This window comes from Mus musculus, chromosome 7 (assembly GCF_000001635.26).
Source record: "Mus musculus strain C57BL/6J chromosome 7, GRCm38.p6 C57BL/6J".
NCBI classification, from domain to species: Eukaryota; Metazoa; Chordata; class Mammalia; order Rodentia; family Muridae; genus Mus; species Mus musculus.
In genome coordinates, this window is record NC_000073.6 from 129464285 (window position 1) to 129752642 (window position 288358).

At 44.0% G+C, this 288358-nt stretch overlaps 1 protein-coding gene and 4 long non-coding RNA genes across 16 annotated transcripts, besides 1 other annotated feature; 4 read left to right on the forward strand and 1 right to left on the reverse strand.

The window, feature by feature from the left end:
* The first annotated feature begins 127409 nt into the window (after positions 1 to 127409).
* Wdr11 (WD repeat domain 11) lies at positions 127410 to 171454 on the forward strand. 3 transcript variants are annotated; one of them, XR_378226.4, is made up of 29 exons: positions 127410 to 127779; positions 128692 to 128803; positions 134741 to 134894; positions 136153 to 136326; positions 138715 to 138901; positions 140794 to 140959; positions 141411 to 141525; positions 142233 to 142428; positions 142713 to 142813; positions 143477 to 143653; positions 144558 to 144642; positions 149583 to 149689; positions 152310 to 152385; positions 154342 to 154450; positions 155610 to 155734; positions 156062 to 156209; positions 159967 to 160073; positions 160421 to 160535; positions 160872 to 161043; positions 163721 to 163829; positions 164710 to 164772; positions 165634 to 165699; positions 166336 to 166513; positions 166890 to 166985; positions 167424 to 167589; positions 168040 to 168137; positions 168398 to 168571; positions 169366 to 169445; positions 170534 to 171454. XR_378226.4 is itself a non-coding variant. In XM_030242306.1 (29 exons), exons 1-28 carry the CDS (start codon positions 127694 to 127696, stop codon positions 169454 to 169456), a joined length of 3525 nt encoding a protein of 1174 aa, XP_030098166.1. In that variant the 5' UTR covers positions 127410 to 127693; the 3' UTR covers positions 169457 to 169485; positions 170449 to 171454. The 3 variants fall into 3 exon arrangements, 2 of the variants coding, with proteins under 2 accessions (XP_030098166.1, NP_758459.2); XM_030242306.1 differs by having other exon boundaries at positions 168426 to 168571; positions 169366 to 169485; positions 170449 to 171454; NM_172255.3 differs by having other exon boundaries at positions 127579 to 127779; positions 168426 to 168571.
* Positions 171455 to 179840: 8386 nt separating this feature from the next.
* Gm33122 lies at positions 179841 to 193801 on the reverse strand. Of its 8 annotated transcripts, none has more exons than XR_869974.1 (6): positions 193596 to 193801; positions 189565 to 189878; positions 188783 to 189004; positions 187149 to 187272; positions 183014 to 186534; positions 179841 to 180145 (listed from the first exon to the last, which is right to left on the reverse strand). It is a non-coding gene; the product is annotated as a predicted gene, 33122 (long non-coding RNA). The 8 variants fall into 8 exon arrangements; XR_869973.1 differs by having other exon boundaries at positions 183014 to 184198; positions 186412 to 187272; XR_378517.2 differs by having other exon boundaries at positions 183014 to 187272; positions 193606 to 193801.
* Gm51499 lies at positions 187053 to 188824 on the forward strand. The gene is made up of 3 exons (XR_003946877.1): positions 187053 to 187484; positions 187728 to 187877; positions 188339 to 188824. It is a non-coding gene; the product is annotated as a predicted gene, 51499 (long non-coding RNA).
* Positions 193802 to 193812: 11 nt separating the features above from the next.
* On the forward strand, positions 193813 to 198778 carry Gm39094. Of its 2 annotated transcripts, none has more exons than XR_869977.1 (3): positions 193813 to 193934; positions 196463 to 196676; positions 198247 to 198778. It is a non-coding gene; the product is annotated as a predicted gene, 39094 (long non-coding RNA). The 2 variants fall into 2 exon arrangements; XR_869976.1 differs by lacking the exon at positions 193813 to 193934 and adding an exon at positions 193945 to 194864.
* Positions 198779 to 203140: 4362 nt separating this feature from the next.
* On the forward strand, positions 203141 to 232134 carry Gm33248. 2 transcript variants are annotated; one of them, XR_378521.3, is made up of 3 exons: positions 203141 to 203248; positions 203949 to 204162; positions 228822 to 232134. It is a non-coding gene; the product is annotated as a predicted gene, 33248 (long non-coding RNA). The 2 variants fall into 2 exon arrangements; XR_378520.4 differs by having other exon boundaries at positions 203219 to 203248; positions 203912 to 204162.
* Positions 279157 to 280704: an enhancer, noted in NCBI's record as "VISTA enhancer mm607". NCBI's record gives its function as "enhancer in: neural tube[5/5]" and the evidence as "EXISTENCE:transgenic organism evidence [ECO:0001131][PMID:17130149]".

Consider the following 288358-nt stretch of genomic DNA (forward strand, 5'->3'; position numbering starts at 1 on the left):
TTTAGCATTTGTCTATCTCCAGAATTGCTCTAAAGAGCAGGCACAAACACAGAAAACCAAGGCTTGCTCCCAAAGTTGAGATTTCAGAAGAAAAGAGCCATGTGAACCACGAAAGACCAGTGGATGTTAAGAGCAACAGCTGAGGGAGGAATGACTAGGGAGATCACAAGATATTATTAATGACACTACTGTGATGGTAGATACCAGATGTTGTATACCCAAGCCCAAAGAATGTTCATTACTCGGAGTGAACCCTTAAATAAACCATGGGCACAGAGAGGCTGCTTCTCTTGCTCTCGCGGTAATAATGCCTTTCTGTCTTCTGGATGGCCTTGCACACTCACTCTCCAGCTCCCACTAGAGCCATTAGGTCTTTCCATATTCCCCTCTGATTGTTCTCATTGTAAAGCCCAACCAACTCTATTTTTGAGAGTGCACAAAATCCACTTGAGCAAACATCCTATAACAACACCCCTTAGCGACAGCCAGTCAGGCTACAACAGCAGAGTCAAGGTACATATAGATAACCTAAGACACCCTACAGACAATACATAACTGAGCCATCCTGTTTGTCAAGTAGTTTTGCCACCATGTTTGGTTCCTGCAGATTACACCAGAAATGCAGTTTTAAAAAATATTAACTTGTCGAACCATTTAGAAATTCGCCAAGCTTGCTGTAACTACAATAAATACCCAACACCGCTAGAGTTGGGGCTCTCACTTGTGACCCAATGCAATGGTGACAGTGAAAGTTCTTGCTCTTGAGCTTGCAATAAAGACCCTCATGTGTTTACATCAGAATTGGCTCCTCGGTGGTCTTTGGGGTCCCTGCACTCATCAGTCATGGAATCTCTGGACCTGATTAACAGAGATGGCGGTCCTCTGCTCACAGTCGGGGATTCCCCAAACCCTCTCTCACATAGATAGATCTGGCTGAGTCTTCTCCGCTGGGGAAGGCTAAGCACAGAAAATTAAATTCTGTCTTCTCCAATTTCACATAGAACAGAGTCCAGACTTAAGGAAAAATTTCACCTCTCCATACAAATATTAAATATTGACTTAATAGCAAGTTGCACCTAAAGCTAAAATGAATTAAAGTTAAATATAATTAGATATGTGCAATGAATAATACTTCTATTATCATTTTCCTGATTTTTTTGTTTCCTAAACACCTATTGGGTCATTTTCCTAGAATTTGTAATCATGCTCATGTCTGTCCTAAAGGAAGCACAGGGACAGATGGATGTTTGATTCTTCCTAATGCTGAGACCACAACCAACCTTCACAACTGCTTCTAGGTTCCCAAATGCTGCCCTGCACATGCTCTGAGCTGCTCTATGTCCAAGACGCCTACTTCCTCACCTCCGTTTCAACCCATAGCTCCTCCTCCTTCCTCCCTGCGTCAAGCATGTCTCTTCAGTATGCTGTTCCCTCTTCACTCATCTGCTTTCTTCCTGCTACTAGGTGATTCTCCAACATCTAACACACATCTCTCGTGGTCTTCCTATTCTGGTCTGGTTGCATCATGTGGTCTTTGCATGGCTCTCTCTCCCTCCCCAGCCTTGTTAACTTGCACTGTTTAGGTTTTGCACTGTGTTCTATCCTTCCGTTTGTATCTTCCACACCACATTGCTTCTGAGTTTACTGTGCACCCCCCGTCTCCTTATCTCAGATGCAATGTTCTCATTCATGCTTTCAACATGGCTGGGTCTAGACTGGATGCTTCTCCAATGTGTGCCACTGACACCTTGGCCATCTTCCCAACAAGATCACAGAATGTGACAGCTCTGCCTACTTTTACTCATCTTTATACCTCTGGTACTTGTTTCTGAGCTTGGTATGTCACCAGTGATTAATGTATGCATAGATTAAATGGTTATGTGAATGAATATGCAAATACGTCAGAAATGGCCCCACAAGGTTTCAGAGCAGGTATCAGAGCAGGTGTTATAATTTCTAGTCTCAGGCTCGCCAGCAGATGAAGGATCTATTGGGATGTCATATAACTTATAAGAATCTGTAAAAGCCAAGGCTTGAGACTCTTAGTTCAGGACATTTCCTTCCCATCCTCTTGAACCAGTTACACAAGAAATAAGGAAACATTTATATTCTGTCTTTTGACTCAGCTGCTTCTTTCTTCCACAGTGAAAAAGGGACACTAGAAATAGTTCTGCCTTGCCCTGTAGGAAAAATGTTGAAATAGTCAGGAGGCCAAATTCATATAGCCCGTGGTTGCCTGATGGATTTTCTCTGCTGCTTAAATAGAACATGAGCAATGAAGAATGAATTGCAGTTAATCCCTGGGAGCAGCCCAGCAAACCACGCCTGTGTCATCATATTTCTTATAATAGCAATGTCTCTTCTCATTTGTAAGACTTTTGCAAATGCTATTTTCATTTGAATTATGTCTATTTGTTTATTTATTTGTGTTTGGTTTTGGGACAAGGTTTCATTGTGGAGCCAAGGCTGTTTAAAGTTTCTTTTTTTTTATTAGATATTTTCTTCATTTACATTTCAAAATGTTATCCCGAAAGTCCCCTATACCCTCCCCCTACCCTGCTCCCCAACCCACCCACTCCCGCTTCCTGGCCTTGGCCTTCCCCTGTACTGGGGCATATGATCTTCACAAGACCAAGGGCCTCTCCTCCCATTGATGGCCTACTAGGCCATCTTCTGCTGCATATGCAACCAGAGACACAGCTGGGGGGGGGGGGTACTGGTTAGTTCATATTGTTGAACCTCCTATAGGGTTGCAGACCCCTTTAGCTCCTTGGGTACTTTCTCTAGCTCCTTCATTAGAGGCCCTGTGTTCCATCCAATAAATGACTGTGAGCATCCACTTTTGTATTTACCAGGCCCTGGCATAGCCTCACAAGAGATAGCTATATCAGGGTCTTGTCGGCAAAATCTTGCTGGCATATGCAATAGTGTCTGGGTTTGGTGGTTGTATATGGGATGGATCTCTGGGTGGGGCAGTCTCTGGATGGTCCTTCCTTCCATCTGAGCTCTGAACTTCGTCTCTGTAACTCCTTCTGTGGGTATTTTGTTCCCCATTCTAAGAAGGAACAAAGTATCCACACTTTGGTCTTCCTTTTTGAGTTTCATGTGTTTTGCAAATTGTATCTTGGGTAGTCTAAATTTCTGGGCTAATATTCACTTATCAGTGACCAGGCTGGTCTTGAACTCACAGAGATCTGCCTGCCTTTGCCTCTAAAGTGCTAGGATTACAAGTGTGTACCACCATACCTACTGCTAGGAAGGATATGAAAGACATTGAGATAGCTTTAACAACAAATACTAGACAGTTCAGAAGTAGAGAAGGATCATTTCTTGACCAGAGATTTCTAAAACCACCATTATTTAGCACTATTGCCCTTCCTGGCACTGTGCTAGGAGTTTGAGATGTAATTTCATCTGACCTATCCAATAGCCAAGAAGGTAGGTAGTAGCCTGAAAATTGGGGCTTTATTTGTAAAGGTTGAATATCCTTTAAGTGGCAAAATCTGAACTGGAACCTGGTTGTACTTGGATGAATTAATCTGTCAACCTGCCTCTATAATGTGTAATGTAGTACTAAATATTACAATGTAGATAGTATCCATATGTGAGGAAAAGAAATATAGAGAACAATCTATCACCTCTACGCACCATCCTTTGTGCCCACAAGAGAGTGGGTCCTTCGTTCAACACATGATTACTATAACTAGTTCCTTCTGAGTTGGAACTCAGGGTTGTGTTTTGCTCCTGGTAAAATTTCCCTTTCCCACTTGCAGATTTGTCCAAAGACCCCAAAATGGGATTCTTCTAGCGTTAAGTGTAGGAATCAAGAAAAATATTGGTTGTAGCATGTGATAGCTCATTGGAACTAATCAAACATTTTAGAAGAGAGAGATTACAAGAGAATTTCAATTGTTTAGCTTAGTAAGAGTGTCTGTCAACCCTTAGCCAGAAAAACTGCTAGTTGAAGGGATAATGTGCAATCCAGGCCAGGTATGATCATCTGTCTCTGTTCAAGTTCCATGAACTGAGTACCTATTACATACAATGCACCTTAAATTATTCAATAGAAGTGATCATTCGATCTCTCTTCTCTCCTCTCTCTCCTCTTCTGTCTGTGTCCCTCTGTGTTTGTGTGAGTTTCTATCCCTCCCTTCACATAGAATGGAAGTGTAGCCTATATTTCACAATATAGGTGGATGTGAGCAAGTAACAATCTGATGAACCTATAAACCAAAATTGTAATAAAAAAATTAGCATATATCTCAGGGACATGAGGCAAATTCTTCCTGAAGCACATGGGTGGACCACAGTAATGGTGTTTGTTAATCTTGGCTATGACCCAGAATCATCTGAGAAACTGTATTTAAACCATAAAATTCCCAGAATGTGCCACAGATAGTCTAGTTAAATAAGCCTAGCTTGGGGTCCAAGGTTAATGAGAGGGGTTTGTCTTCACAGGGGATCCTGATAAATAGGCAAGCTAGAGCATTTCAAAACCATTCTATGGGCTTATGGACATGTGGAGATGGATCCTGTTCAGTAGGAGATCCATGAGTTCAGAGGAATCTTACATCTCAGAAGCAGGTTAGAGCTAATGCTTAGAGTATTTTTACCATGTAATTAAGAGATGTGTGTGTTGTGGGTGGGTGGGGGGGGGCATAAGCAAGATGCCCAATAAGCAAAATGTAAGGTTGGACCAAGGGGCCAAGGGATCAAATCCAAGAATTGATTCTTTGGATGCAGAAGAGAATCTAGTTAAGAAGCAGTATGTAAGAATACAATGCAAGTCATTCAGGATTTTCTTTTTTGTAAGCGTATGAAGGATGGCTTGGAAACATGAGGAACTGAGACCATATTTACTGGTTAGAATTCCCTCTACCACTGTGGAGCACATGTGATGAGCATCCTGCAAGGGGAATCAACAGGACTCAGTGGTAGACTTGTGCAGAGCCAAGGGATGGGAGCAGATTGTGTGCTCTATCAGGCTAAAAACTGCATGATTATGACCCCATCAGTCTATTGACCACTGTGTTCCCAGAACCTGGCATACAATCATCACACAGGGAGCAACAATCCCAGTTTTAATGAAGGGAAATAGGAATAAATATGCGTTCTCTCAGAGAGTTAAGTTCCAAATGTGAGAAAGGGGAGTCATGGCAGTTCTGTGGGTTGAGAAGGAGGAAGGTGATGGGCAGTGGAGCTGACTTTGAAGGAGAAATGCCAGGGTGCACAGTATACATGCATTGGATTAAGAATATCTTAGGGCCTAGAGTTCAGCACTGCACTGCCATGTTTGTAGGTGATGCTTAAAGATGCTTAGTTATTGCTCTTGGGGAACAGGCAGGGACTCGACCTGTGTATACCTGTGTAACCAACAAATAGCAAAAGCAAAGCCATGCTTGTCAGGACCATGGACAGCTACCAACGTGGCAGGGCTCTGGATGAATAGTTGAGCATCAGCCCTGCAGACTGCACATCCTGCCTGCCCTCTCCTCAGTCGTCTTCTGGAAGTGGGGTGCTAATAGATGCCTTACACACATACCCAGTGTTCAAATAAGTTACAAAAACACTATAATAATGTTGAAAGGCTTTTTTATTGCTGGTCTCTTTAACAGCCCCTAATATGCTCATTTTTCTCTCTGGGGTGCCAATGTAGTGCACATCTTACTTTATATATTTATTTTTTTGTTCTCTTTTTTCTTTTAAGATAAATTGTAATCAGGCAAATCTCAGCATGCAGGATAGGGACAGCTCCTTAGGAGCCCTCTATGATGTATTTTTGATGACACAGATCTTGGTGGAGTCATTGAGAATGATCTGGACTGAAAGCCATGTCCTTGTAACCCCCATCTCTCTGCCTCAAAGCACTCTGAAACAGCTAAAGGGACCTGTCTGAAGTGCACATCTTCTCTCTGTACCAGGTAGAGATTTGGACATGAGGACATGTGATGTCCCAGTGTACTTGGCTCTCATTGAGGGAACAATATCAACCGCTCACGCTCTTTGCCTCCACACCCATGCCCACCTCCCTTCATATATTTCATGTTCTGTGAGCACTTAGAGGTTTTTTATAGCATAAAATAATGAAGACCCTGAGAGCTCTCAGCTCTAAAAGCTAGAATTGGCTTGAAACTTTTGTCACCAGGCAGCAAAGTTCCCATGCTGTGTGATGGCTGACCACTGACACTCGGCCACAGGCATGCGCAGAAGTGGCCTTTGATGCTGTTCTCACAGTAAGTGTCTGAGAACAGCATAGACCCCCTCACTGCTTGATTGCCAGCTATGTCACTTGTCCCTGGTCAGTTCCTGGGCATGGGACAAATGCCTTCAGCCAGAAACTGCCTCTGTGAGAGTGCCCTGCTTAATCCAATCAATGATCATGAATCAAGTTTTTCTTAAAGAGACTCTCTCTCCCCCTCCCTCTCCCCTCTCTCCCTCTCCCCTCTCCCCTCTCTCTCCCTCTCCCCTCTCCCCTCTCTCCTCTCTCTCCCTCTCCCCTCTCTCCCTCTCCCCTCTCTCCCTCTCCCCTCTCCCCTCTCTCTCTCTTTCCCTCTCCCCTCTCCCCTCTCTCCCTCTCCCCTCTCCCCTCTCCCCTCTCTCTCTCTCTCTCTTTCCCTCTCTCCCTCTCTCCCTCTCCCCTCTCCCCTCTCTCCCTCTCCCCTCTCCCCTCTCCCCTCTCTCTCCCTCTCCCCTCTCCCCTCTCTCTCCCTCTCCCACTCTCTCTTTCCCTCCCTCCCTCCCTCCCTCCCTCCCTCCCTCCCTCCCTCTTTCCCCTTTGTGATGAGAGACAAAAACCCTTGGCTTTCTCTACGAAAGCTCCTGACAGGAATTCTCATAGGACACTGAAAGGGGAGCAGAACCTTGAATAAAGGACTTTCTGGGGTCAGAAGAGCAGAGGCCATTTACTGAGATGGATAATTAGCTGTGACAGTTGAGGTAGAGCAAGTTCAGGCCCAAAAGAGAAAACCCTAAACATTCCTAAAATGGGGGCTGACATCTTGGTCCCAACCATATTAGATGTGATTTCTTCTTTGTAATGGGAACCCTGAACTCCTCAAAAGAAGAGCTGATTTTGATTCACATCTATTTGTTACCACATATAGGTCAACAAACATATAAAGCCTCTAGTAGTTAATATTGTCCGGATACAGAAAAAAATATAGTCAGGATCTAGAATCATCTAGGAGCTATGACTCTGGCCTGCCTGTTAGTGAGCTTCTAGGTGAGATTAACTGAAGTGCAAAGAACAGCTCTGAATGTGGCATCATTCCATGGCCTGAGGCCCCAGAATGAATTAAAAAGAAAGGCAAGAGGGGTACCCAGCATCCATCTCCTCCTATGCTTTGACTGTGGATGCCATGTGACCAGATGTCTCATGGTCTACTCCAATGTCTCTCCACCATCATGGGCCTTGACCTGTGAGACAAAGTAACCCTTTGTCCCTTCAGCTGCCTTTGTCAGGTAATTTGTTGTAGCAACGGGAAAAGTAAGCCAGACAGTACTTCTGAACAGATCATCAGTCAATAACTGCCATTCTTCGTGGGCACACATCAGGGCAGGGGTGACAATGTGTGAATGAAGCACACAATCACCCCTGTTCTCACCATAACCTCAATTCTCACCATGGCCTTGATTCTCATTACCATCTGTACAGCAGGTGTCAGTATCAAAGCCTTTATTTTATAGATTAGTACAAAGCAGTCAGGAGAACTGATATGACCTGCTGGGGGCAAAAAGCTCTGTAGATGGCGGAGCCAAAAGAACCCTAGTACCTCAGCTCAGAGCGAATGTTCTGGACCATGGACTCTGAGGAGCAGGTGGGAAGGGAATATAAGTCAGAACTGGTGAGCAGGTCTTTTCCTTGACCTACCTTAGAGTTGAAGGAGCAGCCCACAGTATCTAGGTAGAGAATGTCTGTCATGGGCTGTTTGAATGCCCATCCCTTTGGGAGATAAATTGCCTTCTCATCTTGAATTTTCAGTATCTCTGTATTCTGGAAACATTGTATTTTATTTTTAATCTTTATTTTTGCCATTCACAGGGATTGGGATTTTTGTACTCAGTTACCAGAGTTTATGAGACTCATCATGACAGTCTCATAAACCCTTCCCCTTGCTTTGCCCTGAAGAGCAGAGTCCCTTCTACGTACAGTTCAGGGTTAGATATTTTGAAAGGGACAGCTACCACCAGTGCGCTTGTCTGAAACGCTGGCATATGCCCTCACTCAGCTCTGATGTTGTACACCTTAAAGTTCATCTTTCCATCAAAAAACATCAAAAACGAAGTTTAACAAACGGACTTCTGCCTTCAGGTGTCTTGCCAAATGGCTAAGTTCTCATGAACCACACACATGCAAATTCAACAGAGAACACGATATTAATGATAGTTTCCTTGCTCTCACTGTGACTGGCTTCCTGTGAGGGCACTTCAATTTGGTAAAAGGTCCATTTTCTTTGTCAGTGGGTTTCAATTGCCCTTGAGAGACAGCTCCTCAATATTGTTCAGTTATTATCCTCTCGAATACTTGTGGGTTCACTTCAGCTTTGTTTCATTTGAGTAGACAGGCTTAACACAAAATGAATAAAAAGATTTGCTTTACCTTCAGTGAGGCATTCAGTTTAGTTTACTAGAATTAATTAAGTCTTGTTCAATCTCTACATTCTTTTTTTTCAGGTTTTTAAATTTTTAATTAAAACATAATTATGTCACCCCTTTTCTTTTCCTCCCTTCCACCTCCCCCATGTCTGCTCACTCCTTCTCAACTTGATGGCAAGTTCGATCTAACCTGAAAACCTTCTTATGATCTAGCTTTCACAGTACCCAAGGTGTAATGAAGTCACCTTTCCACTGGAACAACTAGTTAAGATGTTCACTAAGACCCAAAAGATCATAAAGTGAGAGCCTGGAGCTATTCTCACACAGGTAACATCAATCCATTATGTGGCCTTGCCTTCTCTCTTTGAAGGATGTGGCAGCAAAAACCAGCTCTAAGAGCCAAAGTTTTCCATTAGCGTGACCTTCTGAGGGTCAGGGCTCTCTGTTCTTTACTATGTAGCATTTTGTTTTGTAGAAATGGAGAAAAATGGTTTTGATGCTAATGTATCTCAGCCCCTTGATTTCGGAGTTTGCATTTTGTCCTGTCCCTGCTTCAAAATGAATTTTGTTTAAGAAGATGCCACCAATGTGAGTTCAGCTCATCTGTCTTCTGGATGGGGACATTTCTAACAGAGTGGTGACATATTTGCCTGCCTGCGCTCGACAGCTTTCCATCAACATCAGGAGCCTCTTCCACTTTGCTTGCAAAATGGGAGCTACAAAATTGGTTATCTTCGTTCTGAGAACAGAAAATGTGTTTAAATTACGTAAAAGATCTTTTAGGCCCAGGCAGCCATCCTGACAGCCACCACAGTAAACCACCAAAGGAGTTAGTTGAGCTCATTCACCATCACAGAGGGAAGCTGCTTCCACCTCCACTTCCTATTACTATCTGCCTCACGACAATGAGTCTACTGAATCTTAAAATACTGTCATTCCAATCATGTGCTATCCCCAGGACAAAATTAGCCAGAGGAGAACAGTCATCAAGTGAAAATCCTGTTTTGTAACAGAGCAAGGGATAGAGAACAGTAAGGGATGAGTTCTGTTTTTTAAAGATTTTTTAAAATGATAACCAAAAAACATGAATACTATAAAATAAAATTGCTTTGGAGGAGGCTGTAAACTTCCCACCTCATAGTTATCACTCTTGGCAAATTGTCCCATAACAGTAGCAGAATTAGATATTACCAGTTAAGCTCAGGAAGTAGCTGGCAGTCAATAGTCTCCAGCCTCTATAAGTTGGGACTATAATAAAATGTAATTTGACTTCTTGGCAATTAGTTTTTAAAGATATTGATTGCAAATTTAATAGTTCTCTTTATCAGGCAATGGTAATTCCCAAATATTTAGGCGATCACTGCCTTCAGATGGTACATTAGTAATCAAGAATTTAACTAGTCAGATTTTAAAAATAAAATTCTAAAGAAACCAATCATACACACACTCTACCCACTCTCCAGTCCTAGAGCAGTCTAAGTCAGAATTGGGTGAGATCATGTAATTTTAAAATTGGAAGAAGTTGCACATTCTATTAACTAACAGTCATTTGAACAGCTACTGGTTCTTACAAACTGTGGGGTCTGCTCAAGAAATGTAAATAAATGAATCCTGTCCTAGTATTCAAAGGTAGGAACCAGGAAAAAGAATAAGGTGGCTATTCATTTGCCCTTAATTAGACCCAAGTAATTTAGTCTGTGACACGGGAAAACTATTTAACCTAGAGTCAGACATGCACTTAATGGCTAACAAAAGCGATGGTTAGTTTTAAATGTCAACTTGCCACAATTTAGAATCACATGGAAGATAGTTTCAATGGACTAATCGTGTTTACCAAGTTGGTGCATATGCCTGTGGTGCATATGTCATGTCTCTGGGAAATTGCCCTGTTTGTTAATTGATGCAGAAAGACCAGCCCATGATGGGTGGCACCATTCCCTATGCAGGGAGCCATGAACTATACAGGACAGACGAAAGCTAGATGAGACCAAGTAGGCAACATAGGTGCGTTTGACTTTTTCTGGTCTTGAGTGTGGATAGGATGCCTTAAGTCCCTGCCTTGATTTCCTCACAGTAATAGACTACAAGATGAAACTATAAGCCAAATAAACCCTTTTGTCACTAAGTTACTTTTGATCATAACAGAAATATAGATACAACAGTATAGTTTATCATTATGAGCTAAATACATTGTATATTTCACTAGGTTCATTAGTTTTCTTGGTCTGCTTTTATTTCTATATCACGGGGAAGAGGGTCATACTTCCTACTTATATCAGTCAGGATGGTGCTCAGGATTTTACTGTAACAGATTATGCTAGTGACTTAAGTCAAATCTCATTTCTTCCTTATACCTGTCAACCCGTGACTTGCTTATATGATAGAAACTCACCCAACTGTCACATGTTAAAACAGTGTACACTCCCTGGTGCTGAGACAGTTCTTTTGAACTGGCTCCATCTCATTTGTGGTTTCTCTGGGAATGCAAGGCAACCACCACTCACTGCCACATACATACATACATACATACATACATACATACATACATACATGTATATTTGTTTTTCCTGCTTACTTGTTCCTGCCCAAAACCTACTGAGTCTGAGACCAGGAGAATTACAGAGTGGTCTGGGTGTGGTCCTCCAGGTTAAAAAACTTTCCTCTCAGAGGCTCTTGGTCCTGTGAAGGCTCTGTGCTCCAGTGTAGGGGAATACCAAGGCCAGGAAGTGGGAGTGGATGGGTTGGTGAGCAGGGGGCAGGGGAGAGAGGATAGGGGGTTTTCTGAGGGGAAACCAGGAAAGGGGATAACATTTGAAATGTAAATATCTAAGAAAAAAAAAGAAAAAAACTTTCCTCTACCCAGCTGAAAATGACTCAGTGACTCAGTTTACCAGAAATTTCTAAAACATTTTCAAGTGGAAAGTCTCCCATGACTTTATGTAGGGCCTCAGATTGACAGAGGGTATGGTAGAATTTGGGGTCTCTGAGAAAGGGCAATGTGCCTTGGAGGTCTCACTTGCAACTTCTCTTCATGGCCCATTGGGTAGACACAGACAACTGGCTTGCCTTAGACTATTCCTCTCGCCAGTTTAAACAGGAGAGGTGAATCAGGCTGAAGTGAGTCCCAGAGGCGTCCCAGTTGGCAGACTGCTTCAGCTTCCAAGGATTGAATCTAGTGAGGTTATAATCTAAAGAGGAAGAAAAGCTGTATCTTGTTTCTCCATGAGAGCTATTTTACCCACGTGATGATTAAGGAGCCATCTCTCCCTCATTCTCTTGGCCCCATCCTGTGAGCCTGGAGTGAAACTTGGAAAATTTGGTCTCTTAAGTGTAGTGTTTTCTGCATCACTCACCTCAAGTGGTTCCTCTTCATCGCCCCTGCCCATCTCTTTCTTAGCAACTGAATTACTTTCACAGCACTATTACAGTTATAACTGTTACGGCAATTGTGAGTACATACGTAGTGTATATGTGTATGTATTTGGTATGTGTGCAGGGGGTCTAGGTATTGAGCCCAGGGCTTTGTACATTCTAAATGAGTGTTGTTCCACTTCTTCTCATACCCAGGGCTTCATGTGATAGTTTTATTTATATTTGTACTATCAAACTTTTAGAATGTGTTGAATAAATTTAATATTTATGAAATCAGGGGTAGTCTCTACCTTGTCTACCATTTTTATTTTGGATCCTTGTGCTGCATAGCTCTTTCTTCTGAACAGAAATACTCCATTTTAGAGGCTTGTAAGACTCGGGAAGTAAATGAAATTTACAAGGCTCAGGAAGTAAATGAAATTTACAAGTCTTAGGAAGTAAAAGAAACAAGGCTCAGAGAGCAGTTTAAAAGGTAACATGAAACGTAACAATTGCCGAGGAGAGGAGACTTCCCTGCTGTACTCCGGGAATGCGGTTTCCATGGCTTCTCACTGTGTATCACTGGGCTTTTCAGTGATACAGCTGTGCTGGTGTCAGCCACGGCTCCTCCAAGTAACCACAATGAACACTCTCCATGAAGCAACACTTGGGTAGAATTGTTTTTTAACGCCCTATCTGGGGTGAACGTATGCTTGTTTATATCTCCCAAGAAAAAAGCCAAGGAACACCTGAAAAATACCTGCCACACGGCATATCCTATGTGATTTATTCTAGGGACAAATAATAAATCCCTGCTTTGAAACAAGTCCCTAGGTGATTCTTATGTAGTGTGCCCACTGACCATACCCAGATAAATACTGCAGTTGTACTTTTGTTTTTTTTTTTTTTGTTTTGTTTTTTTTTTTTTGTTTTGTTTTAGAAACCGATAGTTCCCAGTTTAATTTAATTACACTTAAATCAACCCACATTTATAGTAGTGGCACAAGACAGGAGCTACAACCTGTTAACCTCAAGCAAGGGGTCCTATACTTCTCTGTTCTCCTCTATAGTCTCAGGCAATAATGAGGGCACAAACACATACATTCAAACTCTGGTACTTAGCACGACAACTATGCAACAGTGTGAAAACATGTCAGTCATTCTTCCTAGCATCATTTTGCTTTTGGAACAATGCATGGATTTGGGGGGAAGGCATGGGAAATTCTCTACTCTATGCTTGTATTGCTTACTTTACTGAACATTACAACGCTGTCTATATATACAGAGATGGGATCTTGATCTGAATGCAGCCATTCCTTTTCACAGTGCCCCTACCTTCATCGGATTAGGGCAAAGACAAGCAGAATTCCCAAGGGTATCCTTTCTAAGTACTGGTGCTCATCTGAGGTGGTCAAGGAGTTCTTCCTGTCCTCATAGACAGACTTTCCTGTTACCCATTTGTTACAGATTTTTTTTGAAGCTTGGTCAGTTTGTACCCACCTTCTTCCTCTCTTCCTGCCAGGGCAGACTTCTAACTAATCACTCAGCATCCTTCTGACTCAATGACTGCTCAATTCCATTGGGAGTGACAATACAGTTCCCTCTAAGAGAACACTTTCCTACTTCTCTGGTTACGTGCCATGAGTCTAGCCAATGAGATAGAAGTCTGGTGAATTTTCTAATAAAGTTCACTGAATAAAAGAGGCCTGCCTCCTGTGTATTTATATCTCAGCATCATTAAGAAAAGGGTAAAGCATAACTGCTATTTCATCCTCACAGCCTAGGCCACGTAGGCACATCCTATCATGAAAAAAACAGATGTGAAAATATTAATTTATGAGACAGATAATCTGATTCATCATATTACAAGTGTTTCGCTTTCACCAAAAATAGCCTATCCATGGCTTCTAAATGCCATCTAACCCTCCCTCGTGTAGCCTAGCTGCTGCATTTCAAATGAATTCTCAGATGCTTATTGCTTCAGTGCTACACACTGGTTAAGAACTTCAACTCTGGACATAGGCAGAGCTGGGTTTGAATCTTAGGCCTGCTCTTATTCTCCCAGGTAAGAGATCCAGCTGGGCTGAGCTTCAGACCCCACACTGTGAGAATTAGAAGCCAAAGGCCATCACTTCAGAGACTCCTGGAGAGAAGGAAATGAGTTGATTCTCCTGGAATAGTTGGTCTGCAAGAATGGCAGCTCCCATTAGCTATTAGCCCCATCTTTCCTGTTAACGCACATCACGTGAATAGCTGGTTTCTTCATCCCGAGGAGGTCCTGAGAGAGCCCATCCCTCTGGCACAAAAAGGGAGAGTAGAAATGGTGGTTTTCCAGTTTCTATGTGTGTTTTTTGGGACACTATTTGGGAAATGTTATTATATCCCTGTTGCTTCCAAAGCTTATGGCACTGACTGCTCTGAAAGACAGAATACTGTTGTCAGCAGAGCGCCTAATCAATAGCATTGCAGATGCTTGGACAGGGTGGCTCATTTTGTTGTTTTTACAGTGACACGCATCCAGTGAAATGTAGTAACCATATGCATTGAGTTCTGTGAGTTTTGACAATGGTGTGCACAGCAAATCCAACAAGATAGAGACTATTTCTTCCATCCTAGGAAATGTCATTAGAGCTCCTGCCAGCTAATCTCCTATGCAAAGGCAACCCATTTAGGTTTTGGTTTGTTTGTTTGTTTGTTTGTTTTTAATTTTAACACTGATTGGTTAGTTGGCTGGCTGGTTGGTGATTATGTGCCACCATGTGCATGTGAAAGTCAGAGAACTTTGGGGAGTTGGCTCTTTCCTTTGTCTATGTACGTTCCATGGATTGAATGCAGATCACAGGCTTGGCAGCAAGAACCTTTATCTGCTGAGCTGTTTGGCCAGCCTCCTTTTTTAAGAAACTTGGTGTTCATGCATGTTGCACTGAGTAGACAGTGTACTCCGACCGTGTTCCCCATACTCTCTTACATCCTTCTTTCTCACATTCTCCTTTCTTTCCCCATGCCACTTTGTTCCCCAGACAGTTTTGCTTCTACTTTCAGGTCACATGACACACATGTGATTTTTATGTATTTATATAAAATCTACAATTCATATATGATAGAAAACATTATTTGTCATTCTGAGTGTAATACAATTCGCTTATTTTATCTGAAAATCATTTCATTCTTCTTTACGATTGGATAAAACTTCACTGTGTACATGTATCTCTGAAGGACACCTAGCTACCCCATCACAAAGATACGTGCACACTCATGTTTGTTGAAGCATTATTCACAATAGCTAAGCTGTGAAAATGCCCAAAGTATCTGCACTGGTTTTCTTTCTGTTGCTATAAAAGTTACTCTGACTAAAAGCAACTTAGAATCAGAAAGTTTTATTTCAACTTCCAACTCCAGGTCACAGAGCATCACTTAGGGAAGACAAGTGAAGACTCAAGACTCAAACAGAAACCCGAAGGCAATCCTGGCTGCTACCTCGTGCAGCATTATCTCTGACCAAGAACTCACTTCACAAATAAAAAAAGTCAGCAGGGACCAATGAGGATGCTATTTGATAGCTGGATCACAGGATTCAGCTAGCTCTCTTATATACCACAGGACCACCAACCTAGAGATGGTACGCACATCCTGGGATGAGCTGATCTCTCCTACATCAATTAATAGTTGGGCCAATCCCCTACAGACCCCCAGGGAACAAGTCGATCTAAGCAATTCCTCAACAGATGTTCTTCTCTAGGCTTTGTCAAGTTGACAGTTAAAGCTAACAAGGATAGCATCTATCAACAGAGGGGCAGACGGAGAGAATGCGACGCACATGCAAAGGTTTGTATCATTGTCACTCAATTGTGAGCATCCTAGAACTTTGTGCAAATAAGACTATGCAGTATGTGTTGTTATATTTTCTGAGTTTTTTTTTTCCTGCTGAGCCTCTCCTCTGCCATTGGCTATGCATGGGAATGGTTTGTTCCTTTTCATTTTGACGTCTGTCCAGGTGTGTGATACAGGAAAGGACCTGTTTGATGATGTTGATGAATATTAGGGTTGTTTCCAGATTTGTGCTACTAGCGACATTTTAACAGTTTTATGTGGGGCAGAGGCTGAAGGAAAGGCCATCCAGAGATTGCCCCACATGGGGGATCCATCCCATATACAGTCATCAAACCCAGACACTATTGCAGATGCAAGAAGTGCTTGCTGACAGGAACCTGACAAATACAGAGGTGCACAGCGTCACCAAGGGAGAAATTAGAGAAAGAACTGAAGGAACTGAAGGGGTTTGCAACCCCATAAGAGAACAACAATATTAACCAACCAGACCCCTCCCCAGAGCTCCCAGGGACTAAACCACCAATCAAAGAGTGCATATACCCAGAAGATGCTCCAACTTGTAATAAGGACACATGCTCCACTATGTTCATAGCAGCCTTATTTATAATAGCCAGAAGCTGGAAAGAACCCAGATGTCCCTCAACAGAGGAATGGATACAGAAAATGTGGTACATTTACACAATGGAGTACTATGCAGCTATTAAAAACAATGAATTTATGAAATTCTTAGACAAATGGATGGATCTGCAGGATATTATCTTGAGTGAGATAACCCAGTCCCAAAAGACCACACATTAAATGCATTCAGTGATAAGTGGATATTAGCCCAGAAACTTAGACTACCCAAGATACAATTTGCAAAACACATGAAACTCAAGAAGGAAGACCAAAGTGTGGACACTTCGATCCTTCTTAGAAGCAGGAACAAAATACCCATGGAAGGAGTTACAGAGACAAAGTTCAGAGCAGAGAGTGAATGAATGACCATCCAGAGACTTCCCCACCTGGGGATCCATTCCATATACAATCACCAATCCCAGACACTATTACAGATGCCAACAAGATTTTGCTGACAAGAGCATGATATAGCTGTCTCCTGAGAGGCTCTGCCAAGTGCCTTGCAAATATAGAAGTGGATGCTCACAGTCATCCATTGGACAGAGCACAGGGTCCCCAATGAAGGAGCTAGAGAAAGTACCCAAGGAGCTGAAGGGGTTTGCAGCCCTATAGGAGGAACAACAATATGAACTAACCAGTACCCCCAGAGCTCCTTGGGACTAAACCACCAATCAAAGAAAACACATGGTAGGACTACCTGCATGGATGGCCCAGTCAGTCATCAATGGGAGGAGAGACCCTTGGTCTTGTGAAGGTTCTATGTCCCAGTATAGGGGAATGCCAGGGCCAGGAAGCAGGAGTGGGTGAGTTGGTAAGCAGGGGGAGCAGGGAGGAGATAGGGGATTTTTGGAGAGGAAACTAGGAAAGAGGATAACATTTAAAATGTAAATAAAGAAAATATCTTAAAAAATATGTGCACATGAAGCGACCCATGGCTTCAGCCACATATGTAACAGAGGATGGCCTTGTCTGGGATCAATGGGAGGAGAGGCCCTTGGTCCCATGAAGGCTCAGAGCCCCTGTGTAGAGGAATGCCAGGGTGGGGAGGTGGGAGTGGGTGGGTGGGGGAATTGAAGGAGGGGAAGGAGGAGAAGGAGGGATGGGGTAGGGGGTTTCTGGAGGGGAAATTGGGAAAGGGAAATTTGAAATGTAAATAAAGAAAATATCCAATAAAATAAAGTAAAAGTTTTATATTATGTTCAAATTTTCCTTTTTCTCCTAAATAATAGACTTCATGCATCAGAAAGAAGATGCACACTTGGCATTTAAGAATCTTCCAATTAGCTTTTCAAAGGTCATGTGCCATTCGGTATTCCTTCCAGGAACATATAGCAGAGTTGCATCTGCCTCATAGCCTTAGATGTTGCCATATTTACCCCCCAAACCATTTTAATGGAATGATCATTTTTTCTCCTTCTCTCCCTTCTCCTCCACCCCCTTCCTCCTTCCCTCCTTCCCCTACCCTTCTCTCTGTCATCTTTCCCCTCCTCCTTCCCCCTCTCCCTCCTCCTCTTATTTGTCCCCTGCTTTCTCCTCCCCCTCCTCCTCTCTTCTTGTTTTTGTTTCCCCCTTTCTCTTCCTGTTTCCTTGGGTTAATAAAATGTTTTTATCATTTCACTCTGTCCCCTTCACTGATTAAGGGAAGGGAGGGCAGAACAAAAAGAAAATGAAGGGAGGATGGAGGCATAAATTCTTTGCAACCTACTTTTCATAAGGTTTCAATTCTCCTCTAGTCTGCCACCCAGCTGAGGCAGTGGAAGAGAAAAGGTACTAGGATATGGGAGAAGTGGACGTGTTCAGCAATAGTTCTTTGGGGGTGAGCTCCATCTTCTTTCTCAGCAGTTCAGTCCTACAGCAAACACCAAACAAGACTCAGCAGCTGCAGACCAGACCTCTGGGCAGGCAGACTCCAGGCACAAGGCTCACCAGTCAGCTTGAGGCAAAGCCTCAGAAGCAACAAGCTGCTGCAGGAACCTCACAAGCAGTTCTTTGGTGAGCTTCTTTCAATGGTGTATTGTTACCACAAGTTGAGTTCAACAATGCTATGTAAGGCGAACCAATACATGTGTGTTGTTAGGGAAGAATTGCAAGGTGGAGCAAACCAAACCAATGCTCAGTGCTCATCTCCCACTGTCTGTGGGGTCATGTCTATACTCCTTCATCACAGGCCCTTTCAAGTGACTACTGTATCCAAACATCCTTTCACCTGTGTCTGCTTCAGGAAAACAATCTTTCCGGTGTCTGCTTTAGCAAGACACCCTTTCACCCATGTGCCCCAGCAAAACATCATTTCACGTAACTAACTTTCCAAATCAGGAGAAGAAACTGAATTAATCTCTCCAAGAGCTACCCACCTTTGTACACTACACTATTGATAACACCAGATAGACATTAAAGTTCATAACAGCGGAAGCTGATAGACATGCACATGCTATTAAGAGTTGGGTCAGTGAGTGCACAGAGAAGGAGAACTTCTGAAGTAAAAATAGACTGAGAAGAGACCAAAAATTAAAAATACCTGCATTCTCTATATGTAATTAAGATTGCAAGCTCTTTCCTACAAGACTCTTTTTTGATCAGCCTGCTTCAGTTGTGTGGATAAAGACACCAAAACACAACCGTTAAATGTGTGTATTAGGGAGAAAACAGAAAAGTAGTCGTGTGTCACCTACTGTCTTTTCCTCAGTCCCCTTCCAATAGGCTATGTTGGGACATGATAAAAATCACAACTGTTAAATCAGTTACCTTTCCCCCCCTTTGAAGCAAGAAAAAGGAAGTTTCCTAACAAAGGGAAATCTGGAGAGCTACCCAGAATGCATCTGTACCCACTTCCCCCTTTCTTTCTTTTTAAAAAAAGATTTAAAAGAATTGTAATTGTGTGTATTTCTATAGATATATGTGTGTGAGTGTCTGTTCCTAAAGAGGCCAAAAGGATCCATTGGAGCTGGTGTTGCGGTAATTGTGAGCTGCTATGTGTGTGCTGGGAATGGAACCCAGATCCTTACAGGAGCAGACTGTGGTCTTAACTGCTAGGTGCCTTCATCCCCAGCTCATTGTTTTTCCTAACATAAAGCAGCATAGTCATCCCCAGGAAGTTGGCATGACTTGTAGTGTGGCTGTTTCCCAATAGATCGATGTCTGGGTCTTTTAGGACCTCCATGTGTCCCGGGGACTGTGGGTTTCCTGTATACCTTAGGAAAAATTCTCACTCTCACCCACAGATCCTCCCCCACCATGACATCTTCTCAGCAACTCGGGGCTGAGTGGGCTGTGAGTAGGAAGTGGGATCTGTTACTCCTGGTGGCGACGATTCACAGCTGAGTCAACTGGATGGCAAAAATAAATGTGTGGCTGTGTGCTTGGCTCCAAGAGTGTTCAAAATCAGCCTGCAGTGCCCTCTGCCCACTGGGAAGTGAGATTGTTAAGGCTGAGAGCAGGAAGCCTGCTGTGACCTGTGGCTCCCTGATGACCTTCAAAACCCAAATTAGTGTCCATGTAGAATGCCATCTTATCTGGTGAGTGCCTATAATCCCAGCACTGGGAGGCTGAGATAAGAGGACCCTGGAAACCTAGAAAGTCTCTGAGTTCTAAGTGAGAGACCCTATCTTGAAAACAAAGCTAGAAAGCAATAAAAGAAAACACACACACACACACACACACACACACACACACACACACAAATTAAAATGAGTGATGGATACAGACAAATTTATCTGGCCCTTGACTTGAACAGAGGGGCCAACGCCACTGCTTTCTGACACTGAAGCTCTCTGCCATGCTTGCTCCCAGGGCAGCTCACACAATGCCCATCTTTGGAGCTGCCATTCACCAACAGCTCATCAAGCTCAGCTTCCCAGATTACATTTCAAATAGTGGAAAATTCCAGAATGTTGCTTGCAAACTGAGCTAGACTTTGTCAATGTGAGAGAGGATTGTGGTTGGCCTCTTAGCTCAGAAGAAAGACCCCAAATTCTGTTTCTTGGTGTTTCAAATGAACAGTCTGTTCAGCGAGCACAGTGGCCTCTGGCTGTAACAGTCTGACTCATGGAAAGCTCTGGAGAGAAGCAATTTCTTCCCGTAGCGCCAGGACTTCTCCTCACTCCATCTGAAGCTGTAGCTCACTTACCTCTGTTTACAGTTTAGCATCTTTGTGATCTCAGTGTTTACTATCTCCCATCTTAAACCCTGCCTCTTCCTGACAATTTCAGACAACAAGCAAGCAAACAAACAACGAACTTGTAACTGGGCACCCTGTGATAGGCTTGCTTCTTCCAGGATGCTGGGGAGTCTGGGTACCACAGCAGCTTTCAGAGCATCTCAGGGAACTGCCTCAGTTGCCCAGTATTCCAAGTCTCTGCACATCTGCTTCATTGACAATTCAACAATGGGGATCAAAACAAACTCCACAGGGAGATAGCTGGCTTCAGTAAAGCCAGGGTGTTAAAGAGAAAGAAGTGGGTCCATGACAGAGTATTGCCCGGGGAAATTAAAAACGAATCTAAAATGTCTGTGACTTGAAATTCCTGCAGAATCTCAAACTATATCCCAGCATCTCTGCTAAAAACTCAACTTTCAATGTAACCAGAAGCTCATGTTCGGTGACAATGTTGCCTAATGTGGGTGGGTCAGAGTGTGACATTCTGTTCACTGGTTGTCAGCAAGACTCCAGACACACCCTAGAGTCTATGAGGCTGACAAATGGTCAGTAGACCACATTCTCCTGTGCTAGTAAAGTATACAGGGGCCTACATGTCATAAAAACATGTCACACTGTGGAAAGGATTCAAGGATTCCCACACACTTACCATTTTCTCAACCCTGTTTTATATCTTCCTTCAAATGCCCTTATGTGTTCCCACCAACTCAATTTGATTGACAAAGGTATGCTTGTTCTTATCACACATGGTAAACTGAGACAACTTTTTTCAAGTGTGTGTGTGTGTATTTTACCCGTATGTATATGGACCCAAATGTATATATGCACACCATAGATACACAGGTGCCCATAGAGACCAGAAGAGGGCAGCAGGTGAGGTCTAGGTAGTCATGAATCTCAGGATGTGGGTGCTGGGAACTAAACCCTGGCCTTCTGTAGGAGTTCTCGTAACTGATGAAGTGTCTCTCCAGCTCTCTCAAGCTCTCTTGAATCCAAGAGATCCCCATTGTATCCTGCTGTTACTACACCAAGATCAAACCATTTTCTCCAAGTCCATCTGCTAAGACCACATGGAATTAGGAGTGACATCACTTCCTGAAAGACACAGCTGTCATCTCAGTGGCATAGTTTATGGGTGGCAGAGTGGCCCACCAGACCTAAATAAATTCCATTTGAAGATTAATATATGATTAGCTATGATAGACATCATCTTGTGGGAAAGAACCCTCAAATCAAGATTATCATTTATTCTAAGTAAGGTCAGAAAATATCACAGGGAGGAGATTACGTTGAAAAGCAGAGCGGGTGTGTGGTGATGAGCTTGGGTAGCTTAGAAATGTAGGAAAAAGGAAGGATGTTGAAGATGATGCCGGGGTGGGACCCTTGCTGTGTTGTGCACTAATTACCAGGGGCATCCGGGGGTAGCACGCATGCCCTCTTATGCTCAGCCACACAGATTTGGTTTTCACTATTTAGTTTTGGTTTGGGGTCAAGTCAGGGTTTCTCTGTGTAACCATGGCTGCCCTGTATCTAGCTCTGTTGACCAGACAGGCCTCAAACTCACAGAGATCCACCTGCTTCTGCCTCCTGAGTGCTGGGATTAAAGGCGTGCACTGCTACCACATCTGGTTGATTTTCACTCATAAGAGGCAGTTGAATCATTTTCCATTTGTGGTACAGAAAGTCCAGAAAAAGAAACAATCACAATATTACCGAAATAGAGTTTTTTTTTCTCTAATATTTTTTGATTTGCTTAATGTATAACCAGAGAAAATATGCCTGTCCTTAATGTTCCTAGGAAGGAAATAAACCCAGTATGAACATTTTAAAGCGTGTGGACTCTGTTTGCTGAGGATGACTTCAGCACAGCAGGAATAATGACGATAATAGTTGTTTTAGTCCCGAGGGATCCAAAACCGGACTGAGATGATGAGGAAACAGGAGGCGCTTCGTTAAACCCTGGGGTGCCATAAAATGTGAAAGCTTACTGTGACCCCACTGAAGTATGCCTTCTCTAGACTGACTCACAAAGTGTGTGTGTGTGTGTGTGTGTGTGTGTGTGTGTGTGTGTGTTCCTGTGGAGGTCAAACATCAGGAGCCATCCACCGTGATTTTTGAGACCAAGCCTCTTACTGTCCTGGACTTCATTGACTGAGTTAGGCGGACTAGAGAGTAAGATCACGGAATGCACCTGTCTTGTTTTCTTACTACTGGGAGTTTAAGTGCATGCCTCAGTATCTGGCTTTTGTGTGGATCCTGAGGATTGAACTCACATCCTCATACTAGTGGGGCAAGCCTTTTACCAACTGCCCTATCTCCAGAGACTCCTCACAAAAGGTCTTTGTGATTTGCAAGAAAAAGGCACTAGTGCTTTCAACCAAAACCAGCTCTTATATGAGTGTATTTTTTTGAGTATGAAACCTCACTCAGATGGACCACTGTGGTGGTTAGTTCTCCATTAGGCAGTCAGAATGTTGTACTCTGTTTCAGTTTTATGAACAGCTGGATTGGTCCCTTAGAGCCAGGCATTGCAACCGGGAGCATATATATCCACAGGGGACACTTGGCATTGCCTAGAGACTGTGGGGATACAGGATGCACCTGATATCTGGTGTGCAGAGGCTAGGGAGCCTGCTTAGCATGCATTACTGCAAGGATACTCCCACAACAAAGAATTATCTTGTCTAAAATGCCAGCAGTCACTGGCCTCACAAGAAAGCAGAACTCCATGGAACTAAACTTCACTCAGAGCATCCAGGCTTGCAACGCTGTGACAGGAGAAGAACAAAGAATAATGTTTGTGGAAAACAAACTTAGAGATCAATCCACGCAATCTACTGACAGGCTTGACAAGTCAGCCAGCAGCAGGGAGACCCAGGGACTGAGCAAGAGAAACCCAAGCTTCAGAAGAATAAATCCGAACAGCAGCTTGTATAGCTTAGAAGGCACCTACTCCTGGTCTTACAAAGACAGCATTTCCTTACCTGGGACAGGGGACAACTGTTAGACCATGGGACAACATGGAAGGGCACAAAAGATCAAAACCAACATGAGGGGTCAGTGAGACACTCATCAGCTAAGGCAATTTGCTGCTCTTGCAGAGAACCTGAAGTTAATTTCCAGCACTCACACTGGGCAGCTCACAACTGCCTCTACCTCCAGCTCCAGGGGATCTGACACCTTCTTCTGGCCTCCACAGGTACCGGCCCTCACATTCAACAACCCCCACACAAATGTACATGTGAGCACACACACACACACACACACATACACTTTAAAAAGTAAACAACATTCTTAAAAAAGAAACCTTGATGGTAGAGAATCGCTACTCCCTTTTAATAGAATATTTTTGAATTAGCGGGATAAAGAAATAATTGCAAAATAAAGGAAAATAAACCATCATTAAATTCTGTATGTAGGGCTACAAACCTTCATTCCAGGAGAAGCTTCTAAGTTTATTCCAAAGCAGGAGTAAGGGGAGGCAACTAGAGGCTTGAGGTGGCTGTGGAGACTGCTGAGGAATCCTCTGCTAAGCCTTGAGCTATAAGGAAGGGGCATGTTAAATAAGAACCTGGAACATCCATTTGCTGAAGCAAAACTTGCCACTCTTGAGCCCTGGTGTCTTCATTTACCCAATTTGGTCCAGGGCCGTGTTGTGCTCACAACACTTTACATAACAGGAAGGGTATGTGAGCAAGAAAACCTGCCCTACTTTGCACTTAGAGGATATATATCACAGCACAAAAGTCCCTGGGAAAGTAAGACATCACTTAATGGTTCCACAATAAATCATTCTGCGCAAGTTAGAATTTATCAGGTAGGTTTCTTTATCCTAAAGAAATAAGGAATGTAGATCTCTTAAGGGGTAGAATCCAAATCCATCATGGTGGGGAAATGACTGGTGTCAATCGACAGAAAGCCAAGTCTGTTATCACTGTGAGTGATATGCAACATAATATGAAGACTGATCCCAGTGTTGGGGGCTCAGACATACAAGGATCTGGATGGATAGGGAGTGGTCCTGCAGTGAACTCCTCCTGGAGGTGCTACAAAGTCTGGGCCATGTGGAATCAGGTGATTGATTGGTCTATGTGGTGGTTTGAATATGCTTGGTCCAGGGAGTGGCACTATTAGGAGGTGTGGCCTTATTGGAGTAGGTGTGGTCTTGTTGGAAGAAGTGTGTCACTATGGAAGTAGACAATGAAACCTTCCTCCTCACTAAGTGGGAGCCAGTCTTCTTCTAGTGGCCTTCAAATGATGATGTAGAACTCTTCCAGCACCATGTCTGCCTAAATGCTGCCATGCTCCTGCCTTGATGATAATAGACTGACCCTCTGAACTGTAAGCCAGCCCCAATTACATATTGTCCTTTACAAGAGTTGCCTTGGTCATGGTGTCTCTTCACTGCAATGAAACCCTAACTAAGATAGTCTGAAGATAGAACTGCCTGTAAAGGTAGAAAGGGCCTTACCTATTCTCATGACATTGGCTATAAAACTCTGTGCACTCCTAATGCCACCTGAGAGCTAAGGCCAATGAAAAGGTGAAATGGTGATCTAGTGTGAAAGAAGGCTGAGTAAAGACTGGTCTTGGCATTTATGATAATGGATTGAGTGTCACAGTTGGTCCAGGCTCTTCAGTGCAGTTACAGTCTTCTGGAACTCACACTCATGTTCAAACTAGTGATCATTCCTTGCCAATGTGTATGTGTGGGGATTAAATAATTCATTGTAGCCATGAAGGAGTAAGTTTCCAATACCCATGTGTACCTTTCTCAGGTATATATTTCTCTTTATTTTACCTAATAGGTGTTTATAAATACTTCTACTGAATCGTTAGATTTACTGGTTGTTATAAGGAGAGACTGTTTCAGACAAAGGACTAGAATCAAGCCATGCTGTGGAGCAGCTTCATAACCCTTTGCCTACTAAACAATGTACATGAGGTCATATCTGTGGGGATGTGTAAAAAACAACTTCATGGCAAAGAGTTGAAGCTGTGTGGACATTTCCAGAGGTTGAACTATACTATTTTTAACAAGGAGAAAAGGATAATAAAGTAATCCTGCTTGCTTATCTAGGTCTCTGGGTACTGCAGAGTTTCCTTCTCTTTGCTCATTTCAGAAAGAAAATAAAAAAGTAGATCCAATTCAGAGAAGGAAGACAGTCCCAATTCTGTCAAGTGTCTGACACAGTAAGATGAAAGGTCGCTATTCTGTAAGACTTGGATTCAAAGGCCTGAGCTAGGACCTTGGCATCCTGGAGTTTCCTACCCTCTACCTACTACAGCAGCAACACATGGATGATTCAGAGTATACTGATGTGTGCTATATTTATTTAAAAAATAGAGAAAGGTGGATGGATGGATGGATGGATGGATGAGAGCCTACAAAGTAGATTGTTTTATCCAAATTAGGGATGTAATAAAAGATGTAATGCCAAATATGGAGGAGTCTATATCTCTGTCAAGGTCCAAAGACCAGAACTAAATGAATTGTCATAATCTCTGACATCACTTGGTCAAAAGGTGACTTATTTCATTTGTAGATTTTTTATATCTCTATAAGACTCCTCTGAACTGAACTGAAATAATGCTAGCTGGCCATGGAGTTTCCTACTATGCTGAGAGTTCCAGGTTTTCAATGATTGAGGAGCAAATGAAGAGTCTAGGGACAGTTAAAGCTGCTGCTACCTATGGGCCACCTGCAAATACATCACATACACAAATGGACCAAGATAAGAAATCCATCTCTATTGGTGATTATATTAAATCCAAGTGGATTAAACCCTGGAGTTAAAGATCAAAGATGCTCAAATGGGTTGAGACCTGAGCAAGGACTCTTTTGAAAATAAGAATGAGTTGTTTATGTAGTAAAGCAGAAAAGAGCCATTTGAGAAGGAAAAGAGAATGGGGGCAGTATTGTGGGGTCCCCTCCAGAGATGATCACTCAGAGACAGTTTATCACCAATTTAAAGTATTAATTCCAGTCAGCTGGGACCACACTCAGGTATTTGCGATATGAGTATAGTAACAGTGTTTAGAGTAAGACTTTTAAAGGTGAAAACCACATGCTGATATCTCCCTCTACAGCTGCAGTGGGAAGTTTTATGCAAGCAAGCAGTTTAACAGAAGCTGAGATAAGTTAACTAAGGTATCTTGACCTTGAGTTCCTAGAACAAAGCTAGGAAACGTCCCATCAAGGAGATAAAATTCTAGTTAAACCTAAAATGACCTTATCAAGAGCACAAGATGGAGGAAACTCTGCACTGGCTTGCCCTGTCACAACAGTGGAAGGATGAGCAATGAGTACAACGTGTATGAAATGCCAGAAACTCATTAAAAATAAATTTCGAAAGTGAACAAGAAAACTCAGTGAAACCCTCAGGGAAGTAAGATAATTGACAGGGAACTAGCCAACAAACAAAGCAAAGACAATTTTCCAGCTGTGGTACCAGGACACATTCATAATCAATTGCTTAATCTCAATTATAGATGGCAACACTGGCCATTCTTGTGTGATTAAATATCATATTTTCTTGGCAACAACAAAAAGGTTTGTAGCAAAATAATATAAATGAGCTTTAAGCTCATTTTATTCTAAATGTGATCTTTATGGTAAGGGAGAAAATAATTGAAATGTTTGGGCTACTGCTTATACCTGCCTCTCAAAAGAAAGGCATGAGTGTCAAGATGAAGAGAGAAAGGCTCCTCCTGCAGGGAGGTGAGCTGGGTATGGAGGTGCATACCTTTAATCTCAACAAGCAAGAGGCAAAGACAGATTTCTGTGAGTTCAAAGTCAGACTGTGCCACGCTCTCTGGTCGAGTCAGCCTGACAGGCTGAGGCTTGAAAGCTACTCACGAGGCAAAAGAGTTTCACAGACATAGCTCTGAGTGCCTCCAAGAAGAAACGGGAGAGAGCACATACTAGCAGCTTGACAACACATCTAAAAGCCCTAGAAAAAAAGGAAGCAAATTCACCCAAGAGGAATAGACGGCAGGAAATAATCAAACTCAGGGGTGAAATCAACCAAGTGGAAACAAGAAGAACTATTCAAAGAATTAACCAAACGAGGAGTTGGTTCTTTGAGAAAATCAACAAGATAGATAAACCCTTAGCTAGACTCACTAAAGGGCACAGGGACAAAATCCTAATTAACAAAATCAGAAATGAAAAGGGAGACATAACAACAGATCCTGAAGAAATCCAAAACACCATCAGATCCTTCTACAAAAGGCTATACTCAACAAAACTGGAAAACCTGGACGAAATGGACAAATTTCTGGACAGATACCAGGTACCAAAGTTGAGTCAGGATCAAGTTCACCATCTAAACAGTCCCATATCACCTAAAGAAATAGAAGCAGTTATTAATAGTCTCCCAGCCAAAAAAAGCCCAGGTCCAGATGGGTTTAGTGCAGAGTTCTATCAGACCTTCAAAGAAGATCTAATTCCAGTTCTGCACAAACTATTTCACAAAATAGAAGTAGAAGGTACTCTACCCAACTCATTTTATGAAGCCACTATTACTCTGATACCTAAACCACAGAAAGACCCAACAAAGATAGAGAACTTCAGACCAATTTCTCTTATGAATATCGATGCAAAAATCCTCAATAAAATTCTCGCTAACCGAATCCAAGAACACATTAAAGCAATCATCCATCCTGACCAAGTAGGTTTTATTCCAGGGATGCAGGGATGGTTTAATATACGAAAATCCATCAATGTAATCCATTATATAAACAAACTCAAAGACAAAAACCACATGATCATCTCGTTAGATGCAGAAAAAGCATTTGACAAGATCCAACACCCATTCATGATAAAAGTTTTGGAAAGATCAGGAATTCAAGGCCCATACCTAAACATGATAAAAGCAATCTACAGCAAACCAGTAGCCAACATCAAAGTAAATGGAGAGAAGCTGGAAGCAATCCCACTAAAATCAGGGACTAGACAAGGCTGCCCACTTTCTCCCTACTTTTTCAACATAGTACTTGAAGTATTAGCCAGAGCAATTCGACAACAAAAGGAGATCAAGGGGATACAAATTGGAAAAGAGGAAGTCAAAATATCACTTTTTGCAGATGATATGATAGTATATATAAGTGACCCTAAAAACTCTACCAGAGAACTCCTAAACCTGATAAACAGCTTCGGTGAAGTAGCTGGATATAAAATAAACTCAAACAAGTCAATGGCCTTTCTCTATACAAAGAATAAACAGGCTGAGAAAGAAATTAGGGAAACAACACCCTTCTCAATAGTCACAAATAATATAAAATATCTTGGCGTGACTCTAACTAAGGAAGTGAAAGATCTGTATGATAAAAACTTCAAATCTCTGAAGAAAGAAATTAAAGAAGATCTCAGAAGATGGAAAGATCTCCCATGCTCATGGATTGGCAGGATCAACATTGTAAAAATGGCTATCTTGCCAAAAGCAATCTACAGATTCAATGCAATTCCCATCAAAATTCCAACTCAATTCTTCAACGAATTGGAAAGAGCAATTTGCAAATTTGTCTGGAATAACAAAAAACCTAGGCTAGCAAAAAGTCTTCTCAAGGATAAAAAACTTCTGGTGGAATCACCATGCCAGACCTAAAGCTTTACTACAGAGCAATTGTGATAAAAACTGCATGGTACTGGTATAGAGACAGACAAGTAGACCAATGGAATAGAATTGAAGACCCAGAAATGAACCCACACACCTATGGTCACTTGATCTTCGACAAGGGAGCTAAAACCATCCAGTGGAAGAAAGACAGCATTTTCAACAATTGGTGCTGGCACAACTGGTTGTTATCATGTAGAAGAATGCGAATCGATCCATACTTATCTCCTTGTACTAAGGTCAAATCTAAGTGGATCAAGGAACTTCACATAAAACCAGAGACACTGAAACTTATACAGGAGAAAGTGGGGAAAAGCCTTGAAGATATGGGCACAGGGGAAAAATTCCTGAACAGAACAGCAATGGCTTGTGCTGTAAGATCGAGAATTGACAAATGGGATCTAATGAAACTCCAAAGTTTCTGCAAGGCAAAAGACACCGTCAGTAAGACAAAAAGACCACCAACAGATTGGGAAAGGATCTTTACCTATCCTAAATCAGATAGGGGACTAATATCCAACATATATAAAGAACTCAAGAAGGTGGACTTCAGAAAATCAAATAACCCAATTAAAAAATGGGGCTCAGAACTGAACAAAGAATTCTCACCTGAGGAATACCGAATGGCAGAGAAGCACCTGAAAAAATGTTCAACATCCTTAATCATCAGGGAAATGCAAATCAAAACAACCCTGAGATTCCACCTCACACCAGTCAGAATGGCTAAGATCAAAAATTCAGGTGACAGCAGATGCTGGCGAGGATGTGGAGAAAGAGGAACACTCCTCCATTGTTGGTGGGATTGCAGGCTTGTACAACCACTCTGGAAATCAGTCTGGCGGTTCCTCAGAAAACTGGACATAGTACTACCGGAGGATCCAGCAATACCTCTCCTGGGCATATATCCAGAAGATGCCCCAACTGGTAAGAAGGACACATGCTCCACTATGTTCATAGCAGCCTTATTTATAATAGCCAGAAGCTGGAAAGAACCCAGATGCCCCTCAACAGAGGAATGGATACAGAAAATGTGGTACATCTACACAATGGAGTACTACTCAGCTATTAAAAAGAATGAATTTATGAAATTCCTAGCCAAATGGATGGACCTGGAGGGCATCATCCTGAGTGAGGTAACACATTCACAAAGGAACTCACACAATATGTACTCACTGATAAGTGGATATTAGCCCCAAACCTAGGATACCCAAGATATAAGATACAATTTGCTAAACACATGAAACTCAAGAAGAATGAAGACTGAAGTGTGGACACTATGCCCCTCCTTAGAATTGGGAACAAAACACCCATGGAAGGAGTTACAAAGACAAAGTTTGGAGCTGAGATGAAAGGATGGACCATGTAGAGACTGCCATATCCAGGGATCCACCCCATAATCAGCATCCAAACGCTGACACCATTGCATATACTAGCAAGATTTTATCGAAAGGACCCAGATGTAGCTGTCTCTTGTGAGACTATGCTGGGGCCTAGCAAACACAGAAGTGGATGCTCACAGTCAGCTAATGGATGGATCACAGGGATCCCAATGGAGGAGCTAGAGAAAGTATCCAAGGAGCTAAAGGGATCTGCAACCCTATAGGTGGAACAACATTATGAACTAACCAGTACCCCGGAGCTCTTGACTCTAGCTGCATATGTATCAAAAGATGGCCTAGTCGGCCATCACTGGAAAGAGAGGCCCATGGGACATGCAAACTTTATATGCCCCAGTACAGGGGAACGCCAGGGCCAAATAGGGGGAGTGGGTGGGTAGGGGAGTGGGGGTGGGTGGGTATGGGGGACTTTTGGTATAGCATTGGAAATGTAAATGAGCTAAATACCTAATAAAAATGGAAAAAAAAAAGAGTTTCACAGAAACTCGCTCCTGGAGTCTGGCGTTCTCTCTAACCCATACATTAATATTCCATTCCCACATTAGTCTAGTGTATGGATCCACGTGCTCTCTTTTAGTAATATCCTATTATAAGTATCTTTTAAGATTGAATTCTGACATAGCTAAAGCCTTCCGCCAGTGTTCCAACAGTCCTAGAATGTCCTTGAGCAAGACCATGGGCTTGAAATTCAGTAAGAATGTTGCTATTCAGAATAGCCTCTGGTACTACACTATCACTTAGAATAAAAGCCAAGTCGCTCCCATATACAGGAATTTACAATGGTTTAGGAAGTAGATCGGGCTGTGGTTTTAGAGTATTGCATTATTCATGAGATGGTTAGCTAGAATGGAACTCCCTAGTTAGAACCATGACTTGGTGTGAAAGCCCTTGCCCTGGGAGATTAAAGACCTCACACCTGGCTTCTAAGACTATAGCTGAGTTATACCCATACATACATATTTACAATGGCCTAAGGGGAAGGTGGAGTATACAATAGACTAAAATAGGAACTATGCCAAGGGCTCGAAGCCCTTGACCCTGGCTTCTAAGATTAGTGAATCTTAGGTGGAGCCCTTGTTGATCCCAGTTGTTAACAATGAATTCTATCCCAGGTGGTTCCCGTTAGAACTTCTGTGTTTGCATTCCTCTGTTTTATGTAAGATTCCAGTAACCTCTTTGTACCTTGTGGGTATGTCACCCAACTTCCTTATTGTCTTCTGCATAAAAAGTCTGATGCTCGATTTGACAAAATACATTCAGATTCTACACAACCTCTCCTGTGTGCATCTGTCTGTCATTCATCCGACGCTTTGCCCACCCGAGACTAGAGACCCGTTCCACACAGACAAAGGGGCCCAAAGGGTCTGTGACAAGACTGGTCTATCAACCTCAAATGTTATAAACCAACCTACTTAATAAATTATCTTTCTAATATGTATATATTGTGTTCATTCTGTTCCTTTAAAGAACTGCCCTTCCTTCACACACACACACACACACACACACACACACACACACACACACACACCCGCCCCAACTGACTAATGCAGAAGTGCATGTAATTAAGCTAGCTCTCAAAGGAAGGGAGGCTGCAAATAATTTCGAAAACAATTCTGTTTGAGAGTGAAAAGAAGGAAACAAAGAGAAGTCTTGGTGTGGAGCAAACTATTTTCCCAGAGTAAAAGGCAAATTGTGAGAGTCTGTCTGATATACATAGCAATTTTTAATCTTACCTAAAATTGTAAAACTGGCAGGTGCCCCCATGCAAATGAGTCTTTCACAGACAACTAGAAATCCCAGAACATTGGTTCCAGGCTGTCATGGAAAAGGAAAGGTGTCTGTAGTTGGTATCCAGATTACAAGTGTTATAGTCCCACATAACTGGCTGCCTGGAGGAGACACTATCTCAAGCTTTGTCACAGAATAGTCTTTTATCTTGAGGTCAGAAAAAGAGCACCATGAAAAATTGGATTTTGAAAGAATCAGTTGAAAGAAGGACTGGGCAGTGTGGCTTGGGTCTCGGTATTTTGAAATTGATATTCCTTTGTAATTACCAAGAGGAACACTAAAGCCACCTGGCCACCTTTCAGTCTGTGTGCAATAAGAAGAATCTTACATTCCTTTTTAAAATATAGCACTTTTTACAGAGAGGGCTATTGGGGTGGTAGTAGGAGCAAGGGAGATGGAGGTTGGCTTTAGAAGAGAGTGTTGAATGCCTCATTCACTCTGGTTATCAACCCAGGGATACTGGATGCAGTGATAGTTGAAACAGTCCCCCCAGACATCCCTTTATATTTAGGAACTGTCCTCTTAAAAAAAAAAAAACAAAACAAAAAAACACCCTTTCCACGAGACTTGGGTCAGACTCACAGATGTCTCTTTTTTTTTTTTTTTTTTTTTGATAAGCATAATGCCAGATAGAAACAATGCCAGGCAGATTTTCTAAATTTTCCTTCTTGTTCTTATAAACCAATAGCTGTGGTTGCTCTGAACAAGCATTTGGCCACTCAGACTTTGGCAAAGAATCTCTCCTTGCCTCAAATCCCTTCTTAGTAGTTGTTTTCTCTAGAACCAGCCTGACCTCAGGGCAAAACATGTTGGACTTACTGATTAATTCCACACCTCGCTGCATTTAGACACTCTTCTCTTTGCGAAAGTCCTTTAGAGTGGGGCTTAAAGATGTTTGAAAACTCCATGCTCAGTACCACTGCAAGCACCACACCACACCATACCACACCACACCACACCACACCCTCCCTTAGATAAAGGGAAATTGGAGTGGAGTCCACCTCTGCCTGTCTTCAAGTCCGTGGGGGTGCCTCTATCGTTCTCTACGTGGACCTTGGAAAGAACTATTATTGGTTCTGACTTGACAGGCTTCCTGGGCAGGGGTACTGGGATGTTGAGTGGAGAGAGCATAGGGCCGACAAACAGGTGCCCTTGTCTCTCTTCTCACATCTGCCAATTACAACAGGGGTCATGTGACCGGGGGGAAGTCAGAAACTTCCTGGGCTTCAGCAGAAATGCCTTTAGTGAATCTTTGATCATTCATTTTAATTCTACAAGCTCCAACTTTCGTGATTGACTGAATTTTTCCAGCCACTGACACACTGAATTCTAGGAGTGTTTTTCATCCAAATCTCTTACCTAGACATGTCAACAAGCATGCCTGCTATCTAGCTGTTTTCTATGTGAGGGTGAATGTATGATTATGTATGACTTTACATGAGTGTGGGTATATGTGTGTATGAGTGTGTGAGTATATGCATGTATATGTTTGGGGCTGAAGAGGCTGGGAATGTCCATGGAGATCTTTCTACACAAAGCATTCTTTAACTCCTTAGTTCAGGCTTCAGCTACACTGATTAGCTGTCTTCTGTCTGCCTTTCTGGATGGTTGTGAGCAGTTTCTCCTAGCATATCATGGAGGTACCTGATTTCCATGTATCTACATAGGCTTTCTCTGTGGTTTTCCCAGAGAGATGTCCTATACTGGCTGAGCTGAGTTTTGCTTATTGAGGTCACATAGATGCATGCGGAGGATCTACAGGCCCCTCAGTGTAATGTTCAAAGCAAAAGCCTCAGAGATAACCATGACCATCTCAGAGCCATATAGATCACAGACCAGAAGCAATGACTGACAACCTGCCTCAGTCTTCCCTCTACAGCTCCTGTAAGGACTACTGCAGTATAAAGTTACTGATCTGATTTAGTCATTAACACTATTGACAAGTGAATCTCAGACAAGTTCCCTGTTCGTGACTACCAAACTGGTTAGGACAGAGCATGTGTGTGTGTGTGTGTGTGTGTGTGTGTGTGTGTGTGTGTCTACAAGTGCATATGCATATGTATGCTGGTACATATGGAGCCCAGAGGTCAGGTGAAATTGGATATTTTCCTCAGTTGCTCTTCACTTTAACTTTTGAGACCGAGTCTCTTGAAAAACCTGGATCTCACTAACTCAGCGAGGGTGGCTGTCCAGCATCCCCAGGGATCTGCCTGGCTCTGCCTCCCAGCATGGGTTTGCAGGTGCATGATTGCACAGGAAGCGCTTTATCTCTTCATCCCCCGACCCTGACCCCTTTTAAGGTCTGAGAGTTGTCTGTGGCTCTCAAACGCCTTGAAATGCAGCTCACAGCAACGCAATAGGAATGTTTGCTATCTTATGTCTGACAACACACATTCTTTATTTTAGGGCCAGATTTCAGTCACTTTTTAAAAGCAGATTTGCTTTAAAGAAAAATACATCTTCTTACAGACCTCAGAATGGCTCTGGAAGCAGAAGAGACCTAGAGATGTGTAAGAATTTGAATAAAACCTTAAACTCCAAATTGCATCATTAGTAATATACCCTGCAGGCCACCATTACTGGCTGGCGAGATATCCATCACTGCCAGGAGATTATGAACTGAAGAAGAGCCACAAAATTTGCAACCTAGTGGATTAAAGAAATCCATCAGGCTGATGGAGAATGCCATGCCCAAAAGAGACCTGGAGTCTTAAATATTTAAGCTTATTGTATTTGGCTTGAATATACCAGTTTTACAAGGTAGTCTCTCTCACTCACTCACTCTCTCATTCTCCCACTGTCTGATTCGCTCCCTCCTTCTGCTTCCAGAACCCAAAGAAGTATTACAAGTCTGCACTGCAGAAGTAGTATGATTCTTTAGCTTTTTTTTGAGAGCTATTTGTACATCCATAGTTACTTTAGGACCTTGTGATTTGTTTTGGCAGGTATCATTTTCTGGGGAGGTAGATTTAGTTTCATTATTTGTAAGTGTGTGTGTGTGTGTGTGTGTGTGTGAGAGAGAGAGAGAGAGAGAGAGAGAGAGAGAGAGAGTCTGTGTGTGTGTGTGTCTATGTGTGTGTGTGTGTGTGTGCCTGTGTCTGTCTCTGTAGGGGCATGTACACATGAATGCAGTGCCCTGGGAGGCCAGGGGCCTAGGATCCCCCCTGGAACTGGAATTACATTACATTCATTACTGGAATTATGAGATATCACGTGGGTGCTGGGAATCAAACTTGGGTCCACTGGAAGCACATCAAGTGTTCTTTTTTTTTTTTTTAAAGATTTATTTATTATGTGTAAGTACACTGTAGCTGTCTTCAGACACTCCAGAAGAGGGAGTCAGATCTCGTTACGGATGGTTGTGAGCCACCTTGTGGTTGCTGGGATTTGAACTCGGGACCTTTGGAAGATCAGTCGGGTGCTCTTACCTGCTGAGCCATCTCACCAGCCCACATCAAGTGTTCTTAACCACTGAGCTGTCTTCTCAACCCAGGTCATTTCTAATATGAAGCACCAAAGAGCAGGGGCTGAGACCTTGCACCCTTCCTTGTACAGGGCTCTGGAAGTCTTGCACAGATGGAGACCACAGGTGTAAAAGTGTCATGGTCTTCACATTCTAGCAAGGGCACACACTCTGGTGATGCTCTTGATGTTGATTTTGGTTGCTTGGCAGTAAAATGTTGACCAGGTTGCTTCACCGTGAGACCACCCTGTTTCTGCCTTGTGCTTAGAGCTTTGACAGGGAAGCCTTACACTCAATGGCCATATAAAGCTGAGACATTGGGTTCCTGGGAGGAGTATCCACTGGTTCTAGTTTGCTTTCTGCTGGTGTGATAAAGACCATGATGGAAAGCAACATAGGGGAGGAAAGGGCTCATTTGGCTCACACATCCTGATCACAGTGAATCATTAAGGAAAGCCAGGGTGGGAACTCAAGGCAGGAACCTGGGGAGCAGAAACCGAAGCAGAACCGTGGGGGAATGCTGGTTACTGTCTTGTTCTCTTGGTTCGCCCACTTCAATTTTCTAGAACTCAGGACCACCTGCCAAGAGGTAGCATGACCCATAATGATCAGTCTCTCCCACATCAATGATTAATCAAGAAAATGCACCCACAGATCTGTCTCCAGGCCAATCTGATGGAGATGTTTTTCTCAACTGAGGTTTCTGGTGCCCAGAGAACTACAGTTTGTCTTACATTGACCACCAACCAACAACACAAACATAACTAAACACAACACAACTGACTAGCACTCCATATAAATTACTTGAAAGTCCCCTTGCGGAGGGTTTGTCTGTTCTTCCGTTTATTCAGACACTGATACATACCAGTATGAACTCCTGTATATTTAGTTTACACTTTGAGCTACAAACTAATCTATTTTCATGCAAATATTTTTCTTACTTTGACCACAGGGAGCTCTTTAGGGTGCTTTGTAACCTTTGACACACTCTACCAGTTGGGTGTTTTGCCTGCTTGGATATATGTATTTTTTCAATATGTTGGCAGCTAGGAAGTCCAGGCTTGTATTCTTTTTGTGTATTTATTGGCCCCGTGTCTTAGAGTCAGTATTTTCTCAAGCAGTTCTGTTTCCTCTGACTGGAGAATGGCATTAGACACCAAGTAAAGTGTTCTCGTGATGAATGAGGTAAACACAGCTTACAGAGCATGGAAATCCACAAGCACATGTAATCTATATAAGTTCTCACTTGAAATTATTTTCTCTTTGCTGTTGAAGTAGCTTAGATGGATGCTTACTTTGATAACTTTGAAATAGATGATTTTATTATCTGGGCGAAGTGGTAAGGGGTGAGGTTTCATGTAACCCAGGCCGATCACACACTCACTATGTGGCTGAGGATGACCTCGAGCTGGCCTTTCCCCTCCGGAGTGCTGGTATTACAGGCTGCACCACCTAGCTTCTGTGGCTCTGGGAAGTGAAACCATGCCTTTGTACATGTGAGGCAAGCACTCTGAGGACTGACCTGTCCCCTAGACACATTTGTTCCTCTTACTGTCCCTGCTAAGGACTACGATATTTCCTATAAGGGTGTTGTTAGCTCTTTCTTACAAGTTTTACATTTGGTTACTGTATTGACTAGTTTTGTGTCAACTTGACACAGGCTGCAGTTATCACAAAGAAAGGAGCTTCAGTTGAGGAAATGTCTCCATGAGATCCAGCTGTAAGGTATTTTCTCAATTAGTGATCAAGCAGGGAGGGGTCCCTTTGTGGGAGGTGCCATCTCTGGGCTGGTAATCTTGGTTCTATAAGAGAGCAGGCTGAGCAAGCCAGGAGAAGCAAACCAGTAAGGAACATCCCTCCATGGCCTCTGCATCAGCTCCTGCTTCCTGACCTGCTTGAGTTCCAGTCCTGACTTCCCTTGGTGATGATCAGCAGTATGGAAGTGTAAGCCGAATAAACCCTTTCCTCCCCAACTGCTTCTTGGTCATGATGTTTTGTCTAGGAATAGAAATCCTGACTAAGACAGTTACTGATTCAATTTATTGTTAAATTAAAAGATGTTTTGTGTATTTTGAAAATGAATGCCTTCCCCATGTGTCTTCAATGGGTCGTCTTCATTTACATTCCCTTACTCCACCACCAAAGTTCCGGAAACAGAGTGGAAGAGGAGGGGGCAAGCATATGAGTCTGAGGCTAGGGAGGTGCACTGAGAGATGCTCTTTTCTAGGCATGGGGACTAGACCTGCTGTCGGCAGCTGCAGTGACCTGCACAAGATCAAGTCAGCTAAAGTCCCAGCATAGATGGGGTGGGTGGTCTCACTAGGGAGCAGTAGTCACTCTTTTTGAAGGACATGGTCACTGGTAGGATTCCCATGCTCCAGTGGCCTGTCCCACAACCCCACACACATTTGGCAGCACTGACTGGACTTAGTAGGGTATGTTTTTTAAAAAAAGACCTGAAGTTGGGAGTAGGTCATGGTGAGGGAGCCATAGAGAAGTAGAAATGAGAAAATGGGGGTGCTTTAGTTGGGGTTTCTGTAAAGAGACGCCATGACCACAGCAACTCTCATAAAGAAAAACATTTAACTGGGACTGGCTTACTGTTCAGAAGTTTTGTCCATTGTCATCATGATAGGAAGCATGGTGACATGTAGACAACATGGTGTCTAAGAGGTAGCTGAGAGTTCTACTTCCAGGGCAGCAGGCAGGAGGAAGGGAGTGATACTGGGCCTGGATTGAGCATCCGAGACATCAACCTCTTCAGCCCATCCCCAGTGACACACTTCCTGCAACAAGGCCATACTTTCTAGTAGTGCCATTCCTTATGAGCCTATGGGGACTGTTTCCATTCAAACCACCACAGGCGGTGAACATGATCATGTATCATTATAAAATTCTTAAGAATAAGAAACAAATTTTTTTGAAAACCATATGTATCCTGATACAGTCTTTGGCTCTACATTTGTGTGTGTGTCTAAACAATGGCACTAAAAATCTTCGGAACCTTGACTGATACTGTCATGCGCTTGTCCAGTAGGTTGTTAAGAGACCTTGGTTAATTAATCCTTCATGAAATGTTGTCACCTTGTACTTTATTGTAACAAGAGCAAATCTAAAGAATGTTCTATATTAGTATATCCTAAAACAGTTTCCACAATGATGCCCAATTCATTTACCTGAAATTCTTACTCCTTGCTCAAGATTTGATAACAACCACACACACACACACACACACACACACACACACACACACCTCCAAATACATCAGACTTATTGATAAAGGTAACAAGTTTGACAAGACTGTTCTTTTTGGTTCACGATGCTGTGGATCAAAGTCCTAACTTTTCCTAGGAACTAGCATTACTGACTTTGACTCATGCTGCAAAGCTAGAGTATGGTTAATAATGTTTATTTGTTTATTAGAGTATTTGTATAGATGCTGTGTTCCTTAGAAACTAAGGGTCTTTTCCAAGCAAATAGATCCACTGTGTACTAATTGGTGTTCAAAAAAGGATGCCTTTCAGTGGCTCAGCTATTTCATCCACCACTTAACATCCAGCATGTGTAAACACGCATTCCTATCTACAGATGCTATTTTCTAAATTTATAGCTTCTAAACAGCCATTAATTTTGCTAACATGTGGGTCACAAGAGGCGAGCTGATAAATCTTACATCTGCAACAGGGTAATGCTCTCCTCTATGCACATTTATTTTCAGAATCCATGTGTATTTTAGCTAGGGTATGATTGATCTCCTGCCAACACTGTGCTGGTACATGGAGAGAATCAATAACACACTGGCCTCACCTGCTCTTCATAGATTGTCTCCCCGAGTTTGCAGAGGAGAATCCAGGGAGCCTCTGGCTCTGCATCTCATCCCATATGACAAGTTACTTAAAAAAATCAATGCGTAATGAAGCCTGACCTTTAAGTAGATAGCAACTTGCACCCACCCCATCATCAGGCAGTGAGGTGATCTGGCATAATAACGTACGCGATGAGACACTCTTTCCACCCCCAGAACAAAATATTTTTCCAGAATTAAAATATGACCAACTTAATTTATTTACTGATTAATAATAGCCTAAATCAGCCTCCTGAGAGCCTTCTGCTAACTTACACCTGCAACACAGTAAGTACTAAACCGAATGCATTTTAGTCAACCCTTTCATGGTGGGCTATATTTATATGGCATGCACAGATATGCTTTTAAATATCTGGTAGAATAAATATGTGCAGATAATCCCTGCACTCAGAATGGAGTGATCCTTATACTCCTTAGGATGCCGCTCTCTCCAGGTGTTTGAGACATCAGTTGTACCTCTTTGCCTTATTGAGAGTGAATTTCAAATGTCTTGCAATTCCAGTTGTTTGGTTTCCATACCCCTTGAAGTGTTGTTCTATGAAGTATATGGAAATGCTAGTTCCATGTTCTAGGAGAAACTGGAGCCTCAGAACATAGATGACTGTCTAGAGGACACAGCCTGTCAGCACTGAACTGGACCAGGCCCATGTTTTCTGTCCCCCCCACATGTTTTTGTTCCTATTCCATGTTGCTTCTTCATTTAATGTTTTTACTTTCTCTCTCTCTCTCTCTCTCTCTCTCTCTCTGCACGTGTGTATGTATGTGTGTGTGTGTGTGTATGTGTGCGTTTGTATGAATGTGTGTTTTCACATGTATAGTTATATGTGAGGAGGTTAGAAGTCAACTACTGGTGTCATTCCTTAGAAGCCATCCACTATGTTTGACTCCCAGTGAGACCAGCTTGGGGGAAACTGACTGACCAGTGAACTCTGCAATCTACCTGCCTCTGCCTCTCCAGTTGAGATCAGAAGAGCATGCCACCATACCCAGTCTTTTTTATGTCAGTTCTGGGAACTGAGCTCAGATCTTTATGCTTGCTTATAAACTGAGCCAATTTCCTAGTCCTGGTGCTGGGCCATTTCTCATCTGTTAGTTTCCATGAGCCTCATACCAAGGCACCCTAGAAACACTGGCCACACACTGGTCATGGCTGTTCCTAGTCTATGACCTTGTATTTCAGCACAACCAGTCACATGCTGAAATGTAGCTCTCTGTCCTGTAGATGGATGGCTCCCATGCTACTTCCCAATGCGCCAGGGGCCAGTGTGTTCATCGTGAGTTAAAGCCCAGTGCGGGGCTTGGCATTGGCTTTAAGGGAGAAGATGCTGCTCTTTTCATCAGCTTAGGACAGGTCCATCTTGCCCCTGTGCCTTTCCTGCCTTTCCTCAGTGGCCTCCACAAAAGGGCAAATCAAATTCTTTCAAAAGCATCTTGAGGTAAACCACGCTGTGTTGGCTTCCTTGCATTTGCATAGAAATTAAAGGAAGACAGTATTTTTTTGTTACAGAAATAACTTCGTAATAACAGTTTGATATGAACTAATTGCTTCCATGGCTTTGCAGGCACCCACGGGAGCTGTTCCATTAGTGCTGCACTTTGGCTGCAGGCTGGGTGAACTGGAGAGATGCAAGATGCTCTTTCCCAACACACATGCCCACGTGAGTACACACACACACACACATACACACACACACACACACACACACACACACACACACACACTCCCTGAAGTTGTTTTCTGTTTTTCAAGTAGATGAACCTGATGCCTCTAAATAGCTACCTTATAAGAAACATTCTTTGTGAACTTCCAGCGGCAGAGGGCAAAGGTTAGTTCAGAACAGCCAGTATTGGGCTGGGGAGACGGCTCAGTGGATGAGGCATGTGCTGTGCAAGTGTGAAGACCTGAGTTCGAGTCCCAAACCTCCATGAACCCAGGCGTGGCAGCAGGTGTCTGTAACTCCAGTGTTCCTTTAAAGAGAGAGGTATCAGGTGGAGGCATGAGAAGTCTTGAAAGCTCACAGCGCAGTTTAGCTGCCACACACAGTGGCAAACAACAAAAGAGACCCCGTGTTGAACAAGTTGGAAAGTAAGGACCAACACTGGATGGAGCTGCCCTGTCACGAACATAGTGCACCGTGCACTCTCACACACTGATGGCCACATGCACATACATCATGCACACACACACACACACACACACACACACACACACATCAGTGGCTTGGCTGAGGATATCCTTCTGTGGTCTGTGTGCAGAAACTTCTCTGTTGGCAGTAAGTGTGCCTGTTTGCACACCTGGCTCATTTATTATGTGAAGTCTCTAGAGTGGACCATGGTCACCTTTAAAGGGAAATTGAGACAGGTTCTCTTTTGGGATGAAAGTAACAAGGTTCTCATGTTTTTGTCGAATAGTACAGGGTCAGGCTGAAGATGCAGGTGAATTCATTTGGAGTCCTTCTGGGCACCAAGACAGATGGCAGGAGTAAGACATGGCCAGACCAGAACTCGAGGGAGTGAGTGGTTCAAACACACATCTGAACATGCAAAGAAAGCCTACTGGTTTAAATAATTTTTATTTGTTTTTGAATGGGAATATCACATTTAGTAAAATAATAATAACTACGCTCTTAGAAGTTTGAGAATTGTTGGCTGCTCTGAAAGCCAAGGCCTTTGGAGTGTTCATTAGGATAGAGCCATAGGACAGGGCAGAGAAGAGCCCAGAAGCCCTGATGTCCCACCCATCTGTTCCTCATCTAGATGGGGACAGTGCCTTAGGCTGCCAATTTGCTAGCCCAGAACTGATTAGAAAAATGGGCTGAACCGAGGTTTTGGAGCAAGCTGTTAATATGGCTAGAGAAACCCACTTCTAAGAATCTAAGGTGGTACGATGGATTAGGTAGAGTAGGGACATCCTTTCCACTCTGAGGTTGACAGTGTTCTGTAGATGCAGTCTGAACATCTGTCTGCATTAGTGAGTTTATTATGAGTAGTCATTTGATTAGTGTTTTTATTGTGGCAGTAGTGTGTGGAAGATTCTGGAACCAGTGTGAAGAAATTGTAAAGATATTATATCCAGGCCTTAAGGGAGGTGTGTTATTCATCTGATAGAATAATGTGCGCCATCTAGTGGACAGAGGAGGTCTTTCTTTCTTTCTTTCTGTCCTTGTAAGAATGTCAGAGTTTTGTCAAGAAGGGATGGGAAAGTAGATCAGTTGGAAAAGGGCTTGGTGCTCAAGCATGGAGGCCTGAATTCAGGCCTCAGTACCTACGTAAGAAGCTGGGCTTGCTGGTGTGTGCTGGTCATCTTAGTGCTGGAGAGGCAGAGATTTCCTAACAGGTGAGCCCATTGGTCCACTCTAATCTGTTCTTGGGCTTTTCCATACAACACACACATACACACACACACACACACACACACACACACACACACACAGAGAGAGAGAGAGAGAGAGAGAGAGAGAGAGAGAGAGAGAGAGAGAGAGAGAGAGAGAGAGAAGACAGAGATACATGAAGGAGACAGAAATAGAGATAGAGACAGAGACAGAAGTCAGTGCTGGTATCTGCAGTGGGGTAGTGGAAGCAGAACTCGGTTGTGAGGTGGGCCTTAAGAATCTACACCCACCTGACTTCCAGAACCCATGTTAACAAAAGATGGATGGATGTGATGATGAGTGACTGCAAACCAGCGCTGGGCAGCTGAAGACAGGCAGATCCCTGGAGACCACTGACCAGCCAGCCTAACTGAATCTGCAAGCTCTCAGCTAGTGAAAGACTCTGACCAACAAAAAGCAGAAGAGCTTTCCTGAGAAACGGTGACATTTACTATTGACCTGTGGCCTCAAACAAACACCGATCCTGTAGGACAAAGGACCATGCCAGGAAATTTGGTATGGCACCCACCTGAGCTGTAGGCAGCTCACTGCTCCCTACTTGTTCCAGACACGTGCCACACTTCCCACATAAGGTCACGTAGCCCCGGAACAATAAGGTTTAGGCAATAAGCTTCCCTTCCAGAATATTCCTCCCTGCACAAGATATTTAATCTCTGGTCCACCCTGAGAGGTTGGTAGGCACCCATTTTCCATGATGGACAGTTGGTAAACAATATGGATAAATATGGGCTGTCTCTTTCATCAAGAACCGCTGTGGGGAGCATGGAGAAAGACTTTGTCTACCGAGCTGCTGCCTAAGTCTCCCACAGAAGGCATCTCTGTGCATCGCTAAGCTAAGGACTTTCCCCTGGCCCCACCCAGGTTCGTTGTCATCTTCAGTCTTCGGGCCTCCAACTCTGTTCCCAATTCTTTGAGACCCAGCAGTGCCTGGAAGTTCAGGAGTTTGGGAGCACCTGGTCCTGGCCTCTTCAAGGCCTGTGAAACCCTGATCCTTCGTTCCCGACTCCTCTGTGTGGCACCCCAGCAGCGACTGATGCCAGGGAGTCAGGGAACCCCAGCTTTGGCATCCCACATCCTATGCTGCCTTTTCCCACCCCCTGAGTGGTGTCTCGGTGCTTCCCTAAAGCCCAGCACCTAAGGGCAGCTGTGCAGGGTAAACACAGTCTAGGTAGCTTCCCATGTTCCATCTGCCCAAGCATCCATGCCCAGCACCCCAGCGGCAGGGCAAAATCCGGACCAATACACCCCTGTATCCACACATACTAAAACAAGTACACACACACACACACACACACACACACACACACACACACAGAATCTACCCCATGTGTACTGTGGGACACCTTCAGCACAGTGCTTGTAGACAGTGTTCAGCAGAGGATCGGGCACATCAGGCACATAACTAGTGCTGCCCTGAGAGCAGCTGCAGGGGTTTCCCAGGTAGAGCTCATCTCCAAACATCCCACTCTTGGCTTACACAGAGAAAAGAGCTCACTGCAGCTCCTCAGAATGGAGCATCTCTGATGCCTGGCTCTCTGCAGCTAGGATGAAGCAGCTTCTGTTGGATCTGGACATTGACTAGAACGTCCTCAATCTGCATATCCTGGCGCACTTCGTTTAAGCTTACCAGTAGTACTGGTAGGTTTTTTGTTTTTGGGGGGTTTTTTTTGGGGGGGTTGTTTTTTTTTTTTTTTTGCTTTGGAGCTTTAGAAAACAACCTCAATTCAGACCCCACCTTGGTTAATTTTGCAGTCAATTAACAAACTTCCTTAGGCTCTTCATAAGGAAAAGAGCAAACCGCCTCTCCCTTCTTGCTAGAAGTGCCTAGAGGAGTAAGAGAGAATTACTGTAATTAATGCTAGCTTTAAAAATACCAACCCTGGGGAACTAGCTACCGTCTTCCAAACAGAGATGAGCTGGAGCCTGAGAGATGATGAAGTGCTTAGAGAGATGTGATTTATGATGTGAATGGAGAGAAAACATTAGGAAAGGCAAGAAATAGGTCGTTGATATTGCTCGCCAGCATGAGAATTGGAAGCCATACTCCTAAGCACTCCATTGAGTAGATACTGGGTAGAGCAGGTTTGTAACTTTGAAACAAATATAATATATTTTAACCATATATATATGGGGTCTGAGGTGTGGTAGCCATGACTTTGGGGGAATAATTTTGTTTTCTAGTGTTCTGCCCCTCAGTGCTTCCCCCACAATTCTTACTTGGAAAAGCCCAGTACTTTAACAGCCACTGATGGTTATTGTGGAGTTGTGGAGCACTGAGCTGAAAAATCTAAACTTCACAGAGCTCTGGGGACCTCTCCCCAAAACAGGAATAGATCTTTGTTTGGGGTTGCTTTTATGGTCAGTTTTAAGAACAATCAAAACAAGGTTTGGGGAGGGGGAGGAACTGAAGTGCTAATAGCAGCTGAAGTGGAGGGCATGGGGGAGGCCTGGGAACGGCTCCCAGAAAGCTGCAATCCATCAGGAGTAGAGGAAATGCTTTCCCTACCGGCTCATGGGTCACTGGTTCATGCGATAAGAAACAAAAAGAGACGTGAAACTCAGGGCCCCAACTCAGCAAACTCATTATCCTGTGAGTTTCCGAGCAGGAAGATTGGGAGTCAGGCATGAGCTCTGCATCAAAGATGGAGAAATGAATCGACGTGGCTCGTCCACCAGGGTCTTCTGAGCCAGGGTAGCTCAGCTTTTGGCCAACGTTACCCCCTGAGGAGTAGGATTTTTCTAGCCAGTCTTCCCCATAAAACCGGAAGTATATGATACAACATCTGTGGACTACAGCCTTTGGAGGATGAAGGCCATCTTATCTCAAAGGTTTTCTCCCCAAGAACCAATTTGATCTCTTAGTGCTTGCTTCGGCCGTGCTCAATACATCACCCCTAGGCACTTAAGCTATACCTTCCCCCACATGCATTCGTTCATGGATCCACTGTTCTCACAGACCATGAGCAGTGTAGGAAGGTCAGGTGGCCTCTTTTAGGGCAGACAAGGGTGATTTGGTCCTGAGATTCAGCACCAGCCTGTCTCCTTCATGTCTACACTCCCTCTGGACTAGCAACTTCACCCTCACATCTGATTTGCCCCAAAGCACCACACTCTCCGACCCTTATTCTGAGGTGTCTGACCAATTCAGCTAGAGAAAGAAAGAACACACACATATGCACATTTACACACACACAATACTACACAACACACATGGGTAGGGGAAGTATATGTGTTTATGTGTGTGTTAAATAACACTATCATAGTGAGTGGTGTGGGCAAGTTTAAAACATTTCCCATTTTTCTCTTAGGACGTAAACTGATTTTTCCCCAAAGTGTATGCTGCTTCTGGGCCATGTTCATTGAAAACCTCCAGGAGGTTGGAGCTGAAGTGATGAAGAGCATTGGTTGCCCTTGAACAGAGTACCTGGGTCCAGTTCCCATCACTCACATACTGGCTTGAGACTGCCCGTCACTCCCATTCCAGAAGATCCGACACTCCATTCTGGTCCCTTCTGGCTCCTGCATGCACTCAGCACATAAACTCAGGCAGGCACATGCACATACATATTAACGTAAACATATTTTAATTCCCAGAAAGCATAGATCCAAATGGCTTCCTTAACACAGTAGAATGTGGAACTAATTCAATTCAAAGTGGCACCATGGCTTTTCCGTGTGGATAGGTAGGTATCCAAAGATACACCTTGGGCTCCCTTTTCATATTCAGCTATAATGATAATTGTTTGCTGAACAGACCTGAGTTCCTCTGTGCTCTCCTAAGAATCAGAAGGCCCGGGACACATATCCATGTGACTGTCACCCATCTTACCTATACGTCCTCATTTTCTGTGACTCTCTCCTTGTTCATGGCCCTCTCCCAGCTGTAGCATCTGCCTAGAATACTCCGTATATCCAGGGTTGCACTGTGATACACTTTCTAATGGCCAACCTGACCTCTCCATTTAGCATTGCCACCTGCCTGCATCTCCTGTGTTCTGACCCCTTATTCATATTCTATCTGTATCTTTAAATCCTGGTATTCATTTTATATGTGTTCTGTGTCTCACCCTGTTGAACGGAATCCATACAAACTTTTACCAAATGTATTCTATACTTAATTCTTCGCCTATCAAGCTCAATATTTTAATGTAATATATCTCACCTCATTGATATTACACACTGTTTTGCTTATATAGTAAGAGCATAATACCTGACCCAAGGTAAGCATCTGATTAATAATTTAATTAACAGTTTAATAATAATAAAAAACTTAATTATTTCTGTTTAAGTTTCACTTGATCCCATATTGCATGGTGTCTTTTAGCTAAGTCTTTACTCAATCAGAGCTTGAGTTTGATTAAGGAGAATAGTAAACTCAACAGGTCTCCTTAAGCAGCATAACTGAGGTAGTACATGGGAAAGTCATACATAATACAGGTTAGAAAAGTTACTGTATCAAAATATTGAAATTTTACAGAATTATATACGGTTTAATTTATAATTTAGGAACAGAAATAACTCAACAGCAATAGCCAATAAGAAAGCAGGACCATTGGAGAATTATCATTACATTGTATCACTGCTCCTCTTCTCCTGGGCGTTGTTAAGTAATATAAAAGTTACTTAGACCCAAGCACTGCAATACTTGTGCAAGTGACCAGTGGGTAGGTAGGGTATACAGAATAGATACACTAAACAAAGTGTTCATTTCTGTCCTGGGTTGTGATAGAACTGCATGGCTTGAGAGTTTGTCTCACCACTCAGAATGGCAGGCAATTCAGAACTTATGCAACCATTCCAGAGACAGCTGGAACTTTCATTTAATATTCACAGATGGCCGCTGAGCATGGGTAACTGAAACTATGCAAGGCAAAGCCATGAATAAGAGAGAGACCTCTGCAATGCAGTTAAATAAGAGACCTTTTAGAGAGAAATGTGATGCTCCAGGCACCTGATGCTTTATAGTTTGTGGGAGAAATCAGATGCATAAAGAAGAAGGTGATATTTTGCTTAATATTAGGGGATGGATATACCAAGGGGACAGAGACAGGAATGGTCACAGAAATAAAGAGAGGGCCCCACACAGAAGGACTTCAGTGATCACTCCTGGTGTTCTCATATAGTACCACCTAATGTCTGCATGGTCATTAGGAGAGGAAATGGGGTGAGGAACAAGAGCAAGGAGGGGTGGCTGTGAGTGACCGGCATTGAAGAAAACCTGGCTGAAAGCTGACAGCAATATGAGCCAAAGACATTATCTGGGATCAAATAGGAAAGGGTGTCATGTTTAAAAACAGGAAAAAGACCACCATTTTTGAACAGAACTCCCTCCTGCTGCCATGATGCACCCAGTGTAGATAGCATAGTGCCTATGAAGACTTCTTGCACTGCCTGTCTTCTGGCAGCCATAACTGATGAAGTAACTCTCATGGGAAAATGGAACTGCCCGGAGTGTTGGTAACACGGTCAGGATGGTTAATTTTCAGAGGTAAGGTCAAGACTGCCCTGAAGGAACAGACAGGGGAATGTTTGCCAATCCTCTGTGAACTACAAAGGATGGGCACATGTCAATTGTCATCTTTAGTCCCAGTTTGAATATTCACTTAACATGATGTCATACATTCATTAAATGACAAAACACCAGGACACAGGTGTCTTGTAGAGATTATCTGATCATTCTCTTATTTAGCATAAATTCTCCAAACATCCATTCTGTCAGACTTATGGATCAGCACTGGTCCAGCAAGAAGTAAGTGTCAATGCCCTGCAGTATATTCATTCATGGGAGAATAGCAGGCAAAACAGTAAGACAGCAGAATGGGTATTACGAGGAAGGTACCCACAGGTGCTCTGAAAGTATTAAAACATGTTTAATTCAGAAAGAGTGTGCCGGATGACAGTAATGTAAATGGTCCTGTTTTGAAGCCAAGGAAGAGATCCCCGCCACAAACACTTATGGAAGAGAAATAGGAGGGGGCGGGGGAGGAGGCATCCAAGGCCACAGTTTGTGTCAGGAAGTGCCAACAGTTTGGGCTAACTTGGATGAAAAATAGAGATAGGCCAAGTCACCAAATGAGGGATCTTGGCAGGCTGAAAATACAAAGAGTGTTACAATCTATACTTTAAGCAAATTACTCTGAACTTCTGGGAGCAGAAGTGGAAAATGTGTGTGTTAGTTTATACAAAGATCACACAGTCTGCAATATGCATCCAAAAATCAATCAGGAAGAAATCCAACAAGTAATTGGAGAGAATATGAAGTTCAGAGTCAAGACAAAGAATATGGGGGAGAATGGCCATGAGATAGCCCCTAGACAGGATGGGGCGATCCTACACTCTGGATTTCCAAGAGAGGAATTTTGTTCCCTTTGTGACATCCCTGGACTCTTGCACTTTTTGTCCTTCGTGAAGCCAAAGAGAAGGAAGATTCAATTATTGAAATTAGGAGGACGGTTGGGCATGTTCAGTTTCATTTAGCTCTTTTTCTGGAGATTGAACCTGCTTCTGAGAATAAAGGGCTCTGATCCTTAGGCCTGGAGCATGCCTAAACAGCAAAGCCGTGAAGGATGCCCCCCTTGCTGCCATGATCAAGTGGGTGACCCTGAGAAGCTGTGAGGTTCAGCATGTTCAGGTCCATTTGATCCACAGACACAAAGCCATGCTTTCTACCAAACTCCCCTGGAGGAGCGGGCAGTACCATCTTGGTGCCACGTTCAGGTCTAGTTGAGGCAGCCATATAGCTGAGGTATCGGGATGAAGCTTCCTGGGAGACACACTCTCAGGGCAGATTTCTTGGTCCTCTGGATCATAGTCCTTCTGTCGCCTTCCTTATGTTGTTCCTAAGTTTTGAGTGCAGGGGCTGTGTTATAGATGTATCTCTGAGGGCAGGGCACCCGACTATCAGTTTGCTATGCATTTCAATGAGCTGTGGTTTTCTGTCTTGGTCTTTCTCTGTTGTAGAAGCTTCTTTGACAAGGGGTAGGAGTCCCACTTATCTGTGGGTTTAAGGATAAGTACTTAGAATGCAGTTAGAGAGTTTGCTGGTTTAGTAAAATGGCAGTAGTGAGTATTTTAAACCTTTTCATCCATAAAGGTGGGTAAGTACAGAGCACCAGAAGCTAGTCAGCAGTGCTTGTTAAACACTGACTTAGTTGAATTAACCCCACCAATATATGTACATTCTGACACATTCCTATAGCCTTGGAGTGTCTGGTGATGTATGGGTCAGACAGCTGGAAATAATGTCTTGTCAGATAAAGGGCGTCTTCGCACCAGCTGCTTCCTCCCCAGCCTCTCTTCCCTCTTAGTCACACCTTGCCTCTCTCCATCCAGTCATTCTGTGCTCCATGATACTGAAAAGGGAGGACAAGGTTTCATGTGAATGTTCCCACCCTTTCCGCCCCATGTCGACACAGCACTTGTCAGCAGTCCCAGGCACGTCAGAGGGCTGCACTCTGTGTTTACACAGGATCCCGAAGAGAGACATGCACTGTGTAAGGGCAGCTGGCAGGGGCTGGCCCTGGGAAAAGAGCACTCTCTGGGGATGGCAGGGAGGGCATCAGGGCTAATTGTTGCTATTTCAGAGACATGGGTACATCCAATAGCAGATCATGAATGCTAGTGAAAAAGCTACCAAACATCTAGGTGACAGAAAAACCCGACAGACTCAGGTCAAAAGCACTGGAAGGTAGCACTAAGAAAAGGACACTGGATATTCTTTGTTTAACATAACAGATGTTAAAAAGCACAACTTACTAGTCACAAACAAAAGACTATCACTTGGGCCAAGTTTGCCTACCACTCTCTCAAATACCATTGCTTGTCTCCTCCTAAACACCTGTGCCCTGTCCTGAGTGGATCTCAATATTGATTTACCACATAATCACTTCTTGGTCCTCATACGTGCAGTCCGTTTGCCTCCCTATACATTTCTGAACGATATCACCTATCATGCTTGTTGTGTTTGGTATGAATGGAGGCCTACCATGTACGTTCTTTGTGACATACCTCCTTCATTCTGCATCGTATCTGTGGGGCTCATTTGAGCAACTGTGTATAATTTCAGTTTCTCTTCTGACTGCTGTATTTTTAATCACATAACTAGAACATTGTAGTTAGCCTGCCATCCATGTAGTCTGCACAGTGCTGATGGGACCATTCTCATCTCTCTATGCTGATCTACTTATATAGAAGTTATCCAGGGATTTTTCTGGCGACAGGTTGTCTTGGGTTATTAGATGTATGTGTCCTTCAAGTTTAAGGGCAATGCCAAACTTTTCAAGGGGAATGTATCTAATTTCACCATGAGGGATTCTTTTGAGGCAGCCCCTCTCCTCAGTGCCTACTGCAGGACTCAGCATAACCCCTATTGCCTTCGAGCAGGCAGCTCCAGCTGGTATTTGGAGATTATTTCACACAAGAATGTGGCATTTTGTCATGCTTTTAGAGTTTCACTTTTTCCCTCAGAGGATGAAAGAGCATCATACTGTGTTAGTCAAAATGTCATTCATCTCCTTTGGACAGGCAGAAGGGCAATTTGATTGCTATCAGATAGATATTTTTCCTTCTAGAGTTGTGTATACAGAAGTACAGTTGTCACAAGAGAATAAAGAGAAGAATGCCTGAAATAATAGTCTGGTTTCTTTCTTAGACTCAGCTGATTTGCTGTCTACGTTTCCATAAAAAACAAAAGATTCAAGTAATGTATTCTACAGAGGGTCTGAGTCAAGACCTGTTACTGTTTTCTAGTTGTAAGAGAATAAGATAATCAAGAAACACATTCTAAGAAATCTAGTGCTAAGCCTGTCTAGAGAATTTTCCCAGGAGAAGGTATAGCCTCATTTTGACCCTTTTCACAATGCATGATCAGAACCAAAGATCATTTGTGGAGTTCAGAAACTGCCCTTTTGTCCAGGCAAACTAACAGTGGCACTGACCCACTAATTATCTCTCCATCACTCTCTCTCCTTCACTCCCAAAGTGAAGACACACCTTGCATACCATAAGTACAAAACAGAAGCCAAATGAATACATAAAAAGAGCCGTGCTTTTAAAATTCTACCCTTTAAGGTTCAATATTATTCGATTGCCTACAAAAAAAAAAGTATGGTTTCAAAACAGTTGCCTGATTCATATTTTCTTAGAGTTTTTTTCAAGCATCAGTTACTATTTGGTCCAACAAAAAAAGAGAAGGAGATTAGAAGTCCCCCTTTCCTTTCTCTGCTCTAGTTAGGGGATACTTTCCCCACTGTGATTGTTGAATAATCATTTGAAGATGGGCCATCCCCTGAGCCAGCTCAGGCAGAAAATACCTTTCTGAGAGAAGATCCAGGGTCTGCAGGAGTTGCCCTGGCAGGTTTGCCCAGCTCCAAAACGTTGATAACAAGGAAGGAAATATCTGCCAGGAGGGCAATAAATCTCCTTAATACATCTCTGACAAGAAGGACCACATGAGTCTCAGAGCCATGAGCATACAAATTAAATCAGAGGCACTGTCCTGTTGATTGATAGATGCTTCAGGAAATCAGATAATTGACCAGGCATGGACTGATAATGAGATACTCTTGGCTAATTAAAGGAGGAGCAATGAATTGAATCCAGATGCAGAGCAGCTATTCACAGAAGCCATTGTAGAGGGATGGGTAGGTACCCAGAGAGCCAAAAGCGCCTGGGAGTGGAGAGTGCACGTTATAACATTCTTCATAATGAATCATAATGAGCTTTGTCAGTGAGCTCAGATCCTGACGATTCATAAATTCTTCCATGTTGGTGTATAGCACAGAAAGCTAACAATATCTAAGAGAAAAAAATTAAAACAAAAAAATAGTGGGCACTTTATCCCAAGAACATGTTTACATTTTGTCCACAGTCTCCCACAATTGAGACTCAGTACAAGAATTGCCCATTTCTTTGGGAGACATTGTAAGTCAGCTTTAAATTGAACACAGATCTCAGAAGTCAGCTCCCAGAAAGGGGCCTATTTGATTCACAAGAACACATTGATATGTTTTATTATCTCTACATGTTCAAGAATACAGATACGATGATTAATAAGTCAACACCTCCATCCGTCTTTACTCTTATATTCCTTCTCTCTTTTCCCCCAACATAAACTACCCCACTGAATATTCTCTTCTTGTGAGAAGAGAGTCCTATGAGAGAATTAGAATGGGGATGGTGAGGACCCCTAAATATTGACATTTTCCTCCCTTCTTGCTGGCCTTCCCTCGCTTCCTTATTTTCCCTCACCCCCTCCTTCCTACTTTCTCCGTGTGTCCTTCAACTACAGCTCCACATAGAGTTCCCTGTTCTTAGTCACTTGGCAACAAAAGATCGTTTCACCTACAAAACAACCCAAAGTAGGTACTATTATGATTTCCATTTTAGATTCAGATTCTGTGTCCTTCACATTGGTTAGCCCTGAATAGAAATACCCAGAGGTGTGCTTTATAATCTCCCAAGTGCTTCTTAATTTAATCAAGTTGACCATGAAGATCAGTTATGACAACTCTACTTCTTGTCAACTTGACATCCAAATATATCTTCTTAAACCATTATCAGTCTATTTCTACTCCTACCCACCTCGAAAATTCATGTTCATCTTGAAATGAAGAGTGCATTTGATCTATTACCAAGACTCTGGACTTAATGCTTCAATATTATTCTAAAGTTCAGGTTCAGGGTCTCCTTTGAGACTTGAGATACTTTCTTTAGTTGCAAACTTTTGTGAAAATCAAAAGTCAACTCATGTATTGCAAATACACAGTAGCAAAGAATAAAGCAACCCTACTCTAAAAGGGAGGAGTAGAATAGCAAATGAAGATGTATTGAAATTCACAGTTAATCTTCAGAATGAGAAACATCAGATTCTGTGGTTCATCTGGCATTGGTAGTACACATGGTGGCCTGAAGTTCCCGAGCACTTAGGCAACCCTGCCCTTATGACCTTATGAGTTGAAGTCAGCATGGCCTATCTTTTAGGCTGGGTCTGCTCACTGCCAGCAGTTTTTTCTTGGAAGATATTCCTCATCGCTCTCCTGGGTAGCATTCTGAGGCCTTGGTGGTTACTTCTCAAGCTTCCCTTTCATACCTAACCACTGTCCCTGGAGCAGCTACCAACAGGGACTGTGGATCATACTCTATCTGGCATCCTTTTAGAATCTGGATGGAATCCTTCATGACACCATAACTGTTGCATTGAGCACACCTGAAAAGCTAACATTATGTGAATGACTCCAGGGTCTGTTTGAACAGCTAATGGGTCCCTTAGACCACAGCTGTGGTGGACTCTAAGCGTCTAAGTGGATGACTGAGTGTAAGAAACTACTTCCCTACTTCCTTTTCTAGCTGGCTCTCTGCAAACAAAGAGCTCTGAAACTCTCTTCTCAAAGCAAAGCCTTTCAAATGAATGAAAACCTGTATGTGTTTGTGTCTGGATGGGTGGGAATCTGAAGAATTCCTGAAATTTCTGAGTACTCATCAGAATGGCCCATTACAACCCACTTCCAGTATCCTGGAGTTGTTCTAGCCTGAAATCCCAAACTTTTCCAAATTACTCCCCACAAACCACTTCTAGAAACTTCTAAAAACAATTGTCAGGTGCTCACAGCAACTAATCCACCTGAGTACCAAGGTTCTAGTTATTTTGAATTTTAATTATTCAATTTGATTGATTTAATTGCTATGGAAGATACCTAAGAAAAACAGTTTACAGGAGGGTGGATTCATTTGGCTCACCCTCACAGTCATGGTGGGGGTGTGAAGCAGAACACCTCACATCACTGTAGCCAAGAATAAGACAGGGGAGAAGAAGGGGGGGTGCAACTTACATTAGTACGACTTATATCACAAACCATATGCTGAATGTCTCCCATTTCACCTGGACACCCAGCCCATGGGAAGGTGCCACTAATATCCAGAGCATAGTTAATCATCTGTGGAAACCATACAGACACAGATACAAGCACACATACAGAGAGAGGTGGGGAGAGAGAGAGAGAGAGAAAGAGAGAGAGAGACTCACACTCATATACGCTTACATGCACACACACACACAAACACATGTAAACATAAACTCTTTATTAATTATGAAGATGCTTCCCAATCTTGTCCAGTTGACAATCAAGAGGACTGTCATATTGTCTTAGTTAGGGTTTTACTGCCATGAACAGATACCATGACCAAGACAAGTCTTTTAAAGGACAGCATTTAATTGGGGCTGGCTTACAGGTTTAGAGGTTCAGTCTAGTATTATCAAGGCGGGAGCATGGCAGCATGCAGGCAGGCATGGCACAGGAGGAGCTGAGAGTTCTACATCTTCATCTACAGGCTGCTAGCAGAATACTGACTTACAGTCTGTAGTCCAGCCCCCCAGTGATCAGCTGTGAATGGAAAGTCCGAAGATCTGGTAGTTGCTCAGTCCCACAAGGCTAGATTCCAAACAGATGTGATGGCAAGTAATTGGGAGCAGACCAAAAAGAGCAAATCTTCCTTCTTCCAATGCCCTTGTGTAGGTCTCCAGCAGAAGGTGTAGCCCAGATTAAAGGTGTGTACCAGCATGCCTAGATCTGGGACTTGTTTTGTCCCAGGCTGACCTTGAACTCAGAGATCTCCTTGCCTTAGTCTCCTGGGATTCACAGCCACTATACCTCAAGATCCTGGTCAAGATCCAGGTCAGAAACTTGTATCTCCCAGCCTCAAGATCTAGGTCACAGGTGAACCTTCCAATTCTGGATTGTAGTTCATTCCAGCTATAGTCAAGCTGAGAACCAGAAATTACACATATAGACTTCTCCAAAGCAGAGGAGTTCATCCCATGTTCACCCTTTATCTAAACAAATGGCCTTGGTAGTCCTTTTTCCCTACCACTTCACTGCTGTCCATGCTCTTGATGATCCTACCTTTGGCATTTCAGCAGCTAGCCATTGTGTTTATGCTGTGAGAAACTGTGGTCTTGGATACTTGGGTAAACCATTAATGAGTGGAGCTTGATCATGTGACCATCAGTGTTCATTTCATTTATGGTCAAGGGGTTTGAACAAGGGCTTTGGGGTGAGCTTCATGATAGAACACTGGCTTGGAATGCATGAGGCACTGGGCTCCATCTTAAGCACTAGAGATGAGGTGGAGAAAAAGAAGAGAAGGAGGATGAGAGAGGAACAGGCATGGAAGAAGAGAGGGCAGAAAAGGAGAGGAGAGAAGAGGGAAGTGCAAGGAAGGGAAGGGGGAAGAGAGGGAAGAAGGAGGCGGAGGAGAGGAGGAAGAGACTGAGAAAGAGAGGGGGAATGGAAGGGAGGAAGGAAGGAAGGAAGGAAGGAAGGAAGGAAGGAAGAAAGGAAGAAAGGAAGAAAGGAAGAAAGGAAGAAAAAGGAATAAAACAAAATTGTCTTTCAGAGTAGAAAGCATCTTTTATGGGTATAAAGCTAATCTTGTGTCAGAAAAAAAAATACCTCTTCTGAATGGTGACATCATTTGTGGAGAGTCTGTTTGTGTAACCCTTAAATCTTATGAGCCTGGATGGCTAGATAATATTGATATTGGCACCAAAAATACAAGTAACCCTGGTGATACAATGAAGATTTGGGGTCTTGGGAGACTGAGGTTCTTGGTGAAAGTGGTTCTCATCTTTATCTAATAATTCAGTAGAAAATGAGTCTCCTGGAGGGTGATATTTCATATAGAATTTGGTCTGTGAGATGCTCCTAGTTTTTCTCAGAGGAGTAGTATGAAGACCACAGGATATTTATTTCCATTGAAGATTTCACAGCTTCTGAAATGAAAGAGGTAGTTCAAACAAAATAATTAGATTTTTGTTGTTCTGTCACCCTGCCTAGTGATTGCAGAACTCTGGGTGACTATATATAGGGACTCTGTGACATGGCACAGAGAGCCCACTTGGCAGATTCAACATGGAAGGTACATTTAACCTCAAATCAAGGTTAACAACCATACTTACTACACCCCATCCAGGGGCTAAGGTCCTTGCCCCAGCAGGTAATTAGTTCATTGAGGGAAGTGAGTTGTAGCAAAGCATTGTGAAAGAGGCATGGTGGCATGGTGGTCACTCTGTTCTCAAACACCATGAAACTGTACAGAGTAGGAAAATATACTTTCCAAAGAGGAAAAGCCCTATTAAGCCAACTTAGACAATGCATTATTCTACAAAGATGGTGTATTTGGGATAGGGTTTGTTCTTGGCTATTCTATTATAGTCAGTCTTTCCATGTGGACCCTGTCACCTGTCCTCAGCAATGAATGCCCTTTTGAGAGCAGCTCCCCAGTGCTGGATGACATGTTGCTGTGTACTGTTAAAGCTCAAAGGCTCTTCAGGATCACAGAAGTATTTCTGGTTAGGGCACTGAAATCCAGAGAGAAGACATTATGCAGAATAATGTAAGATGTAAGAAAAATGGTTCCTTTGGAACCAGAGTGAGTCTTGGAGATGACAGTCCAGCAACAGATGCATGAGAATCAACTCTGTCCACCATTGCACCTACTTCTCTCTCTCTCTCTCTCTCTCTCTCTCTCTCACTCACACACACACACACACACACACACACACACACATCATCATCATCATCATCATCATCGTTGTCCAGAAGCATGAGTCCTAGCAGCCACATGTCTATAATGTAGCCTTGCTTTCCTGGCTGTAGGTGACTTGACAGTAGTGACCCAAGCCAATACCCTGCCCCATCTCTCTAACCCATGAGACAAAATGTCAAAGGAAAATATTGTGAGTAATGAAGGAGTCCAAGAGTGGGCTGAAGAGGCTCTGACCTCATCCTCCCTTCCTCTGTACAGGGTTTCTTGGAAGGCTGCTGCTTCAGGGTCCTGCAGTAGGCTCATGGGCCTCCAGCTAAGGAGCATGGGCTTCTGACATTTAAATCCAAAGAGTATCTACTGTGTGGAAACCCAAATGGCATGTATCTCTCTGATCACACTTGTAGGATAAACTGACTAGCAATTAATTAAGTGACCAGACGGTTTCTACAGGTTTATAGATTGAATTACTTATTTAAAAGTCAGTCTCTTTCCTGGTAGTTTGAGCTCTCTTAAAAAGCAGCTATTAGAAAATGTCTTGGCTCTTTACACTTTAAGTTACGGTAAATTTCACAGACAGCAACATCCAGAAAAACAGGTGTATTGACATTTGGAGAATAAGGAAGTGGTTTAAATTTAAAGTTCATTTTTATTTTGGTTCATTATAGAGTATTATTTACTCATTACAGAATAGTTGACATTATCTAATAGTTATATGCCAGACATTATGCTAGAAGTTCTTCCCTTTTATGTTATCTGATACCAACCACAGTTTGTGAGGTAATTAGGGAATGACTATTCCTGTTTAAAGACAAGAACGTGGACATGGGGAAGTATACACCTGGGGAATATATATGCACATATATGTATGTAAAAGGGATGGAGTTGGGGGTTTGTGGTGTGTGTGGGTTTTTTGTGTGTATGGTATGTGTGGGTATTGTGTATATGGTATGTGGTATCTGTACATGTATGATATATTGATCTAAATCCTTAAACCAATATATATATGTATACATGTATATATATATATGTAGTGTGGAGGATCCATAAAACTATTTTTAAAAAAGGACTTGAGTACTACAAATAATTTATAATGCTTTCTTAGTCGTTTGGATCAAACGCAGACAGCAAAACAATGCCTCCATTGGAGAATTGTTCAGATTGGTCTGTTTGACTGATGGGAGGGTAGAAATGACCTAATCTCTTTTGCTGTACTTGGTGAGGATGAGTAAGGTGAGGGGTGTCCATGTGCCACTTTTGCCATCCCATGGAAGATAAAAGTTTGTAGGCAGTTTGATGTTTAAGGAGGTGTTCTCTTGCCACCAACATCAGCATCAGATGGCAGGTGTCCTGCAAGAATGTGAAGTGTTGTGTTGAGCTGACCTATGTTAAATGCCCACACACAAAGCAACAATGGAACTGTAAGGGCCCTCTCCCTTATTCAGTTGAAAATCTGGAGTTATTTTTTATTTAAAAATTTAATTATCACTAGTAATATGTTAACTCAAAACCTTAAGGTAAAAAAAAACAGTAAAAGTTAGCTCTTCTCTGTTGATACCTGGATGAAAGTTTGAAGTGGAAGTTTCTGGTTGGGTCATGTCATACAGACTCATGTGATGTCTTGCTGAAGCAAGACCTGTGTGAGGACACATGATGTTTGGAGAAAGTATAAATAGGATTCAATGGACAGTGATGGGGTGCTTGCGTAGCTAGCCTTGCAATGCTTTGTTGGTCTCGAGTCTTGGCTGATCTTCACTTCATTGAGATAGGCACAGCAGAGAACTTCTGATATCCTGGCTGGTTCTGGTCACTCCCACTGACTCCTGCTGATTCAATGATGGCCTGACTGTACCTGTTGGATTGTGTCACCACTGCTGATTTGGTTTTGCTATCCTGACACTACTGAACTGGACTGCTGGTATCCTGACAGCAGAGATTGGAATTGCCCCAAAGAACTACTTCTAAGAAGGTCTACACCCCTTTGTCCTATTTACCATCTTTCCTCCCCTACCTTTGGATGGTGGACTAGACAGGTTTGAGAACTCTTATTAAAAAGTAGATTTTTTAAAAATCTAAGCCTACAAATGTTCTTCTATCCTTTTCAAAAATAATTATATGAAAAGCTGTGTTTTATAAATATGAAGTCATCCTGTTCTGCCACCTGCTCCACTTTTACTGGCATATTACCCGTGTCTTGGCATTATGGGAAAACAACTCCAGTAATCTCTCATCTTCTCATGTATCTTGTAAGCAGAGGCAGGACTGTCTTCATCACAAACTCTTCTGTCTAGTCACTCGGAAGACAGAGGTGGTATTTCCCTTGGGAGGGAAGGAAAGATTCAGTTCCAGCTTTGGTAGTAGAGTAAGAGCAGGTGTAGTTATTGTCATTTTAAAAATGTGGGTTTTTTCTCCGAGTTCTTCTCCTAGAATGCAATCCACCAGCAACATTGGGACATATGATACCTCTTTATGTGTCACACTGTGGGAACTGTGGCTTGGGTGGCCTGGAGGAATAGTCTTTATATTCTAGCTACTACTGTTTCTGTTGAGTTCCTGTCTTTGACCTGAAGTCCATGTTTTCTGGGGTGATATGGACATGGTGTCTCCCAGAGTGTGGCTGAGATTGTAGGAGTGGGGAGAGAACAATACTTCACAGATAAGCCTCTGGCTCCTTCCTGCCACACACCCCTCCCCAGAGAATGTGTAGGACACCCTATCTGAGTATCTTCCTCACTAGAAGCTGTGCTGTGTAGAAACAACAGTGCATAGAGATTTGGCCCACAGGGCTCTGCAGTTGGGTAGACATGATGACAAGTCTCTGCTCTGTCTTCTGCGATAGCTTTTGCAGCCCTGCATAGACATGGGGGTTTGCTTCCCAGAGTCTCTACTTTCTCATAAGCCAGTGGAGTAAAAAGGGAACTGTCTCACAGGGTGAGAGGCTGGATTTGTGAGAGGGAGTTTGCTACTTTGTGGGACATAATTGGTGGCACTGTGGCTCTGTGTTGATCCTTCCTGTTGAATGACATTTTCTGGCATCTCATTTCTCAACACCCCAGATAGAGAAAGTAACACAGAGCAGATAAATGAGTCTATGTAAGTCCAGCTTATGGGACCATTATTTTTACTGTGGGTACTTAGAGAAGCATGGGTGATCACAGAAGCTATGTCCCTGAAAAGCCTACCCAGAATGGCTGGAATTCGGGTGAGCTGCAACTTGCAGGCAGCTACACCACTGGAGACTCTCTATCCCCCAACAAGACTGTTACTGCTTACATAATCTCAATGAAGGACCTTGAACTTTGCTAGTTTAATGTCAGCTTCATGCACCTTGTAACCCCAAGCCCCCTACTCTCTCCAGGTAAGAAACAATACCACTGGATAATAGGTCAGGAGAATACATGGGTCTATCTGTGGTTACTGGGCATCTTCTCAGTGCTGAACATAGCTTTGCATCACACTCAGGAGCTAGATGTTGTGAAAAAGAGCATCCTTATTGATGATGTTAGACAAGAGTTCTTTATTTCTGACAATAAACTCTGAAGATAAAGGAGCCAAAGCTTATGGCCTATAAAATGAGAACTCTCCATCTTTGACTGTAGCTTGCCAAGACCAACGCTGTGCCCCATATGTTAAGCTATAAATACAAATGAAAATGAGCTAATAACCTTGGAAATCTGGAAGATCCCAAAGACCCATGGTTCTCAACCTTCCTAATTCTGCAAATGACCCTTTAATACAGTTCCTAATATTGTGGTGGCTCCCCACCCCAACAACAAAATTACTTTTGTTGCTACTACATAACTGTGATTTTGCTACTGTAATGAATCTTAATTTAAGTATCTGATAGGCAGGATGGTCTTAGGCTACCCCTGTGAAAGGGTCATTTGGCCCCCAAAGGGGTCTTGACCTACAGGTTGAGAGCCTCTGCCATAGACACTCTGAGGTGGTAGCACTCTTAGAAGTCATAGCACCAGGAGAATCAGTGGCTGTTTTCCTCTGATTTTTTGTTTTTGCATTTTTTATCTATATGCATATATATGCATGTGAGTATATGCCAAATGTGCAGAGACCAGAAGAGAGCATTAATAGAGTAAGGGCATTGGATCCCTTGGAGCTGGACTTGTAGGCAACTCTGGGCCAGCTGTTGTAGGTGTTGGCATCTGAATTCATATCCTCCAGACAGTCAGCAGTGCTTCTGGTTGTTGGGCCTCTTCCCTCTGCCTTGAGCAATCCTGTGCTGTTTCAGATTCAGAGGCTGCAATCCAGGCACGGACTCATTCTCCACCCACTCCAATGCCCTGCAACTGTAAGATTAATTGAGCCACTAAGATGAATGGAGTTCCACACAGAAGCTCATTTTCCCATGGCCACTGTGACCTTTTGTAAAAGTCTCTGCTCAGCATTTGGAAGTTGCGGATTTCCAAACACTCCCACCCTCGAAATGTGAATCAGAAAGCAAAGCTCACAGAGATTTCCTTTTATGCTAACACATTGATCCTTGTAAAAAGTTCACTTACCCCAGAGTCAGCAAAACAAAACAAACAAACACCAGCCCCTTATGAAATCTGAGAATATTACAATTGACTTACAGCCATGCAACCACTGACTCGACTGTCTTAAAAGACATTATTAAGCCAGGTAGAGAATCTCCAAGAGAATGAGATTCATTAAGTGACGAAACAATTAGGCCTCAGAGTATTTTCAAAGATTACAGGCAGATGAAGGGCCCAGCAAAGCGGCCTTTGAAATACATCAGAGAATGAAATAGATGGAAATAAAGATGCACATGACTCTGTTCAGATCTTGTTCTTTTAAAAATTCTCATTAATTGGCTGGTTTCCAATAAAACATTCTTCACATGTATTATACATGAAAAATTATATTTATAATGTTTTTATTACAGGTCCTCTCAGATGAGAATGACCCATTTTAGGACATAATCAACCTCTGTCAATGGTTTTCTTAGAGTTCCAGGAACTACATTCATGGCTGGGTTCTGATTCTTACTGACTCTGGGATCTGAGAAGTTTACTTACATTTTCTTTGATACTGTTTCTCTTATCTCTATAGTTGGGTCTTCAAGTATTACTTTCCTTACAATTTTTGGGAGGATCTAATTAGATAACACATGTAAAGCTTTTAATTAAACCTTGGCATTTGGTAAGTCTTCCATAAATAGTAGCTATTGATGAATGTTATATAGATGGTATGCAATTCAAAGAATTCTATCAATGTATACAACTTGCTATATTGTGGCACAATTTAAAAAATAGATTTTAAAGAGATGCCTATTTCTTCCTTATTTCTAACTGCTATATATACCATCATATGAGTATGTGATAACATTTCAGATAGGAAGCTAAGTAAGATGTGTTTCAAAGAAGGCAAATTCCCTGCTCTGGCCCAGAGCTCCCGGCTGGCACATACCAACTGTCTTTTTTGTTGAAATCCTATGAAGCCTCTCATGGGCTCCTCACAGTGATGGAATGCCCACTTCATTGATGGAGTGCCCACTTCATTGATGGAATGCCCACTTCATTGATGGAATACCCACTTCATTGATGGAATGCCCACATCATTGATGGAATGCCCACTTCATTGATGGAATGCCCACTTCAGGAGGCCCTGGGGATTCACTGCTGGTTTTCTGTGCTTATGCTTTTTGGAGGCTTCCTGGGGAAGCAGCCTTCTGATGAACCAGCATCTTAGCCATTTGTGATGGTTTGTATATCCTTGGACCAGGGAGCGGCACCATCTGAAGGTGTGGCCTTGTTGGAATAGGTGTGACCTGGTTGGAATGGGTGTGTCACTGTGGGTGTGGGTATAAGATCCTCACCCTAGTTGCCTGGAAGTCAGTCTTCCACTAGCAGCCTTTGGATGAAGATATAGAACTCTCAGCTCCTCCTGCACCATGCCTGCCTGGATACTGCCATGTTCCCTCCTTGATGATAATGGACTGAACCTCTGAACCTGTAAGCCAGCCCCAATTAAATGTTGTTTTTTATAAGACTTGCCTTGGTCATGGTGTCTGTTCACAGCAGTAAAACCCTAACTAAGACACCATTCATTAAAACTTCTGGAGAAAGCCCAGCTTCTTCCAAAGCAGCTGCAGCTGGAACTTAACTTAAATAACCAACTCGAATTAACTCACAAAGCACCATAGTGTGAGAGCCAGGAGCAGCATGTTTGTTTCAGCCCTAACCCCAGCAGAACTGCAGGGAATTTCCCAGCATGGCCTCTCTACTACAGAGAGTAGGAGGCTGGCTGTTCCTCCCCCCCCGCCCCCCCCAGGGGAGAGGATGGGGACAAAACAGGGAAACTCCAGATTCTGTCCCGGATTCTTTCCACTCATGCCCCCCCCCCATTCCACTCTGCCCTCATCAGAGAGAGAACATGGCAGAAAGTAATTCAGTTCTTCCACCATTGATCTCGTCTGTCCTCACTGTGTGGTCTTGGAGAAATAAAAGTGGGCAGAGGGACTTGGCTAGGCTGGGGCAGAAGTAGAACACAGCAAGATCAATGAGAGCAGACTGGTAGAGAGAGGAACTTCTGTGGCCAACTATGGCTTCGTTGGTTTCGTTGCTCTAAAACTGCCTAATTTCAGCAACTGTTTTCTGCCTTTACCACGTGGAGGATTTTCGTCTCAGTATTTGCTGTACCAAGAGAGGAAGTTCAGGTCTTAGCAGGATACAGGGGTTGTCTGAAATGCAGTTGCCTCAGACCTAGCAATTTCCTCGAAGGCAGATGCACACTGCATTCTAAACAATCTCTTCAAACTGCAGCTCTCATCTTGCTGTTCTCTTCCTGGAGTCCAGCCACAGTGCTAACCTCCCCCTCCCCCCCCCCCCCGCCCGTATGAAGCAGCATGTGGGCTCAGGTGGATATAAACTTCCAAATCCTGCATCTGCAGAGGGCTGGAGCCTCTGGAACCAGTGCCCAGGAGAGCGCAGTCCGGAGGGAGATAAGCCTTGCTTTGCAGAGTAGCCTGGTTGCAGATAAAGAGACAGAACAGCCCGTCTTTCCCCAGCCCCTCGGCCTCATGGGATGATGCCTTAAGCTGGCATCATTCTTGTTTTACCCTAAAACATCAGTATACAAGTATACTACCCTGTCAGTCTTCACAGCAGATGATAATTGTACAGAAAGTCTTGCTTCTCTGCTCCTGAGTGGTTTCAACAGACTTCTGAGTGAGGGGGTCTTGTCCCTTCCAGTGTCCCCATAACCTCCATGTCTTCCCATCCTTCCTCACAATGAGCTTGCATTTTGGTAAGTTGAAAGCTACAATAAGCATAGCCAGACACAAACGTAGCAGAGAAAGATTTAATGCCCAAAGCAGGTGAGAACAGGAGAGTGGTTTTGTTGTTGTGTTGGTGTCCCAATCCCTCCATTGGAAGTTCTTGCTTAGTTACAGGAGATGGCCGGTTCAGGCTCCACATTCTCCACTGATAAGAGTCTTAGCTAGACTTACCCTCATGGACTCCTGGGAGTTTCCATTGTCCTAGGTTTATAGTTCATCTCAGAGATGCCCCCATCTCATCCAGTCATCTTTTTCTCTAAGACACAGTGTGTTAATACAGGACTAAGATCACTTCAATCACATGGTTACTAAAAATAGTTCAGAGAAAACCTAAATGCTCTTGGAAACGTTTACAGAACAATAACATTAATAACATTAATAACATTAATAGCTAATTAGGATTAAGCACTTAGGGGTGGGGGCAGAGCCTTGAGAGTCTCTCGTGTCTAGAGGCAGAGGACCTTGAGAAGTGAGTAGGCACAGAGGGACTTAGCAAGGAAGAAAGCTGACATAGTCAGATGGCAGTAGAAGGAAGGAGACAGTATCCATAATGACCCTGAGAGACAGCTTGGGAGCATGAAGTGTCTGCAGAAAAGCTGCTAAACTTGGTGTGTAATGTGTCGCCAGTTCTGGTTACTCGTGTGCGCATGTGCAGGTGTCCACTGCCTTTTTTCTTTCCTACTGTTCAGAGCCATTACCAGAAAGACTAGAGAAAGTAGGTCAGAAGGATCCTCTTTTAACATGCTCACCAGGGCCTGGAAGTCAGAGAAACTGCTGAATTTATTCCGAGTGTGACTGTGCAGGTTCCAGCCACAGTGAATACCCTGCCAGAGCCTTCAGTGGGTGTGTAGTAGTTACCGTGACTGTCAACCTGACAGGAGCTAGAATCCCCTACTAGCAAAGCTCTGGGCATGGCTGTGAGGGAGTTCTAGACAACTGAAGTGGAGCGAAGCATATTAAATGTGATTAGCACCATCCATCCACTGGAATCCTGAGCAAAGAGGAGAAAGCAAGCTGAGTAGCAGTGTGCATCTTGCCCTGCTTCCTGACCCTGAGTGACAATATGAGCAGCTGCCTCATTTTCCTGCCACCATGATGGACAGTACCCTCAAACTGTAAGGCAAATAAAGCCTATTCTCCTAGTGCCTCTTGAATTACTAGCTTATATTAATGAGTTTCCTCTCCACTGTGACCAAATACCTGATAAGAAGCAACTTAAGGAAGGAAGGAATTATTTTGGCTCACTGTTCAAAGGGATTGTTTTGTTATGGTGAGGGAGACATGGCAATAGCCAGGAAAGCCTGGAAGTAGGAGTAGAAACTGTCTGGTTGTATTGTGTTCCCATTCCAGAAGCAAAAAACAACCAGAAAGTGGGGCCAGGCTATTAATCCTCAAGGTCTGCCAACAATGATGCACTTCCTCTAGCAAGTGTCCACTTCTCCAAACAGTACCACCAGCTGGGACCGAGTGTTCAAGCATTCCACATTCAAACAGAACACTGTGGAAGTCAGTCTTGATCGTCTGTTATCTCCCAAAACAGTAGTGAAATGAGATGGAGGAACTTATTATAATGTAATTATTAAAGGATAAAAGATTTGGCAGAAAACTAGTAGGCATTCCATCCCTCTTTCTGTCTCCTCCTCCTCTTCCTCCTTCTCTTCCCCCTCTGTGTGTGTGTGTGTGTGTTTATGTACGTGTGTGCGTGTGCATGTACATATGGGTACGTGTATGTATTCTCTGCAGGGGGCATCAAAAGCATGACCTGTCCAAGGCTGACCATGCTCTCTCTTCTTACATCTTTGGCTATTATCCAACCATCATGACCATACCCCATAGCTCTCTAGGCTCTTCTGGGAATAGATGTTTTCACTAAGTCTATTTTGAGTAAAACTGCTCTGTGATAGGTTGTGCAAGACTGACTCTGCCAGTAACGTTTCTCTGATCTGTGATATCCGTGGCACCTTTTTAAGACTGCGTGAGATACAGGTAAGTGACTTGTGGCTTTGTAAAGCTGAGACTGGTCAGGCAAAATAGCATCCATAGCCTCTTTATATACCCCATAGACAGGCTCTGTTGGCCTCTAAAATCTGCAACCTGACCCTTCTGGCTTCTCTACATACATGTGTAATACTCCCACCCTCTGTCTCAGCCTTGCACAGGCTTTCACAGTGGTTTAATACCCAAGGCCTCACCCTTAGAGCAGTTTCTGGCAGGGAATGTTCCCCAATGATAATGCTGTTGGTCATTACTAACAACCTTCTTCCACCAAATATTTCTAACCATCCACTATGAACCTGACCCAAGAGAACCCTTGAGAGTTGGAGGCACGAGCAACACTGGAGTATCTGTCCAGCCCTTTATATAGCTGTCACCTGATTCCAAGAAAAACCACTGGCATTCCTGAGAGAAAGGTCATATCATACATGCTTACAGATGATATTCCCACAGGGAGCCTCGAACAGATCCTGCAGACAGCCATGCCTGAAAGGTCTACGGTGGAGACAGGAAATGGAAGCAGTTTCTTGAGGGTCCTGATTTAGTTTCCCCAGCTAATGATTACCAGAACTTGTGACCACAAAAAGGGTGGCTTAAACATCAGAGATGTATTCTCTTGCCGTCCAGAAGAGGAAGTCACAAACATAGCATCAGCAGGACCACATTCCCCACGAAGGCTCTGGAGAAGTCTTCTGTGGGCAGCCATGGCAAATCTTGCTTGTCTTGCTTTTCTCTGCCTTCATCAGCCAATGGTCCTCTTCCCTGTTCACGTCTGACTCTATGTCACCATTCCATACATGTATCTCTCCCTCTACAGTAATTTAGATATGAACATCTTTATTAGATACAGCTACAAAAACTTTATTTCCAAACAGTTTCTTAATCACACATACTTTAGGCTAGGACATATTTTAGGGGATGGTGCTTACACACACCAGGCCATATAGCCAGCTAACAGAGAGCCAGGCTGTTATCCAACTCAGGGGTTAAAGACATAACTAAGTCAGTAGAGTGCTTGCCTAGTATACAGAAAGCCCTGGCTTTACCTCACATAAATGCATGTCTAGTGGTACATATCTGTAATCCCTGCATTCTAGAGATGGAAGCAGAAGATCAGAAGTTCAAGGTCTTCTTCAGCTACACAGTTCATTCAAGGCCAGCCTTCAACCCTGCCCCACAATCTCAAACAAAGTTAAAAAATAAAATGTTCATGATGCAGTCAGTAAAAGAAAAGTAAACAACGAACCCCAATCTGACTTTGAAGCTTAGTAACCCAATCCTCTTGCCCCATCAAGCTCTCAGCTTAATACTTCAATGTAGCAAAAGTTTATGTAGTCAATCACTTGCATATTTGTCATCTTCATAGCACAGCATGACATATGTGATCTGAAAGGAAGCCGTTTGTTGACCCGTTGTCCACTCAGAGTCTGAAGGAGTATGCAAACTCATGATAGACTTCTACACAGCGTCCCCCAGGGCCAACCCTTCCTTCTTCCTAGTCTCCTACCTTCACCGCCACTGTAACCTGTGGCTTCTTTCTGCCCCCAGAAGCATAGGCTTTTCCTCAGCTTCAGAGCATCACTCGGGCTCCACTCGCGGAGTACGGTAGGCACTGAGATGAAAGAAGCCACAGTCCTGGGGTTTTTTGGTCTTGAGCTTTCAGAGGACAGACAGACCCTTATCCAATGAAACCAGACAGCTTTAACACTACAGCTCTTTTTGGCCACCCTCATCCATTTTTCCGTCTTCTTAATAAATCTTGCCAAAGGCTCCTTTGTAAAATGTTAGAGCAGTAGTTCCCAATCTGTGGGTCACAACCCCTTTGAGGGTCACATATCAGACATCCTGCATATCAGATATTCATGTTACAACTCATAACAGTAGCAAAAGTAGTTATGAAGTAGCAAGGAAAATAATTTTATGTTTGGGGGTTACCACAAAATGAGGAACTGTATTAAAGGGTTGCAGTATTAGGAAGGTTGAGGACCACTGGGAAGGGGGAAGGAGGTCAAAGGTAAACAAATATACTCCCTGTGTACACAAAGTTCTGGGAATTGGGAGACAATGAACGAGAGTTCAAACACTTACTTTAACTTTCCCCATCTGAGAGGGAAAGAGCTTAAAACCCCTACGAACCTTCTCTGGGCTGCACAGAGTGGGTGGGGAAAAGATGTTCTGATTTAATTCCTACATAATAATGAAAGTAATTGTCCTATGTGTGCCATTATTTCTCCATTATCTTAATGCATCAGTTAATGAAGATTTTTCCAAGCTCATTCACGCAGCTACAGGAGCTGAGCAATCAGATTGCAGCCCGCACCCTGTGGATACAGCCTGGCGTCACTGTAGCTGGGGGTCTGACATCAGACCAAAGCATCTTGATACTGCTATTATAACAGTGGGCTGCACAGGCCACCCTAGCGTGAAAGGTGTCTCTGTTCCATTCAGGTGAGCTTCTCCCCCACTGATGCTCATTTGTGGCAGTGCTGGGAAAGCCAGCCTGTTCAGGAGGGGACCCACTGGGCTGGTGACAGCAGATTGACAATTCTTGGACAGCATGAATACTGGAGGATGCTGGAGAGTTTGTGCATGGCATATGGGCACATGCTTCGCTATGATAAGGGGCACACCACTCTCAATGTGTGAACAGCTCCAGGCTGTTTTTCCTGCCTACACAATTTCAGCGTGGTCAACCAACCATGCTGCTTCTATCCTTTAGATGGTAGGAAGCCTCCCTCTAAAGGTTCATATGGTGAAGGATTGATCCTCAATTTGGAGTTCCATTATTGAGAAGTAGCTGAGCTATGAGAACTCAGAATCAGTGGGTGAGTCCACTGATGGAGTTGTAATTTGGTGATATTATTTGGAGGTTGTGGAAGCACTTGGAGATGGAGTGTGACCGGATTAAGTCTCTTAGGACACTCCTTTGTAAGGTGCCTTCTCGTTACTGTTACCTTCTTCTATTGCTTTCTAAGCATCCTTGCCATCATGCAATGATCAGCCTTCTCTGCCATGTTTCCCCTCCCATGATGCTCTGCTTCACCTCAGACACAATAGACCCAACCTGCCACAGGCCATGAGCTGAAATCTCTGAAACTATGAATTGTAATTACCCTCCCTGCCCCCTGCTTAAGTTGTTACTCTCAGATATTTTGTCTCGGCACTAAAAAGCTGATTAATATGAGCTTCTCCCCCACAAAGGGCTGATGTGACTCAGAACCTATTGAGAAAGAGGTCAGATGGGAGGCTTTTCTACATAGCCTCACGACAGCATGAGAACGAATGTGAATGAGTAAAATCACAGAATTGTGGGTTTTCTGAGAATAAAGGCAAATTTAGGATAATGTATTCTGACATCCTGTTTAACTCAAGGTGCTAACACCCTCTGCTCCTTAGACTTCCTCTCTCTGGAAGGATCCTCCTGTGTGTCTCAGGTCTGATGGACCACCACAGTCAGAAAAGCATGATATTTAATTCTGCCCCCTAGGTCTCGACAACTCTCTTAAAAAGGGTTGTAGCAATCTCTCAGAAGTGTGTGCTGTTAGCTTGGTGTTTTTGTGGGACTCTTAACAGTGGAAGTAGGGGTGACTCTGACTCTTTTGCCTGCTCTTCGGACCCTTTCTCTTCTGAGTTGTGTGTGCCAGACTTGATATGAAAGTCTCTCCCTGGTATTGTATCTTGCGGTGCTGTGTGTTCAGTTGCTATCCCTGGGAGGGCTGCTGTTTTCTGAAAGGAAATGTGGGAGGGGTGGATCTGAGGGAGAGGGGAGGATTGGAAGGGAGGAAACTGTAGTCAGGATGTATCGTATAAGAGAAGAATAAATTAAAACTATAATTGAAAAAATATGTATGAGTTAATTAAACATTATGTTGCCATGACAAAAATATCTGACATAAGCAACTTCAGAAGAAGAGGTTTGCTTTGATCATCACAATTTCAGAGAGCTCAGTCCGCAGTCACTCGGACCCTGTACTTGAACGGGGCATCACGCTGAAGGGCAGGAGGTAGTGGAGATGTTCCACTTTATGGTGTACAGGAAGATATTTGTAACCCTCTACAACCTGCAAAGGTCTGCCCCATTCACCCAACATCTCCAGCTAGATTCCCCTCTGCCAAAATCTCTACTACTTCTCAAAGTAGCACCACCATCTGCAGGGTCAAGCATTCAATCACAAGTCCATGGGGAGATTTCATATTCAAATCGTAACACAGAGCATCTGTAAGAGGACAGCAAAGTGAAGGTGGCTGTGCACACAAAAAAATAACATGGATTTTAATTATGACCCACAAAACCTATGGTTTGGTTCCCTGTATGGGATCTGCACACGGACTAGAAACATCCAGCTGCATAGGGCAGTGAAGACACATACATACAATGAGTGATCTGACAGTGCTTTGGTTTTAACATGTCATAGCAAGCTCTGATGACATGCAAATACACAAATATGGCCGACAAATACTGAGAAAGCATTTTCAAGTGATAGTCTACATCAGGTACACAGAAATCCTTGCTATCCAATACTATTCAGTCATAATTGTTTCATTTGTAATACTTCCAAGCATCTTTTAAAGCTAACATTTTATTCAATAAGTGTAACATGTAAGTAAGAATACATTTAGAAACTGGAATCTTGGAAGATTTGAAAGTAAACATATAGAGGAAAAACAATTTATGAGAAAAAAAAATCCAAAATATTTTCAGAGGCTGGAAAGATGGCTCAGTGCTTAAGAGTTCATACAGCTCTTACAGAGAAGCCAGGTTTGAGTCCCAGCATCTTTGTAGGATGACTTATAACTGCCTGTAAGTGCTGCTGTAGGGTATCTAACACCCTCTTCTGGATTCCATAGGCAGCTGCATTCACACATACTGAAACCTTTATGTAGATACACACACACACACACACACACACACACACACACACACATACATACACGTATACATACACACAAACATGCACACACACGCATTCATACATACACACACATGCACACAGGCATGCATGTACACAAACACACACACACAAATTATAAATAAAATAAATATTTTTAAAAATAAGAGAAGCAAGAGAATTTTGAGTGAGTGTATCGGTACATATCAATGGTTTAGTTTCTAAGGGTAAGAACAGTTTGTTTGGGTTCACGGTTTAGGGGCTATGGCACCACAGTGGAAAGGCATGGAGGGAGGCTTCATGACACTGGAAGCAGGAACCACATCGAGGCTTGCTACAACAATATTATAATATTTCCTTTCTATGACAGGATTTACCTATGTAGCTCAACATAACCTGGAACTTATTATTTACCCTGGTCTGGCCTTCACCTCATTGCTTCAGCCTTTCAAGTGCTAGTACACAGGTGTGTGCCACCAGACCTAGTATAATAATATCATCAAAATACTTAAAATAACACTTCGAATGATGTAGTTATTAGCTTTGTGCGCACCGATCTGTTAATTATTTTACTTTTCAATATTTCAGTTTCTGCATTCTCAGAGACGGAAATTGAAATAGATGTTGTGGAAAGGCCTCCCTTAAAACGGCATTAGTATTCACATAGTTGGACTTTTCACTTACAAACAATGGATGGTTATCCACTCAGGAGAGCTTTTATCTCAACACTCAGAGACGGTCAACCACCGGGAAACAACACATTTGAACAACAATATGCATCCTGCCTGAGAAATAACAAATAAGAGAATGGCAGATAGAGGTCCTGAGTTTTTGAAATGTTTGGTTAATGGGAGAGCTGTCCAACTGTGACTGTGTCTGTGAGAGGGTGGGTGTTATTACCCAGCACATTTACGGCTGGTTCACCAGTGAAATTGGCACCTTTCAGATGTATGAGTGTTCACTGGGCCACCCACCACCTGCACATCAGTGTCACTGCCATGCATGGGATGCAGAGCCCAGTGCTGTTTCTTCCAAGATGTCTACAGGTGCTGAGCCCAGACCAGACATCCCATGGTACATTGTGTAATTGGAAATATGACTCTATTCCAATGCTTGTTGTGGTTCGAATGAGAAATGTCTCCCGAGGGTGCATGTATTTGAATACTTGGTCACCAGGTGGTGGTGCTCTTTGGGAAAGTATGGAGCCTTTAGGAGGTAGAGATCCTTGCTGGAGGAAATATGCCAGTAGGGTTCAATTTTGAGGGCTTACAGCCTCAGCCCACTTTCTGTTCTTCCTGCTTCTTGTGATGATAAAAATATGATCAGCCACTTTCCATCCCTGCCCGCTGCCCTGCCTTTCTTGTCACAGTGGATTCTATCTTCCAGAACCTTACACTGAAATAAACCCTTGATGAAAAACAAAAACAAAAACAAAAACAAAAACAAAAACAAAGAAACAAACCAAACCTCCTTTCCTTGCGTTGCTTTAGGTCGTATTATTTTATCACAGCAACAGAAAAGGGACATAAAGATCCAAATACATAGCACATTTAAAATAAAAAAAAATAGGTTTAAGGGTGATAGATGTGAGTTGGTCAAATTTTAAAGTATAATGTACATAAAACAGAGCATTTCCTATATAGTGGGAAAGGAAAACTAAAAAAGTGGATATTAAACTTCAGGATGTTGGGTTTTTGCTGAGTGACATATTGACAAAAATACAATATCTGGGGTCAGACACAGCAGTGCGCTATCTCTGGTGCTCTGTACCCATGCCAATGAAATATATTCGTGGCAGGCTCCTTTGTCCTTCCTTGGGTCACTTTAGATGTCTTTAATTCTGTGGTACAGTTCATAAAACCTTTTAAATGATCTACTATTACTTGAATTGTTCCTATGTTTGTGTGGGGTATGTGTATGTGGTGCAGGTGCCTGCAGAGGCTGGACTCCTTGCATCCTTTCTGGAGCTGGACCTGAAGGCAGCTGTGAGCCAATCAATGTGGCTGCTAGGAAGTAAACTCAGTTCCATTGCAGAAGCAGCACACGCTCTTAACCACTGAGTCATTCCCCAAGCCCCATAGCTGATAAAATCTTGAAAATGTCTTTTGCATGTGTGTATTCTCCCTTTAATAGCTTTCCTGGCACCCTGGCTAGTAGCAGGCTTCATCCTGGCCTGAGTTTCTTTTTACATATTGATGAAAAGAATGAAGAAGAGGGGCTAGAGTCCCTTCATGCTGTGATTAATAATTTGCTAAAGCAAATAATTAATAGCAGATCTGAGATCCCGACGGGCCAGCTCCACCGAGGGATAAAAGCATTTATAGTCTACCACCAGCGATTTACACTGTTTTCTTGTTTCTTCCCTGAGCACAAAGCTCTTATAGGCACAGACAACCCAGCTCTGACTGTTTCTTCTGTACTTCGGGGAGGAACTGTCCTGTTCAATTTAATACATGTTGTCTTATTGCAAGAATGAGAATAAAATGTGTACACTGGCAAAACTCTTCCTGAAGGCTGCTGGGGGTGGATTAGGAGAGCGCTGGGCACTGGGATCCTCACGTGACCATGTCATTGTGTTCACCCCTGCCAGGCCATGTCGCCAGTTAAGTAGCACCCTCTCCTCTACTTCTCCCTGGTGGAACCTAGATCCATGGCAGATGGAAGCTTTGAAGCCTGAGACCCACTTTTCAAATGTTCTTCACGCACTGGCAGGCACAGGACTTCTCCTGTTCAGACACTGGAGCCTTCTTGGGAGGATTTTCCTCCCCGGGTGCTATCAAATGAAGCCTCATACCACCTAGTTTTGGACACAGAAACACTCAAAAAGAGCAGAGATGTCAACTCACTATCCAGACACAACCAAGTTGCTAAATCAACCGTAAAAAAATCTGTTGCTTTTGAATTTTTATTAATTGAGAAAAATAGCCCTGGTTGCTTAAGCTTCTTCAAGTCTGTCATTAGGGACTCTATTCCTTGCAGCTAAACACACACACACACACACACACACACCACATATACACTGTTGACGGGTCTTCCTCCCAACCTCCCAGCCTTCCTCTGAGTGTGTTCTTGCTTCTGCTCTTTGTCCTGGTGAGGTATACACAAACACACACACACACACACACACACACTCACTCACAGTTTGCCAAAACATGGTGAAAAGCTGGCTTTTTCTTCAGCCCCTTACACACTGCCCCTATGATTTCTGACAAGATCCCTGGCATCAGACCCTCAAAGGAGCCCCTGTGAGGCTTGTGAGCAGTGCAAGAAAGGGTGGCCAGCACTGGTAGGTTGTTGATAGTGAGATGTTGCCTAGGATGCACAACCTGTATCCCCTACAGCAATGCACTGCCCCTTATTCTGTAGGAGTTAAGGTCTGATCAGAGAGTAGCAGCCCCTCCAATCCTAGCAATGACCTCCCCGGAGGGAGGCTGAGTTGTCCAATTGTGTATATTTCTAGACATGGTAGCAAAGAGAGATGCTGTGGTCATCTGCTGGTGATTACTATTCTCGGTGGCTACAGAGTAATGGAAGAAACCACAGGGAACCTCCCGGGCTGAAGTAAACAGCAATTGGCTTTGTCTTGATGGATGGTATTCCACAGGGTCCCACAGAGATGCTGACAAGGGCTTCATGAGAAGCCAAGCAATTAGGAACTGCAGAGTTACTACGCAAAGGAACCTTCATCTCCAATGTGCCCACCTCATTTCCACATTCCTGTGATCCAGCCTTGAAATTCATGCAGGAGAAAAGGAATGTGTTTCTGTCTCAGTCACCACGTGCTGAGGAAGGAAGATAGGAAGATGGCTTTGTCTAATCAGGTGACCCAGAAGAAAGGACCAGAATCTAGAGCTGATCCATCTGCAAAAGACCCAAATTCCAACCAGGCCACAAATGCTTCCTTGAAAGACTTCACCCATGGGAAAGTTGTCACTTCTAGCTAAGCCCCTGGCTAGTTCTGCCAGAGTGGAAAGCTCTTCAACCCAGGCTTTCTGAGCAGGATGTTGTTCATGAGTGCTGTCTCTCGTGAGTTCTTGTGAAGCTTGTAATGGCTTGCAGACCCTTCACAAATGGCAGGTTTTCCAATTCTTTGTGCTGAAGTGTGTCTGCTCGGCACAGAATAGAGCAGACATTTGGCAAGAGAAAGTCAGACTGATCCCTAATCAATGGACTCCACTGATAAATATCTAGTGACGTCACTAATCTTGACTCCCAGGTGAGAGCTGTTGGTTACCAGGGCAGTAACCATGGTGATTAGAGCCAGACACCCTATTCATGCTTGGTATCATTTAATCCTTGTTATTCTGTGCAGAGTTTACATATTACCCGTGGGGCTTTGGACAAGCTCTTAATCCCTCCAAGAGGGAGCCAGGAACCGGGAGCCAGGTCCTGCAGTCAGACAGTGGCCTTGCAGCTGTACTTGGTAAGCCTGGCCCTTCCTCTCTCCCCTTTGCTGTTACCCCCACCCCTCGCCCCTAACACACACAGGTTACTTTAATAGAGCCTCTGATTTGTTTGGTGATTCGAAAGAGTAATCACAGATCTATTAAAAGTGAGCAGGTCACAGAAGCCTGGATCCCTTAAGGCTCTAGGAGCCACACTGCATCCAAGTGTTGACTAATAATACATGCCAAGCTCCACACCACAGCTACCTCTGCCTTCTCTACTCCTGCAGTACAAAGAAACTGAAATTTGGTTAAATTAGGATGTTTGTTTTTGAAGCTCCATACAATGCATTATAGATAGTGCTGCTCAGTATAAAGTGATTGGCATAACAAGTGAGGAGAAGGAACATCACTCTTCAAAGTAAAAAATGCTGTATTTCCATCCTAACCCTACAGAGAATTCTGATTTAAAGTTTAATTTACAATGTAAAGATCAATAAAGTAATGTAAATTAAGTCCATAAGTGAGTCCAATTTTTCCCATATAGCCAGCCACAAACTACAGATTGAGATGCCAGTTCATGAGACACTTAAAACCCAAGCCAGAGATTTTCCCAAAAAGAAAAACAGGATATAATAATCAATCATCAGTCAAACAAACAAAAATCAGTGGTGAAGACGTTTCATAAGTAAGGCAAGATCCCTAAAGACCCCAAACGCACAGTTTGAGTCTTTGTTGGAGTTGGCTTCTTAAAGGAGCCAAATAACATGACGAACTTTCCAAAATCAATCTCTAATCCAATTTGACTTTCTAGTGTGTGTGTGCAGATGTGCCATGCATGTGCCATGGCTCCAGGGTGGTGAAAGAGAACAACTTAAGGGGATGAATTCTCTCCACCATTGTGTGGGTCCCAGGGACCCAAGGCAAACTCCTCTGCCTACTAAACCATCTTACTGGCCTCTCTCTCTCTCTCTCTCTCTCTCTCTCTCTCTCTCTCTCTCTCTCTCTCTTCCCCCCCTCTCATTCTCTCTCTGCACATGTGTATATGCGTGTGTGTGTGTGTGTGTGTGTGTGTGTGTGTTTTCCCAGAGGTCAGCATTCTGTGTCTACTTCAATTACATCCTCTTTGCCTTTGAGGCAGGATTCTTCATTGAACCTAACCTGGAGTGTACTGATTTTAGCAAGGTTGACTATCCAACAAACACCGTGTATTCTCTTTCTCCCTCCCCAGCACTGGGTTTATATTCATAAACCCACCACATTTTAGAGGAATACAGGGGATTTGCATCGTTTTCCATGTTTCTGCAGCAAGTACTTTATCAACTGAACCATCTTCCCACACCCAATTTTTTAAATGAATTTTTCTTCAAAGCATAGAGCCTTATAAGTCAAACATTTTGAAGACCTGGGGATTTACTGAAAAACAAAACAAAACCACTTTAAAAGGGCTTATAAAACCAACCCTCAGTAACTCAACAATTTGCCTAGCAACTTCTACCTCTTCTGTGTCTAAGGACCCCTGAGCTATAATTTAGTATGAAATTTCCTAGACTGTCAGCAATCTAAAAGCTAAGAAACCGTGTTCAAATATACCCACTCACCCAAAACATGAAAAGAAAAAAAAGTTATCTTATTTTGCCTTTTCTGTTGGCTGAATCTCATCAGCATGATTTCATTTTATTTAATTTAAAGAAGAAAATGTGAATTACTCCATTTACTAATCAGGGAGAGACTGTCTCAAAATCACTAGCAATTAGGAGAAAAGCGCATCTTCTTTATGAGAGATTGGCTACTAATTCATTTTCTAGTGTATACACCAGTGGGAAATACTGGCTATGCCTCTCAGAAGTTGTGTTTAACAAATGCTTCCTACTTAAAGACTGGCTTGAGCTTCTCAGAAGCACTTTGGAAGAGATAACCTTGTGTGTTCATGATGCACCCCTCCCATGCAAGGACAACTGAGTCTGACCACACTTGGGTTCTGAGAGCAGATGAGACTGGGCCTGTCAATGTGTTGATGCTTCTGGGGAGCTTCAGACAGACTTGCCCTGTAAAGCCAGTGTCACCTAAGCTTGATTCATTGACACCAAATGTTCTCCTTGGACAATGAAGTCATGGGGGTTTCTCTCTGTTCTATAGCAATCAACTGGAATTCTCAGCCCAGCCACTATGGGTGCCCGTACTCCTCTACGTCATATGTTATAGTCTTCACGCCTCAGGACCTCTGAGTGTAAGTACATCTTGGTGAGTAATAGTATGCTTTGAATCTGAAATGTGCCACCAGCCTCATGTTTGGAAGTCTTGGTTCCCACCTTGCTACATTAAAGCTGTTGACCTTTTAACACAGTGGTTCTCAACCTGTGGGTCACGACCTCTATGGGGGTCAAACAACTCTTTTCACAGAGGTCGAGTATCAGGTATCCAGCATGTCAGATATTTACATTGCAATCCATAACAGTAGCAAAATTACAGTTATGAAGTAGCAGCAAAAATAATTTAGAGTTGGGGGTCACCACCACCCGAGGAACTGTATTAGGAAAGGGCCACCGAATTAGGAAAGTTAAGGACTGCTGCTTTAGAAGCTGGGGTCTGCCTATAGATGCCTGGGGTGGCCCTCGGGAAAGGTGTCTCTACCTGCTGATACTGCCCATAGGCTCTGCTTCCCTGAAGTGTGTACTAGCCACTATCCCGAGATCCCACAGACAGCAACCAAGTTTCTCTGGTCTGCCCTTTGGTGGGGAACTAAATCTCTCAGAAACCTTGAGCCAAAATCAACCTCCCTGTCATTCAATTGTTTCTGCTGGGCATTGTCTCGGTGAGGAGAAAAATGACTAAGACATACAAAATCCGAGGGGATTGAGTTGAAAGAAGCCTGGCAGCATGGGCCACATCCAGTCTGACAGATGTCTTTAGAGAAAGAAAATGTGGGTACAAAATGTGGCACTGAGCATGTGCCCAACAGAAGGGAAAGCTGGGACTATAGGTAACCGCCAGCATGCCTGGCTTTGGAAGTTCTTTTACAAAAGTGGGGCACATAGAACCTTCCCTCAGACTGAATGAGAAACTCTTGGAGAATGAGATGCTGTGACTGTTTAAAACCTCCTGAAGTGGTCCTAACTCAGAGGAGACAGGCTGCAAAACAGGATAAAACCCTTCTTCCATCCCATGCTGGTCATTTGGAGAGAGCATGCATCATCTGGTTCTACGGAGCAGCAACCTCTCAGTGGGGCCTGCTCCTATCTCGTTCTTTTCTTCCCCAAATGATGAATGTGCATCAGGGGTTCTGTAGGGAGTCTGCTGCATGAGGCACATGTCAGCTCAACAGAAGAAGGCTCTCTCTTGGTTGACCAGCAAAAGACTGGGGGAACACAGAAACCAGTTTACCAAGGTTCCAGAACTGAAAGTGTCAGGCAAAGTGTCAGGATTTTTGGCATAACCCTGAGAGTGGGTGTGTGCAGCAACTGTGTCTCCTGCTTTCACTACTTAAAAACAAAGCCCTTGAGCCTCTTCCCTTGGTTAGTCAGAGTCAGGAGTGAGCCATCTACCTTACTGGGTGGCACTTTCCTTGGACCCTGAGCAACAAGATTTGTCAAAACCGGCTGCGACAGATTGCAAGCCCAGTACAAACCTGCCATCTGGGCTGAAGTATTAAATTTGCTTGGTTGTGACACCCAGACTTCCAAGGAAAACTTCCCAGTCAGTGGTGTGTCAGCTATGGTGGTGAGGTGTGGATTTATCATGCTTCAGTTATAAGCCTGTACTGTGGTCACTGCTTCTGAGTCTCAGGTTAGGACGAGGCCCCAAGGGTTACTTTTCATTCAGGAGCAGCTACTTTCCTCCGTGGGCCAAAATTGCAGTAGACAATTTGCTCATCTCTATAGGACATTTCCTGGATGTGTCTGGAGAAAGAAGCTGGAGAATAGCTGTGTAATTAGAAGGCATCCATCCATAGTGTGGGTGTGGTTATAGAGGAACATGTCCTTATTTTTTTTAATGACATGTACTGAATTTTAGGGACGGGTGAGTCATAGTTCACAATTTACATTAATAATTCTGCAAAATTTGGCGAGTCAGAGAAAAAGTATTCAAAGTAATAGCAAATGAATATTCGTAGTAGAAGAATGTCCCTGGTCTCTATGTGGTAAGGTAAGATGGATTTTTTTAAGTTAAATTTTTATTGTGCATAGCTATGACTTTCATAAAGACAATTTCTTCTAAGTATATTAGTTAAATACTTTAAGCAATTTCATCCCAAATATCCTTCTCCTTTCCCCTTCCCACGTCATGATGAACATTCTTTTTCAATATCTTTACTAATTCTTTGAGAATTTTATACAGTGTATTTCAATCGCATTCACCCCAAACTCGTCTGTCTAACTCCTTCCAGGTCCACCTCCACTTCCCAAACCCCACAACTTCATCCAATGATGAATGTTCTGACTTGGTTCCTAAAAGATAAGGGATTTTTCATATTTACGTTTCCAAGGGAAGGCGTATGGTTTTCGATTGCCCAAGACTTATAGCCAAGAAAGAACCCTGGTTTAAATGTTAAGATTAACATTTTCTAAACTCTGGTCTACTGTAAAGAGTGCATGCAAGTGAGAGGAGCGGGAACCCAAGACCTACCGCTGACATCTTTGGGACCTTGGACAGGAGACAGACGCTCAGAGAGATCCAGGACCCAGTCTGTGATGTGGAATGAAGAAACCTATGCAAAGCTATGAGTGGAATGACTGGGGAGATAGATTAGTTGGGAGAGTGGTTGCCATACGAGCATGAGGATCTGAGTTCAAACCCCAGAATCCACAAATGACGGGGGAAAGGTATGGCATTGTAGCAAACACTTGTAATTCTAGCCCTGGGGAGAAGACAGATAGACACACATGAATGAGCACCTGCACCCATGTACCCAACACATATGAACATATGAACCTGGGTGTGTGCATGCACAAGAAATGCTAAATACAATAATTTTGTCTGAATACAGGCTGATCAGTTAGTGGAATTTCCTCTCATAGAGAAAAAAGTTCATTTGGATATTTTTCCCATGTGTAACAACAGCAGCCTCCTATTCCACCATGACTTAATATCAAGTTCCGTGTTAACCTTCCATGTCGGTGAAATGCCCATATTGGTACATTAGATTAGTGGTTATTGGAACCCAACATTCTCCTAGGAATTATGTGTAACAGAAAATAGTCCTGTGATGTCCATCTTATAAAATTATTCTTAAAGGAAAGTCACCATAACCTATTTCTATTTTTAATTAGTCAAACCTGCTTTATACAAAGAAAATTAAATTTCACACAAGCTAGACTCAAGTGTCCCTAATTTCCAACCTTAAGTCTAATTATAATGATGCCATTCATCAAACAGATTCCATAGGCCAAGCACCACTAGATGCTATTAATTTTCATCTTCATCACAGCCTAATGAAGTAGGTGTTTTTACTCAATGATGCCCCATTTAACAGAAGTAATGAGTATCAGAGAGATGCCAGTATGAGGCCCAAGGTTATAGCTACAAAGTCAACAGAGCCAATGCAATAACAAGAAGCACTATGCCCTTGCCAAGGCTCTCCTCTCCCTGCTGTATGTGATTCACAGCACTTTAGGCCTCAGTGTCTTCCTTATGGTGTGACAGTGAAGATAGGACAATTCTGTACTGAGGACTTCATGGGCTAACACTTCGATCCATGTACAGAGTCTGCAAAAGATTCCTGCACAAGGCTAATGTTCCATGACACCAGGTAAGGCTTGGATAGAAGTCTTGCTTGAATATAAACATAACTGTACTGAGCCTCACTAACTAGGTGTCATTAACAATGACTAGAGAAACCATCTCTTATTTGTGCCATAGTGTTAAGGCTAAAGCTGATCTTCCCCTGGGCTTCTGTCCCTAAAGATTGACTTTCAGACCCCTAAGCCCTCTACCTGCTACCATCCCAAGCTTATGTTAATCCAACTCAAAGCACTATGCCCTTTTCATGCCTTAGAAACAAAATTTAGATAATGAGGCCATCCTACAACTGCAACCCCTCAGAATTACCTCTGGATATTTTAGCAGTGATAGTAATTATAGCCCACACTTGTATTGCATTGACTTAACAACAGTCTACTAGTAACTGTTTCAGTAGATCATCTTATTTAAGCCAACAATATAAAAGAAGGCATTACTTTAAAAAGAAGAAATCAGGTGCTGATAACTTTAGTTTGTAAAATCTATAAACTCATAGAAGCAGGAGCTCAAAATTCTCATTTGGAGGATAATGGTGTTTTTTGCCCTAGAGAACAAGCCCCATCAACCATGAGAGGCAATTTCTATGGCTTGTGGTATCTCCACAGGCAGTGTGCTGGTTGGTGTTTTTTATCAAGTTGACCTGAACTAGAGTTATCAAGGTACAAAAACCACAAACATAGAAATTCTTCCAGCAATTGGTCTGTAGGCAAGCCTGTGGGGCATTTTCTTGATTGATAATTAATGTGGGAAGGCCCAGGCCTACTGTGGGTAGTGCCACCCCTGGGCAGGTGGTCTCCCTTTAACTTAAGAAAATAGACTAAGCAATCCATGGAGAGCAAGCCAGTAAGCAGAATTTCTCCAAACCCTCTGCTTCGGTTCCTGCCTCCAGGTTCCTACCTTGAGGTCCTGCCCTGGCTTCCCTCAACAATGAAGTAGGACACAGCCACACCAACTCTTTCTGCCTACAAGTTTCTTTGGTCATGGTGTGTTTATCACAGCACTAGAAACCAGTCCCATCCCCATGCATTCCCTCTGTACCATGATGGCTAGAGTTTTGTTGGCCTCAGGCCGTTTCTTTATTCTTTTTTCTTTTCTTTTGGTTTTTTGAGACAGGGTTTCTCTGTGTAGCCCTGGCTGTCCTGGACTCAATTTGTAGACAAGGCAGGCCTCGAACTTACAGAGATCTGACTGCCTCTGCCTCCTGAGTACTGGGATTAAAGGCATGTGTCACCACATACAGTTAAGCTGTTTCTTTTTAAACAGTGTTTTTCTATGGTTGAACAGGATTTCAGTCTGCATTGGAATTCAGAGCGTGATAGTATACTACATTAGATCAACACAACATTATTCAAAGGAATAACAACAAAGAAAACCTGAGGGCTGAGGAGACAGCTCGGTAGGTAAGAACACTTGTTGTGCAGTCCTGAGAACCTAAGGTCAGACCATCAGCGTACATGCAAGGAGCCTAGTATGGTTGCATGCTTGCAACCCAGGTATTGATATGGAGTTAAAACAGGAGACTCACTTAGGTTTGCTAGCCCCCAGCCTGGTGAAAAAAGTACAACTGAGCACTAGAGTTTAAGTTAGAAACCCTATCTTAAGGGAATAAAGTGAAAATCAATAGAGAAAGACACGGTGTCTTCCTGTGATCTCCACAATAACGGTATATGAACCTTCACACACACACACACACACACACACACACACACACTAAAATGATGCATAATGTAAAGAAAGGGGGAGATATTTTTCAAACAAAACCAGAGGTAATTTGAACAGTTAGTTCATTCATTTGATATTACTCATTCAATAGAATTCCATGGACTTCTTGGGTTATCTCGGGCTTTGAGCCTGGGGCTAGAAACAGTTCAGTTTGTACTCTATGGAGTGAAGGCATCCACCAGTGATCAGGTTTGACCCTGGCCAACACGTCTATCTCTCACACCTGTGTCCAGCCTGGAAGGACGGGCCTGCATTTAACATTATTGCACCCAGATGACTAATAGCTACCTCCCAGTGAAGCTGATGAGATGAACTCAAGAGAGTAGAGAAAGAAGGGGTGACACTCATGTGCACCCCCACTCCTGACACCCTGGAGTTCCCTCGCCTACCTCCTCCTTGTTTGAGAAGTGCTCTCTGCTCCTCAGAGGTGCAAAGGAGACTGCTCCCAGGAGTTCCCGTTAGTCTTCATTGCTATTCTTTTCTTTCTCTCCGCTCTCCCTTCTTACTTCCCAAAGTGATGAATTATGCATCCTGTGTTTATAATTAAAGAAAGAGTTCAATCTAATACATTCCCAACTCATCATACTTGGGTTTATTTACTCTGCGCTCCCTGCTCACTATTAATATTCTTATTGATCTTACCTCAGAGAAGACAGAAATATTAGCTCCTGCTGTTAACAGGCCAAACAGCTTTACCCTAACCTGAAATCAATCAATCTAGTGATCAAAGATCCAGGTCACCTGCTATACACTTTGCTCTCATCTCTACAAAGGACACAGTGCCAAGAGAAGAAGCCTGTGGTTCTGTCCCACTCCCCAGATACACAGCCAGTAGCCTCAGACCCAGAATAAGCTAGTGATCAATAGAACCAAGCTTGGCACTCACCTGAGCTGCCCTCTCCTGGGCTGCCCTCTCTGTCTCCACTGATAGAACTCCCTTTACCAGTGGTACCCTTCTCTCCCTGAAGCATCCCTCATCACAAGGCTGTGCGGGCATGAGTGGTTTGCTTTTGCAGATGTTTTATGATGCGGCAGCATCAACAGCCTGTCAAAATGTAAAATTACTGTGTCTCTTGGCAAGAATCATGCACAACAAATACTTCTATCCTGTTCTTCCCCATTACTGCTTCTTTTTTTTCAATCAGGGAAATGTTCTCTTTTACAATTGACTAAACTTTTAAAAATATCATGTTTTTTCTTTAAAGGGACATGTCCCTGTTGTTATAATGTAACCAACCTATGGGTCCATTTGCTTCTGACAGAAAATGGATTAGTGATATTAGATGTGATGTGTTTCTCCCAGTGGGCACTGTAGGGGCAATTAGAAGTGTATCTGATGCTCCCTGGTGCAATTTGAAAGGGGGCAGCCGGGCGTGGTGGCGCATGCCTTTAATCCCAGCACTCGGGAGGCAGAGGCAGGTGGATTTCTGAGTTCGAGGCCAGCCTGGTCTACAAAGTGAGTTCCAGGACAGCCAGGGCTATACAGAGAAACCCTGTCTCGAAAAACAAAACAAACAAACACAAAAAAAGAAAGAAAGGGAGAGAAGGTATCCAGGGTGAGACTGTGGGAGGGAAGAGACAGACAGACAAAGGTGAAGGCCTGATGCTCTGGCCTGTTTTGGGGGGAGGATGGTATTGTTTACACCTGGGGTATTTTGAATTTGTAGAAGGGACTTCCAGCATATAGTGTGCTGTGTTTTTTGACCAAGTCCCCTGTTTTCAAAGCATCAGTGGCTCATACCCATGCCACAGAATCCTGGGCTTTAACCGGGGTAGTCTCTGTCTCCCACTAGGCAGTCATTGCAGCATGTCTCTTAGGAAACGTCTCTACCCACTTCTCAGCTGGTGCAGGAGGCAAGCCCATCCCAGTCAGGGACTGAATAGGGAACATGCATCCACCTCCACTTCTGACAGCCAGCTGCAATGTTGACCAATATTTTTATTCTGTGAAATAGTAGTGAGCCTAGAGGAGCCACACACCCACCAAGGAGCTGTAACAGCCCCTTGGTAACTCATGGGAAGAGGTTCCTCTGCTAGAGTGGGCACTGCCCTCAACTGGCTACTTTAACTTGCTTCTTCCTATTAGATTCTTTGTTGAGTTACAAGGCATGTTCCATAGAACTTACAACTCTACGTTTTAATTGTATTTATTTGGGTTTACTTTTAAATTTAGAGACAAGGTCTTATGTAGCCACAGCTAGACTCTCCCTCACCCATTACTATGAAATGAAAGATGACCTTGAACTTGGGACCCTCCTGCCTCCACTTTCCTAGGGCTGAGCCTACAGACGTGCACCATCATTTCCAGATACTGCAATGCTTGAGCCTTGGTGAGTGCCTGACAATCACCCTACTGACTGAACTACATCTCCAGCCCTGTGATTTTTAAAACATATAACTTTAGTTGGCCAAATATATTAATAATATGGCGCAACCACTACATTTCTAATTCTAGAACATTTTCATCATCCCTAAAAGACATCCCAAACACATTAGCAGTCCCTTCCCACTTTGTGTCACTTCAGGACCTGGCAACCACTAATTTATTTTCTCCCTAAGGATTTACCTATAGTGGATATTGTGTGTCAGTGAGATCAAACAAACAAACATGTTCTGTAGTGTCTGGCTTTGTAACAGGATATTCCCAACACTGACTCAAGTTCTGGTTTCTGTCAGTACCTCACTCCCTGCTGTAGCTAGAATATACCCCATGGTGTGGATAGACCATAGCTTATTCACTCTTCGTTTGGATATTGAGCTATTTGACTGTGGTTCATAGTTTTTGACCTTTATTTGAGAAGATGCAATTCTCTCTTCTGGGAGCTCACACCACCACATTACTGATAAAAGTTACCACTATGATTCCTATGCTATGGGCAAGCCGAGCAGGTACTGTTGGATGCAAAATCCATTCAAATGCTGGGGTTCCAGGTGGTTCTAGGGTCGCGTGTGTCCAACACCAGGAGAAGCTGATTATACACAGAATTCCATTGTTCCATATGACAGCTTTCTGGTAGGATTTATATCTGGTATCATCAGGGAAGAAACAAAATAGAAGTTATTCATCCCAAGTCTCAATTCAAATCTGTCAAAGAAAAACAAGGTTTGCTCAATGTCTATTATGTTATTGTTTTATATATATGCTATACTGTTATACTGTATTATATTACATTAATTATATTATATATCAACACATAGATATTAGTGGGGAAGTTACATTATGGGGCTTTGGGGGTGACATTTTGCTTTGGTATAATTCCAGGCTGCAGACTCATGAGAATAGCACATGGAACTCTAATATATTTTTCCCAGATTCAACTATCTATGTATATATGGGGAAAGATAGGAAATAGAACTTTTCTCAAAAAATTGAAAATAAATTTGAGGCTCTGTTCCCACTCACCCAAACGACTGATGTGTTTGTGTCTGAAAAATGGATGATCTCTTACTTAACCTGTCAGTGCTAAAAATCAGGAACTGTAATGGCAACTGGACATTGGAATCCTCAGACTTCTTCCACTGCCCCAACAACAGCCTGTCAGGACTACTTCCCTCCTCGTAGCCTGCTCTAGAACTGCACCGTGTTAATCATTGTGTGTCTCTTTAAGTTCATTTGACTCCCAAGGGGTCATCCTCAAAGAGTTCCTCAACTTCACATGCCACTTCGCTCTGACCTCTGTAAAGAACGCAGTCCAATTTTGTAGGATGCTGGGCTGAAATCCCCTCCTGGTCAGATGCCTGTGTTTTCGGTGGGGCTACCGAGGAAGGTTCTTTGCTTGATGCAGTGTGTATTGACTGCATTTAAATGCTTCTCACACAACTCTGGCAAAAACATTTACGTATTATGTCAGAAGTAAATCTTTCGATCCCTATTTTAGAGTTAGGATTCACCCAAATGATCATTATACTAAACAAGTGAACCTTGGTTGCAAAATGGAAGCACAAATTAAAGGAAATGTAAGCTATCACCACCATCATCATCATCATGGTCACCATCATCACCATCATCATCATCACCATCACCATCATCACCATCACCATCACCATCATCATCATCACCATCACCATCACCATCACCATCGTGGTCACCATCATCACCATCACCATCATCATCGTGGTCACCATCATCACCATCACCATCATCATCGTGGTCACCATCATCACCATCATCATCGTGGTCACCATCATCACCATCATCATCACCATCACCACCATCACCATCATCATCATCACCATCATCATTATCATCATCACCATCACCATCATCATCATGGTCACCATCATCACCACCATCATCACCATCACCACCATCACCATCATCATCATCACCATCATCACCATCATCATTATCATCATCACCATCACCATCATCATCATGGTCACCATCATCACCATCATCATTATCATCATCATCGAACAATACTGTTATTTGATTTTCACATTTTCCTGACTCTGAATAATTTGAGCAATTTAGCAAGTTGAAAGATAAGAATGTACAAAAGTCAGTGATGGATGGGGAAGGAGTGGGTACCAGAGACTTTTTAACTGCAGAGCTTGTATAACTTCAAGGCACCTTTTGTTGATGGGGAGTAATTGCTCTGTTGTTCTTTCTCTTACATCTTACCTCGGTTCATGCAATAACTGCCTCAGTCAGAGGCATCAAGCAACAGTACAGACCCACAGAGATGCTGCAGGTCGGTGGTGTGTGTTCACCCACCGTGTGCTGTAAGCACTTCCGATCTCATTTCCTTCAAATGATGTTAGTAGTGTGAGATGAGACATCAGCACCCCCAACGGCTCTGATGCATCTGATGTCTCCAGTGTCTCTCACTGAAGAACCAGCTGCAGGACCATCTCACATTGGACCTGGAACATATACAGTGAGCTGAATGACTGCACGTTATGGGGAAATTATGTTTTTAAATATCATCTGCCTAAAGCTATGAAAACTAATATTTGGCTTGTGGTTGCCCAGATGCAATACTCTTTAGAAACTCTTTTTGTGCCATAAAGCACCTAGCGATTTGTACAGCTTTCCTTTTTAATGGATTTGTTAAAGAGGAAAAGAGGAGAGTACAAAGAGATGTGCCTCGGGGGCTGGGGAGGTGGTTCGGTGGGTAAATGTGCTTGAGTTTGAATCTCCAGAATCCGCATAAACCCAGACAAGCCATTCCTGTTACAAGAAGTGAAGACAGGAGAATCCCTGGGAGCTCATGGGCTGGCTACCCTTGTGAAGATAGCAGTGAACAACAGGTGACCGGAAGGGACTTGTGCCCCTGGTCAGGCTGGTTTTCTGCTTCCCTAATGCTGTCTCAGGTCCCGCGCGATTGGATTGGAACCGATGCGTTCCGCTCACCAGTGATCCTAAGATTGTGGAGAGTCCTCTGGGGACTGTGGTGGTGTCCTCCGATTCCACACCCAAGGTGACCCGGTGCTGGTGCTGCCCGGAAGGCCTGCATGGCCTTTCAAGATCTCAAAGCCCACTCCCAATGACACACCTCCTCCAACAAGGCCACACCTCCTAATCCCTCCCAAACAATATGATTCTACAAGGCCATTCTTGTTCAAATTACTACACTATTGTTTTAGTGTCTGAAGTCTATGAGGTCATCATTCAGGAACAAACCTAGACCAGAAATGGGAGAACCCAAGGACACACTGGAACCCCAGAGGACAAGATAAAATACAGGGCAGGATCAAAATCAATAACACTGTGTCTTTCACCACCTCTGAGCATCCAACATCAGTGTCCTGCATAAAGTCCCGGTGTGTATTTCTCCAGCTGTAGCTCTAGCTAGACTAGAACTAGGATCTGTGAGAGATAAGGATAAAGTATCCGGAAGAAAACTGATTTGCCCACCAGGCCCCCAGCTGGAATTGCACACAACCATGAGACCCATCTATTGTCCAAAGACATTGTCATTTCTTTGTATATGCTCCAGACCCTTCCTTCCCTTAAATACCTTTTGTTTATTCTTGTCATCAGGAATTTATGGCTCAAAATTCTTCACCATGATGGAATTTTGTAGATAGTGATCATGAGAAAGGGGCCAACAATTGAGTTTCTGCTTTCTTCTCTGTCCATGCGAGGAGAACAGAGCCTACAGAATTATACTTTCATTATGACATTATCTCATGCACCTCAGCATGTATTGAAGTTAGGCAAAGCAAAGGCCTGATTGAAGACGTCTATCCAATCCTCCTAGTTGCCTCTGCCCTCCTTGCTGGTAAAGATCAAGCAGTTCATGGAACATGGAGGTGCCTTCTCAGAATCTGCCTGAAATTGGGGGGTGGTGGTGTCAGGATTTCAGTCTCTGGCGAGTCCATGTTACAAGAGATTTTGGATTCTGTGAAGACAGTTTTTAGGTTTTGATGAATCCCTCTCTTCCCCTGGAGTTCCCCTCTCTGCTTCCTTCATTGTTCTGTAGATTTGATAACAGGTCAGGTACCTCGTAGGCAAGTGGGCTAGCCTCTGCTCGTGCCTATGTACTGGATGTCATCAGTTCCCTGGCAGGCAGTTTCTCTTTTTATCATACCTGGTAGGCCTGTTATTTCTGACTCTACATAGGCCTAGAGCACTGCCATCTGCCTGACGGCGTCTACTATCACACTTCATGTCTTTAGGCAGAATTAGTGGTGTGCCAGTGCTCAAGCAGAAAGCTTAAGAAAGGCATTCAAGGGAAGAGCTGACTATTCCTCAGCCATGGAGTCCCAAAGCCACCAGCTGGAGAACAATGTGTGGCAGAGGAGAAGCATCCAGAGAGTTCCAGGAACAGGGGAAGCTCACATGAGGTGGGCAGTTCTGTAAACACTCTCCAAGGGAAGCTACAAGAATGATGTGATGAGCCTCTGTTCTCCTAGAATTAATTACACCAGTAAAGCCTGACAGCTTGATTTTATATTACAGCCTTTTCCAATTAAATCTCCATTTCTTTCCGTCTTACTTCATGCCATCCCACTAATTGGTTTCAGCCTCTACTTTTGCCAACTGTGAACACTATACTGTTTTTTATGCACTCTACTAAAAGGAAATTCAAAATGTAATTTGTACTCTATCTCATATTGCTTCATTGTTTTTTTGGGGGGTTGTGGCAGAGAGGGTAGAGGGGAGATCATTGATCAATAAAGCTCAAAGATACCCACAATGGAATTTGATTTTGCAGTATGCTGGAAGGTGCTTGCTGAGTGCAGGATGTACCTAGCACCCCAGGCCCTTCCTTGTTCAGTGCATTCTGGGTATGCGCACTATGCACCAAACCCTGTTGCAGATGCTTAAAGGTCTGAGCAGAACATTAAGTATCCCAAGAGCATCCTCACCTTCCCACAACAAGGGCAGAACCACTATTCATGAAAAGAAAGCAAAGCCCTTTGGTTCCAGTGACCTCTCCCTCAGATGGCTCCCCCTGTGGCAATGTCACACAAACAATCATTACTTTTTTTTTTTCTTCTCAACAGCCTTTATCGCCTCGATGCTTCTACAGAGACCCCAGGCGCCCAGGGAGCCCTGCTTATATGCACCCCGGCACAGGAGAAGGCTCCGTGGCCCCCTGGGATTGGTCAGTCTGCCAGCACCCAATTTGCATGCACATGCTCGGGAGGGGTTGGCGTCAAATTCGAATTGACACCTGCGCAGTGGTGTTGTTTATGACAATGGCAACCGGAAACCAGAGCCATCTTGGAGTTGGCTTCCCACATCTCCCCTTTTTCGTTTAATGATGCTGGACTAGGTCTGGGTAAATCTGTCCATTGGCCATGGCTCCTGTTTTGGGTCGATCCTCCAGTGTCACAGCCTTACCCATCATAGGGTTGCCCTATCGTCTCCAGGCCCCGTGTCTTAGGTTGGTCTGTGCACGAGGAAAGTTGGCCGTCTCTGGATACCCAAACAATCATTTCTTAAGCTTACTTCTAAGTAAGTGCAGGTAGCTATTATTGATGCCACAGCCTCCACCACCATTGATTTTTGAAAATCCAGGGTAAAAGTGTAGGAAGCAAGATTAAATAAAACACGTGTTCTGTTCTGTTAATGTTAAAAGACGCTTGGTTCAGACGGGGCTCATGAGCTCCCACCATGAGCTGAGGAGCTATTGTTAGTGGAAACACAAATTTGCCTGAGTGAGTTATGTAAAAAAGAGAGGCTGGGGGGAGAAATGAAGGTGGAGAGATGGCTCAGTGGTTAAGAACACTTGCAGCTCTTTCAGTGGCCCAGAGTTCAGTTCCCAGTGCCTACATGGTGGTTTAAAAGATCTACAAAACCAAAAGGTGGAAAGTGTTTTGTGAGAGTCAATAATTGTTGCAACCAAGCTGCAGGTAAACAGTTCTGGTGTATCCCATTTACATACCTTACGTATATGCATAATTCATATATACATGTTTACATGTATAATTAGATATATATTTCTATCATTTTAAATAAATGAAAGATTTAAATTTTTCAGGACTTAGTGGAGACCAACTTCATGGAGGTCAACTAAAGTCTGTTGAATGGACAGATGGAAGATGACTTCAGAGCTGAGATATGAAGTGATTTACATGGCTCTCATAACCAGCGAGGATTAGAACATCCCATGGAGCAGAAATTGACACTTACTTTGGAATTAACTTTTCTTTCATAAAAGCCTCATGCCTTTTCTGACTTAGTCTATACAACCAACTAACGCTGCAAAACCAAAGTACAGACATCACACTGTCCTCTGGGGTAGGAGTCAGAGCCAAACCCAGGCCACAGAAACCACTCACACTTCTCTTCCCTGACCACATGCCCAGGTGGGTCTAAATGTAAAGTCACCTGACCTTCCTAATGACAATTAGCCCTTAATAACTATTGTGTGCAGAGCTTCCTCTAAGTACCTTACCTATAGCAGCTTACCCAATGCTATAGCAACAACGGCCAATGAAGAAAAATGAGGCAGTCAGGAAAACACACAGTGCTCAGATGGCTGTTGGGTAGAACTAGAGTTTGAGCTGGGCAGTCAGCTTCAGAGTGTATGTCTTTAACAACCACCTCCTTCTGATCCTTGTATATGAACTCAGAGTTTATAGATGCCTGCTTCATGTAGGCTTCTACCAGAGTTGATGTACATTCATGCTCTCATTAATGCCATTCTTCTTTCCCTCTACTATAAGCCATTGTTTCCTTCAAATTATATGAAGAAAAATTAGTTGTATGGTCATCAAATTTGCCAAATGATCAGGTTATCGGGTCAATGTGTGTCAAACACATTTATTATGCAGAAAGGGCTACGGACCCTGATTCACTTTCTCATTTCGGAGGCACAGCATTGTTAGAAGAAAATGTGCTTTGTGGTTCAGAGGACGAAACCGTGGTTCATATTGATTTTGGTCAGACAGCCAGTTAAGAATGTCTTTAATTACCTGGTCCTAGGGGTTCTGTTTGATTTAGACAAAGTCAGTCCCTTTCTGTATGGGAAAGCTTTCTCAATTCATTTCTATTGATGGTAGGATGATCGATAGGTAAATGTGATCCTAAGTGATATATAATGCTTGTTTAGAAGATTCAATAATTCAGGATAATAAAATACTTCCACTGCCTGTCTCATCAATAACAGCCATTCTCAATGGAAGGTGACTTTGCTCCTAGGAGCTGTTGGGCAATACTGATGATCTCAACAGGGATGAAGAGCCCAGGGTTGTTCTTAAGCATATTATAGTGCTCAAGACCATTCTCACTTGTTACTGTCTCCTTGCCATTATAAACCTGACTTACACTTTAAGGGAATCTTTCCATCAAGGTGAAGAAGACATGGTGGGAAAGGCCTGTTGTTGATGAGGGCTGGTCACATGCTACAATCAAGATGCAGAGAAAGAGATGGATGCTGGTGTTCATTTCCTGTTCTCCTCTCTATGCAGTCCAGGACCCTAGACTAAGAAATGGTGTTCCCCACATTGAGAGTGGGTCTTCCAGCATCAATTAAACCAATCTAGAAAATTCATGCCAGAGAGGCCCAATGTTGGTTTTCATCATAATCTGAAATATCAAGTTGATAATCCAAATTAAACATCACATCACTCCTCACAAAATAATGACTGGGTTCAAAATACCAGTGGTGGGGCTGGAGAGATGGTTCAGTGCCTAAGAGCACATGTTGCTCTTGTAGAGGACAAAGGGTCAGTTCTCAGCAGCCACATGGTGGCTCTTGACATTTGGTAACTCCAGTTCTAGGGAATCCAACAACCTCTTCTAAACTCCAAGGGCACCAACCATACATGTGGTACACAGACATACATACAAACACTCATATACTTAAAATAAGATAAAAACATCTAAAACAATTTTTGTGTATCAGTAGTGCCAAGACTGAGAAATTCTAATTTATAATACTACCAACAAAAGGCTAATAATAAGAAAACAAGTATTAATTTCACAATGTAGAAAATACTTCCCAATAATAGCTTGATCCTGATGACTGTCATATTAGCAAAACTTTGAAATGATTTATAATAGTTCATTACTTAAAGACAGTGCTGAGGTTAGCACTATCCACTGGAAACTTTGCTAGCTCTCTTTACTTTGGACAGATGCTCTTGTAGAACAAGAATGTACTTCTGGGACTCTGGCGAGTCTGAGATAATGTGTAGTCTTGGCATCAGCATAACAACCTTGATTTTCAACCTTAAGGCAAGTGGATCCACAAGCAGTGGTGACATCTACAATTAACAAGGTCATGGCTGTGGGGAGGCCATTTGAATCTCATGCTTTATAATGGAAATAATAGAAAAATATTTGGGACATTAAGGTAATGGTATCAGTAAAGCACATTATACCCCTATTAAATATAACGTGCTATCTTGAAGAAGGTTTTACCAGGACATCTATATTGTACGAGAAAATAGACACTTCACACGGCCACAGGAAATTGCCCAATAATGTTTAAATGCTTAATAACAAGCTCTAAAATAGTTATGCCCGAGTCAATTCAATCCAAGACTTAGCCATTCTTTCCTAATCAAACACAATTACATGAATTAGATGCTCTTGATAAATCCAGGAATTGGATGGTGGTGCTACATCTGGAGCTGTCTCAATTATCAACGCTGCACAGCTCTCAGAGATGAAACAACAGCTCAGTGCATTCTGAATGAGGTCAGAGCAACCAGAAATAGATATGAGGAGAAGGGAAAGCATATGAAGCCATCTTTCAATCATGTAAAACCAGCCAGAAGGAAAGAAGTGTTTATAGCCAAATCATGGGAGAGCATTGTTCTCAATGGGTTCTGTTGTATGAACTTGATCATATTTGAAAAGGACACAAACATATTTTCCTAAATGAAAGTCCATGTTGAATAACTAAAAGCACAGAACTGAGACAAACTGTGTGCATGTGAGTGTGAGTATGCATGTGTGTATACATGTGTGTACATGTATGTGCATGTACCTATGTGTGCGCGTGTATGTGTGTGCACATGCATGTGCAAGCACATGTATGTATATATGCATGTGTGTATACGTGTATTTGTGTGTGTATGCGTGCGCATGTGTGTGTGTTTACAAGCCAGAGGCCAAGCTAGTTTGTCTTTCTCAGTTGCCTTTTATCCTAAATTTTGAGACAGAGCATCTCACTTCTGCCTGAAACCCATCAATTCAGCTAGGTGACTGGATTACAAGCCCCAGGGACCTGTCTCTTGTTATTCGACGCGTTCTCACGACCGGCCAGGAAGAACACCACAGACCAGAATCTTCTGCGGCAAAGCTTTATTCTTACATCTTCAGGAAAAGAGAGCAAGAAGCAAGAGAGCAAGAAGAAAGAGAAAAAGAAAACGAAAACCCCCGTCCCTCTTAAGGAGCATTCTCCTTCGCCTCGGACGTGTCACTCCTTGATTGGCTGCAGCCCATCGGCCGAGTTGACGTCACGGGGAAGGCAGAGCACAAGTAGTCATAAGATACCCTTGGCACATGCGCAGATTATTTGTTTACCACTTAGAACACAGGATGTCAGCGCCATCTTGTAACGGCGAATGTGGGGGCGGCTCCCAACATCTCCCCCTTTTTCTTTTAATAAGAGCAAATAGGCCACCCATATTAATGAGAGTGGAGATAGAGGTCAAATCCCCAGTGTGTAGGTAAAGGAGCCATGTACAGGATTAGCTCTTAGGCTTACAGGCTTTTACCCAGAGCAACCCTGACCTGCTCCCGTGTCGTTTTGCCTGGGGGAAGGGAACTAGGACACTGAACCTTCATGAAAGATGACATGTCTCCCTAGAATAGGCTCATATATGCCGCAGAGCCTTTCCATTGCAGTGCTTAGCCTTGCAACTCTCTCGGGCTGCTGAAGCACACTCACTCTATCCCGTGCAATGAGTCTAGCCTCATGGGATATAAGAGCTGAGTGGCCAGCGACCTATTGCCTAAGCATAGATATATCAGGGGAAGCTCCATGTTCTAGTCCTGCAAGCGCCTGGGCAATAACCACCTTGTCTCTCCTAGTTTAGGCCTTAAGCTTACAGACCAATCAAAGAAGCAACACTAATCCACAGCAAAGTGTATCTCCAAATAATATTAATCCCACCCATTTTTTAAAGAAAGAAAATGCTGAGGAGATCCAATTGGGTAATCCTTTGGTCAGGGACAGGTCCAAGCGCGTGGAGTTGACCTGAATGATGGCAAGCCTCGAAGGGTCTGTTCAAATTCAGCCATCCAATTCTGTAACATATACTGAAAAAGACTTTTTGACAAATTAGCTGCCCTAGTAAATTTAACATACTGAATGGAAATAACACACAATCCCGGAAACTTTTGTTCACATCCCTGCTGAGTTATTTGTCATAATACATCTAGTTGTATCTGGACAAGATCTATGAGTTGATTAACCAGCATGAGACCTCTCTGTATCTTGACATTAGCTGAGGCCTGTTCATCTATGACTGTAGTCACTGAGGCTAACAAAGTGTTAATGGTGTCAGTCATCTGGACCTGTCCAGACAGAACCAAGGCTGTCTGAATTAAGGCCAAACCCAGTTCCCAGTTAGTGGTAAAAAGGCAGGAGAATACTTGAGCATTATACATCACCGTCATTGGGAGTGGAAATGTCGACATTATCCCCCAACGCTGCTCTCTCTTTATTATTGACGCCCTGGACATCACCAAGACGAGGGACATTAGTATTCCCTTGGTCAGTCTGGATTTTTCGGGTGAGTCTTTCTGGTACCCAAAATGGGTTGTCTTCATTCTGTGGGAAAACACAGATAGCTCCCCTGGATCTTATCAAGATAGGATCCGGGCCATACCATTTATTATCAAGAACATTTTTCCATTTAACCATCTCATTGGGCCTATCTGGCTCTGAACAATGACGTTCAGCCGCAGTATGGCCATGAGCATCAATATTTAAAAAATTGAGTGTAAAGAGTGCCAAAGACACCGACACTCTTGGTGCTCGGGGTACAGTCTCCTCAAAAGTTCCCCTCTTCTGTTTTATAAGATAGGCTTTGAGGGTGCGATGCGCACGCTCAACAATACCCTGTCCTTGAGGGTTGTATGGAAGTCCAGTCAGGTGGGTTACGTCCATCTGACGGCAGAACTGCTGGAATTTTTGAGACGTATAAGCTGGTCCATTATCAGTCTTAAGGAGTCTGGGTTTCCCCCAAGCACTCCATGCCTCAAGACAATGTTGAATCACATGTGAGGCTTTTTCTCCGGTTAACGGAGAGGCAAACATGATGCCAGAACATGTGTCAATGGACACATGGAGATATTGAAGTTTTCCAAAGGAAGAAACATGTGTAACATCCATTTGCCAGACCTGTAGAGGTCGAATACCGCGTGGGTTAATTCCCACATGAGGAACTGGCAAGAACTCACAGCAGCTTTGACATTGAGTAACAATGTCACGGGCTTCTTTTCTTGTCAAGGAGAAACGACTGCGTAATGTTTCAGCCGTCACATGAAAATTGTTATGAAAATTTCTTGCAGCCTCTACCGGGGATGATAGGGCAGCAGCCACCACTTTAGTGGCCTTATCTGCCAAATCATTTCCCAGAGCCATGGGGCCAGGTAGGCCTGAATGGGCTCTAACATGAGTAATATAAACAGGAGATCTTCTAGATAACAAAACTAATTGTATCTGCTGAAAAATATTGGCAACTCTACTGGAAGGCTTAATCACTCCAGCCACTTCTAAAAGATTTACTGCATTTACCACATAACAGGAATCTGACACAATATTAAGGGGTTCTAAAAAGGTTTTTAAAACTTCTAAGACCACTAAACATTCTACCACTTGAGGTGAATTTTCATTATACTGTTTGGATACCACTTTACCATTAGCCACATAGGCACCTATGCCAGTTTTTGATCCATCAGTATATACCACAATCCCATTTTTAAGTGGGTTTCTTACTGTTATTTGTGGAAACACAACAGATTGATTTTGGGCAAACTGTAAGATTGGATGTTTTGGATAATGGTTATCTATTTTTCCTGAAAAGGAGGTAACTAAAACTGCCCAATCATTAGATGCGGCTGCCAAGGTTTGAACCTGTGCAGCGGTATAAGGTACAATTAAAAGATATGGACTTTGCCCAAAGTGGGTGATTGCTGCTTTTAGACCTTTAAGGGCAAGCTGTGCAATTGCATCAGGATACCAATCTATTATTTTAGCTGGGGATACGTTTGGATGGATCCACAACAATGGCCCATTCTGCCACAAAACTGCAGTTGGCAATTGTGCTGTCTTAAAGACACACAAACTGAAAGGCTGCGAATCCTCAATACGTTGTAATTGTGCATTCTGTAAGGCCTTTTCTACCTTTTGTAAGGCCTGGTTAGCAGCTAGAGTAAGAGTCCTAGGGGAGGAGATATGAGGATCTCCTTCTAAAATACTAAACAAAGGCCTTAACTCAGCGGAAGGAATCTTTAAAAAAGGTCTGAGCCAATTAATATCTCCCAACAGCTTTTGAAAATCATTTAAGGTATGGAGGTGATCTCTTCTTATCTCTACCTTTTGGGGCACAATCTTATCTGGGGACACCACAGAGCCCAAGAATTGTCCTGTATCAGAAATTTGGACCTTTTCTGTGGCTATCTGTAGACCCCACTGACTTAAAGTTTTAAGTAGAAAAGGATATGCCTTTTGTAGCATGGTAAGGTCTTTATGGCACAGGAGGATGTCATCCATGTAAAGGAGCAAAATTAAAGAGGGGAATTGTTTCCTCACTGGCAAAAGAGCTTCTTGTACATAAAGTTGACACATAGTAGGACTATTGGACATTCCCTGTGGTAAGACCTTCCATTGATACCTCTTATCAGGTTCCATGTGATTAATAGAGGGGATGGTAAAGGCAAATCTGGGCCTATCCCTTGGACACAAAGGTATAGAAAAGAAACAATCTTTAATATCTATAATGATTAAATTCCAGCCACGTGGTAAGGCGGAAAGTACAGGGAGACCCCTCTGTACTGGGCCAAATAAGTTCATTTGCTCATTAATGGCTCTGAGGTCATGGAGCAGTCTCCACTTTCCTGACTTTTTCTTAATTACAAAAATTGGAGTATTCCAAGGTGAGGTAGAGGGTTCAATATGGCCTAATTTTAATTGTTCCTCTACCAGTTGAATCACAGCTTCTAGTTTTTCAGAGGATAGGTGCCATTGAGGAACCCACACTGGGTCCCCTGTTTTCCATGGTATGGGTCGTGCTGCCCCAATGGCCGCTAAGGAAAACCCAGACCCTGTCTGTCTTGGTTTCCATTAGGTGAGATGGGCTCTATCCTTCCCTGTTCTTGATGTCCTAACCCTTTTCCTTCTTTATAACCCATCTTTGCCATGATATTTTTTGCTTTAGCTGAATACCCTCCTGATGGGGTGTTTTCATTGGACAAAATAAGGCCCAAATGCTGCATAATATCCCTTCCCCAGAGGTTAACCGGGAGTGGGAGCACATAAGGTATGAATTTCCCTTGCTGCCCTTCAGAGGATTCCCACGTCAAGGCAACGGAGCTTATAGTGGGACATGATTGATATCCTAGGCCCTGTAATGAATGAGATGACTCTGTGGTGGGCCATGCTTTGGGCCACCAATGTGTAGAAATTATACTTTTATCTGCTCCGGTATCAAGGATGCCTTCAAACTCTTTTCCATTAATCTTAAGGCGGAGCTTAGGTCTATCATTTAAAGATACAACCAAATAGGCAGAATCATTTCCTGAGGAGCCCATTTTCTTTATCTCAGGTCCTGCAGATTTCTCCCTGGTATTATCAGGGAGGAGCAGCAGCTGAGCTATCCTATCTCCTTTACTAATAGAAAAAACGCCTTTAGGGCTTGAGCACAGGACCTGTATTTCAGGGGAATGTTGACAATCCATAATTCCAGGGTGGACTACTAAGCCCTGCAAGGTGAGTGAACCTCGGCCGAGAATAAGGCCCATGGTTCCCGGGGGCAAGGATGGTATAGGCTCCACCGGCACCGGCTGAATACTCATTTGAGGCATTAATAGGAAGTCGGAGGCGGCACGCAGGTCCACCCTTGTGGGTCTTCCTGGGTCGCCTCTCTGACTGCTTCCTGGGTCCTGACAAACCGGTTCCCATATCTTTGAGGGCCCTGGGACCGAGGGCCCGATGACCCGTTTTTTGGCACATCAGTTGATTGACTATCAGGTGGGGGAAGAATTCTGCCCTTTATATCCCTCACAGAGCGACACTGGTCAGCTCTATGATAACCCTTGCCACACTTAGAGCAAAGAGTGAGAGTCCCTCCCTGTTTATCTGGAGCTCTGCAATCTTTCTTAAAATGCCCAGGCTTTCCGCAATTAAAACATGTCCTCTGATTATTTCTGCTCATGGAGCGGTTCTGAGATTGAAGGATGGCAGCCGCTAAACCTGCATTGCTGAGAGGTCCCCCAAGCTCTCGACAGACCCTGAGCCAGTCTTGTAAGCCTTTGTTCTTTCTTGGGGCTATGGCCGCTCGGCACTCCTTTGTGGCTTGCTCGTAGATTAGCTGTTCTATGAGAGGCGCAGCTTGCTCTGACTCTCCAAAAATACGCTCTGCTGCCTCTGTCATTCTGGCCACAAAATCTGAGAAAGATTCCTGAGGTCCCTGGATTATCTTTGTTAACTGACCAGTGGTTTCACCTGCTCGAGAGAGCGCCTTCCAGGCCCTAATAGCCGTGGAAGAAATCTGGGCATAAGCTCCCCAATGGTAGTTTGTCTGATCAGCAGAATAAGCTCCCTGACCCGTTAACAAGTCAAAAGTCCAATCTCTCTGCTCTGGAGTCAAAGCAGCTGCGTTTGCTCGGGCCTGCGCCTGTGCAGCTTCGTGCCAAAGCGCTTTCCATTCCATATATTTGCCCATACTAGGGAGAGCGGCTTTTACAACCGTCTGCCAATCAGCAGGCGTTAGTGCCATACCAGCGAGCCTGTCTAACTGCGCCAAGGTAAAATTAGCATTGGTTCCGTATTTACGAACCGACTCGGCAATTTCCTTAATCTGTACGTATTCTACCGGAGCGTGGACACGCCCACCCTCGGCTCCTTCAAAGACTGGAAATGCCTGTTGTATTTTCTTTTGTTCCTCTCGGGGAATGAATGAGTCTGCGCACTGCCTCTCTGCGCACTGCCTCTCTGCGCACCTCTCTGCGCACTGCCTCTCTGCGCACCTCTCTGCGCATTGCCCCTCTGCGCATTGCTGACGCACTACGCAGGGCGGGGGCTCCGCATAGGGCGGACCTTGAAACCGACTGCCGGGAGGTTGAACAGTACGCTGACTTTCGCCAGCCGCTTTTGGCTTTTTTCTTGACCAATTAGCTGGCTGGTAATGGGCTGCTTCTTCCTCCCAGTCTGTTTCCTCAGAGGAGGATTCTTCACTTGCTTCAGAGCTACTAAGAGCTGGCTTCCTGAGCTCATCTAGTGACGAGTATCTCCTAGAGACCTCCGCTAATCGATCTTTTTTCTTCTCCCTTTTTCCTCTTTTTCTTCTAATCTCTCTCCAGGTATTCCTACCTAACCTTAACTTTTCCTCGGGTTCAAGACCCTTGGAAAGGCCTGTATACTTATTTTGTGTACCATACTTCCTCTTTGTTCCTACTCTCTCTCCCCGCTTTACTTCTGATAGATTGTCCTGAATTTCCTCTAGAATTTTCAGCCCTATCTTAATCACTTGATAGCATGTGAAAAAGAACAAAAGGGCTCCTAACACCAGAAAAAATTCAAGGCCAAACATACTCACTGGTACTCTCGTTCCCCAGCTGAAAAGTTCTGAATTCATACAGTTGAATCCTTCTTAACAGTCTGCTTTACGGGAACCTTTATCACCGTCGTTCCCCAGCTGATGAGTTCTGAATTCGGCAGTTGAATCCTTCTCAACAGTCTGTGTTACGGGAACCTTTATAAACGTGATCCGCAGTTCTGGTTCTGAAATGAAGTATCCCTCCTGCGCCAGTCCGGAGTTTTTTCTCGTCCCGGAATTCGGCACCAATTGTTATTCGACGCGTTCTCACGACCGGCCAGGAAGAACACCACAGACCAGAATCTTCTGCGGCAAAGCTTTATTCTTACATCTTCAGGAAAAGAGAGCAAGAAGCAAGAGAGCAAGAAGAAAGAGAAAAAGAAAACGAAAACCCCCGTCCCTCTTAAGGAGCATTCTCCTTCGCCTCGGACGTGTCACTCCTTGATTGGCTGCAGCCCATCGGCCGAGTTGACGTCACGGGGAAGGCAGAGCACAAGTAGTCATAAGATACCCTTGGCACATGCGCAGATTATTTGTTTACCACTTAGAACACAGGATGTCAGCGCCATCTTGTAACGGCGAATGTGGGGGCGGCTCCCAACAGTCTCTGACTCCCCAGAAGTGAGTTCCCAGGCATTAGCTTGGAATTTTTAGCATGAGTTCTGGCGAGTGAGCTCGGCTCCTTGTGTTTGTGTGACAAGCACTGTGCTGGCCAGGCTATCTTCCTGGCTCAGGAAAAGCCAATGATTTTTTGAGGCAAACAAAAATGCCCCCAAAGAATAACTTTGATTATATAATTTGATTTGTCTAACTGCACGCTACTGTGGCACTGTGCTCGACTCTGAATCACTCCCCTCCCGCGGTACACGCAAACCCCAAACTAGCAGCGGCTCCACAGACAGCAAGCACCCAGACCTCCACACACCCCTTTCAGACAGCCCCCCTTGCCTTTGTACTTTCTTCTCCACAAAATCTCTTCTCTGCATTAGTGCTGGGCCCTGGGATGTGAACCCTCTCTTTCTGGCTGCCCTTGTTTTTCCTTTCTTACAGAAACCTTTTGCCCAACTTCCCTTACCTGGATCCCAGCCAGCTCAGCAGCTGCTCTCCCCAGAAGCCTGGAGGGATGCACCCCCTCACCTTGGGTTCTCACAGGCTAGCTGGGTGCTTCTCAGGTCACAGTTTGATTGTGTTCTAGATAATTCTGTCCACAGCAATCCTCCCGCCCTGCATCACAACTCAGCAGAAAAGGCAGAGAAGCAGGCCACCCTCACTGTCATTATCCACAGAGCAGGTGCTGTATACCAAGGTTCACCAATACCCTTCACTCTTCCACTTACTGCAAAACTCAGAGAGTTCAGAGCACCCATTTTAGAGTAAGGGAAACTGAGGTTCAAAGAGGTCTATTATTCTTTCTCAAATCCATATGATCACAACCCCTCTAATCTGCCTAGGAGTTATACAAAAGTACTCAGAGAGTACACAATGATGTATAGCATGACTGTAGCCTGCCTGGGCAATTGCAGTGCTGATACCAAGAAGTGAATTATACAACATGACCTTAGCATCAGTAAGTGGAAGCCAAGCCATGTCAACTGCTCTTGGCATTCCTGGAGCATTGCCCAGGCCACTAGATGAGCCCCAGGCTGATCAACAACCTTACCCAACCCTCAGCCTCCTGGGTCTCTTCTCAGGAGCCGATTCACTCACTCATGTGCAAGGCCATCTTTCTGCCATGTGCAGAATAATAGAGTGACATGCTCTGGCATTTGCAGCTTCACATTTGTAAATAGGTAGAGAAGTAGCCTTAGATTCACACTATCCTTTCAGGATTGCATTATACCAAATGCAGCCATGATTAGGGGTATCTTCACCCCACTTCTTTTCTCTCTCCAATGTACCTCTCTCCACTATTGCTCCTATGCCAGCCCCGTTGGCCTCATGGCCATCCCACAAATGCACTGAGCATTCTTGAGCCTAGGTCGCTCAGGATTATTCTTCCTGTCAGAATAGAGTCACAGCTACATGGATTCTCTTCCCCCCGTCCAGGTGTTAGCTTGAATGATGAGGACTTTCAGAGTACCCATTTGAAAACATTCTTTACCATTCCTACCCTATCACCATACGCTCAAGACCCTGCACCTTGTCTGTTTGATTCTGCATAACTTGCTAAGTTTATCTTGTCTTTCTTTTTGGTCCTTCCTTCATTCCACTAAGTCCCCATGAGAGCAAGAGTTCTTTTATCTCTTTTTTAAAATCACGTTCCTAAATGCATACAATGTGTCTGCACTCTGTAAGTAACTGTTGATTACACAAATCCTCTCTGCACAGCTCCTCAGCTTGGGACATCTCCCTCATGAATGCATGTGCCCCCCTAAATCCACATGCTGCCAAAGGCTGGTGCCACTCAGAAACAAAAGAGGCACTGGAGCTTCACCCCCAGAAATGGGATTAGTGCCCTTTAAAAAGATCCCCATGGTAACAGACAGACCCTATCTGTCCTTCTGCATTCTGATGTGCCCACAGTCCTCACTCCGTCTGCTACAGGAGGATGATACAAGAAGACTCCCCTACACATGCATGCCTGCACCATGCTTTGGAGCTTTTAGCCTCTAGAACTGTTGAAGATAAATTTCTGTTGTTATAAATTTTCCAGCCTGTGATATTTTATAGTAGCAGCACAAACAGATCATAGGATACCTGGCAGATTCAGGCCTTTTCTTTTTCATCTTAGAAATAGAAGCTAGATTGAGGTTATGTATTGGGTATTTTTAGTGCTGCCATGGAAAATTGCTATGAGTCTGGTACCTTAAAACAAGACAGTTTCACTCTTTTAACTTGTGGAGGTCAGAGTTCAGCAGGAGATTATGGGGGGTGGGGCCGAAGTCACACAAAGCTGTGCTTACTCTGGGGACCCCAGGGGAGGCTGTTTACAGCCTCAAGGGATGGCTGCTCTCCTATAACCCCTGATTATATGGATGCCATCCAGAAATTCCGGGTAACATTTTTATCTTGTGATCCTTCATCTCATCTGCAACACTCCTCTTGCTACTAAAGGTTGATAGGATTTGGGAATCAGGGCATGGATATCTTTGGAAAGGACACAGTGTTGGTACCCTGGCAAAGACTATTCACATTTTTTCTTGAAAAATGACTCTATTAATAATGGAATATTTATAGTATGTCAAAGAGAAACAACAAGTAATGCCTTCCACCTAAACAAGCAGACAATAGATTGCTGTCTGGATTTGGCCTTCTCCCAACATCCTGGAAAATAAAATCTTAAAGATGCTGCATCCCACTGACCTCTGGTGTCTTCAGTCTCCACTGCCTTCCAGCTAATGGGTGTATAGCCGTGAGTAAGTTGTTTCCATCTCTACAATAGCAGATACACTATTGATTCTATGTGTTTTAAATTTTTATATAAATAACTTAATACTGTTCATGTCAAGGTTATACTCTTTAGCACTACACAGATCCAGATGAGGCTTCCATGAAATTCCAAGACCTTGGATTACTCATTTCTCCTCTTGTGTGGGGTTCCCACTAACCTGTGTGAACCAGCCAAGCACTGAGCACCGGTGTATGTAGGTCTCCACCAAAAACGTGAGCTTCTCAGACAGAGAATGGGTCAAGAGAAGCCAGATTGTCGTATGAAGTAGGTGGCCAGGAACCCTTCGCCTCCCCAGCAATGGGAAGCCCCTCCCCATGCATCCATGCCAGCGGTTTGTCAGTCACCCTAAATGCATGGGTGTGGGGGTTCTGCAGTTTAACTCTGAAATTCACTTCTTTCTACAAGGACTTGATAATATTTTTCCATGTCTCTTGGCTGTGAAGGATTTCTTCTCAGAGAATGGCCATTCATTTTCTTTTCCTCATATTTCTATTGGATTTGCCCTTTATTTTTCTTTTGAGTTAGAATTGCATGTCATCCAAACTGGCCTCCAACTCACTAGGCAGCGGATGATCCGGGCTTCCCTTTAAATTCCTGGATTCTGGAATTCCAGGTATGCATTACCACCCCAATCTATGCAGTTCTATGGCTCAAACTAAAGTTTTGTGTACACTAAGGAGACATTCTGCTAAACTTTATTTTATTTTACACATGTAAATATTTTGTTTGCATGTTTGTATGTGTACCATGTCCATACCTGGTGTCCTTGAAGGTCAGAAGTAGGCATAAGATATCCCGAACTTGGAGGTACAGACAGTCATGATCAGCTGTAGATGCGGGGAACTGAACCCAGGGCCTCTGGAAGGGTGACAAGTGCTCTTAACCACCAAGGCATCTCTCTGGCCCTTAAAACAGACGTTCTTTACAAGTTCTGCCTATTGATACCTGTGTCCATTACCTAGATCTCAAAAGCTCTCTTATGTTCTCACAGTTTTTGCTGCCTCTTTGCCCAGCAGTTAAAATTTTTGACTGTACAACTTACCACTTTTATCTGTGACCTGTGCTCTTCCTATTGCTAAAAAGAAATCTGTACCACTCTGTACCACTTTCATAAAGTCATTTACCTGTTGCCTTCTAATACTTTCTATCTGGGGTTTAATATCTTTTATACTATGCAAATTAGCTTTAGCATGATGGAAATTTAATATTTATATCTGTAGGATGGCAACAGTGATGTGATATGTTACCTTCCTCCAAAGTGAACATTCACTATTGGATTAGTGTTGCTGATTGGCCTAATTTAAAACTGCCCCTGTTGTGTATCAAGCTTTCGCACAGACTGTGGGTCTGTGTCCAGGCTGCCTGGCCTTTGTGAAAGCCAGGGCTTTACTGCTTTCTTCAATGTGTGTTGTGCGCTTTGGTATCAAGAGGCAATTTTAGGGACTGGAGAGATGGCTCTGTGATTGGGAGCACTCACTGTTCTTGAGAAGATACAGGTTCAATTCCCAGCACCCATGTGGAGATGCTCCACCACTGCCTACAACGCCAGCTCCTGTAGATCTGATGCTCTCTTCTGGCCTCCACAGGGACCTGCACACATGTTACACACACACACACACACACACACACACACACACACACACACATACACACACACACACACACACACACACACACACACACATACACACACACACACACACACACACACACACACACACACACACACATACACACACACACACACACACACACACACACACATTCTGTGAAGAGTAGTTAGCATTTCAAATTTTTAGACTAGCACTGACATGATCAAAGTAAGGTGCCTTCTTCCTAATGTCTGTGACAAGCAGAAGTTCAGATCTTTTTTGGCATCTTTCAGTAATATTCTATGAAATTTAGTGGGGGTTTTCAGTGTGTGTGTGTTGCATATATGTATACATACATATATGTATATTATATATGTGATACATGTATGTATGTGCAGTGCATGTGGGGGGTATATGTGCATGTTGCATTATGCAGATATGTATATATGTGTTTACCATGTGTATGTATGTGTGCATATGCATGTGTGGGGGGTACATGTGTGTGTATTGCATGTGTGTGTCTATATAGTATATGCAGGCGTATGCACAGTTGTTTGTGTGTGCTCACCTCTGAACACTCATGCAGATGCGGAAGGAGGATCAGGTGTCCTGCTTTGTCATTTTCTGTCTTCCTTCTTTAAGACAAGGTCTCTCACTCTGTAGGTCACTGGTTTGGGGCTAGAATGTCAGTCCAGCAAGCCCCATTAATCCTTCTGTCTCTACTGCCCTTACCTAGTGCAGGGGTTACAGGTACATGTGGCCATGTCCAATTGTTTTTGAATCTTGATGTTGGAGACCTGAACACAGCAAACACTCTTACTCATGAAGATGTCTCTCAAGCTTCAAAGTCTATTTTTTAGTTACACTTTCTAATAGTTCCTAGAACATAAAAACAGTGCTAGTTTCTATATTGATCTTCTGTCCATCAATTATTCAGAACTGTTCTGTTTTTCCATAGTTTATTTCTGATCCACTCCAACTTTTTGTGTCAAGAAAAAAATTGACTGCAAAGAATGGGATTTTCTTTTCTGCCCTTGTAATTCACTTTATTGTTTCTTATTTTATTGCACTGACCTAGCGTTTTCTGGGCCATGCTGAACAGAATGGAGAGTGAACAGAAGCAATGCAAGCTTGAGTCCTAACTTCAGAGTGAGCTTGTCGAATGCCCCGGCTCTTACACAGACTTTTCTGTAGGCTTCAGGCAGGGACTTTGAGCTGATGACTCTCTTGCCTATTCTTAGATTATTGTTTTGCGTAGAATAAATAAATGTTGAGTTTTGAAAGTGACTGTGTTCTAGTTGACCATCATAGAAGGGGGGTGTACCTAAAGAGTGAACTCTGAAGTTGATACCTGACCTCTTTCAGATGGTAGCTGGCATGTTCTTGTCAAAGGCACACAATTCTCACACATGGTGTCAGCAGCAGTCCTCCATCCCTTGAGCCTAAAGACTAGAATAAGTTTTGGATTTGGTCTCAGATAGATAGATAGATAGATAGATAGATAGATAGATAGATAGATAGATAGAAACATACATAGAAGATAGATGATAGATAGATACATACACACATGCATACATAATACATACATGCATGAATAGATGATAGATTAATAGATAGAATAGGTGTTAGATATATTATAGATAGATAGATAGATAGATAGATAGATAGAAAGAAACATACATAGAAGATAGATGATAGATAGATACATACACACATGCATACATAATACATACATGCATGAATAGATGATAGATTAATAGATAGAATAGGTGTTAGATATATTATAGATAGATAGATAGATAGATAGATAGATAGATCATGTTAAAATTAAAACATATTTAAAAGTATTTGTTGATTAACTTTTAAACAATTTTAAGCCAAATCTATGTCAAGATAAACAATACCTATATTTTAAAACCAGGGGCTGGAGAGATGGCTCAGTGGTTACATGTGCTGTTCTTATAGAGGACTTGAATTAAGTTCACAGCACCCATATTGGGCACTTCACAACCATCTGTAATTCTAGCTCCAGGGGATCCCAAGCAGCTGGCACCTACACACACACACACACACACACACACACACACACACACACACAAAGTAAATCTAAAAATCAGCATATTCTGAAAACTCAATCCAAGTAGACTGTGTACATATAAGATAATCCTATTCCCACATATTACAGTACTCTAAATTTGTTTCTTTCTTTTTTGGTTACCCAATAAATTCAATTAGAGTTCCTTAGAAAAGCATAGCTGCTGGGTTGTTTACAGGAGCAAGGTAATTTGCCAGTGACTATACCATTGTAGAAAATGTCTCCCTCTCTCCCTAGTAACACTAACTACCCACCAGGTCTCTAGAGCCCTTTCCCACTCTGAGAGAGTTTGGGTGGATATAGCCTTTAGCAAGTCTTGTGGAATTGGCTATAGCTGTGAAGGTTTCAAGAGTGTGATAGCCGTGTCCTGCTTAGAAGACAATATTTTGCAATGCCCCAGCCTTCTTCTGGCTCTTCAGTTCTTTCTGCCTCTTCTGCCATGTATGTCCTTGAGCTTCAGAAGGAATAGTAAAACATTTCCGTTTGGGGATGAGCATTAACAGACTTATCCTCAACACTTAAATAAATTCTAAGCCTTTGCAGTAGCAGCTACACACTGCAGTAAAAGCTTCTTTGACCAAAGCTCATGGCACAAATCTACGAGCACACACAAATATCTAGAAGGCAACGTGAAAGGCATAGCATATGTGTTTAGCAATATAATATCTGTTGCTACCTCAGAGGGCATATATATTTCCAGCCATGGGCTGTTGGGAACTTCTGAGTCCCCTTCTATGGAGTGGCCCTCAAGTCCAATCAGCAAGTGATTGGTTACCTCCAAAACAGTTAGGTCATTATTCTATCAATGGCCACATCCTGCTTTGCCAGTCAATAGTGTAGTTTGCAAGGTCCACATCCGAGAAAGAATGCTGGTGACAGTTCTGCCCCAACGGTTTACAGAGCATCTGGCAGCATGATAAAAGCTAGCTAGTAGGAAGGAGGCTTCCAAATTTAGTTCCAGCTTGGTTTTTCTATGTCTTGCAACCAAGTCTGTGATGTATTCAGCAATAGAGACTTAACATCTGGCTCTAGTTGGTAATCAACAGCAGAGGCAAAAAAAAAAAAAAACTATTGTTTTGGGACCCTTAGCAGCCTCCTTGGTCAACAACACACAGGGGTGGACGGTAGCCCATCTCTGACAGTGGAATTTCTTTCTGGCTTCAAGAAGTTCTTGTTGGTGTGTTTTGGAAAGACCTTGATACAGCCCAGGATGTCCTATAACTTGAGACATTGCTATACTGCCATGCTGAGCTTCTATCACAATTTCTCTTCGAAAGAAGAGTCAAATAACAGGCTGTCATCCTGTATGTTTGTATTTCCTAAGATGACATTGTAGCCATCTTATCAATACACTCTGTGATAGTGTACAGCAATGAAAGTGCACTGCGATGCAGTTCTCACATGGCATCTCTGTTACTAGATGACACGTGATCATGCAAACAAATCACTTCTCTGTCCATTAAAAGTTTGCATAGAGCACTGCCCAGATTTCTCTGGCCTTCCATCCTTTCTCTGGGCTTTCATTTCTCCTTTTTCATGACTGCTAACGAACAAGAGGCAACTAAGCAGCTCACTGGAACTTGAGAAAGGAAATACGCAAACCCACAGAGATGGGAAGTAGATCAGCACTTGTCAGGGGCTGAGGCATGGAGAAATCTTTTTTAAGTGTGGAAAGATTGTTCATAGGTACAGGATATATTTCGAAGGCCATGAACATGTTTTGAAATACAGAAGCAATTATTAATAAGGTCTGGGAATATAAAGAGCATGGAATTCTACAATTCTAAGGGGGAAATTTTATGATGTTACTTTTATATCAACAGAAAAAAGATAGAATGATGGGTAGATAGATGGATGATAGATGGGAGGAAATAGATGAATACAAAAAAGGCAGATAAACAGATAGAAAAGCCCAGGCTAGACTGACTCTTTCAGCAAATCCAAAGTAGCCAAGGGCCTCCAAGCAAACCCCCAAGTGATTTTCTCACCAGGATGATTTTGGCTATCTGGCTCCTGGGCTGCTGCTCTGTGACTTTTGCTGCATGGAAGAAATGCAGTGATGAAGAGAGGCAGGGTGGGGGTGTCACTTAGAGCGCTCTGGGAGGGAAGAGGTATTTGCACTTCACAGAGCCTGGCATGGAGACAGAGCACCAGCCAGATCCTCTGCTTTGACTCCTAGCAGCAGGCAATGATTGCTAATTAGAGAGAAAAGCATGCTGTTGTCATTTCAAAAAACAAAGAACACAAAGCCAAATGTTCACTCATAATCACTTCAAAAAAAAGGCATGGGTGGTCAGGCTGAGCACCCCAGGGGCCCAGGCCATTAGCTAAGGGGTGAATGTCTTAGACCTGCAGATGTCAGCTGAGACATCCTCGCACGTATTAATAGACAGATGGAGCTGGAGAGCCTGCAGCTCTGAGGCTGGGTTAGCGATGGCTCTGATTCCCTGTAGTTTCCGAATCACACTCCTGTAAGATAAGGAGCACCTTCATTTCCCCAAGTCTGTGAAGCAGGAATCGCCATTGCTATGGACCAGGTCTGAGGGTGGCTTTAAACAGAACTATGCTTTAGGGCTACGCTGGTAGCAGTATGAACAAGGACATACATTTCTAGTGATGACAGGGGAAGCTCTCCTAAATTACTTGGACTTCCTATGTATTTTTGCCCTACAAATAATCATTGCTTGAGTAATTATCACCTGACTGTGAGCAGAAAAATAACCTACTTTAGCCAGCTTGTCTCCGCTGAGCAATGGAACAGCCCCGATCTTATGAAACAAGATTGTTTATCTAATAAGAGAAGTTGCTATAATTAGTCAACACTCGTGACTTTTTTTCCCTGAAATAACTTCTCTGCATACTTCTTTTCTCTAACACAGCACAGCCATGACTTCTGGGAGTTCATTTTGATTACTCTATTAGCTGGGTCACTAATTAAGTAGATGGATTTGAGGGGAATTATATCAGGATCCTGCAAATAACATAGGAATCCTCTGGGAGTTGTTGGCAAAGGCATCCTAAAACACAACTTCTCTGTGGCAGCAAGAGCTGGTCACTGTGGGAAGGGGGACCTTCTCCTACCAGGATGTCCCCCTCTTCCAAGATCGGGTGGGCTCCTGCTTCAAATCCAGCTTCTCCTGTCTTCACCGCCATCAGTCCTGCATGGAGATGTGTGTCCAAACTGTAAAGCATGTCTTTATGGTTTTGTTGTTGTTGTTGTTTTGAGACAGGGTTTCTCTATGTATCCCTGGTTGTCCTGGAACTCCCTCTGTAGACCAGGTTAGCCTCGAACTCAGAAATCTGCCTGCCTCTGCCTCCCAAGTGCTGGGATTAAAGGAGTGTGCCACCACTGACCAGCCAAAGCACGTATTTTAATAATAGTCTAAATGCCAATTTCTGGAATTCTATATTGAGTGTCTTCAGTTTATGGAAGAATGATTAGAAATGATGCTTCTCTCTTCAGAGTCATAGCATGTAGAGAACAAGATAAAGAGACCAGAATCATGGTATGCTGGGCCTCTGGGCGTGTTGCGTCCTCTCTCGGCTTTCTGACATTACCCAACAAGCAGGACCTGTGCAAAGGGATACTTCTCCCCAAACTTGCCGGACTAAAGCCTGGAATTTAGGAGATTCCACAAGTCCACAAATGACTTGTGGATGGTAAGGAAAGAGTAGCCTGGGGTGGGAGGGGGTGTGGGATGAGAAAACAAGATTGGAATCAAGAGTGGGTGCCTGAGGGCCACCTTCCAAACCAGAGACCTTCAGGTCCCCTTATGACTCCAGAAGCCTCTTCCACTCTACAGTTTGCCACTAATACCTGGGAAGTTCTGGCTTTCTCCACAGCCAGCCCAGGGTCCCTATCAAACTGAAGTATAAGAACCTGTTGGGCTGTTGATCCGATTTGCCATGTGTAAAGAGAAGAGATTGTGTTTTGTGACAGTGAGGCAGAGAGTTTAGGACCATGGCAAAGAAAATGTGATTCAGTGGCAAACCCCCTTAGAAGCTCTCAGGAAAAAGCACCACCCGTCCTTCCCTGTATTAGTCAGAGAATGCTGCTCTACACCCATAGCCGCCACTGTGTCTCTGAAGGAAAGAGGGACCCATGGCACGTTCGTTCTCATTTTTGATTGAAGAGATACAGGGATGGTTTGGGTGTCCTACTTCAAGGTCACAAACTAACAGTTTATCAGTGTCATGGCCTCTAAATAGGGAGGAAGCCAATTCCTCTCAAAAGATGTCAGTCTTCCCGCAGCCTCTTCCATGCCTTTGCTCCCCAAATAGTCCACACTTAACTGCACTTTTAGACCCCCTACCACTACTGACCCAGTAAGCTTCTGTTATGCTCCCAACGTGCTCATGAACTTAACTAGAAGGTTTGATTTTGAGTTCCAAAGAGAAATTAAAACAAAAACCACAAAAACACTAAAACAGGAAAAAAAAATAACCACAAGACTAGGGGCAGTTTTCATTTACTCCTTGATATTTTTTTTATTTTCCTAGAGACAGAGCACTGTGAAGGGGAACCCCTTCCCAGACATGGGCTTCCATGCTCTACTGGGTCATGGTTGATTAGAAGCTGAGTCACAGGCAATTACTGCTGCTAATTAAAATCTTCGAGTAAATCTCTTTCTAATTGAAGAAGAATGTATCTGAGGATGTTTTTAAAGTAAAACTTTCGACTCATTTACATTTAGATGTGAATGGAGGAAAGGGGGCAGCATATGCACCCACTTTGCTCATCTTGCTGCAAAATTATGCTAGTTCTAAATAGTTACAGTAAACATATTGTTCATGTTGTCCTTGAAACCTAGGTATATCTGGGGTTGAGTAGCCTGCTACCTGTCTTACAAATGTGACTGAATCATTGCAATAGGCACACATAGAAACCCAGGTGTTATGCCTACCGACTTTGTTTGCTACCCCAAAACCCCAGCCTTATTGTACTTCAATTTGTACTTGTGGGAAAAAAATGACTGGGACATACAGCCTACCTCTCAGGCTGCTAGTAAGGGGAAGGTAAAGGGGCCCCACCCTGCCATCTTCAAATGGTGAATTTTCAAATGCAACTGCAAATTTGTTTGTCTGCAGAGCAAAAGCCTCCAGGTGAGTCTGACACCAACAGTTGCCAGTGCTAGGGTCACCTACATGGAGGACAGAAGAAGCTAGCAAGAGCCTTTGGCATCTACTCTGCGAGCCAGCTCATGAAGGCCGGGCATTGTTAGGCTGGGGGATGTAACACATTGCCAGCCTTGCTGCAGCATTGGATAGCTTCTGCTATTCTGGACCAGGGTAATGGGAGGGGCCAGGACATGTGTCCAGGTGATGTGTGTTGTCATGGAATAATCGTAAATGACATCTCCTTTCATCATGTCCTGGTTTTGAGGTAAGACATCTGGTCTTACCACCCACTAACTCTTCACTCGCTTTAGAGTCAGCTTCTGGCACCAAGATGTGTTTTGCCTCCTCAGTAAACCAGTCTCATCCCTGCTTCCTCATCAACAAGGACGTTGATAGAATCAGAGGAGCCGCTGATATACAATGGAGACTTCCTCTGAGAATCATTTGAAAAGCATTCAAAGGAATTGAAAACATGGCCTTCTTACTAAAATGAAATGTTGCTTGGTGATGCATGTGTGATGATTAGAATAATTTCAGCAAAATGTACCATATGTTTTAGAAAGACCATCTTACATAATCTTTACTGGACTAGGTGTTATTATAATCTTAGTTTCCCATTTTTTATGATTAGTTAACGATCCTGCTGCTGAGGGAAAGAGCACAGGTGGAATCCAGGCAGCCTGGGAAGGAGGCACCGTGACAGTCCTTGTCTGTGTTTGCTTGTCATTAGCCTGACTCCGAGTCCCATTATCTCTCCCTTCAGAGGGTTCAGTAGATGTCTTTATCTCTGAGACAGATACTTGACGCTTACTCATGTATAAAGGGAGAAATTTTACTTCAAGATGAATGTTGCAAGAATGAATTTATAGACTCAAATAATGGTTAATCTCAAATGTGCCATCATTTTATGTCACTAAAATTCTGCCAATTAAACTATATCAAATTATCAGCCATGATATGTTCAATTTCAGGAATGTTTTTTAAAAATACAAAACAGAGGGATGTTAGTTAAAAAAAAAAAAAAAACCCAAAAACCTGTGTAGGTAAAGTCAGGCTTCTGTCTTCTTTCAGTAACAGCAGTGAGAAACAAAATTGGTGCTTCTTTTCAGCCTCCTAGGGACTAAATGAAGTCTTACAGCATGCTATAATGTTTACAGAAGAAATACAGTTGATTTGGTTAAGGACAGTGAGCTCCATGGCATTCAGCTTGTCCCAATCACCCCCCCCACACACACACACACTGCTATCTAGCCACTCAGCACCCTTAAAAAATAACAGTGCATTCCTAGTCACAGACTGGAAACCACCAGAGAGAGTGGAGTGGGCAGTCTTAGTCAGTTTTAAGCTGCTATAACAAAATGACTGAGTCTGGAAAAGTTATAAAAAACAGGAATGAATTCCTCATTCTTCTGGGAGCAGAAAAGTACAAGATTAACGGTGTTGGTGTGTAGTAAGTGATTTATAACTGTGTCCTTTCATGATGGTATAAGGCAGGACAGGAAAGAGTGAGCTACTTTCACAATTCCTTTTCATTCACACACACACACACACACACACACAATAAAACACAACCAAACAAAACTGACTCAAGAAGAAATAGAAAATCTGAATAGATCAATAACAAGCATGGACTGCTTACACACAAGACCTTCCCAGAAGGTCTTCAAGGCTCGAGAATCACAGTGGTGACTCTGCTAAACAGTTAAAGAATCGAAGACAAGCTTCCCAAATGGAAAAGGTTGGAACACTTCCCAAATCATCTCTAGAGACTAGTATTTCCCTCCTATTAAAACTTGACTTTATAAGAAGAGAAAACTACTAACCAATATATTGCATGTGTTTAAATGTAAACTCTTCATCAATAGACATTTAGCAAATTGAACCCAGCAACATGCAATAGAATTATTTACCATGACCAAGTTCAATTTATCCTGAAAATTAAAAGTTGGTTTAGCATAAAAGAGACAGAATAAAAACCGATGAGCTGAATTCCAACAAGACTAAGAGTCATTATCAAGTCAGTGGAAAGATGTCACAGAGTGGGTGGAAATCTTGCCAACTAATTATGTCATATTATTAATAACCCCTAATAGGATTATAATGACTTATTATGTATCACTGGAACCCACAGTGGAGGCAGAAAACTGATTCCTAAAAGTTTTCCTCTGACCTCCATTAGCTCCGTGGTACACACGGATGTGCATGGTATGAGCACATGTGTCGCATGCATATTTATACACTGATGCATAAAGTAGGCCTTCAAACGGTAGAAAAGTAGATGGGTAAGCAAAATGTCACGCTGCCATTCGGTGCAATGCAATTTGGACACCAACCATAAGTGGAATATTGGCATATGCCATGTGGATAAACCTCCACAAACATTCTAAAGAAAGAAGCCGACCTCAAAAGTCACATGCTGTGTGATTTCATGACTGGTACAGGGGAGATAAAAAGTAGCTTAGTGATAAGGAGATAAATTAGCAAGTGATTCGAGTGAGTCCAGGAGTTCTTTGGGAATGTTAGAACAAAAAGAGATCACTGGGTTTATTTTTTAAATGGGATAAGTCCAGGGTAGTGTTTGGAAATAATGAGTGAAGTTATCAGTGACGTCATCAAGCCAAGCCTGTCTCTGTGTAGCTCTCCTCTCCTCTGAGCTGAGCACATTCAGGCTGCCTTTTCTAGCAGGCTTACATTCTCCCAGCTTCTAGGTTTTTAATGTAAATGTTTAGCTTAACCATCTGTGGCCATGCCAACTAGTTACTGTAGCCAGGGTCTCTGCCTGCAACAGTTACTTTGCTTGTTGCTGTGACAGAATGCAGGACCAAAGCAGCTTAGGGGAGGGAAGATCCAGTTTGCCTGGAAACTTAAAGGACACAGTCCAGCATGGCTGGGGAGTTCTGCAAACAGGAGTGAGAAGCAGCTAATCATATTGTGTCCATAGTCAGGAAACAGAGAGCAGTGAACGCTAACATTCAACTCACAGTTCAGTCTGTGAACCAAGCCCTGGGATCAGTGCCACCCGCATTTAGGGTGGGTCATCCCATTTCAGTTTACACGATATAGAGAACCCCTCACAGATATACCCAAAGCTGTCCTCAGAGTGATTCTAGATCCTGTTACGTTGACAATCTGCGTAAACCATCACAATGTAGTATACTGCTTAGCCTAGGCCTGACTCATGAATCCACTCATGAAACTCTGTAACTGGGAGGTAGGGAATTTGAAGCCTTAGGAAAATGACAATCAGATTCTCTCTCTCTCTCTCTCTCTCTCTCTCTCTCTCTCTCTCTCTCTCTCTCTCTCACCCCCTCTCTCTCCCTCTCTCTCTCTCTCCCTCTCTCTCTCTCTCTCTCTCTCTCTGTGTGTGTGTGTGCTTGTGAGAGAGTGTGTGGTATAATCAGTTCCCCTGAGATGCATGCAATATTCTCACCAAAAAATAGGCAAAGGCATCCACTAGGCAAAATGACAACTGAGGCTGCACAGGTAGCTGTGTGAGCATGAGTGTGAGTGTGAGCGTGAGTGTGAGGGAGCATCAGTGTCTTGGTTTCCTCACCTGTGAAGGGAGAGCAGTAGGATCTGTATGCTCAGGTTGTTAACACTGAAATGAGTTCTTCTATAAATCACTAGGGACATTAAGGGCCATATGATGTTAAATTCCACTGGGCAGCAGCATCTCTTCCTTGATTTCCATAAATATCCTCAGTTATGACTTTATTTACTTTCTTATCAGAATCCATCTTCTTTTAGTTCTAAGTCAGTAATTTTTGAGTGCCTGTCATCAAGTTATTTTGAGTGCCTCTTATTTTTCCTGCATAAAGGGACTATGAAGCCTTTTGCAAATTCTTACCCAAGAGTTTGAGGCAATAATAATAATAACAGCAGCAATAATTTCTTTAGGGTTGTTAGGCTATAGCTATTATTCTAGCCAGACTGGCAATCTCTTAAGCATAAACTCCAGTCATTCACGGTTCTGAACAGCAGAGTCCAAAACTGAAGGGGATGCTCCTTAAAAGAGACTTGTATAGATGTTCAGTCTGCACAGGTGCCTTCCCTAGCGACTCGCCATCCCCATGACACGGATGGTGTCTTTGAGTCCTAGGATTCCAGAGACCTTGTTTGTGTCCTGGGAGCTCCAGGTCACTGCAGGTGACATGACCATACTGCCTGTACCCGCCTTTTAACCTGGAAATGCCTCGGCACACATGGACAGATGCTGAGAACACACAGATGGATTTTTCACACTCAGAGCAAAAAATCTGTCTTTACAACCCAGTGTGCAAAAGCAGTGTGCCACGTATGTGTTTGTCGGTAAGCTACAGTCAGCTGGGAAGAAGGAATGCTGATCAAGGAATTGCCATCAGAGGCAAGTTTGTGGGGAACATTCTTGACTAATGATTGATGTGGGAGAGCCCAGCCCACCGTGGGTGGTGCCCTCCCATGGCAGGTCGTCCTGGGATCTAAAAGAAAACAGGCTGAGCAAGCCATGAGAAACAAGTCAAATGCCCACCCATCTATGGCCTCTGCTTCAGTTCCCACCTCCAGGTTCCTGCGCAGTTCCATCGATTTCCTGTCTTGGCTTGCTTTAGTGGTGGACTGTGAAATATGAACTGGACATAGAAACCAAATAAAACCTTCACTGGCCTCATTGCTTTGGATCACAGTCTTTATCATGGTAGGAGAAAGCAAACAAACACAAATACGCTGGGTGATTTTTTTTCTTGTATGAAGAGTTTCAAATTTAGGTTTATAAGATTGGCTGCTTTGGGAGATGGGAAATTGAAAGGGCTCTCAGCTTTGCTATAAGGTGATGTGAGAGAAATTAGCAACTCTATGGCCCGTGAAGAGAATAAATACCTTATTTTTCTCTCTGGTTTAGATTGGTTAGACTGGTGGAGGCAACACAGAAATAAAAGAAAACAGACCTGCATCGATCTCCAGAAGCAGACTAGGTCTTTAATCAGACCAACTGAAGGGCCGGAGTCTCCCCAGAGTGGGAACTGTGCAGTAGGGTTGGTAAGTGGATTCCCTGATCACACGCTTCCACATGGGTTGCCAGTAAAGTCATCTTTCCTGTCCAGAGATTCTCTGTCCACCCTTCACCCTTCACTATGAACCATGAGAATTCCATGGGACGGCAGATATAAAGCTCTGAACCTTAATGAATTGCTCACAAAAGTTGCCCCCCAGATCATCTTTCTCTCTCCAAAAGTGTGTGTTGGAGTACACACACACACACACACACACACACACACACACTCACACATGTGAACAATGCCAGAATATTTGGTAACCTGGATTCCCATAGCAACCTCTAGCTTTGATCACCTAGGAGACAAATCTCTGGGTATATCTGTAAAAATGTTTCTAGAGACATTTAATTGGGCTGAGAAGACCCCTGTCCCCGAATGTCAGTATGACCATTCCATGGGCTAGAGTCTCAAACATCTCAAACATTATATATAAAAAGGGGGGAGTGAACTGAGCGCCAGGGAGCGAGCTAGCCCTCCCTCCCTCTCTCCCCCCCTCCTGTATTGTATTGAGGATGCAGTGTGGCCAGCAGCCTGGAGTGCTCATCTGCATGCCTTCCCCACCGGGACAGATGGACAGACAGACAGACAGCATCACCTCAAATCATCTCAAACTAGGAACGAAACAAACCCTTCCTTAAGTTGCCTTTGTCTGGTATTTTGTCACAGCAATGAGAAAATTAACTAATACTCCAGGTCGGTTCAGCTCCTACTCCGTTTAATCCTGATTCCCTTTCTTAATATTTCTGACAAGTAGTTGGAATTCCCAACCCCAGCTCAGTATCTGCTTCTGGAAAACCTAAGTCTAGCAGGCATCAAGGAAGATCCCCTGGAAGAACTCTTCCTTCAGACAAGCTCGGAGAAGAAGAGTTCAGCACACAGACAGGGGAGGAGGCTCAGTAAATGACGCTTATTAGAAGTTCAATTCTGGTTTTGTCTGAGGCTCCCACAGATCTGTTGAAGGCCATTTCTTGCTAGCATCCGGGAGACAATGGGTACTCTGTGGAGGAATCCTAAGACAATTTTGGAGGATCAGGAGGAATAGGCATATAGGCACCTCTGTGTCTGGACTCCGATTCTGAGTCATGAGACTTCTCACCAAAAGAAACCAGCCTGTGACAAAGGCTCTCAATGATGGGGGCTGAGGAGGAGGTAAAAATCCTCATAGATGACTTTAGTAGGCCTCCTTTCAGTGCCAGTCCAGGCCCTTGTCTATGAGCAGAGGCTATATATGAGCGTATGACATGGCTGTCACTCTTAAAGATGACCTTGGCAATGTCATACATACCTGGTTATCAAATTTGACCATGCAACACCCAAACCTGAAGTTACTTATACAAATCTGGCACTAGCTTGACCAGGCTCTTCAAAGCGTAACCGCATCATGGTGGATGAGGTTTCCATCACGGGCTCTCTTTGTGTGCTCTCCCTGAGTTAGTCTGTGTCATGCTCAGTGACTTGCTGGATGTATTATGGCAGCCTGCACAGCATTACCTCTGTCCCAGGGACTTTCACCCTGGCAGGAGGAAAAGGAATGCCCACCTCTGCATAAGTTTTTTTGACCCTCCATCCTACCCACCACTCTGAATTTAACAGACATGAAACCCTGGGGCTGGCTCTACCTTTGGCAAAACCACGTGGAAATGATGATGTCCATCCACTCTTTGGTGCATAGAAATGGCACTTTCATAGGGCTCAGCCCAACAGCTGGTGGATTTCGAGGAGTCTCTCCTAGACCAGGCTATTATTACATCTTGTATCATGAGAGAAATGAAATTGTTATGAGGAATTGATTATTCAGAAGTGTAAAGAGAAAGCAGCATTTGCAGGCCGGCATCCAAGGGGACAGAATCACAGTTTTACTGCCCAGGATCCCATTTTCTGTGTTGTGAGGCTGCCACACCCACGCCCAAGCCCAGCCTTGCAGGTGCTTCTTCTTGGGGCTTGGTGCCTTGAAGGAGTGAGATGCTCACAATTTCTTTATGGTGCCTACCAGGAAGTAAAGCCCAGTAATGTGGGGTAAGATTTGCATCAGAAGGAGGAATGCTCTGGAGTAACGGGGGCAGCAGTAGCCAATGTCCAATGGAGGAACGGTGGGGCCCTGACCTACTTTGAGAGCAGTTGCTTGAACCCAACTTTAGTAATACCTCACTTCCCTTCCATTCCTGTTCAGACCCATAGGCTTCCCACTGTTGACTGATTTCACTGGAGAAAGGGGGTGTTGTTTGGTTTAAGCACAGGCTTAGAAATACCAGCCTTTATATTTGCTTGCTCCTTGGCTATATCCACATCAAAAGCTGTCAGGCACGTGAACTATAAATGGGTCTCGCGTTACACCCAGTCAGCACTCCACAGACATGTGTGATCTGGGTGAGGAGGGATAGGGTGAAGGAGAAGGGTAGTGCTCAGAAGACAACTCTGAGCAGAGCCTAGGGAGACCCTGTGGTTTTGGTTTTCAGAGATAAATGCCTTCTACCCCTGGAACACTGTTAGAGAAAAATGGATACTGCTCAGGGATACGCAATCCCCCGCTTAGCTTAAAAACTGATGCTACCTAATTATCACCACCTCAAAACACCGAAGTTTGTACGTACTACCCAGTGCTGTGGGTTAATGAGTTAGAATCATCAATCCCAATATCCTCTGTGATGAGCAGATGACCATGTGAAGACTGCTCAGAGGGCTGAATGGAGCAGAGCAACAGTGTCTTCTGTAGTCATGGCAACAGAATACCTTCCACAGGGGCTGCTCTTTGGCCTGTTCTTCTGGGATTCTGATCATTGACCCACATCCTCTACCCCAGAGCTACCATCTTGCCAGCATGACAAGTTATATGAGGAACTAAACCACTGCACAGGGAGATATGTTTTGTATTTGTGATTCATACTGGTGATTTTTACCTACATGCACACATAAAATATGTAAGATACATACTGCATACATGTTATATATGATATATATGTAACATAGAATCACAAGTGAAAGTTTCCATTTATCTCACTGCTCCTTAATAAATAGTATTCTTACTCAAATCAACAAGTTTTGTAGATGCCCTTTCCTGACATGATACAAGAATCTTAGCATTTTTCCCCTTTTACAAAACAAAAATATAGCCGGGCGTGGTGGCTCATGCCTTTAATCCCAGCACTTGAGAGGCAGAGGCAGGCAGATTTCTGAGTTTGAGGCCAGCCTGGTCTACAAAGTGAGTTCCAGAACAGCCACGGCTATACAGAGAAACCCTGTCAAAAGAGAAGAAGAAGAAGAAGAAGAAGAAGAAGAAGAAGAAGAAGAAGAAGAAGAAGAAGAAGAAGAAGAAGAAGAAACAAAACAAAAACATAAACAAACAAACTGAAAAAAAAACCCAAACAAACCATAATGGAGATTTAAGCTTGATTCTCATGGAGAATTAATTTTCATAACTACCATGTTCTTCTACAAATGCGAAATGTTAATTTCTGTTTTTATTTTCTAATGTTTATTGAAACCCTCTGCATTAATGAAACAAACACAAGGAACTTGGCACATGGCAAATTCAGGTATTTGTCCATTGATTCATCTGGCTGGAAACGCCTGGGCAATTCACTTTACCTCAAAAGAGCAGCTTAAACAGTCAGAGACAAATTCTCAGTAATTGGTATACTTGGCAGTCTCCTGCCCCTGAGTTGTGAGCCAGACACATGAGTCTAGTGGAGAACCAGGGAGTCACCCAGATGTCCAGCTAAGTGGTAGCAGCAAGGAACTTGGGAAGACACAGAGGGGGCTGGAGTATCAGGTCCCCAAAAGGCTCCAAGATGTTGGGAGTAGATTCTGTGAGAGACACACACTATGGGAAGGCCCCATGTGAGTGCAGGCAGAAGGTACAGAGTTAGAGAGAGGATGGATAATGTCTACCGGGCCTGGCACCTGACTCTACTCCAGGCTGGAAACTGCCCAGACCTCCAGAAAGCCCCACTTCTCTTTATTTTCTGTAATTGGTACCTATCCCACTGACAGGCATGTTATCACACGGAACACTGAAATGCAGTGGTAGCCTGACCCTGCATCTGTGAAAGCCCTGCATATTCCCATTAAAGCATTATTATCTCTGTAATACAAAAGATAGAGGAAGAACAATGAAGGAAGATTAGGAATGATTATATCAAATTCCTACGGTGAGAGAGCAAGAAATGATTAATAGTCCCCTGATTTCATAAAAATATTGTATGTGTATTTCTCAAGATACAAGACTCTTAAAAAACAACCTTGGGCCAGGCAGTGGTGGCACATGTCTTTAATCCCAGCACTTGGAAGGCAGAGGCAGGCAGATTGCCAAGTTCGAGGCTAGCCTGGTCTACAGAGTGAGTTCCAGGACAGCCGGGTCTACACAGAGAAACCCCATCTCAAAACAAAACAAAACAAAACAAAACAAAACAAAACAAAAACAAAACAAAACAAACCCCACAACCTTGGGTGTTTATTCATTTGTGTGATTTCTATAGTTTCATACAATGAACATTTACTTATTCTAAATTTAACTGTAAAACAAAGCACACACACAGACACAGATATATACACATGCATGTGTGTGGCCATGAAAGGTAGCCTATTTTGGTTGAATGAGGCTTATTCCAGTGACCCAGTAGGAAACTCTACAAGGGATGGAATAGTGAGCCACATTCCCAGAGACAGGTGCCTGACACCACAGAGCCCCCAACTCCATAATTCTGTGACTATAAGTCATGCACACAAGCTTCTGGCATTTTGGCTAGACTCCACTCCCACAGTTATCTGACTATAGTCAAGTATGCTCCTCCCCATAGTTACCTGGCAACAGCAAGGTAGCCCAGCCCACTCTAAAAGGGGCTGCTTGATCTCTCCTCACTTGCTTTAAGCTCTCACCTTTCTTACTCTAATCTCTAGCCCTCCTTCTCTCTCCCTCCCCCTCCCCACGTGGCCATGGCCTGCCTCTCTCCCTCTTTCCATCTTCTCTCTTTCCCCCTGCCTTTCTACAATAAAGCTCTAAAACCATAGACTGTCTCTGCTCATCAAGGCCTGCCATGCTTGAACGATGGGACAGGTTTTCCCCTAACGAGCCGTGTCTAACCTCTCGACAGAAGACTCCTGTGCTCCAGCCATGGACCTGACCAAGGACTCTCACCCTCATGGGAACCACCCAGCACCCTCTCTCTCCCTGCCTTCTCCTCCTTTCGGCTCCAGGACTGACTGAGCCGCCCCTGGGGCCCCCATTTTGTTCTCAGCTCTTCCATGGTGTCCAGCAGTGTCTGGGATGCCCGAGACTGAGAACCTGTTATCTCTGGCCTCTATGAGGTCCAGAGACCTAGGACTTCCCCTTGTCCACCCCCAATGGGCTGGGTCCGTAGCTTCCCACAGTTGGACACACACACGTGGAAAGCGTGCAGCAATCCTCTGTGTCTGCCTGCCCAGAGCACCAGAACTCTGGCAGGACTCGGGTTTTCTCCCACTCCCTTTATTCCTCCACACCCACTGCCCCACATGCATGCATGCACACATGCACACGTGAACACACATGCACATATATGTATGCACGCATACATGCATATACCTACTTGAGCTATATAATTCCTTATATTTTAAAAGGTTGTTTGTATAGGTCAGGGCAGCCTAAGTCCATGCTCCTGTCCAACACTGGCCAGGAAAACTCTTCCTCTGGTCTGTTCGAAATGGATTGAATAAAGACAACCTTCATTTGACAAGTACTTAGAAGGAGGTTTTGTCAAGAGGACTGACATAAACTAGAGGCCAGCCTTGAGCTACATAGTGAGTTGTGGGCCACTCTGCTGCTACACAGTGAGTTCTGGGCCAGCCTGGGGGAAGAGGAAAATGAGAAAAAGAAAGAGAAAGGGATACAGAGTGAGGGAGGGGGAGGGGAAAAGAAAAGGAAGAGGAGGGGAAGGGGGAAAAGGAAGGGGAAGAGACAGATAAGGAAGGGAAAGGGAAGAGGGAGGGGAAGAGGAGAAGGGAGGAGAGGGGAGAGGAAGGAGAAGAGGGAAAGAGTGAGGGAGAGAGGGAGAGATGCATAGATAGATAGATAGATAGATAGATAGATAGATAGATAGATAGGTAGATAGATAGATAGATAGATAGATAGATAGATAGATAGATAGATACATGGTAGACAGAGAGATGATATCCCTTGTAGGCCAATAATTCTTTCAATATTGCCCCTGTATTCATTGAAATGATCTGATAGCCCTCATTTTAAAGCTGGCTGTCATGGTGTTTGTGTCTTGGAGGCTCACAAGCCAAATTGGACTCTATTTTCACCCAAATCCTTATCAATTCTTCTCTTGCAAGCCATGCCTTCAAAAAGAAAGGTCTTTATCTGCTAAAATGATATCTTAGAGGAAGCAATGCAGTCACTGAAAACAGCAGGCCTTGTTTTATGCCTATCAGTAAATAAACAAGGAATTATAGGAAGCTAAGTGTTACGTTAAGGCTTTGTAAATGTTTGGTCTAATTTAATCCTTTTCTCTGCCACAATAACAGGGGGAAGGAGTTTGTATTAGTGCAGGTTCTATCTCTCTGACAGAACACTATGATCAAGGCAACTTAGGAAAGACAAAGTTTATCTAGACTTACAGTTCTGGAGGGATAAGCATCAATCAAGGCAGGGAATTATGGCAACAGGCAAGATGGAGGAACACATGAGAACTACATTTCAAACCACAAGCAGAAAGCAGAGAAAACAAACTTGAGATGGTCTATCTAAGCCTTTAAACTCTCAAAATCTGTCCCCAGTGACACACTTCCTCCATCCAGGCCAGACCTCCTGAACCTACGAAACAACCGACAACTGAAAAATCAAATGCTCTAATGCTCAGGATGGTGAGGGACGTCTCACTGAAGCCAGCACAGAGGCTGAAAGGAGTTAAAGATGCTTCTCAGAGTCACAATGAGTGACCTAAAGCCCTCAGTAACACCGACCTTCCATGAGCCCCTTGAAGATGCAGGAGAAGAGGGACATTCATGTAGATTTTTACATATGCAAGCACTGAGCAGGACTATCAGCAGGGTTCCAAGAGTCATCATGCTATGCAGTTTCAGTAACTAAAAATACAGATGAAATCTACATATATAGTAAAGAATATCAAAAGAACAACTTACCAACATTTGTTTCATTTCATCATTTTTTAAGATTTCCTTTCATTTCAACTATGTGTTTATGTGAGGGTATGTTCTTGTGTAGGAGCAGGAGCACTAGAGTCTAGAAGGGTGTGAACCCTGGGAGTTGGAATTACAGGTGGTTGTGAGCTGTCTCACTCTGGTGCTGGAGAACACACTTAAGTCCTCTTAACTGCAGCCTTTGACTTTGCTGGGAATATTTGCGTAGCCAATTGACTCAAGGTTCATGTTGACATTTATGGAACGACAGTGGTTTTTTTATATACATCTTATATGTTTTAATATAAATCTTATATATAAATATTGTAATATAATCTATATATAAACATAGTATGTATTTATATTATGTATGTATATTTTATAATACTACATATTATAATATATAATTTCTATAATGTATTGTGCTATATATCATATAATATACATATCATAAAATATATTTCTATATTATATGTTTATTCAACACATACTTTTGTATATTTTAATAAACATTATATATGTATATATATATGAAAAGGAACTTCAATTTATAATAAACGAAGAATACTTATAACTCAGAAGTGAAAAGACAAAGTGAGCTAAAATATCCCAATAGGGTATTTTTAAAAATAATTACAAATGGCTAAATTGCTGCTAAAAGACACTCAACATCTTTACTCACTGAGTCTTCCTCACCTCACTTGTGTGTTGGCCAGATTTCCAAATCTGAAACAAGCACCCGAGATACTCAGTCTCTAAAGGACAATATCTCGGAGCTTCTAGTCCATGCCTGGTTTGCCCCATTGTTCTTGAACCTATACCATGGTGACGATGCACAGCAAGATGGCAAAACCTTTCACTTCATGGGCCACAAAAAATAAGGAGGAAAAGACCAGGGTCCAACAATTCCCTTCAACAGCACCTCCCACCCCAACCTGGGCGCTTCTCCTAGTGATCTAAAAACCTCCCAATGGGCCCTTCTTCCTAAAGTAGGGAAAATCACGTTTTTTAATACATGGTCCTTTGGGAGCGAGTTATGCAAACCCTATTAGCCAGGATAGTTATCACATAATAAAAAGAGAACAAACATTAGTGAGCATTAGTGAGTAGACAGTCACTGTGTCTTCTCATGCAGGACCCTTCTACAACAAACAGTGGCTGGCAATGGTAGTTGCCCTAAATTAACATATCAAAGGCAGAAAAGCAAACTGGGAGTTTTATTGTTTTGTTTTCACGATTTCCAGCAATCTTTCTCCCAAAAGGAAGAAAGCAGATGCGACTGGTAGCAGAACCCCTCTTCCATGCTTAGCTCCAACCCACACTCCATGGGATTCACTTGAGTTTCGGAACTTTGGAGAGGGAGGAACCTAGAAGTCCTAGTTCCTGGAGAGACGACGGACTATTGGAAGGAGGAACCTGGGATTTCACGGAACCCAACTGCTGGCGCGGACGCGACTACCCGGACTTTGGAACGGAAGAGCTGCTCGTGTCGCTTCCTGCCTGCCGGTGGGGAGGGCCGGGGTGCCGCCGCGATGTTACCCTACACCGTAAACTTCAAGGTGTCAGCGCGCACCCTCACCGGGGCTCTCAACGCGCACAACAAGGCGGCGGTGGACTGGTGAGGGCAGTGCTTCCGGCCTCGGCCGCAGTTCGCGAGGGGACGGGGAAGAACACTGGGCTTCCGGTTTTCCTCGCCTAGACCGCGGCCAGCGTCCCACAGCTCGCAGATTTGCTTTTAGTTGAGACATTTGTGTTGTCCTATAAGTCGCAAATGCCTGGAGCCGGCAGGTCCTCGGTGCAGACAGTTTCAGTCCTGGGTTCTTTCTCCGCATCTCATTCCTTTACTGTCCCCATTTCCTCTTCCCCAGCCTGCACCCGGGAGGGCTTCTCTCCTTGTCTCCTTTTCTCTTCCTGGTCCTGACTCTTTCTTACTCTTTCAGACTCCTCTTTTTCACTTAGATGCATTCAACAATGCCCCAAACTGTGTCCTGTCACTTACCTACTCCCACTTTTATCTTTACTGGTTCCCGTGAAGCACGGCCTCCACAGCCAGTTCTCTTTCCACAGTGAAATAACACCCAGGTTCTGAGAACTAACCATGTGAGGCAAATCCTATTACTGTTGTGCTAGGAATGTTGCTGCGGAGGCTGAGACCTCTCATGTACTTTTTTATCTGATTGAAAGGACTAAGACTAGTCACTCATCCTAGGGGCATTGTGGATTCTATGTTGTTATAAAAAATAAATGTTATTAAATGCTGAATAAGACAGCATGTGTTCATACAAAACCAGCCCAGATTGGTTTTGCACATCAGAGCTCTTTGTAGATATCTTTTAGAACTGTTGATCTGAGTGAAAATGAGTCTCAATAAATATTTGTAAACTTAGCTGGGGGTGTTTTGTAAATGGAACAATATCACAAGCCTTTCACTTTAAGAAGTACTACTAATAATGGCACATGTGAACTAGATTTGTTTATGATAGGCAAAGTTGAGTCGCTTTGTTTTATATTTTAACACTTGTTTCGCCAGGGGCTGGCAAGGTTTAATTGCATATGGATGCCATTCACTGGTGGTAGTGATCGATTCCAATACTGCCCAAACTCTACAAGTTCTAGAAAAACATAAAGCTGATATTGTTAAGGTAAGTTAAGTCACACATCAGCCCCATAACCTCAAGTTTAATACGTCATCAGGTTCTCATTAAGTCATAGATATAAATACAATTATCTAGGGTTGCCTAGCATTTACATACCCATGACTTAATGTCAATCCAGAATACATTGTTAAGTGCTAGTTCTGGGGCACTTTGAAAAGGTGAGTGGAAATACCAGTTCTGTCATTTACCATAGCACCCCCTCATCCATTAGTTTTGAACACTGACTACCATGTGCTAAGAAAATATAAAGTGTAACTGTCTTTGTGGGTGTGAGTCACACTGTGGTTTTGATTTGTGATTTCATGGCGAATATAATCTGTGATTTCATGAACATCTTTTCATAGACTTGCTGGTTATTTGTGTGTCTTTGTAAAAGCCCTGTGACCGTTTGTATATGCTCGGCCCAGGGAGTGGCACTATTAGAAGGTGTGGCCCTGTTGGAGTAGGTGTGTCACTGTGGATGTGGGCTTTAAGACCCTCATTCTAGCTGCTTGGAAGTCAGTGTTTTACTAGCAGCTTTCAAATGAAAATGTAGAACTCTCATCTCCTCCTGCACCATGCCTGCCTGGACTCTGCCATGCTCCAGCCTTGATGATAATGGACTGAACCTCAGAACCTGTGAGCCAGCCCCAATTAAATGTTGTCCTTATAAGAGCTGCCTTGGTCATGGTGTCTGTTCACATTAGTAATTAAGTAACTAAGAAAAATGCCTACTCTGATTCTTGGCCCACTTTGAAATGTGTTGCCTTGTTACTATTAAATCGTGACCTGAATGAGCCCCTTATCAGACGCATAACCTGCAGATATTTTCTCTTATTATTTGGTCTTCTTTTCATTTCTTTTGACAGTGCCTTTTCAAGAACAAATGGTTTTAATTTTGATATAATTTATTCTTTATTTTACTTTTCCATTTATTTGTGCTATATCCAAGGAATCACTGGTTTCTCCAACATCAAGCAATTTACAAGTTTATTTTTAGCTTTTTATTTCAGTCCTTGATAAATTTTAAGTTAATTTTTGTATTTGGTATGAAGTTGAGGGAAACTATATCATAGGACATATTCACTTATGTCCTATGGTCTTGATAAACTTACTTATTAGAACTAGTAATTTTGGGCTGGATTTTTAGACATAGATATAACCATGACATCTGCTAACCAGAGCAATTTAATTCAGTAATTTCCACTTGCTTATTTTTGTTTTTCTTTCCATATTGCATTGGCCAGGACCTCTAACTTCAGTGAGTCAGAATGCTAAGTGGTACTTCTATAGCTTAGGGGAAGGCATCCAGGCTTTCATCATTAAGTTTTATATAAAGTAGAGAGGTTTTAATTTGAGGTTTTCAAGGAGAGAAGTGTTGTCACCTCCCCTTTCTCTTTCCTCTTTTGTCTTTTCTGGAGTTTCATTTATGTGTAGACTTGGGCTTCAATTTGATAAGTCTGTTTTCTTCTGAACCTGAAGAAATTATTGTCAATTCTTGAAGTGAATATCTTGGTTAATTTTATCAGCTTTTGTTGGTGTGAGGAAATATTTTGCCTTTGGTTCTTTTTTTGTTTGTTTTGTTTTAAATATTCTCAAAGGACATAAGATTTCTGGGTTGGTAGTTTAATTTTCTAGAAGTAATTTTAAAATACCACTTCATTATCTTCTAGCTCACATTACTGATGAGAAATTCTTTCTTGGGTTCTTTCTATGAATTGTACCTTCCTATGTTCTCTCTGTTTTCTGTAGCTTGGTGTGCATAGTTGATTATGCAGACGTTTATAAATAAGTGTCTTAGAAGTTATGTAAATAGACCTCAGTGCTGTAACTTCATACATGCACACACGTTTCTTCCTATTCAGAGTAATTATATCCCATAATGTCATTGCAGACATGGAGTTAGGAAATACTAACTCATTGTTTTCTAAGCAGTCAGCTTCCTGTGACCCTCTGGACACACATTGTATCACCTCATCAGTACATAGCCTTTGTGTATTCCTGTTCCTACCTAAATTGAATTCATTACCAACAGCTGCATCTCTGAACAGAGCTACTTCACACTTTTTTTCTGGTTAGGCACATTGTAACCTCTTGCATGCAGCCACAGTAAGGAGCAGTATGCTAGGGACCATTTTAAATAAGATAGCAAAGAAAAAGCCCAAATATAGAAAACAGTGGTAAAGCTCTGAGATGGACATTTATTTGCACCGTTAGGAGTGAAGTAAGGATTCCTTATTGTCCCACAGCTGGTTGCATGCATGTGTTGGTCAACTCTGGTTAGTCACCAGTCTGTCCTTGTCTGCAAATGCCCTGTACATATTGGCTTTGAGGTTATAAACACATGATATCAGGTAGCTGAGTTCATATTTGCAAACTCCATACAATATAAGTTATTAGATTTACCTGTATGTAGTCAGTATACATAATACACGTGGTATTCAAATGTAAATATATACATATGTATACACACACACACACATGTACACATTTATTAAAAAGAGTTTTACCTGAGAAGTTTAAAGATCAGTAAAATTAGTATTCAGAAAACTTTATTTTCATCTTCTCCATAAATTCTGTTGTAGTTTGTGGCATTTCTTTTCTACTTTGGTATTCTCTATATATGGTTGTTTCTAGGTGCACACACCTATGTATGATGACCTATGTTTCTGTATATTTGAAGATTCTATAATGTTTATCTATTAAACTGAACAGCAGATTTGGAATCTACTCTTTGGTTATGGAATAGAAGTGCAAGGCCTCTGTGGTCTGCTCTGTGGAGCTATCCATGGGCTGGTCATAGTGAAATAAGTTGGGTATTTACACGTTATACAATGGCAGGGTGCTGAGAGAGACAGAAGGTAGTCCCGGGCTTCAGGGGTCGCCAGGGAAAGCCACAGCTGATGGTGATGACCATGAGATAGATGTGTCTCTTCCTCTGATTATTAATGTTCAGGGTGTCATCAGATTTACCATACAGTTCTGGTAGGGTTTTATTTTTAATTTGTGTTTGTGATGCTGGGTAGGGCCTTGTACAAGCTCACTATGTACACTACCACTGAACCGCATACTCAGCTCTTATCTTATTGGTTAAAATTTTAAGACAGGATGCTGCTGCATTGCCCAGGCTGGCCTTGAGCTTGGAGTCCTTCTGCCTCAGCCTCCAGAGTATCAGGAATTTTTTTGTTTTGAAATATGAAGTTCAATTTTATTAAACATATGGGTAATCTCAAAATTATCCAGAATAGTAAAAGTAATTTGAAAATAATTAAAATTCAGAAAAACTTCAGGTGTGTATCCAAGTTCTGAGCAGCTCTAATATGATGTAAAATGGCTGAGGAAATTTACAATGAACAGGTGTGTAAAGTAATTGAAGGGGAAAAGTTCAGACATTAATTAGCAAGAATTGTGAAGATCTTTGTTGGATTGTTTTTCTCTTAAATTAACATATTTAAGCATAAGTATTAAAGAAATATTGAAATTATGAATACAGACCCTAATTCTTACTCATGGAAAGTAGACTTTATAATGGTTTATACTTTTGCCATCAATCACTGAATGAAACACAGAAGGGAAACAAAATGGGGGCGTAAAGCAAAAGGAAATACAGTTTTAAGTAATTTTGAAAATTTAACCAGTAAGTCTTAGAGTAGTGCCAAATTGTCCTTCATCAAAATCCAGCCAAATAAGGACACATATGCTCAGAGATTATCTCGAGTACCAGGAATTATTAATGCACCAACAGGCCAAGACTTATTTTTATATTTTAATGATTTGGCATGTTTATATGAATTGTGTGTGCATGTGTATATTCATGTTTATGTTTGTGTACATGTGTTATGGGGCTGTCTTAGTTGGGATTCCTATGTGATAAAACACAACTACAAGCAACTTGGGGAGGAAAGGGCTTATTTCATCTCATGGTTTGTAGTCCATCATGCAGGGAAGTCAGGACAAGAACAAAAAGGCAGTGACCAAGAGGCAGGAAGTGATGCAGAGGCTATGGAAGAATACTGCTTACAGACTTGCTTCTTAGAGCTTGCTCGGCCTGCTTTCCTATGGTACCCAAGACCAAGAGCCTAGGAGTAGCACCATCCACATAAATCATCAATCAAGAAAATGTTCTACGAGCCAATCTAATTTTCTCAAATTTCTCAATTGATGGTCCTTCTTCTTAAATGACACAAGCTTGTGTCAGGTTGACATAAAACTAGCCAGCACAAGTACTGTGTGTGCATATATATGTGAAGCCCAGAGGTTGACACTGGATGTCTTACACAGTTGCTATCCATCTTATGTACTGGGGGCAAGGTCTCTTGCTGAACTCAGAAGTCACTAATTTGAAAAGTCTAGCTATCAAGCTTGGCCAGAGAGCTCCTGTCTAGAATTCCAGTCCGGATGCTGTGCCCACCCAGCATTTGTAGGGGTGCTGGTGATCTCTGGTCCTCATAGGCAGCAAGCATTCTATTGAACCATTTACTTCAGCTTTATTTTTTTTCACTTTTAATATGAATTTTAATTATAGAGCATAAACTTTATTTAAAGAAAGTATTCTTTCTGAAAGGATACTGCTAGAGGTTTGCAAGGTTGTTTATTCCCTTTTCCCTCCAAAAGTTTTTAGATCTCTAATTTTTTCTTTCTAATTAGGATAATAGAATGTAGAAAAATGTTCTTCTTTATTTATTTTTTTTTATTAGGTATTTTCCTCGTTTACATTTTCAATGCTATCCCAAAAGTCCCCCATACCCTCCCCCCCAATCCCCTACCCACCCACTCCCCCTTTTTGGCCCTGGGGTTCCCCTGTACTGGGGCATATAAAGTTTGCAAGTCCAATGGGCCTCTCTTTGCAGTGATGGCCGACTAGGCCATCTTTTGATACATATGCAGCTAGAGACAAGAGCTCCGGGGTACTGGTTAGTTCATATTGTTGTTCCACCTATAGGGTTGCAGTTCCCTTTAGCTCCTTGGGTAATTTCTCTAGCTCCTCCATTGGGGGCTCTGTAACCCATCCAATAGCTGACTGTGATCATCCACTTCTGTGTTTGCTAGGCCCCGGCATAGTCTCACAAGAGACAGCTATATCTGGGTCCTTTCAGCAAAATCTTGCTAGTGTATGCAATGGTGTCAGCGTTTGGAAGCTGATTATGGGATGGATCCCTGCATATGGCAATCACTAGATGGTCCATCCTTTCATCACAGCTCCAAATTTTGTCTCTGTGACTCCTTCCATGGGTGTTTTGTTCCCATTTCTAAGAAGGGGCAAAGTGTCCACACTTTGGTCTTCATTCTTCTTGAATTTCATGTGTTTAGCAAATTGTATCTTATATCTTGGGTATCCTAAGTTTCTGGGCTAATATCCACTTATCAGTGAGTACATATTGTGCGAGTTAAAAATGTTCTTCTTACCCATTAATGATTTTAGATGCTTTGCCAAAATTCAGTTTTAGGAAAACCAAGTTCCAAGATGGCCTGGGATTTGATGACCTAGGCATTTGAAAAATTCCGTGGTCTTCATATCTGATGTCACCAAAATACTTAGGCTCTGCCTCATTGTTTACATCTTACAGGCATTGTGGTTTTTTAAAAATTAAGTACAATATTTAAAACTAAATAATGAGCCAGGTGTGGTGGCAGATGCCTTTAATCCCAGCACTTGGGAGTCAGAGGCAGGCGGATTTCTGAGTTCGAGGCCAGCCTGGTCTACAGAGTAAGTTCCAGGACAGCCAGGGTGATACAGAGAAACCCTGTCTCGAAAAACCAAAGAAAGAAAAGAAAGAAAAGAAAGAAAGAAAGAAAGATAGATGTCTAAGTTTCAGAATTAATACTAGTTTCCTACTTTGTCATACCAAACTTTTTTAATCATCTGAATGGTTACTGTTTTGTGAGAATGCTGCCCAGTGTCCTGTGGTGCAGTGAGGTTGACCCAATCTCTCCTCCCCACAGGTCAGGTGGGCCAGGGAGAACTATCACCATAACATCGGCTCTCCATACTGCCTGCGCTTGGCTTCTGCGGATGTCACTGGGAAGATCATTGTCTGGGATGTAGCAGCCGGAGTAGCCCAGTGTGAGATCCAAGAGCACGTGAAGCCCATCCAAGGTGCGGAGCCCCTCCTTTCCTCTCAGACCACTCTGTCCGTGTTTCTCTTTCCCTGTGCTTGATTTGGTTATTTCCAGGTTAACTCTTGAAGGTGTCAGCCTAGTACTGAGAGGCATTGACCATTCTTTTCCTTCTGAATATACTGTTAGACAGTATTGCCTTACATGTGAAATGATTCTTACCATAGTAAAACTCATTGACTTCGGTGTCCGCCTCAGCTACATTGTTGAGATTCTCGAGCTTCCAAAGCTTATACTGTCAGGTACTCTTGTCTGCAGTTGCAGTGAAATAGCCATTAGCACTGAGTGATAAAGCAATAGAGATTAGCAAGCTTGCATTCTAACAGTCCTAAGAGTTGCTTGTTTTTTCTTTTAGTGTTATTCCTCTAACATTTTTATAGTATTCTTTAGACAAGTCTTTGAGAAGGTATCCTGCCTGTCTGGGAAAAAAATATGCATATGTGAGGGGTCTGGGGGAATGTGCGTGGGTAGAGTTGGGTACATGTGTATGTACAGGTGTATGCCTGCAGTGTGGAGGACAGAGGACAATCCCACGTCAGGCCTTAGGTGCCTCCCACCTTTCGTTTGAGACGGTTTCTAGTTGACCCAGAACTTTATCACACAAGCAGGGCTAGCAGGGCTAGCTGGCCAGTGTGCTTCTGGGGATCCTCCTGTCTCTGCCCCTCTCAGCCATAACAATGCTACAGTTACAGGTAGGTGCACCTCTGCTGGCTCTGCACACAGGATCTGGTGATCTGAACTCAAGTCTCCATGGATGCAGGACAAGCACTTTAACTACTGAGCTATCTCCCCAGCCCTGAATAATTTTTCAATTGATGATTTTAAAAATATCTATTGAGTTCTTAACTAGGTACTAAGTACTAAGAGACATTGTTGTTCTAAGATATTTATTGTTTTTGAAAAATCAGGAAAAGCTTCAGTGTTATCAAGTAACTTTACAAAAGCATTAGTGAAGTGTGGTAGCTTGGCCATGCCTAGGAAAGTCTCAGATCCTGAGTTTATAGTTTCAGATAATGGTTATTGTATATTTTCTTTAAAAGTAATATCTCAGGGTAGTTTAGGTGTGAACCAAATAACTTGATTTTATGTAAAATTAGCCTGATCGTGCATATATATCACATTTGGGGAGGTATTGGATTTTAAGAGAGTTATACACCCTGGCCGCCTGTCCTTGATGCTTTTTGGACATTTTGGAGTGACGTCCTACGGTCTGGCCCGTTCCTCTCTGGTCTTTCCAGATGTGCAGTGGCTGTGGAATCAGGACGCTTCCCGAGACTTGCTGCTCGCTATCCACCCGCCTAATTACATCGTGCTGTGGAATGCAGACACAGGCACCAAGCTGTGGAAGAAGAGCTACGCAGATAACATCCTTTCTTTTTCTTTTGACCCTTTTGATCCTTCACATTTAACTTGTAAGTATAATTTTGTGTGAAAAATGAGTTATAGGAGGTGCTAAAAATAAAACTAGTGCTGTATACACAAAGTAAACGTTCTCTGCCTTCAATAACTTAAACGTGAACACCGAGGAGAAGCACAGCACATCTTCACATGGCTGCAGTTCCCAGTCTGCATGCTGACTTGTAACCCCACGCTGTTTGAGGTACTTTGAGTGTTGGGAATGTATGGCAGCAAGCCATGCACACATTGAATTCATGGCTGAATGAATAGTATTGGACTAGCTTGGGACAGAGAACTACTGCATTATTCTATTCAGACTTCCATGGATGTCGTTTAAAAAACTTGAATCAGGGATTTCATTTAATCTGTAGCCTGAGCTCTTGCTTTTAAAACTATCATTCCAATTAATGCTATTTCATGTAAAAGACAAATTACGCTTAAGAGAATTTTTTTTTGCAGAAGTGGTTTTTACCAACATTTTGTGTTTTGTGGGTCAGATGATCTAAAAATAAGATTTGTTTTGGACTGGTATTTGTGTAGTTTATTATTTAGAAAGTACTCCGTATGCAGTGATTCAACAGATACTGCTTTAGCCAGTGTTTCTATCCTGGGAACCGAGATGGAGTTTCCCAACGGCGTGGAGTTAGTGTTCTAGTGAAAGGCGGGCAGACTATAAACAGGACGAATGAGTTTATAAGGTGTAGTGTTAAAAGATGTTAAGTCGGGGCTGGAGGAGTGGCTCTGCAGTTAAGAAGATGTGCTGTTGTAGCAGAGGACCCTAGCTCGGTTCCTGGCACTCATATCGGATGGCTCACAGCCTCCTGCAAATCCAGCTTCATAGGATTCAGCAGCTGCACTCAGGTGGGACACAAACACACACACTCAAAATCTTGAAAAGGTGATCAGTGATATTAAGAAGGAAAAATCAGGTGAGGGAGATGGAGTAGAATGGGGACTAAGAGTTGTCAAGTTTTATTATGTTAATGGCCAGAGCAAGCTTTATTTTATAATGATCAGAGGCTTGAAGGAGGCAGAGAAATGACTGTAGTTTATAGTGTTTTCCCTGGATTTGAATGTTTCAAAATTCTGATTTTATCTAACGGTGTTTATTGAGAGAGGCAGTGTATGTGTGTGTGTATGTTGAAAGAGAAAGAAAATTAAAAGTTTAAATGGAGAACATGGCTATAAACATAAAGTCAATACATTGAGTTCAGGCCTGTCTGTGTATACTTGTACACACCCACTAATTGGTTTGCTGACAAATTCAGGGCTGTAGGACACAGTCAGACAAGTTCATTATAGTCAGTGGGGGATAAGGGCATGAATGAAGGAAACCAGTGAGACTTTGGCAGATGAATTCTGGAACCTGCAGGGAGACAAGGATTGGGCTGAGTTTACTGTGTTAACAATGTATCTCTAGATTTGGCTGCTGGAAGCACTGTGTTTGTGCACATATATGTATTACGATTTTGAGAAAAGGTCTCCAGATTGGCCTCAAACCTATGATCCCTGTGACTTAGTCTCTTGATTGCTGGGATTTCTACTTTTCAAGTGTCAGCTGCTCTACTGTTTGTGTTTAAACTGCACCTGAAGTGCCAGACTTGTCATAGCATTGCTTGGGGCTCTGTGCCTACAGCAGCTTCACTGATGTCATCAGGATCTTGTACAGGTGCAGTTCTCTGTCAGCTACCCAGTATTGGCCAGCGTGTAGGGTAGATGATATTTCTAAGTCATAAGAAGGTATAAGTTGTGACAATAACTGTAGTGCTGAGATACTTCTGTTTTGTGGACTAGAAGCTTCCATTGGTATTCGGCTTTACGTGTGCATGCATATGTGTGTGCATGTGTGTGCACTTGTATATGTATATAAAATTAGGTATAGACATACACATACAAAGAATGCTTTTAACTCAAGGTTCAGGCTGATGTTTGAGAAGAAAAAATACTTATTAGACTGAATAGCTCAAAAGTAGTCATAAAAATTTAGTATCATTAAATGAGATATTTGAGCCTGGCTAATGGTGACACCCAGTTTCTTGCGTGTGGGTAGTTTTCTTATATGGATTGTACATTCTGAAAAATGCTTGGATGTTGAAAGTATAGGATATAACGGAAAAGAAAGTCTATGCATAGAATTTTCTCTGAAATAACCAATCTTTGTTGCTATGCCAACAATCTCGCAATAGCTTTTTAATATAAGATGTAGTTGAAAAGCTCAGCTTGGAGGTTTCTGATACCTTGTAGTGGACCATCTGTTTCTGTGTAGCAGCATTACTCTGTGTTAGGGATATGACATCGACAGCTCATACTGAGAGCTTCTTTACCTTCCTTTCATGGGTTAGAGTGGAGCTGTGTGCTACTCAGCTAAGTTTTAATCAGTTCTTCTGCCTCCCTCTGTGTAGTACTCACCAGCGAGGGCATCGTTTTCATCTCAGACTTCTCTCCATCCAAGCCTCCCTCCGGCCCTGGGAAGAAAGTGTACATCTCCAGCCCACACTCCAGCCCAGCTCATAACAAGCTGGCCGCAGCCACGGGAGCCAAGAAGGCTCTTAATAAAGTAAAGATTTTAATCACTCAGGAGAAACCGAGGTGAGTATGGGGTAGGACTGACTAGAGCACGCAGCTTCCTCCCTCACTTCTGAAAGTGGTTGTTTTTATGAGCTTTCTCCGTCGTGTCCCCTTGTCGCCTCTACTAATTTTGAATTTAGTAAAGGACGAGTCCTTTCTGTCCCCTCCCCTACATTTAGTGTCCTCTTCATTCCACAGGTGTTGAACTTCCTCATGATGTTAGATTAAGGTTTATCACTTCCTAATTTAATGTGGGAAAGTACAAGATGGTTTTAAAGTCATGGTCACTGAGCACATGAAGACCGGGGAGCTGGGTTTTCACTTTGAGCCACTTCCTCACTCACGCACTGCACCCTGTCCGTAGTCAAGAATTGGTGAACACTTCTGTGCAGGCGAAGGTGCTCGCTGGCCAGCCTGGCTGAGAGCTGGGTGCTGACAAGGCTCTTACTGAGCAGATCTTTAGCTTTCTTCAGAGTTTCCTGTCCCAGTCTGTGTGGCAGGGTTCTAACATAGTTATAGGCTTATTCCAGAGGTGGACAGACACAGTGTGTCCATCCAGCACTTAGTGTAGTGCCCCACATGCCACAGGCAATCCGAAAGTGTGAGCTCTTCAACTGCTGAAGAAACTGCACCTAAGAAAAAAATGTGATGAACTATTTGTGTGCATTACATATAGATTGCTGGCTTTTGCTAGAACTACAATTTTATATATTTTTATAGCTTTAGAAATTTTCTTGGTATTTGTTTTAAAATAGTCTTAATATACAAAGATTATTCTGCTTAGACTGAATAATTATTTGATTTATATGTCAAAGACTTATATGTAAAAGATTGTGCTATAAATACATTTTGAATTTGTAGATAAATACTGTTTTTGTGTATTGTGCTGTAGTCTGGTTAAATTACTGGTGAGTTTATCTCAAACCCTATGCTGAGATGGTTTAAGATTGCTTTTTAAGTGGCTTAATAGAACTTTATATTTCTGTAGATTCCTTGTCACAAACAAATAATGTACTCATCTAGCAGACTGTATCGTTTTGTTGTGCTTGCTGTTTTCTGCCACATGATCTTGGGCATTGGAAATGCTTCATTGACCTTTAGCTAAACTGGACTGACCACTTTCACATCCACCAACCGTGTAGTCTCTCCAGTGCCAGGCATCTGTGCCTTTCTCTCCGTGCAGAGGAAGAAACTGGATCCCAGTATCACTCAGGCTCACACAGCTTGGGTTGGGTTAGGAGGTTAAAGCCATACAGATTCCTCTCTTTCTCCTTATCCACATTATAACTCTGTCGTAAACTTCCAAAGCTTCCAGTGTAATTATGTCAGAATATTGAGTGTTTAATAAAAGATACTGAAATGAGTCTTGAAACTCTTCAGAAGCTTAAAAAACAAACAAACCAGGTTTTGTTATATTTGCATAGAAGAAAGTGGAAGAAAATAAACTTTGTTTAAGGAGGCATTAAACTATGGAGACAGAGTAGAGGTGGTACCTGCCCCAGGCCACATGGATGGCTCAGTATCTCACAGTCTAGTACTTCTAACTGCAAAGGGAAATAAAGCTGCCTACGCTGTGAGTGCCTAAGTAGCCACCAAAGTTGTCTAGGAAGGCTATCTAAACATACACACAAAACCCCCAAATCAATAATTTAACTTACATAGGTGTCCATGACAAGTTAATCATAATCAGAAGGCTGTGTTGTTTATCTGCTATAAAGATTTACAAACACTAGTGTCTCCTCGACCCATGCAATATTTTTGTCATAATTTGGATTCTGAAAGTAACAGAGGTCTGAGTTTTGGCTGCTAATCCATTTTGGTCATTTTAGGAAACAGTTGCTCATTCTTGACAGCTTTTGTGTGATTGGGTCTTGATGCTGACATTGGTGCTGTTCATCTTTTGTTTTTCTCAGTGCTGATTTTGTAGCTCTCAATGACTGCCTCCAGTTAGCCTATCTGCCTTCAAAAAGGAATCACATGCTGTTGCTCTACCCTCGGGAGATTTTAATCCTTGACCTGGAAGTGAATCAAACAGTTGGTGTGATTGCAATCGAGAGAACAGGCGTTCCCTTTCTGCAGGTATCTGCATGGGTCAGCTACGTGCCCCACAGTTAGTAATTGGTCAGGCTAACCTAGAAACTGCGGATACTAGGTAAGGGCCAAAATGGTGGTTTATGCTTGTAATCCTATCGATCAGGAGGCTGAGACAGGAAGGTCACCATCAATTCAAGGCCAGTCTGGGCTACATAGTGAGTTCCAGGCCAGCAACATTTATCTAGGAAGGCTATCTAAACATACACACAAAAACACCCAAAGCAATAAGGTAACTTACATAGGTGTCAATGACAAGTTAATTTTAAGTTTCCAAATGGATTTTTAAAAAAATGTTCACTTCGTTATAGCTTAGAGAGTAAGTATATATGTTTGTGTCTCCTATGTTGTGCTTATCTTGTTTAAATATGAGTTTGAGTTTCATGTACATATTTAATGCTCTTTTAGGTTTTAAAAACCAACCTGTTTCTATTTAAAGGTAATACCATGCTCTCAGCGAGATGGCTTGTTTTGCCTACATGAAAATGGCTGCATAACCTTACGTGTCCGGAGGTCTTATAACAGCATCTGTACTACATCAAATGATGAACCAGGTAGGAGCACATCTCATAGACATGTTAATGGTATTTTTCTTCAAGATGCTTATAAAGTATCCCATGGAATTGTGTTGATGACATCCTTGTCTTGAGAAAGTGTTAGACTATAATTATTTGTGTGACATAGGATCGTGCAAACACCAAGTGCCTCCTTTGTACAGGAGAGAGACAGCACTTTGTCATTCTGTTTTGATATATGCACGCACCAAGTAGATGTGCCTTGTTGTGAATCTGTCCTCTGCTGTGTTCCTTTACCTCGTACACCTTGATTTTTGCGCTGCGATAGCTTTCATTGTAAAGTGAGATTGCTTACCCAAGTGTTGGATAGATCTTTTGGGGAATATAGATAATGCTTTTGTGAAATGGTGTACTACACATAGACAGAAGAAATTCTATAAAGCCTGGAATTTTTCAGACTTCTGCAAAGTATAGTCTGCAGTGCACTGTTCACTGATGTTCTTCAAAGCATTCTGCCAAAAATGTAAAGACGAGGCATTGTGAGCATCGAGATTACACTTGCATACAGTTATTACGTGCATTCTCGCTACAGTGTGAAGGACTGAGTAATAGTAAAACATGAGTCTAGTTTGGGCAGTGTGCTCTGGTGACAAAATGCTGCCCTGGGGCTGAGTTACTTACACTGAAACAGCTGGTAGTTCTTGCTGTGTTTCCTTTCTGGCATCTGAAAGAGACTGTTTCCCCAGATCTAGATCCTGTCCAGGAGCTTACCTATGACTTGAGAAGCCAGTGTGATGCAATCAGGGTGACGAAAACTGTCCGTCCCTTCAGTATGGTGTGCTGTCCTGTTAATGAGAATGCAGCTGCCCTCATAGTAAGCGACGGCAGAGTCATGATATGGGAACTCAAGTCTGCTGTGTGCAGTCGAAATGCACGGAACAGGTGAGGGGGGTGCGTGGGGTCATGATTTGCCTGGGGTTGCTGTTTTCTGTTTTAATTACCCAATCATATAAAAAGTGGAGGGCCATTTTCTTGTTGGTGGTGGTTGTTTTTTACAAAGCCTTTTTAAAGGACAGAGACACTAGATTACTAGGGGATTATGTTCTGACAGTTGCTTCACTGTGGCCAAGATTAATAATTGCTGCTATAAAAGAATGCCATACCAGGGGTTGCTGTTAGAGTGCCTGGTGCACACGTGTAACCGGATGATCGCTGTATCGTTGCAGTTCCGGTGTGTCTCCTTTATACTCGCCAGTGTCCTTCTGTGGGATTCCTGGAGGAGTGCTACAGAATAAACTCCCAGACCTTTCCCTAGATAATATGATCGGTAAGCTTGTTTCTCTCCTCTAACTTGCACATGAGATATTCTTTTTGAAGTGCAAAATTAATAGAGTGACTGACTTGGCAGGAAAACTAAAGTGTGAAAATGGGTTTTTTTCCCTAAATAAACCACCAGAGTCTAAAATATTTAAGCATGAAGATATCTGATGTGGCTTGTTTAGGCTCTGCAGTTGTTGGATTTAGAAAATTACATCCTTGTAAGATTCTGATCTAAATGAGAGAGACTGCAAGAAAGGGGCCTGGGTTCTGGGTTGAAGGCTCTGCTCTACAGTCTGTCCCTGCTCGGGACCTGCATGTTCCGTGACCCACAGCTTGGCATTAATTACTTGCCTCTCTCTTCTTTCTCTGCTACTGTAATTCAAGCCTGCACAATCCAGTGGTTCCCAACCTTCCTAATGTGCCTGCCACCCTACCCCAACCATAACATTACTTTTGCTGCTACTTCATAGCTGTAATTTTGCTACTGTTATGAATCATAATGTAATTATCTGTGTTTTCTGATGGTCATAAACAACCCCTGTAAAAGGGCTGTTTGACCCCTGAAGTGGTTGCAACCCACAGGTTGAGAACTGCTGCACTAGAGCGATACTGCACACCTTTGTTTCTAGACCTGGTGAGCAGATTCATTCATGTTTTTATTACATATCAGGGCAGAGTGCAATTGCTGGGGAAGAACACCCCAAAGGCTCCATTCTGCAGGAAGTGCACCTCAAGTTCCTGCTGACGGGACTGCTCTCAGGACTCCCTTCCCCTCAGTTTGCCATCCGAATGTGCCCACCACTGACCACAAAAAACATTAAGATGTACCAGCCACTCCTTGCTGTTGGTGAGTACTAGCCTATTCTTTTGTTAAACTCATTTTATGAAATACTTAAGTTCCTGGTTTCTAGAAAGGTCTTTATTCTCTTTGGGGATGCTTTAAAAGAAGAAATGGGTTGGGAAAATTATATAAACAATTTCCTTGAGATATTTTTTATCCTGTTTCCTGTCTTAGTTTTAATTGCAGTGAGCCCATGTACTTGAGATTATCTCTGTCAGCAAGTTTCTAAAATATCAGGGACTGTCTGGGACAGAAAAGGCTTGAGGCATAGCAGTGGCTGTGAGCTGTTGTATGGGGCAGTGGTAGCAGAATGCTGACTAGCCAGGTTACCACCAGGGACCCAGTGCTGTGCTCCATGCTGTGTGTGTGTGTGTGTGTGTGTATTCTCATCTGACCTCTAAAATTAGATTTTTGTTATTTGTAGTTTAAAGTGGTTCAGTAACTTAAAAATGTAGGCTCAGTGTTGCGTAAGCAGCTCACCTGAGGTCTGAGCCAGAGTTTCTTTAACTTCAGAAGTCATGTTTCACATCATAATATATTGTCTTGTCATGATTTATTTAAAGGAGATAAAACATAGAGCACTCAGGCTAGTTGGTTTTATAGTAAACATTCTGAGTACATATAGAAAAGTTTAAATTATTATATATATTGATTTATATTTTAAAATCTTATGTCTGTGAAGTTAGGTAACATGTTCCTAAGGATACATACATGTCCCTGAAGTTAGGTAAGATCTCAGAGGACATGAGATTAACCCCGTTCTGATAAGGATGGAAACAAGATTTTCCTTCCTTAATCACTTGTTTTTAAGTATATAATCTGGATGCTTTTGTGGAAGATAGATTTAAGAAAAGACTTTGAGATTGACACCCCTACTAAATCCGCCTTCGTCTTTCCATCCTTTTGAAAGGTACGAGTAACGGTTCTGTCCTGGTGTACCACCTCACCAGTGGCCTGCTGCACAAGGAGCTCAGTGTCCACTCGTGTGAAGTCAAGTGAGTATGGCTGCCACACTGAGATTACAAACAGGACGCCAGAGAAGCTCCACTCACCGGCTCTCCTAGGCTTCTCTGCACTGGTGCTCTGCAGTGGCGTGAGCTGTGGTGACTGATGGCTGGCATTTGAGTGACTGATGCGTGTCGAGCTAAGGTTCATTGGGAGTGGGCACTCGTTGTCTGCTTTGTGGATTTCTCCTAATTCCAGGTTCTTTTCTCACTGGAAATGACTGTTGCCAGGTTTATACACTTTATTTCTCAGTTTGATTAAGGTCTGTCCGGACTGCTCACTTCTCATTGTTAGTTTGCATATCACCAGACAGGAACTGGGAAGCATTTGTTTGATTTCACTGTGTATTCGAGTGCAGGCTGTGGCAAGGCTTTGGAGAGAAGGCCAAGTTAGGAGCAGGGAGCCTCTGGCGTTCGCTTTAGGGTGCCGCTTTAGACACACTGGACAGCTTGATTTTGCTGAATGCAGAACTGTTTCCCTTTTTGCCTATGAGTGATAGGCATTATAGAAGTTACATATATGTGCAGTATGCCCAGTGCTTTAATGATCTCCTAATGAAAAGACAAGAAAGGTTCTCTGTGTTGTACATTTTGTAATTCAGTCTTGTGTACACTGAAAGCCTTAGTGAATCTAGTGAGCATACTTCTATGTAGTTTTTCTAGATCGAGCAAGGTTAACCTTTAAGTATTACAGCTGGTGATTATCATAGAAATGTCTCTTAAGACCACTGCCAATGGCACAGCCCAGGAGACTACTTTTTACTGTCTTGTGTTATTCCTCTCCGGTTTCTCTCTGCAAATACATTTACATAATGTCTTCAAGACATTGAACTTGGCATCGTGCAGCACTGTATCTCTTTGGCCTCAGGGCCTCAGCTGACCATCCTGGCACTTCTTCCAGTGATCTCTGCTGCCACCGTTCTGTCTTCTCATTCTCTTCCTTTCCTGTCTACATTTCCTTTACCCTTATCTTTTGTGCATAGTCGTTCCTTTTATGGCTGACATCAACTAATCAGAACTGTACACTGCTATCTGGAAGATTGTGTTCTGTGTCAATATGTTGTGTCAGTCATTTCATTGACCCCATCACAACCCTAAAGAGTAGGTGCTGTCACCTTTCCCAGGGACAGACGAAGAAAGTGAGTAATGCACAGCCTGGGAAAAGGTAGATGGGCTCACTCCTGGCCTCTCAGGCATCAGAACCCGAGCTCTGTACTTGTGGCTGTGATCTCCGACTGAGATGTCCATGGGTGGACATGATGGCAATAAACTACATGTTGGCTGAGCCAAGATCATACTGAGAGCCTGACATGAGCTTCCAGAAGGTCAAGCATGTTGTCTTTAGTTTCTGATTTCTGAACCTCAGTAACTGGTTTATCAGAGTCGGGTTGTGCATAATGCCACATCCTTGCACATACTGTGTGTGGTGTTATTTGTGGCCTAGTGATCCTGAAACTGTTGAGTACTCTGAGGGCTGTCCTGCCCACGGAGGAGCTGGGAATGATCATATGCAGATGTCCCACTTTTCACACGAACTTCCCTCTTTGTTGACATTTTGAAGGTAATTGACTTTATGTTCAAAGATGTTACCCAAGAGGATGCTAAAATCCTGCTGTCTTTTTGTTTCAATTAATGCAGTTTAGAATTACAATTAAAACCATTATGAAAATTTCACAGATGTGCTATAAAAAGTTCTGAACCAATTAGCAATAAACCTAATGTATTCTTGATTTTTCACATGCAAATTAAGGCTAACTTTTAGATAGTTGCTTCATTTACTTAAATCATATGTAGGTAGACATGTTACCAGGCACTGTATAATGATGACAGTGTGTGGGAGGGTTGTAGGGAAATGGCGTTTCAGTGTTTTACAAGAGATGTCTCACAGACACTATTGAACATTTTGTGTAAAACTATATTTGGAGGCTTTGGTGCTTATAACCCAGTGGCAGATATAGAAATTACAAAGTGGAATGGTTGACTCTTCTAGAATACTAGTTTGTATCTGATTTGTCCAGTGGGTTGAGTTTAAGACATTATCTTGGTACTATGGAGAATTTATAAACGGTAGTTTGTATAGACGTGGATTGACTCAATATTGCTTTAATTACATCGAATTACTTGTGGAAAGTGAAATGGTTTCTCTTGTGTACCTGGACATTTGCAGAACAATCATAGGATTAAAGTCTTGCAGAACTGTGGGTTCCCTACTTTCTTTAGAAGTAGTTTCTGTGTTGTATGTTTTGTAGATGCCTGGCATACTCAGCCTGTGAGCCAGAAGCAATCTGATGATAAATTCTAAGATTACAGTTGTTCCGTGGCTAGGGATTCTACCAAGAAAAGATCAGAGAAATCCTAGCTCAGGGATGAGATGCTGTCCTTAGTCCTTTAGCTATTAAGTGTAGAATTAGAGCTAAGCCTGGACACCAGTGGTTAATCCCAGGGGCAGTGTGAAGCGCAGCTGTGTCTGACAGGAGGATTTCATTCTTTTCCTCTGACATAGATAACCCCTTCCTTATCTAATTTACTTTGAAATCCAGTTGGATTTTACTTCAGTTAAGAAGACATAAGCTGCTGATGTATTCTGTTCAAAAGCAGCATGGTCACACTGCCAGATTACAAATAAGCAGCCCCTGCAGGTTCTGCTACAGCTCCTGGGCTGGGACCTCTAGTAAACACTTCATGAATCTGTGTCACACTGTAACAGAAGAGAGGTGCTAGGCAAGGTATCATGGTACCTTCCTTAAAAGACACTTCAGGATCATTGGTAGAGTTCTTATTTAGCACATTTGAGGCCCTGGGTTTAATCCTCAGCAACACACACAGCTAGCCTATTGCCTCTTGCGCTGCTGTTACCTTGGTCGGTCAGGCTTAGGTCATGGCACAGTTTCCAGAGCTGGTCCCTGAGGTCAGAATGTGTGCAGCTCACACAGCTCCTGTTGAGCTCTTTGCCATCTCTTTTGCAGTTATTGTAAAACATACTTGCATACTGTCCCTTTTCTGCAAGAACATGAGCTCCAGATGGACAGCGGCTGTGTCTATCTCATCTGCAGCATCTCACATAGCCACTGGCATGTAGTATTGGATACTTAATGGAGTCATTTTAAAAATAATGTATGGCAGTGGGAAGGCAGGCTGCCAGTGCCCAGAGCTACTGACACCACCATACCAAGTGTAATTATGAATTAGTGAGTTGATATTGTTAGCAGCAGGACTTGGGGAAATGGTCTTAGGGAATCTCTAAGCAAACATCTGCTTGGTGCTACCAGGCTTACAGACAGTAGATCGCATTCAGTGAGTTCTTCCTTTTACTCTAGAAATTGTGAGGACTTACCTGCTAGGGGGGGAAGAAAAAAGAAAGAAGAGGAAAAAAAGAACTTTTCTAGTGATTGGCCCAGTTGTATGATAATCAGTGTGGGTGTATTTATTTAAAACAGGCCTGATGAAGACAGCAGGGCTTCAGTTAGTTCCTGACTAACTGTGCTAACCATGAGTGATAATGGCTACTCCTACTCGGTGCCCTCTGTACTGTTTCTGTGTAACTAATGAGACTGAGGTGCAGAGGGTAAATACTAGAGTCGTCCATCCCACTGTGTCTGGAGAAAGAAGGTGAGAACTTGAGCCAGGAATGGAAATTCCCAAGTGTGCTCATTCCAAGCAGCCATTAGTCTGGGTGTTCGGTACAGCTTTGTTTTGAAATCATTCTAGTCCTAACTACTATAGCTATTGCTACTGTTTCAAATGCTGTTTTTGGCTCTCTGTTGATTATGTTGTCCTGCGAAAAGACAAATACTTGGGTACCCAGGAACCAATGAAGAAAATGCTTGTAGTTAACATAGCAGATGAGAGTTGGCTGAGAGCCTTAGCCTGGTTATCCCACAGTCGGGAGGCTGAGGCAGGAGAATGACTATAGGCTATGTAGTGTGCTTGAGGTGAACCTGGAATATAGAGCAAGAATATCTCAAAATAAAATAAATGACTGCAGGTAAAGTTCTGAAGATAGAGCAGTGAGCTTGGGTGAGGCAAATGTCTGATGGCCTTGAAAGCTGCAGACAGGAGCTTACATAGACACAGGAGACGATTGTACTGCTTTGGGGAAAGCAAGACAGAAACAAGAAGAAATATCTCATGCATAAGATTGTTGTAGATCAGAGGGCAATAAGCATTTTTCATAATGGATCAATAATAAAGTTTTGAGGCTTAAGAGTTTAGATCCTGAAGGTTCTCACAGCTGCTCACGTCTGCCATTGTATTGTGAGAGCAGCCCTAGGCTCTACCATTTGCATTGCAAAGAGCTGGCCTATGGCTATTAATGGACAACTGTACATGGGACCCAGCTTTAGACATTGGTGTTAACTAGTTTTACTACATGGAAGAAATGTACCACCACTGCTTGTCAGTCCCCTGTCAGCCCCACGTGGACAAGGCATCCATACTGTCCTGTGGGGTGGCCTTCACTGAGCCCAGGTTTTATCTGCATGAGGGAACATTTGGAGCTTCTGTCGCCGTCTCCATCTGAAAGCTAACGGCAGGCTCTTTGCTCCATCCAATGTTGCTCTAGTTTTGCAGCTGGGAATTTTGATAACATCTCTAGCAGACACTGGAAGGATTCATCTCTGAATGTTTCTGTGCTGTTTGCTTTAAGCAGTTAGGTACTTAAAAATTGCTGTGAAGTGTTTTTCCCTAGCTAGATTTTAGTATCCATTTAAACGATGGTATGGACTGATAACTATCTTGTCACTATACTTGGATATAAAATTTTAATTAGAACAAATTTCACATATGTCAAGAATGCATTAATGTAGCCTAAAAGGGTAAGAATAATATTTTGTTACATTATGTAATAAAATGAGGCCTTAGGATACCCTAAATTTTCAAATAAATTTTTCAAATGAGAAAAGATACAAAACTAAAATGTGTTTGCTTTCTAGGGGTATTGAATGGACAAGCTTGACCAGTTTCCTTTCTTTTGCTGCTTCGACCCCAAACAACATGGGGTTAGTAAGAAATGAACTTCAGCTGGTTGATCTCCCAACAGGTCCGTGTCTCGCCTTCCTGAAAGGTTGGGGTAGTGTATCATGCTGATGGGAGACGCTACTGGCATAAAATGTCCTCAGAGCATTTTCTTTGGCCTTGGTGTGTGTTCTTACATCCTGTTTACTTTCTCTAGTTCTATAATAATTGCCCTAGAAATGTCACAGCGTTGCTTCTGTGTACTCACCACTAGTGTAGCACAAGCTAAGTGGAAAACCATTAGCTGAACTCACAGATGCATGACAAAAGGTGAGGTCCAGTCTTCTTTTGCAGTGTTTTATGTATAGCAGCATTCATGTAGAGGTCAGAGGACAGTTCCTGGGAGCCAGTCATTTCCTTTAGCCATGTTGGCCTGGGATTGAAGTCGATGCAAGCGACTGTGCCCGCTGAGCCACTTCACAGGCTCTCTAAAAGATAATTTTTAAGCTTTCTCTGTAGTTGTAGATTTTAGGTCCTCTGCTTAGAATTTGGACCATTGTATGAAGGAAGCCTTCAACAATCGTATAGGTTAGTGATGATTTTAAATGCTCAGATCTAAAGCTTTTGATAGCGAAAGGCTGATTGAATTAGGGAGCATACAAAGTCTTTGCAGTAGAAAACATTCTACAGCTAGGAATGTGGCTTCATTCATACAGTGCTTGCCTTAGCATGTGGAAGCCCTAAGTTCTAGCGCCAGCACCACACAAACTGGGAGTGATCCCAGCACTCAGGAGGATGAAGATGCATCATACTCAGCTCATCACAAGTTCAAGGCCAGCCTAGGAAACTGAGCCCTGTCTCAGTTGAAAAGGGGGAGGATAGGGCTCTTACTCTGGGAACTGGTTCAGCGTTAACCCGGGGGTTAGAGAAAGAGAACTGATCCCCACAGGTATTTATATGACATCTCTGTGTGCATACTCACAACATTACAAATTCAATAAATAACTAAATATAATAGAAAAGAAGGCATTTGAGTAAAGTAACTCATTTAGGATTATTTACAACATGGAACCTAATGAATTTCAGGAGTGAAGAACTTTATAATAGCACACAAATTTTAAAGACAGTGATTTCAAATATGTGAGTTTCTGCAAAATAATACCATAGCTGAGCATGGTGGCCAGATCTCACTGAGTTCCAGGCTAGCCAGAACTACATAGTGAGAGCCTATCTCAAACAAAACAAAACAAAACAAAACAAACAAAAAACCCAGCCAACCAAAAAAGAAAGCAACAGTAAAATCAATATATGCAGATGATTTTAAATACTAGTAATGTGTAGGAGTAACAAGCATTTGGTGGTTTTCTGTGTGTTGTTGGTGTTAAAGAATCAGCCATGCCCACATTCCAGTGTTGCTCTAATACCAGAACGTGACGTGCACGGGGATGGAAGGCCCCGGGTTCCTGCATTGCTAGCATGCTGGCTCTGACTTTTTCTCAAGCACTGTCATGTCCCAGAGTTAGAGCAAAACTATAATTAGTTTTCATTTGTTTTCGTCAGCGGGGCTGTTGTTTAATTTAGGATCTTTGCTTACAGATTTTCCTTGTCTATAGTCAACACTTGCTGATTTCCTAAGGAGAAAAGTGTGAGCACTCAGCCTGTAGGGTTCTGCAAATGGAAGCTCTAGCCCAGTGCTTCCTAACACTGCAACCCTTTAACACAGTTCTCCATGTCGTGGTGACCCCAACCATAAAGTTATTTCATTGCTACTTCATAGCTGTTGTGAATCGTAATGTAAGTCTCTGTGTTTTCCTGTGAGAAGGTCATTCTTGTCAGCACCCCTCTCCCAAGGAGTCATGAGCCACAGGCTGAGAACCACTGCCCTGCAGGTTAGTAAGCTAGCAGACTCTAGAAAGGCCCATTTTTGGAACATAGATTGCACTTAGTGCCTGCAGGAGCAGGGTATGTAGGTGTGTTCAGTTATTTTTCAACTGTTACTTTAATTCAGTGTAAATAAAAATCTCACAAGAATATATTAAAATATATTTGTTAAAATGAAAGGTAGATTTTTTTTATTTATGAAAACTTATATTTTGGCACTTAACTAATATAGTATATAGTTATAACTCCCAAATTTCCCTCAGAAAGGCTTTTTGGTAGTAATGTGCTCAGATATTTCATTTAATACTTTGCACATAGGATAAGAAATCTTCAGTATTCATTTCAAGGGCTTTTTTTTTTCCTCACAACTAATCAGTACTTGAAAACATGGGTGTGTCTTCTATGACTTTAAATGCACAGTGAATCAATGCCAGGCCACAGATGCTCTAAAGTTTTAGACAGTAGTATCTCTTAAGTTTCTAAAATTGAATTACAGAATTGAAGAAACTGTATAACATTAAAATACCTTTTTATAAAATAGATATTTGAATATAAGTAATATGTTTTTGTTTCCTATTCATATTTTAAGAATCGTGGGGAGGGTATAGGGAATTTTCGGGATAGCATTTGAAATGTATACAAAGAAAATATCTAATAAAAAAAGGGAAAAAAAAGAATATTTCAAATTTAATTATTAGAACTGGCTTTGAAGTAAAGAATTGAGTGACCAGGAGGCAGAGGGTGTAGCTGGCGGCATCAGGTGGTAGGGCTTCCTGTTCTTATCTGGGGTGCATGCTGTTCACCTTCTCATTTCTCAATTAAAGGGAGGAGCACTGCTTTCCGTGGTGACCGGGGCAATGACGAATCACCCATTGAAATGATCAAAGTGTCTCATCTGAAGTAAGTGTCAACCTATACCATCCATGGTTGTATCTTGGGCATCTCACAGCTGCGTTTTAACTTTTAAGAAAGCAGGAGTATGCTCAGTATTCCCGAAATCTGTTAGTAACAGCAAATAATTACATGTGGCCATATCAAAAAGCAGAGTTGACCATTGATGTGAGACAGACTGGAGATGCTCTGTTCTCTTGCCTCCCCCTCACCTCCCTTCCTTGTTTTTACTAATCCTACTTTATGTGCATTTTCCCTTGGAACAAAACATTCAAAAGACTTGGAAACAAAATGAACCTAAATTGTACATGAAGAAAATGAGAGCTTTCACAATAATCCCATGCTCAAAAGGTTACAACACTTCCAGTACAACAGCCTTTGGCAGGAAGAACATACTTCATCAATTCATAAAACTGGTTGTGCTGGCATCTGAAAGGAGGGAACCTCAATGGAGAAAATGCCTCCTTAAGATCCAGCTGAAGGGTATTTTCTTAGTTATTGATGGGGAAGGGCCCAGTGCATTGTGGGTGGAGCTATCCCTGTGCTAGTGGTCCTGGGTTCTATAAGAAAGCTGATTAAGCCACGGGGAGCAAGACAGTAAGTAGCATCCCTCCAGAACCTCTGCGTCAGCTCCTATCTCCTCTCCCCCACCCCACCCCCACTCCAACCCCTCGTTTTGAGTTCCTGACCTGACTTCCTTCAATGATGAACAGCGATATGGAAGTATAAGCCAAACAAGCCCTTTCCTCTCCAAGTTGCTTTTGGTCATGGTGTTTCATCACAGTGATAGAAACCCTACTAAAACATCTGGCTTCATTAATCTCATAACATGTTAAACTTATCCCAAAGCCCTATCATTTTAGAAAAACGATAAAAGTGATTGCAGTTGATAGCAATGTATTTTGGGATTTCCATATCAATTTTAGAAGCAGCTTGTCAGTTTTACCCAAAACACCTTCCATGGGCTTTGATCTGAGTATCAGACTGGGGAAGAACAGGCATTTTAGCAAACTTCAAAATCATGAATGTGCCACATAACATTGCCAATTTATGTCTTCTTTGTCCAGAAATGTTATAAACTTTTTATATGGTATTACATGCAGTATTGTATATGATTCAATATGTAAGTCCTTACATGTCATTAAATATCTTGTATATTCTGTAATCTAAGTGGATTTTATCTCAATTTTCAATATTTATTGAATATTAGTATAACTTAATATCAATAATATATACTGAAATTACAGGAAAGTTTCTGATGGTGACCTTGAAACTTGTGACCATGCTAAGCTGAATTATTCTAGTAGTGTTTTTGTTAGTCTCTTAGAAGTCTCTGTGCAGATAGTCTTGTTTGCTTATAAAGACACTTCTGATCTTTCTTCTCAGCTGCAGACCATTTGTTTCCTTGTTATACTATGTAGGGCTGCTGGTAAATGTTGATGCAAGTGGTGAGAGTGTCTCCTGCCACAAGGGCCTGTACTTTTGATGCAGTGTATTTTCATATTAGTTCATGTCATTCTATCTTAACATCCCGTCAGCATATTTATATATTTGGGTTCCCTTCCCCCCCCACCCCCAACCTCCTATACACCTCTCTGTTATTTTCTAATTCTTTGTAGGTAGAGAGCATGTTTTATGTTATTTCCGACTTTGGAGATTTAGTGTAATTTATCACATGACTCAGTATCTGCTCTGTGTCTGATTTCCCATTAATGTGGACAAGTCAGTGCTAAGCTTGCCCTTAGCCCACTGTAAATTCATCCCTGCCATCTCGGGTCCTCAGTGATTCATATTTAATGTAACTTTGTACATGACTTGTAATGGGGTCTGAATATTAGTTGTTTATGCATGGGACATGCTGTCTGAGTCCTACCCTCTCAACTTATTAACTAATTCATGATGATTTTTATTGTTGTAAAGGGAGATCTTTTTGATAGATTTTATTTTTTGTTGTTTTTTTTTTAGACAGTATTTGGCAGTTGTTTTCAAAGATAAGCCCCTGGAATTATGGGATATTAGAACTTGCACTCTTCTTAGAGAAATGTCTAAAAGTTTCCCTGCTATAACTGCATTGGTAAGTTGTGCCCACGAGCTGATTCTCTTGGGTACTGATCTGTGTGGTGGCTACTTAAATTAACATCATTCCTGCCATGTCTTTTCTTGTTAAAATGTGTCGTTTGGGTATCTGGAGAAGCATAAATACATTTATGAGAGAAGGTAGACTCTAATCATCCTAGCAGTAAAACGACATATAGCTGGTCATGACATCTAGTGTTAGTCATTTTAAAACATCATAGAAATAAAAACAATGTCCAGTTGACAGAGGAAGAGGAAATGGATCAATACCAGAAAGAGTTCAGAACAGACCTGTACAATGTAGTAATATGCAAATCAAACAGAATAGTCAGGCCATTTACGGGTAAGGAAACAGTCTCAACTTTTATTTTGTAAGTTGACATACAAGTACTCATTGTATGTTAAGCATACTCCCCTCTCTTTTCCCTTGGACCACTCACTAGTCCCCTTTGTCCTTCTAGACAAAAGTTAGTCAACTTTAGTAAGGGAACATAAAAAAGAATAAGAATCAGGGTGGCCTGTAACTCAGTGCTGTTTATATAAATTAGATCCTCATGCATATGAGAGTTGCCCACACCCAGACATCCCAGCACTGCAAAGGCAGAAGGAGGAGGGCAGCACGTTTCACATAGCCTAAGCTAGACAGCAGAAGGAAGAAGGACTGTCTTAGAAAGTCCGTGTGTGAGTAGCTACATGCTGATAGTTTTTCTAGGAAAGGCTGGAGACATAGCTCAGAGGATGGGGGTTCAATTCCCCGCACCCCTGTGGTGGCTCACAACCCTGTCTAACTCATGCATGTGGTGTGCAGACATACAAGCAAAGCCCATACACATATGAAGTAAACCACAAAAAGGAACTTGTACATGAGACAATACTGGATTAAGCTCATTAGAATAGGCGGAGGCATGAGAATAATCACAGAAGTGAGCAGCTACGTGAGCACCTATGCCTGAGAACGGGCTTGATGGACCAGCTCGATTCCCTAATCCTGCATGGGTGGGAGTGCACAGGACTGCAGTGGACTTCGAAAAAGCTTGAACACCTACTTCTAGAAGGTTGCCAGTAAACGATGTGTGCGGATCATAAGTAGCTATGCCCAGCTGCTTTAAGCAGGCTTTAATGGAAAAGAGCCTGCTATGTCTGTCTCTGCTGTGCAGGAGTGGTCACCATCTCACAACCTGAAGAGCCTGAGAAAGAAGCAGCTTGCCACCCGGGAGGCCATGGCCCGCCAGACTGTGGTCTCCGATGCAGAGCTGGGTGCTGTTGAATCATCTGTGATCAGGTAGGTCCCTGTCCTGGCAGAGAACCGGGCAGACCCAAATGGCTAAAGCTCAGTGTTGTTGTCCCTGTGCTCAGTGTCGTCAGTGAAACGCAGTGCTGCTAACCTGTCAGTGGCCATGGGTGTGATCAAGTCAGCACCTTTAGCTGAAACACAAATGAACACTGATAAGGATAGACACAGTCACCTTCACAGGAAATGTACTGGGAACTCTGGGACCACTCAAGAGGTGCTTAGATGCTCTTGGACCTCCTGCAAATGCATCTATACAGTGGGTAGTGATGGGTGTCACTCTAGGGAAAAAACCATTATCTTTTTCTCTACCTTTAGTTTATTACAGGAGGCAGAGAGTAAGGCTGAACTCAGTCAGAACATCTCTGCTCGGGAGCATTTTGTGTTTACTGACAATGATGGCCAAGTTTATCATCTCACTGTTGAAGGAAATTCTGTGAAAGACAGTGCTCGGATTCCACCAGATGTGAGTGTCATCCTCCAGGCTATCTCTATCAAGAGTGTGACCAGGGGTCTGATTTATCCATATCCAGTGAAGACGTAATTAAGCCTAACAAGATAAATGCTGCTATTCAAGGAGAAGTCACTGCAGATTGAACGTGGTCCATACCAAGTTCACATATTGCAAAGTAACATAGCCACCATGAACCTAGACCACATGTGTTCTTCTGTCTTACCACAATGGCACTCCACAGGAACTATCTTGGTTTGCTTATGAAACTGTGAACAGGAAGGGACAGGAAGGTCCATGGCTGAGTCGTAGCGGCCAGACTGTTTCTATTCTGTACATTTCCATTGGTTAGTGGGAAATAATTACAATTAGATTCTAAGTGTAGTGGCGTTAATATTTACTCATTTGTAGGTATCTTTTTTGGCCTTGTGGAATCAATTATAGTTAATAATTGACATCAGCATACATCTTACAGATTGCTCTTAATAGATTAATTAATAAATTTAACTAATATAGAGTGTAATTAAATGGAGGCATTAAAAGGAATTTCAAACAATGCATGTTTAATTAAAATTTTCATCTAAGAATAGATGTCCTAGAAGAAAGCAGACTCTCATATTTTTATAGTGACTCAGCAAGGATCTTGACTAACTGAGGTCATTTAAAGATAAATGGGGCAGAGAGACAATCTCACTGAGAGTCTCTGTTACTGTGTGATAAATGCCATGGCTGTACCCGTGGGAAGAAAGGGCTCCTGTCACCTTGCACCTCTCAAGTCACACTCGGGATTCCCGCTGAGGGAAGTCAGGGCAAGAGCTGAAGCAGAGGCCACAAGGGAATGTTGCTTATTAGCTTGCTCACTGTGACTTGCTCTGCCTGCGTTCTTACACAACCCAGGACTATCTGGCCAGGGATGGCACTGCCCACAGTGAGTTGGGACATACCACATCAGTAAAGAAAATTCATCCCAGGCCAGTCTGCTGGAGCCATGTTCTCAGTTGAGGTTCCCTCTTCCCAGATGACCTTCTGCATTTACACAAACACTGGCCACCGTGTTTATCCAAGATGGTGCTATCACATGGACTTTTAAAGTTAAAGCTGTAGGTAGTGGAAGTCAAATGCTTCTTCATGTACTTCTTGTGTCGCCTCCCATCTTGGCAACTGAGTTCTCCTCAAATGAGTGAGTTGGGAGAGCCAGGGCATATGGCCTACTTTCAGAAGTGATGCCCTGTCACGTTTGCAGTCTGCTGTTGGTCCTTGGGTCAGTCCTACTTTATTGTGGGAAGTGACTACCAAGGCCTTGGAGTGGATGAGGGTCCTTTAGAGGCTAGCTACCAAGTCTCTTCTATAAACAAAGAATTGAAGGCATCCATTTAAAACCATTATTCTAAAATCAAAGTTAGCATCATAATCTTCATATTATAGCATAGAATACGTTATATCTAAGACAGTAGTAACTATTGTTGAGTACATCTGATACTGCTCACATTTTTAGCATGAATGTGGGAAGTTGATGTTTGATGTGTATAATAGGAAAGTAACTTTAAATGTACAAAGAAAAGCTGTTGCAGTAATGCTGCGAAAGGTCGGGGACTCCATTGCTCACCCTTAGCCTCCACAGAGCTCTCTTGTAGAACCGCAGGAAAGATGTCCTCTGGGCTCTTACAGAGTCACCTACAAATAATTTGGTCTCTTCACTTTCCAGTTGCTTCACACTGAGGTTAGAATGTAAACGGGCCAAAAACTCAAAAATGCCAGTCCTTCCTACTAAACCAAAGAAAAAGCTTTGAACTTTGGACATGAGTATTCATTTTTAAATTTATTACATTATTATTTACAGTGTCCGTGTGGTAGTCCCAGGATAACTTGTAGCAGTCGGTCCTTTCTTACCAGCATATGGATCCCAGGTCTCAAACTCAGGTTGTCAGGCTTGGTGGCTTTACCATCCAGGCACTGGTCCTCTCTGGACATGGCTGCTCTTACAAATGCCTTCTCAGGACAGCCATGGCACACAGCTCAGAAGGCGGCACCTTTATTCTGTGGGGTCGTGAAGTCAGGGTACAAGGACTCTTTATTCCGCTGAATTCTTTTGTTTCAAATGAATCCAAGTCTTTAAGAAATGACTATTAGTAAGCAGGCCGCCTCCAGTGGAACTGGTTTATGATTAGGGATGGGATTGACATCTGTGTACGCTGTGAGAATTGGTTTTGGCTTGGTATTCTTTCTGAAGCTGACATTTTTCCAGTGGCTGTAATATAGTATGTAGAAAAAAGGGTTTTGTTTGTTTCAATTTGATTTTGAGCTGAAGCTTTCACTCTGGAAGTTGGTCCCCAGACTGTGAAAGTGGTATATAAAGTGGTAAAAGGAGAGAGAGTTTTAAACTGTGTGTATGTGTGATCCGAAGTGGCTGCCGTCATCCTGGAAATGGAAAGAGTGAGACAGTGAGTGTCTGCTGTTTGTACAGCCTGCCTGGCATGTGGGCAGCACTGCAGCTGCAGTGGGGAGCACGGAGCACCACAGAGGGAACAGAGAGAGCCACAGGGGATGCGCAGCAGCCCTCCAGAAGCACCTCGCCATCCCCACTTCCCTCCGCCCTGCACGAGGGCGTCTGCATGTCCACATGTTGAATTAACACAACAGCACTAATTTGTAGATTAATTTAACATCGTGTTTTCATTTTTAAATGTGAAAAGTAAACTAAGATCTAAAATGTGAAAGTATTCAAGACAAAGTAAACTTAAAGGCAAACTCTTCTTAAACATCCCATTCAAATTTCAGAAAAATGGAAATAAGATCTGAGAGCATTGCACAGAATTTCATGTGCTTAATGTAAGTTGTTGTTGTTGTTGTTAAGTTCATTGCAGTATTGATTTTTAATTTTGGTGGGGTTGTTTGTTTAGTTTTGGTATATTACTAGGATTATGCAATATTTATAAAGGTAGTTGGTCATTTTGACAACCATTGGCCTAACAGTAAAGACCCTCCTGAATATTTTTATTGTTGTGTAATTACAAAGCAAGGGTTCTTTTCATGAGTGGAGAAGCAGTGAGTAGCAGCAGTATTTAACACTAACACTGTGAGCTGTGTTTACAGTGAGGCAAACATTGCCTTCCGGGCTTTAGCTTTATAGATTTACACCAGCACCCGACTCTGCCCACAGTAGGCCCAAGACACAAAAGGTTAAGTAGACATGTCCTGTTAAGAGGCAAAGCTGGGACACAAGCCTGGCAGGGTGGTCTGATGCCAGAGTGTAGGTACTTGGGCCCCTGACCCTCCCAGCACTTCTGCTGGGTTGCCGATTCTCACACTACACTCGCCTCTTACAATAGTGTGTCAGCAAAGTTCTGAGACTAACCATTGCACAGCTAGTTGAGGGTGATTGAGTTTCCCTTGGAATAAATTTATTAAGAGATAATTAAAGATGATGCTCTAGACTATAGTTTTTTGTTTGGGGGTGTTTTGTTTTGTTTTGTTTTGTTTTTGTCTTTCTGGAATTTTCCTTTTCCTAAAAGACATGTCTTCTCTGTAAATGTAGTTTAGGCTACATGAATGGCTATCAAATTGAAATATCCTGCTTCTGCACAGTTGAAGCTGATATGCAGTGGCTCTTTCAGTGTTCAGAGTTTTAGGATATGATGGTATTCATGCTAAAGTACTCACTTTATAAGTGATGTCTTTGTTATTTCATTGTGATCATTACAGGGAAATGTTTCTGTCCTAGTGGTGACTGAGCAGGGAAGTTCATGTGTGAATTTGTTTCTCTTGCTTCTAGGGTAGCATGGGCAGTATTACCTGCATCGCTTGGAAGGGGGATACATTAGTGCTTGGAGATATGGATGGAAATTTAAACTTCTGGGATTTGAAAGCCAGAGTATCCAGGTAAGAGCCAAGAGAAACCTTTGTTCAGTTGTAAATAGGACCAGTAAACATGAGTGGGAATTGGAGCTTTGAGTCCCTTGACACCTAAACTTTGGAGGAAGACTGGTCATGAGCCAGGCTCTGGTCAGTCCCAGTAGACCCTGACCATATCTGCAGGCAGATATGGTACCTTCCATGCAGAAGCCCTGGGATCTTGCTCCAGCAGATATTAATGGCAGACCTACCTAGCATATGTGGCTCCCAAGAATGTAAAGTGGTTCTCCCACCCCCACACCCGATCATAAATAGTGGACACACTGAGTGTTTCATTTTATATCCTGTTGGTGTTTTTATTTCTTTGTCCTCAGAGGAATACCCACACATAGAAGTTGGGTGAGGAAGATTCGCTTTGCCCCCGGCAAGGGAAACCAGAAGCTAATAGCAATGTATAATGATGGTGCTGAAGTGTGGGATACTAAAGAGGTAGGCCCAGCTATGCAGCCTGCCAGTGAAGCAAAGAAAGTGGTCAGCCATGGGAACTGGCTCTGTTTTCTACTTTGTCTGAAAATAGAATCTCCAATAAGTATGTCTAGCTTCTTTTTGTTAGAGAATTTTGCTCTTAGAGTGTTTCTGTTGTAAGCAAGACAACATGATTGATTGATGTTTTAGTGTCATCGCTGTGATTGAGGCCTATGGAGCGCAGTCTGCATGTGGGGATGGGCTATTCATTTGCAGACATACTCTGGGCCTCTGTCACCCAATCTGACCATTTAATCCAGAATGGTAAAGGACTTTATTTTCTGTCAATCATTCTTGCAGGTTCAGATGGTGAGCAGTTTAAGAAGTGGAAGAAATGTAACCTTCCGGATTTTGGATGTGGACTGGTGCACATCAGATAAGGTGATCTTGGCATCTGATGACGGCTGCATCAGAGTCCTGGAGATGTCAATGAAGTCTACGTGTTTCAGAATGGATGAGCAGGAGTTAGTAGGTAAGGCTCACTCCTGAGAGGGCGCTTGTTGCCTCGGGATATGATCATCTACAGAGACGGCAGCTGCTGCTTTACTTGAGAGAACTCTTAGCTAACTGTGAATCGAATCACTTTTCAATAGTGAGCCTTATGTGCCTGCCCTACATCATCTATCAGTGGAAACCCACCGTGTGTCATGACATCTGAGTCCTGAATTACGTGATCAATCAAAGCTAAAACTGGGCGATTGTTGTATCTTCTTCCTTTTTTGTGTGGTAGTTTTGAGGAGTTTTTGTTTGTTTACAAAACAAAACCAAAAAACATAGTTTAAGAGAAAATAAAACTTGCATGCGTGACTCCTTTTTCCTAAAGAAGAAATAAGAAGATGGCAAGCACACCCACCCAGCGGTTTACTCAGAGTGGGTTATCTTTAGAATGCTCTTTCAGAGAACAGTGGTTCTGATTCTACCTCGGACTTTCAGGGACTTCCATCTCCAAATGTCTTCTTGGCAAATCCTCCGTGACACTCCTAGCTGACTGATTAGCAGAGAATGCCTTGAGAGCCTCGTTTATTCATTTATGATTCGACTCTGCCTTACCTGTGCTTGGCAGAGTCGATTGCTCTTTGGCACTTGAGAGACTGGGGCTTTGTAAGCTGCATCCTTTATGCCCACACTGGAGTGGCCGGGGCCCTGCTGCTGGTGTTGGTGGGTGCTGAACCCTTCCTGTGCTGTGCTTGGCACTTCCTGACCTGCACACTGCACTATCACACTCGCACCTCTCTGTAGCCGTGAGGGCCACAGGTGAAGTGGAAGCTGCTTGTCACATGTCGCATTCCCTTTCCCATACTTGATCTTGAGTAACCTGTCAGCTCTGAGGGCCAGGACCTCCTCACCAAGGGAGAACAACAGAAACAAACACTTTAAACTGAATTACCAAGGAACTTGAAGGAATGTCAAGGGTGATGTTTAAAAAACAAAACAAAACAAAGCAAAAACAATTGCTAGTTCTAGGTTAAAAAGTAGATAAATACAATCTAAGTAAAGCTTTTATTTTTCTCTTTTGATTTAAAATTTGAATCTAAATGGCTCTATCATCATGTGGATGTGTTCTAAACTAAGCTGATCACAGAATGGAAATGGAGTCCTTCGTGTATACTGTGGCTGGGTACCAGGGTTTACATCATACTTAAAATCTGTACTGATATCAAGAAGGCCATACTTCTGTTCAGTCTCTAGTGACATAGCCTCACCAGAGAAATGGGATCTTAAAATGGTGATGGGGAGGGGTCACCGATGGGCACCAGCACGCCGGGAGGGAGGGCTAAGCAGTCACATGATTATGTCTCCAGCTTCCAGGCTCTAGGCTTTCACAAAGGATGTGACTATCAAGCTCCTTGTGGAATGACTGGCAGCCTGTTAATATGAATAGGATGTAGGTGCTTTCATTGAATCAGCAGTAAAACGCTCACGTGTGGGAAAGTAGTAGTAGAGACATTTCCCACCTTGTGTGGCTCTCACGCTGAGAAGCCTGTTCCCAGTGTTCATCTCCTGTTTACATTTTTTGACACAGAATTACATCTGCTAAAGCAACATTGCTTCTATTAACTTATAGATATATAAATTATCATTTCAAGTCTAATCTTTATTAATAACTACTAATGATATTTTTAGCTTTTTAAAGAAGTTCTTAAGATCTTGTTGGTATTCCAAAGTAAACTGGGATAGCTGTCATTCAGAGGACAGCTTTGCAGCAGAAATATGTGAGCCCTGTTTAGATTTTGCAGTGTTTCATGTGAGCAGTAGCTATTATCTGAGTCCCTCCAGATCTATTCCAAAGTGACACAAGGACCAAGTCAGGTGTCAGGACTTTTTAGTTATTCTTCTCCTCATCGAACTGGCCATCTTCCAGGTGCTCAGTAGCTATGCATGTAACGAGTAGGTATCTTTCATATTAGATGGCACAGTCTATCATACATTTGGGCCATTTTAACTAATTGTATCTGTTCAAGGGATGGGAAAGGCTCCATAGAGGACCAGGGAGTGAAAACCAGTGGGGCCCTGGGCAGTCGGTCAAAGACGGGGAGCCCAGTGGAGGGAGATGCTGAACACAGCTGCCAGGTGGTAGAGCCTTTGGTCCTGCTTCTTTCCGCTGGAATGTGTTGAAAACAACTGGCTCTTGCCTGTTTTGTAGTGTCCTAATAAGCAACTGCTGCATAGTGGGGCTGGGGTGAGGACGATGCTTGTAGGAAGTTATCCCTGTGTCCAAAAGACTATAAAAGCCTCCTTGGAATGCCAGACACCAGAGGTCTCCCAATTCCTTCAGCAACGAACTCCTGATGGGTGGCTTAGCTCAATAGTCTCAGAAAAGCAGATGTAGTGGTATAAGTATTTCAGGTAAATGTAATTGTTTTCAATTCTTTTCTAAAAAGTGAGCCTTATCTGTATGTATTGAGTCATGACGTTGAGTCTTTTATTCAGTAGTACAGAACTTTGTACCATTCCATATACTTAAACTTCAAAAACGAGAAAGAGAATATACTAATCAAACTGAGTGCAGAGTCTCTGCTATGGATAGACTCCCAGTCATCCTGGGTGTAGGCATTGCTCTCTGCTGACTGCTGTGTAAACAGTGATAGCTGAGACGTTGCTGAGGCATGAAAGTTCATTTTACTGAAAAGCACTCCTTTGCTGTCTAGAGCCTGTGTGGTGCCCGTACCTCCTTGTTCCGAGGGCTGCCCTTGCTTTGAAAGCCTTCCTACTGCATCAGCCTTGGAATGGGCGATATTCGTTGGACATTTCTCACATGTAAGTTACTTCATTTTTGTTTTCTTTGCATAATTTGCTCGGGGTTGAAGGACACTCATGAAAATGAGCTATGGATTACAGTTCAGACCTTAAAAAGACTGAAGCCTAAGACCAATCCAAGCAAAGGCAAAGGCACTCAAAGGATATTGTTTTCTACCCCTGTTTGCACCACCGTGGGGCCTTGTGGAAGAGTGGGTCAGTGAGGAGCTGCAGGGTCATAGGATGCTCTCAGGACTGGGTAGCCATCACTCAGGTGCATCATGATAGAGGAAAAGAGTGAGTGTGAAGACGGGAAAGAGATGCTGCAGTCTGGAGGACAGGCCTAAGTCTTTATAAGGCAGAATCAGAAATGTGTTTATAAATCAGTGTCTACCTCACTTGAAAAAGGTCATCACAGGAACACATTAGCAATTATTAATTAATTCTACAGTTTACTGCACTTACTATATGTGATGTGCAGGTTGGTGTGGGGTGAGAGTTTTGTTGTTGTTGTTGTTGATGTTAAGGCAATAAATATCTGTTGCCTAAGAACTACCATGCCTGTTCTGTAGGGCAGAGGGAATGAATCACTAGTCATTGTTTATTCAGGCTTTGTTAAAAGCAATCCAAACCTGATTGTTCTTAGAAGCAGTGGAGTTTTCTCTTTTGGAAGCCTGTGGCTTACTTTACTCATTTCCTTGTTTTATTCAGTAAGGCAAAGTTAGCCATGAAAATGGCCAGTGAGTCTCAGGCACATTGTTACTACTTTGATCTGTAGCCAAAATTTTAACCACAGGTTATAAAAAGGTTAACTTTTTATTAATACAACTTTTTTCAGTAAAATAAAATATGTGACAGTAATTGCAGAGACAATGAATGATTCAAATTTTTTTCTGCACAGTGATTATCCAGAAAATGAAGAAATAAAGACTCTCCTTCAAGAACAGTTGCATGCATTGTCTAAGTAAGTAACTCTGTATTTCATACAAGATACGAACATGGGAAAGTGACACACATTAATTTGACTTTTTAAAACCAAAATTTAGTTTTCTAAGTATTAGTGGCCCACAGTCCATCCCTTGACACAGGTTTGTTCCTCTTTGTAGCCTTGTTTGCCAGAAGGGCCATCTTAATAATCACACAGAGAGTATTGGTCTCTATCCAGTTTCCAACTCTCAAACAGCTGTGTTCTGACAGGAGCAGAAGCTCTGTGTAGTGAGGCTCCGTTGTGAACGTCTCATGGAGCTAAGCTAGAGAGCACAGATAGGCAGGTGACTCTGCAGCAGCCTGGGCCAGGTGTGAGTGCACAATTCTGGCTAAGAAACTGATGTTTCTTAGAGCCATAAGCACTTAAAGTAAATAGTGAGAGTTAGATAGCAAAGTGAGGAGAAAAATAGAGGTCTACATGAAGTTCTTGGTTCTTAGAGCAAGTTTTTGCAGTCTAGACTCTGCCACATATTATAATCATTGTCGTCATCATCTTGAAAAAGTTATAGTACCTGGTTAATGGCAATTTCAAAATAACTATTCACTTTTCTCCAGTTTCCAAACATTAACATTTGTATTTAATTGGGAAACTGCCGACTTTAAGAATGCTATCAATGGTGAAGTCCTTATTCTTGTAGTCAGGTAAACTCTGCTAGACTGCACAGCAGAGGCCTGGCCCTAGTGCTCATGGTGATCGACAGCACCCTTCTACATGTGAAGTTGGGAGCCAGGATGAAGTGACCGCTCTTATAAATTCTGCACTTGTATTGTTACCTCCCTTTGCTTTTTGTTTGGCTGGAAACGTTTGTCCTACTTTTGTCCGGGCTCCTGTCTGCAGCGACATAAAGAAACTCCTGCTTGATCCCGACTTCTCTCTCTTGCAGAGGTGCCTGCTCGTGTCCAGGTAAGGCTCTCTGAAGTGGGATGCTGAATTCAGCGGTAATTTCAGGTTAACTTATTTTATTGAGGCTTTGTAAAGGTTATAACTAAACATGTTTTGAAAATCTAAGCTCCTCTTTTAGATTTGACTTAGTCTAGTTTATGAGTACTAATACAACCCCGGAAGTCCAGCAACATCTCACATGAGATCTGGGCTTTCTATGCTGCAAGGACTTTCACCTATAGGCAGCTTTTACAATATGAGCTACAGATTATGTATTTGTAAACATACTGATGTGTTCGTTACCTTTAAAAGCAATAAGCTGCACTTCCCTAGTGCTCAGCAGAGTCGTGAAAGCATTTCCCTCCATGTTCCAGGGAGTAAGCAGCACACTGTTTTTGACACTTTATCCAGAAGCTTTTACTGGGAAGCTGATGCCCAAACACAGTGCTGTTGGCAGAGCAGGCGTATAGAGCTGTTGGATGTGAAGGGCTCTGTGTGATCAGGCCTTAAGCTGTTGGGAACCAGGCTAGCGGGCGCACTGCCTTGTGATTTCCCTAGAGCACTCTGAAGTGGACACTGTTGCTGATGCTTGAGGCCACTCAGGGCAGCCTGCTCAGCCTGGAGAGTAACTTCAGAGGCCTTGCATTCCTCTTCCAGGCTGTACGGCGATGAATCGGAGCTGCACTTCTGGACAGTGGCGGCCCACTACCTGCACAGCTTGTCCCAGGCCAAGTCTGGGGACACAGTGGTAACCAAGGAAGGTGCTCCTAAGGACAGGCTGAGCAACCCATTGGACATCTGCTACGATGTGCTCTGTGAGAACACCTACTTCCAGGTGCTGTTGCCTCTAGAGAAAGTTTTCACGGATACTACCTTTGTTTTGAAGTTTTCCTGAGTATCTTAAACTTGGGAAACTTTCGAGCCAACTTACAGTGTACATCCTAGAAATAAGTGTGGTGCCTTATCTGTATGAGAAAGACCTGCTTCTCTGCAAGCTTATAAACACCAAATTTTAATGCATATGAAAATTTTTATTAAACAGTCTTGATTTTTGTCTTAAAATGTTTAACTTCGAAAGCTCATTTTAATTAGCTCACTCCAATTTTCAATAAATCTCAGTTTTTCTACTTAAAAAGTCTGATCTAAACTAAATTTTCTTCCATTTTTCTTTTTCTTTCTTTCTTCTGCCTCCTCCTTCTTTCCTATTTTAGAAATTTCAGCTAGAAAGAGTTAATCTACAGGAAGTAAAACGGTCAACTTATGATCACACGAGAAAGTGCACAGACCAGCTCCTGCTGCTAGGCCAGGTATGTCAGTTTCTGTGCTTCAGAGCATTGTTACACACGCACACACTCTCACTTACGCATCTCTGTTGCATACACACACCTGAAAGCATGTCCTTTCACACACTTAGGCTTTCTTTAACGGTGTCAGAGCTTGTGAGGTGTACACCCGCAGCTAGCTTACTGCAGCTATAGCTTCTGTTTGGTTTTCTCTGCTGCACTCGGCGATGCACAGCCGAAGTGGGCAGTCCCCAGCAGTCCTACCAGGCTGGCTTTATGCTGCCTTAGAGATGAAGTGCAGGCGGTACTGTTGTCAGTTCCGAGTATGCTATAAAACATCCAGGAGCATGTGCCAAAGTGAGTGCTGCCTGTGGGCTGGAGACTGACATCACACACTACAGCTTTCAAGAGGCTCTGTTGGAAGAGTGTTTCCATAACTAAAGGAGGTGTGTCTCTCACTAGACAGACAGAGCTGTGCAGCTGCTGTTGGAAACAAGTGCAGATAACCAGCACTACTACTGCGACTCTCTGAAAGCTTGCTTGGTCACCACTGTCACCTCTTCAGGCCCTTCTCAGAGCACAATTAAGCTGGTAGCAACCAATATGATCGCCAATGGCAAGCTGGCAGGTAAGGCACTTTGACTGCAGTGGTCAGTGCTGGGCTGCGCTGGGCAGTTAGAGACATGTCTCTTTGTATACTCTACAGGAAACTAGCGCTGCTTGTGGGGCGACCGCAGTCATGTTAGCGGAGCTTATTTAAAGCATAGAGGGAGGCGTCATTGATTGCAGTGACAGTAGACCTAGTCCTGCAGTCCTAGGAGCATCTGAATCATGCTCTAAGATATAGTCATACTTACTACCCTGGTTGCTTAAGGGGTAACATTGATTATAGAGCACTGTCTAATACTCTGTTTTAAAATTCAGTTCAGTAGCTTCCCGTTAGGTCCAGGTTGAATACCCATTTGAAGTAATTAAATGTGCTCACCCTACATACAAATCTACAGTCAAATGTGGCTTTACTTCTTAATGATTTGCTAGAGGGAGCACTGCAGGGTCAGATGACTGTTCTGTCTTCCAGAGGGTGTTCAGTTACTCTGCTTGATAGACAAGGCTGCGGACGCCTGTCGCTACCTGCAGACGTATGGCGAGTGGAATCGGGCGGCATGGCTTGCAAAGGTAGGCATTTCCAGTATGTGTCCTGCTCTCTTCATCTGAAGCTGTTCCATGTTTGGTAACTTTCAGTTCCACCTCTGAGTATTAGCTAATGATGCTTGTTGGAAGACAGAGCTTGCATTGGTGTGGTCAGGTGAAAGCAGCTGGCTCCTGTCTGCTGGGGTCTGGTGCATCCAGGTCCCACGGCAGCCTCTGGGCTGTGGAACAGAGCAAAGCCTGGCTGCTTGTTTCAGAGAAGCCCCTCCCTTTGTTTCTCTGTAAAGGGTGCTCTAGCATGGACCTCTCTCTCAGGTTCGGTTAAATTCTGAAGAATGTGCAGATGTTCTGAAGCGGTGGGTTGACCACCTTTGTTCTCCACAAGTCAACCAGAAGTCCAAGGCCCTCCTGGTCCTCCTCTCTCTGGGTTGCTTTGTCAGCGTGGCAGAGACGCTTCACAGGTAAGTCCTGGGAGCCCTGGCTACTCAGGGTGTGCCAGGTGAGCCGTTGACAGTGTCTTATGCTCTGATGGTGGCGGTGGTACCTGGTGTGATGTGAACGGAGAGTGATACAGATCAGGTGTGTGAGACAGAACCTAGATCGTGCAGGGGCATCTCTGGTCAGTAGTTATTTGTCCTGGAGCCTGGAACATTTGCTGCTAATATGTTTGCCAAACCTAAATGGAATACTTTGAAACATAGAAGTCTTTAGACAGTGGGGAAGTCTGAGCCTTGAGAGAGTCCTGAGCAGAAGCCCAGGGGGCTATAATAGGTTATATTTTTTTTTGTGTGTGTGTGTGTGTGTGTGTGTGTGTGTGTGTGTGTGTGTGTGTGTGTCAGGGTGGGGTGTCTGCCATGAACGCCTCACTCCGATGGGGGATTAATTTATTGAGAACTAGAGGCAGTAAATTGAGACAAATTTGACACATGGCTTAAAAACTCTGGGCAGTGGGTCCATAATTTAGAAAATCATGTGGTCCTAGATTACAGTGGTTTAAACTCAGTGCACAGTGTTCTGCAGTATCCGCCATGAAGCTAGTACGTAGAGAAGTGTGCTCTGCTCTCTTTTATAAACCAGGGCTTAGAGGGGTGTTGACGTCACTTATGGAGCAATCCGTTTCCACAGAAAATGTGTACAGAGCTCCGGACGGAAATGCACGCTTGCTTTTACCCACCTCGGGCAGGGCTTGAGAACTATTTTATTTGTTATTTTCATTTACCTTTGAGAACTAACTTACGTTTGCTCTGTTGGCCAGCATGAGATACTTCGATAGAGCTGCCTTGTTTGTGGAAGCCTGTCTCAAGTACGGTGCATTTGAAGTCAGTGAGGACACAGATATCCTTTGAAGGACGTGTGTGCTGTGGGGGAAGGAAAGGTACCGCCAGGGTTCTGTTGAGGGAGGTCTGGGTTGTGGGTCACTAGACCCAGAAGAGAAGGAGAAGGAGAGGAGGGAGGGTCAGGATGGGCTGCTGCACTGCAGGTTGGTGAGAGGCGAGGCAGGAGGCCTGCCCAGTGAAGGGCCGTCTGTAATGCGGGTTTGAACTTAAAGGAAGGGATGTGGTCCTGGTCCTTGAAAATAGCATTCTTCCAAAATGAGACATTCTGTGGGAAATGTTTTATATGTTTACCTTGAAAATATTGGCTAAAATATTGAACCCCTCCCCTACCCCCACCACCACCACCACCACACACTGTACCCAGGTGAGCCACTGATGCAGAATAAGACAGAGCATTGGAGAAGTGCCCTACAGTCAGGGCACAGTGAGCTGCCCATGCATGCCTGGGAGTCTGAATTTCTACTAGCTATCAAAGGGGGACTTTGTTTTAAAAAGAATGGGCTGTGGATATGGCTCCCTGGTCCTTGCATGTCCATAGCTCTGCCTTTTCTTACTGCACTTTTTCTTAGGCTTCTATATTTGGCCTCCTTTCTATATGTTGGCTATGAGCTCTATACATATTCTTTTTTTAAAGAAAAGCTAAACTAAATCAATTTTTTGAAAAAGTAACTAAAGCCTAAGGTTCGGCAAGGCTGTGGACCTATTCACTGGTGAAGTTGGTCTGGAATCAACTTTTTTCAGAACATGACAGAACAAGGCTCTCAGTGCCCAGCTGACAGCCAGGCTCTGAGAAACTCCCACGTGGAGTGAGGGTGTGCTCGAGGCTCTGCCCTGTCCTCTGCCTTTCCCATTCTCCGACCTCAGAGGAGTGGGCAGTGGGAGAATCTGAGGATGTGGCTGGAGTCTTCTGAAAGAAACATGGACTCAGCTGGGGCAAGGTACAAGGTCACCTCATAAAGAAGTGTCGATGCTCGTGACATGCTGCTCCCCGTGCCCACCAGGTCCCCAGCAGCGTGTGGCTCCAGAGCCTGAGGAGCCACGCACCCCCAACCCCTTGTGCTCTTCAGTTCCTTAACTGGGGTTTACAGAAGCTCATTGCTGCCATCTACGCAGACTATGCCCGGAGCCTGAAGAGCCTCGGCTTTAGACAGGGAGCAGTGCGTTTTGCTTCAAAAGCTGGAGCGGCTGGCAGAGATTTGTTGAATGAGCTTGGGTCCACCAAGGAAGAGCTAACGGAAAGTTGACAGGCTCCGCGCAGGAATCTGATGTCGGAAGCGAGGGGTGAGGAGAGCTGACCTGGCTGTGCTCCTGGTCACAGCTATGGTCAGTCCAGACCTGCGTGAGGGCTTGGCCCTTGTTAGCTGTGACACCACCTTCTTAAGTTCGAAGGTGCTCAGCAGCATAGGCCCATACACTAGGAGCCAGTTCTGTGTCCCAGGTGACCTCAAAATGGGGACACATAGTGGGAAAGTATATGGTATTTATACTTTGGAAAGTGCTTTTAAGATCTCTGTGAATACTTTTCAATTTTTGTAACTTAAAAATTCAAAAAACTGAATTACTGTCCTTTCTCATTAGCTATTTTGAAGATGTTTAAGAAATCTGTGGCAAGAGATGGGGCTTCTGATGGATTTTCAGATATGTGCTGTGTGTGCCTGTGTTGATAAGCAGTCATTTAGGACACAGCAGGGCAGAAGCATTTGACCAACCACAGCACCTCTTTTCTTGAGGACGTGGTGGATTCTTTGCTTTAGACATTGCTGAACTTTGTATTTGGGGCTCATAGTCTTCATGGAGCACGTCTAAGCTTAATGTTTAGCGTCCGTGGTCTCTGATGGTCTGAATTTTAACTCCCAGGATATGTTCCAGAAACCTCATTTCTGAAGCCTCTTTGTACATTTCCCACCTTTGTTTTCTTCCACTAGATGTAATTATTATAAATTATTACTCAGAACTTAAACATCTGTGACTATAAAAATGATAAATAAAGGAAAATCCCAGCCAAGACTTTGTTGTTTGAGTCTCTTCTTTGAGATGGGGTCTTTTGGCCCCACACAGCCGAATGAACAACAGCTTCACCCCTACTGTATCTTTTCAATATTGTGTTTTACTGAGAAACACAACATCAGGTCAAATTTAGTCACTGGTTCCAAGCAACTTGGGGTGGTTTCCAGCAACCCCATCTTCCATTGTTAAAGTCAGGGAAGTCAGGGTGCCTCAGTGAGGTAGCTTGTTCCAGACCCCGTGTGGGACCTTGGCCAAAACACTGGGTGTGAGGTGAGGTAAAGAAAGCTTAGCCCGTGCTTTGTGGTGTACCCAGAGCTGCTAGCTTGCTTCCTGCAGCTTCAGCATTTGAGGAAACGAAGCTGGCTGGCATGGAGGCTGGAGAGGAGGGCTGTAACAGCTCGGCTCCCACATCTGCCGGTTGCTGTGAGTGTAGCTTCGCTAGTGTATCGTCAGCCCCGGGTTCACTGCCTTGCTCCATCTGGTTGGAGGACTGATGGGCATCCATGTGACTGAAGGCAGGTGGCTCGAAAGGCCTAAAATGTTACTGCCCTGCCCTTGTCAGAGCAGTTTTATGACTTCCACTTAGGGGCCAAATTGCTGCCTTGTGAAGTCTCTGGGTCCAACTGACCCGCTGGGACAGATTGGCACTTGGTCTCTTGTTGCTGTTACAGTGAGTGCAGTAGACTCTTCGCCCAACTCCCTGTGCTCAGGAGAATGTTAGAACACTCATCCCACCTGGCACATTGCAGTCTCAGCTTCCCCCGAGAGAGGCTCCAGCAAATGTCTGTGAGTGGCCCAGGCTGACTGCTGTGTCATTTGTGACATTTCTCAGGTAAGTGGTCTCAGGTGATGCAAACAGAAGGCTCAAATTCAAGAGTATTTGGAAACCTTTGAAGCATATCTGTTTTACTCCAGACACTCTGCTGCAAGACTCTTCCATCTTTGGTCATTCTCCATCATTTTTAACCAAGATAGTTAAGGCCAGAAGACAAAAATTAGTTGTGTTTAAAACTAGTGGTGTGCGTGCCTGTTGCATAAAATAGCTTAGAAAGGAGCAAAAGCATATGTGCCCTGATTGTGGAGAGGCCCTAGGCTGAGGCGTCCTCGGGCTTGATGGCTGGAGTTCCGTACGGTCCCACAGAGCCGAAGCAGCAAGTGGGACCATCAGAACTAACAAGGCTGCAGTAAAACCAACAGGACAGGGTCCGGGAAGAAACTGACACCGGACTGCACAGGCCCCTGTGTCGGGGGCAGAAGCAGACGCATGAAGACATGGGGAAAGGGCTTGCACCATTTTCTCAAGAAGCATCGAGTTAATGTGTGAGTGCTACTCGTTAACCTTAGTGTATGATTGCTGACCTTTCCACTTATCTCGGATTTACCTGCGACTGAAAAGCAAAAGGCATCTGGCCTCCAGTACTTAGAAACCAACCACGATGATTAATGATGTCTGATCCACCAGGGTCCTTCTGACAGCACTCATGGTGTCTGGACTGCACCAGACAAACACTTAGTCAAGCAATATCTTAACTCCTTGCTTCTTTCTAGATCCGGCCGGTAACTTTAGTGAACTAGGCTGGGACTGCTTTATAACCAACATGCCTTGTACCTGTCGGCTGCTAGGAGCTTTGGTGAATCACCACTTCAGAACTAGACTCCAGAACACATTTGATTGTTATAACTCTGGAGTGGGCATCTAGTTTTTCAAAAGCTTGCTGAGCCCCAAAAGTCCCAAGTTCACACGGCTGTGGCAGAGGTACAGTTCTGTTGTTTCATGTTAGTTACCCTACATTTTCTGTGTTATTCGTGCTGTGTCTCAGGGTTTCTATTGCTGCAACAAAACACCATGACCAAAAAGCAAGCTGGAGGGGAAAGGGTTCATTTCGCTTACACTTCCACAATACAGTTCATCATTGAAGGAAGTCAGGACAGGAATTCAAGCAGGGCAGAAATCTGGAGGCAGGAGCTGATGCAGAGACCACGGAGGGGCATTGCTTACTGGCTTATTCCTGTGGTTTGCTCAGCTTTGCTTTCTTATAGAATCCAGGACCATCAGCCCAGGGGTGGCACCATTCACAGTGGGTGTGGCCCTCTCTCATCAATCACTAATGAAGAAAGTGCATTACAGTGAGATTTTATGGAGGCATTTTCTCAGTTAGAGCTCCCTCCTCTCAGATAACTTGTGTGTCGAGTTGACATAGGACTAGCCAGCACATGTTTCCTAATGTATGTCACTAGAAGAAGTATATCCGTCAACTTTCCGTCAACACACAGGAAAGGAACTTAACTGTTCAACAGAATCTGAGTCCTGCTGATTTCTCCTTCCCAGTGCCCTCAGTCCAAAGTGTAACTGGCAGTTCTCTGCCCTGGCCTGGGACAGTGTTATCCACACCCTGTGTGCTCTCCCTCTCCAGGACTCTCAGATCCCAATAAAAGGGTGAACTCCATTACATGCTTGGTGTGACCGAGTTTATGGGGAACTGGGCAGAGTGGGGCTGGATTTGAATCATGATTAGGACTCTCAGCTGATAGCTGAGGAGCCCCTGATAGGACTGTGCGCTTTGGCCCAGGGAAGGCTCACCTGAGCTTACTGCTGAAAGTGGGGCATCTGAGACCAGCCAGCATCAGTGTAGTCTTACACAAGGTAATAGAGCCTTCCCATATGACTGGGCTTTGGTAAGTGTTCTTTGACTTGGCAGAACACTTATAAATGCCTAATCATATTTCAGAAGTTTCTCTTTTTCTCCTGCCTGGTAATCATCCCTTCCTTGTTATATTTCATTTCCTTTACCGAAATGCACATGGTATTTTATTGAAGTCAATTCTCAGAAAATATAGTGAGTGCCTGGTCTGCTTAGTTTAACAAGCATGCTGTTGATGAATGCAGAGATAGGTACACACTTTCATCAGAAGGAAATGATCTGTCATTTTATGCTGGCGTCCCTGAAATCCATAGAGAAGTATTATTGTATCTGTTCTTGTCTCAGTGCTGTGACAAAAAAACTGATAAACAACTTATGGGATGGGAGACCTTGTTTGGGCCCACCATTTCGGGGTACAAAGACATGAGGCAGGAGGTCACACTGTGTCCATAGGATGTCTAGTGTAGGCAGGAAATAGTTTTAGAAATCCTATTCTAAAACTTCCAGGACTTCCCCCACTTCCTCCAATGAGACTCCACCTAGAGGTTTCACGACCTTCCTGTAGCCTGTGCCACAGCTAGGGACAGGGTCTTCCAACACACAAGCTGATGAAGATCACGCCATATTCAAACCAAAACATCAATTTGATTTTCCCCAACAGTCTAACCAGCCCTGAACCTTCCCACAAAGTCCCACAGAACATTCTCAGTACCTCTTGTTCGAGATAGCCCTACAGACTTCAGAGTAGCGTGTACCCTGCCCGGTCCTGACCTGCCTGCCCAGTTCCCTCGGCAACACTGCATCTGTCGCTTGCTAGGAATATGCCCAGGATCCAAGGTCCCCTCTCAAAGCAGCTAGAGAAGAGAGGAGGTCCAGAGGCCTGGCAGGAGCTCAGGGCAGGCAAAGGAGAGTGAGCACAGGTGAGTGCATCCTGCCTGCCTCCTAACCTCAGCCTCCCAGGTGAAGCCTGTCCTTGTGTCACCTGACTCACACAGCACTGTAGAGTGAAGAGACACAGGTGACACACTGCCCTGAATCCTCATGTTGAGTTTCTTGGGACACCAGACTTTCAATCCTAAAGTTCAGATATTCCCTGGCAAACAGGAGCGGTTGGTCACCCTGCTGGTAAGGGACAAAAGAGAATGAAGACCTGGTACATGCAACACCCAGCCCCAGCCATCTCTACACTCCAGCTCTCTAAAGCAGGGGAAACTGAGGGGGTCTGACCCAATGCTCTCCTTTAGGGAGTCAGTTGAGGAAGAAGCAAGATAGTCTGAAGCTAGCTGGGCCAGGATGGAGAACTGCAGGTCAGGCATGTGCTGTTGGCAGGAAAGAAGGGCTTGCAAAGCATTTCTCAAACCTTTGTGTGGCAGTTTGGACATTGGAAGACCTATTTGCAAAGCGGAATAACTGAGACCACTGTGGTTTGGGTGTTCTCCTTGTGTGCAGAAACCACTGCATGCCCACGCTCTCTCTTCATCCTTATTTTTCTTTTAGATGAGTACCAGATGCTTAGAGGGAGCTGAAACAGTACCTGTTGGCTTAAAAACCACACTACCGTTCCTCGGAGTCAGCTCTGCTCCTTGGTCAAGGACTTTGGAACCTTAGCTCTGCTACTGGAGAGTCCCTCTGTTTTCAATTATAACGTCAGTGAGGGATGGCAAAGGGGCAGCATGGTCCATTTTCCCCTTGAGTGGGGCTGCAGTGGCTGCCAGTCCTTCCAATCCTGAACTCTATTCTTAGGCCCAGGGTCAACTTCCACGTGAGAATCCTGGTAGGCATATGCTCTGTAGACAACCTTAGCCTCACAAGCAAGAGCTTGATCAGCAAAGATCGAAAGGAGATGGAGCCTGTGATCTGTGTGGACCATATTCCTTTGCATGGTATCCTTACAAGCAGAGAGAACGAAGCTATGTGCGAAGAGGCCTTGCTGTGACAGAGAGCAAGATTCATGGTATACTGTCAGGAGCCAAGCAGCACCAAGCATATCATAATAATCTAGGAAGAAACAAGGAAGGCGCCTCTGCAGGGAGCCCAGCTGTTCATGGGAGCTTCAGACTTCTGCCTGCAGGGTGGGGAGGCCAGGTTCTGTGCACTGAAGCCACCAAGTTTGTAGTCCTTTGTGATCATGCTCTTGAGAGCCAGTCTACCTCCATTGACCCACAGTGGGTAAGTGGAATGTCTCAGAACCTTCAGAAGATTGGTAGTTCAAACACTTCTGTCTCCTGGCTGAGGGTGGGAGGAGGCCTCTGCTTGGCCTTGCTATGGTCAGTGGGATTTCCCTACTTTTTTGTTGGGGCATGGTGCCAGGATAGAGCCCAGAGCCTTCTGTATATCAGGTAAGGGTTCTACCACTGAATTAATGTCCCAACTACACTATTTGTTTTTTAAAATGTGTGTGTGTGTGTGTGTGTGTGTGTACATGCATATGTGTGCAGGAAACCAAAGGAGGATGTTGGAATGCCTGGAGCTTGAATCACAGGTGCTTTGAGTCACCTGTGCCATGAATTGAACTCTGGTCCTCTTCAAGAACAGTGCATGCTCTTAACTGCCAAGCCATCTTTCCAGCCCATGTGTGACTCTTTTGAGGCAGGTTGGTTTCATAGCCCCTGGCTGTCTCGTAACTCAGGGCAATCCAGCTGCCTCAACATCCTAAGGGCCAAGATTACAGGCATAAGCCTCCAGGGCCACCCAGGAGGAAACATTTGTGACAATGAGATAGGTAGCCTAGAGGACTCGAATTCAGTGCTCAGGATCCCAGAGAGGAGTGAGCTATCACCAGAGAGGCCACAGGAAAGGAGCCATGTTGCGTGAGCACCTGTGGTGAGTGCCCCGTCTATGGGCTCACTGCAAACATGGCAACCTGTGTCTGGCTTTTACCCCAGGGTGGACCACTGGTGGTGGTATCTACTCGTACCAACACTTGGAGAAACCTAGGTACTGCTCAGACCCTCTGTAGACACACCCACCCTCCTTATTCCTCTCAGCCCTCTCTTTGGCAATCTTCACTGGGACAGCAGAAAGAACTGAAGAAGCCGGAGTGGCCACCTTTGTTTATCTTTATTGTTTGCTTCTAAGGTGCTAGAGGTTGGATTCAGGGCTTCTTACATGAGAAACAAGCCCTTTACCACTGACTTAGAACTAAAAGGTTTTTTTTTTTTTCCTTTTTCTTTTTCCTGTTGTTGGTTTGGTTTGCCTTGGTTTGATTTGGCAGTCTCCAGACATGGCCCTGGCTGACTTGGCCTGGAACTCTCTATGTACGCCAAGCGCCAACACACACTTTTTAAAAAGATTGCTTCCTGGTAGGCCTCTTCATGAGCCAGGTTCCCCCCAGCCCTCTCCACCTTCCGTTCCCACTGCCATTTGTAACAGCTCCATTGCTCTGCCAGCATTTCTCCTGCCTTTTGCTGACCAGAGACTCATGGAAACCAGCTGTCCAGACTCATACCCAGGGTCCAGTTTGTCAAACCCTCTGGAGCCATAACAGTGGCTGAGACAAATCCAGTCTCTGGTTTTAAGCTTTTCAGACTTCTGGATCCAAGAATGCCTTTTCCCAGCATGTATATCCCAATCTGTATTCCTTGCGATCACGACAACCAGGGAGGTATTAAATATTTTAAGCATTATCAGGGCCAAATAAATTTAGGAGATGCCAAAACTCAGCATGTTTCTTTGTAGCAGACCTTCTCAGTGCCTTTATGATGCAAATTAAGTTGTTCCCCAGAAAGAAAGCATAGGACATTAGATATCCTAAGATTCTTGGTCTGTCAAACAGTTTGGGTTGTTGTTGTTTGACCAGTAGGAGAGCTTGTTCCACCTCTTCTACAGTCTGCCTGCTTCTGTCTATAATACTCCCAACTTCTTCAGTAAAGATGTCTCTTTCTTCCTTTTCTAAGTTTTAGGAAAATCATCGGGTCTTCCTGTCTGCCTTACACTCAGTGGAACAGTGCAGTGTCCTCGACTAGCATCAGTCCCAGCGCAAGCTCAGAGGCTTGGTTTGGTTTGGTTTGGTTTGGTTTGGTTGGTTTTTGAAGCATACTCTCATGTAAACCAGATTAGTTTCAACTTACTCTACAGAAGGTTGTCTGTGGACCACCATGTATGTGCTGGGAATCAAACCTGGTCCTCTAGAGGAACAGCAAGTGCTCTTAACTACTGAGCCATCTCTCCAGCCCCACAAGTTCACTTTTGAGTAGCATAAAAGGCTTCTAGAATCCAGGACCAGGCTACACTCTTCTTTTGGATGCTGTCACATACCCCACCCCTATGATGGGGTCAGCCAGAAACCCGTGTGCTTCTGAGTACACAGTAGTCATGTGTTGCTCTTGCTGTCTGGTACACCTTCCCCTCTGTGAGTTTTGGAAGCTGACATCTATGCCCCCCCCCCCAGCACCTCACATCCCCAACCCCTCCCTGCTTCTAGACCGGGAGCCCACTGCTGACCTAACACCATAATAAAGGACCAGTCGACGGACTGCAAGTCTGCAGCATCAGCACTTTCTACCCAGGCACCTGGTCTTGATTGACTTCATGAGTCAGACCATGGTGAGTGAGAGCCTGTGGCTGGTCCAGAGATGAGAATCCTTAGCCTAGGCATAACTGACGTCCGCGCTCACTGCTCCTGCTCTGCATAATTAACATGAGGAGAATGTTTCCTCTCCCCTGTGGTTACATCCTTAATGTTCCCCTCCCCTGTGGTTACATCCTTAATGTTCCCCCTTCCTTTTCCTCATCAAAGTTCCATGTCTTCTTCTTACCACCCGGCCAGGTCCCTTCAGGTTCTTCTAGCTGTTGCATCCAGCCATTTATAAGCAATGGTGTCTGCATATGTGGTTCCGTCAGAATCTGTAACTTACTCTTTGCTTTTTGTTTCAACTTCCTTTGCCCTCCTTTTGGATTTATACTCGTTCATTATCCCACTTCCCTCCTTATTATGTTGTTTGTAGCATCCCCTTCTACCAATAAGGTGTCTAGTTATACCATTTGCCCTTGACTTACACTCTGACATAAATTCATGCTTTGGCTATTTGGCCCTGAGAGCATCCTACTCCCGTTATCTCTCTCTTGGTTAGTGCCCCATTATTTCCATGTATGTCCCTTCCCATCCCCCATCAGGGCATCTGCCATGCTGTCACTATCCATTTAAACTCAGCCATGTCAGAAGGGCCTGAGTCCATCCCTGGCTTTGCGACTTTAGAGACTTGCAACATTTCCAGTTCATTTTATCCATGTAGATATGAACTTTCATACGTTGAAGATATGAAGCCTCGGTGCCTACTTCCACTACCATGCCTGCTATACCCCCTGCCATGGTAGAGACTCTTACCCCTTTGGAACCATAAGCCCAAAGAAGCGGCTTCTCACATAAGTCTCCTCAGTCAGACCCACACTAATATTTCCAAAGTAGCTCTTTAGCTCTGCTATCTCTCCACAGCCTTCTGAAGGGTGCACTTCAGCGCCCAGCTTCCCAGTCACCACGTTCAAACCTAATAAAAAACAAAACAAACAAACAAACAAACCAAAAAAAACCTCTTTGACCGCTTCCTGCTGCAGGAGTCAAGATAACAGAGGCCCCGAACTCACCCGCTGGCTCACAGCTGTGTCATGCTCCTTGAACCTGCTGAAGGAGCATCATCCTCTTACTTCAGCAAAGATGCCAGAGGTTTTCATACTAGCGGGCTTTAGTGAGCAGAGCAGCAAGCAACAGGGCACTGGGAGACAGACAATGACGGCGAGGTCAACAGTTAGATTCTTTTCTAGATTCATTTAATGGTTAGAGTAACCGTGAAAATAAAAACACACAGTATCGCTGTATTTTTAGTTGGGTGGCTGGAGTGGCTTGGCTGGCTCCTGGGATAGAAGGAGTGCATTGTCAGCTCTCATATCTGCTGATTGTGAAGCTGTTGGTTCCGACCACAGATGGGAAAGGCTTGAAAACAGCAGCATGCAGTCGCTTGGCATGTCCTGCCTAGTCAGGCCCATTGAAGATGGCAGACTGCATTGAACATGGGCAGACTCTTGTTCAGGGTGTTGTTCTCTGGGACACAGGCTGTGGATATATGCACAGCATTCACAATGAATTTGGTATTATGAGGATTATAGACATGATGTAAAAGTATACAGGGCTGGGATCCAGAGATGGCTCAGTGTAAAGTGTTTGTGGGACAAGCATGAGGACCTGAGTTCAGGTCACTAGGATCTCAGCGCTGGGGAGGTGGAGCATCTCCAGTGTACTGGCCAGCAAGTCCAGCAGGACTCCTACTTCAGTGAGACTACTGTCCAAAGAAGCATATGCTGAGGACTGGTTGAAGAAAATACTTAGCATATACTGATGGCCTACACACACACACACACACACACACACACACACACACACACATGCACACACACACACAGAGAGAGAGAGAGAGACAGAGAGAGAGAGACAGAGACAGACACAGACACAGAGACACAGAGAGAGAGACAAAGAGAGACAAATAGACAGACAGACAGACACACACACACACAGAGAGAGAGAGAGAGAGACAGAGAGAGAGAGAGAGAGAGAGAGAGAGAGAGAGAGATTTGTGGAAGTGCAGGGGTTGTATGCAAACACCACTGTGTGCTGACTATGCTGTCTGTGACTTTTGTGTCTTGGAATCGGTCTCTTTGAAGCCTGGGCTTCATATCACAGAACTGTGAATTCAATTTCTGTTGCCTGACTAAGGTTCCAATGGGCCCAAACTCTTCCTTTTATGGAGAACTCTAATCCTAAGGCTCCCAAGCTAATTAGAAAATCAAGAGTTTGCAGAGGAGAGCAGCCCTGGTGTTGAGGACATGGCAAAGGTGTAGCCCCTCTTCCCTCCCTGCGTGATGGCTAACTCCTGAGCCCAGGGCTCTGGGCTCTGGAAAGAAGGTCAGCAACGGCCACTCTGCTCCAGCGGACAGCACAGCAGAATGGGAGACCCCGAGTGTCAGAGCTTTTGATCTCTCAAAGGGGGCTGAAAGTTCAAAGAACGATGTGCTATATCAGATTTTTAAATATTGGCTTGACTAAAAAGAATCCAGTCCGAGCCAAACAAAATACATCTCTAAGCCAAGATCAGCCTTGCATGGACAATGTGTGCCTTCTGTGATCATAAAAGTCAGAAAGCATAGACATCAGGCTTCATCTTGCATCCCTGGGCCGCTACACTCTGAGAAGTAAAGAATGCTAACACAGAGCATCCTGCTGATGCGGCTGTGTATCCCAGGCACACATGGGCTTCTGCTCCTAGCCACCTGAACTATACTGGATTTTATTTTCTCAACTAAAGTCATGGGAACTATGGCTTAGACTTCTGGGGTTTATATAGTTGCCCCAGTTATTTTCATATGCAGCCATGATGATGTCTTTCTTTGTTTTCTAGATAATCCCCTTTCTTCCCATCAGCACGGTGGTGACCAAGAGCTGCTGTGGCCCCGATGGCTGCCTCAGCAGTCAAAGGCTACAGTGCCTTAGAGGAGACCATCTTCCTTGCATGATGTCTGCAGACATCCTGCCACACATTTTGGACTCATCTCAGAGATAAGAGATAGGATGTGCTATTTGGCATAAAAAAGTCCTCTTCCTGTCCCTTCCTGGGTAGACTGGATACTTCCCAACTTGAGTTGTATCTTTCCATCTTCTTGTAGAATGAAAAGCAGAATTCTATGAGCAGTTTGTCTTTTTGTTTGTTTGTTTGTTTGTTTGTTTGTTTGTTTTTGTTGGAGGATACCTAACCAATATAGGAAGGAAAGGGAAAGAAAAAAAGGAAGGAAGGAAGGAAGGAAGGAAGGAAGGAAGGAAGGAAGGAAGGAAGGAAGGAAGGAAGGAAGGAAGTTAGCTTTGTTCTGGAGGGCTTTTTGAAGGTACTGTCTCTCATGGTGGGGAAGTTTAGTAGCAGGAGCTTGGAGGCAGCCTGTCACATTGCATCTACAGTCAAGAAGCAGAAGTGAGCACTCATTATCTTTTCATTCATGCCAGATCCACACCTCGTGGGATGGTGCTGCTCATAGGTAGTGGGAATCTCTCTATCCTAACTAGCCCTGTCTATAAACTTCCTCATAGACATGTTCAGAAATTCTTCTCCTAGTGATACTAGATTGTGTGAAGCTACCAGTTAATGCTAGTCATCACACAACTAGCAAGACCTGTTTTCTGGTTGTTCTTGGTGTCCACATTTCTGTGAATGCTTAAAAGTGAGTTCTGCTCCTCTAGAAAGCCCCAGCCCCAGCTGATTCAGTAGCCCTTGTCTTGGAGTCCTCAACCTTAGAGCTAGTTCCCTCCCTATACCCTCTTCCCTTCCTGTGTCACTAGAGCTTGTAGACAGCACCATAGCCCTCAATGATGAGATCTGGGGCCAGGTTTATTCTAGGACATGGAGCTAGTATGTGACTCTGAGTGCTCACGACCATAGTGTGTAGAAAGGATTCTTTGGAGCCCAGTGTAGTGGCTTATACCTACAACTCCTGCAGTAGGAAAGCTGAGGCTGGAGGATCATTATGAGTTTGAAGCCATATGGGATATAGCATGAGTTCTAGGCCAACCTGGGTGGGATCCTGTCTGAAGAAGAAGAAGAAGAAGAAGAAGAAGAAGAAGAAGGAGGAGGAGGAGGAGGAGGAGGAGGAGGAGGAGGAGGAGGAGGAGGAGGAGGAGGAGGAGGAGGAGGAGGGGAGGAAGAAGAAGAAGAAGAAGAGGAGGAGGAGGAGGAGGAGGAAGTTGTTACTGGTTCTTGCTGTTGACGTCAATCTTTTACAAGGATTGTCCAGTAGGTCATGAGAGCCACAACCCAGGCCTATTGCTCCCTTTCAGGGCCTGAGCTGGCTCTGGCCACTCAGTGTTCACACTCACAGTCTCTCTTGCTCCTCTTGAGTTAGGTTCTTCCCACATAGAAACACTTGTCTTCTTTGCACTCACCCTGAGTGTCCAAGTCCCAAGGTGTTGCCATGTTCACAAGTATACAGATAGCCTCTGTTGGTTAATCTTCATGTCACTTTGACTGGATCAAGACACTTGGGGATTAGTAAAGTATTTTTCTGGATGTGTCTGTTGGTGTTTCTAGAGGTAACTAAAGGTGGAAGATGAGCCCTGCACGTATGGAGGTAGCACCGTCCTGCAGGCATGGGATCAGAAGTAAGAGGGAAAGAAGGAGGAAGGTCGCTAGGATGGTAGAGTCTCTGCTTCCTGAGCACTGGGAGGTGAGCAGCCTGTGCCACAGAGACTCTGCCTTACCTCCTTCCTTAAGCAACAGATGTAGCCAAGCTTGGACTGAAATCTCAGAACCTGTGAGCCAGAATTAACTCTTCTGTTACCAGTTGATGTCAGGAAGTTTTTCCACAGTGACAGAAACACCAAAAAACAAAGTTTAAGAACATCACCACTGTCTTCTCAAGGTGACCATATTATTATTAAGAAAATTCCCACCCAGGGATATTCTAGATCACCGAGTATACTTAGAGGCATGAGATAGCCCAAAGGGGCAAGAATAAAATGGACACTAGTGTTCAGTCTCTGCCCTTCCTCTCCTTCCTTGCTGTGATACTCTGAATGAGAATGGCCACACAGGCTCACAGGGACTGGCACTATTGAGAGGTGTGGCCTCGTTAGAGTGGGCGTGGCTTTGTTGGGGTGGGTGTGGCCTCCTTGGAGCAAGTGTGTCACTGAGGATAGGCTTTAAGGTTTCCAGATGCTCATGGAAGTCTAGGATGTCTCAGCCTCTTCCTGGTGCCTGCGGACCAAGATGTAGACGTCTCAGCTACCTTTCCAGAACCAAATCTGCCTGGACGCTGCCACGTTTCCAGCCATGACAATAGTGGATTAAACCTCTGAAACTGTCAGCCAGCCCCGGTTAAATGCTGTAGTCACGGTGTCTCTTCACAGCAAGAGAACCCCTAACGAGGATGCTTACTTACCTTTCTTTACTGTCTAGTTAATGGCTCTACCAATCACCTGTCCCATGCAGGCACCAGAAGCACCTCCCACTTCAGAGCAAACAGGAAAGTGTCTCTTAATGGCCCTTCCTCTGCCTCAGATCTCCAAGGCTCTCTGTTCTCTTTGACTGGAGCTCAGCTTCCAGGTGCTCTGTTACAGCCTCTCCCCCTTCTGCAACAACAGCAACAACAACAACAACAACAACAACAACAACAACAACAGCTGCTATTACTATGATGAGGACAACAATGACAACTACTTCCCCCTCCCCCTCCCCCTCCTCCTGATAGAGAACTTGGTGTTAGTGTTGTTTATACAGAAACCACTTTACTGACTGAGCTGTCTCCTAAGACCTATATAAAGTCTATCAGTAAGATTACCCTATAATGAAATAATTTAACTCTAGTTGTAAAAGACTCTGCTTCCACATCCCCAGGCACCGTCCAGTGCCTTCTCAGGACTGCAGCTCACCTGGAAAGGGTGAGCACTGGGGAGTCCTCGTGCTCTCTAAATCCCACTCTCTCCATGCCCTCTCCATGTCGGAGCATCCAGGAAACTTCATATATTAGAGCTACAGCTTGTTTGACTAAGCCAATTCATGTAAAGTGAGATTCCATCTTCCTCTGGATTACAGTCCAGTGAGGTGCCTATCTATGGAGTCTCTGAGTGAAATGCTGCTGTTGGCGCAGGAGTAACCGCTTCGCTGAAGAGGAGGCAAGCGCAGGGCTGATTCTGTGTGACCTGGAGGAAGCCCTGCCCATTCTGAATATCAGGTTCCCCATCTCTCAGGGCTGCTGTGTCTGAGATGCATGGAGCGTGTGTCCTTGTGTCTCAGCCAGCTGTGGCCAGCAGAGGGCAGCAAAGATCAGTACATGGAGTTTAATCACTTCCCAGAAAGAGAACTCTAGTCTCTTGGTAGAACCCCTGCTGGGTGGTTCAGCACTCCAGAACCATTAGCCAACGGAGCAAGATATCCCTGATTGCTACTTGCTTTTTTTTTTTTTTTTTTTTGAGTAGAGAAGCTTCCCACGAAATCTTCTCTGAGTTTTAAATCAACGCCATAATCCCTCTGCCTACAGAGAAAGGCCTGGTGGGGAAGATGTGGCCTGTAGTTACATGCTGGTAGCAGGCTCAAGACAGGGCACAGAACTCCTAATGCTACCCCTTTCTAAGTTCACTGTCTCTCATAGGAGTGAAGTAGGCCAGTGCCTTGGGGGCAAGGCTCCTTTTTGTGGGAACTTAGGGGCATGGGAGGACTGTGGGATGTATGAAGGGCAACTGTGAGCTCCCATGTGGGCCTCAGGAATTCCACTCCACAGGCGGCTGGAAAGAAAGAGCCTTTAGCAGATCCGATCAGTAGGTGACTTCCGACAGTGCCTCGACAACCCATCTGGTCCTCATGCCCCTCCTCTCCTGGAGTCAGGCTTTCCACATCCCTGAGTTCTGGATCACGTGAGCAAAATCTGCAGCTTCCCTGGTGTCACCTGCAGCCCCACACTGCTGCTGGTGTCAGTGGCACTGGAGTGTATACATTACAGTCCCCTGAGATGCAAGGATGTGTCCTCCTGTATGTGTGTGTGTGTGTGTGTGTTGTGTGTGTGAGAGACAGACAGACAGACAGACAGACAGACAGACAGACAGACACAGACAGAGAGAGACAGAGAAAGGGCGAGTAATCCCATCAGGCCCCACTGCCCACATTCTATACACCCCGTGCTGATTAATCACCCTTGCTAACTGAATTTGAAATCACTTGGGAGACACAGCCCTTGGGTGTGTCTGTGACCGTAGGTCTAAGGAGGTTCAGCTAAGGTGGAAAGGTTCATTTTGAAAGTGGGTGGCACCATGCCTTGAACTGACATCTTGGACAGAGTCAAAAAGAGAAAGCAAGCTGAGCACGGGCGTTCATCTCTGTTCCCTGACTGTGACAATGGGACACCTTTCACACCCCGCTGCATGCTTCCCAGACACAAAGGACTGTGTCCCCTTAAACCGTGTGTCAGAAACAATCCTGTCCTTTCCTTCCTTAAGTTGCTTCCCCATGTACCACAGCAGTGGGCGGCCTCCTGCCTGTCACCACCATCACACTTTAGATGAGGCTGTCACCTGCTGGACATCAAAGAGATCCGGGGAGAGGCACACAGACCTAAGGTTACATGGGCGCCCATGGAGGCTCCAGATCCAAGAGCATATCCCCATCTACGGACCCCCACAGACAGTCAAGGCCGCAGCATATTGTCTACCACTCTCAGCAGCTCTGCCGACTCCCCCAGTCCTAAGATCTAGTAACTGCATTGATGGCTGTGACCCCTGCAGGATCCTACAGGCCCCAAAGACTCTGTTTAGCACAGGTGTAAGTACTGTCATCCAGCTGGGACTCATACCTGTGACCAGCCTGGAACACAGGGGTGTGGGTCTGCAACTGATTCCTGCAGGCTGACGCTCCATTCTTTCACTGAGGGCACAGAGCGTTCAGGGACGGTAAGGCCCTGGGCCTTGGCAGATACCTAGAAGGGGTGGAGGGTGGGCAGGGTTGCTCACCAGTCACTCAGTTGCTCCGATTTTGGCCTCTCTCCAGACAGACAGAAGCAGTCTGGGGCCCAGTGGCCTGCTTTGGAGATGGGGCATGAGAGGGAACCCATTATAAAAGGGGAGGGGGTGTCGGGAGGATAGGAAATCTGCTCACATGGCATTTTCTGGGCACAATGCCACCCTTTAGAATCAGTAGAGGCAAGAATCTACAATTTAGCCACCCTCACTCCCATGGGTAACTTCCACTGTTGGGCTATGTGTGAGAGACACAATTTAGAAATAATCTTTTATTCTTGCAATGGACAGATATTTACAAAGCACTTCCTCTTGGCACCGTCCCACTCCTGCCCCTGACACTGTGGCACTGAGGCAGCTTTCCCAGGCAGTTTCCCAGAATTCCTCAGGCCTCAACCCTACTTCCTCCTTTGGAGTCATCTTTTCCAAAATGGCTGCCCCCTCCAGGTTCCTTCTCCTACCATCCTTTCTTGGATCCTTTCCCACAGACGCGCATGAACATCACTGTGCTTTTAGTTGACTGCTCTCAGTGCCTCCCCTCCTAGACAGAAGCCCCTCTCAGGCTCACTCTCACCTCTGAGGTGATGCTAAGATCACCTGTTTATCCTCAGGGCTGCTAGGATATAACATGCTCAAGAAATGCCTGTGGAATAATAAGAGAGGCCACTCTCGCACTCTCTTCCCATCGGGGCAGGCACCTGTTGAAGAAAGAGAGGATTTGAGAGGAAGGGGTCAGTGGGGTGGGGGGACATCGAAGCTCAGAGACTGGCATGGAGGGCTGCCCACCCCCGCCTATAAAAAGAGAAGCCCCTAGGAAAGGCATCGACAGCCCACCCAGAGCAGTGTCTCTGATGAGGAAGGACCAGTGTGGACGCCAGCATTCTTCCTGGAGCAGCATCTGTCTGGACAGGTAGAAGGGAGGCCCTGGTGGGTTCCTGGAACCTCTGCAGAGCATGCTTGTATGTACTTGCTCAGCTGGCACGCCATGAATTGTTTTGGGGCTGTCTTGTTAGGAGATTAAGTTTTCTTTTAAAAAGACGGGGGAGGAAAAAAAAAAAAAGAGTCTCTAGCAGGGGCCTGAGTGGAGCTGACCTCTGATGGCGGCAGAGTCTGACTGGCACTGCGTTTGTCTAATTAATCTTCTTGTCAACAGAGTTGTTCTCTGCTGGTGCCAGCCCTGACATCATCCTGCAAGCTTGTCACACCGGTTCCTATCCAGCTACAAAGGCCTCTCCTTGCTCCCTGCTCACACCAGCCAGCCCATCATGGACTGCTGTATTGCATATATCTGCGCGGCATCATGGTGAGGCTGGATCTCCAGGGAGGAGACAAGAGGAAAGAGAGAGGAGCCTTTCTGACTTAGAGGGGCCCTGTAGATCATGGCTGATAGGAAAGCTGGTCAGGGAGCGTGGAGGTAAGGGGCGTTTCATACTGGAAGGAGCCTGGTCACCACATGGAGCTAGGCACTGGCCTTTAGGCAGGGTTAAATTTCAGGGGGCACAGAATTCAATGATATAAAGAACATGGCTCCTTACTTCACTGAATTGCCCTCAAAATAGCCCTGGAAAATTTGGGTGGTAAAGCTGCAACATACACCTTTAAAGATCCAAGTAGGGATGTCACACTGACCCAGGCTTCCCTGGCTGGGGATACTGGTCACAGTGTGAGTTTGGGGACCTTAACTCAGGACTCAGACTTACAGAAAGAATGTAGGGCTCTTATGCCGGATGGGGCTCCCTAGGTGACCATGTTGCACCTCTGTAGGGACTTCTTAAAGTCAAATTCAGCCATACAAGCCCTCCCTGTTGGTGTCATTGTCAGTGTGCAATTTGATGTCCCTCAAGCACTCAGCACCACCTCACCTTGCGTGCCTGTCTACTCATTTGCCAGGTAAAGGTGGTACCGAGGCCTTCTCCTCCCCCACCCCCCCCCACCCATCCTATGCCGTTCTGGGAATTGATTCCAGGGCTGTCTATCACTGAGATACATCCTGAGTCCCCTTTGTACATTAATTTTGTGACAGAGTCACTAGATTGTCTAATCCTGTAATCCTCCTGCCTCGGCCTCCCCATGACTGGCATCCCAAGCCTGTGCCACCATGCCCATTCACCTGGCTTCTTAACCAAGAAAATCTGCTGAGACAGAAGACCAGGGGAGGGGAGTCTGTGAACTTGAACAGAGAAACATGACGTCATTATTTTTACTCACCTCTCGCTGCAGTTTAGCAGTTGATTCAATTACAAATCTAGGCAGAGTGCCCTGGAGTATTAGCATCGCCTGAGATGTTTTCTTTCCTCCAACAGAAATCACAGCTACTTTCATGGCATGTTACAATTGAGGCACTTATCTCAAAATATCATCTGGACTCATCACTATTTTGAGACGACTGTAGTTGACAGGCCCAGTCTTCAGATCTCGTTAACTCACAGTCTAAAAAAGAACATATATAGGATTATCTCACAATTTTAAAACATTTTGAAAACTGTGCTGAGTGCCGTGTGGGTGTGCTTTGCATTCCTCCTGTCTTTAAAATGCTTTTTTTTGCAAACACTCTGAGTAACTCGGGGCTTCTCCAGATTGCCGAGGGGGAGGGGGAGGGGGAGGGGGAGGGGGCGTCATCTAACTGCAAGCTTCTCTCATGTTCTCTTTCCCGGCTTCAATGCACACCTCCTGACCTGATTGATGCACAGTAGGTGTTCAGCACATTTTACTGACAGAATAAATGAATGGAAGCCAGTGTCTGAGCCTGTCTTTGTTCTGTGTCAGGAAACCATGTGTCTTTGAAGAAGCAGCAGATTCTGGACACCCTTACAATTCAGGTGCATCGGAGAAAAGCCCCGTCCAGCCCCAGAGCCCAGGCCTAATCAAAGCAGTATCTAATTGGCCCATTTCCTTAACTGATACAGCCACCCAGGCCTCCAACTCCCCGAGCATCACACTGGGGGATGGGGGATGTTCTCAAGAAAATGCCTCCATAATCCCAGGCTCACCTGGTTGGTCCTCTGGGAAGATCAGAGGGCGCGGCCCTTCTGCGATGCCCGTTCTTGCCACGAGATGGCGCTGTGGACCAGGCTGACCATCCTCTTAGTGCCTGGCTGAGCTGAATCTCTGGGAACATGGCTTTAGACTTCAGGCTTTTCGTGGGATGGGGTTTAGTTTCCATCTCTGTGGCCACAGGGGTCACGGTCTCCGACCTCACTGCAGCCCCACTGTGGTTAATCAGTAGCTGGTCAGTTATCCATCAGTTACCTATCAGTTACTCATCATCTCCAGACAGGTTAGACAGCACTGCGTTCTTGATGCCCTAGGGACAAACCACAGGATTACCCACTTTGGCACTGGACATCCACACACCTCTCATTTCCTCTTATTGGGGCTTAGCATAGGGGCCGTGAGCCAGGTCATGACCACCAGATGGATTCAAGTTCTAATTCAGCTATGTCTTGCTGACATCATTTTTTTTTCTCCCCGTGCAGCCCACAGGTTTGAAGGAGCCAGTGCTTCTGTGGACCAAGAACACCTTAGCTGGCATGTGCTCGCCAAAAGCTCCAGGCCAGTCATTGTCTGTGGTATTGATTTCCACAATGCTAGCCTCACTGTCTGTCACCCAGAAAGGACAATGTTCATCCCACCCACCCCCGTTCCTTTGTTCATAGGATCGTTATGGAATGAACATCTACAATGCTGTGCCCAGTCTGGCACTACACAAAAGACCAAATGAAGGTCAACCCTTGTACTGTTTATCCTGTAGAGGAACGGACGGAGTGGGCAGTTTAGCACCCGAGCCACCACCTCCTGCTGCTCTAATTGTGTCTCTGCCCCAGGTCTCAGAGGATTATGGCAGTGGTCCTATGCTCTGCCAGAGTCTTCAAGTTCTAGGTAAAACCTTAGCAGAGAGAGACATCCTTAGAGGGTGGTGAACATTCACCCTTAATTCCCTTAAAAATGACCTGGAAAAGCAAGTCCTGGATTCAAGCTGAAGTCACTCAGTTGGCCATGCTCCCTGCTTGCTGAGAGCACAGGGGTAGCCCCACCCCTTCACTCCCCAGCCCATCTCCAGGCTGCATCCTCAGTCTGGTCCATGTTATGTCTCTGGTGCATGTGGTTCCTAGCCTTACCTGGGCCAGGACCCCTGGCCACTGGGATGTGAAGGCCTCAGGCAGGCTTCTGTAAGCTGGCCGCAGGCCAGGGTGCCCACAATTAAGAGACTCATAGTGAAAGTAGATTCTTGCGGTTCCCAATCCGGGCAGAATTCCCTGGGTGTCTGGGGACAATCGCAGGCTGAGGGACTCCGAAGGCGCCAGTGTTACTGTTTAAAGTGTTATCGGCTTAATGAACTGCTTACGAAGTGTTAAATGAGGGCGATGAAATCCCAGCATCTGGGCCCCGCTTTTATTTGTAGACTTCAAGCTGGGCGCTTAGTGTTTGAAAAATGCCAATTAATGCTATCAATTCGAATTTCTAATGAGGACCAAGGAGGCTGTGTAGTCTTACCTGAGCTATTCCAAAATGCACCTGCACCCACAGAGACTGCAGAAATGGTTGTTGCTATTTGAGTAAGAGAGGAGGACATTGGGGGGGGGGGGTGTCACTGTACTCTGTGGCATAATCTGGTAGATTTATTTATTTATTCATTTGTTCATTTCTCCGTGCTAGAAGAAAGAACCACGAGTTGCCATCCACATAACATTTCCAGGGCTGACCTAGGAAGTTTGTTGTTGCTGCCCATTCGTTCCAGGTCAGAAAATAATAGACTGTGGAGGAATATTCCCTGGGCTTCCAGGAGGGAACTTTCTGAGCCACCCTCTAGTCGAAGCAAGCTGAATTTGGGGGAGCCGGAAACAATGTAGAATTACTCCCTCTCTCCTAGGGTTTGTGAGTCCTCTCACCAGTGTGACGTCAGTCCTGTACCTCAGCAGCCATGTTTCTTGCCTCAGACACTCCGCAGCGTTACCCCCAGCAACAGCATTCCAAAGCAAACTTTCCAGTTTCCAGGGAACATGGAGCAAATGTTTAAATCAGTCGAAGTTAAACTAATGAGAGGAAGGCAGAAAAGAAATCCCCAACTTTCTTCTTGCCTTGTACAGACATTGCTTTTAATCTGCTTCATGCTTTGGGGACCCTTTTATCCCCATCTTGAAAGGAGCGTTACACAAAGCGAGGAAGCTCGGCAAACGCGGAGGTGTCTGGGTACGGTGCTATGGAAGAGCTCTGACAAACTCACGTGGAGGGGAAGCAGAGGGTTTGGGGGATTTGGATGGAGCCGCCTGCAACCTGACCTGGAGCTAGAAAGATGCCCAGGATGGAAGCTTCACTTTGCAGATGGTGTGCCAGCAGCCCAATCAAGATAGCTCCTGAGAGAGCAGTGAGGGGAACCCATTCCTCAGCACGCTGACAGGTCCTTAATGAGCAGCTAGTAGTCTCATTTAGGGACATTCACCTGCCTGGGCACAGTGGAGATGATTAGATGAGAACCGGCCCTTTCAGGTTAGTACCCAAGGATCCACTTTCTAAAAGGAGAGTGCCTGCACAGATTAATTTTTGAGCCAAGCTGGTCTTGCAAGGCTGGGTCTCTTCCCTCACTCTGCTCTTACTGCATCCTCCACTGCAAAGCACCAGGCCGGGACGAGCAGAGGCAGACATTGAAGCAAGAGTTTCTGGGAGGTGCTCTGTAGCTCCATTATCATGGTAAGACAAGCCGGCTGGCTGCCTCGGGTCAATGAGAATTATGTACAGAGCAGGCCTGTAGTAGCCTGCAATGTTTCTTTTAAGAAATGTCTGGTAGCTTGATCCATCCCAGAATATTTTTTGAGAGAGTATTTTTAAAGTATTCTATCATGGGGGCGTGGGAGGCAGTGTATCGTAAAGTGTCGATGCCAAAAGAAACCACAAACAGATGGGCCAATAGACCCGAATGTCTCAGGCACAGAGATGATGGAGATAAGAGGTTACTATGTGGTAAAGATCCACGGAGAAAAGGAGATTAGCCAATAAGTGATAGGAGAACCAGCCATGTGGGAGAAATCAGAGATAATCCCCAGTTTTCCCCATAGATCAGAATAAATTCCACATATATTTAGCATCAGGTAAACCTCTACTCCTGGGGCAAGGACTTTTCTGAAAGAGATGCTTAGAAATAGATCTAAAAGTAGAAGAGTTGGGGGTCTGTCTGTAGAAATACTGACACTTTGAGACAGTGGTCATGGTAGGAAGGCCTCCAAGACCTCACCAAAGGGAGCCCGCAAGGTGGCTTCCTGGGTAAAGGCGTGTGCGAGGAAGCCCGGCACCTGATTTTGATTCCTGCAATAGACGTGAAGTCGGAAGGTGAGAGGCAACTGCGCAAAGCCGTCCTCTGTCCTCTGCACGTCATGAGAGGTACCCCTCCTCCACCCTCACGCACTAATAATTTTTTAATTTAAAAACATTGTGAGTAATCTTATTTCATGTGAAAGGTTATTACCAAACAAGAAAAGAGCTGGCCCAATAGTACTAGGGGGAAAGGCTGAGTGAGAGCAGAGATAGAAACTTGGAAGGAATTGTGTAAAAACCTTTAAATCTGTTAATTAAAGCTATAAATGAAAGCCAGGTGTAGTGAGTCGTGCTTGGACTCCCATTTGGGGAGATAAGCCAGAAAGCCAGGGCAGCTTGGGCTACACAGCAAGACCCTGTCTCAAGGCACACACATATACGCATATGAACTCATAATAGACGTGTAAATGAGCACTCGACCCCCCATCAGATCTCTGCAGAGTAATCCATTCTCATCCGTTGCTGCTGGGAGCTCACACTGCCAGCAAGTAACTTCTTTCATGAAGATCATGAAGACGTGTGTGCGTGTGTGTGTGTGTGTGTGTGTGTGTGTGTGTGTGTATGTGTGTGTGTGTGTATGTGTGTGTGTGTATGTGTGTGTGTGTGTGTGTATGTGTGTGTGTGTGTGTGTGTGTGTGAGTCTTTGATCAAAGCTCCCCTCCCCCATTCTCCTCTTCCACCCCGCTGTTTTCGGGTGACCCACTGAACTTACTTAGGGTTACCTGCATGAGCACGGATGAGAGGTTATTATGAGGAGAGGAAGAGCGACGGACAGGTGGACACATGGCCGAGGAACATGACTCTCCCTTAGCTCACCATAAAAACAACAGCAACAGCAAAAATCAACACCCCCCCTCAAAAAAAATCCCTGTTGACTCTCTCTTCAAAACTGCTTAACAAAATTCCAACGTGTTTCAAGTGGAGGACTTTAAGTCTAAATGAAAATGAGCCTTTCTGCTAATATGTGCTTTTGTGCTGATCTTGTGCAAACTTCTTAAGCCTGCGCACCTGCTTTCTCATGTCCTGTCGGTGGAAATCATGGAGCCTCGGGGTAAGAGGGACATGGGGACAGCTCCATGGGGACAGCTCCCTGGATCTCTATGGCCTTTAAAGTATAGGTGGGCCAACCGGCTCATTTCAGTTGGACCATTGGTCATCCTCTTAATTCTCGTGTGTCCCTTGGCTGATTGTCTGGATCCATCAACTATTGATGAAGATCCTAGCCTATTTTGTTACCAGGACAGAGATGCACACAGAAGTCTGTCTGTATGCGTCTGTGCTTTCTTACTAACACGATTATCAAAATTCAGTTCTCCTCTCCTAAGAGCGAGAGTGTTCTTCAGTGGGACCCACCTCTGTAGACACACTGATGTTGAAGTGATGGCTCTTGTTTACCAATGTCATATTTGATATCCCCATCTTTTCTGGCCTCTTGGAGGATGGGTGGGGCCATTTTGACTGTGTCTGACTACAAGCTGTAAGAGGAAGTGGTGTAGTTAACTTCCAGGTTGAAGCATAGCCCCAGGTTGGGGGTGAGTGGGATATCTCTTTCCCTTTCATGGTAATTGTGGAAGCCATACATTTCAGAGAATTCAGTTCTAAGATGCAGAATGGGCCACTAGCCTCCATCCATCAGCAAGTGACTGTGTGGATTAGGGCATAAGCCCCATGCTATCCTGCAGCCCCTACCAACTCACAATGGGCATAGAATAAGCCTTTGTTATGCTTAGGCCCTAAGGCTTCAGGGTCTATTAGTTACTGCAACTCACCCAGCCTGGCCTCATGGTTGAGGATTTCTGCATCAGCCATGGGCTGGAGCTGACAGTGCTTTCACAGGGGGGCAGGCTGGGTGTTCCATCTTTGCAGGACATCCTTTGTGTGGCCCAGCCGTGAGACGCTGCCTCACTGGGGAAGGTGTTTCTGCATTAGAGAAAACAGACCATCGATGGCCAGCAAATGATGTTTCCTGTGGACACACTAGGTACTTGATATCTGTAATCACTGTTTGTTGTGGGGTCTACTGGTGACTTCAGGATCACGAATATGTGTGGAGTGAGCGTGGAATGAGCTAAGGCCACACTTGTCGCTGATCCTGAGATGAATTCTGCACCATTGGTGTGTAGGCACACCCACCTGCAAGTTCAGATGGTGTGTACACATCACCACCTAAGTTCAGAGCGAGGACAGGTAGAAGTAAGAGGGTTTCTGGCTGCTGCATTTTGTGCTTATTTACTCAGTGGCTCTACTCTGAAAACCGATATCAGGCCATAACCCGTTTATAAGCAGGAAATGAAGGAAGTCAGGAAGGCCCCCCAGAGAAGTCGTGTATTGAGATACTGGGCAGTAAAGAAGAGTTGCTACGGGAGCTCTGAATGCTAGCTGGCTGGTGGAGAATGTTAGTTGTGGTGTGTGACTTCAGATGAGTTAGGAGGAAGGAGAGCAAGGGGCTCAGTCTCTGTTCATCTCCCTGACCAGAGGAGACAGTCTCTGCTGTGGAAACAATTCCCATGCTGGAGCAATTATGTTGAATAGAGTCTCCACAGAGAGCTATTAGCAAAGGCAGGCCATTGCTCCCAGCAGAAGTGTGGGGCTAAAGGTGCCTGCGAACCACTTTTGCCCACTGAGGAATACACAGGGTTTGCCGTATGCACGCCTCTCTTGGGAGGCGCCTTATTTAATATGTTCTCTTTCACTGGTGCTGAACCCAAGGCCAGAGGTGTTATAACTTGTGCCTGAACAAAGCTTGGGTAACACACATGTTTTTTTCTGTAAGTTGCTTCAGAGTCTTGTTGCACCAGGAACATTAGAAAGCCCTTCAGCAGTACGGGGCGGGGGACAGGGATGGGGCCAGGCTTTCTCAACAGTGTAGTTGCCAGAGTGTGAACGGACACCTAAGAAAGCCGCAGGGAGAGCACTGGGTGTCACCTCACTGTCTCTGCCAGCCATGTATGTGCCAGTGACCCAGACTTCTCATTGTTTTGCACTTGAGTGCAAAACAATTATGAAGAAGCCTTGATTTTAAGGTCACAAATTATCAGATTAAATAAATTTGCAAACATGGACTCTACAAACATTGAGGATCAATCACATGTTTTTTTTGTGGGGGGTGGGGTGGGGAGACCAGAAAAGACCTCAGAGTGAAAGCCATCCCTCCTTTCTGTGTGTGTGTGTGTGGGGGGGGGGTGAATTGCAGCTAAATGAGTTACTAATTACATAGAAGGAAGCTCAATAGGCTACCACTTATTGCTTGATGAAACACTATTGAAGCCACAAGATGAACGAATTGCTGAGTATCTTCTAATACGAAACCTTGTGAAATGAAAACACTGTCCACCCACTGCTTCTGCCCCTGTGCATTCAGCTACTCTAAATCAAACGTATCTGAGGGCCGGGGAGACGGCTCAGCAGGTTGAGGATTTTTCACACAAGTGTGAGGACCTGAGCTTGTTCAAATCCCCAGAACCCACCTAAAACTGGGAAGAGTAGCACACATCGGTAATACCACAGTAAGATGGGATGGGGAGACGGGAGGGAGAATCCTGGAAGCTCTTGAGCCAACAAGCCTGGCATACATTGCAGTGAACAATAAAAGAGGATCCTTGGGCTGCTGAGATGATTCAGTGGATACAGCTGCTTTCTGCCAAGTGGGATGACCTGAATATGATCCCTGGAACCCACATGGTGGAAGGAAGAGAACCAACTTCCACAAAGCTGTCCTCTGACTCCACACGTATTCTGTGACACGCAGACGTGCACCCGCGCACATGCATGCATGCATGCAGAAGCAATAAAGGTAAAATAAATCAAAAGATCTTGTTTAAGGTAAACCAGAAGGACCAGCACCTGAGATGTCCTCTGCCCTTCACACATGCACCGTCACACACACACCATGGCACACACGTGCTGTGTCACACATGCTAACACTCACACATACACAGGCGTACATCATGCACACATAAAATTTTGGAAAAAAAAACCCTTGCAACTGCATTGAATACGTGCACATATCTTTTATTCTTGTTATCCTCTAAACAAAACAATGTAGTATCTCTCTAGCACTTACATTGCATCAGTCACTATAAGCAATACAGGGATAATTTATAATGCATGGGAGGGTGCTTGCAGATTATATGCAAATTAGATGCCAGTAAATATGGAGGAGTAACTACAAGCTAGTACACACACACACACACACACACACTCCATTTCCTTGTGAGTAAAAAAGTGCTTAATTAGGATATGTGATGTAGACACACTTGGTTTATAGATAGAAGATTCCAGAAGACATATTTTAATAAGGCACCATGTGTATGAACTGAAATAGCAGATGAATTCAACTGTGTCCCCTCACTCATTTGTGTTTTCAAAATTTGTTTCCAGTGAGAGCCCCTTCTATAACTAAGAGAATGCTATTTTTACAATGAATGTTTCTAGGATGCTTACCAGGTGCTAGTCTAGTGTGTATGTGTGTGTGTGTGTGTGTGTGTGTGTGTGTGTAGATCCCAGAACAATTTCCTTTGTCAATATCTAGGCGCCATCCTCCTCTTTTTGAGATGGGGGTCTCTCCTGGCGTCAAACTTTGTAAGTTCAAATCTCCATATCTCCATCCCAACTATGGAATCATTAAAATTCTTGCAATAATAATAAAAACAGAAAGAAAAAGAACAGAAGTCTCCAGGTACCATAGCTTCTTTCCACAGAGTCAGAATGCCCTGGAGGGCCTGTTCCCTCTGAGGAATCTTGCTACCATTCTGAGACCAGGAATGCGAGGTGGAGTCTCTGGCCCAAATCCCCCTTGCTCAGAAGTGCTGAGGTCTTAGTCTTTCCAGCCAGGGCAGAATTCCTGGGATTTGGCCACAAGGCCACGGCTAACAGATTTGGGCAGGAATTTTGTCTGTCTCCTTCTCTGTTTTTAGAAGAAATAAGCCCCTGTCTAAGCAGAATTGAGCCTAATATTATCTAGTTCTCTTCAACGCCTGAGCAAAAATTGCAGGGTTACTCTGGCAGCGTGACTGTCTGGGGAGTGTGGTCTCTGGGAGAGCAAGTCCTTTGCCCAGGACGTGGTCCATTGTTAGTTAGCAGGGCCCAGGGCTGCGTGGGAGGAACTTAGCAGATGTTGCCTTGTAGTCAGGAAACATGCTGCTTGTAATTTTGCTTTGGCGCAGTGCAGTGTTCTGCATGCAACTTGTGTTTTCTGATTGTAAACAAACAAACTAACTGACAAAACAAAGCAACAATGGCCAAAGGTGTTCACAGGAGCTGGGCTCAGGTTCCACTCCCTTCCCAATAGCATCTTTCCCTGGTCTCTGTCTCTGCAGGATGAGGCTTGACAAGTCTGCATCTCTCTGGCTTTTTCCTTCTAGACTGCTGTTTGAACGCTGTACTGTAGAAGGCACAGACTGAGATGCTGGATCAACTGCGCATGCCTGTCTTTGTGACCGGCTGCTATCGATCCTTCCGAGCCCGTGTGCCACGCTGGAAAGCTGCATCTAAGAGTTAAGATTTACTGGCTTAAAAGCGTGTGTGTCGTGGGATTGCGCGGTGGCTCAGTAAGTAAGTGCTTGCCTTGCACACACAAAGACCTAACTGTTCAATGTGCAGCTCCTATGTTTAAAAATCTAGTTGAGCATTGTGGCACACACTTATAATCTCAGCTCTAAAGAAGCAAAGACCGTGGCTCCCTGGGGCTCACTGGTAGCCAGCAGCCAAACTGGTGAGTTGCAGGTAAAAGTGAGAGTTTTTTTTTTTTTTCTCACAAAACATGATGGATTATGAGGAACTACAGTTGAGATTGTCCTCTGGTCTCCACAGACACATATGTACTCATACCTATACATAGTCATGCACCTGCAAACACACACACACACACACACACACACACACACACACACACACACACACTCACACACACACACTCACACACACACTCACATACACTCACATATACACTCACATACACACACACTAACATATACACACACTCACACACACTCACATACACACACTCACATACACACACACACTCACACATACTCACACACACTCACACACACACACTCACATACACACACTCACACACACACACTCACACACACACTCACATACACACACTCACATACACACACACACCAACATACACACACACTCACACACACTCACATACACACACACACACACACTCACATACACACACTCACGTGCATGCACACAGGTCAGGGTACAGCATTTAGGCCCCAGGTTGGACATCAGACTACAACCCTTTTTACTGTTTTTGATGGCAAAGCCCCACACTTGGAATGTTTTGAGGAACTACAAAGCAGAGAAAGGCGTCTGAAGTACCATTTGATTGCAGCATCAGTGAGTTTGGCTAGGGAGGAAAGCATCTCCATAGACAGAAGTGAGGTGGTCTCCCCAGATCACACCTGGCAGGATACCCCTTAAAGCACTAAGGGAAAGTCAGCTCCCAAGGCTGACTTTGGGCTCGGGGACATTGGAGCTCCCAAGACCACAGGGAGAATCGGGCACAGTTTTCAGTTCTCCTCAAGGAGGATGGCCTTCCACTATCATTCACTGTGGACACTCACCAGGGAAGCCATGACTCAACCCTTCTCAACCCAGCTTCTCAACCCCCCCCCCCCGCACCTCCCCCACTCCCGCCCTGTTCCCCGTTTCTCTGAGTGATTAAGCCTTTGCTGGCATCGGAGAGCAGCACTCTTACAACCCAGCTGGGGCTCTGGGAGGCCTACAACTTAATTACCTCTCCTCCTCAGCACCACACATCTCAGTGGCTCTGCCTCACGCTCATCGGCACGAGGGGCCTGACTGCCAAAGAGTTCAGAGCAGCATCCGGTTGTATTTCTAAGGCGCTTCACCTTAGCAGGCAGGCTCTCACATGAGGCAGCAAACAGGCCCAACCCAGGAGAAGGACTGGCCTGAGCTGCCTGCTTCTGCTGAGGTATGCAGAGCTAGCTAGGGGGGCTGCCAGTCTGGACCAGCTGAGAGACACAGGGACACAGGAATGCTGTGGAGTGGAGGTCGGTGCCAGAGGCTGCAGCACCTGTTGGGCTCAGCCCAGGTCAGGAGACTGAGGGCTGCAGGTGTACCTCAGGGGTAGGCAGCAGGACCAGGAGGCAGCAGGAAAACCCCTGGGGCTAGAGTATCTCATTATAGCCAGTAGCAGCAGACAGGAGGATTATCCAGAAAGATAAGGGCTCCCCTGGGCCCTTAGAAAGGACTTTGGACTTGTGCAATATCACAGACAAAAATTGCACAATCACACCTAGATGGCCCCTCTCTAGAAAAAGAACAAATCCCGGAACTGACTTCCGGGACCTTGTGACTTCCTGGTGACTTAAAGCATGGACTTATCAGTGACTGTCTAGCCTCAGGTATATTACCCTACCTGAAAGTGAATTCACTCCTTTTTAACCTGTAAAGGAGGAAGATGGGAGGAAGGGTCCTGAAAGCAAAAAAGAGAGGTCATTAGCTGGCCATGGACTTAACCAAGACCCTAACAGGAGCAAACAGAAGGGCTTCCTCCCTGCAGGGACCCCTGCCTGTCCACAGCAGCTTGGCGAGCTCAGGCTGATGTGGGACTCCAGGCCATGCCGAGGGGTAAAGACATTCCCTTCTTTCTCAGAGACAAGTAGTGAAAACCCCTAATTGCATGGAATTTGTGTTGAATTCGGTGTCTTTACACACCACAGTATTCTGCCTCAGGGTCAATCCACATACTTTTTCATCCATTCTATAAAAATGCAGAGCCAGGTGTGGTGGTACATGCATTCCAACATCTGGGAGGAGTTCAAGGATATCCTGGGCTACCTGAGAAGTCTGTGGTCAGCTAAGATGAAAGGTGTTCCAGTCTGTGTGTGTGTGTGTGTGTGTGTGCACATGCATGCATGAATGGGTCACAGAATGCATACTGAAGGTTAGTGGACAATTTGTAGGATCCATTTCTCTCCTTCCACCATGTAGGTCCTGGAGGTTGAACTTAAGGCGTCAGACTTGGCAGTAGGTGCCTTTCTTTATCTGCTGAGCCATCCTGTCGATCCTGAAATGTATTTGAATCCAGTTGATAGAACAAGGACTGGGCTTGTCACAAATAGGTTTCCAAGGCTCATGAAGCACTTGGCATAGACCTGTTCCTCACAAGGAATACCTACCACCAATTCTAGCTACAGATGGGGACCTGCATAGGGGCTCACTGACCAGCTGGCTCCCTAATGACACAGAGCTTCCTGGATCCTGGCCTGTAGGAGGAGGCAGGGACCGGGATGGTGAGCAGGACCTCAGAGCTGCACTCTGACCCAAAGGCCTTCTTGAGAAGAGGGGAGAATGCTTTGTTAAATCTGGGAGCCACAGGCCAATCCTGCAAGTGGAGTTTGTGGTTTCTGCCTAAAGTAGGAAACAGCTACAAGAGCAAATGGAGCCTTCTCTGCTGAGAAATCGCATCCTCATTTCTTAGTCACTGCCATGGGGCAATAACAAACACACACAGGAACACACACACACACACACACACACACACACACACACACAGCCCAGAGAGCCTTCATGGTTGTTCTATCTAGTTCCGGGGCTATTCTCACAAAGATCCTAGCTGGCTTTGACCTGAGGTCTGGGGCCAGCTGGGAACCCACAGGCCTTGTTACTCACAATGCAGTTCAAAGCCTGGTGACACTCACAGCCCAAAGGCTCTTGCTGCAAATGTAGCCACAGTGCCTGGGCCACTGAAGCAGGAGCCATGTCGGATGTCATGCCATGGGGTTTCCTGCACTGAAGGACCACAGCCAGGGCAGCACTGGAAGGACACTTCTACTCAAGCTCAGGCCTGGGAGGATCCTAGAGAAGCCAAAGCAGTCCTCTCAGGGTTCTGAGCAAGCCTTCAGCTTGGGCGTCCTTAGCACTCTGGGCAGGAGGCCAACCAGGCAGGCTTAGAGGCTTCCCAGCACACGGCAGCATCGAATGCGCAGGTAAGAAACAGGACAGTCCAGAGTGCAGGTGAACAATTCATGCCGTGGCAAGCTGTGTGCGTTCCTCTGAGGAAGTGGCCCACACTAGTGAGTCACAGGCCTGTACCTGCCCATACTTACATTACCTGAGATTATTGGGATTTTCTTTCCACTTGCTCCCAGAAAGGAGCAGTCACACAAAGAGTTTGGTAGAGCAAAGTCACTGGCCTTGAATTTGGATAGAACAGTATCCGCAGAGGCAAATAAAGAGTACTGAGTACAGCCACCATAGCGGCTGGGCCAGCATGTGCATGTGTAGAGGAGGGATGGTCCCAACCAGCCACTGCAGTATATATAGCATCCCTAGGATGAAAACAGAGAGCAAAGCTTTCCTCTCTTAGTGATCACAAGATCACAGTGTGAGGTCTCAGTGTGAGACCTTTCTTCCCTCACATTCATGGCCTTGAACATTTGAAAATAATAAAGAAAAAAACCTTTGAATTAAAATTTGTGACAGAGTCTGCCTGTCTTAGAGGACCTTGGCTTAGTGGGCATGGCTGATTGCCAGCCAGGCTACAAAGGCAGGAAGAAAGGAAACACCGGCAGAGCCAGCCATGAGGAGAGACCTCTCCCATAGATCAGTGCGGCCCCTGGGGCTCTCATGCCAGTGTACCCAGCCCTGGAAAGATACTGGGATACATGAATGCTTCTAGGTGGGATACATGAAAGATGCTGGGACCTGGGCTGCACTGCAGACCAAGCTGACTCTCTGGGGATGAAACCAAAGAACAATGCTGTTAAAGGCTTGCTAAGTGAGCTTTATATGACCCCAGGCCTGAGAACAGCCAGGTACAGCCCAAGGCTTAGAGGTGGAAGAGAGGGGTCAGAAAGGACAGCTTTTATGCTGTGTTGGGGACCAGTACAGACTATAAGCTAGAGCAGAGACTCTTAGTAACCACCTGCTTGTGACTTTTACTAACCTTTGACGGCTGTAGTGGCTATTCCTGGTTGTCAACTTGACAATATTTGGAATGAACTACAATCCGGAATTGGAAGGCTCACCAGTGACCCTTATCTGGAGGCTTGGAGATCCTTATCTGGATCTTGGTATGGAGATCTTGAGCCATAGTGGCTATGGATTCCAGAAGATTGAATCTCCGAGTTTAAGGAACACACCTTTAATCTGGACTACGCCTTTCATCTGGGATTAAAGGTGTGGTGGAACACACCTTTAATCTGGGCTCCACCTTCTGCTGGAGACAATATAAGGACATTGGAAGAAGGGAGTCTAGCTCTTGCTCTTGCTCCTGCTCCTTCGCCTGCTTGCTGCGTGAGACTGAGTAACTGCTAGATCCTTGGACTTCCATTCACAGCTGCGACTGAACAATTGTTGGGAATTGGGCTGCCGACTGTAAGTCATCAATAAATTCCTTTACTAACTAGAGACTATCCGTAAGTTCTGTGACTCTAGAGAACCCTGACTAATACAACGGCCTAGGATGGATAGGGAGGTCCATCCATAGAACTGACCATTTGGGCTATGCTCTGACACACCTGCCTTCCCCACTGGCCTCTGAACCTGGTCAGCGCTTCCTTTCTGTCGGCAGCACGCTGCCTTTCTCCAGAATCTTTGCTGACCTGACCTCAGGCCAAGCTGTATATTAGGTTTCTGCTGCTGATGTAATAGAAATCACACGAGCGTCATGTATCCAAGATAGCAGTAGTTTACTGTCTGATGGCTCTGGAGGTCAGAAATGCTGACGTCAAATTGCGGCGAAGTCTGCATTACTTCTGGGTGGGGGAGAGAGCAGGGGAGCTGGCAGGGGAGCTGGCTGCTCTGGGAGGTGTGCCTTTTCTTCCCTTTCTTCTCCAGTATTTAGAAGCCGGTGCCTCCCTTGCCTCACAGTCTCTTCCTCTAGTCACTCTGACCTCTGCATCTGTCTCACGTCTTCTTCCACTGGGGCCCCTGTGATTGATTACATGGGAACACATCAGCATAATCTTTCCAGAAATGAGAGCCTTGGTCCCATCTCCTAAGTCCCTCTTGCTAATTAATGGAAGGTCACATCCACAGATTGTGAGAATTCAATGTGAACATCTTTGAAATGCAGTTTCAAATCTCCCACACGCTGACAAGAGCCACGTGAACCATTGTGCAGCACTGCACCCATTTGACAGATGAGAGCATGGATACCTAACCGGAGCCTGGCAGGTCTTGGACAGCAGAGGCCACCCTGCATCTGACACCATCTCTTGTAATCCATGACTTCTCTTCCTGCCTCCATGAATCTCCAGATAACAGATTCCTGCCCTCCTAAAAGATGGGTATGTTTACACACTTCTATTGAAAGTTGATGCTCACATAGAATCATAGTCAGGCATTGTAGTGGGCCCAGAAAGGCAGGCAAGGCACATGCAGGTTTCTCTAGGTTGGTAGCCATGACGCTTGGGCTTTTCCGGTGTCCTTGACTAGATCATTTCCCTCACACCCCAAAATAATTTGAGCAGATGTTTCATCTCTATGCAACTAGTCTTAGTGCTACCATCACCAGCTTTCTTCTGTGGTTTCTCTTGGTCTTTCCTTCTTAACTCTACAAGACCACACCACATATTCCTTTCTCCTCACCAGGACATGGCAGAGTGTCTGTAGTGTTTGGAGGATTATGAAATACAAGGCTTCACAGAAACCCAAGGCCCACAGATCCTCCAAGCTGTAGCTGATTGCGCTGGTGCTTTCGTCCATTTCCGTCCTTTTATCCTCATTCACTGAGAGGGAACTGCGGGGGTGGAGGGTGGGGGGAGTGGGGAGGGGGTGTAAGGCTTTGCCTTAGCAGCGTTTGACCACGTGACTTGCTTAGGCCAATGGACAGAGAGTGGATCTGGCAGACGCCATGTCTGGGCACTTCTCGGCGTAGTTACATGGGTGTTTTCTACTTTTTTTTTCCTCCCTGGGGAAAACACAAGGTGATCCCTCAACATGTGTCTCAGAGTGAAAGGAAAAGAGGAATGTAGCCACCTTAGAGCTTGGAATCTGAACAAGACTGGAACTCTCGTTGCAACAAAATATGACTGAGGAATTTTTGTTGCTGCAGTATAACTTTGCGAGTTCTGACCAATACTGAAATCATTGCCAGACATCTCAGGGCACATTCAGCTTTCTTCCTCCCAAATAGAGACAGGGATCCAAAGAGGACCCTGGCCCTGACATCAGAAAGATGTATGCCTCCTTTTAAAAAATATTATTTTATTTTAAATGTTTATTTGTGTGTCTCTGCATAGTTATGTGCACTTGAATGCCGGTACACATGGATGCAGGAGACATTGGATTGCTGGGGGCTGGAACTAACTATAGGCAACTGTGAGCTCTCTGACGTAGGTGCAGGAGCGGCACAAGTTATTATTGACTGAACCTTCTCTCCAGCATGCGCGCTTATTTATTATTTATTTATTCACAATGATGAATTCTCTGAGAGAAAGCACTCCTTATTTTCACTGTTTTGTTTATCCATGGTTGTGGTGTGCTTTGCACAGTGCATGCTTACCGCTGTCTATCTGTGGAGGGTAGAGGACAACTTGCAGGAGTTGGCTCTCTCTCTCCTTCTACAGTGTGAGTCTTAGCGATTGAAGTCAGGTTCCTAGGCTTAACCGCAAGCACCTTTACCTACTGGGCCATCTCACTGGTCTCACCTCATCCCTTAAGACAGAGTCTTTCATTGGGACTTGAGGCTTGCTGTCTAAGCTAGGCAGATTGGCCAGGGATCTGTCTGCCTCTACTTCCCCAGAGCGAGGATGACTACTAATGCATGCCTCCTTACCTTGCTTCTTATGTGAGTGCTGGGAATCAAACTCAGATCTGCATGTTTGTATGGTAGCCACTTACTGACTGAGCTAGATCCCCAGCCCTCAATCAGACTCTTCAGCTGATTAAAACTCTGGGTGTACGGGTTTTGCATGTAATACTCTGAAGTTGTATGCTTTAAGGAAAGGCATGAAAATTCTGTAATAGAACTATCCCAGAAATCTGTACACAGATATTAATAGTAGTAATATTTACAATCGTGCCCGAAGTAGAAAGGACACAAGTGTCTGTCAGCTGATGAACGAGATGCTATTCAGCCATTAAATAAGTGGCATATTGATGATGTTACGCCATGATGGAGCATTGAAGATACAAGTGGGAATGATCAGTCAGAAAATGGCTCACACTGCATAGTTCTAGTTGTACTGAATGCCTCAAATATGTCAGTCCAGAGAGATGGGGAGTATTAACAGATGGCTGAATAGCCGGGAGGCCACGGAGAGTGGAGAGGCTGTGAAACAAGAACTAATGGGCAGCGGCTTCCTCTGAGGGCAATCAAAGTGTTTGAAGTTAGATATGAGTAATGTTGCACAACTGTCTCGATATACCAAAGGCCAGTGACGGTTGCAGCCGACCGCTTTATGAGATGTACATTTAATGTAGGTTGTATACTATGTGAACTCTGCCTTAATATTACAGAAAACCCATCGAGGGGTGTTGGGGACGAGGAGCCAGGAGGGGAGCCGTTGGTTTGTGGAAGGACCTGACCACCTCTTACTCTTTGATCTTCTAATAAATGTCTCTTCTCTTCTGCTGATGCCACATGGCCAAGGAAAGAGAAAATTACTTATTGCTTAGCTCCAAGCAAATGGTCGGGATTTTATTAGATCATTTTATTAAAAACATAGAAAGGAAGAAGGGAGTAGTGGATGGGGGGGGGGGGAGAACTGTACACAAACAAAAAGGCAGAACTTGTCCTGGAAAGTGTTTCTCATGCCCGTGAGTCCTTCTGCTTAGCACTGTCTAGATTACTTAGCACTGAAGTCTTCATTTGGAAGCTCCGGACAACATTGGCTATCTTCTTTCCCTTTCGAACTGGGCCAGAGCCACAGCTAGCCAAAGTCCGGTAAGAATAGATGGTGGGGGTGGTGTGGTGGTGTTGAGTGGTCCTTTCAGGATAGGTGGTCTTTTTGTCCCTTGCCAGCTAGCTAAAGAGGCATGGGTAAAGGGGTGGAGGGGGCTTGTGTGAAACTCATGTCTTCCTTCCATGCCGCATGCCCCACCAGAGGAGAGGGCTGCCTCCCCACAAGGCAAATGCTTGGTGATAACACAACAGCCAAGACAACAGGAAATCCTAACACCTCCTGCGTCCTTCCTATACCTCATCTTCAGCCTTCAGTTTCACCAATTGCCCAGGCAAATGTTGGGGTGTCTTAGCCAAGAGGGGAGACTAGTAAGCACTGCTCCCTGGCATTGCGTAGGTAACTGTAGATCTTACGATCAGACTGAGGAGGTGGCTTTCTGAGTGAAGAGCTCACCGTGGCAAGCATGGGGGTCTGGGTACGTCCAGAGTCCACCTAAAACATCTGGGCACCATGGCACACATGTGTAATCCTAGGGCGCGAGTGGTAGATACAGGTAGACACAAGGGCTCACTAGTCTGCCAGTCCAGCTTAACCACTGGGCTCCAGGCAAATGAGAAACCTTGACCCGAAAAGAAAAAAAAAAACATAGAAAGGAATAAGAGATAGAGGGGTGACAGATGGCATACATCCAATTTGTCCTCTGCCTTCTACACATTTAGATACATGTGTGCATGCTTGTGTACGCACGCAGACTCAGAGATCTAACCGTGCTGTGCCGTGATAATTCTGTGGTTTGAGTCCTGACCACTAGTACATAGGAGACCTGAGCTGATGAATGCGAAGGGCCACTCAAGCACGCATGCATGAGGTGACACATAATCACTGATTTAGAGGGCACTTCATCTTCCTGGCCAGTTTTCACTTCCCTCTGAGGAAGGAGTGTTATCTGGAGAGAATTTAGAACGGGGGAGCCTTTTCTCTGGGCTTTAGAAGCCTGTTTACCAAGCCCTCCAGATCCTGGCTTGAAAGGCTCAGTAAAGATGTGAGGTATGCTCAGAACAATCCAGGGCTCAGTCAATATTTATAGCCAGGGGCTTCGGCTCAGGTGGCTTCACGGGACTGTTTGAGCCCCCACTTAACCAGTGTACATTGATCATCTGCGGGAGACCTTTCGCCTGCTGGCCCCTCCATCTTTATTATACTGCGCAACTGGGACTACACTTGACTTTCAAAGGCTCGACTTGTGCCATTCAAAGGGAAAATTTCCACCTTCATTTTAAGCCCTATCTTGTTCTCCCGCGGTCTGAATAAATATTACTCAACAGCCGAAGTTACTTAAGCATCAATCATTTCTACTTCAAGGAGGAGGTAAAGAGAACAAAGATGTAACAGCACAAAAAGACTGAAACTCAACCTCCAGTGCTGGGAGGATTCCAAGCTTGTTGAGATTAAAGAAGCCCCAGAGAGCCGATGTTACCTCAGGTTCACCGGTGTACTCTTTCTCTCCAGGATTACACTTGACAATGAAGCAAGGTACCCTGGAAACCCTGGGCAGGTGGATGGCTAGGCTGGTGTGGGAGTGGTTAGCCTCCCCCCTTGTGAGAGGTTTCCACAAAGCCTTTGCATTCTTCTCCACATTGCACATCGCCCCTCCCCCTGCCCCAAAAGGTCTCTAGGCCACTTTCCACCATGGCACCCTCCAATGCAATCTACCCTACTGCCTCTCTCGTAAATCCACCCTCCCCTTCCTCTATACCAGTGGTTTTCAAACTGTGGGTCAAGACCCCCTCAGGGATTGAATGACCCATTCACAGGGTTGCCTAAGACCATCAGAAAACACAGATATTTACATTATGATTCATATGAGTAGCAAAATTGCAGCTATGAAGTAGCAACAAAAATAATTTTATGGTTGTGTGTGGGGGTCCTCTACAACATGAGAAACTGTATTAAAGGGTCACAGCATGAAGACGGTCGAGAACCACTGCTCTCTAATACCTTGAAAAAGAGTATAAAGTTTCCTGTAAAGAACATTTGGCTTCTAAAGCAGCTACTTCCTCTAATCCCATGAATACTCAGTTTAGGACTCTGAGATGCAAGAGCTCTACAGGCAGCCATGTTTTTCCACCTGTGCCTCAGTTTACCATTTTTCTATTCACCTAGGAAGCTGGCTGAGCACGTACGTCTTAAGCCCTACCTGTCTCTACTGAATCTATAGGTTTTACACACTCCCAGGTGGGTCTCCTGCCCTTTGACATTGTGGGTCTGATATGACCAAGGAAGTGGCATGTATTTAGAACTGGAAAAATCCAAATGGGTCATGGGGTTTGGTCTTTGTGGTGCGATGCTTTTAAACACAGCTTTCTGGAAAGATTACGCACAGTGTGAAATTCATTCTTGTCTAGGTACAAACGCAAGGTTCCTAGATCACTCACAGAGCTAAGCACTGATCTCTACAGTCAGTCAGTGCAGTAAACATGTTTACAACCCCAAAGGAACACTGTATCACATTTCATTCTTTTTGTTATGACAAGATATCCAATGAGCAGCAACTTAAGGGCTTATTTTGGCTCCACACCATACATTGTAGTGGCCAAAAGTACAGGGTGCTGGTTACATTGTATCTGTACTCAGAAAAGAGAGGGGGTTGGCGCTCAACTCTCTTCTCCCTTTTATGCAGTTTGTGACATTAGCCCATGAAACGTGCTGCCCATAATGAGGTTTTTCCTCCTCATCGAACCTACTAGAAACTATCTCACAGACATGCCCAGAGTTTTGTCCCGTGGTGATTTTAAACCTAGCGGTAACAATTGATATCTACCACCATATTCCCTCCTTCACTCATAATGCTGCTTGCTTCTCAGCTTAAAGCCAGCACTAGTCGGTCTATAGACATTTCCATATCAATTGAATTGTGTAGCATGTGGCCATTTGCCTGGCTTCTTCCACACGACGGGCGCAGTGTTTCCAGGGCTTCTGTGTTGACATTTATCAGTGCATTATTTATTCTAGTGGTTGAATCACATTACACTGAATGGACAAGCCGCTTTTTAATTAACCCATAAGCTGATTGGCCATTTGGGTTATTTCTGTTATGGAACAACTATGACTCAGGCTCCCGTGAGCATCTGTGCATGATGCGTTGTGTGGATACTTGCTTTCATTTCTCTTGATTGTATGCCTGTACATGGTTCTGCCAGGTCCTGTGATAAGTCTACCGATGGCATTTTAGAAACGGATAGGTTGTTTTCTGGAGGGAGGGGGTGTACCATTTCCTATCGACCCCCAGTCCAGCAGTGTGTGGAGATGAGAACCTCCCTGCATCCTTGGCAATACCTGCTTTTATTTTTATTTTTTTTAATCACACAGTGGATGTGAAAAGCTATTTCTCTGTAGTTTTGATTGACTTACATTTCTTTAATGAATGTTGACACCAAGTGTCTCCTGCAGTCATTGACCATCTGTGTGCCTTTCTCTGATTGTCTACATTGTTTAAGAAAGCATTAACCCCTACGAGCTCAGTGTCCCCGTGGGTTAAATGAAGGGAGTCGACAAGGCAATTCAAGTGACTGCAGCAAAGAAGCTGGAGTTGTCACATAGTAGACGTTAACAATGTTACTTCCCCACACCACTGAGCTGGCAACCATAGGTGGAATTGTCACACCCAGAATTTTCTTTCCTGTATGGCCCTGCTTGAGATTCACCACAGGAGGTACCTACAGGGCTTGGCACGAGTGGCTTGACAAATATTTTGTGCCCTCACAGTTGGCAAGGTGCCCTAGGAGCTCATGTCTGTGGCCTGTGCTCCACTATTCCACTTTGTTGGCCTAGGATATGAGGTATACTAGGAGCTGTGCCCAGCCACCCAGGTATATTCTTCGGCTTCTCCTGGACAACCGTGTGCACTTCTGTGGGAAGGAGCACAGTCTCTTGAGCATGTCACTCACACTATCAACGTTGGATGGGACCCCAACTTGGGCACCCATTAGTCCTTAGGGATTCCAGATCATCTCAGCTCTCCTATTCACATTCAATGGTCTTCCCATCCCCCCTACCCTCCACCTCACTGCTTCTCTGGACAAACTAAATTGACTTCAAGGGCAAGAGTAGAGGCAACCTGCTTGCAAAGAATTTTGTACTTCCTTCTGGTACTGTGTATGACCCACTTTCTATAGAAATATTGGACTTCACACCACCCAGATTGATTCGACCTCTCAGCTTGTGCCTGTGGGATGCCACAAGGGACAGCTAGCTATGTTACCCTTCTTCTCAAAAACCAAACCCAGAACCCTGGACATTTGGTCTCCCCAGAGAAACTAAACATGGTGACTTGGGCTTCTTCTCATACTAGTAGCCCCAGTCCCAGTCCCACTTGGCTTCTGTGACGTCAGTTTCAAAGACCCCCCCCCCCCCAGTTGTGTATTACCTTGTAGGTCTTTAGGTCACAAGCCCAAATGGATCTCACTGGAGCCTAAATTACTCAGCCATTCTCCCAAGGGGAGAGACTATTTTCTGGAGATGCTGCTGGGCAGGAGGTTTAGAGGCAGCTTTCGTAAAACCCAAAGCACAATGGAACAGGAAGCTCTATCTTGTCTTCCAAGTAATACAGGGCATTGTAGCCAAGACTTTTACTCCCTCTTCATCCACCGCACAAGGATACCAGGCTCTTCTTGGCTAGCTCTCCAGATGGACGTTCTGGCAATAGCCTGATGTGCCCCAGGCAGGGCTTTGCCCCCACTTCAGGATGCTCACCCTCAGACTCACTCTCTTCCCAGGCTTACATTGAGACCAACTTCTCCCAGTATAACTTCTGCCTCCTGCTCTTCTCTCCATCCTGGCCCCACCCTTGTCTCGCTTGACCGCCATATGCTCCTTGGCCCTCTCTAAAGCTGTGAGGATCCACTCCTCTGCTCTAGCTACCACGGTTCCTCCCAAGGAGCTCCTACTCACACACAGAGGATGCTTGGGGCGATGCTCACACACTGGACAGTGACAGTGCAAAAGAGCCGATTCATGGAGCCACAGAGGATGGGCTGTTCAGTGTCCAGGGCATTTATCACAAAGGGACACAAAGCTCAAGGTTTCTGTTGATGGAGCTATTTCCCAATAGCTTGGAAGGGGTAATTTTGACATCCCTAATGAGCACTCGGTTTATGGTGATTTAGGAAGAAGGTCAGGGGAGCATTGGCAGACTCACTCTGAGTCCTTAAGATATCTCTGTTGAGATTGGTAGCCAAGATGGAGATCACAGGAAAGAGGTTTAGATTTACTGTCTAATGTTCCTTCTCCTCCACCTCCCCGCTCTGATCTTGGCTCTCCGTGTGCACTTTTTGCATGATGAGTGTGCTTCTGGGCTACCACAGATCCACTAGGGGAGTCACAGCACATTTGAATGCAGCAAATTCAAGTCAGATCTCCTCGTCCCTTCTCTGTGAGCATCTTGCCACCATCATGTCTAAACTATTTGTCATCATGTCATAGCTCTCCCCTGGCCCTGCCTTTGAACCCTCCCCCTCATTCTTTGGTATTCACGCCCAGCAGAACCCAGCCTTCACTGCCTGACACTGGACCATGGCTTTCTGATCCTGCCTATGCTACCCTCAGACCTAAAGGCCAAGTTCTGGCTCCAAGCCTTCTGTCATCTGCTACAGATCTTTAGTGTGTTGCCACAAACATTGAGATTCATCCTGCACCTACTCTTCCTTGAAGACCTACTGTGCTCTGCACTTAGCATGTTAGATTAGTGAACAAAATTCTCAGGGGTTCATGGTCACATAGGGAGGACTATGTGACGTTGTGCACTAGGGTCAGAAGTGCCATAAGAGAGAGAGAGAAAGAGGACCAGGAACCATCAGTAAGGGCACCCATTCTGTTCTGAAGGCCAAGGAAGATTCCAATACTGGTAGGATTAAGTCTAGAGTCCTCCGCTACTTTGAAAGTGTATCCTTCCCCAACCCTAGCCCCAGCCTGGCCTGTCTACTCCTCACACTTCCCATGAAGAATCCACAGAGTATCCTGGCCTTTTCCAGAGTAGGCCAACGGCAGGCTTCTAAATGTTTCCATTTGCTCTTCTTTCTCCCTCAGTTAATTCTCGCTCCTCTCCTCTTGCTGTCAAAACCCCTACTGAGTCTTCAGGAGCTGTGGAAATCCCACCCCCTTTCTCCCTGAAGCCTCTCCTGATTTCCAGATTCACACCTAGCCCCTCTCTGTTGCTCTTGAAGGGCCCTGGTAGGCCCAAGCATAGCAAACATGGCTCTGGCAGGCCTTGCCTTTCTGTTCCCTCGTCCTTGCTAAAGTCTGTTAGATTACATTAGGCCATCCCCTTATTTGGCCACTTCCTCCTCCTGAGGCTGACCACAATGGTCTAGCTATCAAAGTACTGAAGTCCAGCAATCCTTCCCCCTTTGGCTGCCCTAATTATATGCCTAATTAAAATAAAACGCCTCATCCTAACACAGGCTTTCTCCTTTTCCTTTATAAACTGCCTATGGACCACATCTGTCTCCTCAATCTCCAGAGGCCGTCGTTTGCCTTCCTGGGGCAAATACCTCTTTCTCCACTCCTTTAGTCCTCCCTTCTTCTCCTTTGTCCTTCACCTCCTGTCTGTTTCTTATTCCCTGCCCTTTGTCCCTCTGGGGCAAACAAATCTTTGTGCTGACAACTTGGTGTCTCATGTCTTGTGCCAATCGATCCTTTTAGCACTTGTCATTTTCTAGATGCTATGCCGTAGCCCGCCGTGTGCATGTTCTTTGTCCTATGGGTACCGGTGGACACTGAGTTTGTCCATCACTGAGAAAAACCTACCACAGGGCTTCACAGGAATGTTCAGAGGAGGTGAGCTAGATGGGCGGTAGTGGTGCACGCCTTTAATCCCAGCACTTGGGAGGCAGAGGCAGGTGGATTTCTGAGTTCAAGGCCAGCCTGGTCTACAGAGTGAGTTTCAGGACAGCCAGGGCTACACAGAGAAACCCTGTCTTGGGGGTAGGTGGGGGGGAAGAGGAGGTGAGCTAAGGAAGAGGCCCAGGGAAACCTTGGGTCCCAGCCACACTGAGGCACAAACAGACCCGGCATAGAACACTGGAGTTGTTCTCTATGCTCTCACCTCACCTGCTCCCTGACCTGTCCCAGCCAAGTGACCTTCATCCGACCCACTCACTGTAGGTCTGCAGCCAACACTGTAGCTCTATCCCTCTAAGTCTTCCCCACAGAAAGTCTGAATGAACCCTCCAACACCAGGAAGGAAGATTTGAATTTATTCTGGGACTACACTCTCTGTCATTCTTCTTGACCAGGCTGTACCATTGTTCGTTCTTGCAGCCCCCCTGGCAAGCCTTCACCCCTAACCTAGGCTATTTGGACTGGCACAGCAGCCCACTCCATATGACCTCTGCTCCACCCCTCCTCTTGCACTTGGGTCCTTCTCTTTGGCTTAGTTCTGGAGAAAGTTTACGAGGCTCTTTTCCTCTATCTCTCATGGTTATCTTGATTGGCATTTTCACTTTACGTCGTGAGCCATTCTGCCTCCAGTTCTGACATAGTTGTTGGGGAAGCGGGAGGGGGAGGGGAGGAAGTTGGAAAGAGGTTTGTTGATGATGGCTACATTTTATTATGTGTGATGGTCATGGATCTGACAGGCGGCTCATCAAGCTGGAGGCTGGGGACACAAGGGGAAGACGAACAGCAAATGCCGTGAAGTCACAGTACAAAATATTTTTCAAAGGGACATCAAAGTCTTTTTCCATTCTGTCTTGCCTTGACCCCATTTCACACTGGCAAAACACAAACCGAAATTAAAATAAAAATACCAGGCTGGCTCCATGTAGCCAGTTGGACTGTGCAGCTAATTCACAGACTCTATTAACATCACTAAATGCAAACATTCCAAGATTTATTTTCCTTGCTTATAATTTTTTTTTTGCCTTTCCACTGGTGGGCTGTTTATTTCTAATAATCTGGTAGGAAAAAAACATTCGCTCATACCAGTGGAGGTCTTATATGCCAAGCTGCAAACCAGAGCACATTTTATTGTGGAAATAAAACCCTTGGAAAACAGACTCCAGGGGGGCCTGCTGACGGCGAGTTTACAACGTAGTACAATTGACGCCATTATAATTAGTTCCCCCCAAAAGTCTTATTTTTCAGGGCAGAGATCTGAATCTTTCTCTTTGCACACGAATATCTCTGGACTAGAGCAACAACATTATGGAGAATGAGTCACAGTGCAGCTTTGGGCTTTAAAGACTAACGCAGATCCTATAAATCTTGCCCGCATTCTTTTACTGGGAATGACTGACTTTGATGAAAACCAAGGACTGTAAATCAGAAACCTAAATAGCTTACTTTGTGGCAGATAAATACAGATTTATGCAGTGACAAAGTCCCATGTTAACCCCTTCCTGGTGCCACAGAGGACTTGAGGGCAGTGGGTGCAGAGAGGGATGGGGCCTTCAGCCTCTGCCTTTCTTCCTGGAGCCAGATGGGGAGGAGACTGAAGGCGAGACAGTGTTAGCAGATGATGCTCTCTGGCCAAGGGTTCCCACTGGCCCATCTCAGCTGGGCACAGTGCAGTCTCTTGGCTCTGGTTATTCCTGGGCTCTATGCTAGACAAGGTTCTGTGTGAGTGGTTGGGTGGGTGTCTCTTACAGCCTAGGCTTCCAAAATCCTTGTAAAGTCACTACTATCTTGGTCCTAACCCTCTTACCTGCAAATGGCACACCGTTAGAATTAAATTAGCAGTTATATACTAGTGTCTCTCTCTCTGTCTCTCTCTCTCGCTCTCTCTGTGTATGTTTGTGTGTCTGTGTGTGTGTATGTGTATATGTATGTATATGTGTACATATGTGTTTATGTGTATATATGTGTGTATATGTATGTGTGTATCTGTGTGTGGGTGTACATGTATCTATCTATCTATCTATCTATGTATATATATATATATATATATATGTTTATGTTTATGTATATGTGTGTGCATGTGTGTATATATGTATGTGTGTATCTGTGTGTGGTTGTACATGTGTATATATGTATGTTTATGTATATGTGTATGTATGTATGTATATGTGTGTATGTGTGTATATGTGTATGTGTGTATGTATATGTGTATGTGTGTGTATATATGTGTGTGTGTATGAATGTATGTGTGTATGTATGTATGTGTGTATGCATGTGCATGTGTATGTATGTGTGTATATGTGTATGTGTGTATGTATATGTGTATGTGTGTGTATGTATGTGTGTGTATATGTGTGTGTATGTATGTGTGTATTTATGTGTATGTGTGTGTATGTCTGTGTGTTTGTATGTGTGTGTATATGCATGTGTGTATATGTGTATGTGTGTATGTATGTGTGTATATGTGTGTGTGTATGTCTGTGTGTTTGTATGTGTGTGTGTGGTCTTGCCTCTCCCCCCACACACCATTTTTCTTTTTCTCTTTTTCCTTATTTCTATTTTTCTTCACTTGATTCTCTCTCTCATTTCCCCTCCTTCCTTCACTGCGGACCAAACCTACACCTCAAGCATGCTGGTACAGCACCAAGATTCATACTCAGTGTCACTCCCTGCCCTCAGTCCTTTTTATTTTGAGACAGGTCTCCCTAAGCTGCCTGGGCATTGAACTTGTAATTCTCCTGAAGTAGTTTTCCTAGCAACTAGGATTACAGTCTCATGCCACCAGGTGGCGGGCCTCTGCATTCCTAAGGAGCCCAAGAAAGACCTGATCCTGAGGTGCTGGGACCAACCAACACTGTGCAGAGCTCGCCAGAACCCACAGACAGAGCGAGCCCTCATCTTTTCTTTGCAACCCCTGGCTTCACTCATTCCACTGAAAGATCCATGCCACTGGATCTTCAAGTGCTCTGAGCCCCAACACTGCAGTGCTTGTGGGGCTCCCTTGTCTGTCCAGAGTCCCTGTGGCTGCCATGCGCGTCTCTCTCCAGGGCACAACCCTAGCCTGACTACACAATTGGCCTAGTGCTTTTGTGTTTAAACAAGGCGCACCCTGTGTTGGCCTCTCAAACTTTAAAAGAATACTGGGACCCGGTGACCCTGGGAGGGAGGAAGGGGGCATTTATCATTTTTATGTGACATTTCAAAGCAGGAGACTCCTTCTTGGCCAGGAGACAAAGGCCCGAGTGGGGTTAATGGAGGAACCCTATTTAATCATTAACGCTTAATACTAAAGAGTTTAAAAGGAAGCGGTGGGCTCCTTGTTCAGCCCTTTGGTGCTGGGGATACTCTGGGGGGTCAGGTGGGATTAAATCAGGTCCTGGCACAAGAGGCTTTCTGCTGAAGCTGGTATGAGAGCCCCAGGGGATGGGTGGTGATGGGTTTCACTCAAGTGACTCCAAGTCTCTTACCTAGCCCTTCCCATCAGCTCCCTCTGCCCTGTGGTGGTGACAGTACCCATTCATTTTCTAGGCTGGACAGGAGGTCTGCAATGACAGACAGCCCAAAACTCAGTCCACACCTGGTGGTGTGATGGGAAGCTCCTGGCAGACAAAGACCCTAAAGCCAGTTCTTCGCCAGTGTCACAGCTACAGTGACAGAGCATGTCACCGGACTTAGCAAGGAGACCTTGGCTCTTTGGTTCCTTTGCACCACAGCCTTCGGTTTACCTGCCTCCTATCCCAGCTCTCCACCTCTGCCTCAGTCTCCTCATTTGCACCTGGGACATGTTTTCCCAAGTGTCGGGACAAAGAGAACAGGCAGCAACCGTGGAGAAACCCACTTTCTCTCCGGGCCACTGGCCCAAGAGGAGCTGAACACTTGGCAAGCAGGCGCCAAGCCCCGTGTGCACCTAGTTGTCTTCTACAGACTCAGGTCCTAGAGAGAGTTTCTGGGTGGAACTGAACAGCACGATAACGTTTGCTGAGTTTCTGCTTATTTTTATTTGTGTGTGTGTCTGTCTGTGTGTGTGTTGTGTTATTGTAGCTTATCACCATAGCTACTGTTAACTGGACATTAAACTAAGTTTATTGCAAACTGTGCAACCTGCGAAGCCCACACCTGATCCAAAGGGCATTTTCAATTTAGAAAACAGAATTCTTTGTCCCTACCTACTCTGATCCCCCTCTATAGGATGCCCTCCTGACTCTGGGGTTGATTCTACCTAATTAATGCACTGCCAATTTCTAGAATTGGGGGTGCCGGTCCCTGCCCCTGCCAGGTGACCTTATGTGATTTACCCATGTGACTCTGTGCAGTTGGAGATTACCCATTCTCTTTGTTGTAGAATGCATGCTGTATTCCTGTTTGTAGTCACTTCCTATGCAGAATATCCAGATGTGGTATTTTTTTCATCTATCTTTATCAATAACTTCCCCCAAGTTATTAGAGAAAACAAAACAAATAGCTTTAAAAATTATACAACTATCCTGGTGGAACACAGCTTGGGCAAAGGCCATGAAGATGATTCATGGAAATCACAAAGATGTGGTAGCTCTCACCAACTAGCTAAAGGTGACAGGGTACCTGAACCTGCCCCCATTTCCAGCTTGGAGCAGCTGATCAAGTGGCAGTGTTCCTGGCCTGTAGGCCAGGTCACGGTGGCATCTGTCACTCAAGAGTCACAGGTATATTCAGAACAAAGGGCTGAGCAGGTATGAGCTCCACAAAGACACTCTGTAGCAAAAGGGAAGGGGCCTGCCCCAAGCTGCCCAGAACACACAGCTGACCTTTCTGCCTCCCTGTGGGAAAATTCCACAGTTGAAGATAAGATCGGGTTGTCAGGGCCTTGCAGGGGGCCTGGAACAGGGTAGAGAAACCCCAGACAGGGCTTACTCTGGAGTTTCTGCCAAACCTGTTGAGAGGAGAGCCTCCTTGTAATCCAGGGGGCAGGAGGCAAAGGATGTCTGGGAGAAACTTGACCTCCTGACTTAGGCTCAAGGAGTAGCCATCTCCTTGTTTCTCTCCCCGGACAGACCCAAGCAGCTATAGACAGTTTACCTTCCAGAGTGCTTTCAATGTCTAGTTCCTGAATGAATCCTAGGGATCTGACTACCCTGCATGGGATGGCCTACTCTTGAGAGTGGGGGAAGAAGAGGGCTATGTTCTCTTCTGACAGCCACACTGCCTGGCTCTTCACAATCCTGACTTTCTTTTATGACCCTTACTGCCTTCTTAATTTCCCATCTCTGCAGAGTGGTCCTGATGGTGCACCTGCCTTTCCACCATCTCTCAGAGTGGTCCTGATGGTGAGCCCGCCCTCCCAGGGTGGTAGGGAGAGCTCTGTCTATAGAAAGGTGTGTCAGGGATCATCTACCTCGGAGCTCACGTGCTTGCTCTGTTCTAGTTTAGTTTTTCTTTGCACAGAAGAGAAAAACCAACAAACACAGCAACAAAGAAGCCTGACTGCTGTAGGGTACCCAGCACCAGCCAAGCATCAGCCTCCTGAGGCTTATTTCTGATGGAGTCTTTGAGGTGGTCTCATAGGCCCTTCTTAGCATCCTCAGCAAAGGCCCCAATCAGGGTTCTAGCAAATGAGAGTGGAGAGATAATATTCCTGTCCTTCAAGAAGACTGGCCTGGAGTCCCCAAAGGCCACCCATACTATTCTGCAGCTTACAAACATAATCTGATATTCATGTTACTTGAAACAAGTTCTTATTAAATTCCAAACAACCTATAGGAAACACCTGGGCTTCCTGCCCACCCCCCATCTGTGTCTGTGTGTGTGTGTCTGTCTCTCTGTGTCTGTCCGTCTGTCTGTCTCTTTCTCTGTCTCTCTGTCTCTGTGTCTGTCTGTCTTTGTCTCTGTCTCTCTGTCTCTCTGTGTCTTTCTCTGTCTCTGTCTCTCTTTCTGTGTGTGTGTGTGTGTGTGTATGTGTGTGTGTGTGTGTGTGTGTGTGTGTGTGTGTGTGTGTGTGTGTGTGTAAAACAAAGGGCTTATACATTATACATACTATGCAAAGGAATTTTGGCCTTGAATCCAGACTGGTCAAAGGTCAACTAGATCTGATTTGCTGGAGTCTTTCTTGAAAGTTCGCAACTGTTCTGAAACTGTTTTGGTTTTCAGATAGGAAGCCCTACTTATAAAGTACCCTGGCCCCGCACTGGAGCTGTCAGTCACCCCACTTAAGTTGCTGCGTCACCCTCTGCTCTCACTCTTTTCTGTCTCACTCTTACTAGCGATGCATTCATTAGTGCTCATGACCACGTTCTCCCAATAAACCTAACAATAACAATGTTATTAATAATAATATTGAAACACCTGCCTTACATGGCACGGAGTGAAAGAGTTCTCTTTCATCTGAGCTCTACTAAAGTAGAACTGGGCCTCTGCAAATGAACGAGTGTGTGGCGGCTTAGTCCTGGGAATTCTTGCTGGTTCGGACACAAGGCTGCTTAAGGTCTTTCTTCTCTAGATCAAAACCTACTGCTAATACCTTGGCCTTGCTATGCCTCCCAAACAAGAGGACCCACACCACAGGTTGTGCCCAGCTTGAACCATTTTCAAGATGTGCTTTAAAGCCATATTAAAACCCCATTGGCTGCCAAGGCTGTGAGGGTTGGGTCTACCGGTTCCCACAGTCTACTAAACTTTCCAGGGATTCTTCTTGACATGCTGACAGCTGACATCTTTCCCTGGTTTTAGTGAGGAGTCATCTGTTTGATGAGCAGTGAGCATTTGCCATTCTAAGAACCTGCTACGTGCTGGGTATGGTGTTCAATATGTCATACAGTTACTGCATTGAATCTTTTTTGCTCTGTTTTATCATGCTGGGAATGGAACCCAAAGTCTCCTGCATGCCAGGCAAGAACTCTACCACTGACTACAACCACGGGCCTCATTTAATTTTGATAATAAGCCTCGTTTTGGAAATGAGGCTACTGGAGTTTAGGGGATGTTGAGTAACTTACAGAAGGTGAAGCATTGAGTGAGTGAAAAAGCAGGAGATTAAAACCTTTCTCCAGCTGGGGATGTGGCTTGATGAATGCTTGCTTAGCATGCACAAAGCCCTGGGTTTGATCCCCAGTCTTCCATAACCCAGGTTTGTGTGCAGGTCTGGGTTTAGTCTCCAGTACTGAGTGGGGCACAGCTCAGCACTTGCCATACTTCACAAGTCCTTTTATTCCGTACTCTTGAGGCTCAGATACATGGGGACTCGCTAATGCTAGAGGCACCAAGTCCCAGATACAGAAGGTACTCTGTGTGCCTGCAGCCTTTCATGACTGAGCCACCAGTTCAAAGATCCTTCATGAAGATCTTCAGCCTTTTCACTCCAGAGCCATGGTACTGGAAAGCTGGGTAACGCATTTTCACTAAAACAAACTCCAGTGGCCCATCTTGCCCCATCTGAGGCCGGCAGGCCTGCTGGCTCCCTTAGGAACCACGGTAAAACCTTTTTCACTGTCTCCTCCCACTCTGTCTCTTCACTGACCACTGTCCATTTTAGCCGGTGAAATCTGAAGGCCAGGATGAAGCCAGCTCTGCCCTGTCCCTATGGTGGTCATAGCAGCAACTCTGGAGGCACAGACAGGCTGAGTATCGGGGATGCAGCTGGTGGCTGATGACAACATCCCCCATGACACACCAGCCATCTGAGTGGAACTGGCTTAGTATCTCCCTAAATCTAAATCGGCCTAAAATCACCTGTATATACATAGGCCTGTACACATGGGTGCATGCATGCACATGCGTGTGTACACACAGACAGAGGAAAAAGAAAATGGGGCTCCAATCAGTGCTCTCCTGATGAAGTGATGGGGATAATGCAAGGGACACCGTGGCAGACTTTCAGAGAGAGGGGTTGGGAGGAGGGGTTAGGTGGAGGGGCTAGGAGGAGGAACTGGGAGGAGGGGCTAGGTGGAGGGGCTGGGAGGAGTAGCTAGGAAGAGGGCCAGAAGGAGGGGCCGGGAGGAACTTTCAGCTCAGTAGGTCACAACTGGCTTGCAGTTTGTTTTTGAAACTGTGACCTTATTTTCCACACAGTTAAATTTGCTCTTTGTGGCCTGTTTCTAGGTGTTCATTGGTGTGACCACAGTTGCCCTCAAAACCCAGAGCAGCTATACAGCTCCAGGGGCTCCTTCAAGCTCCCCCTTGATGCCAGCCCTGTCCCTGCAAACACCCATCTATCCCTGGGAGGTCACCTTTTGCAGAGTGCCCAGGTTGGGGAGGTGATGGCCAGCTAAGACTGACACCTTCCACTTAGTGCCTCCACATTTGAGACACAGCCACACTGCTGCAAAGGTTCCACTTTACTGCTGAGTAATGTCTATTTATTGTCCCTGCAGACTACTTTAGTACACAGGCGGCTGAAGGAGCTCTGGACTCTTTTCAGTTTGAAGTCTTTTTGAATAAAGGCATAGCTGGCCTTGTGCAGAACTTTGAATGAACCTGCTTTATTTAAACATCTCGATGCCATCAATTGGGCATCTATCAGCTATATGTTACTCTATGACAAAGTTCCAAACTGTTTTTCTAAAGTGGCTGTGGTATTGCACCTTCCCAAGGAAAGAGAGTTCCAGAAGTATCAAACTCCCTGCCCCCACCCCCACCCCCCCACCCCCCCAGGACTCAGGCTTGTCATTTTTCCTTCTTTGAGACTTTTCTTGTTAACATTCCTGTAGAAGCATGTGATTAACTTATTAAGATTAGGTTGTAGGGAATGAGGGCACATGCCCATAATCCAAAATGAGGGCCACAAGTTTAAGTCCTGCCTAGTCTGTGTAGCGATTGCCTTTGTAGGAATCAAACTTCAGACCAACCAGAGCTATAGAGTAAGGCCCTGTCCACAAAACAACAGAAACGAAACATGAACAGAAAACAACAATAACAACAACAAACACAAAAGACTAGAGCAATGAAAGTGAGGCATGGTGGTACGTATATAACCCTGACACCCAGGAGGTTGAGGCAGGAGGATTATGGCTACTTAGTGAGACCCTATATCAAAGAGTAGCAAAAAAATAGGGGGGAAAAACACTTTTTACAAGACTGTATAGTAAATTCCATGGAACAAGTGGCTTACACATCAGAAATCTGCTGTCTCTGATTCTGAAGGCTAGGAGTTAGAGTTCACGGTGTTGCCAGGCTCATCTCTTCTGAGCCTCTTACCTTGAAAGTGGCTGGCTTTCACACGGATCTCTGTGTGTGGTTCTGTGGTTCCTCCCTGTGTCCCAGCTCCCTCTCTTTATAAGGATATCAGTTACGTGGACTGAGCACCACCTTAAAGACCTGTAAACTGCATGAGCTCTTTTCTGACTTTATCTGCAATTACAGCCACCTCTGCCATCTGAGGGCACAAGAGGATAGGGCACAACCCAGGCCATAACTAGCAAAGTGAATACATTCCAGACCAAGGATGCAGAATAGGAAGGAACACAGGGGTGGCCTTTATGTGGGGGGATCGGAGACGGCTCCATAGGTCTTTTTGTGGAGGGTGAGCTGGGCACAGGCAGAAACTGACACGGTTCTGGTCTCCGCTCCACCACTTGACTTGAGGTCACCTCTTCTGGAAGCCACATTTTCGTGGTCTGTAACAAGAGAGAAAGAAAATTAATGACACTTGTATCAGAGCCAGGCAACAGGGAGGAGCACTCACGTGAAGCCATTTCATCAGCTGACACATGTGAGCCCTGCAGCTTCCTGTGTTCATTTTTGGATTTTTTTCCCCTCTGCAGTAGCTGAGCTGTGGAGTCTTCTGGCATTCTCCCTGCCTCCTGGGGTTATTGTTAAGGTCCAAGTGCTTACTCAGTAAATGTCAGCAGTTGGATTTAAAGATTCTAGCTAAAATTGGCTACTACAGTCTCAAGTGTGCATGCACAGAGATTTGTACGTGATCAGAAAAATGTTAAGTATTGTAGAAAGTAGACATGGGATAGTTGGTGAAAGTCTCAGATGGCCCTGTCATCCCGTCTCTTTCCGTGGGATACCCAGCTTGCCTTCTGTTCTGGAGGCCCCCTGACACTCATCCTTTAGTTCCTATGTTGGAATTCTATCCTTCAATGCGTAGGTTTTTTTAGAGGAAGGATTTTTAAGAAGACAGTCATGTTTCCTCATCAAAGGTAGGAAAGTTTGCTTGTTCTTTGATTTCCATGTGAGGACATAGCAAGAAAACCACTGTAGCAAGGCAAAAGGTGAGTTTTCACCAACCCCCAAGCATGTCAGTACTCTGGGAGTGCTAGCTCCCAGGTGGACAAGCCACACTGTCTCAGGTAAGTTGTTAGAGTGTCTTGAACAAACTAAGACACCCACTCCTTCCTCCAGGAAGTATGTAACATGTTTGGTAAAGATCAACAGGATCCACCCCTGTTCTAGAGCAGTTCACACCTGTTCTAGAGCAGTTCACACCTGTTCTAAAACAGTTCACACCTGTTCTAGAGCAGTTCACACCAACCAGAGGAAGTAGGACAAAGAGAGCAACAAGCAAATGGCAAGATCAAGTGGAGCCTTCACATTCCAGGCAAAGTCAGGCAGCAGGAGACCCCAGAGAAGGGCTTTTAGCCATAGGACCACGTGGTGTTATGGGTGCACAGGTCCTGAGAATCTGTAGAGTGCATTACAGGCCATGGAAACTGGATCAATACAGATGGATAAGGTAAAGAACAGCATGGGTGGAGACCTGGGGTGTGGCAGCTCTGGCTGGTACATAGCAAGAATTATGGGAAATCCAGGAGGATGCTGAGGCCTGGGTGTCAGGAAAAGGCTCATGCTTCTTGGGCAAGGGGAGGCCACGGCCTGCTTTGGAGGTGTAGCTGGCCAAACCCCAATCCATGCCAGGCCCTTCTTCCATCCTCAAAGCCAACAACTTCAGTTGTCACATGTTCTCAGTCTACCAATGGGCAAGATTTTAGTGGCACAAGAGATTAAGTTGGCCAACCTGGGCAATCTGGTATCCTCCCCATACCATTCCTGTTTGCACAATATCCCATGTAACTTAAGGTGACATAGCCACAGGTTTCATGGTGGGGATGCAGATATTTTTGGTGGCCAATACCCTACCTACCATGAGTATAGCCACAAGTTCTAAGTGCACACAGGTGCACTGGCTGTAGGGAGATTGCTAACTTCAGGCTGGTTCTGTGTCCTTTCCCTTTGACTAGTTCTTGAGACAACTGATTTCCTGACTCCCTACTGACAAGGACATAACCTTCCCCAGTAGCGGCCATTTCTAGGCCAGTATCTCTTGCTCTGGCTTGGGCAGAGCCATCACTTCTTGGCACTCAGAGACTTATTCATTCTCCAGCTCCACATGATGGCTGCCACCTCCCAGGCTTGGAGGACTTAGTGTTAACCCCAGACTTCACTAACACTCATGATTCATCCTTACAAAGAGTCGGGGGCTCCTCTTTGTCCCCTGAGCAGGCCTGATCAGTGCATGCTTGACAGCTCAAAGCCTTGGGGACAAGAAATGAGGAGCTAGAGCCCACAGCTCAGCCATGACTGCAGTATTGGGTTGTGTTTACCTCTTCTGTGCACAAAGGCTCCCTTTGCCACCAGGATTAGGATTCTTCTCCCTCTGCTCAGCTTTAAGCAACATTGAGGGCGCCTGTGTCTGCACCGCAGTTTCTTGGGGCCTTTGGATCTGGATGCCATTTGAGCAATGCAGGAAAAGCAAGAGTTCCCACAAGCTCAGCACTCACAGCTATGAGGACTGTCATGGAGACAAGCCACCTTTCCAGAGACACATGCCACCTTGCGCCTGTGGGGGGCCTCAAGCTCCAGCAAACCCACCATCACTCCCATCTCTGGCCTTCTCCCTCCTCCATGTCTGGTCTCCATTCTCCCATCCCCACCCCATACAGTTCAATAAACCTCCTGATACCAGCTTTCCTAGTCCTAGGCTGGGCATCATGGACTCAAAGACAGAGCAGGTGGGGACTTACAGATCAACCAGATGCACTGTGTTAAGTACCAAGAAGATAATGCATAGGCAAAATAAGAGGGTAGCATCCAACCCATCTAGAAGACAAAGATTAAACCAGGAGGGGCTTCCTGAAGGAAGAGATATCTGAATGGATTGGGAACTCAACCAAGCAGAGGCAGATGAGGGTACTATCGGCAGAGGGACTATGCTTTCTTTCCCTCTACTGACCATCAGATTTTATATACTCCTTTCTTATGGGGCCTAGGAACCTCCCAGTGTATCTCCATACATTCTCCAGTGGTAGTAGGTATAGGATTTACACTAAAATTATGTTTCAACCTCTACCCTGAAGCCAGGAATAAGCCTGGTCATGCTTTTGGCTAGCACTGATCCATGGGAAGTTCTGGGCTACCACCCATGTCTTCCTTCAACGGAGTAGGCTCTGAGCCTGAGCTCCCAGGAGACTCAGCAGGTGGCATTGAGGCCTGCAGTGCAGTGAGGCAGTTGTTCCTGGCAGATCTGGATCCCAGGCATATCTCCAGCCTGGTCCCAGCACTGCCCTTCTCAGTCAGAAGACTTCCGGCAAGTCCTGTTCCCTCTCAGAGCCTCTATTTCTCAACTCTAAAGCTGGAGAAATGTTAGCATTCGCCCCCCAGGGTTGGCGAGAGAAGGACAAGTTCGCCCGCAGCCCAGTGTCTGGTTTGTGTCAAACCACAGTGAATGTACTTCAAAGAGACCATGCAAGGGCACTTACCAAGTGTCAGAAGGAAAGAGCTGCAGGAGGAGCCATCCTCTGAGTCAAGACAAGGGCTGTCCTGACCACTTAGTTTGGGGACACAGGAAGGCAGGGGATGTGAAGCAAACCAGAGGAGAAGCCGGCTGGACCTTCAGGACGACTTAGCAGTGCAAAGGGGGCTTTGAAAGAGGGCTGGAAGGAGGGAGGTAGCAAGCACCTTGGTCTAGTCCCGGGGCACTCCAAACACACAGAGAGAGCCTGTCTGTGGGCTTCTCTCAGATAGAGGACCACCGATTCTCAGCCCCAGAGCGGGGGTGAGCAAAGAGGTGGGCCGGTAGAATTCAGAGGGCACCTTCTTATCTGAAGAAGGTCAGCAGTGAAGCTGGCCCAGGGATCACTTCAGAATGACTTCCCAGAGCCAGCTGTCTACTGGGTTAGTGTCCATTCATATCTAGCTTTTAAGTACTAACCATGCCCTCGCCTGAGGCTCAGCCCAGGGTCTGGGAGACGAAGGACAGTAGTTCCTGTTTTTTCATGTGGTCTGGTGACAAAGGCACATGCACTTTATTTTAGGACAAGACAAACACCAAAGGGCAGTGTTGGACTGCAGGGGGGACCAGGAGACCTTACTGACTCGTCGGCAATAAAGTTTGTGTGGTAGGCTTTGATGACTACTATGGGCATCCTCTGTATGTGTGTGTGGGGGGCGGGGGGATGTTACTCTGCTTTCAGGGGAGTCTCTGACTTCTTTTTTATAACTTGTGGTGAATGGAGCCAGGTCTTCTTGACCCGATACTGAGGGATAAAGAGGGACAAAGGAGCTCCAGGAGATGGCAGAGCGAAGCCAGGGTTCTTGGGAGTCAAGAGAGATCTTGGGGTATTGTTCTGGTTGTGGGGAGGAGAGGATGGTCACTTCTATCCCAATGCTTTGCCCCACTGCTGTTGGTGTCCATGTGGACCCCAGCCATGCCCAGAAGGATCCCAAGAATGATGACGATCCAGAGACAGGGGACAAAAGGGAATTAGGAACGCAGGCCAGGGACAGTTACTAGCATTGCCTGCAGAGCCTAGGAGTCTACTCAGAGAAGAACTCACAGCCTGAGGCTGGCCCCTTTCAGGAATTTGTAATGCGACTCCCTTGTGTGAGGTACAACCATGGAGTCACACATCACTGCTTAGACTCCCGAGCCACCTCCCAGCCTCAGTGCCTTACACCCTTTTTAACTGAGCACTCTGAGCAAAATGCCAAGGACCTGGGTCTTAAACAGGCTCCCCTTGTCCTTCTCTGGTCACTTGAGCATCCATTACAGGCTTTCTGGCATCCTTCAGGCTCTCCTGCTGGCCCTGGCTTGGGACCCTCCTTCTGCCTCCCAGTGCCTCCCACTTCCTGTCTCTCCAACTGTCCCAAGGAAAATGCAAACCTTCTGTGCTCAGCACAGGCATGCCCGTCAAAGTACTGAAACATCATCTTTGTGGGTGGTTTCAGAGCCTGGCTGCCAGAGCCAAGGCAGTCAATGGGACTGCTGACTGACTTTCTTCCACTTGAGAGGGGAGCAGCCCGTGACTGGGATCCTGTTCCGAACAAGGGATGGGGAAAGACAGAGCCCTTGCTCCCTGCCTGTGTTTGTGTGGAGCCTTCAATGCCTTTTCCAGTTCACTTTGACTTCCTCAGCAACAGCCTGAGAGGTGGGGTTTGTCTTCCTCAGTTTACAGAGTAGCAATCCGAAGCTCTGAGAACTGACATGACTTTCCCAACTCTACTCTCCCATCTGTCACAGTCTGATCACAAACTGAATTCTCAGTTTGATCCTAGCGTCTTTTCCCTTTGATAGGCATGTGGGCATAGTGTCCAGCCCGACCCATGGTGGAGGGTCCCCCTCAATGAGCAATGATACAGGTATTGATGTCACCAGGACACATAATCTACTACAGGGACAAAAAAAAAAAAAAAAAAAAAAAAAACCCAAAAACCAAAAAACAAAAATCATGAGACCAAGCATTCAAAATATCTACATACTTGACCTAGAGAATTTCCTTGTTGGATGCCACCTGCAGGGGTTAGTGTGGGCCTTGAGCCTTCTTGCATCTCTGTATGGGGTAGGTCCCACCCTTAGGTACAGGTAGCATTGGGCATCCTTTGTGCTCATCTCTTCTGTTCATTCATGCCAGGATCATTCATGTATATGCTCCATCTCCTAACCTCACTGCTAGGCAGACATGTTTCTGGGCCCTCCTGACATTCTTTCTCCTTCCTTTAGATCTCTGGCACCTGGCACTGCCACCAAGGGACATCTCAGAGTCTAAGAGTGCCAAACATGGGCACCTGCCTCAGGAATGCATTTGCTATTCCATCTGTGTAGCTGTGTTCCATAAACTGTCTCTGCTTTCCAACAATTAGTGGGGGGAAAATAGGCTTTGAATCTGAAGGGGAGTAGGAATGGGAATTACGGGGTGTTTTAGAGGGAAGAAAGAGAAGGGAGAAATGTAATTAAATTATAATCTCAAAAATTAAAAAAAATCTCTTTTCTATCTGTATAACTTTCTGGGATCCAGGAACTGACATCCTAGCAGGCTCCTGGGCGATGCAGATGCTGGCATTCTGGGCACTGCCCTTTGGAAAGCTATGATGACCACTGAAGCAGAACAGACCAAAGCAAAGAGGTGGGAAAGTCGCGAGAAGATACAGGACTGGCTGGGATACATCAGGAAGAGGAGCTGCGATGGATGGGACTTCAAATGGAAGTTGGTGATTATATCCGTCCCAGCACCTCCCGCCTTGCAAGAGAGGCCTTATAAATCCTGGTCACAAGGAAGGGAAACAGAAGCTCAAGGAAGAGAGAGCCATGGCTTCCTAGGTGTCAGTGAAGACCCAGACGCTGAAACTATAACCGCCTAGTTCAGAAACCTATACTTTGCTTGACCACAATCCAAGCAGGGGGTGGGGATGGGATGTTTTTCTGCAGGGCTGGACATAGAGTCAGTGTTCAGAGCACATTGTTGGAGAGAGGAAGGATGGGTGAGTGAATAAGTGAAGAAATGAATGAGAGAACAGAACCACTTTGAGAGCCTGGAAACCGGGACCTCACGCTCTGTGACCTCACGCTCCAACTTCCCCTCCTCCCCGAGTCTGATCTGAAAGGTGACCCCCGTTCCTCTCGCCCAGGTGATAAAGCCAGGTGCAGGTGCACCTGTTACCCAAACCTGATATCCAAATAGGAAGTAAGGCTGAGATAAGGCTGTGGAGGGCAGTGCCTGGAATCACGGGGTTGGGCTGGCCATTGGCTTGATGCCACAAGTGTCCACCGAGCCTCTCCTAAAGGTTGAGCTCTATGCCAGGTTCCTTCAGGGTGAGGCAGGAAGCCACGCAGCTCCTGACCTCCAACAGCTTATGGAAAAAAAAAATACTTACAAACAGGATGTGGGTCGGGCAAAGGGAGAAGTGTGAAGCAGGTGGCCATTGCTCCCTGACAGCTCCAACAGGGAGTTGGGACTGAGAGATGAGAAGAAATGAGGCAGTAGTTAGTGATGCCAGGGGAGGGGCCTGACCCTTGCACTGCCATTGCTGAGGAATAAGAGGTCCTTAAAGTTTAGCTCCTCAGACCCAGACCCCTCCCCAGTCCTCCTACCTTCTCTCAGGGTCTCCCTTACAAGATCAGGCTAAGCTTCCTCTCTGTTCCTTCTGGCTTTACCACAGGTTGGCATCCTGGAGCAAGGGCCTAGTCTCTGTATTTTCCACACAGGCCTCTTTTTCTCTACCTTCCTCCTGCCCCTCACTACCTGAGCTAGGTCCAAGAAGCCTCCTTGTGGCCTGGCATTTGAGTGCTGAACTTAAGAGGATTTTGTAAGCTGGTTAAACAAAGCCAGATTAAAAATCAAGTTACAAGTGCCATGTTCTATTAAAGTCAAAGATAACAGGTACTCAAACCCTGCAACTTCCTAGTTCTTTAACATTTCATGCTATGTATGTTATAGAGGATATGCACATATGTTGTGCCCTGTAATTGGAAAATAACATTTTATGGTATTGTGCATCTCTGCGGTTCTCTGCTCAGCCATATCACCCAAGTAGATAGATGCCTTAGTTCATTTTGTGTTATAACAAAATCCCTGAGGCTATTTTATTTCTAAAAAAAAAAAGAGGTCTATTTAGCTTACAATTAATTTTGGAATAGTGCTAACATCTGCTCAGCTCTGGTGAGGGCATTCTGCCTCTGTCACATTGTGGAGGGCAGCATTATGTATGGATATGCATGAAATAGAGAGATCACATGGCCACTTAGGGAGCAAGAGAGATTCAGGGACCAGGTTTACTCTTTGTGTAACAACCTACGCTCATGGGATCTAGACCAGCGACATTTTCATATGATCTAGAACGAACTCAAGAGAGAATAGGTTTATTTTAACTACAGTTTGAGAGGTACGGTTGTGTACATGATAGAAAAAGCACGTCAGGTAGTTCATCCATGACATGACTTGGCACCAACTAGGAAGCAACAAGTTCTTGGGCCATAACTGGATATAAATATGATCTTCAAAGTCCCATCCCTCGTGGCCAAGTTCACCAAGCTAGGCCTTAGGTCCCCAAACAGTGACAGCAGCTGATGATCAAGTATTTAAACACATGAGCTTGATGTGCGTGTGGCAGGGCTGGAGGGGTGGATTTACAGATCTGTGATAGTTTATCTTTACCAAGTTAACACAACACAGAATCACTTAATTAAGTTAATTGATATGGGATGATTCAGTCCACTGTGGGCGTCATCATCCCCTAGGCAGAGGGTTTTGAATGTATAGGAACGGAGAAATCGAGCTGGGCACAGGTAAGCAAGCAGGATGGATACAATCATTTCTCTCTGTTCTTGGCTTTTGCTGTGGCTATGATACACGTGGCTATTAAATGTTCCTGCTTGATATTCCCACAGCGGTTCACTATACCTATAACTTGTAACTGTAATTGTAATCTAAAACAAGACTTTTCTTCCCCTAAGTTGCTTTTTGTCAGGGCATATTATCACAGCATAAATGAAACCTGACAAACATACAAAACATAACACAGGGGTCTTAAGAAAGCTACGTTCCTCCCTTCTACTGTTAATGCCTTCAATAATAACCTTTCACAAGGCTTTACCTCCTAAAGGTTTTGCATCCTTAATCCCATCATGCTAGGGACTACACTGCTACTGTGAAGAACTATGTAAAACACCCTCAAATAGTAACATAACTATGATATTGGTCTTATAGATATATTTGCATTAAGGAATCAGGGTAAATGCATGCTTTGTTTGGCTTACTGTTTCAGTAAAGTGATGAAGAGAATCTAATAAGACACCTGACCTTTAGGGTAACACGTATCGTTGTATGGTGGACTGATCAGAGAACTGAAATTATGTATCAGTGTGAGAAAAGGTTAAGAGCGCTTTTTCTAGACAAACGAGTGTGTTCCCAGTACACGGCCTCCCATTCCACTCTGTCTGTGAAGATGGAGCCAAGCAATCTTCCTAGGCTGCCCATTTGTTGAGATTAAACACATTCATTCCTAATGTGACTCCCTCTTTCTAGCAGAAGAGCAGTCAAGCATTTAGTGGCTGCCTGCTTTTGTTGCACCATGCAGTCTCTCTGATGGTGAATTTTGAAAGAAACAGGAAGTACTATATTATGGAGGTATATGAAATTTAAAATTGGAGTTATTTTTTGGTAATTGTGTGTTATGATCTTTTCTATTGCTCCAATCATAATAAACTTAGGACCACATTTGTGAATTTTATTTTATTTTTTATTGTTTTATTGACTCTGTGATTTTGACATTTATACCTCAATGCCACTCATCTCCCCTGTCTCTTAATGTCCTCCCTCCCAAAAAAGAAAATTTTTAAAAAATAAACAAAACAAAGCATAGAGAACATCTCATCATGGAAGCTGTATTGTGTCATAGTGTGTCTCACAGTGTATCCCTCTGTCCGCACAACTTCACTTGCAAATGTTCGTTAAAATGAGTCATTGGTCTGGTTCCAGGCCTCTGGCTTCTGTGCCACCATCAATACTGGATCCTCACTGGGACTCCTCTCAGTTATCCTGTTGTTGCCCTGTGTCATAGAGATCCTGCAGCTTTGGGGTTGCAGGACTGGCCCTTTCACACGCTCCAGTAGTTCGCAGATGATGTAGATTATGGGGTGAGCTGACTCAAAGCCCTCCACCTGGGCCTGGGTGGTAGCTGAGTGGGTCTGCCTGCGAGCTCTCCCACACCCATGCCATTGCTGGAGCTCTCTAGTACTGCCCGAGCTAGCTCACCCAATGCTGCAGCCTTCAGGGGCAGGGCTAACTCTCCTGCTATCCTGCCCTCAGGGATGGCTCACCAGCCCCAAGCCACCAGAGCCAGTTCTACTGTGCCTCCCAGTCTCAGTGCAGGACCCACTCTCCCAAGTGCTGTAGTTGATGAGGGGCTAGAACAGTTCTCTTGCATTCACACCCTTGGGGCTGGCTCACCAGTGCCTTCACCATCAGGGCCAGTTCTACAGTGCTGCCCAGGTGAGGTACAGGCCACTCTCACAAAGGCTGCAGTTGGTGAGGGGTAGGGACAGTGCTCCAGAATGCTACCTCCATTGAGGGGCAGGGTCAGCCCTGCACAGCTCTTTGACAGGCAGTAGCCCAGACCAGGGATGGCCACATGATATTTAGTGGTAATATAAGTTATGGACATTGACACAGATCAAGACGTTGCCCTCAGGGGCAGCATAGGCTAGGACCTCACCATGGCTTCAGGTGGCACATCAGGCTGTTCCTCTATGCATCTTCAGTTCTACATCTCTTCCTAATGCTCAAACTGCTCAACATTTCTGTCTGCTATCTGTCCACTACATACTCGCATTGTCACGGCTCCCACAGTGGACAGGTAATGTGGTTGGTGAGTATCTGGCTCTCCTCCCTCTGCTCATGCTGTGTGGTGTGGCTATGGCAGGGCTCTGTGTATCTACAGCCCACCTGTGTGGTGTGGCAGCAGGTTGGCCTCTTGGTGTCCTCATCTTACCAGGGCTGCAGCATGAAGTGGAGCCAGATGGGTCTCTAGACATCTTCCCCCTTTTGGCACTGTGGCAGGCAGGTCTCTGGATGCCCTCTTCTGCCCATGGCTGGCATGAACTTCATTTTTGAGGAGATTGCTGCCTTTGACCCTTTTGCTCTGTAGTTGTCTCTGCAGCTTACAAGGTTTTACTATAAAGATAAAGTGTATCTGTCCTCCACCATAGATCAGGGGTTGGGAATGCTAATATCTTCTGGAGCAATCTCATATCCACAGAAGGTATGGGGGACATTAGCTTGGACTTGTGGAGTGTTGGCACTGTTGCCCAGACACATGCCTGAGCCGAACCTGCTACCCTTCTCCATACTCACTTCCAGCACTAAGGGCATACCCCTCTCCTGCAGTGCTTGCTTTAAGGCCTAGAGAATTTCTTCTAGAGGATGTTAGAGGTTTTTAGAAAAGATAAAGAGAGCTCAAGATGCTTGGTCTAAAGGATACTCTCTTAGGGTTCCCATTGCTGTAAAGAGACTCCATGACTCTTATAAAGGACAACATTTAATTGGGACTGGTTTACAGGTTCAGAGGTTCAGTCCATTATTATCTAGGGGTGGGGGTGGTGCATAGCAGTACCCAGGCAGACATGGTGTTGGAGGAGCTGAGAGTTCTACATCTTGTTCTGAATGCAACGAGGAGAAGACTAGTAGACTTCTAGGTAGCTAGGAGGAAGATCCCATTACTTACCCCTACAGTGACACAGTTCCTCCAACAAGGCCACATCTCCTAATAGTGCCACTCCCTGGGCCAAGTATATTCAAACCACCACAGATGCCAGAGACCAGTGCTTTTCAACCTTCCTAATGCTGAAGCCCTTTAATACAGTTCTTCACTTTGTGATGAGCCCCAACCATAAGATTATTTTCATTGCTACTTCATAGGTCACATTATGCTACTATTATAAATCATAATGTAAATATGTGTTTTCTAATGGCCTTGAGCAACCCCTGTGTCAGGGTTGTTTGACCCAAAGGGGCCACAACCCACAGGTTGAGAAACACTGCCACAGACGGTTTCTACCACTTTTACTGTCTTAGGCACCATGGGCTTCTCCAAGTTGGATGATAAAATACTCAGTTAGGTCTCTCTAGAAATCACTGGAAGCATGAGTCTTTTGTGAGTCAGGAGTCTACAGTGAGCTCATTGGCTTTGATCTCAGTGACTTTAGAAGTAGGAACAGGTCTGACAGCTATCGGGCATCTGGGACCTCCAGGTACTCAGTGCGGTCCTGTCTATTCCTCACAGAAACCCGAGCGTCGACTCGGGTACTCATGCTGGTATGCAGGCCAGGAGTGTAGGGTTCAGATAGACCCACAGTTTACTGAGGTCCTTCAGCAATAAGTGGAGATAGAGGGTTCAAACCTACTACACCTTCAGCCCCACAGAGTTGCTGAGCTGATGGTCAAACCCTCTCAGATGTTGCACCTCTCATTGTAGAATGTCTTTATGTATTAGACACCTTAGTTTACAGAAACCACTCCTTTAGGTAACAAGAAACACTACCAAAAAAGAGAAAAAAATAAAGAGGATTTAAGAAAAAAAATCAAGTTATTAAGAAGTCCAAATAAGAGTGTGCCAGGATAGATAGCTCATCAGTTATGAGCACTTGCTGCAAAATCATGAAGATGGGAGTTTGGTTCCCGGCACCCACACAATAAGTTGGGTGTCCCAGACACACCTACAGCCCTTGTCCTGAGGCAGGCGGAGGCAGGAGGATCGCTGAGCTTGTTGACTTTAGCCTAGCTGAGAAAATGCAAGCCTCAGATTAGGGGGCAGATCCTACCTCAAAGGAATAGGCGTGTTTTAATAAAGGAGGGTGCCCCATGCCCTCTTCTGGCCTCTATGTGCACACATACACTCCCACGTACAAGTGTACATACACTCATACAGACAGATACACACACTACAAATAATCCTACAAAGAAGCCTGAGCAAAAAATGTCTAAGTGTGCCTGCCCCGCAGAATCTGCGCCGTCAGCACCTTTAAAGACGTATGCAATGACTTTGCTAGAGTCCCAAGAAGAGAGACTGTTTCATATGATAGATCTGATGAACACTATCACCAGTTAGGTTATTATTGTCTTGCCTTAATTTGAGCTACAAGGAGCATATGCCTTCTACAACCTCCATTTGCCATATAAATTCCACTACCCATCTTGATTTTCCACAGCAGTGTAGGTAAGAAAGTAGTTGTCTATGGACCACTTTAGGAACCACTGGGAGACAGAGAACAGTCTGAGTTCTAAATAGCTAACTTCTGTATTCACAGTGTCAGGAATCCCATGGTTTTCAGTACTCATTGGGGTGTTATTGAAATTTTTGTTTAAATAATATCACACTAACTTAAGATATAAAACAGGCTTTGCTATGAATGGGTTCAGTTGAGGTTGGTTAAAAGCTTGCATTTAATGCTAGGGGTGGTTTAAGGCTTACCTCATACCCAGGGTCCTGCCAAGCTTGCCGTGAGAGCCCCAGCTCACATTCCAACCAGTGTGGAGTCTAGAAGACTGGTGGATTATGTATTCATCAAAGGTGACTGTCCACAACGTCTAGGACACACAAGCTGCCTTGGCTTAAAGACTGTGTCCTATTTAGAATCTGCCTCTGCCGTGCAAATACAGTCATTTCACAGTGATGGCAGCTTAATGGGGCGCTCTGCTGAACCCTAAGATATTGCCGATATTGCTTTCCATGGATCAAACAAGGCAGATCAAAGTGAAAAATTTTTCAGAGTCCTCTCACAGGAAGAAATTCCTCCAGGCAAAGCTTTGAGGTTTTCACAGTCCTGAAAATGAGCCCTGACTTTCTTCTGGCAACAACAACAAAAATTCCTTTTATTTGTGCCAAGCCAGAATACATTTCTTCTCTGAAACTATTTTATAGATTTTGTGTCATTTTCTACTTTCTATTTCATCCTTGAAGTAATTACCTACATTTAAGAAAATGTAGGCCCAGTGAACAGGAGGCATGCATAGGCAGATAAGCCCCGAGAGGCAGCCCCAGGGGATGGGGGCAGAGCTGCGTCTATAACTGCTCTCAATTTCAGGATCACATGGTTAAATGCAGAGCAATGGTGTACTCAGGGACCCAGAATTAGGCAGCCAAAAGCATAATTTAAAACTAACCTGGAACCCTACCTAGGCATCTCAAAAACTGTAACAAGCATTCAAATTGAAGAGCCTGTAGCCACTGTATCTTCCTTTTGCCAATACTGTTGGGTTTCTCAGCATCTCTCTGTGTACAGGTCTTCTGAGTCCTTGTCATGGCACTCAGGTGGCAAACATGGGATTCTCTTTTGATGGGCAAAGTGTGGGCATGGAGAAGAAGGTCTGGCTACTCCCTCTCCTTTAGAACTTTGGCTTACAATCTGCTGTGTTCTAAATTTATGTCCCCATAGTGTCAATTTGTGCACATGACAAGTAAATAACCCAACTAAATATATGATTGCAGCCTGAATCCAGCTAGCTCAGTGGGAGTGACATTTGGTCCTATTACAGGTTTCCAGTGGCCCAAACAGGCAGGGAAAATCTAATCCCACTAATAGTAAGAGAACGACCATGACCAATCTCTTTCATGGGCTAATGAGAGACTCATGTAATTTTCTATTTGCACAGGGTTAAGCCATTATAATTAAGGTTAAATAAGATAGAGAAAGTTGTTAATGGAAATGCAATGAAAGACTTCTGGTTTCGGTGAGTAGTATATAAAGAGCTTAAAGGAAACCACTGTCCTAACAAGTAAACAGGATGAAAAGCCACAGTGTTTCCTCTCTTAGATTGACCAGAACATGAGGACAAAGCTGTCCCCTAAGTGGGAGAAGTAAACAACAGGTGGATCCAGAGAATCAAAACTGTAGGAAATCAAAATGTATTGGAACAGAAAACCTAAAAATGCATATCCTGCAAAATTATCCAACAAAAATTCAGGGAGGGGCTGGGGATGTGTCTCAGCTGGAAGAGTACCTGCCGAGCGAGCATGCAGGGAGCTCTGGCTTCAGTCACCAATACCAGGTGTGGTACTGCGCCTGTAATCCTAGCACTTGGGGGTGGAGGCAAGAGGACCAGTGGTTCAAGGTCATCTTTAGGTATGTAATTAGTTCAAGGTCATCTTCAGTTAGAGGCCTGGTCTTAAATTTATAAAAATATATGAGTGTGCAGGAGAGGGACAGAAGAGATAGCCCCGTGCTTTAAAGTGCTTATGGCTCTTCCAGAGGTCTCAGGTTTCTTCCCACAGGGTGGCTCCTCTTGTTAACTCCAGTTCCAGAGGACCCGATGCTTCTTTATGGCCCCATGGATACTGCACACACGTGGCACACACACACACACACACACACACACACACACACACACACACATACACACAAGCTCACATGTGTAAACCTATAATTTAAAAAAATCTTTAAAAATATGTGCAGGAGAAATAAAAGACTTTCTCAGACCTCCCCCCCCAAAAAGGAGGCAAACAGCAAATGTTGTTACTCTTTGAAAGAAAAATATTAAAGGGATTAATTTGAAGAGAAGAAAATTTCAGAAAACCTAGAGTACACCAAGAAAGAGAGATAAACAAAAAACAGTGTCAAAAACACTAGGTGTGGATTCAGCTATACCAGTTTAAATGTAAGTGGTCTAAAAACAGCAATTAAAAGATAGAGAGCCTGGGATGAGCGCTCTGAAAAATGAAGGTTTATTCGCTTTCCCGTGTTGTAAGCATGAGGACCTGGTTTACATGCCCAGAACATGGATAAAAATAGTAGGTTCATAATCAAAGTATTGGAAGGAGGGCACAGGCTGATCCCTGGGACACACCGACTGGAGAGTCTAGCCTAATTAGCAAGTTCCAAATCAGTCCCCAAAACAAGGTGAATGGCTCCTGAGGAGCAACACCCAAGGCTGTTTTTTGGCCTTCATATGCATGTTTGCCTGTACATACACATGAATTTACATGTGCAAGGGTATGCACGCACATGTGCATGCGCGCGCACACACACACACACACACACACACACACACACACACCACAGTTTGTCACTATGGATAATGGTTTGAGACTCAATGAAATATTGTCCACAAAAATCCCAAAGGCATTGGTTAAAGAGCTAAAGGGATGAAAAAAACAAAAACAAAAACAAAAACAAAAACAGAATCTGAACACTGACTGAAAGAAATTGGAGGGAGCTTAGTTATTTCAGAAGGAACCAAGTTCAGGACAAAGATTATTATTATGGGTGAAGAGGTGAATAATGGTGATATAGCACCAGGAATACAGTCATAATGTGAATCCCTAGCAACAAAAAAAAAAAAAAGCATCAAATTGCATGCGGTAAAATCTGACAGCACTGCGACAGAAACAGATCCATCTACTATTCTACTTGGAGGCTCTAACAGCCCTTGTTAGAGACAGGCCCCTCAGGAAGAAGTTAACAAAGGTATAGCTGAGCTCTCACCACCACCGACCAGCTGGACAGAGTGGTCAGCTACGGACTGTTTTGTACAGCAACATCAGATTGCATTTCTCAGTCTCATAGGGGACATAGAGTGAGACAGAGCACACTCTGAGCCATCAAAGGAATAAAATTCATACCATGTCAGCACATAGACCACAGTAGAGTTAAGTTAGAATCAACAACAGATAGTTCGAAAATCCAATAGTGCTTGGATATTAAGTAATACCTTTCTGCATAGCATATAAACCACAGAAGAGCTCTCAAGAGAAATTCTAAAGTATTTTGAAGTAAGTGAAAACGAAAATATAACTCATCAGAGCATCAAAGTTGTGCCTATGAGAAATGTGTATGTTGAAGGGAGTTTTGGAAAAGAAGAAAAACCTAAGATAAATAATCGAAGATTCCACTCTAGGAGAGGGAGAGAGAGAGAGAGAGAGAGAGAGAGAGAGAGAGAGAGAGAGAGAGAGAGAGAGAGAGAGAGGTGAATTCAAAGTATGATGGAAAAATAAGTAATAAAAATAAGAGCAAAATCAATGAATCAATGAATACAAAAACCGAGGAGACAACAAACCCCAAAGACAGTTATTTAAAAGATTAATAAATCCCGAAGCACAACACTGTGAAGTCTAGGTCCAGTTCTGTCATGATGTAATCCTGACAAATCTTTATTTTTATTTTTTCTTCTCTCATACATAACATCACAACTGCAGTTTCCTCTGCCTCCACTCTTCCCAGGCCCCCTCCATCTACTCTCCCCTGTAGATCCACTCCTCCTCTGTTTCCCTTCAGAAAAGAGCAGGCCTCCTAGGGATGTCAACCAAACATGGCATAGCAAGCTACATTAGGCCAGGCACAAACCCTCATATTAAGGCTGGATTAGGAGGAAACGAGTCTCCAAATCAGGCAGAAGAGTTACAGACACCTCACCCCACTCCCACTATTAAACATCCCACAAGAACAACTAGAAACACAACCATAACATATGTGCAGAGGACCTCTCTAGATCCACACAAGGTCTTTGTTGCTTCAGCCTCTATGAGCTCCAATGAGACCTGCTAAGTTGATTCTGTGAGCTGTGTTCTTGTGGTGTTCTTGACTCCTCTGGCTACTACAGACCTTCCCCTCACCCCTCTTCTGTGTGTTTCCCCTAGCTGCACTTCATGTTTGGCTGTCTGTCATTGTATCTGCTCCCATCAGTTGCTGGATGATATCTCTCTACTGTCAACTGGGCTAGACGTTGATCTATGATTATATCAGAATATCATTAGGAATCATTTCATTGAAATTTTTTCCTGTCCTGATTGGTTCTATCTTGGATCTTGGGGCTGCCCAGCCTCTGGTTCCTGGCTATTCAGGCAATGTGAGACAGAGGCTGCCTCTCTTGGCATGGGCCTCAAGTTGTACCAGTCATTGGTTGACCACTCCCACAGGTTCTGCACCACCATCCCCCAGCACATTTTGCAGGCAGGACAGATTGTTGGTTGAAGGTTTTGTGGCTGGGCTGGTATCCACCTGCTGGAAGCCTTATCAGGTTATAGAAGATGGCACTTTATCCCTTATTACTCGGTGTCTTCCCTAGGGTCACTCTTTTAGGTTCCAGGAAATTTCTACTGGTTTCTACTAAGTTTTCACATCATTCAACAAACACCCCACCCCCTAATTCTAGTCATCTCTCCCAGTACTATCTCACTTCATGCCTCTATACCCACCTGATCCCTCCTGTTTCCATCGCCAACCAACCCCTGTCCATCTGTAAAATCTATTCTCTGGGTCTGTAGACTGTAGCATGATTAGCCTTTACTTTACAGTTAATACTCATGTATAAATTAGTGGATAGCATGTTTGTCTTTGTAGATCTGAGTTACCTCACTTAAGATGATTTTCATCTAGTTCCACCCATTTACCTACACATTTTATGGTCATTTTTATAAACAGCCGAGAAATACTCCATTTTGTAAATGTACTGCATCATCTTTATCCATTCTTCAGTTGAGGAACATCTAGGATGTTTCCAATTTCTAGCTATTATGAATAAATGAACATGATTGAGCAAGTGTCCTTGTGGTAGGATGGGACATCCTTTGAGTATATGCCCAAGAGTGAGATAGCTGGGTCTTGAGGTAGATAGATCCACAACATTCTGAGGAACTGCCATATAGATTTCCACAGTGGCTGTACAAGTTTGCACTTCCACCAGTAATGGAGGAGTGTCCCCTTTGCTTCATATCTTCACTAGAACTACCTCTTACTTGTGTTTTTGATCCTAGCCATTCTGACAGGTGTAATTTAGAATCTCAAAGAAGTTTTGATGTGCAGTCCCTCAATAGCTAAGGACCTTGAACATTTCTTTAAGTGTTTCTCAAACGTTTGAGATTCCTGTGTTGTGAATTCTCTGTTTAGAACTATGCCCCAGTTTTTAATTTGGTTATTTGGTTTGCTGATGTCTAGTTTCTTGAGTACTTTTGGATACTAGCTCTCAGTCTGATGTGGGGTTGATGAAGATCTTTTCCCATTCTGCCCTTTTGTCCTATTGATGGTGTCCTTTGCCTTACAGAAGCTTTCCAGTTTCATGAGATCCTATTTATTAATTATTGATCTTAGTGCTTGAGCTATTGATGTTCTGATCATGAAGTTTTCCTGCGCCATTGAGTTCAAGACTATTCCCTACTTCCTCTTCTATCAGGCTTAGTGTATCTGGTTTTATGTTGAGGTCTTTATCCACTTGGAGATGAGTTTTGTGGAGGGTGACACATATGGATCTAATTGCATTTTTCTATCTGCTGACATTCAGTTAAACCAGCATCATTTGTTGAAGATGCTTTTTATTTTTCCATTGTGCAGTTTTGGCTTCTTTATCAAACAGCAGGTGCCCATAAGTACGTGGATTCATGTCTGGGTCTTCCATTTGATTCCACTGGTTAACTTGTCTGTTTTAATGCCAATATCATGTGTTTTTATTACTATTGCTCTATAGTATAGCTTGAAATCAGGGACAGTGATGCCTCCAGAAGTTCTCTTAGTTTACATGGGTTGCTTTAGCTACTCTGAGATTTTTGTTTTTCCACACGAGGCAGACTATTGCCCTTCCAATATCTGTAAAGAATTGAGTTGCAATTTCGATGGGGATTATGTTGAATCTGTAGATGGCTTTTGGTAAGCTGGCCATTTTTACTATGTTAATCCTACTAATCCATGAGCATGTAAGATTTTTTCATCTTCTGATAACTTCTTCAATTTCTTTCTTGAAAGACGTGAAGTTTTTGTCATACAAGTCTTTCACTTGCTTGGTTAGAGCTATCCCAAAATATTCTACATTATTTGTAGCTATTGTGAAGGGTGCTGTTCCCCCGATTTCTTTCAAGCTGTGCTTGTCATTTGTGTATATTTGAGGTCTTTATCCACTTGGAGATGAGTTTTGTGGAGGGTGACACATATGGATCTAATTGCATTTTTCTATCTGCTGACATTCAGTTAAACCAGCATCATTTGTTGAAGATGCTTTTTATTTCTACCCCCTGGTAGAAATTTTGGAGTCGTCTATGGATAAACTATCATATCATCTGCAAATAACATTTTTTTTACTTCTTCCTTTACAATTTGTATCTCTTTTATCTCCTCCAGTTGTCTTATTGCTCTATTTAGAACTTCACATACTATATTGAATAGACATGGCAGGAGTGGATAGCCTTGTCTTGTTCTTGATATTCGTGAAACAGCTTTGAGTCTCTATCCATTTAATTTGATGTTGGCTACAGGCTTTCTGAAAACTGCCTTTAATTGTTTATGTATGTCCCTTTTATCCCTAATCTCTCCACAACTTTTATCATGAAGGGGTCTTGGATTTCGTCTTCAGCATATAATGTAATGATTATCATGTGGTTTTTTTTTTCTTCAGTTTGTTTATATGGTGGATTAAGTCGACAGATTTTCATATGTTGAAACATCCCTGCAGCTCTGAGATGAAGCCTACCTGATCATGGTAGATGATCTTTTTGATGTGTTCTGGGATTCAGTTTGCAAGTATTTTATTGAGTGTCTTTGCACCTATGTTCATGAAATTGGTTTGTAATTCTCTTTCTTTATTGAATCTTTGTGTGGTACGGGTATCAGGGTGACTGAGACATCATAAAATAAACTTGGCAATGCCTCTTTTGTTTCTATTTTGTAAAATAATTTGAGGAGTATTAATGTTATCTCTTCTTTGAAAGTGTGGTAGAATTCTGCACTAAAGCCATTTAGCCCTAGGGTTCTTGGTTGTTTTTGTTTTGTTTGTTTTAGTTTTTGTTTGTTTTTTTTTGGTTGGTTGGTTGGCTGAGAAGCATTTAATGACTGCTTGTATTTCCTTAAAGGTTATAGGTCTATTTAAATTCTTTAGCTGATCTTGATTTAACTTTTCTAAGTAGTATCTCCCAAGAAAACAATTCATTTATGTTATATTTTCCAATTTTGTGGAGTACAGTTTTTAAAAGTATGACCTAATGATTCTTTGGATATCTTCCAATATCTGTTGTTATGGTTACCCCTTTTTTCTGATTTGTTGATTTGGATGCTGTCTGTCTCTGTGTATTTTAGTTAATATGGATAATGGTTTGCCAATCTTGTTGATTTTCTCAAAAGACCAACTCTTTGTTTCACTGATTCTTTGTATTATTCTCTGTTTCTATTTTATTGATTTAAGTCCTTAGTTTGATTACTTCCTTCCTTCTACTCCTCTTGGATGAGCTTGCTTCTTTTTGTTCTAGAACTTTCACATGTGCTGTTGTTAGTATGAGACATCTCCAATTTCTTTATGTTGTAGGTACTTAGTGCTATGAAGTTTATTCTTATTACCACTTTCATTGTGCCCTTTAAGTCTGGGTATGTTGTGCATTCATTTTCATTGAATTCTATGGAGTCTTTAATTTCTTTATTAATTTCTGCCTTGACCGAGCAGTAGAGAGTTGCAGTTTCCACAAGCTTGTAGCTTTCAGTTGTTGTTGTTGTTGAAATCCAGCTTTAATCTATAGTGGTCTGATAGGATTCAGGGAGCTATTACAATTTTCTTGTATCTGTTGAGACTTGATGTGTGTGGTCAGTTCAGTGAGGTGCTGAGAAGAAGTTGTATTCTTTTATGTTTTGGTAAGGTGTTCTGTAGATATCTGTTGGGATCATTTGGTTCATAATGCCTATTAGCCCCAGTATTTCTCTGTCTAGTTTTTGTTTGGATGACCTGTCCATTGATGAAAGCGCAGTCCTGAAGTCTTCTACTATTAAGATGTGAGGGTCAATGTGTGATTTAAGATTTAGTGGCATTATTTCTTCCATAAACATGGCTGCCCTTACATATGGAGCATAGATGTTAAGAATTAAAAGATCATCTTAGTGAGGTTTCTCTTGAATGAGTATAAAGTGTCCTTCCCCGTCTCTTTTAATTAATTTTGGCCCAATAACTCTTTATCGAACTCTTTCCCAGTTTCTTTGTAAAGGAAGATGATGAAGCAGATAATCTCAGGCATCCATGGGCCTTGATTCTATCCCTCATTTCTTCAAAAAGTGAATGCATTAGAATGCCAACAGAAATTCTAAATTAGAGATCAGTAACAGCTATCAAGGTTGAAATATATTCATAAGAGAAACAGAATCGAGTTAAATACATAATTGAACATTCTTTCATCCTGGTTTCATATTCTCTAATGATTTCCATGGTCCTGAGATCATTGGATAAAAAGTAAAATATAATAGTAACAAAAAAATCTAAAATGAGAGAGAAGGTAGTGAGATGATATTTCTCTCTTTGCTCTGATGGTAAGAGATTAGAGAAACTCTGAGAGATTGGCAATACTAGGAAAGTGACACCTCTGAATTTTAAAATTGAAAGCTACCTGAAGTAAGAAAAATTTACATTATTCATTGAGCTACATCTATGGCAGCACTGAAGACAGGAAATGATAAAGCGGCCATTGGCTTTAAGATTCTCCAATCCAGGGACTAACTGGAATGCAGTGTTGTGTATCATCTGTGAGGAAGCACTGAGCCCAGGGGAAGGGTCAGGAAACACCACACCCAGAAACAGAATCTGGAAGGATGCTCCAGTCCAAGGGATCAACACGCACAGGAGCTGAAAGATGTAAGGGTCTGTGGACAGTTAGGACCGGGAATAAACCAGTGAGGCTGGATACAGAAAGCAGTACAGTAAGATTGTAAGTGGACGTGAAGATTTACAAGGCAACCCTGGAGGACAGCAGCAGAGTGCTCTGCCTGGAAGAAAACAGTCCAGGCAAATGAGTAAAAACAAACTAAGAAGGCACATTGTCCTATGCAAGGCAGACATCACATCAGCTGGCAAGATTCTCCCCTGTCAGTCAGAAGATTCCCCTCCTCAGGTGCCCAGACATGTCACAATCCTTTCTTTCTCTGTATCTCACAAAAGGATTAAAATATCAAGGACACAACTGCAGCAGAGGCCCCAATTTTCTAAGAAACAAAAAGCAAGAGTTTCTCAGAAAGGATGTGGAGAAGACATCAAGGACCTATCACTGTACGGGTTTACGGAGGTGCATCTTCATGGAGCATACTCAAGCAAAGTAGGAGAGAGACGAGGCAGGAAGATAATTGAGGGAAAGTAACTGATAAGATATCTAACCTCTTAGATAGCTGAGGAATAGGTGATAGAGAGATATAGATAGATAATTAGACAGATAATAGCAGATGTGTAGATATGCAAGTGACAGAGATAGAGAGATGATAGATAGATAGATGATAATTATAGAGACAGATAATAGGTATGCAGATAGGCAAGAGACAGAAAGAGAGAGAAAGGCAGATCATACATACATACATTCATACATACATACATACATACACATAGAGAGATAGAGGAGAAGTCAAGAGGATACACACACACACACACACACATATACATATATATCACACACACACACACACACACACACACACACACACACATATATATATATATATATATATATATATATATATATAGAGAGAGAGAGAGAGAGAGAGAGAGAGAGAAATCGAGATATTTAAATGATAGTAAGCAGAGGATAGACAGATAAAAGTATCCATAGAATTTATATCAGCTATTCCTCACTTAGAACCTGATTCAAGAGTCTTGTATTTCTTGCCTCTTCACATATTTGGGAACAAACATGTGCCTATTTTATCAAAGACTTCCTTCTTTAAATCCCTCCTTCCAGCGTGGTTCTGGATTCAGTTCAGTCTAATAAAAAAAGCACCAATAAGTCAAAGTGGCCTCCTGGCCATCAACCTTCAGAAAAAAATAGTTTGAAAGAGGGCCGTACCCAGGGGTTTCCCTTGGGTTCTGTTTAACAGTGCTTCTGAGACTGGGCTCCTTGGGCTGTAAGGACTGTCTGTCCCATTTCTAAATGGTGAGAAGGGGCCACACAGTTCAAATTCTTCCACCATGCCAAGTTTTTTGGTGGTTTTAGAAGAGTTACAGTGTGCCCGTGCCTGTGTACCCAACAGTTGTTCAGTGACTTCACAAGGAGCTGAGACCGTACACGGCACTAACGAAAAGCTTTTCCCACATTTTTGGTTTTGATATCAGCTTTTGACCTAGAGTGCTTGCTAAAGACCAGAGTAGAATAAACGTAAGGAAATAAGCCATGCATCACACTGTGTGAGTATATTAATTTCCCTGGCTTTTGGTTGCTGGTTTTATTTTTTAGATTTTAAAATACATTGTGTGTGTGTGTGTGTGTGTGTGTGTGTGTGTGTGTGTGTGTGTGTGTGTTGTGCTACAACAAATATGGAAGCCAGAGGATAGTTTATGGAATCCAGTTCTCTCATTCCACTATGTGGCAAGGATTGAATGTAGGTCACAGGCTTGGCTTCCAGTGCCCCTACCTACTATGCCAGCTCACGGACTCTGGCTCTGGAGTTTTGTTTGTTCTTTGCCACCAGTGAGAGTAAAATCTTCTGAAGGGCCTTTGTGAACAGTCAGCTTCAAGGTCTAGAACTCATAAGAGGTGGTCTCTGAAGTTCTTTGTGTTCAAATATCCTCGGTGCCACGCTTGCCCCTTGGCAGGCATCATGTTGACACATGTCAGGTGTTTAATAAACATCTGGATTGGAATAAGGGAGAACTCTGTCACTATGCTCCATAAAGACAGTGTGGTTTGACAGCTTTACACATCTGTTGGTGCCCAGTGCTTTGAGTAAGCACATATTCTAACCAAAGAAACTGTTACTATCACTGGTACTTGGACCTGACTTTAACAACAAAAGGTATCTTTAAATGTCAGGGTGTGAGGCTGAGAAGACGGCTCAGCTGGTAAAGTGCTTGAAATATCTGAAATCCCAGCACTCGGACAGAGAGGCAGGAGGTAGAAACAGGGGAAACTCCAGGAACTCTTTGGCCGGGTAGCTCAGTGGTATACAGGAGAGACCCTGTCTCAAAGAAGGTGGAACAAGAATACTGATCTCAGAGTTTGTCCTTCTCTGATTTTCACATGTATGCCTTGGTTAGCACATGCTCACACTCAGGAACATATACCTATGCACACACACCACACACACCACACACACAGAGAATAAAATTAAGATACCATGATCGGCAGAATTAACTATTTTTGTGACCGCCATCCTGCCAGAACAAATACGTATGTTCTTGTCGTAAGCGTGATTTGGCCTCTGATTATCTGTTGTCTTTATGGTTTGCACTTAGAATTCTGTTTACAAAGTCCATGCTGCAACCTTGCTTTTCACAGATACATGGTGCACCCACATGCACACTCTTACTATTGGCCCCATCAAGTTATGAGGTGGGTGCTCATAACTTCCTGGAATGCTCATCATTATGAGAACACCTGTCAATCACACAACATCCCTAAGAGCCATGTGTGCTCATTCCTCAGACTAGAGATGATAGCAGATGACCTGTTGCTGTTCCTTCAACAGTGGTAACTAAAGGGGCAAAGCCATCCATCGTTCCACACAGGAAGGAATTATGGGATGTCTAGCTGATAGGAGATTGGCAAGGAGACTCGTAAGTGATGCTGGTATTTGTAACTGATACAGATGGAGGCATGGGGTTAAGTGTAGTTCCAACTCAAGAATCTGAGTGGGCTTCTTTTATGTCTTTTTAATCTCCAGAGAAGTCACATCATGAGCAGGGCACACAGGATTCTTTCAGTCATAAAGTCAATATCTTTCCTGAGCTCTGGGGAATTTAAAGTGTGACCACCCTGTTCCTTGATTTCTTTGTCTTCTCTTTTATAGATCTCTAATTAGAACGAGGCTGAGCCCTTGGGCTCTATCCCTAGGGCTTTTTTTTTTCTTTTCATGATTTCTTTTTGTCCCTTTGAACTATGTTCTAGAAGAAAAGAAAAGAAGCTATTCAGTTTGATCCTTGACTAGCTCAGTTTTAAGAGTAAACTGAACCTTTAAATTGTGATCTTCGTGGTTCAACTCCCAAGGGGCCCAGCTGTTTTATTACAGCACTGTGCTCTTGTTTTATAGATGTGATACACTCTCTTATCCTTTAGAAGGTTACCGTTTTAGTGTTTCTTCTGTTTGTCCTATTAAGTTAACATGCTAAAGTTAGATCTTTTGGTTTATGGCTTATGCGTGTGCTATGGAGTTTGTGATTTCTTTTCCCTGCTGTTGTTGATTGGTCACAGATTGTACTTTACATCTGGCCCATTGATGCTCTTCCTATGGACTACACTATGCCTCTGGTGACAGGGATGCTATCTGAAAAGCAAACTGTATCCACGGCCAGTTGCTGCTCACCAGTATCTTCTCATCTCAGTCAGGAAGCTCTTTATGTTTTATTTTTCAAAATTTTCATATGTTTATACAACATATTAAGATCATATTAAGCTTCCTCCATTACCCTCTTGTCCCCCTTCCATCCTTCCCAACCACTCTCCCCCTTACATTCATGTGTATTTCCTTATAACCCACTGGGTTTCACTAGAGTTGCTGCAAGGACATGGGAGAGAGGCTATTTACTGGAACATAAACAACTTATTAGTGGCTACATCACTGCAGAAAATGACTCCATTATCCCCTTTAACTCCCCAGGTGTCTCGGGAAGGAGAGGAGCCTTGCGAGCCCCTTCTTTGTCCACAATGGAATGTTGAGGGATCCCAATCCTGAGCTGATATATCACAGTTTGCACATGCCTGTGATTGTGGTCCTGTCAGATCCATAAAAAGTGTGTCTTCTCCCGCATAGCTCCTTTTATTTGGTTCTGAGTACTGACCTTAGCACACAGCAGGCCAGTGCTCTACCATAGAGATATCCCCAAGACCTTCAGCTTTTTGAAAACTTTAAGACAAGGTCTCATTTAGATGCCCAGGCTGGCCTTGGATTTACTCAGTAAGCCAGCCAAGCCTTGGACTTGTGACCCCCTTGCCTCAGCCTCCTGAGTAGCTGGGATTCTTGGATGGAATCCCTAGACCCTGCTTTTGTCTCCATCTTCTAGTTTCACTTAATCAAAAGTTCCAACATGGAAGAGTGTACTGGCTGCAGAGGAACCAGAAGGCTTGCTGTTCACAAAGAGCAGTGTCCAGTGCCCCACCCTTAGGCTCCTGTGCTGGACAAGGACTTGACATGGCTCTTGAGCTTTTACTATAACCATATCTATAACCATATAGATATCCCTTGCTGTGTGTGGGGGGAGGATTTGTTTAAGGGCCTAACATCATCAGATACTCAAGTCCTTGTAATCTGTGCATAGTCTATATACTTCAGAGTCTACATCTTCAGTTACTTATGATACCTAATGCAATGTATAAATGGCCATCTACTATACTGTTTAGGCAAAGATGTCCGATATCTTGAACATAGATACAATTTTTCCCGTAATATTTTCAAATAATTTAAAAGTTGTTTTAATCCAAATCTGTAAAACCTTTGGGTAAAGAGGGCCAATCATGGAGGTGCTAGCATCTTCTCCCTCTATAACAAGCATTACAAAAAATTAATTTACTTTATAAAATAAAGGCTTAATCTTTCTTTCTATCCTACCAACAAACCCATCCCACAGTGCATACACAAACATACTCATGCCTTGTCTGCTGCTCTTTCTTGGAACTATTAATTATATTTATTATTATTATTATTATTATTATTAAATTTATTTAGCTAGATGCATAGTGCTGTTGCTATTCACAACTGGTCCACATAATATCCTATAAGTACTGTTATTTCAGGGGACTTTTACAATATTTATATATTTTTCTTTTATTTTCCATCCTTCCCTCAGTTTCTCCTTCCCTCCCTTCCTACTTACCTGCTTTTCTACTCCTCCTTCTTTTTCTCCTCCTCACTCTCTTCTTCTTCCTTCTCTCTCCCTCCCCCTCCTCAGAAGTCATTGCTAGTTAAACTGCAGACTTCCTATAGATGCTACAAAGATCTCCTGTGTATGGCTCCGTTGACTGTTCTGTCAATTCCAGCTAGAAGACATTTTCCCCTGGAGTTTCTGACCTACAACAGGGAAGACAAGTTATCCTCCTCCCCTGTATCACAGGGGCCATCTTAAGGCTTTCCTCCAACTGCCTGACGGAAGCCTGCTTTATCTCTTTCTTATAGTGGATCCGGCTCCTAATATGCTGTGCCTTCCTCACTTTTGTGATGTGATTTTCTGTATTCACCAGAGAACGTATGCAGGGTAGGCTCGTATTTGAGGATTCTACAGATCTTCAGAGTCTCTTTTTCCTTTATCTTTGTCTGCACATTTGTTTGTGCAGGTACAGGCACATGTATGCCACTCTGCCTATGGAGGTCAGAGAACAATCTCACACATTGGCTCTCTCACTCCGCTTTGAAACAAGGTCCCTTGTTTGCTATGTCATACACCAGGCCAGTGGCCTGGGAGCTTCTGGGATTCTCCTCTCTCGCCACAGACTGCTGGGACTGCCGACAGATGCTACCCTATCCAGCTTTGCACAGGAAATTCAAACTCAGGTCCTTCATACTGGTGCAGCAAGCCTTTGGCTGCTAAGTCACCTCCCGGCTTTCCCATGGTCACAGGTATCTGACATCTTTGATGCTTACAGAGTTTTAGGATGAAAATAACTTTTCTTTAGTATTTTGGAAATGCTGCTGGGCTGTCCTTTTGTTACTCCTAGGGACACAGAGGCCACTCTGATTCCAGAACTGTTGTTAGGAGCCTTCCCACGACCCTCTGACAGCTTGTAGAACCTTCTCTTCACCACTCAGTATTCTGTTCTCCACAGGGATATGCCTGGGTTTGCTTTAACCCCTATGCTGGAAACTTGCTAGAGCAGGATGCTGTAGAACTCTGAATGCATTGTTAAAAACAAACAACCAAACATGTGCTTGAATTGCTTTGTCAATGTTTGCTTTCCTTCTATTTTCTTTGCACATTCAATGCTGAACTTTGTCCTGAACTCCAATCTCCTAAACAACTGTCTCGCAACCTCTTCTCTTTATTTTCAATCTTCTGGCCTTGTGTTCTGGGATACTTTCTTAAGCCAGAACCCCAGCCTTTTTCTGGCTCCAACTATCCTCCCCCATGTGTGTATGCGTTTGCATGTTTGTGTCTGTTCATGTCTTCATGTGCATACATGCATGCATGTGTATGTGTGATGTATACCTACATGTACATGTGTGTGTGAGTACCTGCGAGTACTTGCATGTGTGTGGCTAGTGAAAGTTCTTTCCATTCTCTAAATATTCCTTTTTAGTTTCTTTGTTTTTCACCCATGGACTTGAGACCTACTTGTATCTTTGAGGATACTAATGATATTATGTTCAAACTTCCTGTTTAGCCACAGGAATCAATACAGTGCAGAAACAGGCACAGAGGCAATGAGAAAGACCACTCTTGATGTTGATCTATACATGTAAGGGTCAGGTCATTTTTGATGAGGATCTTATAGTACTTCAAAGGGTAAAGCATATTCTATTGACAAATGACTGTGGAATGACTAGAAATCCACAAAGAAAACAACAATAAGAATTACAAATCTCAGCTCTCACACGATGATACTGCAAAAATTACAGTATTGGACAATAGATGTAAATGCAAAAGCAAGATGCTATAGGTTTCAGAAACAAAAACGAAAATCTTGTCAGCCTTAGTAGAAATGACAATTTCTTAAACAGGACACCAAAAGCCCACCTAAAAGGAAAAAGGAGATACTTCACAAAGTGACCCAGACTCAGAAAGACAAATGTTGTATGTTCCCTTTCCCTTTTCTATATGCATCCTAGTTTATATATCTGTATCAATATAGTCAGACACACAGGGGTGGAAACTAGACAGGAGGCAGGAGAGGGAGGCGAGTACAGGTAACAGAACACAGATGGCATAGAAGTTGGATGGAGGACATTGGGGTGGAAGGATATGGAGTGTCAGCAATCAGGGAGGAACAGGGAAAGAAAGTCAACTAAAACAAATCTTGTTAGAAAATGCCACAACAAAACCCAGTAGTGTACCTGATAATTAAAACGTGTGAATAATTAAATGCACAACAGAGGGAGCACAAGGAGAATCTACAGGAAAGGGAGGGATGGAAGGCATCCTCAGTGATGTGGTTTCCACTTCCTCTGCTTTAAGTGTGCGTGTCACTGGCACCACAGAGCCGGGAGGAGACGAACAGGCCTTCCTCAGGTTTGAAATTTAAGAGAATATAGCGAGCATATCTGAAATGAATGAAAAAGATGCGAACTCAGGACACCGTGGCTGAAATCCTAGCTCCCTTGCTTCACAGTTAAGTGATTTTAAAAAGCGGATTAAACTCCCAGAAGCTGAGTTTCCCTATACACAAGGATATTAATTTATTTATCTCAAAGACTTGTGAGAACTGGATGAGTTGATACACAGAAAGCAATTAGACAAAGGAAAAAAAGATCACCCAGTGCTGTCTGCGGGAAGATCGTCTCCTAAGACTTTGCATGTCGGGAGTTTAGTTATCATCTTAATTTGTTGCAGGTGTTCTGAGGTGGGTCCTAGGGGAAGCAATTTGGTTTTAGATGAGATGGTGAGGACAGAGCTTCTGTATCAGTATTGGTGGCCGAAGGGAGGGCTGAGCGGGCTGCTGGCTCTGTCTGGCCTTGCAAGGGCCTCCTCTATGTCATGCTGTAATCTGTATCATGCTGTAAGAAAGCCTCCCAGAGTCTGAGATTAGTCCAGTACCAAGTTCACAGGCTTCCCAGCCTCCAAAACCAGGGGCAGAATGAACCTCTGTCCTGTGAAAAAGGCCAGTCTCGAGTACTTTTAAAATAGTGAGAGTAAACAGACCAATACAATCTATTTCCCAGCAAAACCAAAGACTCCTACTCTTTAAAAAAAAAAATTCAGTTAAAAATAAAGATACAAGATTCACCCTACAAGAATATATTCACTCTAAATCTCTGATGAAGAACTTATGTCCAAAATATATAAACAACTATTATACTTTGGGAATTAAAAGACAAATAATCTACTGCTGGAACAGACAGTTTACAGAGGGTGTGCAACTAACTAAAAAATGTAGAAGTTTCCTAAAATCATTAGGCATCAGAGAAGACCAATTGAAAAGCCCTTCCCTCTCTGTGTATGTCTCTGCCTCTGCCTCTGCCTCTGCCTCTGCCTCTGCCTCTGCCTCTGCCTCTGCCTCTGCCTCTGCCTCTGCCTCTGCCTCTGCCTCTGCCTCTGCCTCTGCCTCTGCCTCTGCCTCTGCCTCTGCCTCTGCCTCTGCCTCTGCCTCTGCCTCTGCCTCTGTCTCTATCTCTATCTCTGTCTGTCTGTGTGTCTCTCTGTGTCTCTGTCTCTGTCTCTCTCTCTCTCTCACACACGCACACACACACACACAGTGGTTCTAGTTTAATTCCATGCCTTAAGATTTTGGTTTTGATTATTTTAAGAAGGCATTCACTGTGCCTTGACACTGGATTTATTGCAGGGTCAGTATTATAAAAATGTCACACTTATCTTTCTATGCAACAAACTCTACTATTTCCCAAATTTTACAGAGTTTCTAAGAGCTTGGGCAACTTTCTTAAGGATTAGTGACTTGAGAAGGACAATTTTGGGATCGGATGGGGGTAAGCCTGGTTTCAAGGTTTCCATGGCAGTTGACAGGCTGTATTGCTAGTGTCAGTGCCTTCTGCTACACCTGTCCTCGGGGGGTCATTCCCTAAACGATGTGCATTCAGCAAGATGCTCAGCAGTAGTGTGGGAAGGGAGAGACAAGTCCTAACAGCACAGCACAGCACAGTACAGGCATGGCCAGGCTCACTCTTGCTTCTAGGGCAGCGACAAAGACAAAATCTCAGTGTGTAAATTCTGCAGCTGCTGCCACCAAGATGGAACTCTGTGGAGGGAACGGAATGTTGCTGCCCAGTGCTAGAGTGTCCACTAGACCTCCACAGCCAGGTCTCTAAGTTAGGAGCTTATTGGGGCATAAGAGCTATACTCAGCATTCAGCATCTGGGTCAATGTTCTCAGGACAAAGAAATGTCCAAAATCCATTATATACATGGCTATAATTAACACTACAAACTTAACAAGATCTAGAATCACCCAGAAGACAAGGCATTCCTGTGAGGGATTTCCTAGATTAATTAAGGTGGGAAGGCCCACCTTAAATGTGGATAGCAACCTCCTCTGATCTTGAGTCTGAGCCATCATAAAACAGAGGAAGCCAGCTGAGTAACCGCTGTAGGTGCTCTCTGCTTCCTGCCTATCGATGCAATGTGATGGGCTGCTGCAGGCTTCTGCCAGCAAGACATCTTCACCACGATGAACTGTACCCAGGTTCATGTGAGCTGAAATAAACTATTTCTCCCTTTGGTTCCTTTTATCAGGGTATTTTATCACAGCATCAAGAAAGTAATATAAACATGTATGGAAATTTCAAAGAGTTATAATTTTTAAAATCCTCAAAAAAGTGGCTTGGCAGTTCAGTTTACTCGAACTTGAACCTGATCGGAATTATAGTTTCTTTCAGAAATACTTTGATCTTGATACCTGTCCGTGGAAAAGGATCATTACTCTCCTTACTGGACGATGTGGTACATGTAGGGTAAAAAGTCAGAGTTCAGGTCTGAGTTTTCAATCCCACCACTATGACCAGGGTTAAGATGCCATCTTACACCTGTCAAAATAGCTAAAGTCAAGAACACAAGTGCTAGCACCTGCTAGCAAGGATGCGAAGCAAGAGGAACAATCCCCCACTGCTGGTGGGAGTGCAAACTTTTACAGCCACTTTGAAAATCAATATGGAAGTTTCTCAGAAAACTGAAAATTGATCTACCTCAAGACTCAGCTATACTACTCTTGGGCATATGCCCAAAGGACATTCTATCCTACTACAAGGAAACTTGCTCAGTTATGTTCATAGCAGCTTTATTAATAATAGCCAGAATCTGGAAACATCCTATATGTTCCTCAACTGAAAATGGATAAAGAAAATGTGGTACATTTAAACGATGGAGTGAGTATTACTCAGCTGTTTAAAGAAATGACTGTGAATTTGTGGGCAAATGGATGGAATTAGAAAAAAAAATCCTGAATGAGGTAACTCAGGCCCAGAAAGACTATATACTCATAAGTGTATATTAACTATAAAGTAAGAACAATCATGCTACAATCTACAGACCCAGAGAGACTAAGTAACAAGAAGGGTTCAAAGGAGGACACATGGGAAGGGGAAACAGAATAGATTTCATGGGTGGACTGGGAGCAGGTAAAGATGAAAACAGGAGGGATCAGATTGGGGGTGATGGATGGATGGAGAGAAAGAGAGAGAGAGAGAGAGAGAGAGAGAGAGAGAGAGAGAGAGAGAGAGAGAGAGAGAGAGAGAGAGAGAGAATTGAGAGGGATGACTTGAATTGGGGGAGTTTTGGGGTGAGGTAGAAACCTCATACAGTAGAAACTCCCTGGAATCCAAAGGGGTGATCCTAGTGAAGGCTCTTACTAACGGGAGATACAGAACCTGAACCAACCATCTTCTATAACCAGGTAAGTCTTCCAGTAGAGGGTCTGGGACACCAACTCAGCCACAAAACCTTACACTTACAATTTGTCCTGCCTGTAAGATGTGCTGGGTAAAGGTGGTGCAGAACTTTTGGGAGTGGCCAAACAATAACTGGTCCAACTTGAGACCCATGCTATGAGAGAAAGTGCATGCCTGACACTGCCCGGAGGATCAGGAACCAGAAGCTGGACATCCCAAAGACCTAAGATAGAACCAAACATGACTGCCAAAAAAGAAGAAAAAGTCAATGAGATGATTAATGATATCTGCAGTACTAGCAGGTAAGAGCCTAGCAGATGTATCATCAAAGGCTTCATCCAGCAGCAACTGATGGGAGCAGATTCAAAGACCCACAGCCAAATATCAGGTAGAGTTCAGGGAATCCAACTGAAGAAGGGGAGGAAAGACTGTAGGATCCAGAGGGACCAAGGACAGCACAAGAACACTGCCTACAGAATCAACTAACCAGGGCTCATGGGCGTTCACAAAAACTGAGATGATAATCTGGGATCTGTATAGGTCTGACCTGGGTTCTCTGCATATGTTATGTTTGTGTAGCTTGCTGTTCTTGTGGGATTCCTAACAGTGGAAGCTCAGGATGTTTCTGACTCTTTTTTTTTTTTTTTTTGCTATCCCAAAAGTCCCCGTTTCTTACTCTTTTACCTGTTTTGGGATTCTTCTCCTTCTACTAGGTTGCTTCATCATCTAGCCTTGACATTAGGGTATGTGCCCAGCCTTATTGCCATGTTTTGTTGATATCCCTGAAAGGCCTGCTCTTTTTTGAAGTGAAGCAGAGAAGGAGTGGATCTGGAGGATAGGAGAGGTGGTGGGGCACTGGGAGGAAAGGGGGGGGGGGAACTGCAGTCGGATTGTATGGCTTGCTCTGGCAGGTAGGGGCAGTGTGATTCTGGTCAGTTTTAGGTACTTCCTGAACCTATTTTCAGTTGTTTACTTTCCTGTTTAAAGAGCTTCCCTGAAAGATGGAATGTTTCGATCTCATAGGAAATGGTCACACAGCAGTTGGTCTCGGCTCCATACTTTTGCCCTGGAGCTCAAAGATTGATTTTTTGTTTGTTTGTTTGTTTGTTTGTATATTTCCCGTGCAGTGATGAAGTTACCATTTTGTACAATCCACATTCCAAGGCTGCACCCTTGGGAGTTAGCTTTGTGAAATCATTCAACCTTTCTTTTCTTTAACATTCAGACTGTGCTGCAGTTGCCCCTCCCCCTCCTGCTTGAACTTGATGACTAAGAAAAACATAAAATGTCATCACAGCCATTTTAGAGAGATCTTGGAAAGGAGGCCAAGAAAGTAGGGGAGTTGAATCCCCCATCATTACTCCTCCTTTGGCTGAGCACAGTAGCCATCTACTGTTTTGCTTCTCTGCACCCATGTTTATATTTTCTTCTTGACTGGATGTAAATGCTTGAAGGCAGACACTCAGCGAAGGGCACACATGCACAGAGAAGGGCATACATGCTGTAGCCTCAGAGATCACTTCTCTTCGGCACCTCCTTGGCTCCTGGGTTCCCACCATCCTCCTACTCTGCCTCTTCAGTAAGTAGCCAAGCCTAGGTTCTCTGTGAATTTCCACCTTGCCCTAGACCAATCTGATCCATTTGGGTTATTTTAAGAGTCCAGTGGTGTCAGTCTTAAAAGTTACTATTCATGAAGTTACAGTTCATTATGATCTTATAGTATACATGGCATGAGACATGGGAGTGAGCTGGGGTTAGCTGCAAGCGATTAATTATCCATCTTACCCTATCCTGAAATTTGGAGTATCTCGTTTATTTTTTCTGCCATTTCTTTTGAAATGGGCAAGGTGGAGGCTATGTCAAACTTATAAAGGCTGTTGCCACCCAGATTATTCACTTATATTTTCTTCTAGTAATTTGGAGTTATTTTTCCCACATCCAAATCTCTTTGTTTCATATGCCATTTTGTTTGGTGCTACAAGTAGAAAGGAATCTAGGTATTTTTCCCCAAGGCATTTGGTTGTTTGTTCAAAAATACCAATTTTAGGTCAAGTTACTCAATGTAGCTTCTGGGCTAAGCTGTCTTTGGTACCTGTTTTCTATTTTTCCTGGAAATCTGTGTACATTTGTGTTCCACAAAATGTATTTTAAAATAAGTCACACATGTTTGAAAAAAGCACTCCATCAGAATCTGAGTGTACTTGCACTGTCTCTGATGCATGTAGGGAATAGTAGCATTTTCATAAGGATGAGGCCCATTTCAGCTTCTGGGGTGAATCTAAGCTATCCAGCCCATGGAAGGAAGTGTCTATTTTAAAATACAATAAAATTGTCTCTTCCCTAGCCATACCTGATAGAAGTACCAGCTTGCTTGCTGAGTACTGTGGGTTCCTGGTGATGGGGAGGTTGAATGTTTTGGTTTTTTTCCCCCATTAGTCACTTCCACATTCTGCTTCCATGGGATTGTTGTTTGACTCTGAGCCCTGCACATCTTTCTACAGGCCCCATTGGAAATCATCTGGTGTTCTCACTGGCACCAGCTGAAGGCCATGAGTACAATAGATGGGCTGTATCAAGGTCCAGTCATGAGGCAACATAGGAGTCAGAATATCTGAGACAATGGTCAGATTCTATGCTCTGGAATTATGTACTTTGTGAAATTACTTACTGATCTCTGCCTTGGTGCCTCATCTGCAGGAAGGAGAGATAGGAGACTGGAGCTGATTTGATCTCTAAATGTAAAGTGCTTGGAGAATTGTCTGGGAAGTCAGTGCTGTTATGACCACCACCACCATGATCACTACCACTGCCATGACCACCATCACTCCATCCTCATCCCCATCATTACCACCATCATCACCACATGACCACCATTACTCCCATAACCATCATCACCACCACTGCCATTACCACCATCACTCCAACACCATCCTCACCATCACTGCCATGACCACTATCACTTCATTCTCTCCATCACTGTCATGACCACCATCATCACCCCATGACCACCATTACTCCCATCACCATCATCACCACCACTGCCATGACCACCTTTACTCCATCACCACCATCACCAAGGCCTTGAAGGCTTTCAACAGTGAGTAATGAAATGACACAACAAAACAAGTGACTTTCTTTTACATTTATTAGTGAGTTGAATGTGGAGGGGTAGACGTCAGAAGGCCGTTTGTAGGAATTAGTTCTATCCTTCTACCATACAGATTCTAAGGATAGAACTCAGGATGTTGGTCTTGGCAGTAAGCATTTCTAATACCAAGTCATCTTGAAGGCTCTGTGCTCACTCTTAAAAGTCATCCTACTTTATTTACAGGATAATCTCTCTCTCTCTCTCTCTCTCTCTCTCTCTCTCTCTCTCTCTCTCTCTACACACACACACACACACACACACACACACACACACACACACACATTTTTATCTCTTTCCTTTTCCTCAGTTTGGCAGTTCCTCAAAAAATTGAACATAGTACTTCTGGAGGACCCGGCTATACCACTCCTGGGCATATACCCAGAAGATGCTCCAACATGTAATAAGGACACATGCTCCACTATGTTCATAGCAGCCTTGTATATAATAGCCAGAAGCTGGAAAGAACCCAGATGTCCCTCAACAGAGGAATGGATACCAAAAATGTGGTACATTTACACAATGGGGTACTACTCAGCTATTAAAAACAATGAATTCATGAAATTCTTGGGCAAATGAATGGAACTAGAAAATATCATTCTGAGTGAGGTAACCCAATCACAAAAGAACATACTCACTGATAACTGGATATGAGCCCAAAAGCTCAGAATACCCAACATACACTTCAGAGACCACACAAAGCTCAAGAAGAAGGAAGACCAAAGTATGGATACTTTGGTCCTTCTTAGAAGAGGGAACAAAATACCCATGGGATGAGATAAAGAGACAAAGTGTGGAGCAGAGACTGAAGGAAAGGCCATCCAAAGACTGTCCCACCTGGGGATCCATCCCATATACACTCACCAAACACAGACACTATTGTAGATGACAATGAGAGCTTGCTGGCAGGCTGATATAGCTGTCTCCTGAGAGGCTCTGCCAGTGCCAGACAAATTCAGAGGTGAATGTTCTCAGCCAACCATTTGGAATGAACACAAGGTCCCTAGTGGGGTAGCTAGAGAAAGGACTGAAGTAGCTGAAGGAGCTTGCAGACTCATAGGAAGATCAACAATATGAACCAACCAGTACTCCAAGAGCTCCCAGGGACTAAACCACCAACCAAAGAGTACACATGGAGGGACCCATGGCTCCAGCTGCATGTGTAGCAGAGGATAGCCTTGTTGGACATCAATAGGAGGAAAGGCCCTTGGTCCTGAGAAGGCTGAATGCCCCACTGTAGGAGAATGCCAGGCCAGGGTAGTGAAATGGGTGGGTTGGTGAGTAGGGGGAGGGGGATGGTATAGGGGGTTTTCAGAAGGAAAACCAGTGAAGAGGATAATATTTGAAATGTATAAAGAAAATATCAAATATATATATAAACTACCAGTAACAGCATCCATTCTGTCTTGAAATCCAAACAGCTTCAGTAATTCCAGTATCGCCTGCTGCTTAATGCTTTACCTTTTGTACTGGTTGGACCTGCCCCCTTCTGAGACAGACCATATTCACTTTCCTTTCTTTCCTTGGTGAAGTCCTAGCCAGAGCAATTAGACAACAAAAGGAGATCAAGGGGATACAAATTGGAAAGGAAGAAGTCAAAAAATCACTTTTTGCAGATGATATGATAGTATATATAAGTGACCCTAAAAATTCTACCAGAGAACTCCTAAGCCTGATAAACAGCTTCAGTGAAGTAGCTGGATATAAAATTAACTCAAACAAGTCAATGGCCTTTCTGTACACAAAGGATAAACAGGCTGAGAAAGAAATTAGGGAAACAACACCCTTCTCAATAGTCACAAATAATATAAAATACCTTGGCGTGACTCTAACTAAGGAAGTGAAAGATCTGTATGATAAGAACTTCAAGTCTCTGAAGAAGGAAATTAAAGATCTCAGAAGATGGAAAGATCTCCCATGCTCATGGATTGGCAGGATCAACATTGTAAAAATGGCTATCTTGCCAAAAGCAATCTACAGATTCAATGCAATCCCCATCAAAATTCCAACTCAATTCTTCAACGAATTAGAAAGAGCAATCTGCAAATTCATCTGGAATAACAAAAAACCTAGAATAGCAAAAACTCTTCTCAAGGATAAAAGAACCTCTGGTGGAATCACCATGCCTGACCTAAAGCTGTACTACAGAGCAATTGTGATAAAAACTGCATGGTACTGGTATAGCGACAGACAAGTAGACCAATGGAACAGAATTGAAGACCCAGAGATGAACCCACACACCTATGGTCATTTGATCTTTGACAAGGGAGCTAAAACCATCCAGTGGAAAAAAGACAGCATTTTCAACAAATGGTGCTGGCACAACTGGCGGTTATCATGTAGAAGAATGCACATTGATCCATTCCTATCTCCTTGTACTAAGGTCAAATCTAAGTGGATTAAGGAACTCCACATAAAACTAGAGACACTGAAACTTATAGAGGAGAAAGTAGGGAAAAGCCTCGAAGATATGGGCACAGGGGAAAAGTTCCTGAATAGAATAGCAATGGCTTGTGCAGTAAGATCAAGAATCGATAAATGGGACCTCATAAAGTTGCAAAGCTTCTGCAAAGCAAAAGACACCGTCAACAAGACAAAAAGGCCACCAACAGACTGGGAAAGGATCTTTACCTATCCTAAATCGGATAGGGGACTAATATCCAATATATATAAAGAACTCAAAAAGGTGGACTCCAGAAAACCAAATAACCCCATTAAAAAATGGGGCTCAGAGCTGAACAAAGAATTCTCACCCGAGGAATACCGAATGGCAGAGAAGCACCTGAAAAAATGTTCAACATCCTTAATCATCAGGGAAATGCAAATCAAAACAACCCTGAGATTCCACCTCACACCAGTCAGAATGGCTAAGATCAAAATTCAGGTGACAGCAGATGCTGGTGAGGATGTGGAGAAAGAAGAACACTCCTCCATTGTTGGTGGGATTGCAAGCTTGTATAACCACTCTGGAAATCAGTCTGGCGGTTCCTCAGAAAATTAGACATAGTAATACCAGGAGGACCTCTCCTAGGCATATATCCAGAAGGTGTCCCAACTGGTAAGAAGGACACATGCTCCACTATGTTTATAGCAGCTATTTATAATAGCCAGAAGCTGGAAAGAACCCAGATGCCCCTCAACAGAGGAATGGATACAGAAAATGTGGTACATCTACACAATGGAGTACTACTCAGCTATTAAAAAGAATGAATTTATGAAGTTCCTAGGCAAATGGATGGGCCTGGAGGGCATCATCCTGAGTGAGGTAACACAATCACAAAGGAACTCACACAATATGTACTCACTGACAATTGTATATTAACACAGAAACTTAGGATACCCAAGATATAAGATACAATTTGCTAAATGCATGAAACTCATGAAGAACGAAGACCAAAGTGTGGACACTTTGCCTCTTCTTAGAATTGGGAACAAAACACCCATGGAAGGAGTTACAGAGACAATGTTTGGAGCTGAGACGAAAGGATGGACCATCTAGAGATTGCCATATCCAGGGATCCATCCCATAATCAGCTTCCAAAGGCTGACACCATTGCACACACTAGCAAGATTTTGCTGAAAGGACCCAGATAGAGCTCTCTCTTGTGAGACTATGCCGGGGCCTAGCAAACACAGAAGTGGATCCTCACAGTTAGCTATTGGATGGATCACAGGGCCCCCAATGGAGGAGCTAGAGAAAGTACCTAAGGAGCTAAAGGGATCTGCAACCCTATAGATAGAACAACATTATGAACTAACCAGTACCCCGGAGCTCTTGACTCTAGCTGCATATGTATCAAAAGATGGCCTAGTCGGCCATCACTGCAAAGAGAGGCCCATTGGACATGCAAACTTTATATGCCCCAGTACAGGGGAACGCCAGGGCCAAAAAGTGGGAGTGGGTGGGTAGGGGAGTGAGGGGGAGGGTATGGGACACTTTTGGGATAGCATTGGAAATGTAAATGAGGAAAATACGTAATAAAAATATTTTAAAAAATTACCTTTTCTAGCATGATTATCTTTATCATCCAGAATCTAAACTATGTAAGCCGTGTCTTACAAAGTTTTTTTTTTCATAGTTTGAAAACTTCCCCAAACATCTGGGATTATGTTAGTTATTATTTCCAATTTATTCCCAATTCTGGACATTTGGATTCCTCCATTCTTCTTCCATGTTTGAATAAGGTTATTACAGTTTTCCTCTTATGTTTCCACAGCTTGGGAACTGACCAGTTCTATTGATTCACAGCATCTGAGTTTCAACCCAGTCTCACACTTTCTGTTTCTTCCTTTCTTCTGTTTGGGTTTGATAACCCTTCCCCTAAATATTTGAGTCTTATGATGGATGCCTTTAATTTCACAGTTTTGTTGTTGAGTAATGAGAGAATCTGAAGCTATCAACTTTCTCTAAAGGACAACTGTAGTTTCAAAACAGACATTTTGGTGTGCATCATCTGGTTAGTGTTTCCTTAACAAAACAGGCATTTTGAAACAACGTATATTTCTCAAGTGGTTGGAAATCTGCTCTCGGCTCCACTTCCAAGTCTTTATTTGTAGTTTCTCTGAGTTTTGTTTAGCAACTGTGTCTATCCGCTCTGACATCTTAGGCTCTGCTGAGCACATTTCTGTGGCGCAATGTCACTCTGCTTCACACACAGCTCAGATCTGTAGTCATCTCATAAGCACTTGAAAATAACATACATGCTCTACTATGACAATACAATAAACACACGCTTTGTGTACAGTCCATCTTGAGGGACTGAAAACGATGTAAATTATTCCTTCCAGTAGTCCCATTCATTGATCTGAAGTTTATCCTCCAAGGGAATAGTTCTTTGGGTGTTGCCTCTAGAGCAATTGGGGTGACTAGCTCCTGATACATCAATAAAAATATACAATGTTGGGCTTACCCCCAATCTGTAGATCAGAATCTATTGTTTGTGCTGGTGATATGCCTTTCAAGAGGACCTCCAGGTGATGAGGGTGGATTTGGGTGTAACTTCAAGTGAGGACCTGAGAGAAGGCATGCATACTGGTTAGTCTTTGTCAGCTTGACACAAACTAGACACCTGGGAAGAAGGACCATTGATTGAAAACCTGCCTCCATCAGCTTAGCCTGGGACTATGTCTGATGGTTTATTTTCTTAATTAATGATTAAGGGAGAACCTAGCCCACTGTGGGTGGTGCCATCCCAGATAGGTGGTCTTGGACTATGGAAGAAACTAAGCTGATCAAACCACGGAGCAGTGGTTCTTACCCTGTGGCTCATGACCCTTTTGGGGGTGGGATGACCCTTTCACAGGGGTCACCTAAGACCATCAGAAAGCATGGATATTTACATTATGATTCATAGCAGTAGCAAAATTACAGTTCTGAAGTAGCAAGGAAAATGATTTTACAGCTGGGGGTCACCACAACATGAGGAGTTATATCAAAGGGTCGAAGCATTAGGGAGGTTGAGAACCACTGCCATGAAGAAAAAATAACAGCATGCAGCTTTCCTCTATGCATCCTGCTTCTCTGTTCCTGCTTGAGTTCCTGCCCTGACTTCCCTCACTGAGGGACTGTGGCCTGGGAACGTAAGATGTAATAAACACTTTCCTCCCCAATTTTTTTTTAATATAGCAACAAAACTTAACTAAAAGGCACACAAGCACACACACACACACACACACACACACACACACACACACCCCTCTAACAGTCTCAGATACATTTTTTTTATATTTTGAAGACAAAAGGAGTTTCCTAGAATGTTCAAAGGAAATCCTATCTCATTGGCTTGTTTGAATCATGTGGCCTTTTATTAGCCAATTAGAATGCTCAGGGAAAACACAACATACTGACTGGTTTAAATCTTAAACCAATCAATTGCTAGTCAGTGTTCCAACCCTATAGACTACATACACCAACCAAAGAAGGAAAATACCAAGTGCCATGTTTTTAAAAGACCCTTTTGTTTCTAAAATGAGGTGGCTAGCCCCTATTGTTTCTCTAGAGGTGGGAATGTCTTTTCATTTATTCTGTCATAACTCAAAACTGAGGTGTCTCCCACAGGTCATGTGCTGAATACTCGATGCCTTTAAAAGGTGGAGCCTGCTGGCAGTGGTTGGTGGTCACTAGTTGCAGGCTTTTGAAGGTTATAGCCTGGCTCTGCTTCTGGCTTCCCTGTTCCCTGTGGATGCCTATGAATGGTCTCTGCCACATGTCCCTTCCATGAAAGGAGTTGCTCAGACATTCCTTCCATGCGAAGATGGACAGAAGTCTCTGAAACCAGGAGCCCAAACAAAGCTTTTCTCCTGGAAGCTGTGTTAGGTGTTAGCTGTGTTAGCTATCAGTGTGATACAGGAGGAACCAGTAGAGTCAAGGGGATTGTACCCACGTGCTGGATGCAAATAGAGCCAGATAGGATGTAGGGACTGCAGGTTTCTTGTTAATACCTTCAGTTAGCCCTTGCAGCATGTTACAAAAGAATTTCATAAAAAGCCCTTTCTAAACTTTCTAAGACTGTGAATTGTCTGGATCTCTGTTGTGGGGCACATCTGAAGGGCAACCCCAAAGCAGGCATCAGGAGATCGGGCGTCTTTTCCGTGTGAGTCAAGTGCAGGTCTGCGATGTCATTTATGACCTCTGCAGGAAGACAGAAGACTGGTAAGACAGTATGTTTGCCAACTCGATGAAAAGCTTAGGTCTCGCTTCACAGCTGGATATCTTCACCCCAGCTCAACAGTTCTGTGCTAAACAGAATCCTCTTTTTATAGCTGCTGTGAAAGCTGTATTCCTGGAACAGTGACAACCTCTGCCTCCTCTAAGATCATGGCCAGCTGAACCCACCACGTCACTGAGACTGGCAATAAAAAAGGTTGGATATTAAGCAGATACACCTGCCTCCCAGGCATCGCTCAGGTGTCAGGAGAGAGACTGCTGGTGCGCATCCAGCAGAGAGGAACTGAGATGGGGTTTTCTTGGGAAGTGGAGCCTCGGGAATGTAGATCCAACAAGTTCCATCTGACAGTGAAATGACCCAGTTGCTGTGCCCTGTGACTGTGGAGGGAATTTCAACCTCATCTTATTCATATACAAAAACAGTCCGTGATCCTAGCTGGAGGCACCGCAGCAGGGCCACAGGCACCCTGACATTTCCTCTGCACCTCAACCCTCCAAAGAAGCTATCACCCCTAATGTGGGGGTCATTGTTATTATTACCATGAAAATGGAGACTTTGCCTTGTAGGGTAATTTGTCCAGATCCATGCAGATCTATGTGGTGAAAGTTGGAAATTTGAAACTAAGCTGGCTGGTGCTACCTACCATGTCTGCTCTCACCGTTATCAGCAGCTGTCAAACTGATCTTGCCAAAATTTAGGCTGATTCCATTGTCATTTTTGACTCACTAAGCCATCTCAGTGACATTATAAGCTTAACCAAAACTATTCTACAGAAGCCCTCTAAAGCTTTCCAAGAATTTGGCAAAACTATTCAAAGGAAAACAACAATAACAAAACAACAATCCCCTACACACACACACACACACACACACACACACACACACACACACACAAACCAGCTCTTTCCACCAAAGCACCTTTTAACTGGCCTCAGTCTTGACTCAGCAGCACTGAAGACCAGGGACAGGCAGCACTGAGACTGTTTCTGCAGCCTCACCCAGGGATGTGTGCAAATTCATCCAAGGTAAAAGGCTAATCCTTACTCTGTCATTTTACATTTCGATGCAAGTCAGAGGTGAGGTCAGAAGCGGCTGCTTAATGGTAAATAGCTTGAAACCCCATGGTGAAGTGGTGGCCTCAGTCAAGCTGGGTTTCAGCCTTGGAGGAGGTGGGGTGGGTTCCATCAGACAAGCTGTTCCTCCTGAGCCACACAGGGCCTGGCTCTTGGTCAGCAGCTGTAGATGTGCCGTGAGAGCCACATCTGTTTGTAAATCTTCGAGAGGAAGGGGGCTGGTTTTTTTTTTTTCCATTCTTCAGATTTGGAGAAGAAAGAAAAGAACAAATCACTTCCTGTCAGTGGAGTCCCATGGCGCCAGCTGTGGCAACTCTGTGTGTGTGTGTGTGTGTGTGTGTGTGTGTGTGTGTGTGTGTGTGCCCTGAACAAATGCGCGTGCACTGAACAAATGCTTTTCAAGAACATGCCAGAGAGGCTGTTCTGGCTTTGGAATAATAGTCTGAAAATACAGCATCCAGGGAAATGCTCACACAGCAGCCTCAAGGAGGCTCTTGGGCTCTAAGTCTTTATTGTATATTGGGCACATTCTCATACCTCGTTGCTCCCCTAGAAAACCCAGGAAGTGCCCCCTACCCCTCCTTATTCACACCCTTATAGAGTGTATTTATGAATGATGTACTGCTACCTCAGTGGAACATTTTACACACACCAGGAAACTCCCGACTAAAACTGACAACTGTTCCACATCTCCCTTCCTATTCCAGGTACTCTCTTCCCCCAACTCATAATAAGGGAGAGCCTTGTCCTGTTGGTCCCCGCAGCTCCTGCCTCAGTGGACAGTAAAGGAAGGCACAGGAGGAAGAATGGTGTGTATGCCGACTCAGGACCAGTGAAAACATGATGCTTTAGTCACCTCTTCTTGACATTGTTTCTTGTGCCCTCACTATCTTTGGGGGAGGTTAAAAAAAAAAAGAGGTTTGCGAGGTTTGGCTCTCAACTCTTAAAAGCACTCGTAGCACTTGCAGAAGACCTGGGTGTGGTTCCCAGGAACCACATCATGCCTAACAACCATAACATTAGTTCCAGGGGATCTGATACTCTTCTCTGACCTCCATGGTGCAAACACATCCATGCAAGCAAACCACACATACATATACAGTAAAAATAAATGATATAGAAGACACACATCCTACATAAGACCACTAGATTCTCGTCAAAAGGCTGGATTACCTCTGTTTGGATAACTAAAATTACTCATTCAGACACGTGCTTATACCATTCTCTTTCTTCGATATATTTTTGGCTGTTGCCTTTTGTTTTTTGTCTGTTAGAAACAAAGTCTGAAACTCATTACATAGCCAAGGATGACTTCGAACTCCTGATCCTCCTGTCTCCATATCCCAAGGGCTGGGATTACAAGTATATGCTACCATGTCCAATTTATGTAATGCTTGGTATTGAACCCAGAGCTTTGAGAATACTAGGCAAGTAGCCTACTACCCAAATGCTGCTCCCCACATTTTCTTCATAAAGTCCTTTCCTATCCACTTCACACTGATGGAAGAGTCCATCCTCTTTCTCAGCTCTCTGTCATTATGTGTTTGGGGGTGGGGATGGGGTGGGGGTGGGTTGAGAAAGCTCATATAGGGATTGACTTTTTTCAAATTCATTCGGTGGATAGTTCTACCACCAACAGTCTTGAGTTCTACTATGTGTCAAATAGTAGCTATTGATTCTGAGAATTTAAAGACACAAGAATCATTACCTGTATTTGAAGAGAGAGAAGAGAGAAGAAGTGAATAACATAAAGGCCAGTAGTGAGACTTACCAAAGTGTAGTTCCAAACTCATGTAGTTCCATGATTTATACCTGGCAGTCTCTACCCACCAGCTTCAACTTGTTATTATTCGGGATATGGGCACCCTCTCTCTGACTGCATTTCATTTTCCCAATAAACCTGTGAATCCCGACAACTAGCTAGAAAATTAGGCCTGACTATTTCCAATTTATAAATAAGGAGACTAAGGTTCAGAAAGGTAGATTCCCCCACAGTCATTTAGCTGAAGAATGGTAGTTTCCCGTTTCTAAGCCAGGTCTTTCCAGCCCTTGAGTTTGTGCTTTTTCTAGAAAATTACAAAGCCAATAACCACTCATTGTATCATTCAATATACTTCATGTCCATAAAAGCAATTTTTCCCATGGACACTCATGACACTGTGGATTTGGATGGCTCTTCAGAACACAATTTGTCACCTCCTAGTCATCTCTCTCCCCAGAATTGTCCCTTTGGACCATAGCTAATGAAATACTCATTATTTATCCATCTTTGCTCTCCACCAACACTCAAGTTTCTAGGATATGCCAGATGCTACAATCACAAAGATGACTCCAACATCTTTTGTCCTCAAGGGACACTAGAAGTTATTGCACGTGTTAGTCGTCTGTGTGAAGACTTCAAGCCCAGAGGCAGCCTTAGGAGGATTTCCATCTCTAACTCCTGACACAAGCCTGTCTGAGAGAACGCCCTCAGTAGATGCTGAGTAAATGCTGATTGCACCAGACTGATGGTCAACATCATGGCGGCTGCGCTATACAAAGCTGGGTTTCTGAAGCCACCACCGTGCTTTGGGGGGCTTGGGTATTGATGAGTCTTTTCAGATCATTGAACTGTAATTAAATAAATGGTACAATTACCATAGTACAGAGGATTGCTAAAGGAGTTTGATGTTATTCGACGCGTTCTCACGACCGGCCAGGAAGAACACAACAACCAGAATCTTCTACGGCAAAGCTTTATTGCTTACATCTTATGGGGCCAGAGTGTAAGAAGCAAGAGAGAGAGAAAACGAAACCCCTTTCCTCTTTAAAGAGAACAACAATTGCCCCGGACGCATCACTCCCTGATTGGCTGCAGCCCATGGCCGAGCTGACGTTCACGGGAAAAACAGAGTACAAGTAGTCGTAAATACCCTTGGCTCATGCGCAGATTATTTGTTTACCAACTTAGAACACAGGATGTCAGCGCCATCTTGTGACGGCGAATGTGGGGGCGGCTTCCCACAGTTCCCCCTTTTCTATTAATAAGAGCAAATAGGCCACCCATATTAATGAGAGTGGAGATAGAGGTCAAATCCCCAGTGTGTAGGTAAAGGAACCATGTACAGGATTAGCTCTTAGGCTCACAGGCTTTTACCCAGAGCAACCCTGACCTGCTCCCGTGTCGTTTTGCCTGGGGGAAGGGAACTAGGACACTGAACCTTCATGAAAGATGACATGTCTCCCTAGAATAGGCTCATATATGCCGCAGAGCCTTTCCATTGCAGTGCTTAGCCTTGCAACTCTCTCGGGCTGCTGAAGCACACTCACTCTATCTCGTGCAATGAGTCTAGCCTCGTGAGATATAAGAGCTGAGTGGCCAGCGACCTATTGCCTAAGTATAGATAACCATATATCAGGGGGAGCTCCATGTTCTAGTCCTGCAAGCGCCTGGGCAATAACCACCTTGTCTCTCCTAGTTTAGGCCTTAAGCTTACAGACCAATCAAAGAAGCAACACTAATCCACAGCAAAGTGTATCTCCAAATAATATTAATCCCACCCAATTTTTTAAAGAAAGAAAATGCTGAGGAGATCCAATTGGGTAATCCTTTGGTCAGGGACAGGTCCAAGCGCGTGGAGTTGACCTGAAGTCTCAATTCTCGAAGGATCTGTTCAAATTCAGCCATCCAATTCTGTAACATATACTGAAAAAGACTTTTTGACAAATTAGCTGCCCTAGTAAATTTAACATACTGAATGGAAATAACACACAATCCCGGAAACTTTTGTTCACATCCCTGCTGAGTTATTTGTCATAATACATCTAGTTGTATCTGGACAAGATCTATGAGTTGATTAACCAGCATGAGACCTCTCTGTATCTTGACATTAGCTGAGGCCTGTTTATCTATGACTGTAGTCACTGAGGCTGACAAAGTGTTAATGGTGTCAGTCATCTGGACCTGTCCAGACAGAACCAAGGCTGTCTGAATTAAGGCCAAACCCAGTTCCCAGTTAGTGGTAAAAAAGCAGGAGAATACTTGAGCATTATACATCACCGTCATTGGGAGTGGAAATGTCGACATTATCCCCCAACGCTGCTCTCTCTTTATTATTGACGCCCTGGACATCACCAAGACGAGGGACATTAGTATTCCCTTGGTCAGTCTGGATTTTTCGGGTGAGTCTTTCTGGTACCCAAAATGGGTTGTCTTCATTCTGTGGGAAAACACAGATAGCTCCCCTGGATCTTATCAAGATAGGATCCGGGCCATACCATTTATTATCAAGAACATTTTTCCATTTAACCATCTCATTGGGCCTATCTGGCTCTGAACAATGACGTTCAGCCGCAGTATGGCCATGAGCATCAATATTTAAAAAATTGAGTGTAAAGAGTGCCAAAGACACCGACACTCTTGGTGCTCGGGGTACAGTCTCCTCAAAAGTTCCCCTCTTCTGTTTTATAAGATAGGCTTTGAGGGTGCGATGCGCACGCTCAACAATACCCTGTCCTTGAGGGTTGTATGGAAGTCCAGTCAGGTGGGTCACGTCCATCTGACGGCAGAACTGCTGGAATTTTTGAGACGTATAAGCTGGTCCATTATCAGTCTTAAGGAGTCTGGGTTTCCCCCAAGCACTCCATGCCTCAAGGCAATGTTGAATCACATGTGAGGCTTTTTCTCCGGTTAACGGAGAAGCAAACATGATGCCAGAACATGTGTCAATGGACACATGGAGATATTGAAGTTTTCCAAAGGAAGAAACATGTGTAACATCCATTTGCCAGACCTGTAGAGGTCGAATACCGCGTGGGTTAATTCCCACATGAGGAACTGGCAAGAACTCACAGCAGCTTTGACATTGAGTAACAATGTCACGGGCTTCTTTTCTTGTCAAGGAGAAACGACTGCGTAATGTTTCAGCCGTCACATGAAAATTGTTATGAAAATTTCTTGCAGCCTCTACCGGGGATGATAGGGCAGCAGCCACCACTTTAGTGGCCTTATCTGCCAAATCATTTCCCAGAGCCATGGGGCCAGGTAGGCCTGAATGGGCTCTAACATGAGTAATATAAACAGGAGATCTTCTAGATAACAAAACTAATTGTATCTGCTGAAAAATATTGGCAACTCTACTGGAAGGCTTAATCACTCCAGCCACTTCTAAAAGATTTACTGCATTTACCACATAACAGGAATCTGACACAATATTAAGGGGTTCTAAAAAGGTTTTTAAAACTTCTAAGACCACTAAACATTCTACCACTTGAGGTGAATTTTCATTATATTGTTTGGATACCACTTTACCATTAGCCACATAGGCACCTATGCCAGTTTTTGATCCATCAGTATATACCACAATCCCATTTTTAAGTGGGTTTCTTACTGTTATTTGTGGAAACACAACAGATTGATTTTGGGCAAACTGTAAGATTGGATGCTTTGGATAATGGTTATCTATTTTTCCTGAAAAGGAGGTAACTAAAACTGCCCAATCATTAGATGCGGCTGCCAAGGTTTGAACCTGTGCAGCGGTATAAGGTACAATTAAAAGATATGGACTTTGCCCAAAGTGGGTGATTGCTGCTTTTAGGCCTTTAAGGGCAAGCTGTGCAATTGCATCAGGATACCAATCTATTATTTTAGCTGGGGATACGTTTGGATGGATCCACAACAATGGCCCATTTTGCCACAAAACTGCAGTTGGCAATTGTGCTGTCTTAAAGACACACAAACTGAAAGGCTGCGAATCCTCAATACGTTGTAATTGTGCATTCTGTAAGGCCTTTTCCACTTTTTGTAAGGCCTGGTTAGCAGCTAGAGTAAGAGTCCTAGGGGAGGAGATATGAGGATCTCCTTCTAAAATACTAAACAAAGGCCTTAACTCAGCGGAAGGAATCTTTAAAAAAGGTCTGAGCCAATTAATATCTCCCAACAGCTTTTGAAAATCATTTAAGGTATGGAGGTGATCTCTTCTTATCTCTACCTTTTGGGGCACAATCTTATCTGGGGACACCACAGAGCCCAAGAATTGTCCTGTATCAGAAATTTGGACCTTTTCTGTGGCTATCTGTAAACCCCACTGACTTAAAGTTTTAAGTAGAAAAGGATATGCCTTTTGTAGCATGGTAAGGTCTTTATGGCACAGGAGGATGTCATCCATGTAAAGGAGCAAAATTAAAGAGGGGAATTGTTCCCTCACTGGCAAAAGAGCTTCTTGTACATAAAGTTGACACATAGTAGGACTATTGGACATTCCCTGTGGTAAGACCTTCCATTGATACCTCTTATCAGGTTCCATGTGATTAATAGAGGGGATGGTAAAGGCAAATCTGGGCCTATCTCTTGGACACAAAGGTATAGAAAAGAAACAATCTTTAATATCTATAATGATTAAATTCCATCCACGTGGTAAGGCGGAAAGTACAGGGAGACCCCTCTGTACTGGGCCAAATAAGTTCATTTGCTCATTAATGGCTCTGAGGTCATGGAGCAGTCTCCACTTTCCTGACTTTTTCTTAATTACAAAAATTGGAGTATTCCAAGGTGAGGTAGAGGGTTCAATATGGCCTAGTTTTAATTGTTCCTCTACCAGTTGAATCACAGCTTCTAGTTTTTCAGAGGATAGGTGCCATTGAGGAACCCACACTGGGTCCCCTGTTTTCCATGGTATGGGTCGTGCTGCCCCAATGGCCGCTAAGGAAAACCCAGACCCTGTCTGTCTTGGTTTCCATTAGGTGAGATGGGCTCTATCCTTCCCTGTTCTTGATGTCCTAACCCTTTTCCTTCTTTATAACCCATCTTTGCCATGATATTTTTTGCTTTAGCTGAATACCCTCCTGATGGGGCGTTTTCATTGGACAAAATAAGGCCCAAATGCTGCATAATATCCCTTCCCCAGAGGTTAACCGGGAGTGGGAGCACATAAGGTATGAATTTCCCTTGCTGCCCTTCAGAGGATTCCCACGTCAAGGCAACGGAGCTTATAGTGGGACATGATTGATATCCTAGGCCCTGTAATGAATGAGATGACTCTGTGGTGGGCCATGCTTTGGGCCACCAATGTGTAGAAATTATACTTTTATCTGCTCCGGTATCAAGGATGCCTTCAAACTCTTTTCCGTTGATCTTAAGGCGGAGCTTAGGTCTATCATTTAAAGATACAACCAAATAGGCAGAATCATTTCCTGAGGAGCCCATTTTCTTTATCTCAGGTCCTGCAGATTTCTCCCTGGTATTATCAGGGAGGAGCAGCAGCTGAGCTATCCTATCTCCTTTACTAATAGAAAAAACGCCTTTAGGGCTTGAGCACAGGACCTGTATTTCAGGGGAATGTTGACAATCCATAACTCCAGGGTGGACTACTAAGCCCTGCAAGGTGAGTGAACCTCGGCCGAGAATAAGGCCCATGGTTCCCGGGGGCAAGGATGGTATAGGCTCCACCGGCACCGGCTGAATACTCATTTGAGGCATTAATAGGAAGTCGGAGGCGGCACGCAGGTCCACCCTTGTGGGTCTTCCTGGGTCGTCTCTCTGACTGCTTCCTGGGTCCTGACAAACCGGTTCCCATATCTTTGAGGGCCCTGGGACCGAGGGCCCGATGACCCGTTTTTTGGCACATCAGTTGATTGACTATCAGGTGGGGGAAGGACTCTGCCCCTTATATCCCTCACAGAGCGACACTGGTCAGCTCTATGATAACCCTTGCCACACTTAGAGCAAAGAGTGAGAGTCCCTCCCTGTTTATCTGGAGCTCTGCAATCTTTCTTAAAATGCCCAGGCTTTCCGCAATTAAAACATGTCCTCTGATTATTTCTGCTCATGGAGCGGTTCTGAGATTGAAGGATGGCAGCCGCTAAACCTGCATTGCTGAGAGGTCCCCCAAGCTCTCGACAGACCCTGAGCCAGTCTTGTAAGCCTTTGTTCTTTCTTGGGGCTATGGCCGCTCGGCACTCCTTTGTGGCTTGCTCGTAGATTAGCTGTTCTATGAGAGGCGCAGCTTGCTCTGACTCTCCAAAAATACGCTCTGCTGCCTCTGTCATTCTGGCCACAAAATCTGAGAAAGATTCCTGAGGTCCCTGGATTATCTTTGTTAACTGACCAGTGGTTTCACCTGCTCGAGAGAGCGCCTTCCAGGCCCTAATAGCCGTGGAAGAAATCTGGGCATAAGCTCCCCAATGGTAGTTTGTCTGATCAGCAGAATAAGCTCCCTGACCCGTTAACAAGTCAAAAGTCCAATCTCTCTGCTCTGGAGTCAAAGCAGCTGCGTTTGCTCGGGCCTGCGCCTGTGCAGCTTCGTGCCAAAGCGCTTTCCATTCCATATATTTGCCCATACTAGGGAGAGCGGCTTTTACAACCGTTTGCCAGTCGGCAGGAGTTAGTGCCATGCCAGCGAGCCTGTCTAACTGCGCCAAGGTAAAATTAGCATTGGTTCCGTATTTACGAACCGACTCGGCAATTTCCTTAATCTGTACGTATTCTACCGGAGCGTGGACACGCCCACCCTCGGCTCCTTCAAAGACTGGAAATGCCTGTTGTATTTTCTTTTGTTCCTCTCGGGGAATGAATGAGTCTGCGCACTGCCTCTCTGCGCACTGCCTCTCTGCGCACTGCCTCTCTGCGCATCTCTCTGCGCACTGCCTCTCTGCGCATCTCTCTGCGCACTGCCTCTCTGCGCATTGCTGACGCACTACGCAGGGCGGGGGCTCCGCATAGGGCGGACCTTGAAACCGACTGCCGGGAGGTTGAACAGTACGCTGACTTTCGCCAGCCGCTTTTGGCTTTTTTCTTGACCAATTAGCTGGCTGGTAATGGGCTGCTTCTTCCTCCCAGTCTGTTTCCTCAGAGGAGGATTCTTCACTTGCTTCAGAGCTACTAAGAGCTGGCTTCCTGAGCTCATCTAGTGACGAGTATCTCCTAGAGACCTCCGCTAATCGATCTTTTTTCTTCTCCCTTTTTCCTCTTTTTCTTCTAATCTCTCTCCAGGTATTCCTACCTAACCTTAACTTTTCCTCGGGTTCAAGACCCTTGGAAAGGCCTGTATACTTATTTTGTGTACCATACTTCCTCTTTGTTCCTACTCTTTCTTCCCGCTTTACTTCTGATAGCTTGTCCTGAATTTCCTCTAGAATTTTCAGCCCTATCTTAATCACTTGATAACATGTGAAAAAGAACAAAAGGGCTCCTAACACCAGAAAAAATTCAAGGCCAAACATACTCACTGGTACTCTCGTTCCCCAGCTGAAAAGTTCTGAATTCATACAGTTGAATCCTTCTTAACAGTCTGCTTTACGGGAACCTTTATCACCGTCGTTCCCCAGCTGATGAGTTCTGAATTCGGCAGTTGAATCCTTCTCAACAGTCTGTGTTACGGGAACCTTTATAAACGTGATCCGCAGTTCTGGTTCCGGAATGAGGGATCTTCCCTGCGCCAGTCCGGAGTTTTTTCTCGTCCCGGAATTCGGCACCAATTGTTATTCGACGCGTTCTCACGACCGGCCAGGAAGAACACAACAACCAGAATCTTCTACGGCAAAGCTTTATTGCTTACATCTTATGGGGCCAGAGTGTAAGAAGCAAGAGAGAGAGAAAACGAAACCCCTTTCCTCTTTAAAGAGAACAACAATTGCCCCGGACGCATCACTCCCTGATTGGCTGCAGCCCATGGCCGAGCTGACGTTCACGGGAAAAACAGAGTACAAGTAGTCGTAAATACCCTTGGCTCATGCGCAGATTATTTGTTTACCAACTTAGAACACAGGATGTCAGCGCCATCTTGTGACGGCGAATGTGGGGGCGGCTTCCCACAGTTTGATTCGTTTTCTTCCTTCATGCTTAGAAACAACTGTGATCAGTTTTTAAATGCAAATAAGTCAGCAAGAGCGCGTTCTTTTTTCTTTCTTCTTATTTTCTTTTTTGTCATTTTCCAACTGGGTTTCATACAGACATAGCACAGAATTTGAGAATCACAAAAGAATTTTAAATATAAGGTGTATCACCCTTGGCTTTTAATTCTGGAGTGAGCAACTATTCCCAGCTTTCTTGAGTCTGCTTCCAGAGGTGTTCTCTATACACTCAAGACTGTGTGTGTGTCTCCAGACTCTGCCTCTTCTAGAAGATGCTACATTTTTCACATTGCTGTATGCTCTCTTTGTTCACTTACTTAGTGCTCTTGCATGGAAACTGTTCTTGCTTTGAAATGGTCATTATATGTATTGCACCATGGCCTATCTGGTCCCCTGCTGAGGCTGTTTCCAAATGTTTGGTTCATTACCAAACGAGATGCAGTAAATAACTCTATACACATATCATTTGGTACATCTATAGTGTTGCTATAAATTTCCAGAAAGAAAATGTGTGTGTGAGAGAGAGAAAGTGGGGGGGGGGAGAATTTGTATGTGTGAGAAAGAAAGTGTGTGTGTGTGTGTGTGTGTGTGTGAGAGAGAGAGAGAGAGAGAGAGAGAGAGAATATGCATGTAAGAGAGGAAGGGTGTGCATAAGTGTGTATGTGCATGTGTGCGAGAGAGAAGGTGTGTGTGCACAAGTGGGCATGTGTGTGTGTGAGAGAGAGAAAGTGTGTGTGTGTGTGTGTGTGTGTGTGCAGCATGTGTTTGTCTGTGTGTGTGTGTGTGTGTGTGTGTGTGTGTGTGTGCGCGCGCGCGCGCGCGCGTGTGTGTGTCTAGCCCAGTGGTGGATGTCGAGTGTCTTCCTTAGTAGCTTTCCATCTTATTTTTTGACAGGATCTCTTGTTGGACCTCAAGTTCACTGATTTTGAGACTGCCTAGCCAGCAACCCCTGGGCATCCTCCTGTCCCGGCCTCCCTAGTGGTGGGATTACAGACAGCCATTGTCAGTTTTGGCTTTTATCCGGATGCTTGGGACAGAACACAGGTCCTCATGCTTATGCAGCAAACATTTTACCAACCGGTCCCTCTCCCCAGTCCCCAAAGCACTCATTCTGACACAGGTCATTAGGAAGCTCCAGGAAGTGCTGGCTGAGAAACATGTACATTTTCAGAGACATGCCAGCCATTTTTTTCCTCTGGCAGTTGTGTCAATTTGTCCTGCTATGTCAGTGCCCGGCAGGTGTCCCCCGTTGCCATGATTGGATGAGCAACTTCGTGGGCCATAGGTAATCTCGCTGTAATTTCCAATTCATGCCTTCTAGCAGAAGACTTTCTTGTCAACACCCAGTTTGACATAGAACAACCATTCTTGGGGTGACACAGGCATGACCACTGCACATTCTGAGGCCACCCTGAGCTGCCACCATTCATGTGACGTGAAAGCGAAGCTTGATTTTATTAGCTGCATGTTATTTGCATTTCTCATCCTGAGGGGAGCTTAAGAACATTTAATAAACAGAGATCTGAACAAGAAATGAAGAAATTTTCCATACTGAGAGAACTGGACACAGGAAACAAAGACAAATTCAAAACAAAACAAAACAGGATTTCTTCAAGTTAAAAAAAAATAAAACAACCCAAAAACATTTGCTTACTTTGGTCCATAATGTTGACCTTAAACTTCTTGGAATTCAAAAATAAATAAATGTAATCAGTTAATGAATTTACATTCATAAAGAAAGGCATACATCAAATCAGAAGTTTGGTGGGTTTTCGAGCTCAAAAAAACCCACATGGTTTATTGCACAAGGGGTTCCAGGTAGTAAAACAGGTTATGCCCACACTAAAAATAGAAGAGAACATAAATGGGGTGAAGTGGCTCAGGCCTATAGTCTCAATGCCCAAAGGCTGAGGAAGGAGAATCCTGGGAGACTGAAGCATTCTGGAGCCACAGTATGTAAGACTCTGCTTCAAAAAGAAACAAACAAAAACCTTGAAAGGTACACTGGGGAGTGCAGAGCTAACTAGCATGTCTTCTAAGAGCTCATGCTTTCTAGGGCCTGGGAAGAGTGCCTCGCCTCCTCGGGGAACAATCCCTCTCCTCTCCCTGTACTAGAGGCCCATCCATGTCTGAATGGCCATAGCATAAACCAAATCAAACTGTAGAGGCTTAGGGCCATTGGTCCAGCTCATGGGCCTGTTGGTTGGTTGGTGATTCAGTCTAGGTTTATGTGAACAGTTCTTCCTGTCTTGGCGAGGAAGTACCCTGGCTGTTGTAGGGGACAATAGAGTAAATTGATTCTGCCCTCAAGGTTTGTCAGCCCTCGGCACACTACCCTGGAGTGCTCTTGTGGCCCAGCAGAGTTCTTGGAGTGGGAACAGAAGTATGACTATTCTCTTTCAGACTTAGCATGCATGCGTCTCCTCTGCTAACATCCCTTCAACTGGAGGGCTTCTCACATGACCAAAGTCAAACTTGGGGTCATATGGAAAGACATATAGAGACAGGGAGGCATATGTCACTGGGGTACCAAGTGAGGCAGGAGACCGGGGGTGAGAAAGTCAGGAAGAGGCTCCCCTGCCAGTGGTTCCGTGCTCAGTTGAAGCTTAGGAAGGATGTACTTGCTGTAGATGTGAATGAGACAAACATCTAAGAAGTAGAGATGAGAGGACCAAGACGGGTGCAGACATAAGCTAGGTAGAACACAGGCCCTAAAGCTTCCTTGTACCTGAGGTTACCACTGTGTCCAAACCAGCCTTCAGGCCCCTCTCTGCCATTATGACCACTGTAGCTGCCTGAGCCAATTACACTTGCTATATCCAGTGGTGTCCAGAAATACAGATGCTACACCTAACTACCCAGGCTCACATCTCAGCCGTGACTGATGTCCTGCCTATGTGACTTGCAGGCTCACAATCCTCATCTATAACATGGAAATGATCTTGCCCACAGGTTTAAAGATTGAATAGTAATGCAGTAGCTAGTGGCTGGGACATAGATGTAATTAAAAATAAAACAAAACAAAACAAAACAATTATCCCTGTCTTTTGCATTGGAAAGCTCACTGCCATATTGCTAAGGCTACAGAACTATGTCATTTGCATTGGGAAGAATATTCCTAATCAAAAGAATCAAGGGGGGGGTGGAGGCCATCTCAGTTGTGTTTGAAAAAAAGATGGGGCTGTCTCACATTGTAGCTGGTCTCCTGTGTTTGCCCAAATCCATTGATCTGCTTTCTAAAAGCCAAATCTACTAACTGAGACAAAAAGCAAACTGTGTACCATTATCTAGGATTACCCTCATTCAGACTCTGCTCTGTGGATGTGCCATCTCTAAAGTCATTATAATTAGAGGACCTGGTACTCGAAGGTAACCCACGAGACACCAGAGGATCCTTCCTCTGATGTGGAGTGAGGTTGGTCATTATTATCTGCGCGTGACCTGCAAGCAGACTGGGCCAGACTGCTGCCTGGATTCACGGTGTAGATAATTGGCTTCTGGCGATTTTATTCAGAAGCTACATCTCTGTGCATTTAGCCTCGATGTAGAAATGTGAAGCAGCTGAAGGCACACACTTGCATGGTCTGCCTGCCATCAGGGCTTTCCTTAGATCTGCCATCCTGGTTGGTCCAGGGAGCAGCAGTTTGCCACACTGCTGAGCGGGTCTGATGCTAAGGAGGGATAAAGCAGAGCTTTGTGCTGGCCCTGCATCACCATCCCCTTCCCTGAGTTCCTGACAGTTCGTTACCCCAGCCGGAATCAGTCTGAATGTTCTCTTTGTCACAGCTCTTTGCGTGCTGAGGTGGGCTTGCCTTCTCCGCAGCAGTCTGGGTTAAATAAATACATTAAGGCAACGTAGCCGGCTTGACACTGGAGCCAGCCTCAATAACTCAGATAATTCATGTGGCAAAAGACAGGGCTGCTGCGGTTTGGAATTCGTTTAAAGATGGATTCTTTGTTCTCATCTTTGGTTGAGGCTGAGGCAGCCACACTCTAAACTGTTGGCCATTTTTCTCCAGCAAGTTTGAGAGTTTAAATCCTGTGCAGATGAGCACCCTTCAGCCAGTTACAGGGATACCAAGCTGACTCACGACATAAACACGTGCTCCAAGGCAAGCTAGGATTGCACCTTGGTGAGTTTTACCATTTCTCCAGTGCACCGGCAGTCAGCAGTTCGTCAAAACCCATAATGTTTAGAAATGTGCTATGTTTGCCCCTGAGGTTTAAATAAACTAAGACCCATGAATGTTACAATGTGACGAACTACCTTGGTGTGTGAAATTATAACTCTATCTGGCGCTCAGTGAGAGGAACGCTGTGCACATTCTGTTCCTGGGGATTTTGTGTATGCTTCTCCAACTGAAGTATGTTTCAACTCTGCTTTGTTTTCTTCTTCTTCAAGAATAGGAAATATTTCTATTTCAAGACTGCTGTGCATGTCTAAGACGCTCAATAACGGGTGAAACTGTATACCTTAACAACTCCAGAATCTTTTAAGGTGTTTGGGCTTGAGCCAAGAAAATGATTAGGGCCAGGGAGTTACCACTGTGACTGCCACAATGGCTCTGAGATTTCGTCTTTTTTGGAAAACAGAGGCAAAGATTCATTTCCTAGGTGCAGCACAGAGTTTCAACCAAGAGATACTTCACCGTATTGGGAGAGATTTCTATTTTTCTGTCTCAACTGGGAGAAAGAGCCCAGGGTGCTATTATCATCAGTAAGTAAAAATGCAACCACCCTACTATGCGCAGGACAGCTTCAATAAATGCATTCCTACTGTGAGCAGGACAGCTCCAATCAATACATTGTCCATTCAAAACACCTGGGTGTCATTCTGTGAACCAATGGACAGCACGTGATAGGGTTGGTGGGGACCCCATTGCTGGTGTGCTCTATCTGTTGTAAACATCTCAAGGAGGGTTATGCACACGTTAATCTAACATTGCAGCAATTCTCTAACTGCTACATAGTGTTCCATAATTCTCATCCCCAAATCTGAGGATGTGGGAAGGTGGATAAGAATGCCTTCTGTGTAGGCATGAAGAGCTGAGCTGGGAATGGTCCCCAGTATTCTTGTTAAAAAGGAAAGCTGGGTGCCTAAAACCCTGGCACTGTGGATTTCCAGGGCTTGCTAGGTGACAGCCTTGCTTCATGTTGAGTGAGAGATGCTTCCTCAAGGAAACACAGCATAGAATAATAAAGCAGGGCTTCCAAAGTCCTCCTCTGACATGTGTGAGAACTAGTGTGTACATGCAGGCATGCACACATATACATATGTACACACAGATGCACACACACAAGCACACATAAATGCACACACACACACATACACACACACACACACACACACACACACACACACGTATATACCACCCCATACAAAGGTACGAACACTACACACACAGGCACATACACCACAAAAACATATACAGAGGCATATATAACATATATACATGCACACACACATATGTGCACACACTGGCACATACTCCATGCATGTACACACATACATACACTCACACAAATGCATACACACAGGCACATACTAGTATACACACAAACACACAGGGACATACACTACACACACACACACACACACACACAGAGATGCACACACATACACAAACACAGATGCACATACTACATGCATATAAACACACTACACAGGCACACACAGAGGCACATATACTATACACAGAGGCATATACACCACACAAGCACACATACAGAGGCACATGCACCACATAAGCACACATACACACACAGAGGCATGTATACCACAGAAACACACACAAAGGTGCACACATCACATACCCACAGACACACACTCTCCATGCCATCTATCTCAAGCCCCTTTCCCATTAAATGCATTACTGAGAGAATTTGCCTGATTCAAAATCCGAACAGTAAAATACTTTTGCCCAAATGTGCTTCCCATGTCTCATTTTGAAATGACTTTAAACTCACAGAGGGGTTCCTAAAATAGTGAAGTGCGTATTTTACCCTGGTGCTGAGTTGTATCTCACTTCATACCCTATAGACAGACAAACTGACAGTTGTGCAACCAGGATTTTGACTGCAGTGTTACCCGGTGGCATGCTTCTCCTCCTCTGCACTGACAGAGGAAGCAGCCAAATGTAGTCTGAAAACATGAAGTGGAAAATTAAAAGTAACAGCTGCTGAGTTTTCAATTGTATGCCGTTGGGAACAAAGGGATGACGTCTCATACTTCCACTTCTCTGCCCAGGATGAAGCTTTCTTCTCTTTATGCAGAGTACCCATGCTTTCCACCCAAGCCTCTCCTGGTGTCCGAATGCAGTGGTACCACAGTGTGGGTGTTCCAGTCACCCTTACTGTATGTAATAATGGCTCCAATGCCAAGAGTAATGACCCAGGCAACACAGACCATCTTGGAGAAGCTATAACATGCTTCCTTTATGCGAAAAGGGGAAATTTCTAGGTTTTTTATTAAGGAAAGGAAAGAACCATTTGCCAAGGCTGCTAAAAAAAATCACAGAAGTAATCTTCTATTCGTGAAGTCGTGAAAAGGAGAAAGAAATGCACTCTGATTTTGATGTCATGTCTCAAACTGTGAGAGTGGTGGGCAGAATGCACGGTATGTGCTTAGCTCGGGTAGAAGAGGCATTCATGTATAAATAACAGGCAAAACCAGAGCATGTATAAGGTTCTGGTCTATCCAAGGTTTCAGATATCTGCTGAGGGTCTGGAATGTGCATGCCTCTGACAGTGGAGAGAACTATGTTAAGCCACAAACCAATTTGACTTTTACCACTTTGCTCAAGTTTTAACTGATAAGGCATGGGAAATGTATTCCACCAAAGTATTCATCTTTATTCTTAAGGAAAGTTTAGCAGCTTTGATCTTTTGGCTTCTGAATGCTCCTCATTGCTGAGGTACTATTTCATACAAGGGGAGAAAGTTACAGGAGACAACCTCCACTTGCTTCCTGGGATTCTGGTCGTGTGTGTGTGTGTGTGTGTGTGTGTGTGTGTGTGTGTGTGTAGTGTATAGGTAGGCTAGCACATGCCACACTGCATATGTTGGGGATACAGAATTACCTTGGGTGTAAAGGTCACACAACAATCTGAGGTATTGGTCTTTGTCTTCTACTTGTTGTTTGCTATGGTGTGCACCAGGCCAGTTCCACTGCTTTCTGATTAAGTCTCCTCTTTATGCCTCCCATCTCACTGTGGAAGTACTAAGATTATACACACTAACATGCCAGACTTTATGTAGGTCCTGAGGTTCCAAACCAAGACCTTCACACTTCTATGGTAAGCACTTATGCTCCTAAAGTTATATTCCCAGTCCCCAGTCCCTTTTTATTTGAAATGTTTAGCCTGTAAGCCTTCCAAAGGCTCAAATATTTAACAATGGAACAAAAAGTAATAATGCTTTGTTCTTGTTTTAACATTGCTTCATGCCCCTGATATTACAGCCATTTGCAAATAATTTCTATGTCTTCCCTGACAAGATTTATTTGAGTGTTTTGGAAGTACAAATGACAGATGAATGTTCAGCCCTAAACAAGGCATTTATACAATTCCTTCTGAGGCCCAGAAGACATTGTGGAAGAAGGGGCAGGAAGAATGTAAGAGCCAGACTGTAAGGAGCTGACCTGCATCCTGCCATCTTCTGGGCAAGACATAGTCATTGCCCACAAGGACTCAGCAACTAAGGATGCCCTGCATTGAGGCACAACAATGTGTCTGTCCATCAGGAGCGGTTGGAGGAGGGACTCAGGGCATCTTACCACCCACCAATGAACTACTTGATACTGATGAATTAAGGGAGCAGGGAGATCACTGTTAGTCACTGTTGAGTCATTGGCTAAAAGAGCCCCCATGGAAACTCTCAAACATCACAGGCTATTGGTTACTCTCCACAAGCTGATGGTATGACCCTGCTGGTAATAATAACACATATGCCTTCAGACACAGAGAAGTAGAAATGGTGTCTAACTAGAAGTATCACTAGACTAGCATTTGTGGTGTTGGAAGGTGCTCTGCAGGAGAAAGGGAATCATTGATATATCCCAGCTACTAACTCTGCAACCTACAACAGTGACCAGCCTGGAAGATAGAGTATTGTAATAGTGGTACATGGGTTATAGGAGCAACCATCCACTTTGTGATCAGATTTAAGGCCCACTCCACGAGATGGAACTCATACCTAACACAGCTAAATAGATCAAGACATTAGACTAAACAGGCCATGGGACTAGAGGAAAACCAAATACTATTGCTATGCTGAAGGAACATAGCAACAAAATGACTCCTAACATGATACTATTGTACCCACAAATCAGTGCCTTACTGAGCTCACATCAGAGTAGCTTCAAACTAACACAAAGTCCCACAGTGTGCACAAAGTAACAGACTTTGCAACAGTCAGTCCTGAGTGGGATATCTTCATCAAACTCTTCCTCCCAAGGATCAGTGTCTATGTGGAAGAGGAGGAAGAAAGACTATAAGAGCCAGAGGTGATGGATGATTCCAAGGAAGCAGAGTCTTCCAGACACAACAGCAGTGATGCACATATGAACTCACAGACTGTGGCACACACAAGGCCTACATAGCTTCATATCAGATGGAGTCCCAGCACCAAGAAGAGAAGTGAACATGTGCTCAGAAGTGATCTGCAAGTGATGCCACACTGGCAAAGGAAAAAATTAGATTCCTCCAATGGAGTCTTACCAGGCATGTTAAATCACCTTGGGGCACATGTGTGTCATGCCAAATGAACTTAATGGTATTTTTGTGGATTTTTTTTGTCTTGTTTTGCTTTGCCTGAGCACTTTCTTTTTTGTCTTATCTGTCTTTAGCTTCTTTGATTTTTTTGTTTTGTGGGATTTTGTGAGCATTTCTTGCTTTTGCATATTTCTTGTTTTTTCTTTTGTTTGTTTGTTTGTTTGTTTTAGTGGAAGAGGGAGGGAGAGAGAATATAAAGTTAGGTATGTAGGGATCTGGGGAAGATCTAGGAGAAGTTGGAGGAAACATAATTGAACTATATTGTATGAAAGTTATTTTTCTTCTTTTTCTTTAAGCAAGCTTTTTTATTCACGTGCACAGGCTGTCTCCCCTAAGGTAGGATTTCACAGGCCAGCACTGGATGTGAAGAAGACAAGGCTTATATAGCTAAGGAATAGGAGGTTAGAGGAGCAGAACTATGCTGAGACAGATAGAGACTAGGGACAGAAGGTAATGTTAAAGAACTTGTAAGAAACATATTTGGAGTTTCCTCCTCCAGAGAAAAGCACTATGCAGGGGATATTAGGCTGATACTGACAAGGGTACTTACCTGGAGTCTGGGAAAGATTTTTTTAATTTATTTTTTAATAAAGAAGAAAAAGGAAAAAGGAGGGTTGAGGGCTAAAGTAATTAGAAATGCATGTATAAAATTACCAAACAACAAAATTAATAAAAATTATAATAAAAGAGTCAGGCAAAACCATATACATGTGATATATCATATATATTACACACACACACACACACACACACACACACACACACATATATATATATATATATATATATATATATATATATATATATATGAAACTTAAGGACACACCCTTAAGGTGTGAGGTAATGTATGGGAATAAGGAGTATTTATGCCTCTGGTATGAGGGAGATCACATAAGGCAAGTAGTCACAGAAGAAGGTGAACAAGATGGGTTTAACTGTGTTGGCTACTTGTTTTTTGGATGTTTGTTTGTTTTGTTTTGTTTTTTATGATCAGAGGATAGTTACATGAGTTCTCTTCCATTGTTTGTTTGGTATATCCTGTTTTATATGACTCAATATTATAAAATGTTCAACTGAAAATGAAATTCCTTGTTTTCAAAGAATCCTTGAATGTAAAAGACAGAGAGGTGGACTATGGGGACATGGCAGAGTAAGACTCTTGGTGTCAGTGGGTAATCTGCTTGCCTGCTCTGGGCTTTTGTGTCCTTGTTTTCAAGAGTGTCTCCTTTGTGTTACCCTGGAGGCTTACACAAGATGATGTTGGGAGCCCATTTGCCACCATGGTGGACATGTAGTCACCTCTCAATGATTGTGAGATTTTAGATACTGGAAGATATATGGGATTATCTGATCATTGGAACCACTTATCAATAGGGAACAAAGCAACATCATGTGCAAATATTACAGGTGCTTCCAGCTGTTGATCACTGCAGTATAATATTTAGGATACAGAGCAACATCCTTCTTCCAACACCAAATTTATGAGCAAGCCTTACTTGAATAACTCAGATTACTTCAGTGAAGTATCTTGTGGAGAAACTGTTGAATTTTTGTTTGGATTCTTGCCAGCAGCCATAAAAATTCTTTGCCACTCAGTAAGGCTGTGTATTATAGACATGTAGGCATCCTGGATATAAGAACTTTCACTTTTTGGCTGTGCCTGATAAACTTGAACATAAGACACCTTCAGCAGTTTTAAGATTTATGGCACCAAATTCCAACTTCCTGGCTCTGAGCCCATGCAAGTCATGTTACTCACTACCATATAATGTTACCTGTGGTAGCCAGCTCACAAAGTAAGGTGCCTAAAATAAAGTTGAAGTTCTTTGCCAAAGGCCAGTGAGAGGGTATAGACCTTAATAACTGCCAGCCACATCCATTTGCTCTCCAACGTTAAAGCCAACATGGAAAAACTTTTCTTTACCACTTTACCCTCAGGTTGCTCTTGCTAAAACTTAAGAGAATCTTCACATTTTAAAACTGAAGTCCTCTGGAGATGCCTTGCCAACTGCTAGGAGTTCTGCTTCACAAAACAGCAGAGAGGAGAAGGTCACAACATGAACCATCAGAAGGCCAAAGAAAAGTACACCTAGCCCTTCCATCTGAAAAGAGCCCCAGTTTAATCCATGTTTGAGAATGAAAGTGTCTTTTTATTCTTAAAGAGCACCTTCCTCCCAACATTTTCTTGGGCTTGTAAATGTACTTTTTACATGTAGATTTGTCAAGTAAAGCTTTGTTGATTCAACATCTGGAACTACTCAGGTGGTTTGTCTCTGCTGCGTTTATGAACAATAAAGCAAACCACTGGATGATTCCTGGATATTTAAACTCAGGTCATAGACATCTCAGCCTCACTGCTGACAAACAAAAAACTTTAATTTCCCCTTCTGGAGCCAAATACAACAAATGTTGTGGACAGAAGGCTAAGTGATCTTCTTTAAAACAGGGTACTTATCTAAGTTACAAATTTTTAACTGTGAAGTACATACTGAGAATATCTAAAATCCTTGAAACCCCTGGACTATCTCCAAACCTAAACATAGTTTCACTTTAAAGAAGTAGGCTGAAGTTGATTACTTTCTAATTATAGTTCCTACCAACAGATATCTATTACTGTGGTGACAGTGTCAACCCCACTCCGGGAACTATTTAAAATCAGTACCTTTTCTTCCTTCCTTTCTTTCTTCAGTTTTTCCTCTATTAAAAAATTCTCTGAAGTGATCTCTGAGACATTTGTGGCCATTAGATTTTATTAGATTTTATAAACAGCATTAGAAATGTCACCAAGTAAAAGATAATGAACCCTTGAAGTCAAATAGGAGTCAGAAAAAGCCTACTGTATAGGCTTGGTTAGGAATTATAAAAAACAAAATGTACCTGTGATATGAAAATACCACCTGGAAGTTATGGCACAATATAAGATGGAATAAGGAAGGCTATGTCATAATATTCCAAACATGAAAGTGCAGCATTGTTAAAAGCCCAAAGATGATACTTTGAACATAGGCTACCAGGAACAATGATGGTGGCCAATGTCACTGCAATTTTCTCAGGACAATCTCTTTCATTTGGTCCTTCATTCTTCACACTAGGTGCCTAGCCTGGTAAGGTCAAATAAAAGTTTCATTCTGGAATGTAGTAGTAATAGGTTATGACTTTC

Coding starts and splice junctions, on each gene's coding strand:
- Wdr11 (NM_172255.3), top strand. CDS start 127,694: ATGTTACCCTACACCGTAAACTTCAAGGTGTCAGCGCGCACCCTCACC. Junction 142,429..142,712: donor AGTCGAAATGCACGGAACAG/GTGAGGGGGGTG, acceptor GTATCGTTGCAG/TTCCGGTGTGTCTCCTTTAT. Junction 167,590..168,039: donor CGCCAATGGCAAGCTGGCAG/GTAAGGCACTTT, acceptor TCTGTCTTCCAG/AGGGTGTTCAGTTACTCTGC.